General features: G+C 44.5%; 2 protein-coding genes and 1 pseudogene across 2 annotated transcripts; 1 reads left to right on the top strand and 2 right to left on the bottom strand.

Annotated features, from left to right (window-relative positions):
* The first annotated feature begins 68,681 nt into the window (after positions 1-68,681).
* LOC142660261 (LRRN4 C-terminal-like protein) lies at positions 68,682-69,700 on the top strand. Its single transcript, XM_075836851.1, has one exon. It carries the CDS (start codon positions 68,682-68,684, stop codon positions 69,639-69,641), a length of 960 nt encoding a protein of 319 aa, XP_075692966.1. The 3' UTR covers positions 69,642-69,700.
* A 4,878-nt stretch (positions 69,701-74,578) lies between these two features.
* LOC142660149 (cell cycle progression protein 1-like) lies at positions 74,579-91,241 on the bottom strand (annotated as a pseudogene).
* Positions 91,242-95,107: 3,866 nt separating this feature from the next.
* On the bottom strand, positions 95,108-243,966 carry LOC142660260 (uncharacterized). The gene is made up of 20 exons (XM_075836850.1): positions 243,869-243,966; positions 224,404-224,525; positions 224,185-224,254; positions 222,354-222,423; positions 222,190-222,248; positions 197,433-197,516; positions 197,176-197,316; positions 196,192-196,349; positions 168,135-168,216; positions 156,242-156,391; positions 124,950-125,096; positions 114,190-114,394; positions 113,801-113,991; positions 108,431-112,650; positions 107,915-108,040; positions 107,302-107,488; positions 107,032-107,177; positions 101,600-101,695; positions 101,049-101,191; positions 95,108-95,638 (listed from the first exon to the last, which is right to left on the bottom strand). Exons 1-20 carry the CDS (start codon positions 243,926-243,928, stop codon positions 95,376-95,378), a joined length of 6,720 nt encoding a protein of 2,239 aa, XP_075692965.1. The 5' UTR covers positions 243,929-243,966; the 3' UTR covers positions 95,108-95,375.
* Positions 243,967-288,358: the final 44,392 nt, after the last annotated feature.

The raw sequence follows: 288,358 nt of genomic DNA, 5'->3' as shown, positions 1-288,358 counted from the left end.
TAATTACGGCCTGAAATAGGACATGTTCTATATTTTTCAACGGCATGGGCACCTTCCCGTAAGCATACGGGGAGGTACCCGTGGCCAATACAAGTCTATGGGGCCGTAATTACGGCCCGTAATTACAGGCGTTTTTATGTTCGTGTGCATGGGGCCTTAGTGTGTTCAAATCCGCTTGCAATTTACGAAAATCTTCCATAGACTGAACAATACTACATAGCTGGGTGTCATTTGCAAAAATAGAAATATTGCTATTAATCCCATTCTCTATATCATTAATAAATAAGTTGAATAATAGTTAAGGAGGTATAATTCATTAGGGTTAGAGAGAAGGCGAATCCCTAAATATTTAATCGTATGCAAGGGCCATGTAAAGGGGATAGAAGATTTCAGCGCAGCAATAACCGGTAGCGGGACACTAACATTCAGAACTTCAGATTTTCCACAATTTATCTTGAAGTTAGATATTTTTCCAAATTCTACAAAGATATCTAATAGATTAGGGAGAGCCTGAGATGGGTTCGTAATCAAAACTAAGTGGTCATGTAATGACGGGGTAGGGAGACAGACAGGTGAGCCCTAATCTACCCGCCACTCAGTCCCTGCCTACTTGCAACGGCCCGTCCTAGGCGACGGCGTACAACTGGGCGACGGTCCCTACGCTCAATAAGTGCACGACAGACAAACAGACAAGGGTACACAGAAGCTAAGGGAAATGGGGCAGTTGCCCACGGAAACACAGTGAGCAACAAGAGTAGTGAACGAGCCGAGTCAAACCAGGAGTGTACGAGGTACAAATCGCAGAGCAGGAGCGTAGTCAGTAAAGCCAGGGTCAAAATGAAGCAAGGTCAATAATAATAGCAGGAGCAGCAGAGCCAGGAAACAGGAAAGAATCACAGGCAAAAGAGGAGCAGGAAATGCAGGTATAAATAGACAGAGGGCGGGAGCTAGCTCCGTCTGGCCAGGCTGTGATAGGCTCTCCCACTCCTAAGCCTCCCAGCCTGAGTGGTAGAAGATGAAGTCAATCTCTCAGACTTAGGAGCAGGTGCAGACTGACTAACCACGGGAGTCGACACAGAAGCTGTGTCTGGCAGATCCTTTACAGTACCCCCCTTTTTATGAGGGGCCCCTGGACCCTTTTTAGGTGGACCTGGCTTATTGGGGAACTGAAGATGGAACCTCCTGAGCAATACCCCAGCGTGAACATCCTGGGCGGGTACCCAAGTCCTCTCCTCAGGCCCGTAATCTCTCCAATGGACCAGGTACTGGAGAGAGCCTTGGACCATCCTGCTGTCCACAATCTTGGCCACCTCGAATTCTACCCCTTCAGGGATGAGAACAGGGACCGGAGGTTTCCTCGAGGGAGCCAAGGACGGGGAGCAGCGTTTAAGGAGGGAGGCATGAAACACGTAGTGTATTCGAAAAGACGGGTGTAACTCCAGTCGGAAAGAGACAGGGTTAAGGACTTCAATTACCTTGTATGGCCCTATATACCGGGGAGCACATTTTTTTTACGGGACTTTAAGGCGCAAATTTCTTGAAGATAGCCACACCAGATCCCCGACCACAAACAAGGGGTTAGCAGAACGTCTTCTATCTGCCTGAGTCTTTTGTATGCTCTGGGACGCCTCTAGGTTCTTCTGAACCTGGGCCCAGACTGTGCACAGTTCCCGATGAACGACATCTACCTCAGGATTGTTGGAACCACCAGGGGAAACGGAGGAGAACCGTGGATTAAACCCAAAATTGCAGAAAAAGGGGGAGACCCCTGACGAGTTACTGACCCGGTTATTAAGGGAAAATTCGGCGAGGGAAATGAAGGAGACCCAATCATATTGACAGTCAGAGATAAAACACCTTAAATATTGTTCTAGAGACTGATTAGTCCTCTCAGTTTGGCCATTAGTTTCAGGATAGAAGGCCGAGGAGAAGGACAGATCAATCTCCAACGTTTTACAGAAGGCTCTTCAAAACAATGAAACAAATTGTACCCCTCTGTCAGAAACAATATTGACAGGAACCCCATGGAGACGCAGGATGTGTTTGACAAACAAGGTAGCTAACGTCTTAGCATTGGGTAGTTTCTTGAGGGGCACAAAGTGGCACATCTTACTGAAGCGGTCTACTACAACCCACACCACCGACTTGCCTTGAGACGGAGGCAAATCGGTGATAAAATCCATGGAGATATGGGTCCAAGGTCTCTGGGGAATGGGTAAAGAACATAGTAAGCCCGCTGGTCGGGACCTGGGAGTCGTGGACCTAGCACAAATTTCACAAGCGGCGACGTACGTCTTAACGTCTTTAAGCAACCCAGGCCACCAATAGTTTCTGGCAATGAGATGCTTGGTACCCAGGATGCCTGGATGGCCAGATAGTGCAGAGTCATGATTTTCCCTGAGTACCCTTAGCCGGAATTGCAGGGGAACAAACAGCTTGTTCTCAGGAAGGGTTCCCGGGAGCTGAAATTTGATCAGCCGCAATTTCGGAGGCTAAGTCAGAATCAACAGAGGAAATGATTATACCTGGGGGCAAAACACAAGCAGGATCTTTCTCCGAAGGAGGGCTGGCCATGAAGCTACGCGACAGTGCATCAGCCTTAATATTTTTAGACCCAGCCCTATAGGTGACCAAAAAGTTGAATCTAGTAAAAAATAACGCCCATCGAGCTTGTCTCAGGTTTAGCCTCCGGGCAGATTCTAAGAAAACCAGATTCTTGTGGTCGGTAAGGACCGTTACCTGGTGCCTAGCCCCCTCCAGGAAGTGTCGCCACTCTTCAAATGCCAATTTAATGGCTAAGAGTTCGCGGTTGCCAATATCATAGTTATGAATACAAGGAGCAGGACCTCAATAGTTGGTGGGCGTCAAACAGTTAAATTCAAAAGCGGTTGCCTACCGGCAAAAAGATGCCCTGTTTTCCAACTATTATGAAAAAAATTAATAAAAAAGTCTTTATTAGATTTGCAAGGGACAGACTACATAGAGTTTAAAAGTTAATGTCCATTTCTGACAACTCAGCATAGTGCCAGACGTAGAAACTCTGTATTAGAAAGGGTTAAGTGCCACAACCACAGAGCACTCCATCCAGTAAATTGATAGTTAGATTCTAAAGTTGCAATAGGACAAGTATTAAAATGATGGTAGAAGCCCCCCCGACATGTTTCGCTACGATGTAGCGTCTTCAGGGGTATCGGGGCCAATGACAGCAAGCGGTGGAGTCAGCCTAATTATATATTCACTGCAAGTCTCTGCACACGTGTCTCCAATCAGTCTATGACCTATCATGAGAGGAGTAGAGGGCCAAGCCTCCTCCTCTGTTGACAGACGGACGGCACTACCAATCACTGGCTCAAGAGAGCAACCAGTGAATACCACTCAAACGCACACGCGCAGTGTAGTGATTGAAGGTAACATAGAAATCCCTATGCACGGCACTATAACATTGCCGTGATGCAAACCAGTTCCCAGATCGGTGCACAGGCGCACTTAGGAGAAACAGAGTGATAGAAATCACTACCCATAGCAGTCAATAGACAACCGAGCCAATACACTCGGATGTAGTGAAACATTCAGTCACACCACAAACAGTTGCTACAAATAGCACTGTAAAATTACCGCGATCTGAGGGGGCTGTCCATAAGTTTATAGATAAATGTGCCGATATTAGAATAAATAAAACTAATATACGACATGATATTAAAGACTGCCGATAGGTATCCTATTCTGTGCGCGAACTAATAACCGCAAGGTACACTAGAGTAGTGTGAACAGGGTCAATCTATATGCCAGACATACATGGGGGTCATCTAAAAGGACATGTGTAAATATAAAAAAAGGGGTAAGTATATTTCAATCTTCAAGTTCAGATTCAAACCCAACCTTCTGAGTCAGCTCTATGAGAGTGACAAAAGAAGATGAAATAGAAAATAAGCAGTGAATAGAACTAGGACAAATATGAACACAGCCGCTGTGTCGCTTACCAAACTATAGCCTGGGGAGTACCTTGAGCAAATTAGGAGTATAGCTAGTATTAATGTATTTATACGAGAACATATATGGTAGGGCAGATAACTAAGAGTTCATTTGACAATGTGGTTGACAAAGTGATCGTCGTGACTAGAGATTACCTCCAGTCTATAAATTAAATGTAGGGTTCACAGAAAAGCCGCAAAAGTAAATCCCCCATTAAGACCACCAGGGCTAAGGGATACCAGACGGTGGATCCAACGTGCCTCCTCCTGTAGTAGCCTGCGGTCCAAGTTTCCTACTCTAGGGCCAAGTTTAACCTGTGTTACGCCCCAAAATTTCAGCGAGCGGACATCACCATCATGTACAAGACGAATGTGCCTAGATAGTGGCGTATCCTCTTTTAGATTTATGGTGCTTAGATGTTTGGAGATTCTCCTCCGTAGCTCTTGTATTGTCTTGCCCACATATAGCTTAGGACAAGAACAGCTCGCTATATAAATAACTCCCTTACTACGGCAGTTGATGAATTGTCTAATACAGTATGATCTGTTGTCAAGTGGATTAACAAATTCCTTTGTAGTAGCCATTAGATGGCAAAAAGAACATCGGCCACATGGATGAGAGCCAGGGACCGATGTCTTTAGCCAATTTTTTGACACCGGAGTGCCTCCAGAATCTCTCTGGATCCTGTTGGTGGTATTCACACTGACATCTCACGAAAATCTACATCTACCAATAGCCTGCTACATTGGGACAGTTACCATCCCCCTGCCCTAAAGAAGGGTATCCCAATTGGGCAATATCTTCGTGCTAAACGTAACTGCTCTGATGAACAGTCCGTATTAGACAATTCATAAATTGCCGTAGTAAGGGAGTTATTACATTGTCAAATGAACTCTTAGTTATCTGCCCTACCATATATGTTCTCGTATAAATACATTAATACTAGCTATACTCCTAATTTGCTCAAGGTACTCCCCAGGCTATAGTTTGGTAAGCGACACAGCGGCTGTGTTCATATTTGTCCTAGTTCTATTCACTGCTTATTTTCTATTTCATCTTCTTTTGTCACTCTCATAGAGCTGACTCAGAAGGTTGGGTTTGAATCTGAACTTGAAGATTGAAATATACTTACCCCTTTTTTTATATTTACACATGTCCTTTTAGATGACCCCCATGTATGTCTGGCATATAGATTGACCCTGTTCACACTACTCTAGTGTACCTTGCGGTTATTAGTTCGCGCACAGAATAGGATACCTATCGGCAGTCTTTAATATCATGTCGTATATTAGTTTTATTTATTCTAATATCGGCACATTTATCTATAAAGAGACAAAAATAGAGAGAGGGACCTCCAGCTCACCTTGTATGTATAGTTTCAGATCATCTCGCACGGATCCTCGTGTCGGCACACGATAAGTAGACAACAATGGAGAAAAGAAAATTTGGATCCAGCGTGGATTTGTGGAATAAAATGGAACGAAGTTCCAAGTTTAATGAAAAAAATTCGTTAGTTAAAAAAGGAAAAAACCAGGATTATGCTTGAAAGTGTGCAATCCTGATAGTGTGAGGAAAAATATCAGTAGTATATGGAGCCTACGCGTTTCAGACGCTACACGCGTCCTTAGTCATGGCTGAGGCACATTTATCTATAAACTTATGGACAGCCCCCTCAGATCGCAGTAATTTTACAGTGCTATTTGTAGCAACTGTTTGTGGTGTGACTGAATGTTTCACTACATCCGAGTGTATTGGCTCGGTTGTCTATTGACTGCTATGGGTAGTGATTTCTATCACTCTGTTTCTCCTAAGTGCGCCTGTGCACCGATCTGGGAACTGGTTTGCATCACGGCAATGTTATAGTGCCGTGCATAGGGCTTTCTATGTTACCTTCAATCACTACACTGCGCGTGTGCGTTTGAGTGGTATTCACTGGTTGCTCTCTTGAGCCAGTGATTGGTAGTGCAGTCCGTCTGTCAACAGAGGAGGAGGCTTGGCCCTCTACTCCTCTCATGATAGGTCATAGACTGATTGGAGACACGTGTGCAGAGACTTGCAGTGAATATATAATTAGGCTGACTCCGCCGCTCGCTGTCATTACCCCTGAAGACGCTACATCGTAGCGAAACATGTCGGGGGGCTTCTACCATCATTTTAATAATTGTCCTATTGCAACTTTAGAATCTAACTATCAATTTACTGGATGGAGTGCTCTGTGGTTGTGGCACTTAACCCTTTCTAATGCAGAGTTTCTACGTCTGGCACTATGCTGACAGTTGTCAGAAATGGACATTAACTTTGAAACTCTATGTAGTCTGTCCCTTGCAAATCTAATAAAGACTTTTTTATTCATTTTTTTCATAATAGTTGGAAAACAGGGCATCTTTTTGCCGGTAGGCAACCGCTTTTGAATTCAATATCATAGTTACTCTCAGTGGGCGAGAACTTCCTGGAGAAGTAGGCACAGGGACGGAGATGGGTGAGGGACCTGGTACCCTGGGACAAGACAGCACCCACTCCCACCTCGGAGGCGTCAACCTCCACGATGAATGGCTCCATTTGGTTAGGCTGAATCAGCACAGGGGCCAAGATAAAGCACTTCTTAAGGACCTCAAAAGCCTGAACCGCCTCTGGAGGCCAGTGGAGGAGGTCAGCACCTTTGCGAGTAAGATCCGTAAGAGGCTTAGCGATGACCGAAAAGTTTGGAATAAATCTCCTGTAATAATTAGCAAACCCTAGGAAGCACTGTAACGCCTTCAGGGAGGCAGGTTGGACCCATTCAGCCACAGCCTGAACCTTGGCAGGGTCCATGCGGAATTCATGAGGAGTGAGGATTTGACCCAAAAATGGTATCTCCTGCACCCCAAACACACATTTTTCGGTTTTAGCAAACAGTTTGTTTTCCCAAAGGGCCTGGAGCACGTTCCTGACATGTTCAAAAAGTGCACAAGGATGCGGTCTATCGCAGCCCTTCTATTAAAAGAGTGAGGCCCCACATAACCATTCCCCGACCCTCCAAACTGCAGGCCTAGAAGATCGAGAATCAATGATCCCCCCTTGCCAAAGCTTAGGGAGACCCAACATCACTCCAAGGCTTCTACGTGGGCTGCGACCCCAGTGTCCACCTTGGAGCCTGCATCTGGTTGGACCTCCCCTCCAAAGGAGGGAGGCCGGGTTGCAGGGGAAAACGGAAACGGAATGTCCTTGAGCCAATTCTCAATCCAATTACAAACAATACTTTCTAAACCTATAGTCCTTAATTTACCCATTAGATGTCTATGAAGGACAGTGTTAAATGCCTTTGCAAAGTCCAAAAACACTATATCCACAGTGGCCCCTCTGTCTAGGCTTCTGCTCACCGCTTCATAAAAACAAATCAGATTGGTTTGACAACTTCTGTCCTTAGTAAAACCGTGCTGGCTGTCACTTGTAATACTATTTTTGTCACATAATCCTGTATATAGTCCCTCAATCACTCCTTAAACATTTTCCCCACGATTGATGTTAATTTACTGGTCTATAATTACCCAGGGAAGACCAAGAGCACTTTTTGAAAATAGGCACCACATTTGCCCTGCGCCAGTCCCTCGGCACTATACCAGTCGAGAGAATCTCTAAATATTATGAAGAGGGGGACAGAAATAACTGGACCCAACTGGTCCCGGGGCCTTGTGTACATTTATTTTATTTAACTTAGCTTGGACCATATCTACGTTCAGCCAATTCAGTATATCAACTGATATATTAACAGCACTGGCACCGGCTACATCAGCTGCTCATTGCTGATACAGAGCTAAAGAACCCATTTAGTAACTCTGCCTTCTCTTGTTCCCCTGTGACCAACTCCCCATTACCACTATTTAGGGGTCCTACATGTTCAGACCTTGTTTTTTTTGCATTTACATACTTGAAGAATTTTTTGCTATTTGTTTTACTATCCTTGGTCACCTGTCTTTCATTTTGTATTTTTGCTGATTATATTACCTTTTTACAGATTTTATTAAGCTCTTTATAATTTACAAAAGTTAAAGCTGTACCCTCAGATTTGTATTTTTCAAAAGCCTTTTTTTTTGCCATATATTGCCCTTTTTACAGAAGGTGTAAGCCATGTGGGGTTTAATTTTAGTCGTTTATACTTGTTACCTATGGGAATACATTTTGCACTATTATTACCCAAAGTAGATTTTAAAATCTCCCATTTATCATTTGTACCATTATTTGACATTTGTTCTTCCCAGTCTACAGTATATCCTGAATTGCAGCCCTCATCCTGGGGAAATTGTCCTTCTTAAAATTAAGCGTTTTTGCCCTCCCAGCCTGTTTGTTTATTACAGTATAGGTAAAATATAACTTTATTGTGATCACTGTTACCGAGGTTTTCACGAACATTCACATTCCCAACCAGCTCTTTATTATTATAAATAACCAGATCCAACAGAGCTTCACCTATAGTTGGGTCTTCCACAAACTGGCCCATAAAATTTCCTGGAACAGGTTGAGGATATTTCTCCCCTTTGCAGTTGAAGCCGAACCATGACACCAATTTATATCCCTGTAATTAAAATCTCCCATTGTCGGCTTCCGGTTCTGGCGCCTGCATGTAGAGTCTCAAGGCAGGAGAGCTCCGTCCTCAAACCGGACAAACCTGCTGCAACACCCGATATAAGTGGTGCAGACCTGCAACAGAAGCGGGGGGATACGACCGTACAAGTGCACACTGACTGTCAGATCGGTAGGAGACGCCGGTGAACTGACGACCATAGCAGCAAGGCGCTGCGGGCGGACAGCTCGCAAGGAGAGTTCCCAGGGCCTTTTCTCAAGTGGCGGAGATAGACAGCTGCGTAACATTTATTCTCCCTGCAAGATCGGCGGAGGGGGAACTCACGACTACTCGGAGCTACACAGCTAAGACTGTATTGACCGAGAGGGAGCGCTTCACTTCCGGTTAGATGCCATTACATCAGGCGAACAACGAGGTTTGTGTTGTGCCTGAGAAGTCTTAACCTTTACTATACCGGGCTGATATGCTCTCAACTGCCTTACTCTCATAGACCGGTTGGACAAGGAGGGGAAAGCCTTCATGAATCGGTACCTGTTACGCAGCGGGCAAAAAGTCAATCCTATTGGCAACGAAGCGGAAATAGCTGAAATGACAGAGGAAGTATCAGCTACACTGGGCTCGCACATCTCTGATACAGCTTTGAAGGGTACGGAGATAGACATGGAGGAGAGGGGTTTATCTCGGGAGGGCTTTGCCTTGATTGACTATATAAAAACTGGCCATAGAAGTGGCTATGCGCATAGCTCCGGACATTCAAAAGACTCTGGAGACCACGATTCAGGCATTCTTTAAATGACTCCAAAATGAAGTCGCTCAGCAAGGTACACGATTAGGTGAATTGGAAGAGAGAATCGCTTTGCTGGAAGATGAAAATACAACCATACATTCTACTCATCTACATTCTAAAGCATTCGTGAAAAATAAGCGATTGGGAGATAAGTTGGAAGATATAGAGAACAGATCCCGTTGGAACAACCTGAGAATGGTGGGCTTACCTTGAAAAATTTAAATCCTCTGATCTGCAAGAGATTTGTGAGAAATACCTGCTTAAGGCATTGGAGCTGGATTTCTTTTGCCGGGTGGATAGGGCCCATCGTATAGGGCCAGATCCCCAGTTTAGTCGGGATGATGACAATATAAATCGGCAACAACGACCCAGACAAGTCTTTATGAAACTGCTGGATTTCAATGGCAAGGTGTCACTACTGCGAGCTTATCGGAAAAAATTGCATCCGCTGGAAATAAAAGGTTTTAAACTTCTCCTTTTTGAAGATTACTCATCTGAAGTTGCGAAAATGCGGAGAGCATTTAGTAAAATTTGCTCCACATTATATCACTGACAACAGCGCTTCCAACTGCAATACCCGGCTACTTTGCGGGTTTTTGTCCGGGGTGGCCGCTCTAAATCGTTCACCTCCCCGGAAGAAGCAGAAGAGGCTCTGACTCTACATCATGCTAGAGAAGGGAATCAAAATGGATCTTCAGTTACCAGATGATGAGAAGATGAAAGAGAGAGGGGTGAAGCATGGAGTCAGAAAGAAGGACTGCTTTCGGTCTTGGGACCTAGAGACTGACGATCACCACGTCCTTCTCGGGTAGCTAAGGTCCCGGATTGACTTTGGACAAGAAATATGCATGATGATCGGGTAAGAGGGGTGAACCCTCAGAGTGCTTTATGGGGACTTTCTTGATGGTGATAACATGAGGGGGAAGGATGGTTGTCAGTCATTTCATATACTAGTATGATTACGCTTCAGATGTGATATATACGGGGGGGGGGGGGGGCCCTCTTCTTTCCATGTAGGAAAAAAGAGAAGTCCAGACACTAGAGGGGGTGTATAAGATTTGATCTGTTGATTACATTCCTTAATGTGTAAGCCTACACAGGGTGATGTTTTTCAAGTTTTTTTTTGTTAGTTCTGGTATTAAGTTGGTACTGCTTTTATATTGTCTTGCCAGATGTATTGGTGCAGAGGAATTGTGGTTGGGGATCTTGAAGACACGTCCATCGTTGTACTAAATTACTTGCTGGTCTGTCCCTTCATTGGACTGGTTTTAATTCTGTTGGTACCTATCTCACAATTAACCCTTTATGAAAGCTATTTTATGAAATGTAAAGGGACTTAAATCCCCCAATAAAAAGATTAAGATTCTGAGGCACCTGAAGCGATTAAAACAAGATGTGTTTTTTCATCAGAAGACCCACTTGGCTATTCCAGACTTTGACCACATTAAAAAATTATGGTTGGGATGTGTCTGCAGATCTCCGGCGACAGATGGTAAAGCAGGGGTTCTAATTTTAGTTAATAAAAATTTTGCTCACAAGCTTCTCTCCCAAGAAACGGGCACAGAGGGTAGGTGGATATGAGTTCATGTGGAGGTCAGTGGGGAAATCCTTAGCTTATATAATGTTTACGGCCCCAATGGGGATAATAAGGTGTTTTATCAAAACTTAGGTCTGAAACTACAGCAGGATTCACAAGCTAACAAAATAGTGAGGGGAGATTTTAACTCCGTGTTACATGTGGGAGACGATAGACAAAGAACAGTTAGAGACAGGGTTTCCCAGAGAACATCGGATACGGTCCTGCCCTTATTTTTAGAATTAGCAAATCTCAGAGATGTTTGGAGAGAAACCCATCCGGATTGTAGAGAATACACTCATTTCTCACATGTACACCACTCATGCTCACGCATTGATTATTTATTTTGTACGGCCCAGATTTCGGGACGGGTGGTAGATTCGGAGATAGGAGACATACTCATTTCAGACCATGCCCCTATAGCAATTTCCATTATAGATATTCACCCGAGAGGTAGCGATTTTCTATGGAGCTTTCCATCCTTCTTGTTCAAAGATGAGACCTTTGTGGAAACTAAGAAGGGGTGGTGGATGGAGTTTGCTCACGACAACGAGTCTCATAGGGAGACACCTGCGTTATATTGGGCCACTGCTAAAGCGGTTATGAGAGGTAGCTTGATAGCTTATGTGAGCAAATATAGGAAGAAGGTGACAAGACATTATGCAGATGCCAGCGCACACCTTAAATCTACATTCACCACCTATCTGTCCTCTCATTTAGACTCGGATAGGATAAAATGGAATGCGCCAGACAAGACTATGATTTGTGGTTGGACAGGAAGGAAAGAATACATAGAGCACACTTTGAAACTGACTTGTTTCGCTATGGAAATAAGTCAGGGAAACTTCTGGCAAGATTGGCAAAGGGGGGGTTTCCTTCCTCTCAGATTTTAGCCATAAAAAATAGGGAGGGTATAATCCAGAGGGGACCTCGAGAGATAAACTAAATTTTATGCAACTTTTACAAGAAGCTATATAGAAAAGGAGATTCAGATTCGGGGGAGGGAGTGGCTTTTCTTGATTCTATTAATCTTCCATCCATTACTCTGGATCAGATGGACCACCTCAATAGAGATATCTTGCTGGAGGAAGTTAGTAGGGTTGTCAAGCATTTACAAAATGGCAAGTCCCCGGGTCCGGATGGGTTCACGGGGGACTATTACAAGGTTATGATAGAACAAATTCTCCCTACATTATTGGATTACTACAATGTGGTACTGAAACCTGGCACAGTGCTGGTAGGGGCTAATATGGCTTACATAAAAGTCTTGCCCAAACCGGGGAAAGATCTATTGAATCCAGGATCATATCGCCCATATCGCTTAAAGAAGATGCTTCCAAAAATTATGGCAGAGAGCCTGGCGATCGTGATGCCTGATCTTATTCGATCGTCACAGGTAGGATTTATAAAAGGGAGATCGGCAGTAGCAAACTTGCATAAGGTGTTAACGGTTTTAGACCGGGTTCATCACCGTCCTCAGTCAGGAGAGTCTCCGGCTTTACTGACGCTTGATGCAGAAAAGGCATTTAATAACGTGAGGTGGCGTTGGCTGGGGATGGACAAAATGAACATTATAGGAAATATTAGGACGCTATTACGGGGAATTTATGACTCCCCGAAAGCTAGGATACACACTCCTGGCTTTATATCGGAAGCATTTATATTGGAAAAGGGTACTAGACGGGGATGTCCATTGTCCCCCTTACTGTTTGATCTGGCCATAGAACCCCAGGCTAGATATTTGGAGGTGGGTAATGTTTTTCAGGGAATACAATTAGGGGAGCAGGAGATACGACTTACTTTGTTTGCGGACGATATACTGATTTTTATGTCAAACCCTGAAGGGCAATTAAGAGGTCTACTGGATAAAATTAATGAGTTCAGAAAGTTTTCGGAATATAAAATAAATATGAGAGTGAACTGTTGGAATTAGATCGTCCGCTTTCAAATGATTAGTGGTCCAGATTAGGGATTCCGATCCAGACAGCTGCTCATCATATCACATATCTGGGCATTAAAATTGGGAGGACGCCGGACACCTTATATATGCTGAATTATAACCCAGTAATATCCAAGATCTCACAAGAATTACACAAGTGGCATCACCTCCCGCTCACATTTTTGGGGAGATGTCACTTAGTGAAAATGTTGAGTTTCCCGAATGCTCTTTTACCCCTTACAAACCTTGCCAATCTTGCTGAAGCACGCAGATATTAAAAGACTACATACTGCTTTCTTGCGCTTTATTTGGAGTGGGAAACGTCCCAGAATTCCTTTCTGTAACTAATGTACTGTAAGGAAGTGGGGGGGGGGGGGGGTAAACGTTAAACTTTCCAAGTGTGAGGGGGTATAATCTAGCGTGTCTGTTCCATCACTTGATGGATACATGGCACTAGCCACTTCTCAAATTGGGTAGGACGCCGGACACCTTATATACGCTGAATTATAACCCAGTAATAAATGCAAAAAAGCCAAGGTCTGAACATGCAGGACCCCTAGATAGTGGTAATGGGGAGTTGGTCACAGGGTATCAAGAGAAGGCAGAGTTACTAAATGGGTTCTTCCGCTCTGTATATACAACAGAAGAAAGAGCAGCTGATGTAGCCGCTGCCAGTGCTGTTAATATATCAGTTGATATACTGAATTGGATGAATGTAGATATGGTGCAAGCTAAAATAAACGTACACAAGGCCCCGGGACCAGATGGGCTACACCCTAGAGTTCTTAAGGAGCTTAGTTCAGTCATTTCTGTCCCCCTCTTCATAATATTTAGAGAGTCTCTCATGACTGGTATAGTGCCAAGGGACTGGTGCAGGGCAAATGTGGTGCCTATTTTCAAAAAGGGCTCTAGGTCTTCGCCGGGTAACTATAGACCAGTAAGCTTAACATCAATTTTGGGGAAAATGTTTGAGGGGCTATTGAGGGACTATATACAGAATTATGTGACAATAAATAATATTATAAGTGACAGCCAGCACGATTTTACAAAGGACAGAAGCTGTCAAACCAACCTGATTTGTTTTTATGAAGAGGTAAGCAGAAGCTTAGACAGAGGGGCCGCTGTGGATATAGTCTTTTTGGACTTTGCAAAGGCATTTGACACTGTCCCCCATAGACGTCTAATGGGTAAAAATTAAGGACTATAGGTTTAGAAAGTATAGTTTGTAATTGGATTGAGAATTGGCTCAAGGACCGTATCCAGAGAGTTGTGGTCAATGATTCCTACTCTGAATGGTCCCCGGTTATAAGTGGTGTACCCCAGAGTTCAGTGCTGGGACCACTATTATTCAACTTATTTATTAATGATATAGAGGATGGGATTAATAGCACTATTTCTATTTTTGCAGATGACACCAAGCTATGCAAAATAGTTCAGACTATGGAAGATGTTTGTGAATTGCAGGCAGATTTAAACAAACTAAGTGATTGGGCGTCCACTTGGCAAATTAAGTTTAATGTAGATAAATGTAAATTTATGCACCTGGGTACGAACAACCTGCATGCATCATATATCCTAGGGGGAGCTTGTTGAAAAAGATCTGGGTGTATTTGTAAATCATAAACTAAATAACAGTATGCAGTGTCAATTAGCTGCTTCAAAGGCTAGCAAAATATTGTCGTGTATCAAAAGAGGCATGGACTTGCGGACAGGGATGTAATATTACCACTTTACAAAGCATTAGTGAGGTTCATCTAGAATATGCAGTCCAGTTCTGGGCTCCAGTTCATAGAAAGGATGCCCTGGAGTTGGAAAAAATACAAAGAAGAGCAACGAAGCTAATAAGGGGCATGGAGAATCTAAGTTATGAGGAAAGATTAAAAGAACTAAACCTATTTAGCCTTGAGAAAAGACATGATTAACTTCTATAAATATATGAATGGCACATACAAAAAATATGGTGAAATCCTGTTCCATGCAAAACCCCCTCAAAAAACAAGGGTGCACTCCCTCCGTCTGGAAAAAGAAAGGTTTAACCTGCAGAGGCGACAAGCCTTCTTTACTGTGAGAACGGTGAATTTATGGAATAGCCTACCGCAGGAGCTGGCCACAGCAGGGACAGTAGATGGCTTCAAAAAAGGCTTACATAAATTCCTAGAACAAAAAAATATTAGCTCCTATGTGTAGAAATTTTTTACTTCCCCTTTCCCATCCCTTGGTTGAACTTGATGGACATGTGTCTTTTTTCAACCGTACAAACTATGTAACTATGTAACTATGTAACAATTGGCAGCCCCATGGAACCCATTGACTTTATTACATACCAGATATTCCAAACTCCCGACCTATGTGAAAAACTCAATCGTACTCAGAGATACAATTGTAACATGGAAGATTTGAAAAAATTATTTGAAGTACCGTTTTTATTGTCAAAAAGGATGCCGCTATGTGGAAACATAATGGCATTATGCAAGGAAAGGTTGCAATAGCTGCACAAGGAAGCCCTTGTACATACCTTTGATGAAATTCTAGGCCCTAGAACGGAAAAAGCCACGATATCATAACTATATAACATTATTAGAAATAGAGTCATTAAGCAGAATCCGATGGATTGTTATAAAACTTGGGAGAAAGTGACAGGCGATTCGGACATAGCTAAAGTTATACTAAAGGGGTGGAAATAATACGCAAGGAGACCATAAATGAAAGATGGAGGGAATCATATTTTAAATTAATGCATAATGCTATTTATGGCTTCAATATCCCGGCTTCTGCCTCCAATCCCGATAGGATAACTGCATGCCCCAAATGCCAACTGTCCAAATCCAATCTGTACCATGGTATCTGGATATGTCCGGCTACCCAAGAATTTTGGGTGGAAGTGTGTAGGTTTGCAACAACCTTTTGGGCAGCATCTTTGCCAATGTCACTACAATGTTTATTATTCCACCAGGTGAGGCCACCTGAGGAGGAGGACACGGCGCATCCTGGTCGGGTGCCCTCAATTATACATATTATTCTCTTTGTAGCAAAGAGGTGCTTATTACAAAATTGGTTGATTAGGGAAGTTCCAACAATAATGTAGAGGTAGTTGTACAGCTTAGAAAGCTTTTGAATATAGAACGCCTTGACACAGAAAAACACAAAGACGAGGAAACAGCTCACTTTTTCAACAAATGGAAAAGATTTATTCTCACTCCATTCAATGGCCAGGAGATCGAGGAGTTGATGTCCTCATTCAGATATACAGCATGGTATGCGACAGAACACCTTAGTGGTTCCTTGGGAGCTTTAGATATTTCAGGGGGGAATTGATGTTAGAAAAATGGCAGGTATAACCAAGATACCTAAAAAGGTTCTTTCTGGTATGAGGGGAGGGAGGGGAAATGGGTAGAGGTGTAATCCGGTAAGTAAGGGTCATGTCCGGGTTCACAGCTTCTAAGGTCCTTTAGATTGGTGGAAACAAGTAACCTCGGACTGCGACCCAGGTTTGAATCATCAAGTGTTTCAAGTGTTTCGGAATAACCAAGGTGGAATGGGATTGTATGTAATGAACTGAAGCATCTGTAATGGTTTATCTGTATTGTCACACTTCCGGATTATGGCATTATGGCAAATGTTTATTTGTTTTTCTTTGTTGTTTTGACTTGATGTTAAAAAAAATTTGATAAAAGGCAAATAAAAAAGAATGTTAAAAAAAAAAATCTCCCATTGTCACTACAGTACCCCCCCTGTGCTGCCCGCTCCATCTGTTTATATAGCTGATAATCCATTTCCTCAGTTATATTGGGGGGTCTATAGATTACACCAAAATATATTTTTTCCCTTTGTAATTCCACCCTCAAGGTTTTTATCTCCTCACTCCTCACTCCTCAGCGTTTGCAGGTAAGTAGCTACATCGACTTACCTGCAAATGCCGATGCTGCTGCAGAATCAACTGTAGCCTCTGGTGCCGATGTGTCCTCGCTCGTCTGACACGATGCAGGACCTGTGAGTGACGACACAGCGTGATCTCTCGAGAACACGGCTGAAGTGGATGATACTTCTCGTCAGAACGCCCAGCTAGTAAAAGTAGTAAAAACGCCCCGATGTACGCACATAATACAAGCCCACTTGGACTTTTACTTTTAAACACACCCACTTGGACTTTTGCAAGCCACATTTGCATAACTACAAAAATGGTCATAACTTGGCCAAAAATGCTCGTTTTTTTAAAAATAAAAACGTTACTGTAATCTACATTGCAGCGCCTTTCTGCTGCAATAGCAGATAGGGGTTGCAAAATCTGGTGACAGAGCCTCTTTAAGGCTTTTAAAACGATGCAGTCAGCCGATGAACATTGATATTGGCACAAGTTAGAGGTAGGTGGTAGGTCCAAAAACATGATTTCAGGGACTTGGGTAACAAGCTCAGGGCAATGAGTATTTTCAGAGCTACTGCCTGTACCACGTGCCACTCCAAAGAGACAGTAGATTAGGGAAGTGAATAAGTGGCTAAATAATTGGTGTATGACAGAAGGGTTTGGGTTCTTGGAGAACTGGGCCGACTTCTCTGTTGGCTACAGACTCTACGGTAGGGATGGGCTGCATCTAAATAGGGAGGGTGCAGCTGTGTTGTGGAAATGGTTAAACTAGGGAATGGGGAGGGCAATTACTGTATATAAGGGAAGGACAGTGTAGCTACCGTGTTTCCCCGATAGTAAGACACCCCCGATTGTAAGACGTATCGGGGGTTTCAGGGGGGTCGGCTAATATAAGCCGTACCCCGAAAGTAAGACATATGTCTTACTTTCGGGGAAACACGGGGGTATTGCCGCCTCCTGCCCACTTCCGCGCCGCCCCCCTCTCCATACGTCACCGCGCCGTCCTGTGATGGCGCGGGTACTGAGACTGTACCCACGCGATCAGCGGCAGGAGCACGGCTGTTATACACAGCCTGGCTCCTGCTGCAACTGCCGGAATCGAAGCGCGCGCCGATTCCGGCAGTTTAACCCATTAAATGCCGCTGTCAATAGTGACAGCGGCATTTAATGTGTTTGACAGAGGGGGGAGCTCCCTCTGTCACCCGATCGGCGCCCCCGCATACAAATCGCGGGTCGCCGTCGGGTTTCCATGACAGCCGGGGGTCTAACAAAGACCCCCAGGTCTGCCTTCAGCATCTGCCTGTTAGGCGATGCCGGAGGCATGACCTAATAGGTTGCCTGTCAGTTTTACACTGACAGGCAATAATGCTTCGGTATACTAAGTATACCAAAGCATTATATATGCGATTGGCACATCGCATAGTGAAGTCCCCTGGTGGGACTAAAAAAAAAAATGTAAAACAGTTAAATAAAGTTTGTGAAAAAAAAATAAATAATAATTAGACAATTTTTTTCCAATATAAGACATACCCCGAAAGTAAGACATAGTGGGGCTTTTGGGGATAAAAAGAAAGTAAGACACTGTCTTACTTTCGGGGAAACACGGTAGTAAGCTGTGATGGGAAATGAACATGGACTGGAAGAGAAGACTGGGTTACAACGAGCAGTGTAGTTAAAGGCTCATGGGCTTTGGTGCAAGAATTCGGCTTGGGCCCCCTACCCCTCCCCAATACCACCAGACCCCTTTGCACATCTATGCCCAGCCACCTTGCCCAACAGCCCCCATGGATGCCCACACAGTATAATGCCGCTTATAGCTGCCTCCACAGTATAATGCCCCACACAGTATAATGCTCCCCATAGCTGCCCCACACTGTATAGTGCTCCCCATAGCTGCCCCCACACAGTATAATGCCCCCATAGGTGCCCCCACAGTATAATGACCCCCATAGCTGCCCCATACAGTATAATGCCCCCATAGCTGACCACCACAGTATAATGCCCCAATAGCTGCCCATAGTATAATGCCCACATAGCTGCCCCCACAATACAATGCCACCACACAGTATAATGCCCCCCATAGCTGACCACCACAGTATAATGCTCCCCATAGCTGCCCACACAGGTATGATGCCCCCGATAGCTTCCCCCCATAGTATATTGCCACCCATAGCTGCCCCCACTGTATAATGCCACCACACAATATAATGCCCCAATAGCTGCCCCATACTGTATGATGCCCCCATAGCTGCCCCATACAGTATAATGCACCCCATAGCTGCCCCCACACAGTATAATGCCCCCCATAGCTGCCCCCACACAGTATAATGCCCTCATAGCTGCCCCACACAGCATAATGCCCCAATAAATGCCCCCATAGTATAATGCCCCATAGCTGCCCCAACAGTATAATGCCACCTATAGCTGCCCCCATAGTATATTTCCACCCATAGCTCCCCACAGTATATTGCCACCCAAAGCTGCCCCATACAGTATAATTCCCCTTACAGTAAAATGCACCCCATACAATATAATGCCCCCCATACAGTATAATGCCCCCCATAGCCGCCCAATACAGTATAATGCCCCCCATACATTATAATGCCCCACATAGCTGCCCCATACAGTATAATGCCCCCCATAGCTGCCCCATACAGTATAATGTCCCCACACAGTATAATGCCCCGCATAGCTGCACCACATAGTATAATGCCCCCATACAGTATAATGCCGCCCATACAGTATAATGCTCCCTCAGCAGCCACCATATCAGCCCCCTGCCATACTGAGCCGCTCCCGGAACAGTGATTTCTGGAGGAAGGCTCCAGCATTGCATTGAATTGAACTGGATCTGCGTCCTGAGGACAAGGATACAGTTGGAAGCGGGACTAGCGCGGTCAGCGCTGTGTGGCAACGGGGGCCCCCCCAGGTTAGGGGCTCGGTCACAACTGTGATCTCTGTAACCGCTATAGCTACGCTATGGATAGGTCATCAGTTGCCAGAAGGTGGACAACCCCTTTAACTACAATGATAAAAACTGTGAGGCAGAAAACTGCAGGTCCAACAAAGGAAACAGGTTTTTTTACAATAATTAAGGACAATTAACTTTTCACATCTGGTGCAAGATCCAACAATGGTGGGGGGGGGGGGGGGGGGGAGCACTTCTAGACCTAATTTTAACCAATAGCCCGCACAGGATATGAAAAGTACAGGTTGGGCGTCACCTAGGTAATAGTGACCACAACATAAAAAGTTTTAATGTTTCCTTTAATAAGATGTTTGATAGAGTACCTACAAAAACACTAAACTTCAGAAAGGCCAATTTTCATGGGCTAAGGGATGACCTTAAAGAGGCTCTGTCACCAGATTTTGCAACCCCTATCTGCTATTGCAGCAGATAGGCGCTGCAATGTAGATTACAGTAACGTTTTTATTTTTTTTAAACGAGCATTTTTTGGCCAAGTTATGACCATTTTTGTAGTTATGCAAATGAGGCTTGCAAAAGTCCAAGTGGGTGTGTTTAAAAGTAAAAGTCCAAGTGGGCGTGTATTATGTGCGTACATCGGGGCGTTTTTAATACTTTCACTAGCTGGGCGCTCTGAAGAGAAGTTACATCCTCTTCTCTTCAGAACGCCCAGCTTCTGACAGTGCAGATCTGTGACGTCACTCACAGGTCCTGCATCGTGACGGCCACATCGGCACCAGAGGCTACAGCTGATTCTGCAGCAGCATCAGCGTTTGCAGGTAAGATCGACTTACCTGCAAACGCTGATGCTGCTGCAGAATCAACTGTAGCCTCTGGTGCCGATGTGGCCGTCACGATGCAGGACCTGTGAGTGACGTCACAGATCTGCACTGTCAGAAGCTGGGCGTTCTGAAGAGAAGAGGATGTAACTTCTCTTCAGAGCGCCCAGCTAGTGAAAGTATTAAAAGCGCCGCGATGTACGCACATAATACACGCCCACTTGGACTTTTACTTTTAAACACACCCACTTGGACTTTTGCAAGCCTCATTTGCATAACTACAAAAATGGTCATAACTTGGCCAAAAATGCTCGTTTTTTAAAAATAAAAACGTTACTGTAATCTACATTGCAGCGCCTATCTGCTGCAATAGCAGATAGGGGTTGCAAAATCTGGTGACAGAGCCTCTTTAAGGGCAATGTCCTCAAAAATAAAAATACACAAACTAAGGCCCCATGCACACAACTGTAAAAAACCTCAGTTTTTGTGGACCGCAAAAATTGACCCATTCACTTTCATTGAACGCGGACACCTTTCCGTAGCACTACGGAAGGGTGCCCGTGCCGTGGAAATGTTCCGGAAATTATGGAACATGGCCATTCTTTTGCTTTTTGCGGGCCATGCTCCCATACTCCCTATTCACTTACTGCACATGGTAAAAGCAGCTTAAATATAGATTCAGTCTCCATTGGCTTCGGATCGTGTTCATTTTTTTCATCTGCAGTATATCTCTGTATATCACACGTGTATTACATTGGATTTATTTACAATTAGTTGCATTCAGGTACATACAGACATTCATAGGTCTTTTGTTTAACTTTATCGCAGCGACCTGCATACATTGTCTCTACTTTTTCATTACGCTCATGTTACATATTCATCAGGAACTTGTATCCAGCATAGACGTTATTACACTTATGTTGCATAATTGAGTGTTGACCGGTTCGGAGTTGTATCCATGTCCTTATTTCAGTCTGTTTTTTAATTAATCTAATAAAATGTATATTTTATATTCATAATATTATTCTCATTGTGCATTTGTGGTTTGTATAACTCCATTTCTCAAGTAGGTTTGATTTACCCTCTACTGATGTATCCATGGAGACCCCTGGTGTCGACCCATCACTGCTACCACCAGACTGTACTGCCAACATGTAGCAACTGGATCATTGATCATTGACTCATTGTTATTTAGACACACCCTGTTGAAATTCATGACTGTGAAATAACAGGAACTTAGATGAATCAGACAATCGTTTGTCCTAACTGTCTGCGATATTATTATTCCTAAAAAGTCCTAGTTTGCATCGTGAAGATTATAATGACTATGGGTCAAAATTCTAGGCTGAATAAATATAATTTTCGATTAAGGATATGTTTTCCGACTAAATGGAAGGGCTCCTGCACATAGCCTATTACAAATACATTTTGTACCGATCTCATTACCTCTCATGACCCCGTCCTTAGATTGCTATAGGCCCATGCTGTGTCTCTGTCTTCCTCAAATTTTATGTGGAGGCATACAGAGTTTTTTTTTTTTTCTCTCTCACAGATTAATACAGAATACAACTATCAAATGTGTTTGGCCAGAATTACAGATGCCTCACACTTCTAAGGCCTAGCTCACATCACGTTAAATGGCCTAAGTTTGACTTAAATGGTGGGGAAGCTCCCAACATATATGTTAAACTTAAGCTGTTATGTGTGCCCTTACACACAGTGGCATTAAATGTATATGTCATGAACTCTCATGACCCCGTTCATCACGTATACATTTAACCCCTTCCCGCCGCAGCCATTTTTCAGATTTTAATTTTCGTCTTTTCCTCCCCACATTCCAAAAGCCATAACTTCTTTATTTTTCCGTCGATATTTTTGCAGGACAAGTTGTAGTTTTTTGTAGCACCATTCATTTTGCCATATAATGTAGTATATATTCGTGGTATTTGTGAATCGTCTACCACCTTGACAATGTTGGTTTAACAGGCGTTCTCCGTAAATTAAGGCAAATAAACAAGATTGATCCGGAGTATATGTATAAAATATAGCTTTTACTAAATTTCTTTGCGACATATGCGCATAAATTCTCTTCATTTGTCACAGCTGTATGCAATTTTTCATGTGTTTTTCACAGCATGCATGCACAACATTAATTTTTAAGACAGCAAAATAGTCCACCTATATAAGGTTTCCTAATCCATATGGTTTCAACAATTTGTTAACTTCAGAGGTTCTCTCATAAATGCTTGGTTACTCTGTTTAGCATATAAGATATACAGGAGACATAAGATTTTTGGGGCAATTGCCCTCCTACCCCTTTTATTTCGGGATGGTAATGTTCCTTTCAGGAGTTGTCTGTAAAGTCCTGGATTTAGTTGAACCTCTGATGTAGGCAGTAGCGGATTAAGTGTACCATGGGCCCTGGGCTGTTGACACAACTTGGGCCCCCTCACACGCAATCCAACCCCCCCCAACCTGCTGACACTGTACCCGTCAGTGCCACTGATCTGACGGATACAGGTTTTTGAACTAGATACAGCTGCTCTGTATTCAGGATATAAAGCAGCTGTATCTCAAAAAGTAACAATCATTTTTAATAAAAAGTATTTAGAAAGTTGCACCAGACACTGATACACCGTTTTATTAAAGAAAAAGTAATACATAATAACAATAATAATAATTTAAAAAAATTAACACCTCCTCTTTAAAGTGTAACTAAACGTTTAAAATTTTTTGGACATTTTAATCGGATTGTGGTCCGAGCACTGAGAACCCCACCGATCGCTAAAGTGAAGCGGCAGAAGCGCACGATTGAATGCTGCGCCACTGATCGGCATTCCTCAGAGTGGTGTACGTCCATACACCACTTGCTCGGCTTTCCGAGAAAAGCTGATCAGAAAGGAAGAGGCTCAGCAGTCATCTGAGCGCTTCTGCGACTTTGCTTTAGCGAACCATGGGGGTCTCAGTGCTCGGACCCCCACCGAGCAAAACTTCTGACATTTCACTATGACCTGTCAGAAGTTTTTTTAGAAGTTTAGTTTCACTTTAAAGGTGTTTTCCCGTGAGGGAAATTTATGACATATCCTGAGGATCCTGTCCGATAGAAGTGAGTGCCACCTCTGGGACCCGCACCTATCTCTAGAACCGGGTCCCCTAAACCCTATTCTACCTTTTTCTGCTATCGCTGTGTCCCGGCCACTTCCTGACTTCATGGACTTTCCATAACTTTCATTCAGTTCTTTGGGACTTACGGAAACAGCGTAGCTCAGCAAGCTACGCTGTTTCCGTAACTCCCGACCATGTAATCAGGATGGGGCCGCCCTTCTCGTCTGTTCCTCACTGGCTGTACGTGAAGCGTCAGAGGGGCGTGTTCTACCATGACTAGCAGACTCACTTCTGCTAGTCCTATCCAGCAATTGATATCCATCCCCCATCTCCTCATCAGCACTAAGCTGGCGGCTGCATTCTGTTGCAGTCCGCCCGCCCCTCCCTCTCAACGGCCATTAACGGCGCTACTTCTCAACGGCCATTAGCGGCGCTTCCTCTGAAACGGCCATTAGTGAGTCCTTAATAAAATGATGTGCGGTTCGGGCTGCGATGGACACCTGGGCGGCCGCCCGAAACGCCCATATGATAATCCGCCACTGGATGTAGGGTAAATTCTCTCCCAACGCGTTTCCTCCTGACCGATTGATTCCTCAGGGGAGATAGGTCATAAATGCTGCTTCATCCTATTTCATGGGAAGCTGCATAAAAGTTAGATATAGCTGTCTTGTGAAGAAAATTGCTTGTTGTCAGCAAGCATGCTTGCAGCGGCAAGTAGTTAGTCTCCCGGTTTGGAGGCAAGGTATCAGCGTCTGGTCCTGACGCCTGCCGTCACTACAATGAGGGATTCCCTGTCTCTTTTTATATCCGTTTCCTCCCCTCCCCTCCACAACTCCCTTGTGACGTTTTTAGGGGGGGGCGTGTACTAGAGAGTGAGGGGCGTGTACTAGAGGGGGCGGGGGCCCGCAGCGCCGCCGTTGCCGACACAGGGAATATTCCCTGTGTTAGAGGGGGCAATCGTGCCGCAAGCATCCACCCAAATGTCCCCAGATCGTGCTCCCTGAACATCTCATAAGAGTTGAGATGTTTATTACGTTCTCATGCAGCGACGGAAATGCTCGCTGCCTGTAGATGCATTGTCAGGGGAACGGAAGTAACTCCGCCCCCCTGGGTGACGTCGCGGCCAGTGATAGGTCGCGACGTAACCCTGACAACCGATCAGCTGTGCAAAGCCAGGCATCTTGTGTAGACGCCACAGATCTGTACACGGATCGGTAAATACAGGCAGAAAACTCTGCCTGCATATGGGATGCTCGGTCCGAGGGCAGTGAGGGGTGGATGGTGGGGAGGATCTTGTAATAGAACTTCTGTGTGCTAGGGTGTTGTGTATTTAAACGGATGCCAAACATATAGCATCCGTCTATCCCTCAGCACTAAAGATAATTCTAAAGTGTTACGGAAAAGAGATGTTTTTGTACAATTCATCTATATACATTTTCCAACTGTTCACTCTTTCCATTGTTAAGAACTAATAAATGACCCCTTTAGTTTAATCAATTCCATCAATTAAATACACAAAATAATATAACTAAAGTTATAAAACAGAATGGCGTAAATACCCTGCATCTTTACAACCTATGCTCGCTCCAGTGTCAAAACTATGTGTACCTCAGAAACTAATAGTTTAAAACTTTTACTTAGCCAGTTTATATCTTTTAAATTGACAAACCATTGAGTAATTATTATCATTTGCCTTGTACATAAACATCTCTTTTCCGTAACACTTTAGAATTATCTTTGGTGCTGAGGGATAGACGGACGCCATATGTTTGGCATCCGTTTAAATACACAACACCCTAGCACACAGAAGTTCTATCACAAGATCCTCCCCACCATCCACCCCTCACTGCCCTCGGACCGAGCATCCCATATGCAGGCAGAGTTTTCTGCCTGTATTTACCGATCCGTGTACAGATCTGTGGCGTCTACACAATCCGCCTGGCTTTGCACAGCTGATCGGTTGTCAGGGTTACGTCGCGACCTATCACTGGCCGCGACGTCACCCAGGGGGGCGGAGTTACTTCCGTTCCCCTGACAATGCGTCTACAGGCAGCGAGGATTTCCATCGCTGCATGAGGACGTAATAAACATCTCAACTCTTATGAGATGTTTAGGGAGCACGATCTGGGGACATTTGGGCGGATTCTTGCGGCACGATTGCCCCCTCTAACACAGGGAATATTCCCTGTGTCGGCGACGGCGGCGCTGCGGGCTCCCGCCCCATCTAGTACACGCCCCCCCCTAAAAACGCAACAAGGGAGGTGTGTCAGACCTGGGCGGTGTGGAGGGGAGGGGAGGAAACGGATATAAAAAGAGACAGGGAATCCCTCATTGTAGTGACGGCAGGCGTCAGGACCAGACGCTGATACCTTGCCTCCAAACCGGGAGACTAACTACTTGCCGCTGCAAGCATGCTTGCTGACAACAAGCAATTTTCTTCACAAGACAGCTATATCTAACTTTTATGCAGCTTCCCATGAAATAGGATGAAGCAGCATTTATGACCTATCTCCCCTGAGGAATCAATCGGTCAGGAGGAAACGCGTTGGGAGAGAATTTACCCTACATCAGAGGTTCAACTAAATCCAGGACTTTACAGACAACTCCTGAAAGGAACATTACCATCCCGAAATAAAAGGGGTAGGAGGGCAATTGCCCAAAAAATCTTATGTCTCCTGTATATTTTATATGCTAAACAGAGTAACCAAGCATTTATGAGAGAACCTCTGAAGTTAACAAATTGTTGAAACCATATGGATTAGGAAACCTTATATAGGTGGACTATTTTGCTGTCTTAAAAATTTATGTTGTGCATGCATGCTGTGAAAAGCACCTGAAAAATTGCATACAGCTGTGACAAATGAAGAGAATTTATGCGCATATGTCGCAAATTGCTTATGTTTTAAATAAATTTAGTAAAAGCTATATTTTATACATATACTCCGGATCAATCTTGTTTATTTTCATATAATTTTGATCACTTTTTTTTTTTTTTTGGAAGATTAGGTGACCAAAAAATAGAGATTTTGGCGTTTACAATTTTAGTTTTTTACGGCGTTCACCGTGCGGGTTAAATAATAATATATTGTAATAGTTCAGACTTTGCAGCGATACCAATTATGTTTATTTATTTATTTTTTTACTATGCTCTAGGGGGAAAATGGGAAAAAGGTTTTTTTTTTAACTTTTCATTTACTAAATTATTTAAATTATTAAGTTTATTTAACTCATTTTTACTTTTTTTTTATTAGTCCTCCTAGGACTTCAACCAGCGATCATTAGATCGCTTGCACGATATACTGCAATACTAATGTATTGCAGTATATCGTGATGCTGACATGCATCTATTAAGCCATGCCGGAGGACCTGGGGACCTTCATTAGACTCCTAGGCAGCCATAGCAATCATTGCCCCCCCCCGCGATTGCATTGTGGGGGGCGCGATGAGCTGTTAGAGGGGGTCGCCCCCTCTTTCTAACGATTTAACTGCTGCGGTCGCTATTGACCGCAGCATTTAACGATCTATATGAGCGGGGTCACGCTCGAGCGCGATGCCGCTCGTTACTCTGAAGTGTCGGCTGTAACAAACAGCCGACACCGGCATGGTATGGAGCGGGTTCACTCTGTGAGCCCGTTCCATACTTCCCTTACCCGACTTTGGCGTATGGATACGTCAAATGTCGGGAAGGGGTTTATAGATATCAATTTAGCCTATGGATGATAGTTGTCGCTATTAGGCATCCATCACAGGCATCCGTCACCCATAGACTAATGTATCAATTTTACCTATACGTCATGAAAAGCTATTAAAAAGCCCATGACGTTGTAAAGGATCTGCCAGACACAGCTTCTGTGTCGACGCCCGTGGTTAATCAGTCTGCATCTGCTCCTAGGTCTGATAGAGTGACTCTATCTGCTACCACTCAGGCTGGTAGGCTGAGGAGTAGGAGAACCTACCACAGCCTGGCCAGACGGTTCTAGCTCCCTCCCTCAGTCTATGTATACCTTAATTTGCTTCTTGTCTTTGCCTGTGATTCTCTCTTGTTTCCTGGCTCTGCTGTTCCAGATTACTATTGACCTCTGCTTCATATTGACCCTGGCTTTACTGACTACGCTCCTGCTCTGTGTTTGGTACCTCGTACACTCCTGGTTTGACTCGGCTCGTTCACTACTCTTGTTGCTCACGGTGTGTTGCCGTGGGCAACTGCCCCATTTCCCTTAGCTTCTGTGTACCCTTGTCTGTTTGTCTGTCGTGCATGTATTGAGCGTAGGGACCGTCGCCCAGTAGGACGGGTCATGCAAATATGCAGGGACTGAGTGGCGGGTAGATTAGGACTCACCTGTCTGTCTCCCTACACCGGTCCAGGCTTTTTAGATCCTTAAGAAGTGCTGAATCTCTGTCCCAGTGCTGATTCAGCCTAACCAAATGGAGCCATTTATCGTGGAGGTTGACGCCTCCGAGGTGGGAGTGTGTGCTGTCTTGTCCCAGGGTACCAGGTCCCTCACCCATCTCCTTCCCTGTGCCTACTTCTCCAGGAAGTTTTCGCCCACTGAGAGTAACTATGATATTGGCAACCGCAAACTCTTAGCCATTAAATGGGCATTTGAAGAGTGGCGCCACTTCCTGGAGGGGCTAGGCACCAGGTAACGGTCCTTACCGACCACAAGAATCTGGTCTTCCTAGAATCTGCCCGGAGGCTAAACCCGAGACAAGCTCGATGGGCGTTATTTTTTACTAGATTCAACTTTGTGGACACCTATAGGGCTGGGTATAAAAATATTAAAGCTGATGCACTGTCGCGTAGCTTCATGGCCAGCCCTCCTTCAGAGGAAGATCCTGCTTGTGTTTTGCCCCAGGTATAATAATATCCTCTGTTGATTTTGACTTAGTCTCCAAAATTGCGGCTGATCAAGTTTCAGCTCCCGGGAACCTTCCTGAGAATAAGCTGTTTGTTCCCCTGCAATTCCGGCTAAGGGTACTCAGGGAAAATCATGACTCCACACTATCTAGCCATCCAGGCATCCTGGGTACCAAGCACCTAATTTCTAGAAACTATTGGTGGCCTAGCTTGCCTAAAGACATTAAGGGCTACGTCGCCGCTTGTGAAATTTGTGCTAGGTCCAAGACTCCCAGGTCCCGACCAGCGGGCTTACTATGTTCTTTGCCCATTCCCCAGAGACCTTGGACCCATATTTCCATGGATTTTATCACCGATCTGCCTCCATCTCAAGGCAAGTCGGTGGTGTGGGTTGTAGTAGACCGCTTTAGTAAGATGTGCCCCTCAAGAAACTACCTAATGCTAAGACGTTAGCTACCTTGTTTGTTAAACACATCCTGCGTCTCCATGGGGTTTCTGTCAATATTGTTTCTGACAGAGGGGTACAATTTGTTTCATTGTTTTGGAGAGCTTTCTGTAAAAAGTTGGAGATTGATCTGTCCTTCTCCTCGGCCTTCCATCCTGAAACAAATGGCCAAACTGAGAGGACTAATCAGTCTCTAGAACAATATTTAAGGTGTTTTATTTCTGACTGTCAATATGATTGGGTCACCTTCATTCCCCTCGCCAAATTTTCCCTTAATAACCGGGTCAGTAACTCGTCAGGGGTCTCCCCCTTTTTCTGTAATTTTGGGTTTAATCCACGGTTCTCCTCCGTTTCACCTGGTGGTTCCAACAATCCCGAGGTAGATGTCGTTCATCTGGAACTGTGCACAGTCTGGGCCCAGGTTCAGAAGAACCTAGAGGCGTCCCAGAGCGTACAAAAGACTCAGACAGATAGAAGACGTTCTGCTAACCTCTTGTTTGTGGTCAGGGATCTGGTGTGGCTGTCTTCAAAAAATTTGCGCCTTAAGGTTCTGTCCCAAAAATTTGCTCCCCGGTTTATAGGGCTGTAGAAGGTCATTGAGGTCCTTAACCCTGTCTCCTTCCGGCTGGAGTTACCCCCGTCTTTTCAAATACACGACATGTTTCATGCCTCCCTCCTGAAATGCTGCTCCCCGTCCTTGGTTACCTCGAGGAAACCTCCGGTCCCTGTTCTCACCCCTGAAGGGGTAGAATTCGAGGTGGCCAAGATTGTGGACAGCAGGATGGTCCAAGGCTCCCTCCAGTACCTGGTCCATTGGAGAGGATACGGGCCTGAGGAGAGGACTTGGATACCCGCCCGGGATGTTTACGCTGGGGTATTGCACAGGAGGTTCCATCTTCGGTTCCCCAATAAGCCAGGTCCACCTAGGAAGGGTCCAGTGGCCCCTCATAAAAGGGGGGGTACTGTAAAGGATCTGCCAGACACAGCTTCTGTGTCGACGCCCGTGGTTAATCAGTCTGCATCTGCTCCTAGTTTCTGATAGAGTGACTCGATCTGCTACCACTCAGGTGGTAGGCTGAGGAGTGGGAGAACCTATCACAGCCTGGCCAGATGGTTCTACCTTCATTTGCTTCTTGTCTTTGCCTGTGATTCTCTCTTGTTTCCTGGCTCTGCTGTTCCAGCTATCACTATTGACCTCTGCTTCATATTGACCCTGGCTTTACTGTCTACGCTCCTGCTCTGCGTTTGGTACCTCGTACACTCCTGGTTTGACTCGGCTCATTCACTAGTGCCTCATTTCCCTTAGCTTCTGTGTATCCTTGTCTGTTTGTCTGTCGTGCACGTATTGAGCGTAGGGACCGTCGCCTAGTTGTACGCCATCGCCTAGGACGGGTCATGCAAGTAGGCAGGGACTGAGTGGCGGGTAGATTATGGCTCACCTGTCTGTCTCCCTACCCCGTCATTACAGACGTATATGGTAAACCTGTGCCTGTGACGTATGCATCAGTCATGATAGGCTTCTGTGTTAAAAAAATGTATACCAGCACTTGCGAAAGGAGCAAACGAGTGCTGATCAACGAGCTGTGTTGTTGATCGGCACTCGATGTTACAGGCAAAATGGCCCTTAGACTTCCTTTTATGTTAGTTTCTTCTATGGAAAAAGCTTCTCTGGTAGGTAAGTAAATACAGCAATTTTGGCACGATGCGGAGTGTGGACCTACTGGGCCGTACCGCGTAGCGGGAAAGCAGCTGGCCAAACAGGTATAGGCAATGTCTATATTTCTGGAAAGGGTACCTGAGGCAACGTAGGCAGTAGCGGTGGTTTCAGGCTGAGATGAGGCTCCGGTAATAGGCAGGCACCAGGTGGGGTGCAACACAGCAGATGCAGCAGAGAGCACAACACGACTCCAACACTTCAAGGCACAGGGGCACGGTAGCACGGGATACGGGGTACTAGAAGCAGGAACGGAACACTGGGAACTGGGAAACACTAAGGGACCATTAGCAAAGATAGACTAGGGTTACGCAACAATCCTCAGGCAATGGATGGAAGGGCATAGCCCTTTTTATAGTCCAGAGGCATTCTGGGCTAATTTGCAGATATTCTGCATGTGTGCGTACTGTCCCTTTAAGGCCGAGCATGCACGTGCGTGCGACACCCTCCGGGAGCTAGTACCTTGATGTGGAAGTGAGTGTCGGCGTCTCCAAGGAAGCAGATGCCGCCCGGCACTCACTCGTTCATGGCCGCGGCCGTCAGGTGGTAAGTCAGGACTACGGTCCGCGGCCATAGATGTTACAGTATCCCCCCTCTTACGCCCCCCTCTTCTTGGGGCCAGAGCGGGAGAGAAACTTCTTCACAAGGGCAGGAGCATTGATGTTCTCCTCTGGCTCCCAGGACCACTCCTCTGGACCAAACCCCCTTCAATCCACCAAATAAAAAGTTCTTCCTCCTACTCTCTTGGTGTCCAAAATCTCCTTCACCTTGAATGTCTCCTATGAACCGCTAGGAGTCACTGCTGGACTAGGGGTCTTGGTGCAGCGTTTCAGGACCACAGGCTTCAGCAGGGGGATGTGAAAGGAGTTTGAGATCTTGATGGTGGGAGGCAGCCGAAGCTTGTAGGAGACAGTGTTGATTTGCAGCAGGATCTCGAAAGGGTCAAAGGAACCTGGTGGCAAACTTGCAAGACGGCACCCTCACCCTCAGATATTCTTAGAGGACAGCCAGACCTTTGTGCCTGGAAGAAACTGGGGAGGCTCTCGTCTTCTTGTGTCTGCCTTTCTTTTCATGCGGTCGGCCGCCAGCAGAATAGAAGATCGGGTCTGCTGCCAGATTTGTAGAAAGTCCCTGAATGTAGAGTCAGCTGCAGGCACCTGGGACGTAGTGGAAACAGGAAGAGGTATTTGTGGGTTTTGGCCGTAGGCAATGAAGAATGGGCTGGAGGCGGTGGACTTACTAGTGTGATTGTTGTAGGAGAACTCAGCCCAAGGAAGCAGGTGCACCCAGTCATCATGCTGCCAGGAGATAAAGTGTTGTAGATAGTTCTCCATAATCTGATTAATCATCTCGACTTGACCATTAGACTGGGGATTGAAGGCTGAGGAAAACTCCAACTTCACACCAAGGAGACTGCAGAGGGCTCTCCAGAACATTGCGGTGAACTGAACCCCCCAATCCAACACAATATGCAGAGGCAAGCCAGTCGGGAAGCAGTAGGTAGGCCGGTCAGTGGAACAAAATGAGCCATCTTGGGGAATCGGTCCACCACCACCCAGACTATACTGCATCCAGCAGAGGGAGGCAGGTCCGTGACAAAGTCCATAGCAATATGTTGCCAGGGGGGCACTGGGCACAGGCAGCGGCTGGAGCAGGCAAGCTGGTTTGGAGTGGGCAACTTTATTTGCTGCGCACACCGTGCAGGAGGAGACAAAGTCTGTGATGTCTTTGGGCAGCGTCGGCCACCAGAACTGACAGGCAATCAGGTCTCGGGTCTTACGGGCACCTACGTGACCTGCCAGTTTAGAACGGTGTCCCCAGCGGAGGATTCTTCTTCTGTCTGCCAGACGCACAATAGTCCTCCCCGGAGGAATGTCTCTAACTTGCAGAGGGTTGACAGGGATGATGCAGGATGGATCAATGATATTCTGTGGAGACTCCATAGTGTCCTCTGTTTCGAACGAGCTGGACAAGGCATCGGCCCTCACATTCTTGTCGGCAGGGCGGTAGTGGAGCTCAAACTGGAACCGGGCAAAGAACAGTGACCACCTGACCTGACGGGGGTTCAGCCGCTGGGCCGTCTGGAGATAGATGAGGTACTTGTGGTCCGTGAATATTAGGATTGGATGAGCTGCGCCCTCTAGTAGGTGTCTCCACTCCGCCAGCTTGATGGCCGGTAACTCCCGATCTCCAATCGAGTAGTTGCGCTCTGTGGGAGTAAAAGCTTGGAGTAATAGCCACATACCACTGTCTTGCCTTTGGAGCGGAGGCGTCCACCTCCAACGAAAACTGCAGAGACACATCAGGATGATGGAGGATTGAGGTTGATGTGAAGGCTTTCTTTAAGCTCCTGAATGCGGCCTCTGCTTCTGGAGTCCACACCTTGGCGTTCATGCCCTTTTTGGTGAGGGTAGAGATGGGAGCTGTCAGTGAGGAGAAGTTGGGGGTGAACAGCCGGTAGAAGTTGGCGAATCCCAAGAAGCGCTGTATGGCCCTTAAGCCTTGAGGGTGTGGCCATCCCAGGACAGCCTTTACCTTCTCAGGATCCATTTTGAGACCTTGATTAGAGATGATGTAGCCCAGGAAGGGTAGAGACTTTTTCTCAAACGCACTTCTCCAGCTTGGCATATAGGTAATTCTCCCTCAATTGAAGCAAAACTTGACGGACATGTCTTTAATGAGTCGCGGGATCTGTGGAAAAAATCTAAATGTCATCGAGATACACCACAACACAGACATAGAGGAGATCACGGAAGATGTCATTGCCGAAATCCTGGAAGACCGCAGGAGCGTTACACACGTCGAAGGGCATCACCAGATATTTGTAGTGCCCATCCCGAGTATTAAATGCTGTCTTCCATTCGTCACCTCAACAAATCCGGATTAGGTTGTAGGCCCCCCGCATGTCTAGTTTGGAAAAAAAAATTGCTCCCCGTATACGATCAAAGAGTTCTGAAATCAAAGGCAATGGGTATCTGTTCTTTACCGTGATCTAGTTGAGGCCCCGGTAGTCATTGCAGTGTCAGAGAGATCCGTCTTTCTTTTTAACAAAGAAAAACCCAGCCCCGGCCGGGGATGAGGATTTGTGTATGAAGCCCCTCTTTAAATTCTCTTTGATATAGGCAGACATAGTCTGGATCTCAGGTAAGGAAAGAGGGTATACTCTATCATGGGGAGGAGATGAATCAGGAACCAAGTCAATAGGACAGTCATACGCCCGGTGTGGGGGCAACGTCTCTGCCTCCTTGTTGCTGAAGACATCCGAGAATTGAGAGTAGCAAGGGGGCAACCATGCCAATGACTGATGCGGAGGAGGCTGAACTGGATGGATATGCCCCAGGTAGCGCTTGAGGCACTTGGCACCCCACTGGAGGACCTCTCCGGAGTTCCAATCCAGGACTGGGTCATGTAGACGGAGCCAAGGCAAACCCAGCTGCATGGGGTTAACGGCCCTGGGCAGGACAAAAAAGGAGATGAGCTCGGAATGAAGGGCTCCCATTTGAAGCCTCAGCGGTTTGGTCACAGAGAATATTGGGTCGGGCAGAGGCAGTCCATTTACTGAGGCAACGATCAATGGCTTCTCCAGAAGGGTTGTAGGCAAGTGAAGGAGATCCACTAGGTCTCTGCGTATAAAATTAGCTGCAGAGCCAGAGTCCAGATAGGCAGAGGCTAGATGGGTCCTCTCGCCAGTGACAATAGTCATAGGGATAGACAACTTGGAAGAAAGTTCTCTGTCAAATGCTGTGTCGCCCAGGATTGTCCCCCCAACCAATCCTAGGTGTTGGAGTTTTTTGGCTTCTGGGGACACAAGCGCATGACATGGCCTCCGAGGCCGCAATATAGACAATGTCCGGAAATGCACATGTACTGTTTCTCCTTGGACAGATAGTTTAAGTCCATTCACCTGCATAGGCTCCACAGGTGCGGCAACAGATGAGGACAAGAGGGGTTGCTGGAAGTTGGGAGCCAACCTAGGGAGTCTTCTCTCCCGACAAACCTCTTGGGTTCTTTCCCTGAGCCTCATATCAACCCGGGTAGCAAGTAAAATGAGGTCATCCAGGGTAGGTGGTAGATCACAGGCAGCCAGTTCATCTTTGATCTTTGATGACAGTCCATGTTAGAAGGAAGCTACCAACGCCTCGTTGTTCCAGGACAGCTCACCTGCCAGGGTCCGGAACTTGATGGAGTACTCGCCCACGGAGGTGTCCTCCTGGGTGCAAGGTTCAGTAGGGAAGTAGCTGCCGACGAGACTCATCCAGGCTCCTCAAACACAGTGCAGAATGACAGCAGGAACCCCTGGAAGTCACGGGTCTCAGATCCCTGATAGGGTTCGCCCACGCTAGGGCCTTGCCAGCAAGCCGTCCAAGGGAAATGCTCTGGCATGCAAGGTGAAGTGAATGTGACTGACACTGATTGAGAAATCCCCTGCATGCGCTTGCGTCTCCGTTGAAATGAGGCAGTAGTGGCAGCGAGAACTGGAGATCAGAACTGGTGCTGACAGGACGTGTAGCAGGAGGATCAGCTGGGGAAACTGGAACAGGGGAAGAGGAGGAAGTAGCTAGCGCCCCTAGCTGTTGCGCCATGGCGTTTACTGCCACAAGGAGTTGATCCTGTCTTGTTCACAGGTCCTGCAGATCCGCTTTCATGGCTTGAGAAGGTAACAGGCCGTTGAATTGAACATCGGGGTCCATGGCCTGAGTGTACTGTCACGACGCGGGGTTTAGACCCACTGGGTAGTACTGCGTAGCGGGATAGCAGCTGGCCAAACAGGTATAGGCAGTGTCTATAGTTCTGGAAAGGGTACCTGAGGCAACGTAGACAAGCTGAGATGAGGCTCCAGCAGTAGGCAGGTACCAGGAGGGGTGCAACACAGCAGATGCAGCAGAGAGCACAACATGACTCCAACACTTTAAGGCACAGGGGCACGGTGTAGCGTCCATGGCCGCGGGCCATCAGGTTCACTCACCTCCCGACGCCCGCAGCCATGGATCCGTGAGCGCTGGTCCCCGTCTCCCTCCTAGGAGACGCCAGCGCTCACTTCCGCTCCGTTCGGCTGTGTCCCTTAAAGGGCCAGCGCGCGCAAATAGGAAATTGTCATCATCATCAACTGCCACGATTTCCTGGTCTATAAGAAGGCCCCTGGCCTTCTATTCCTTGCCTGAGCGTTGTTAGATTTCCCAGTCTGTCTTGCAAATGGTCCCTTAGTGTTGCTCGTTCCTGTTGTTACCCGTGCCTTGTTCCTGTTTCCCGTGATTTGCCTTAGTATCAAGTCGTGCCACGTCCTGTGTCATCTGCCACGTCCAGAGGAATTTGCCACGTCCTGTGTCATCTGCCACGTCCAGAGGAATCTGCCACGTCCTGTGTCATCTGCCAAGTCCAGAGGAATCTGCCACGTCCTGTGTCATCTGTCACGTCCAGAGGAATCTGCCACGTCCTGTGTCATCTGCCACGTCCGGAGGAATCCGCCACGTCTGGCACAACTTGCGGCTCCTGTGTCATCTGCCACGTTTGGTGCTGTCTGCTGCAACCATCTCCATCTGTGCCAGAGCTGCGGCCCCCGTCTGGACTATACAGGTACTCTTGTGCGGGACATTGTATTTCTAGGGTGTCCTGTTGTTTGGCCAGCTGCCTCCCCGCTACGGCGGTACGGCCTAATGGGTCCACTAACCCGCTTCGTGACACATGGTAGCACGGGACATGGGGTACTGGAAGCAGAAAGCAGAAACGGAACACTGGCAACTGGGAATCACTAAGGGACCATTAGCAAAGACAGACTAGGGTAACACAACAATGCTCAGGCAATGAATGGAAGGGCATAGCCCTTTTTATAGTCCAGAGACATTCTGGGCTAATTAGCAGATATTCAGTGTCACAGCAAGAGCTGGAGAGAGGAGATCGTGTGCACATGCACACGTGCGCAGCTCCGCCGCCGCAACGGAACAGAAGAGGAGTAGACGAATATGAATTCTTCTTCTTCTGTTCCCTGGCTGCGGGAGTATCTTTGGCAACTGCATCGGAGCTGTGCATGCATGCCGGCGCGCGCGCATGCTCTCTTTTTTGTCTCGGCCTGAGCACAGCTGATGGAAATATTGTGCACCTATCCGGTGTCTATAGCCAGAGAGAGAAATGTTGCATGTAACATTTATTAAAGTGTAGCTAAATGTTTGACAAACTTCTGACATTTCATAGAGACATGTCAGAAGTTTGGACTGGTGGGGGTCCGAGCACTGAGATTCCCACCAATCTCTAGAGCGAAGCAGCTGAAGTGCTCGTGTGAGCGCTCAGCTGCTTCGTGTCTGTTCGGCTTTTTCCGGAAAGCCGATGTATCAGTGTACGGGCTCTAGACTTTCTATTGAGTCCGTACACAGATACAAACAGACACGAAGCGGCTAAGTACTCACACGAGTACTTCTGCTGCTTCGTTCTAGCGATTGGTGGGGGTCTCAGTGCTCGGACCCCCACCAATCCAAACTTCTGACATGTCACTATGACAGAAGTTTGTCAAACGTTTAGCTACACTTTAATCCAGCTTGGGGAGTTGTCCGCTGTCACAACTGATTCCACCGAATACAAAACTGACCCCATAACAAACTATAGAATTAGTTTTGCCATCAGTTTCTTTTCAGCATTGTTGTACTACACTGGAAGGAAAATAGACTGGACGGCTGGATATACTGTATGTAAAATACCTATAACAGACATGTGAGTAGAGCTTATTCATCTTTAATATGTACATTTTCTATCAGATTTTAATTGTGTTTTATAGGGCTTGTCCCATTAGAACAACCCCTCTCAAAATTCAGTGCATATGTATTACATAGAGGGTCCACAATTCAGGACCCACCGTATAAGCCAGATCTGAGAGCTGCTGCAACAAATTAGTGCCATGTAATACCTCAATTCTCCTGCAGAGGCTGCAGTTTTCTGCTTCGGGACCTGCAGTGACCAACTGATCACAGCTGGTCCCCTCTTAGAAAAATATTTATTTCCAGATAGACCATCTCCTTTAGGTTTTAAATAGAGCTAACAAATGGAAAGTAGATTTATCTGTTTCTGGATAACCACTAATATGGCCCTGATAACATCTCATATAGTGATTATCACTCAGCTATGAGAATGGAAATGTTCATTGTGAAGTTACTCTGTGCTTTATTTGTGGAGAAACAATCTGTGTGGCGCAATCAGTTTATCTAAAGAATTTTACATGAAATGCTCCTATAATTCGGAATAAATGATCACTAAACTCTCAGAGATGAATATAAGATGGAGACATAATGTAACAATGAAGGTAAGACCAAAAGAATTATACATGGTGACATGAAGTCTAGGTGGTCCATTATGAGCAATAAACTGGAGACCATATATCGCTGATATATGCCTGCATTTGACACATCTGGATGTGATTTGGAGATTTGATCATTGGTTCATCAGTTGATTGTGTGTTAAACACTATACATAGTTCTGTGCCTATGTCAGTCCTTTCCTGCATGGCTGTCATCTGTTAGACTTTCTGTCTACTTTCCATCTTTGTCTATTTATAATATTGATCTCTCTTCCTGCTCTGGTAATCCCATCCTTGCTCAGACAACAGATTATTTTTTCCCTTCCCTTCACTTTCCCTAATCCCTTGTGTTTTCACACCCCCGGATTTCATGGGCTCATCTGCTGCATCCCCTGCAAATGGGAATATTTGATGTTATGAACTAGTGACCACACTTCCTGCCCCTTCGTCCCAATATACATGTGCTCAACACTCTCTGAACTCTTCATAGGCACTGGCAAAGGAAAATGTTCCCATCTCCTACTCCACCCTGATGTCATATGTATTAGGTCTTGGATTGTAGACATGTGAGGAAGTGGAATTTTACAAGAATATATAACAATATTCATTGTTATTAGGAATATTGTAAAGGGGCACATTTGATTATTATACAGATAATTCTCACTAAGACAATTGCAAAATAATAAAGCTACTGGAATTTACAGAAGAGGAAAAATAAGCCCTAGTTATTATTTATAGGTTACTTGTAGCTTCAGCAATTCTGTCTGTACGATTACATGGCTACTTATTCATTGCAATTGCAAGGGTTGCTTTAGGCCCCATTCACATGGCCATACTATGGACTTTTGTACAGATCTGTAATACTGTTCCCACAGCCACAGCCGGTATTAGATAAAGTGTGGCCCTGGGCAAATGTAAAAGTGGGTCCCCAAATGCTGAATTATTGTATCAATAATGCAGTCAATTCAGAAGGCAGTGTGCAGAGAATTGCTTTGCTGATTTCTAGCGTGTCCAGGAGTGTTGCAAGCCCCAAAGCATATGTCCCCCCTCGCTCACAAAAAAATTATCTATATACATATGCAGCCTACTGTGCTATTGATTCTGCCAAAACAATGGAAACTTTACGGAACTGAGACAAACGGAAACCCTTAGCAACGGAAGCATTACCATTGAAATCAATGATAATGCAAACGGACACTATGGTATCCGTTTGCATTTCCGTTGATGGGTTCCTGCGACGCAAAGGTCTGACGGAACCCATCAACGGAACCTAATACTGATGTGAACAGACCCTGAAGGTCCAAATAATACCCCCATACTGTTACTGAATAATACCGCCACATCATAACCCATTATGACCCCTTGTAGATGGTGCCACACAGCACCCCCTTGTAGATGGTGCCGCACAGCACCCCTTTTCAGAAAGTGCCACACAGCCCCCCTAGTAGATGGTGCCACACCCCCTTGTAGGATGTGCCACACAGCCCTCCCCTTGTATAGTGCTACACAGCCCCGCCCCTGTTTATTGCCACATAGGCCCCCCCTGTAGATAGTGCCACACAGCTCTCCCACTGTATAGTGCCACACAGGCCCCCTGTAGATTGTGCCACACAGCCCGTCCCGTAGATAGCGTCACAGAGCCCTCCCCCTGTATAGTGCCACACAGCCCCCTAGGAGATAGCGCCACACAGCCTCCTAATAGATAGCGCCACACAGCCCCCATAGTAGGTAGTGCCACACAGCCCTCCCCTGTATAATGCCACACAGCCCCCCTAGTAGATAGCGCCACATAGCCTCCTATTAGATAGCGCCACACAGCCCCCCCCCCCTAGTAGGTAGTGCCACACAGCACTGCCTGTAGATAGTGCCACACAGCCTCTCCCGTAGATAGTGTCACAGAACCCTCCCCCTGTATATAGCCCCTGTATACAGCCCACCCTAGTAAATAGCGCCACACTGCCTCCTAGTACATAGCTCCACACAGCCCACCTAGTAGATAGCGCCAAACAGCCCCCCAGTAGATAGTGCCACACAGCTCTCCCCCTGTATAGTGCCACACAGCCCCCATAGTAGATAGAGCCACACACCCCCATATAGTGCCATGCAGCCCCCCTGTATAGTGCACACAGCCCTCCAGCCCCCCTGTATAGTGTAACGCAGCACTCACCCTCTATAGTGCCACACAACCCCCCAGTAGATAGTGCCACACAGCCTTTCCCCTGTATATTGTCACACAGGCGCCCATGTAGATAGTGCCACACAGCCCTCCCCTGTATAGCGCCACACAGCCTCCTAGTATATAGGGCCACACAGCCTCCCTAATAGGTTGTGCCACACATCCCTCCCCTGTATAGTGCCACACAACCCACCCTAGTAGATAGTGCCACACAGTCCCCCCCAGCCCCCCCAGCCACTAAGTCTTGGCAGCTCCTGAGCGGGGCAGTTAGGGAGCAGGGCAAGTCTCTATCAATGGTGGGCGATCTGTGACCAAAAGTAATACCCCCCGTAAACGCTAATATAGCGTAATAAATAAGAGAATAAGAAAACTTGTTTTGAATTAGTTTTAATTACTTTTTTTTAAAATACTATAGTGTTACAAGTACACCTGTAAAATAGACAGTTATAAACACCAATTATAGGCATCAATGAAAGAATACCTCTCTTACACCACTGTCCCTATAGATAGCACCACACAGACCCCCTGTAGATAGCGTCACACCCCCTCCCTGTAAATACTGCCACACACAGCCCCCCTGTAGATAGTGCCACACAGCCGCCCTAGTAGATGGTGCCACACCCCCTTGTAGGATGTGCCACACAGCCCTCCCCTTGTATAGTGCTACACAGCCCTGCCCCTGTTTATTGCCACACAGGCCCCCCCTGTAGATAGTGCCTCACAGCCCTCCCACTGTATAGTGCCACACAGGCCCCCTGTAGATAGTGCCACACAGCCCCTCCCGTAGATAGCGTCACAGAGCCCTCCCCCTGTATAGTGCCACACAGCCCCCCTAGGAGATAGCGCCACACAGCCTCCTAGTAGATAGCGCCACACAGCCCCCCTAGTAGGTAGTGCCACACAGCCCTCCCCTGTATAATGCCACACAGCCCCCCTAGTAGATAGCACCACACAGCCCCCCCTAGTAGGTAGTGCCACACAGCACTGCCTGTAGATAGTGCCACACAGCCTCTCCCGTAGATAGTGTCAGAGAACCCTGCCCCTGTATACAGCCCACCCTAGTTAATAGCGCCACACTGCCTCCTAGTACATAGCTCCACACAGCCCACCTAGTAGATAGCGCCACACAGCCCCCCAGTAGATAGTGCCACACAGCCCCCCTTGTAGATAGTGCCACTCAGCCCTCCACTGTATAGTGCCCCACAGCTCCCCTAATAGATTGTGCCAGACAGCCCTCACCCTGTATAGTGGCACACAGCCCCCTTGTAGATAGTGCCACACAGCCCCCCTTGTAGATAGTGCCACACAGCTCTCCCCCTGTATAGTGCCACACAGCCCCCGTAGTAGATAGTGCCACACACACCCATATAGTGCCATGCAGCCCCCCTGTATAGTGCCACACAGCCCTCCAGCCCCCCCTGTACAGTGTAACGCAGCACTCACCCTCTATAGTGCCACACAGCCCCCCAGTAGATAGTGCCACACAGCCTTTCCCCTGTATATTGCCACACAGGCGCCCATGTAGATAGTGCCACACAGCCCTCCCCTGTATAGCGCCACACAGCCTCCTAGTATATAGGACCACACAGCCTCCCTAATAGGTTGTGCCACACATCCCTCCCCTGTATAGTGCCACACAACCCACCCTAGTAGATAGTGCCACACAGTCCCCCCCAGCCCCCCCAGCCACTAAGTCTTGGCAGCTCCTGAGCGGGGCAGTTAGGGAGCAGGGCAAGTCTCTATCAACGGTGGGCGATCTGTGACCAAAAATAATACCCCCTGTAAACGCTAATATAGCGTACTAAATAAGAGAATAAGAAAACTTGTTTTGAATTAGTTTTAATTACTTTTTTTTAAAATACTATAGTGTTACAAGTACACCTGTAAATTAGACAGTTATAAACACCAATTATAGGCATCAATGAAAGAATACCTCTCTTACACCACTGTCCTTATAGATAGCACCACACAGACCCCCTGTAGATAGCGTCACACCCCCTCCCTGTAGATACTGCCACACACAGCCCCCCTGTAGATAGTGCCACACAGCCGCCCTGTAGATAGCGCCATGCAGCACCCCGTAGATAGCGCCACACAGCCCCCTGTAGATAATGCCATACAGCCCCCTTGTATATACTGCCACACAGCAATCCCCTCCTCCCCTTGTATATACTGTCACACAGCAATCCCCCCTCCCCTAGTATATACTGCCACACAGCAATACCCCCTCCCCTTGTATATACTGCCACACAACAATCCCCCTCCCCTTGTATATACTGCCACACAGCAATCCCTCCTCCCCTTGTATAAACTGCCACACAGCCCCCCTCCCCTTGTATATACAGGCACACAGCAATCCCCCTCCCCTTGTATATGGTGCTGCAAAGCAATCCCCCCTGTATATAGTGCCTCACATCCCCATCTCCCCTTGTATATACTGCTGCACAGCCCCCCTTCCCTTGTATATAGTGCTACACAGTAATTCCCACACCCTGTATATTACCACACAGCAATTCCCCCCCTGTATATACTGCCACACAGCAATCCCCCGTCCCCTTGTATATAGTGCTACACAGCCCCCCTCTCCCCTTGTATATGCTGCCACACAGCAATCCCCCCCCCCTGTATATTACCACACAGGCCTTTCAAAAAACAAAAGATTGTAATTACCTTGACCCACACCTGTAAAATAGGCATCAATGAAAGAATACCTCTCTTACACCACTGTCCCTATAGATAGTACCACACAGACCCCCTGTAGATAGCATCACACCCCCTCCCTGTAGATACTGCCACAGACAGCCCCCCTGTAGATAGTGCCACACAGCCGCGCTGTAGATAGCGCCATGCAGCTCCCCGTAGATAGCGCCACACAGCCCCCTGTAGATAATGCCATACAGCCCCCTTGTATATACTGCCACACAGCAATCCCCCTCCCCTTGTATATACTGCCACACAGCAATCCCCCCTCCCCTTGTATGTACTGTCACACAGCAATCCCCCCTACCCTTGTATATACTGTCACACAGCAATTCCCCCTCCCCTAGTATATACTGCCACACAGCAATACCCCCTCCCCTTGTATATACTGCCACACAGCAATCCCCCTCCCCTTGTATATACTGCCACACAGCAATCCCCTCCCTGTATATTACCACACAGGCCGCTCACAAAACAAAAGATTGTAATTACCTTGACCTTGCCTCTCGGGTGGGACACATGCGCAGACCGGCGTGATGATGTGACGTCATCACGCCAGCCTGCGCAGGGAGACTTCCCAGCGCTCCATAGGCTGCAGGCCTAAAGTGGCCTCTAGTCTATAGTTTTCATTTGTATCTACGTCCTGAGGATGCACATACAAATAAATGTGACTATCGCTAGCACCAGAGCCCCCTCCGGGGCTAGCGACGCCACCGCATCCGCCCGTGACAGTCCGCGGGCTGTAAACATTAGTGAGCGGGCGGACTGTGGAAGGTGCGCGGTCGCGCATCCGCACACCTTATAGGGAACACTGCCCCCCAGTAGAAAGTACCATACAGCCCCCCCAGTAGATAGCACCACATAGCCCTCCCCCTGTATAGTGCCACAGACCCACCCTTGTGGATAGCGCCACACAGCACTCCCCCTTTATATTGCCACACTTCCCCCTAGTAGATAGCACCACACTGCCCCCCTAGTAGATAGCGCCACACAACCCTCCCGCTGTATAGCGCCACACTGCCCTCCTAGTAGGTAGCACCACACAGCCCTCCCTAGTTGATAGTGCCACACAGCCCCCATAGTAGATAGCGCCACACAGCCCTCCCCCTGTATAGCGCCACACAGTCCTCCCTCTGTATAGCACCACAAGGTAGATAGCGCCACAAGGTCCACCTAGTAGATAGCACCACACAGCCCCCCTAGTAGATAGCGCCATAGTAGATAGCGCCATAGTAGTAGATAGTAGATAGTAGATAGCCCCCCTAGTAGATAGCGCCACACTGCACCCCAAGTAGATAGCTCCAAACACGCCTCCCATTTTAGATACACAACTCCCCCCAAAAAAACAATTGTAGTTACCTAACCCCGTTCCTGCGACGGGCGGCGAGCACCACCATCTCCATATGGGAGAGGACGCAGAAGCAATTGAAAGTGGCAGTCGCTAGCACCAGGGCCTCCCGATGCTAGCGACGCCACCAGGCATGAGGGGACCATTGCCATCCCGCCCAAAAATGTTATGAGCAGGGCGGCGCGGACCCCCTCATGCCGCGGGTACTGTACCAGCTGATATGGCTGCTATAGCTGGCAGGGGGCCCCGAGAGGATGGGGCTCTGGGCAATTGCCAAGTTTGCCCCCCTAACGCCAGCCCTGCTCACAACCTGCCTAGTAGATAATGCCACACAACTCCCCCAAGTATATAGCGCCACACAGCCCTCCCCCTGTATAGTGCCACACAGCCCCCCCTAGTAGATAGCGCCACACAGCCCCCCTAGTAGATAGTGCCAGACAGCCTCCCCTAGTAGATAGCGCCACACAGCAACCCCTAGGAGATAGCGCCACACAGCCACCCCTAGGAGATAGCACCACACAGCCACCCCTAGCAGATAGCACCACACAGCCCCCCTAGTAACGCCACACAGCCGCCCCCCAAAAAAAACGTTCCCGCGACGGACGGAGCGTTCCAAATAGGACCCTTGCGTAGACACGTGTGATGCAATTACGTCATCATGCCGGCCTGCGCAGGGACTCCGTCCCAGCATCTTATAGTTTGCAGACCTAACGTGGCCTGCAGCTTATACTATTCAATTGTATCTGCATCCTCAGGACGCAGATGCAATTGAATGTGGCAGTTGCTAGCACCGGGGCCCCTGTGGTGCTAGCGATGCCACCGGCATGAGGGGACCCATGCCATCCCACCCATAAATGTTATGTGCCGGGCGGCGTGGGCTCCCTCGTGCCGCGAGCACTGTACCAGCCGATATGACTGCTATAGTGGGCAGGGGGCCTTGAGAGGATAGGGCCCTGGGCAATTGCCCAGTTTGCTCTCCAATGCCAGCCCTGCACACAGCCTGCTAGGGGCCCGTACTGTACCTTCGTGAGGCTCAGATTTATTTATTTTTTTGTATTCCATAAAACAATACATCAATTAAAATTGCAACAATAAAAATAAAAAATAAAATGCTATATTAAGCTCATTTTACATCAACATGTCCAATATCATGTCAACCCATCTAGCATATCAACAAGATGGAGAGAGAAAAAAAATTAATTAAAAATTTGATATTTGTGGTTTAGCTCGGGGACAGGGGAGCTTAATATACAATTCTACCAATTTAGATGCATTGGTATCTAACCCCAGCAAGACTTGATAGGTCATTCCCTGATAACTCAGCTACGTGTTGGCGTCACAGTAATGCAAAAGCAGACTTGGTTCATTTATTTTCAATATATATGCTCCAGTAGCATTAGTACTGTGGGCTAGGTACGTTTCACAAGAAGAGGAAGGTCCCCCCATGAATTGTCGAATAGGCAACTCCAAAATATATACCAACAATGCAAAAGAAAGAGTTTATAGCCAAACGTATACATAAGTAATAAATATTTTATTGACATATATTCACAAACAATTAAAAGGAATAAATAAAAGGACAAGACCCTAGTAAAAAGGTTAGGAACGGTTGCTGATATTTCTAGTAGAAAAATGGGTAGTAGCAATGCTGTCCACTAGTTCTGATCAATACAAAAATTCCCCTTTTAAAGTATGAACAAGTCAACTTGATAGAAAAAACTACCAAACATAAGTAAACATTGAAGTAATCAGGAGAAAATCCATAATAAAGTGCTAGTGCAATTAGTTACCAGAGACAGATGACAGCAGCTTACCCATAGTGAAGATAGTAAGAGTCAGTGTTCGCTCCCACACCAGGGGCGTAGCTAGGGGGGGGCAAGCGGGGCATGTGCCCTGGGCGCAGTTCAGAGGGGGGCGCCAGCGCCCCCTCCTCCTGCACTATAATTGTACCTGTGTCGCAAGGACACAGGTACAATTAGAAGCAATGAATGACCGGGCACGTTCCGTGCCCGGACATTCAGCGCCTCTCCACGAATGAAGCGACTGGTACCTTTTGTACCAGTGACGCTTCCGTCGATGAAAGGCGCTGACTGACTGGCAGGGAAAGTCATCCTGCCCAGCCAATCAGCGCCTTTCATAGACGCCGCGTTCAACCCCCTAGAGACCTGCGCAGAAGAGAGCAGGTCTCCATGGCTGCCGGACGGCGTGGGAGCGGGAATAAGGTGAGTTTGAAATGTTTTTTTTTTGTTTTTTGTTTTTTTTAAATTGTAATAGAAGTGTGCGGCTGTATCTGCGGGCGGGGGGACTTTGTCTACTCGCGGGGGGCTTTACGGGGGGTGTCTATCTACATGGGGACTATATCTACAGGGCTGGGCTATATACAGGGGGACTATCTACAGGGCTGGGCTATATACAGGGGGACTATATCTACAGGGCTGGGCTATATACAGGGGGACTATATCTACAGGGGGGCTATATACAGGGGGACTATATCTACAGGGGGGCTATATACAGGGGGACTATATCTACAGGGGGGCTATATACAGGGCTGGGCTATATACAGGGGGACTATATCTACAGGGCTGGGCTATATACAGGGGGACTATATCTACAGGGGGGCTATATACAGGGGGACTATATCTACAGGGCTGGGCTATATACAGGGGGACTATATCTACAGGGGGGCTATATACAGGGGGACTATATCTACAGGGCTGGGCTATATACAGGGGACTATATCTGCTGGGCTATATACAGGGTGACTATATCTACAGGGGGACTATATCTACAGGGGGACTATATCTACAAGGGGGCTATATACAGGGGGACTATATCTACAGGGGAGCTATATACTGGAGTGGGCTGTCTATAGAGCACCATATACAGGGGTGGGCTATATAGTATATAGCCCCCTGTATATATAGCCCACCCCTGTATATGGTGCTCCATAGATAGCCCACCCCAGTATATAGCCCCTCCCTGTAGATATAGTCGCCCTTTATATAGCCCAGCCCTGTAGATATAGCCCAGCCCTGTAGATATAGCCCAGCCCTGTAGATATATTCCCCCTGTATATAGCCAACCCCTGTATATAGCCCCCCTATGTATAGCCCAACCCTGTAGATATAGCCCCCCTGTGTATAGCCCACCCCTGTATATAGCCCCCTCTGTAGATATAGCCCCCCTGTGTATAGCCCAACCCTGTATATAGCCCCCCTGTGTATAGCCCACCCCTGTAGATATAGCCCCCCTGTGTATATCCCACCCCTGTAGATTGGTCCCCCTGTAGATTGGTCCCCCTGTAGATTGGTCCCCCTGTAGATATAGCCCACCCCTGTATATAGTCCCCCTGTAGATATAGCCCACCCCTGTATATAGTATCCCACAAATAGCTCCCCCTATAGTGCTCCACAGAAAGCCCACCCCTGTATATAGCCCCTTTGTACATATAGTCCACCCCTGTATATAGTGCTCCACAGATAGCCCACCCTTGTATATAGTATATACAGGGGTGGGCTATCTGTGGAGCACTATATACAGGGGTGGACTATCTAGTGGAGCACTATATACAGGGGTGGACTATATGTACAAGGGGGGGCTATATACAGGGGTGGGCTATCTGTGAAACACTATATACAGGGGTGGACTATATGTGGAGCACTATATACAGGGGTGGGCTATATCTACAGGGGGGCTACATACATGGTTGGGCTATCTGTAGAGCTCTATATACAGTGGTGGGCTATATCTACAGGGGGCTATATACAGGGGTGGGCTATCTGTAGAGCACTATAGGGGGAGTTATTTGTGGGACACTATATACAGGGGTGGTCTATATGGGGGCACTATCTACAGGGGCTCTATGGCAGGCGCTATCTACAGGGGGCACAGTGTGTGTGTGGGACACGGTGTATGGTGCTATTATAATTAGAGGTGCAGTGTATGTCACTATTATATTCAGGGGCATAGTGTGTGGTATAATGAGAACTTTATCTTTATTTATAGGTGCAGAAATGTTGGAAAAGTGAGAAGCTGAAGACATGTGAGCGGCAAACTGCAGAAAAGGGCTGTGACCGGGAGAAGTCATCATAGAGGTCTGGACCAAATGGAGAAAAAGAACTAGAATCTGAGACGTCACCGGTGAGTCACTTTATTCTGCCTCTAATCAGCACTGTAGTCACTGTGTGATCTGCAGCGAGATGATTATGATAGGATTTATTTTTTGTGAAACGGCATCTCCCAGCATATCCTTACCATTGTTCGGGCTATGCTGGGAGCTGTAGTTTTACGCCGTACAAACCTATACGGCAGGGGTTGCACAGCTGTATTTGTTCTGGGGCTGTATATATGTACCGAGCTTGGTTCTTGTGTTGTGTATAGGACCATATTGCTTGTGAAATGTACAAATAATTTTATGCTCGCGTTACATAAAAAGAAATGACACGTCGATTGGTAGAAAAAACAAACACGGCGAGGGGGAAGGAGATGTCGGGAAGGAGGTTGGGGGGGGCGCCAAACTGAATCTTTGCCCCGGGTGCTGGAGAACCTAGCTACGCCTCTGCCCACACATTAGCCCCAACGCGCGTTTCGCTGTTAAATTGCTCCCTCAGGGGGAAATGTGCATGTGTCTGTACCGTGTCTAGCTGCCCTTTTATATTGTGATGCATCTACGGATAAATGTCAATGATTTTCGGCGCATGCGCCGTGACGCGACCGTAAGCGAGGACTGCCCCACTTCTGCCTCCAGGCGCGTAACGGGAGTTCCGGACATGCGCAGTGCACCAAAGGAGACGGAGCGGAGACAGCGTCACACCAGCAGCTGACACAGGCATGCGCACTCATCGCATAGAAGGACTTCAAATATGTGAGTAGGATCGTGTGTGTTTTAAATGTAATTGACTATATGTGTATACCGAAACAGTACCCCACTAACGTAAAAAGGACAAAAATAAAAGGTCTAAACGTGTATGTAGATACCGTGCTGAAGAAGTGAATATGAAAAGGGAGAAGAGTACCTAGTCTCCCAAACTATATATTACCATAAATAAATGGATGTGAGAAAGAAAAAATGTGGAAATATGAATACGACACATTAATAAAGGATCTATGTACAATCAAGAGTGAGGAGAAAAGAAAGGAAGAAAAATACTAAAATTAAAAAAGAGAAAAAGTGATAAGACAATAGCTAACGCTATTGATGTCCAAAGTGACAATAGTGCAAGTTATGATATATCTGGCCAAAACAAAAACAGATATAAACAAAAATATAAATATATATATATATATATATATATATAAAAGACATACAGAAAATAATATATAGTGTTGTAGTACAATAGAGAATAATACAATCAAAAGCTAATAAGAATACACATAAATGTAAATATACATGTATATATCCAGTTGCATACACCTCTATACCTAAATTTATAAACAAATACATCAAGGATGACTAAATTACCCATATATGTGAGAGGAATCTTAAATACATCAATTTTTCAAACTAAAGCTACTAAGAGCATACATCAATGTTTAATACAAGTATGAACACATTTATCTCAAGATGGCATATATATCTCTTATAAACTAATTATGACTAGTATCAAATATATTTAAAGTCCCAGTGTTCAAAAGATAATAGTACTGAAAAGTATGCATATAGATATAGAAGATCCTCTACACAGCATATAGGCATTTACAAAAATAGCTGGAGATACAGATATCGTATACATTATGTAAATAACGGTCATATTTGAAGGCCAAGAATATTCAATGCGATGATTCAAATTTGTTATTATTTTGTGTTGTTCAGTCTGAGACGAAGAGGATAGAAGACTCCCTCAATCCACAGTCGGGCAGCAAGCATATAGGAACACTATACAGAAACCTAAATATAAAACAAGTACAAAACAAAACAAAATTAAAAAGTAATACAGGATAGAGATTATAAAAATGGAACAAAGCTCAAATTTTCATTCAGCCCGTGGGGTCTCATGGATCCAACCATCACGATCCATTTACATTCCCTCTGTGCTAGGAGTCTCTTCACATTGCCCCCTCTGATGCCACAATGTATTTTATCAATACCACGTACCAGTAACGTTTTTGGGTTGCACTCATGGTACTTTTTAAAATGTCTGGGTAGTGTTTTTAAACTTGACAAGTCCTCTTCTTCATTTGCTTTGATGATATCTCGTACATGTTCTCTCGTACGCATTCTTAATTCCCTAGTCGTGAGCCCTATATATATCTTCTGACAACCACATGTGGCATAATATACCACATGTGTGGAACTACACAAAATGTACTCCCTAATTTCAAAATGTCTTAGACCGTCGGCTGACGAAAAATTTGTCGCCCGGCATATATTACTGCAGGCTTTACAGTCACCACAGGGATAACAGCCCTTTCTAGGTCCTCGGGAACCAAATGGGCAGACATTGCGGGGTATGTAGTGGCTTTTAACCAAAAAATCTTTCAGGTTCACGGCTCTTCTCGCCATCATCAAAGGTCTTTCTGAGATAATTGTGGGTCAGACCTCAGAATCGGCCAATGTTTCTCTAGAATGGCTCTCATTTGGTTCCATTGTCCATTAAAGGTAGATATGAAACGTATCTCTGAATTGCTTGATCGTTGTGGCTTAGGCCTCAAAAGCACTTCACGTGGGGTGGCTCTAGCTCTCCCATTCCCAGATTTAATCATTCTGTTACTGTATCCTCTGTCTTTAAACCTAGATCTTAGGTCCTCAGATTGCTGTTCAAACAGGGTGTTGGAGGAACAGATCCGCCTGATCCTGAGGAATTGTCCAACCGGGATGGCCCTAATGGTGGATGGAGTGTGGGCTGACGAAGCATGCAGCAAAGAATTAACTGTTGTGGGTTTACGAAAAACATCAGTTTGTAAGAAACCAGAATTGTCCGCAAATATCTGTATATCCAAAAATGCAACATTCTACTGATGATATTTATATGTCAATTTGATGTTGAAAGGGTTTACATTAAGTTGCTGCATGAAATTCATCAGCCCAGACTCCGATCCCTGCCAAATAAAGAAAATGTCATCTATATAACGTAACCATAAATGAACATGGTCCACGGCACATGCGCCATCCCCATGGAAAATCTGCCGCGCCCATGGCTGTGCCTTGTTTCTGTAAATAATAACAATCTTTGAATACAAAGAAATTATGAGTAAGAATAAATTTTAGCAACTCCAAAATAAGATCACATAAGGGGCCATCCCGGTTACCAGTCCCCAGGAAAAAGCGGACCGCCTCCATTCCATCATGATGTCTAATGTTTGTGTAGAGTGACTCTACATCGGCTGTGACCAAGTACATGTCCGATTCAAATTGGATCCCATTGATCCTACACAAGACGTCCAGCGTGTACCTTACAAAAGAGGGTAAATCATTTACCAAAGTCTTTAGGTAATAACAAATTTACAGATCGGATCAAATAGTCCGTCAATCCCGGACACGATTGGACGTCCCGAGGGGGTCAATGGGATCTTTGTGGATTTTTGGCAAGAGATATAAAGTAGGGATTTTGGGATCGCTAATCATCATACCATCATAGATTTTTTTCGGAATGATTCTTCGTTCAAAAGCTAAGTCCAAAATTGTGCGTAGCTCCTGGGCAAAATGGCATAGAGGGCTAGAGGACAATTTTGAATACGTTTGTCTATCACGCAATTGCCTGAAGATCTCTTTTTCGTATTTGACCGTAGGCCAAATCACTACGTTTCCCCCCTTGTCAGCCGCTTTGAAAACAACATCATTCCATGTTTGGAGTTCTTTGAGGGCACTCCTTTGGTCTTTAGTTGTTATCATTTGTCCTAAATGTGGACAGTCTCCTGAAGTCCTCAACAACCATTTTCGTGAACATTTCAATCTGTGGGCATAGCGACAAGGGAGGAAACCTAGTTGATCTGGACACTACCCAGACATTTTAAAAAGTACAATGAGTGCAACCCAAAAACTTTACTGGTACGTGGTATTGATAAAATACATTGTGGTATCAGAGGGGGCAATGTGAAGAGACTCCTAGCACAGAGGGAATGTAAATGGATCATGATGATTGGATCCATGAGACCCCACGGCCTGAAAGAAAATTTGAGCTTTGTTCCATTTTTATAATCTCTATCCTGTATTACTTTTTAATTTTGTTTTGTTTTGTACTTGTTTTATATTTAGGTTTCTGTATAGTGTTCCTATATGCTTGCTGCCCGACTGTGGATTGAGGGAGTCTTCTATCCTCTTCGTCTCAGACTGAACAACACATAATAATAACAAATTTGAATCATCGCATTGAATATTCTTGGCCTTCAAATATGACCGTTATTTACATAATGTATACGATATCTGTATCTCCAGCTATTTTTGTAAATGCCTATATGCTGTGTAGAGGATCTTCTATATCTATATGCATACTTTTCAGTACTATTATCTTTTGAACACTGTGACTTTAAATATATTTGACACTAGTCATAATTAGTTTATAAGAGATATATATGCCATCTTGAGATAAATGTGTTCATACTTGTATTAAACATTGATGTATGCTCTTAGTAGCTTTAGTTTGAACAATTGATGTATTTAAGATTCCTCTCACATATATGGGTAATTTAGTCATCCTTGATGTATTTGTTTATAAATTTAGGTATAGAGGTGTATGCAACTGGGTATATACATGTATATTTACATTTATGTGTATTCTTATTAGCTTTTGATTGTATTATTCTCTATTGTACTACAACACTATATATTATTTTCTGTATGTCTTTTATATATATATATATATATATATATATATATATATATATATATATATTTATATTTTTGTTTATATCTGTTTTTGTTTTGGCCAGATATATCATAACTTGCACTATTGTCACTTTGGACATCAATAGCGTTAGCTATTGTCTTATCACTTTTTCTCTTTTTTAATTTTAGTATTTTTCTTCCTTTCTTTTCTCCTCACTCTTGTTTGTACATAGATCCTTTATTAATGTGTCGTATTCATATTTCCAAATTTCTTCTTTCTCACATCCATTTATTTATGGTAATATATAGTTAAGGATCTGCCAGGCACAGCTTCTGTATCCACGCCCATAGGTAATCAGTCTGCACCTGCTTCTATGTCTGTGAGACTGACTCCATCTTCCACCACTGAGGAGTGGGAGAGCCTATCACAGCCTGGCCAGACGGAGCTAGCTCCCGCCCTCTGTCTATTTATACCTGCCTTTCCTGTTCCTCCTTGCTTGTGATTCTTCTCGTTTTGTTTCCTGGCCCTGCTGCAGCTTCTTGTACCATTTGACCCTGCTTCATATTGACCCCGGCTTACTGACTACTCTCCTGCTCTGCGTTTGGTACCTCGTACACTCCTAGTTTGACTCGGCTTGTTCACTACTCTCCTGCTCTGCGTTTGGTACCTCGTACACTCCTGGTTTGACTCGGCTCGTTCACCTCTCTTCTTGCTCACGGTGTTGCCGTGGGCAACTGCCCCTTTTCCCTTGCTTCTGTGTACCCTTGTCTGTTTGTCTGTCGTGCACTTATTAAGCGTAGGGACCGTCGCCCAGTTGTACCCCGTCGCCTAGGGTGGGTCGTTGCAAGTAGGCAGGGACTGAGTGGCGGGTAGATTAGGGCTCACTTGTCGGTTTCCTTACCCCCATCATTACACTACGTACTCTTCTCCCTTTTCATATTCACTTCTTCAGCACGGTATCTACATACACGTTTAGACCTTTTATTTTTGTCCTTGTTACGTTAGTGGGGTACTGTTTCGGTATACACATATAATCAATTACATTTAAAACACACACGATCCTACTCACATATTTGAAGTCCTTCTATGCGATGAGTGCGCATGCCTGTGTCAGCTGCTGGTGTGACGCTGTCTCCTCTCCGTCTCCTTTGGTGCACTGCGCATGTCTGGAACTCCCGTTACGCGTCTGGAATCCGGATGTGCGCTCCAGCGCCTGGAGGCAGAAGTGGGGCAGTCCTCGCTTCCGGTCGCGTCACGGCGCATGCGCCGAAAATCATTGCCATTTATCCGTAGATGCATCACAATATAAAAGGGCAGCTAGACACGGTACAGACACATGCACATCTTCCCCTGAGGAAGCAATTTAACAGCGAAACGCGCGTTGGGGCTAATGTGTTGGAGCGAACACTGACTCTTACTATCTTCACTATGGGTAAGCTGCTGTCATCTGTCTCTGGTAACTAATTGCACTAGCACTTTATTATGAATTTTCTCCTGATTACTTCAATGTTTACTTATGTTTGGTAGTTTTTTCTATCAAGTTGACTTGTTCATACTTTAACCCCTTCCCTCTTTAGCCACTTTTGACCTTCCTGACAGAGCCTCATTTTTCAAATCTGACATGTGTCACTTTATGTGGTAATAACTCCGGAATGCTTTCACCTATCCAAGCGATTCTGAGATTGTTTTCTCGTGACACATTGGACTTTATGGTACTAGCAAAATTTGCTCGATATATTCAGTATTTAATTGTGAAAAGCGCCAAAAATTAGCGAAAAATTGCAAAAATTAGCATTTTTCTCAATTTAAATGTATCTGCTTGTAAGACAGGCAGTTATACCACACAAAATTGTTGCTAATTAACATCACCCATATGTCTACTTTAGATTGGCATCGTTTTTTGAACATCCTTTTATTTTTCTATGACATCACAAGGCTTAGAACTTTAGCAGCAATTTCTCACATTTTCAAGAAAATTTCAAAAGGCTGTTTTTACAGGGGCCAGTTCAGTTGTGAAGTGGTTTTGAGGGCCTTATATATTAGAAACCCCCAAAAAGTCACCCCATTTTAAAAATTTCACCCCTCAAAGTATTCAAAACAGCATTTAGAAAATGTCTTAACCCTTTACACATTTCACAGGAATTAAAGCAAAGTAGAGGTGAAATTTACAAATTTCATATTTTTCTGCAGAAATAAATTTTTAATATAATTTTTTTTATAACACAGAAGGTTTTACCAGAGAAATGCAACTCAATATTTGTTGCCCAGTTTCTGCAGTTTTAGGAAATATCCCACATGTGGCCGTAGCGTGCTACTGGAATGAGGCACCGGCCTCAGAAGCAAAGGAGCACCTAGTGGATTTTGGGGCCTTATTTTTGTTAGAATATATTTTAGGCACCATGTCAGGTTTGAAGGGCTCTTGCAGTGACAAAACAGTAAAAATCCCCCAAAAGTGACCACATCTGGGAAACTAGACACCTCAAGGAAATTATCTAGGGGTGTAGTGAGCATTTTGACCGCACAGATTTTTTACAGAAATTATTGGAAGTAGGCCGTGAAAATTAAAATCAACATTTCTTCAAAGAAAATGTAGGTTTAGCGATTTTTTTTTTTCTAATTTCCACAAGGACTAAAGGAGAAAAAGCACCGCAAAATTTGTAAAGCAATTTCTCCCGAGTAAAACAATACCTCACATGTGGTAATAAACGGTTGTTTGGAGACACGGCGTGGCTGAGAAGGGAAAGAGCGCTATTTGGCTTTTGGAGTTCACATTTAGCAGGAATGGTTTGCGGAGGCCATGTCACATTTACAAAGCCCCTGAGGTGACAAAACAGTGGAAACCCCCAACAAGTGACCCCATTTTGGAAACTATACCCCTTGAGGAAATTATCTAGGGGTATAGTGAGCATTTTGACCCCACAGGTTTTTTGCAGAAATTTTTGCAAGTAGGCTGTGAAAATGAAAATCTACATTTTTTTCAAATAAAATGTAGGTTTAGCTAATTTTTTTTCATTTCCACAAGGACTAAAGGAGAAAAAGCACCATAAAATTTGTAAATAAATTTCTCCCGAGTAAAACAATACCCCACATGTGGTAATAAACGGTTGTTTGGAGACACGGCGTGGCTGAGAAGGAAAAGAGCGCTATTTGGCTTTTGGAGTTCACATTTAGCAGGAATGGTTTGCGGAGGCCATGTCACATTTACAAAGCCCCTGAGGGGACAAAACAGTGGAAACCCCCCACAAGTGACCCCATTTTGGAGACTACACCCATTGAGGAAATTATCTAGGGGTATAGTGAGCGATTTGACCCCACAGTTTTTTTGCAGAAATTATTGGAAGTAGGGCCTGAAAATAATAATCTACATTTTTTCAAAACAAATCTAGGTTTAGCTAATTTTTTCTCATTTCCAGAAGGACTGAAGGAGAAAAAGCACCACTAAATTTGTAAAGCAATTTCTCCCGAGTAAAACAATACCCCACATGTGGTAATAAACGGCTGTTTGGACACACGGCAGGGCTTAGAAGGGAAAGAGCGCTATTTGGCTTTTGGAGTTCACATTTAGCAGGAATGATTTGCGGAGGCCAGGTCACATTTGCAAAGCCCCTGAGGGGACAAAACAATGAAAACGCCCAAAAAGGGACTCCATTTAGGAAACTACACCTCTTGAGGAATTCATCTAGGGGTGTAGTGAGCATTTTGACCCCACAGATGTTTCATAGAATTTATTAGAATTAGGCAGTGAAAATAAAAACAGTCCTTTTTCTTCAATAAGACGTAGCTTTAGCGCAAATTTTCTCATTTTCTCAACAAATAAAGGAAAAAAAGAACCCAACATTTGTAAAGCAATTTCTCCCGAGTACGGCAATACCCCATATTTGGTCATAAACTGCTGTTTGGGCAAACGGCAGGGCTCAGAAGGGAAGGACCGCCATTTGGAGTGCAGATGTTGCTGGATTGGTTTCTGGGCGCCTGTGGGCCCAAAACAGTAGAAACCCCCCAGAAGTGACCCCATTTTAGAAACTACACCCCTCAATGCATTTACCAAGGGGTGTAGTAAGCATTTTAACCCTGCAGGTGTTTTGTAGAAATTAGTGTTCACTCGATGTTGCAGAGTGAAAATGGGATTTTTTTCCATAGATATGCCAATATGTGGTGCCCAGCTTGTGCCACCATAACAAGACAGCTCTCTAATTATTATGCGGTGTTTCCCGGTTTTAGAAACACCCTACATGTGGCCCTAATCTTTTGTCTGGACATATGACAGGGCTCAGAAGTGAAGAGTACCATGCGGAGTGGAGGCCTAATTTGGCGATTTACAAAGTATTGGTTCACAACTGCAGAGACTCAGATGTGAAATAATAAAAAGAAACCCCTGATAAGTGACCCCCACTATGGAAACTGCACCCCTCAAGGCATTTATTAAGGGGTGTAGTGAGCATTTTCACCCCACAGGTCTTTTCCATAAATGAATGCGCTGCGGATGGTGCAAATTCAAAATTTATATTTTTCCCTAGATATGCAATTCAGTGGCAAATATGTCATGCCCAGCTTATGACGCTGGAGACACACACCCCAAAAATTGTTAAAAGGGTTCTCCCGGGTATGACGATGCCATATATGTTGAAGGAAACTGCTGTTTGGGGACGCTGTAGGGTTCAGAGCCGAGGGAGCACCATTTGGCTTTTGGAGAGCGGATTTTGCTTGGTACTATATTTGTTTGAGTATTGCTGGTGTTTTATAATGTGGGGGTACATGTAAGCGGGGCGGAGTATATAAGGGGCATAGTCAGGTGGTATAAAAAAATAAAAATAATCCATAGATGTGTGTTACGCTGTGAAGCAATCCTTTCCGCACAGGCCAGTGTCGCACTGATAAATGGTGTCATTTCTTATCCCCCTTTTGGTCCACACTCCGCACCTTTTGTAGTTTAGGGAATTTTGCTGGGAAAGTGTTGGCCTGGTATAATACGGGCACCATCGCTTCCAGCGGATATGTTTGGGCTCTCCCCTTCCTGGTTCCCTAATTTTAGGTCCTTGATAAATCGCCTCTTGAAACAGAAGAAATGTTCCCCTCGGGCACAACTGCATATTTTTTTATTTCCTGACTTATTGGAGCCATAACTAATTGTATTTTTCATAGACGTAGCGGTATGAGGGCTGGTTTGTTGCGGGACGAGCTGTAGTTATTATTGGTACCATTTTGGGGTACATGTGACTTTTTGATCACCTTTTATCCTATTTTTTGGGATGCCAGGTAAACAAAAAAACGCAATTCTGGCACAGCTTTTTTCGTTTTTTTTTTATACAGCGTTCACCGTGCGTTATAAATTACATGTTAACTTTATTCTGTGGGTCAGTACGATTCTGGCGATACCTAATTTATAGCACTTTTTTATGTTTTACAACTTTTTGCACAATAAAATTACTTTTGTAAAAAGAATGTATTTTTTCTGTCGCCAAGTTGTGAGAACCATAACTTTTTAATTTTTTTGTCGACGGAGGTGTATGAGGGCTTGTTTTTTGCGGGACAAGCTATAGTTTTTATAGGTACCATTTTTGGATACGTGCGACTTTTTGATCACTTTTTATTCTAATATTTGTAGGGCAAAGTGACCAAAAAACAGAAACTCTGGTAAAGTTTTTTACGTTTTTTTTTACGCTGTTCACCGCGTGCAATAAATAATATAATATTTTGATACCTCAGGTCGTTACGGTCGTGGCGATACCAAATACATATGGTTTATTATTATTTTTCAATAATAAAGGACTTGATAAGAGTAAAAGGGGGATTGTGTTTTATTTGATTACTTGAAACTTTTATTGTTTTCAAACTTTTATTTTTTGCACTTTTTTTTACACTTTTTTATACTTTTTTTTTACACTTTTCTTCAAGTCCCACTAGGGGACTTGAAGGTCCAACGGTCAGATTATTTTTTTTCTAATACATTGCACTACCTATGTAGTGCAATGTATTAGATCTGTCAGTCATTCACTGACAGCAAGCCGATTAGGCTTCGCCTCCCGGCAGGGCCTAAATCGGCTTCCGTAATGGCAGAGCAGGAGACCATTGTGTCTCTTGTTGCCATAACAGCAGTCGCCAGTCCCGATTGCCTCTCAGGGCTGGCGATCTGCTAGTAACCGCTACGATGCAGCAATCGCTTTCGATTGCTGCATCGAAGGGGTTAATGGCAGGGATCGGAGCTAGCTCCGGTTCCTGCCATTACAGGTGGATGTCAGCTGTACAGTACAGCTGACTTCCACCGCTGATGACGCCGGATCAGCTCCTGACCTGGCGCCATCTTGCCGGCAGCTACGGAAGCCGATCAGGCTCCGCCGCCGGGCAGATCTTGACCGGCTTCAGTGCTAGGCAGACCGGGAGGCCAGTATTAGGCCTCCGGTTGCCATTGCAGCCACCGGAACCTCGGCAATTTCATTGCTGGGGCTCCGATGAGCTGCAAACACCTTAAGTGCAGCGATCGCGTTTGAGCGCTGCACTTAAAGGGTTAATGGCGGGGATCGAAGCTAATTTAGGTCCCCGCCGTTACAGTCGGATGTCAGCTGTAAGATACAGCTGAGATCCGACGATGATGGCACCGACTCAGCTTCTGAGCCGGTGCCAAACATTTGACGTAAATGTACGGCATTTTGCGGGAAGTCAATGCTTTCCATGACGTACATTTACGTCAAATGTCGGGAAGGGGTTAAAAGGGGAATTTTTGTATTGATCAGAACTAGTGGACAGCATTGCTACTACCCATTTTTCTACTAGAAATATCAGCAACCGTTCCTAACCTTTTTACTAGGGTCTTGTCCTTTTATTTATTCCTTTTAATTGTTTGTGAATATATGTCAATAAAATATTTATTACTTATGTATACGTTTGGCTATAAACACTTTCTTTTGCATTGTTGGTATATATTTTGGAGTTGCCTATTCGACAATTCATGGGGAACCTTCCTCTTCTTGTGAAACGTACCTAGCCCACAGTACTAATGCAACTGGAGCATATATATTGATAATAAATGAACCAAGTCTGCTTTTGCATTACTGTGATGCCAACACGTATCTGAGTAATCAGGGAATGACCTATCAAGTCTTGCTGGGTTTAGATACCAATGCATCTGAAGTTTTCTCAATGCCTCCACATGGTAATAAAACGCATAGTTTTACCCGATCGTATCATAGCCCTATGTCAGGAATGAATCGTAAGCTTTTCTTTAAATTCCGTTACCATTTTAACATGTATCCCATTTTCTTTGACACTTATTACTCATGACTTCCTTATAGATTATGTAATTTCCCTCTTTAACGACATCCTTTCTAAGGAACTTACCCAATTGGTATCTATTTCATATTAATCCATCTCTCTTTTTTTATCAATAACGTTTTTATTGTTTTTTTTTTAAACAGTGTAGTACACATGGTAAAGACTTCAACATGAAGCATTCGCATATAAAACTTGTATCAAAGTAAGTAGAAAAAGAGAAACATATTATAATGATATAGGCAAGCCAGTGTAACAACACAAATTCTGCAGGTAAGTGCAAAAGAATGGTGGCAAAGTTATAATTACAGGAGAGATTAGAATAAAATAATATACTAATGGAGGCAATTAGATCAGGCAACCCCTGCAATTACTCAACAAGAAGGGGGTAGCGGGCGGAGGGGGGTGGGAGAGGAAACCGGACCCTTTCCTGAAAACAAAGGCCAATTTTGCCATTGCAAGTAAAATTTTTCCAAAGTATGTGCCCTTATAGTCCAGGCCTTTTCCATTTGATATGAAAAATTAGTCTGGTTTACTAGTTCTACTTCTGAGAACACATCAGCGCATTTCCACTTATGGGGGATCATGAGTCCAGCAGCTAAAAGTATGTGGCAAGCCACAGTTCTACTATGACACGGGATACAGTCTAAGTTCATGAAGCATAAAGCCAGACCAGGATCTAAAGGAGTATGTATACCCAAAACCCGGGAAATCAATTGAAAGGAAATAACCCATAAACTGCTGCCTCTCCCTCCGCACCCCCTCCAACACGTATCTGAAACAGAGGGAGACATTTTTGAGAGACGAGTAAGATACCAGCGTAAAATCTTTTGTGACATCACCAGTGGATCGAGCTTTTAGAGACTTTTTTAACAAACACTTAAACCAGTGTTGCACTGCCGATACAATGTTGAGTTCTAGTTTAATCCATCTATCTCTTTTATAAAATGTAATCTATTAACAAAAGCTTTAACCCGGATATAGAAAATATGATGTCTAGGGAAGATCAAATTTATTACATAACCCTAAAATAGTCAAGGGCTAAAGGTCCTCTTATACCAACCAATTTTGGCCGGTGCAGCGATCGCCAGTCAACGAGACAGCTCGTTAATCGGCGCTTGTTTGCTTCTTTCACAAGAAGCTAGTGTGGGGACGAGCGCTCGTTACTCCGATCGCACGTCCCCATACATTATTATCATGTCGACAGCGCGTCTCAGGGAGATGTGCTGCCGACAACGATAATATTTTCCTTTTTTAAAACAATGCGTTCAGCAGATGAACGAGCCTTTGCTTGTTCATCTGCTGATCGCTGCCCTGTTTACACAGGGCAATTATTGGCAACGAGCGTTCTATGAACCGCCGTTTGCCCGATAACTGGCCAGTGTAAAAGCGCCTTTAGAACCTGCGGAAGACTCAGCCAGTGATTTCAGACTCGAACTACTCCATGCTGAAAGATCTAAATCTGGAATCAAGTCGCTTAAGTATTCCAAATAGAACTCGCTGGTGGTCACTTTGATGCCCCTAGGGGAATGTACATAGAGATCCCATGCCCTAAGGGTATTCTTAGTGGAGTTCAGCAATGGTTTTTGGTTAGTTAACTTCAGAAGGTGACATTACTAGCCCCTTTAATGAATTTACATCGCCAAAGGCTTGATCTCCGCCCATCTGCTATCAAGTGGCTTTCTACGATACAATTTTATTGGTTCTAGTAAGGCAACACTTTGATATTTATTGAAGTTGGGTACTCCCATGCCTCCCAGTCACGGCAAATTGAATAGTGATTGCTTTGCTATTCTGGGCCGTTTAACCGAGGAACCTAAGTATTTCACTTTGCAATTTTCTAACTATCTGCTTAGCGAAATGTATTGGAAAACATCTAAAGAAATCTAATATCACTGGAAGCAGTTATGTCTTAACCGTATTGATTCTAGCAGTCCACAAAAGGTGTATACTACATAAATTAGAAAATTTATGTTTAACCCTTAAGAGTAAAGATTTATCATTTTGATTTACAGATGTTTTGATTGAGTGTGATACCTGAATACCCAGAGAGGTAAAACTGTTATCCACTATATTGTAACGGAGTGTAGATTTAAGTACAGAGGTCAGTCTTAATGAGAAGCAGTTGGCATTTACTATTATTTAGTTTATAATACGAGACCTCTGAATACTCCGTCACAATCTTTCTAAGACTGTCTAGTAAGCTTAGCGGGTCTATGCAAGAAATCATAATGTCTTCGGCGTATAAGCCCGCATTTCATTTCTTAGATTCCTTATTAGATCTTATCTTTTGGACCAGGGGTTCAATTATTAAAGGAGTAGCTTGAATGGTTCCTGGATCATTTTGGAGATGATAAAGATTAAAGTAATAGTCACGAAATGAATCCAGTATTTTATGTGGATCAAAAACAATCTCTCTTTTTTCATTGCGGTTCTTCTCAATATGTCTAATTTTTTTTGTCTTTTAAGCCCATGGCTCAATAATTTGCTGGGTTTATCCTCCATAGCATACATTATCGACTTAATTTTCCTTAAATTATTCCCATACTCTTCCAGGTCTATAGACCTAAACTGAGACCGAATCTCAGCAACAGTATTATATAATTTATCGTTACAATTCTCTTTGTGTTGTTGTTGCCTTTGATTTTATACAAAGGTAGACAGAGTTTTTTTCTTATGAATTCTATCTAGAGCATGCCATATACATGCTTAAAGACTCTAGGTGAGAATATAGTGTCTCACAGAGACTCCGTACGGCAAAGTACCAAAGATATTCTGTGTGCTGCTGTATGTAACGTCCACTGGGAATGTGGACCCATTGGGCTACTCTGCCTTTACGGAGTAGCTGCTGGCCAGAAAAGAAAAGGACAGTCACTGGCAGATGGTACCTTGATGGCAGGCTTGTTCTGGATTACTGGAGATAGGCTTGTGCTGGATACCTGGGAGCAGGCTTATGCTGAATTATTGGAAGCTGGCTTGTGCTGGATTATTGGAATCTGACTTGTGATGAATTATTGGAAGCTGATTTGTGCTGGATTATCGAAAGCTGGGTTCTGCTGGATTATCGGAAGCTGGTTTGTGTTGGATTATCGGAAGCTGGCTTGTGCTGGATTACTGAAACCAGGACTGGTTACGGACACTGAACTCAGGATACAGGACTGGATGCAGGTACAGAACTGGTCACGAACACTGGACTCGTCACGGACACAGGATTTAGGATACAAGACAATAGACTCGTCACGGACACTGGACTAATCACAGACACTGGACTCGTCATGGACACTGGACTCGTCACGGACACTGGACTCGGGATATAGGACTGGACATGGATACAGAATAGCCACGGACACAGGTTTCAGAGAACAGGATACAGAACCTTCGCAGACTAACTCTGGGTTAGAAATAACGTTGCTCAGTCACTGAGGAAGTAAGCAGAGTTTCTTAAATAGTCCAGGGTGTGCAGACATTGACTAGGGGCAATATTCCTGGAGCTCGCGCTGGCCCCTTAAGAACTGGGATGAGTGCGTGCCTGCACCCTACGGGCATAGGCCAGAGGAGGAGAGAGCAGAGTGCGCCGGTGTCCCTGGGCAAGGAGAGGAGGACAAACAAGCTAGTGGCAGCTGAAGAAAGCGAGACCCGCGGCTGCTGGCGCTACACCGTATAGACATTGCCATGTGTATGGACTCCTGTATACTCTATACTTAAAAAGCTGCATTTTATACTGGCTGAATTGGACTGTAGTGAATAGTATATAAACATACAAAACATGGATGTCATTGTTTACTGTCAATTTGAGTATTGAAGGGTAACTAAATGTTCGACAAACTTCTGATATGTCATAGTGACATGTCAGAAGTTTTGATTGGTGGGGTCCGAGCACTGAGACCCCCACCAGTCGCTAAAAATGAGGCGGGAGAAGCGCTCGTGTGAGTGCTCAGTCGCTTAGTTTCTGTTCGGCTTTTTCCGGAAAGCCGATGTATCGGAGTAAGGGCTCATAGACTTTCTATTGAGACCGTATTCCGGTACATTGATTTCCGGAAAAGTCAAAAGTTCTAAAAGATGGTAATTTCAGAATATTTGAAATATTGTAGCTTGCTTTGCTAATCTATACAGTAAAAAAAGGGAAACGTATTGGGAATCTAAAGGACCCATTATAACTCAATGTAGGAATTAATAAAACTGATTCTAATGGATCATAACAAATCATGACATATATTTGAGTTATGGATTCTGTAAAAATGGAAGCCATAATACCAGTGAAAAAAATGGCTAAGAGTGCGTTCACACTTGGATTTCTGTGCAGTATTTTTTATGGGTCAGTTGACGGATTTTATTCTTTTTTTTTTGGGACTCAAACGAATGCAAAAAATGCAGGTGGAAACCCAGCCTAAAAGGCCCCAAAAGTCTGCATAGAAAACTGTTTTCCTGTGGGCCTGTACTCCAAATGGAGAAGTACTATTACCGTTTTGTGCAGCAACAGATTAATTGGCCACAATGTATAGTTTTAGACAAAAAAAAATCCAAAAAGCATAGAAAAAATAAACGTGGTGTTACTCAGTACAAAGTGTTATGTTCTTGGATAGGTGTATATACACTAGTTCTAATGTAAATACTTTACATTTCAGAACATTATGATTTATAACATAAAATAGCCTTATAGGGAAGAATTCATAGCAATACCCCCTCTGTAAACATGGCCTGTGGTGCACATCTGGTGCTAAGAAGCTACAATTCCCACACTGTATGAAACATCTGGATAGAATATTTTAGTGATGCAGAAAAGTCTCCTGCACTCCCCCATTGATTTGCTTCTCTCTCCTCCCTTTATTACTCCCACATACCCAGTCAGTGATTCAGAGTAAGTTTGATGACCTCATACTCTCATGTAGTATAAAGAGTCAGAGTGTGGTGAAGAGCAACAGACATAAAATTCTTAGGCAAAGATAAAAATTGTATCCACACAAGATAAGCAAGATTGTATTTTACTATAAAGAGGAGCATCTTTAAAAAGATTTACACAAAAGGAAACCACAAAGGATATTAGGAAATACTGCAATATATAATATCTAAAGACACCAAGGTAAGCTAAAAGTTATATTTCAGGACTAGTAAAGAAACTGTTAAAGGGAATTCCCTTTTTTTTTTTTTTTAAATTGTATTTGCATGTGGTTGAACATTTATTATGTGTGCTGGATGTCCCTTGCCCAGGACTTAACATTGTGACTAACTGAAGTAGGTGGGTCTGAGGCTAAAACAGAACCATTGCATAGATTAAAAAAAATTCACAATAGTACCTGTATGAGTGCCTAATGTGAGACATGAAGGTGAATTCAGATTGGCAGATTATATCAAATCTGCCATTCTTGCGTTATACTCCAAACCTTCAGCTAAAGTGTTAGTTTCTGGCTTTATTATTTCAGTTACTTATATACTTATGCTTTCTCTCTGTGCCCTTTCAAATTACGAATGGAACTCGTCAGGGGTGCCCACTATTTCCACTTATTTTTGCTTTAGTGATGGAACCTCTCGCTGTTGCAATTAGAGAAAATAGGGAGATCCAAGGTATACAGATAGGAGGGATGACCCATAAAATTGGTCTATACGCTGATGATGTTCTTTTAGCACTATCACATCCTGAGTCCTCCTTGGTAGCAGTGCAGTGCAGTGCAGGCTACTTTGGAGAAATTTGGCCGGGTGACTTATTATAAGGTTAACCCAAGTAAATTTCAAGTTTTGAATATCTACTTCTTTACAGTCGAGTCTAGCTGTTAAATATCTGTATAAGTGGAATACGGATAACATACAATATCTGGGCATTAAACTTGTATATCCAAGCGCCTTGCTGTTTGGTTATAACTATTCTCCGTTAGTGTCTAATCTGTTGGGGAAGCTTTCTACTCCATTTATTTCCTGGGCCGGTAGAATAGCGCTAATTAAAATTAAAATGATGGTTCTCCCAATCATTCTATATACTTTCCGGACGGTTTCCATACCCTTACCATCCTCCTTTATTCCAAGATTACAAAGGGAACTGTCCCAATTTATTTGGAGGAAAAATTAATGGGGGGGGGGTGGGGTGGGAGTTCCCGACATATAAATATTATATGGCGACTATTCTAGAGCAGATTGGCAGCTGGTGGATGTCTAATAGTGGGAAGCAATGGGTGAGCATAGAACGGAGTGCGGTGGGTTCATCCCTTTTAGCGTGCTTGAGAAAATCTTTTTCCTATGGTGCCTCTTCGAGGGTTAAGCTACTAGTGATACAGGCCTTAATTCAAGCATGGTCCTATTTGCTTTGTTGTCATACAGGTGAGGATGGTGGGTCACTGAAAGCCCCTTAGATACTTGCACTCTATGTTAGAAAATGTTAACATTGATGTCTGGGAGTCTGCAGGTATGACGACTATTTCGTCTCTCTATAGAGAATCTACCTTTCGTTCGTTTGACTATTTAACTTCTTGTTATGGTATGTTCCTAGAACAGATTTTTGTAAATATCAATGTAACAGGCACGCGCTTTCGTCGGTGGATATATTCACCCCGCTTCAGCATGTACTCTTTTTTGCTAACAAACTCCCTAAGATTAAAGGCATTTATTTATTCTACGGCCTATTTTCTACTTATACCCCTACTGCTAAACTCTCATACATGTCCACATGGGATATGGATTTGGGGCTGGATATCTCTTTTCAAGATTGTTTTATAGCATTGGCTTGGTTGAGAAGATCTTCTAAAAGTTTGATACATTGGGAAATGTCCCGGAAAATTGCTTTCCGTTGGTATATTACACCTGTACGTGTCGCTAAAATGTCGGGCTTGGCTTCAGAGTCATGTTGGAGGGGATGTGGAGCAAATGGTACATATATGCATATGTGGTGAGAATGTCCAATTGTCACTTCCCTCGGGCTGATTGCTTTTCGGCTTATCTCAAAAAATTAAAAATCTAAGATAACGGTTTCTCCTGGATTGGCTTTATGCTTTCTAGGTGTGGACCTCCTTCCTCCCTCTGGTCGTATTGGTGCATCACACATTATTATGGCTGCGAGACTTATGATAGCTCGTCAATGGAAACTGGCTGACCCATTGACTAATTCGGAGTTAATTAATCAAATTCAATTTTCTTATCATATGGCGAAGTCGTGGGCCTTTAAGACCCTCTCGATAGCTAAATTCGAAAGAATGTGGAAACCTTTGAGCGAATATGCCCTACCCTTAGACTGAACCTTCCCTCCCTCTCTCTACCTGACTCTGCAGCCGGAATAGGTATTTTGTCGGTTGCCCCTATACCTTATACTGCCCTATCCCTTAGTCCTATAATTGGCTACATGTAAATCAACATTGCTTTTTTTTCCCCCTCTACTCTCTGTATATTATACCATAAATCCCTGTGATGTTTGTTGTGTATTGTATGTTTTGTATGTGATATTCTATGTCTATGTGCGTCGAGGAGATACTCATGTTGAGAACTCTGTTCTGTCTGTTTCTCTTTAAAAAAAATTCAATAAAAACTTTAGTGGCAAAAAAAGAATGTGAATTCAGCCAATCAGCTGCCAGGTCTGTGTCACATTTTCCAAGTTAAAGAAATACCAACATAGCAATGAAGGGGTTAGTGGAGAGTACCAGCAACATTTTCAATTAGGCAAATATAATTTGAAAAGAAATGTGGAACACCCCCTGTTAGTAGTACTCATCAACTAGTGTGTCCCTACACAGTTTGACACTGTCAGTACTGTTTGGTCAGTGTCAGACTGTGTAAGGACCCCTATTCATACATTTCCAGGAGGAATAACAGAGGAATGGCACAATGTATAGTTCTAAGAAAGGATACCTCAGAATTGTTATTTTATTGGAAATACAGGTATTTACTAAACCAGTCATTTCAGGAATGGCGACAGGTCCTCTGTATTTCATATGGAGACAGAGGTTTTTTCCCAAATCCGACAGGAATAAAAGTGTCATTCTCCATTATACTCCATATTCTTCCTAGAATATCTCTGTACGCAGTGAGTCCGACAGAACCTGTACGCGGGTGCAAGGAGGATGTCTGGCTCTGTTCTAAGGTCGTATGCATGAGACCATAGTCTGATAAAAAAAAAAATCACCAGCAACCATCCTGTCTTGTGTGAGGACCCTGCCATACCCCCATGACTTATTTTACTGGATCCAGGGGCGTAGCTAAAGGGGTGCAGAGGTAGCAGTCACATCTGGACCCTGTAGCCTGAGTGGCCCCAAAAGCCCCTCAGCCACATAAGAGGACGCAAGTATTATAAATTATATATGGTAGATGGGGTCCCGTTAGAGCCCCTAGGCCCCAATGCAAGATCTACAAGTCACACCTCTGACTGGATCCCTCTGGGCATAACAAAAGGGAGGTGGATTTTGGTGTTAATTGCAATCGCCCCTTAATTTTCAGATTGTGAGTGGATATATTTTTAAAGTAGTTTGAGGGATAAACTGTAATCAGATTTGTTATTTAGTGCTTTTGGAAAAACAATGTTATAATTGACATTTATTTTTTTCTTCTTTTTATAATTTTTGCTTCAATCTTTCTCTTCCATCCATTTCATAACTGTGCAGTCATTATGTCTCTTCATATATTTCTCCTATTTTTTCCAACTTTCCTTCTTTTCCAACTTTCTGCAACCATCACAGGTCTGCCCCTTGAAAATAACACATCAACCCAAGTGAACAGCAATGACACTCCGCCATGGAATCGTGTGATAAGCTTTCCCCCCACGTCTTCACCACATGGGATAAGCAATGAAGCTTCTGTCCCTCAAGCTCTTGAAATAACACGGAGTCAGAAAACAACACAGGAACACCTTCTGTACATAACTGAACATGTTGACTATGATGATTATGATTACAATGAAGATAAAGATGACGATGATGAGGTTTTCACTGAGCCCCCACATTTTTCTTTTGAAGCTTGTCCATATGATCGCTGCAAACACCTACAGATACCTTGTGGTGAGATACAGAAGAGGTCAGGGGGAAAATGCCTTTGTCCTGGGATAAGTGGAAGCTCAGTTCTTCCTGATTCCCCCCGTTTGAAACAGGTCATTCCTGGACAGGCAGGAATAGGGGTGAGCTGGTGTGCGCCCCTATCAACAGTGCAGTCATATAGAGTGGTGTATGGTACACCTGAAGGACCATTGGAGATTGGACCATTGCTCAATCAGTCATATCGCTTCTTTTCAATAACAAATCTCCTCCCAGGAACTGCTTACAGGGTGTGTGTGATAGCAATAAATGATGCAGGCGAAAGCCAGGTAGAGCATGGGGATGCAGAAGAGGGAGAGCTGGACCAGGGAGATATTGGAGGGCCATGTGGCACATTTCATACCTATGACTTACAGAGATCATATATGTATCTGGCAATAGGAGTGGGTTTATCAATGCTTGCTGGTGTACTGGGATTTTCTGTACTTATTTATTGGTTTTGGAGTAGAAAGAAGGTAAGAAGTATTAAAGGGACAAGAGGGGAGGATATGGGGGTAGCCAATATGTCATTTAAGGTAGAAAGCATTGAACACATGTAAGAAAGAGGATTTTGTTTTGGTAAATCTTGTATTAAAGTGGGTAGAATTATGTGGATTACGTGTGGGCTCTATATTTTATATGTCTATTTTATGTACATATTTATTTATTGTATTATTGCAAAATAAATCTATTTTTATAGAAATCTGTTACATGATTGATCCTGTAATATTAAAGTATATTTCTGATTATGTCATTAAAATATCTTGTCATATAACTGCATGGGGTGATTAGATGCATCTTAAAGATGGAAAAGAAGAAAAACTTCACTGTTAATTGCAGACTACAAATTCCCAAAGTAGTCTGTTGTATGAGGACTAACTGAAAGCATACCTAACTTTTCAGAATAAGCTGTCATGTGTGTCATATAAAGAATAACACTATTTTTGGCCATTATATGACTTGTATATGCATTATTTAGCAGTTTTCCAGTCTGCAGGCTTAATCTCTAATTCTCAGTTTTCTCTGACCTAGTGAGTGAAGCTTAACTGCTATCATGTCCGCCATGCATTGCACACATAGGAGAGCAGGATTCTCTTCTTCTATCTCTATTTATCACATATATATATCGAAGCTGCAGCAGCATGATTAAGATTATACAGCAGTAACGAGCAGTGTAGCTGAGAATCCAGCACTGGGATGACATATAACTCTTACCAGAAGCTGCAGCACATCTATGTGGCTCTCATTCTGCTTCCTCCTTCTGCTCTGCCTCCCCTCTTCATAGACTTCTATGGGCAATGTCTGTGTCTCTCTCCCTGGTCCCTCTTTCTGCTTCCTCTTCCCATAAACTTGTATGGACAGCTTGTCTGTGTCTCTCTCCATCCTCTCCCTCCCGTTTCTATGGACAGCTTGTCTGTGTGTTTCCATCCTTGATCCCTCTCCACTCTCCATAGACTTCTATCCACAGCATGTCTCTGTCTCTCTCCTTTCTCCTGCTTCCTCCTCTCCTTTATATAGTCTTCTATTGGCAGGCAGTGAAGAAACACACCCCTACTTCAGGCAGTCCATCTTCTCTCTTCTGCTCTGTAACTAGAAATGGATTTTGCTTGATGACAGGGGGTGGACAGCAGATTACAGGAAGGGAGACATCTAGTGGCAGTAACTTCACACAAAATTTGCATGGATAAAACACTACCTTTTATCAGTAAGTAAATTACAAAATGGATATATATTAGGTATACTATTAAATTAGCATAATAAAAGTTACTGTCGATTGAAGGATAATTCAGGAGCAATATTTTAATGAGCAAAAACTTTATACTTTTTTGGAAAGAGTTGTCAAACATGACTGTCAAAAAAAGGTTTACGGTTGGCATACAGTTAACAGTTGCATTATTTTTAAATGAGAGGTAATTTCTTTTTCAAATAGGTCTAAATGTGTACTGTGCAGATAGATGTATAATCAAAGAAAACCAATATGTTTGAATAAGTCTACCATTGAATTCCATTATAAAAAATGTATATCATAACATATTTTTTGTGGTTTCCTGTTGATAATACATTGAAGTCAGAATTAGAAACAAGATTATTGATGTACAGATCTTCCTCATGTTTTTGTATGTGTTTACAGTCTTTGGCCTCATGTACATGACCATATTTTGGTTTTATATTATACAGATTCTGAATATTATGTTAATGTATTTCTGTGTAGACATATACACCACAATATAAGAATATATTGGTAAACAGGGATTCTGCATAAATGAAAGTTGCAGTCAGTGGCGTAACTACCGCTATAGCAGCCGTAGCGGCTGCTACGGGGCCCGCGGCATGAGGGGACCCATGTCGCCCGCCGGCACGGGCCCCCACCATGGCCGGAGGCTCCGCTAGCAGCCGCTATGGCTACTACAGCGGGACACCACTGAACACTACGGCAGAGCAGGGAGGTATGTCCCCGCCCTGCCATTAAACAAAAGACATGTATCCCCTATCCACAGGATATCCACAGGATAGGGGATACATGTGTGATCGCTGGCAGCGATAGGGAGAACGGGGGACTGAAAGTCCCCTGAAGTTCTCCATCACAAACCTCGGACTTCCGGGGTCTGTGTCGGCAGCTCCGTAGAAATGAATGGAGCGCCGGTCGCGCTTGTGCGCATGCGTGACCAGCACTCCTTTCATTGTTATTGAGCTGCGCAGACGCCGGAAGCCAGAGGTTAGTCATGGAGAACTTGGGGGGACTTTCGGTTCCCCGTTCTCCCTATCGCTGCCAGCGATCACACATGTATCCCCTATCCTGTGGATAGGGCATACATGTCTTTTGTCTTTTCACACTGTAGGTCGCATTTTTTTGGGGGGTTAGGGACGCTGTATGGCGTTCCCTACAGGGGGGGGGGCTGTATAGCGTTCCCTACAGAGGGGGCTGTATAGCGTTCCCTACTGGGGGGGGGCTGTATGGCGTTCCCTACAGGGGGGGCTGTATGGCGTTCCCTACAGGGGGGCTGTATGGCGCTCCCTACAGGGGGGCTGTATAGCGTTCCCTACAGGGGGGGCTGTATAGCGTTCCCTACAGGGGGGGCTGTATGGTGTTCCCTACGGGGGGCTGTATGGCGTTCCCTACGAGGGGCTGTATGGTGTTCCCTAGAGGGGTGGGCTGTATGGCGTTCCCTACAGGGGGGGGCTGTATGGCGTTCCCTACAGGGGGGGGCTGTATGGCGTTCCCTAAAGGGGGGGCTGTATGGCATTCCCTACAGGGGGGAGCTGTATGGCGTTCCCTACAGGGGGGGCTGTATGGCGTTCCCTACAGACCCCCCCTGTAGGGAACGCCATACAGACCCCCTGTAGATAACGCCATACAGACCCCCTGTAGATAACGCCATACAGTCCCCCTGTAGATAACGCCATACAGTCCCCCCTGTAGATAACACCATACAGTCCCCCCTGTAGATAACGCCATACAGTCCCCCCTGTAGATAACGTCATACAGTCCCCCCTGTAGATAGCGCCCCCCTGTAGATAGCGCCATACAGCCCCCCTGTAGATAGCGCCATACAGCCCCCTCTGTAGATAGCGCCATACAGCCCCCCTGTAGATAGCGCCATACAGCCCCCCTGTAGATAACGCCATACAGTCCCCCCTGTAGATAGCGCCCCCCTGTAGATAGCGCCATACAGCCCCCCTGTAGATAGCGCCATACAGCCCCCTCTGTAGATAGCGCCATACAGCCCCCCCTGTAGATAGCGCCATACAGCCCCCCTGTAGATAACGCCATACAGTCCCCCCTGTAGATAACGCCATACAGTCCCCCTGTAGATAGCGCCATACAGTCCCCCCTGTAGATAGCGCCATACAGCCCCCTCTGTAGATAACGCCATACAGCCCCCTCTGTAGATAGCGCCATACAGCCCCCTCTGTAGATAACGCCACACAGCCCCTCTGTAGATAGCGCCATACAGCCCCCTCTGTATATAGCGCCATACAGCCCCCCTGTAGATAGCGCCATACAGCCCCCTCTGTAGATAGCGCCATACAGCCCCCTCTGTAGATAGCGCCATACAGCCCCCTCTGTAGATAGCGCCATACAGCCCCCTCTGTAGATAGCACCATACAGTCCCCCCTGTAGATAGCGCCATACAGCCCCCCTGTAGATATCGCCATACAGTCCCCCTGTAGATAGCGCCATACAGTCCCCCCTGTAGATAGCGCCATACAGCCCCCTCTGTAGATAACGCCATACAGCCCCCTCTGTAGATAGCGCCATACAGCCCCCTCTGTAGATAGCGCCATACAGCCCCCTCTGTAGATAGCGCCATACAGCCCCCCTGTAGATAGCGCCATACAGCCCCCTCTGTAGATAGCGCCATACAGCCCCCCTGTAAATAGCGCCATACGGCCCCCTCTGTAGATAGCGCCATACAGCCCCCTCTGTAGATAGCGCCATACAGCCCCCCTGTAGATAGCGCCATACAGCCCCCCTGTGGATAACGCCATACAGTCCCCCCTGTAGATAACGCCATACAGTCCCCCCTGTAGATAGCACCATACAGCCCCCTCTGTAGATAACGCCATACAGCCCCCCTGTAGATAGCGCCATACAGCCCCCTCTGTAGATAGCGCCATACAGCCCCCTCTGTAGATAGCGCCATACAGCCCCCCTGTAAATAGCGCCATACGGCCCCCTCTGTAGATAGCGCCATACGGCCCCCTCTGTAGATAGCGCCATACAGCCCCCTCTGTAGATAGCGCCATACAGCCCCCCTGTAGATAGCGCCATACAGCCCCCCTGTAGATAGCGCCATACAGTCCCCCCTGTAGATAATGCCATACAGTCCCCCCTGTAGATAGCGCCATACAGCCCCCTCTGTAGATAACGCCATACAGCCCCCTCGTAGATAGCGCCATACAGCCCCCTCTGTAGATAACGCCATACAGCCCCCCTGTAGACAGCGCTATACAGCCCCCTCTGTAGATAGCGCCATACAGCCCCCTCTGTAGATAGCGCCATACAGCCCCCTCTGTAGATAGCGCCATACAGCCCCCCTGTAGATAGCGCCATACAGCCCCCTCTGTAGATAGCGCCATACAGCCCCCCTGTAGATAGCGCCATACAGCCCCCCTGTAGATAGCGCCATACAGCCCCCCTGTAGATAGCGCCATACAGCCCCCCTGTAGATAGCGCCATACAGCCCCCCCTGTAGATAGCGCCATACAGTCCCCCCTGTAGATAACGCCATACAGCCCCCTCTGTAGATGGCGCCATACAGCCCCCTTTGTAGATACCTACAGAGGGGGCTGTATCGCGTTGTCTACAGGGGGGACTGTATGGCGCTATCTACAGAGGGGGCTGTATGGCGTTATCTACAGGGGGACTGTATGGCGCTATCTACAGGGGGGGCTGTAAAAAAGGCACTATCTACAAGGGGGGGGGGGGGGGGTTGTGTGACACCCAGGGGAGGGGGGGCCCCAGTCAAAAGTTTGCTATGGGGCCCAGTCTTTCCTAGTTATGCCCCTGGTTGCAGTGTAGGGTGTGCTTGAAAGTATTTTTTACAGAATCTGAGAACTTCTTTAAATTCTCTTTCACGGCTTCTTTTGCTTGCTTGATATTTTCCTTGTGATGTCTCTCAAACTCCTTGGTAGAATTTATCATAGCATCAAACGTATCTTTTACCGAACTAAAGAATGTTTCCTTTGGTTTCTTTTTTGTTTTACCTTTTTATTTTCCCTCCTTAGATTGATCAGTTTCTTGATGTGAATTTCCTGTTTCCAGCTTCTCATTTTGTTCCTTGGTTTCAATCTAAAGTCTTTCCCATAAATCTGATCTCTATTCAAAATTGAGTTTACTTTCTAAATCAGAAAGATGGTGCTTTAAATGTTCTATCTCATGGTCGCTTTCCAAGGAGGCTGCAGATGATCTACTCTTACTTACCGTATTTTTCGGACTATAAGACTCACCTGACCATAAGACGCACCCAGGTTTTAGACAACAGAAAAGAGAAAAAAAATGATTTGTTAATAAAAAATGTATTCTGTTTCACCAAATTCTGAGAGCCAAAACTTTTTTTATATTTTTTGTATTGATTGAGCGGTGTGAGGGCTTATTTTGTTGCTGGACGAAATTATTTTATTTTTTACATTGTGCTTGGGGAAAAATGGGAAAAGTTTTTTTTTTTACACTCCTAAAAATGTATCTAACATTTTTTTTTTTTACACATTTTATTAGTTCCCCTAGGGGACTTGAACCAGCAGCCACTTGGTTACATGTGGAATTACTGAAACAGCGTAACTACGCTGTTTCCCTAACTCCGATAGTAGTGAATGGCAGTTACGGAAGCAGCGTAGTTTTATGGGATTTACGGAAACAGCGTAGCTCAGCAAGTTACACTGTTTCAGTAACTCCACATGTAATAAAGTGGCCAGGAGAGCACAGAAAACTAGAACGGGGTTTAGGGGGCCCTATTCTAGAGATAGATGCGGGTCCCTGAGGTGGGACCTGCATCTATCTGACATTTATGACCAGGGCCACCATCAGGCGGGTACTACTGGTACTCCCGTCAGGGGCCCGGCCACACGGATGAAGAAAAGGGGCCCGCCGGGCTGCCGTCAACCCCCCCGGACTGTCGCCCCCCTCACAACGCTCGTGGCCCCCCCTCGCAACGCTCGCGGGCCCCCCTCTCAACGCACGCGCCCCACCCCTACTAACACCCGCGGCACCCCCTGCTTACCTGTTGTAGCTTCACGTACTGGACGGGGAAGATGCAGCATGTGCTGGAGCTCCGTGTGGAGATCCCGCCCCCCAGCCAGCTCCTCTACACTGACAACCGGACCTGCAGGCTGGTGAGTGTTTTCCCCTATCCATCCTGCTTCCCTTTCCCCTTGACCCAATTTGTAGAATGTATAAAGTATGTTAAAATGTTTTTGGGTATTTTTCCGTTTTCCTAGCGTTTTTTTTGCCGCGATTTTCGTAATCACCGCAAAAATGGCGCAGTTATATATAAATCACGGCAAAACCGCGTGATTTGTGCCGCAATTATGAAAATTGCATAAGAAAAGGATACAAAACATGAAAAGTGCTGTTAAGCTATATTTTCACAGTGCGGTCAAATCACGTTTTTGCCGCGATTTTGCAAAAATTGTAGCAAAAAAATGGGATTTCACCGCACTGTGTAACTAGACTAAGGCCTTATTCAGATGGCCGCGTTCGGTCCGTGACATACGGAGCGCGTATCGGCCGTATTTCCCAGGCTGACCACAATTCATGGAGCCGGACTCCTAGCATCATAGTTATCAGTGTTGCTGGGAGTCCTTGCCTCTCCGCGGGAATACTGTCCCATACTGTAATGATGCTTTCAGTACGGGAACGGGGACAGTATTCCCACGGGAAGGGAGGGACTATGATCATAGATTACTGTAATTCTAGAAACCCGGCTCCCTGAACTGTGGTCGGTCCGGGAAATATGGCCGATACACGGTCCGTATATCACAAACCGAACATGGACGTCTGAAGAAGGCCACTTACTTGCCTCCTATTTTTGGTGTAGATTGCGCACTGAAAATTCACTACAAATTACAATATAAGGCCTTATTCACACGAACGTGTTATACGTCCGTGATACGCGCGTGATTTTCACGCGCGTCGCACGGACTTATGTTAGTGAATGGGGCCGTTCAGACTGTCAGTGAATTTCACACAGCGTATGTGCGCTGTGTAAAACTCACGACGTTTCCTATACTTGCCCGTGTTTCGAGCAGCACGCACCCATTGAAGTCATTGGGTGCGTGCAAATCGTGCACGGCACACGGAAGCACTTGCGGGTGACGCGCGTGATTCACGCTACAGTAGGTAAAGAAGTGAAGGGAAACATAAAAGCCTTCTTTACTGTGTTGTAACATCAAAACAGAGTGTCATAATGATGCTGGCTGCGCGAAAATCACGCAGCCACGCACCATATACAGATGCCACACTGAACTTTTGCGCGCGCAAAATGCAGCGTTTTTTGCGTGTGCAAAACGGACACGTTCATGTGAATAAGGCCTAAGGCGATATTCAGACCAACGTGTGTGAAATCAGACGTGAAGAACGGCCGTTTTTCGTGGCCGATTTGCAGCCATGCGGGACCCGTTTTCACACATCCCTAATAGACTTGAGTCTATTGAGGGTTCTGTGAAAACACACAAAAATAGGACATGTCCTATTTTTTTACAGGCTCTTCACACGGTCCGTTAGAACAACGACCATGTGAATAACCCCATAGAAATACATGCAGTCGTGTGACGGCCATTAAAAAAAACGTCCTTCACACGGACGATTAACACGTTAGTCAGAATTAGCCCTAACTCATATGAAAACCTCATGCACGTGCAGCATTTCACCCCATAAATAATTTTTTTTCAGCTTCCCAGTACATTATGCGGTACAATAAATGGTGCCATGAAAAACTACAACTTGTACCGCAAAAACCAAGCCCTAAAGTAAAAAAAATTAGAGCTTTTGGAAGGTGGAAAGGAAAAAACAAAAGTTAAAATCCGAAAAATGGCTGAGGAGGGAAGGGGTTAAATCAGCTGCATGCCTATTAGGGTATGTTCACACAATTAGCAAAAACAGTCTAAAAATACGGAGATATTCAATGGAAAACAGCTCCTGATTTTCAGAAGTTTTTTAAGCAAACTCGTGATTTTCGCTGTGTATTTTACGGCTGTTTTTGGAGCTGTTTTTCTATAGAGTCAATGAAAAATGGCTCCAGAAACGTCTGAAGAAGTGACCTGCACGTCTTTTTCGCAGCTGTTTATTTACGCGGCCATTGTAAAAAAAACGGCTCGTCGGAATACAACGCCATTTTTTCTCATTGAAATCAATGGGCAGATGTTTGGAGGCGTTCTGCTTCTGATATTTCGGACGTTTACGGACAGAAAAACGGCCGAAAATAAGCTGTGTGAACATACCCTAATGTTGCAGAATTGTAACGTATTTCATCCTTTACAATGTAAAGGGTTAATTTGCTGTCAATCCCCAGCAAATTCTGTAACACACACATTGAGGAATTTGGTGCACAAATTCTGCATCAAAACCGCAGGTAATTCCGCAGGTAAAATCTGCACCTAAGGCCTCGTTTACACGAGCGTGTGCGTTTTGCGCACGCAAAAAACACGGCTTTTTGCTTGCGCAAAAGGCACTTAACGGCTCCGTGTGTCATCACCATATGATGCGCGGCTGCGTGATTTTTGCGCAGCCGCCATCAGTATGACACTCCGTTTGGATGTTTGTAAACAGAAAAGCACGTGGTGCTTTTCTGTTTACATTCAGAGTTTGACAGCTGTTGCGCGAATCACGCTGTTCGCACGGAAGTGCTTCCGTGTGACATGCGTGGTTTTCACGCACCCATTGACTTCAATGGGTGCGTGGTGCGCGAACAGCGCACAAATATAGAACAGGTCGTGAGTTTTTTGCAACGCACTCGCGCTGCACAAAATTCACGGACTGTCTGCACGGCCCCATAAACTATTATAGGTCCGTACGACACGCGTGAAAATCATGCGCGTCGTACGGACGAATAACACGCTCGTGTAAACAAGCCCTTATAGTGCGTTTTTTTATACGTTTTTAGGTGCGGTTTTTACATTTTGATGCGGAAATAGGTGCAGGTTTTATCCTGCAGATTTTTTTATTATTTTTTAAACTAATCAGAAACAATTCGCAAGCGGAAATGCAAGATAAAGTGACATGTATCATATTTTCAAAATACGCACCGCAGGTCAATTTTTGTGCAGAAAATGTGACATATAGATGAGATTTCTTGATCTCATTTACTTTGCTGGTCCTGTATTACACTGCGGATTTGCCGCACGAAAATACCTGCCAAAAAATTTGCACGTAATAAGTATTGTGTGCATTTGGCTTAACAGAGTTTTTTTCAACTCCCCCCCTAAGGCCCCGTTCACACATGTTGGATTTGATATGGATTCCGATGACATGCCGATGATTCTGCATCCCATGCATATGAGGTTGGGGTCAGGGGTTGACGCCAGATACGGTGACTCTTGAGATGGGTAAGAGATGTTCTTGTGCATTGTAACAGACCTTTATATATGGTGTGTATACACCCCTGCTAAATTTATTTACTACTGTTATGGGCAAGTTCTCATATGCATCATGTAGAGGCCACACATGGTGAATATATCATTGTTGCATCCATCATCGAATCACCATATGTTCATATACATTTGGCTGCTGGAATTACCTTTCAAATATAGTCCATATACAAAAGGTTGAGTAAGTTTTCTTACTCCTTTATGCTGTGATAAATATATATATATATATATATATATATATATATATATATATATATATATAGGTGTAATGTGCTATAGTCTTGTCCTTTCTTTTTTATACAGCGCCATTTTCTATACTGTATTATCTGGTTGTCTGTCCGCACTGTGGCAATCATCTCTATGTTTTTAATGTGTTTTGTTAATTTTAATTGATCTAATAAATTTATATTGCTTTAATTCATTTTTGGTGTGTCAGACTCCAATCTTTAGGTTTTGTTTCAAATCAGCGGGTCCCACCTTTACCACCATGCTTACTATGGGCCTTTGTGCCCGGTTCCCTACAGACATCATACATCAATTGGAATGCATATTTACAATGAATATTCTAGGGATTCTCTTGGTGTTCTCCATTTAGGTATAGTACTGTTTATGACATATCATGTGGATATGTCATAAATGTCCTTCATAGAAAAACCCCTATAAATACCACGGTCTCTATTGACCACGGCATTTAACTAGTTAAAGGGGTTTGCCATAAAACACATGTATCCCCTATCCACAGAATAGGGGCTACATGTGAGATCGCTGGGGGTCCGACCGCTGGGACCCCCAGCAATAAGGAGAACAGGGGAACGAAAGTCACCCAGAGCGCTACATGAGAAGCCTGGACTTCCGGGTTCTGTGTCCGGCTTATCTGTTCTGCAGCTCCATAGAGATCAATGAAGAGCAGCTCGTGCATGCGCATGTAGTGTCCCACAGGAGCACTACTATGAAAACTATGTTTGTCTTCATGTGTTGTGTTATGCTGCCATCTACAGGTTCAGACATGTTATGACATTGTGTTTCAGCCTATGCGGAGTGTTTTTCTATAATGTAACAGAAGCTGGGAGGAGTTAATTAGGGAGTGGTGAGAGGGGTGAGCTAGGAGGGGATGCAGCAGGAGGCACAGGGAAGGTGCTCCTGAGTTCAGCCATTTGCGGATTACAGAGAAAGACAGGCCTAAAGAGATTTATTGGAATAACAGCTCAAGGAGCCAGAAGAGTCCAGAAAGAGAGACTGTGAGTAGAGAGATAATAGCACTCCTGCATTTAGTATTGGGCTACACTGATTGAGCTGAATTTGGATGACATATTTGTATTGTACAATATCCATCTTGAAAAGTAAAAGTGTGCTGCAAGCTCTCCTGATTAACTGCCACCACCGTCTCCTGTCTTCTATTTGCACTCTACACCAAGGGCACCCCAAATAACACCAGACAGGAGTCAGCCACCAAGGGAGTGCCCCGGGGGAAACAACAGTCATCATCATCCTCTTGTGCAACCCCCTCATCACTGTGTGTGTGTGTCCCTGGGAGGTGGGAAGGCCTGCAAGGCAAAATACCACCGTGACACAAGACAGAGAGCCCAGTATCCTCCATTTTGGGTTCCTGCATTCCCCGCCACCCACGGGCCACCACACGCAGAAGAATCCCATTGATCTCTATGAAGCTGCCGGACACAGAACGCGGAAGTCACAGCTTCTCATGCAGCGCTCTTGGTAACTTTCTGTCCCCGTCCTCCTTATCGATCACACATGTATCCCCTATCCACAGAATAGGGGCTACATGTGAGATCGCTGGGGGTCCGACCGCTGGGACCCCCAGCAATAAGGAGAACAGGGGAACGAAAGTCACCCAGAGCGCTACATGAGAAGCCTGGACTTCCGGGTTCTGTGTCCGGCTTATCTGTTCTGCAGCTCCATAGAGATCAATGAAGAGCAGCTCGTGCATGCGCATGTAGTGTCCCACAGGAGCACTACTATGAAAACTATGTTTGTCTTCATGTGTTGTGTTATGCTGCCATCTACAGGTTCAGACATGTTATGACATTGTGTTTCAGCCTATGCGGAGTGTTTTTCTATAATGTAACAGAAGCTGGGAGGAGTTAATTAGGGAGTGGTGAGAGGGGTGAGCTAGGAGGGGATGCAGCAGGAGGCACAGGGAAGGTGCTCCTGAGTTCAGCCATTTGCGGATTACAGAGAAAGACAGGCCTAAAGAGATTTATTGGAATAACAGCTCAAGGAGCCAGAAGAGTCCAGAAAGAGAGACTGTGAGTAGAGAGATAATAGCACTCCTGCATTTAGTATTGGGCTACACTGATTGAGCTGAATTTGGATGACATATTTGTATTGTACAATATCCATCTTGAAAAGTAAAAGTGTGCTGCAAGCTCTCCTGATTAACTGCCACCACCGTCTCCTGTCTTCTATTTGCACTCTACACCAAGGGCACCCCAAATAACACCAGACAGGAGTCAGCCACCAAGGGAGTGCCCCGGGGGAAACAACAGTCATCATCATCCTCTTGTGCAACCCCCTCATCACTGTGTGTGTGTGTCCCTGGGAGGTGGGAAGGCCTGCAAGGCAAAATACCACCGTGACACAAGACAGAGAGCCCAGTATCCTCCATTTTGGGTTCCTGCATTCCCCGCCACCCACGGGCCACCACATATCATTTTGGCGTCACGAACAGGATATCTATGGCCTCTGTGCCTTATGAACTAAGTCAGCGCTGATGCGCCACAGCCGGAGCCAGATTATCGCAGCCGGAGCAGAGTTACAGACATTTCGCTACAGCCGGAATAAAAGTTTCCCGCCAAGTCGCCGCCATATTGGAAGTGGCAAGGAGCTGCGCAAGAGAACCCGCGAAAACAGCGGAGCAGCTAAGAGAAAGCTGGTGAGTGCCTGAATAGGCCAGTAAATGAGATTTAAAGTAAAAAGTGGCAGTTAACAGTGTAGAGACACCGGAAAAGATATCCGGAAAAGAGGCTTAGTGCATAGCCTGAAATTGAACACCCGTTGCTAGGGGTTACTGTAGGACTTATTGCAGAAAATGTCTGATGACGGAGATAACGGCTCTCCAAGCCCCAGTGGGTCACCTCCAACAGCGCAAGTGATGCCACTCACTATGCCCTATTACTTTGGAGCACCATGGCTTCCTCGCTACAAAGGCGAAGTTCATTCCCTGAGGGAATTCAAAGAGAAGATGCTGTCCATGTTCCGTTTGTATCCTGTCTCAACAGACCAGAGGGTTGAGATATTGATAGGACAACTAGAGGGCGCAGCATTAAGAGAAGTGAAATCCTGGCCCAGAACAGAGAAAAAAACAGTGGAACAGATACTGGACCGATTGCGTGCCACATTTGAAGTAAGGACTGTGGCAGAGCTCAAGATGAGATTCTTTGGAAAGAAGCAGCAGCCCGGTGAGTCATTGAGAGACTTTGCTTTATCCCTGCAGGAGGCCCAGCGGGCAATTATGCAAGTAGAACTCTTAGAGGCTGCAGAGGCTGACAAGGCCTTAAGGGAGCAGTTTGTTGAAGGAGCTGCATCTGAAGCTCTTAAAAGTCAGCTCAGAATGTTGGCCTCCCAGAACCCAAGCTGTATCTTCTTGGACTTTAAAGAGCTCGCAATTAGAATCCTGGGGACTGAAGCGGCAGCGGTTCAAGCCAAAGTTTTCCCCTATTCCATAGAGACTCCTACGGAGTCGCAAGTAGATCATCCTACAGCAGCGGGAAGTCAAGTTGCACTAGCTCAGTGTGCTCACATGCAAGCTCAAGATCCAGTTGGTGAACTGAGGGACCAAATTGCTGTCCTCACCAAGAGCCTCAGTAAAATGTGCCAGAAAATGGAAGATATGGAGCAACGCCAGAAAGAAAGCCGCCGCTACTCCAGTAACAGGTTCAGTAACCGATCAGAAGGGGAAAGTTACCGGAATTGGGGTAGACGCTCTTCTGACAGATTTGATACCACCGGAAGACCCATTTGTCGTAGGTGTCAAAGAGCTGGCCATATTGAAAGAGAATGTCGTCAGTTAAACGACAATCCCCCGAGGCAGAGGACCGCCCCTCGGGAGGAAGACCAATAGGTCCCACAACACCAGAATGGATTCCCCGGTACATTGGGCAGTGTCCAGTGATTACGATCCACCTAAACGGGATCCCACTGTCGGCCTTACTGGACACTGGCTCTCAAGTCACCACTCTGCAGAGAAGTTGGTTTGAGAAGTACTGGGACCTCGACCAGCTGATACAACCCCCAGACACGTGGCTTAACATTGTAGCCAGTAATGGACAATCGATACCCCATCGGGGCTACTGGGAACCCACGATCCAGATGGGAGAAACTGAATTGCCCCAGCAAGGCGTAATTGTAGTGAATGTCTGGGATGATGACTTTCCACCAGTGGTGCTGGGCATGAATGTTCTTAGGAATTGCTATGAAGAGATGCTAGATGCCCTACACCGAGCACTTTCTACAGTCCCTGTCTCCAATCAAAATGCAATTCAGCATGCTATCCGTCTCTTGAATGCCCAACAGAGGTTCACGAATGAAAAGGGTGAGATCTGCCGTGCCCGCATCATGGACTCACAACCAGTGACTCTGGAACCAGAGACGGAAACCATTCTGTGGTGTCGAGCTCGTCCAGGTTTGCAAGGTCAAGATTACCAGGCCCTTGTGGAACCTCTTTTTCTGGAAGATCATCCGACCGTGCTAGCAGCCAGAAGTCTAGTGACTGTTTCTAATGGGAGGGTACCTATTCGCCTCCTGAACATTGGTGATACGGCTGTGGTACTGAGTAAATACCGTCCAGTTGCTAAGCTCTCACAGGTCTTCTTCCAAGATGTCTGGAGCCCTGAGACTACAGTGTTCCAGCAAGCTACCCAGAATCAAGTTACCCCTGAGATGACAACAAAACCCTGGTGGACCGAGATCCATGTTGGCGATGCTAATACTACCGAAGAGGAGATCGAAGGAGCCCTGATGGTGGCCAAAGACAATCAACAAGCCTTCAGTAAACATCCTATGGATTTTGGGAAGGCTACTATCATTGAGCACACCATCCCTACAGGCGTCCATCCACCCATCAAAGAAAGGTACCGTCCCCTTCCACCAGCCATGTACCAGCCAGTGAAGAAAATGATTCGGGAGATGAAGGACGCAGATGTGATTCGGGAGAGCTACAGTCCATGGGCTGCACCCCTAGTCCTGGTGAAAAAGAAGGATGGCAACATTAGATTCTGCGTGGACTACCGCAAAATCAATAATATCACTCACAAGGATGCGTATCCCCTGCCACGCATTGAAGAATCCCTGACTGCTTTGGGGTCTGCTGCCTACTTCTCAACTCTGGATTTGACCAGCGGGTATTGGCAGGTACCTATGGCTCCCGAAGATAGGGAAAAGACTGCTTTCACTACTCCCATGGGGTTGTTCGAGTTTAATTGTATGCCCTTTGGGCTATGCAATGCCCCGGGAACCTTCCAGAGGCTGATGGAACGCTGCCTGGGTCACCAAAACTTCGAGACCGTCCTCTTGTACCTGGACGACGTAATCATCTACTCAAAGACTTATGAGGAACACCTACAGCACCTGGCAGAAGTCCTCAAAACCCTCATCAAATATGGCCTGAAAGTGAAACCCTCCAAGTGTCATCTCCTGAAGCCGGAAGTCCATTACTTAGGCCATGTCGTGAGTGCAGAAGGAGTGGTTCCTGATCCAGGCAAAGTAGCAGCAGTAAAGAGCTGGCCAGCCCCTACCACAGTCAAGGAGGTGAGAAGTTTCTTGGGATTTGCAGGGTATTATAGACGGTTCATCCCACACTTTGCCCAGATTGCAGAACCCCTCCAGGGATTGTTAAGAGGTCACTCCAAGGAAGCTATGAAGAGAAGGATCCCGATTGAGTGGGCTGAAGCCCATGAAGCCGCTTTCCAGAAGCTGAAGCAGCTGTTAACCGAACCACCTATCCTGGGATATCCTGACTACAACCAACCCTTTAGGCTGTATACTGATGCCAGCCAGAAGGGATTGGGGGCCGTCCTGTCGCAGGTACAGGACCAGAAAGAGAGAGTCATCGCTTATGCCAGCAGAGGTCTTCGAGGCGCTGAACGGAACGACCAGAATTATAGTTCCTTTAAGCTGGAATTCCTGGCCCTTGTGTGGGCAGTGACCGAAAAATTTAAAGATTACCTGGCTGCAACACCCTTCATCGTCTTCACGGATAATAATCCGCTGGCCCACTTGGATACAGCGCGACTGGGAGCTCTTGAACAGCGATGGGCATCCAGACTGGCGAATTATCAGTTTGTGATCAAGTACTGGACTGGTGCGTCCAACGTGAATGCCGATGCCTTATCCCGTTTGCCTGTGGGTGAAGAACTGGTCTGATGTAATGATGAATGGGAAGAGGTAGAGATGCCTACATTCTATGCTCAGTTTGCAACCCAGAATTCGGTGATCGCTCAGAGGAAGCGAAACGAACATCCGCAACCAAATGTTCCTGACTGCTCCCAAGATTCCAGACAGTGGGCTAGATTCCAACGGGAGAGTAGAAACCTACAGGAATTGCAGACTTCCCTTCTTCAGAAGAGGACTCCGGACCGAATACGTAGAGGTCAAGCTGATCAGGAATTAATTTGTCTATGGAGACTGAGGAATCGACTTTTCGTGTCCAGAGGTCTACTACAGAGGACTGCCCTGGATCCAGTAACGGGTGAGCGTCTACATCAAATTGTGGTACCCCGGCGAGATTCCAAATCCATCTTGGAAGCCTACCATGACAGATCGGGACACTTTGGGGTTCATAAAACGGAAGATACCATACGCCGACGATTTTACTGGATTGGCATGAGAGACGACATAGAGAAGTGGTGCCGAGAATGTCCCACCTGTGCTCAGAGCCGAGGAGAGCGTCATGACCAGAGAGCCCCACTTCACCCCATCATCAGTCATAGACCGCTGGAACTGGTAGCCATTGACCATGTCAAGTTTGAACCAAGCCGCACTGGGTATACTTATGCTATAACTATAATTGACCACTATACGAAGTTCGTGGTAGCTATGCCAGTGAAAGACCTGACTGCCAAGACCACCGCTGCCATCTTTTGGAAGAATTTCGTACTCCCCTATGGCTGTCCGGACAAGATCCTGACTGATCGTGGTTCCGCATTTGAGTCTCAACTGTTCCACGAGTTGTGTTCCCTCTATGGCTGTCAGAAGCTGAGAACTACCGCTTATCATCCACAAGGTAATGGCTTATGTGAAAAGATGAACCAGACTCTTATTGGGATGTTAAGAACTGTTCCGTCCCAGAAGAGGGCTGATTGGCCGACTCTCCTGCCAGAATTGGTGTACCTGTATAACAACACTGTGCACTGCTCCACAGGGTACACTCCTTACTATCTCCTGTTTGGCTGTCAGGGCAAATTGCCTTCGGACTTGGCCATGGATGTCGAAGTTCCAGATACTATCAACCCCCTGCCAAACACAGAGTGGGTGAGTGATCACCAGCGTCGCTTGGCTGAAGCCAACGAGATTGTGGAAAGACGGATGGAAGATGCTCGTCAAAGGCAACAAGCAGGTTTTGATCAAAAGGCCGAAGCAGAACCCTTCCAAATTGGAGACCGTGTGTGGCTGAAAAACAACCATCGTTCAAGTAAGTTGGACAGCAAGTGGCAGAAAGAACCATACACAATTAAGTCCATCCCGCACCCTGGGACTGATGTCTATAAGATTGTGCGCGAAGGCCGAGATTCCCAAGTCGTCCACCGTAATCGTCTCAAGCTCTGCCTAAAGGAAGAGGTACCAGCAGAACCACAGACAACTGAGAAATCTCCTGCAGCTGAACCGCTACCGCCAACAACTAGTATGTCCCCTCTTGATTGGCTGTTCCAACCTTGGCTGTCTATTTTTGTTCCAAGAACTGTTCTTGATCCCGGCGAAGACCAAGTGACCTCGTCATCCGAGTTCCGGCCTGGTCCAGAGGAATCCAGGGACCCTGAAATTGTTATAGAGGAGCCCCTGAGGAGATCTGATAGAGCTACCCGAGGTAAGATGCCAGCTCGATATCAAGATTGAACTGTTGAATCTGAGACTTCATTTTTGGATTATCCTTCACCAGAGACATTGTATTGTTTGCATCCCAATTGGGTAACAAGCCCTTCATTTTCCCCAGTTCATATGACAAGGACTCTTGGACATTTTCCCTGTTCAGCATTATATCCTCATATTCCTCAGAGACTGTATGGACTCTTAGTTTATTATTGCAATTGTGATTAACCTTTGTTTTAGGTTAACCTGCCGCCTGGAGAGTCGGACGCCGAGGACGGCTTTATTTAAAGAGGGGGTGTATGTAGTGTCCCACAGGAGCACTACTATGAAAACTATGTTTGTCTTCATGTGTTGTGTTATGCTGCCATCTACAGGTTCAGAAATGTTATGACATTGTGTTTCAGCCTATGCGGAGTGTTTTTCTATAATGTAACAGAAGCTGGGAGGAGTTAATTAGGGAGTGGTGAGAGGGGTGAGCTAGGAGGGGATGCAGCAGGAGGCACAGGGAAGGTGCTCCTGAGTTCAGCCATTTGCGGATTACAGAGAAAGACAGGCCTAAAGAGATTTATTGGAATAACAGCTCAAGGAGCCAGAAGAGTCCAGAAAGAGAGACTGTGAGTAGAGAGATAATAGCACTCCTGCATTTAGTATTGGGCTACACTGATTGAGCTGAATTTGGATGACATATTTGTATTGTACAATATCCATCTTGAAAAGTAAAAGTGTGCTGCAAGCTCTCCTGATTAACTGCCACCACCGTCTCCTGTCTTCTATTTGCACTCTACACCAAGGGCACCCCAAATAACACCAGACAGGAGTCAGCCACCAAGGGAGTGCCCCGGGGGAAACAACAGTCATCATCATCCTCTTGTGCAACCCCCTCATCACTGTGTGTGTGTGTCCCTGGGAGGTGGGAAGGCCTGCAAGGCAAAATACCACCGTGACACAAGACAGAGAGCCCAGTATCCTCCATTTTGGGTTCCTGCATTCCCCGCCACCCACGGGCCACCACACGCAGAAGAATCCCATTGATCTCTATGAAGCTGCCGGACACAGAACGCGGAAGTCACAGCTTCTCATGCAGCGCTCTTGGTAACTTTCTGTCCCCGTCCTCCTTATCGATCACACATGTATCCCCTATCCTGTGGATAGGGGATACATGTGTTTTATGGCACAACCCCTTTAAACTGCCAGGAACAGCGAAATTGCTGTTCCTGGCCGTTATAGCAGCGTGACAGAAGCTGACACCTGCAGTGTATGGAGCGGGCTCAGTACGTGAGCCCGCTCCATACATCACCCCCCCTCCAGCTCCATGATGTGCCGGCACGTCATGGGTCGGGAAGGGGTTAAGTAATGAAGCGGTCATGGCGCCCGGTGATGCCGGGTCCCTTGACTGCGGACTATAAGACGCAGGGACTTTTTAGCAAGATTTATTCTGTCTAAAAACTGCGTCTTATAGTCCAAAAAATATGGTATTTCCTCTAGTTCCACCCTTAGAGAGTCAGTAATTCTTCGCTCATTATCTAACTCTTTTCTTAAAAATTGGGCTTAATTTAAAAGGGTCTCCTTCTGTGTTCAGAAGTTATGAACCTTTTGCCTTTGCTCTTTTAGATGTTCCTTTAGCTTTTGATTCTCGAACAGCATGGTCCCATGACCTCCCTTCTCATCGAGGTTTCTGATCTGCTGTCTTAGTTTCCTGAGCTTTTCTTTAAGAAAATATAAAGCTTGTTTGTCTTAGTTTTCCAGTGCAAGGTTTCTATTTTGTACCTCAGTAGTTTTCAGGCTGGTAGCAAGGTCATCTGCATCTAACTTTAGGTCATTCTGTTTTTGTTGAAGTATGTCGCTTTCTTTGGTGATTTTATCCATTAGGCCTTCGAGAGATAGTACCAAATTGCATCTCTTCAAGATCTTCTGTCAGCTGTTCCACAACTTCCTTATGTTTAATTGTTGCTTCTTGGTCCATTTGACACTGAAACAGATCATACTTTATTTAATTAAGTTCACTCTCATTGATTATTTCCACATATCTTTGCCATTCTAATATTTGAATAGTACCATAGAAATGTACGAAGCCCGTGCTTATTGCTATAATTAGAGCGAGGATAAGCAGCTACCCTTCCACCCTAATGTTTTTGTAGCAGGAGTAAAAACTTGCTCGACAGGTGTTCTATTCTCACACTCTGATGCAGATGTCGTTGATCTTTTAGAACGCCGGCGTTGCAGAATAAGACTAGAGTCATCACTTGCATCATCATTACTTGAGGTTTCTTCACTGGGTTGGGATGGAAAAACAGCTTGTGGCTGGATGAATGTGTACTGGCTACTAGAAGAAAAGCTCATGTTAAGATCTTTGTTTCCAGACAAATCTTCTGGGATTTCCTCCTCTAAAGGTCCAAATTCCACTTTGGGATTTTTGCCAAGGTAAAAATGTCAGTCATCACTGACGATCTCGCAGTGACTATCCGCACCTAAAGCTTCCTCGTCCTCATGACATTCGGCATGCACAGGTGAACCGTCCAGTTTTGTGTATGAGCTGTAATAAGACAATAGCTCTGTGGCTCCCTGGTGATCTTCTGAAGTGAAGTGAGGATTTCCGCATTTGATATAGTAACCTCATTGCTGCAGATATCTGGTGATTCTGGCTGCACATTTTCAACAAACGCAGTACTGTGTTCTGAAGCATGGTCTGGACATGGTTCGGTTTGAGAGTGTAGGGTCTCTGTATCCGAGCCCCCGTGGCTGATAATGGTCCATCCACATGATGATTTACTATCACTGTAATGACAGGGATAGGGAAACAGACAAGTGAGCCCTAATCTACCCGCCACTCAGTCCCTGCCTACTTGCAACGACCCGCCCTAGGCGACGGGGTACAACTGGGCGACGGTCCCTACACTCAATAAGTGCACGACAGACAACAGACAAGGAAACACAGAACAAAGGGAAACGGGGCAGTTGCCCACGGCAACACCGTGAGCAACAAGAGTAGTAAACGAGCCGAGTCAAACCAGGAGTGTACGAGGTGCCAAACGTAGAGCAGGAGAGTAGTGAACAAGCCGAGTCAAACCAGGAGTGTACGAGGTACCAAACGCAGAGCAGAAGAGTAGTCAGTAAGCCAGGGTCAATACGAAGCAGGGACAAGTAGTTCAAGAAGCTGCAGCAGGGCCAGGAAACCAACAGAGAAGAATCACAAGCAAGGAGGGACAGGAAAGGCAGGTATAAATAGACAGAGGGCTGGAGCTAGCTCCGTCTGGCCAGGCTGTGATAGGCTCTCCCACTCCTAAGCCTGCCATCCTGAGTGGTGGAAGATGGAGTCAGTCTCACAGACATAGAAGCAGGTGCAGACTAATTACCTATGGGCATAGACACAGAAGCTGTGCCTGGCAGATCCTTTACAGTACCCCCCCTTTTATGAGATCTTTTACATGCGCTTTGCGGGAAGCACCTCCCGACAGCGCCGTACATGTACGGCGGATGTCGGGAAGGGGTTAATTCTAGTGTGAACTTAGCCTAATACAACTAAGATATTAATAATATTAAAAAGAACACAACCCTGCTGGGCTTTGAACCAGCGACCTTCCTAAAGTAAGGCAGACAAGCTAACCACTATACTATACAAGCTGTCATATTGAATACCTGCGAAACAGTAGTAGTTGAGGGTTTATTGAATAACGACAGGCACTATTTCAATCTATCCTAACGGCAACGTCTGTCTCTCTGCTGCGTTTGGGTGGTGACTGGTCAGAGACTCAGTCAGACTGGCTGCCGCTGCTGCCGCATGTAGTGTGCACTGAGAGTGACTGTAAGACTCACCAGTCACAGCCCCACTTGTAGCTTTCCCACGCTAAGGAAAGCTACAAGCGGGGCTGCAAGGCTGCATGCAGCCCGTGTGCTGCGTGTTATAGAATCCTTATCAAAGCCTACTATGTGTAGGCTTTGGCAGCGTAAGAAGTAAAAGTACAGATGCTGCCACTGTACCACGTAAACTGTGCTAGTCCCAGGTGCCGTCCTTTTTCACTGTGAACATGCATAAGCGCGCTCACAGTGAAAAGCTGCATAGGCTGGGCGGGCGCTAAGCAACCAGCACCCGCAGAAACGACACGTCACTATTGACGTGTCGTATCCCAACCGAGGTCTCTCTGGGGCGAGACCATGTGATCGGGATACGACACGACAGTGGAGGAGGATGAAAAAGTGACGTCAGAAGTCATGTGATCCGAAGAAAAGAGCAGCCAGAGAGGAGAACAGAAGCAAGATTGCACAGGTAAGTATATTATTAAACTGTAAATATGTGCATTGTGGGTTTAAATTTACTGTAAAAATATATCTCGGACAACCCCTTTAACCTTACTATGTTCACTATTCACTGTGTAGAACTGGTATTTGACACATATTGGGGGCTGCATTATTAAGAGGTATGGGGGCGGTACAAATCATATGTCTTTGAGTTTGTGCTCCTGATCTTTTCTGACCGTAGCAACGCCTCTGGCTGCTAATGCTGCATCAATGGGTCACTTAAGAAACCCAGCAAAGCAGGTGTAAGTTACAGGTGGGCCACAGACATCGGCCATAAAGAGAAGTTGCGGGGAAGGGGGGGCCCAAGCTAAACTTTTGCACCAGGGCCCATGAGCCTTTAGGTACGCCCCTGATAACACTTACTAGAAGCTGCAGCAGCATCTGTGTCTCTCTGCCTCTCTTTTAGGCTGGGTTCACACGAGCATGTTACGTCCGTAATCGACGGAACGTATTTCGGCCGCAAGTCCCGGACCGAACACACTGCGGAGCCGGGCTTCTAGCGTCATAGTTATGTACTATGCTAGGAGTCCCTGCCTCTCTGTGGAACTACTGTCCCATACTGAAAACATGATTACAGTACAGGACAGTTGTCAAGCAGCGAGGCAGGGACTCCTAGCATCGTACAAAGCTATGATGCTAGGAGCCCGGCTCCCTGCAGTGTGTTCAGTCCGGGACTTGCAGCAGAAATACGTTCCGTCCATTACGGACGTAACATGCTCGTGTGATCCCAGCCTTACTCTTCTCCTGCTCCCTCCTCCCCTTCCCCTTCATTGACTTCTAAGAACAGCATATAACCTGATCCCATAGTGAGCTGATAGCTCAAGACAGATTTAGCAGTAAATTCAGAGTGAGTGAACAATTGAGGAGGGGAGGGGGCTAGAAGCCTGATAACTGGAGAAAGACAGATTTTTCTGTTATAAGATATATAATATAAAGTTTCTTATATTAGCTTATACTATTGATTTATGCAAGGTCTGTTGAAATGACAGTGCATAAATAAGGAAAAAAGGGATTCTATAACACTAAGGGTATGTTCACAAGCACTTTTTTCAGACGTATTTCGGGGCATAAACGCCTCGAAATACGCCTGGAAAAACACTACTGAAATGCCAACAAATAGCTTCCCATTGAAACCCATGGTAAAAACTGCGTTTTGTTCAGACGGGGTTCTTTTTACACCGCAGTTTTAAAAAAATGGCGCGTAAAAAGACGCCACGTATAAAAAGAAGAGGATGTCACTTCTCGAGACGTTTTTGGAGCTGTTTTTCAGTGTCAATTGAAAAACAGCTAAATAAAAACAGCTAAAAAAAAGCCTCATAAAGTTTTTTGCTGTTTGTTTGGAAAATCAGAGGCTATTTTCCCTTGAAAACAGCTCCGTATTTTTGAGCTGTTTATATTTTTGTGTGTGAACATAGCCTTAGGTCGATGCCAGGCATGATTTGTGCCAACTCTTGATTATTTTGCCACACAGTAATTTAAAAAACATTTAATTTCAGGGACAATCTCTATATTTATATTTAATTTATTTGCTTTATTCGTAACAAATAACAATTATCGTATATACATAATATTTCTTCCATGGCAGCCAGAGCTTTCTATTTTTATACAGATAAAAAAAATTATGGGTTTATGCCTAAAAGTAGTGCAACAAAAACAGGGATATTGCCTGCAGCAACCATTTTATCAGGAATTGCAATAATGGACACACCTGTAGCCATTAGCAACGCAGTTGTGTTCTTCTACATCCTTTTTATACACAATCACTTCATTTCTGTACCGCCAACTAGGAAAGTCATAATTACTATACACATGGTAATGTACTGATCCGTACATTAGAATATGTATGTACGGAGATATTTTTCCCGGGAACCAATGCTTCTAGTGGAGATTGCTTCCGTATATACGGAGTCTGGTGGAGCATGCCACAATCTATTTTCTGAACAGAAAAAAACCCTCCGTACGCCTCTGCATAAAATTGAAGGAATAAAAGCAAAAAACGGGTATCTTCCATGCGCTACTGATCGAGGTAGTCATCCATACCATCCAATATGTGCAAAGTCGGAGATTTGTCCGTGGAAAAAGAGTTTATTAAATATAACACGACTGTTTGACAAAGAACAGTTTCAAAACCGGACCGGTTTCTTCCTCAGGTAACAATACAGATACGTAACAGGGTGGAGTGTCGGTTAAATAACCGATTAAAAGGTCAAGTGAGGACAAGAACTACCGGGTCGGGTACATAGATTAAACAGAGTTGCATATCAAATAATACATATTATTACAAAACAATTTAAAATAAGTAGAACGATTAAAAATGTGAGTTTGTGTAATGATTAAAAACATAGTTACTTTTCATATTTTATAAAAGGGAAATATCTGATCATTATATATAAAAACACTAAACAAAATAAAATCTATATGCACATAGATATATAAAAAAGTCATATACACATGTATTTTATCGGACAAATACCACTATGTAAAAGCTTTGATAATCAAAAGGTCTAAGTTTAAAAAGCAAATTTATTTAAATGGGGGGATAGATGTAAAAAGAATTTATTTTAAAAAATATCATAGTATTCTTAACCCTTAAAGTGATTACCGTAAAAGATATGTTAGCATAGTCGTGTCGTGTTATATTTAATAAACTCTTTTTCCACGGACAAATCTCCGACTTTGCACATATTGGATGGTATGGATGACTACCTCGATCAGTAGCGCATGGAAGATACCCGTTTTTTGCTTTTATTCCTTCATTTCCTTATTGAGACTTCATAGTCTAAGTTCTCAAATCGGGTCCTATGCTGCAAATCTGATCCTGACACCTGCATTGTGAAGTTGCCCACATCGTGGAGGCTATCGTTTTTTGGAATCTGTTATACTGGATGTTATGCTCCCAGCATAACTGCACCAGGTGAGCCATTTTCAGCCTTTGTTCACACGCTGCTTACCACAGTGTCATGCACTATTGTGCGCTTTGTGTTTTTTCTATCTCCTTCTGCATAAAATTGGAATCATATTGGGGTACAGTAGAGGCTCCATGAACCTCTATCGCAGCCCTATTACGGTTCTGTCCAAATAGGAAACGTATTATGGCTGTGTGAATGAGCTTGTATACATGTTTTGCGGACATCTGTTTTATTTCATTCATTACTTTCTCTTTCTATTTACAATTGTATTAATTATTAAATGAATATCAGATATTGACGCTATGAACTGATTTAAAGGGGTTGTTTCATCAAGAAAAATCCCCTTTTTAGATTTCTTAGATTGAAGTCAGCCCATTGGTCTAGCCTTAGAATCCATGTGAAATTAGCTGTTTTCACCAGGGGAAGCTGCGGAGGGACACTGCATGGTAAATGTAGTATTAAAAGGCAGCCATTCAAATGAATAGGCAACCATGTAATGAATTTACTAGCCAGGTCTGATAAGTGGCTAATGGAGGAGGTTCATATGCCCTAATAGGTGTCTTCATGAAAAAAATGCCTTTAATGACTAAAGAACCTCAATATCTGACGTCCATTGTATACCAGTTATGGACATAACAAAAGCTACAACTGTGAAAAATATGTATATGTATAAATAAATATATTTGTAGGGAATTATACCAGAAAATAACAAATGATTATAGTCTATTATTCTTGTAAAGTTCTTGTAAACCGAAGTACTAACCTACTGTGAGTGCAAAGTGAGAAATCTGCTTCTACAAATGAGCAGGCAGTACAATAGAATTAAGTTTGACAATAGATTTGGCAACTGGTGATATTGGGCTGATATATTTTAGCCAAACAAATTAAGAATCAAAGTCCTATCTGTCTATCAGCTTTTCATCATGCAGTCATCTCCTCAGATGTGTTGGGCTCCACCAGCTACTTTTGGCCATCCATTGCCTCGCCACCTTTGCTGTCTCTCCTTCCTTCAGATGCTGTGTCCTCCTCTTCACTGTCATGTATTTGTCCCCTGTATCTTAGTCGGAATTTTTCTCTGGGAGAATTGTCTGCTGCACTGAATGATTCACTGCCACGTATGGTGGAGCTAAGCTTAACACGACGAAAACGAGGAGGTGTCATCTGGTATGAATGACTAGAGACGCTGACTGAGCTTCTGCTGCGGCGAAGAACAACATCTCCAGCTGAGGAATCAATACCACAGAATATAGATAAATATGGAAATAAGTAAACATTGCTAATATGTCCGAATAATATATAAATTATATAATATATAAACCACAGATCATACAGTTAAAGGGGTTGTCCAACCACGGGACCATTTTTCATACCAAAGACCTATCCATAGGATAGGTCATCAGTATATGATCGATGGAAGTCTGATACCCGCTCCCCGCACCGATCAGCTGCTCTGGGCAACGGATGTCCGCGCCGGAAGCAGATGGTTCCAGTCAAAGTATAGCAGCTGAGCTGCAGTACTGCAGCTCTGCTCCTATTCAAGTGAATAAAAGCAGAGTTGCAGTTCTGCAGCACAGCCGCTAATCAGTGAGCAGAGCCATCTGCTTCCGGCACTGGACACTGCATACCATGCATAACATCCAGTGCCGGGAGCAGCTAATCGGTGCAGGTTGCGAATGTCGGACCCCCACCGATAGGATGTGGATAGGCCATCAGTATGAAATACTGTCTCGTGGCCGGACAACCCATTTCATATTAAATCAAAAGATGGTGATCCTATCAATGGTTACATAACAGAATACATTTAATGGAACATATGAGTTCTCTTAAAGGGGTTGTCCATCTTGAGCAAATTAATTATATTTTTTTGTCAAATTAAAAGTCACAATATTCCAATATACTTTCTGTATTAATTCCTCACAGATTTCAAGATTTTCTCTGCTTGTTGTTATTCAGCATTGACATTCAGTGTCTACTTCCAGTGGATATAATTCTGTCCATAGTCGTGTGATGGACACACAGGTGCACGGCTCGATACAGTATGAGAGCTGTGTCTTCTATCGATCCCAGCACCTGTGCGCCGATCACCAGGGCCGGCCTTAGGATACATGGTGCCCCATGCGAAATAATTTTTCAGCGCCCCACCGTAATCATAAAAACAATGCCCCCAAAAAAAGTATAATGCCCCCCACATTATAATGCCCTATATAGTGCCCCTACACAGGATAATGCCCCTTTAGTGCCCCCATACAGTATAATAATATTTAATAATATATTATAACCCCTTCAAGGACACAGTATTTTGTCCTCTAATTGTGCCCATACAGTATTAATCCCCCTAAGTGCCACACATACTATATTGCCCCCTGTAGTACCCCTACACAGTATAATATCCACTTAGTGGCCCTCAGACAGTATAATGCCCCCCTCCACTGGCTGCCACACACAGCCCCCCCTTGTAGATAGTGCCCCCAGTAGATTGTGCCATACAGCCTCCCTGTAGACAGTGCCATAATCCCCTACCTCCTCTTTGTAGATTGTGCCATACAGCCCCCACCTCCCCCTTGCAGACAGTGCCCCCAAACAAAAAAAATTGTACTCACCTAGGCCCCTTTCCCACGACGGACTGAGCTGCTACACGACGGGATCCTTGCATAGGCCGGTGTGATCCTGCATCCTAGTACAGAGTTACCTAACCTTTTCGGACTCGAGGCACCACTGGAAAAATAAAATTTCCTCAGGGCACCCCTACCAAAAATTGTTTTGAGAAAGACAGAAAATGGCTAAAAACAAGCACTATACTCGTTGGGTATAGTCACACGCAGTTTTTTTGTAAAGCAAAAAAAAAATATGCCTCAAAATTCTTTCAGTAATTGACAGCGTTGTTTAACCTTTTTGCATTTTTTTTAAGCCGTTTAAGCTAATACAAAAGATGCAGACAAAAAAAAGCACCAAACGAGTGCCACAGTTATTTTCTGCCTCCTATTAATTTCAATTGGAGCTCAGAGGTGGAAACCACTTGAAGACTATCAGCCCGCCACTGACAGTAAAATAACCATCAGCCCCCCACTCACAGTAAAATGACCATCAGCCCAGCACTCCCAGCTTCCTCTTGTAGGTAGTGCCGCACAGCGCCCTTGTAGGTAGTGCCACACAGCCCCCTGTAGAAAGTGCTACACAGCCCCCTAGTAGGTAGTGCCACACAGCCCCCTGTAGGTAGTGCCACACAGCCCACTTGTAGATAGCACCCCTTCCTATAGATAGCGCCACTGTAGCTCCCTGAAGGAGCGGAACCCCCCCTTGGACAGGGATTCTGCTCCTGGAGCGCTCGCTGAATGTCTCTGTCCATATAAGGACAGTGATATCAGGGGCAACTCGTAAAGCGGTATCCCTCTCCATAGCGTTGCCGATGCTGTGACCAGGGATTCCACTCCAGGAGAAGCCCATGTGTCCATTTATGGACAGTGACGTCACTGGCTTGTCCTGGAGTGGATTCCCCAGGATATATATGGACAGAGATATTCAGCGAGCGCTCCAGGAGCGGAATCCCTGGCCACATGGGGATTCCGCTCCTTCAGGGTGCTACAGTGGCACTAGTAGATAGCAGAGCAGGGAGATACCTCCCTGCTCCGCTATAGTGGTGCCGCTACCGCTGTAGCAGCCACAACGGCTGCTAGCGTTTCCAACGGGCGGCACGGGCGCCCTCATGCCCGGTGTCTCCGCTAGCAGCCGTTATGGCTGCTACAGCGGTAGCGATGCCACTGAGTGAAGAAGCGCCCGGGCGAAAAGGCGGCTGCTTAGTCACCGGGTCCGGGCGCTTCTGAAGCAAGCAGGAGAAGGGAGCCAGCACAGCGCCCCCTTCCACCTTCTGGAGTGATGTGCCCAGTACAATGTCACAGGTCGCTCACCCCTAAGGCCGCCCCTGTCCATCACATGACTGTCCATCATTATATCCACTGGAGGTAAACAATGAATGTTCCTACTGAATAACAACAAGCAGAGATCTTGAAAATTGGGAGGAATTGATACAGAAAGTGTATTGGAAAATTGTATAACATTTAATTATACAAAAAATAACATTACATTTGCTGAAACCAGAGAACCTCTTTAAGACTTTTCAGTTATAGACCTTGATTTATGTATGCAGTATAAGGCTGGGTCCTTGTGCTGCAGACTTTTTTTGTTGTGGATTTTATAACAAATCCGTGACAAAATTCAAATGTGTTACATGTACTGATTCAAATTATGTTGTGGATTTCACCCTATGCATTGCAAAAAGCGAAATACGCGGTGAAAATCTATGACAAATTTGTGACAGAATTGATATTTTGCGAATTAGAACATCTGCAGCATACTTTCAACTATGCGCTGATTATTTCCGCTGCATGTGGATGGAGTTTTTAAAATCATTCATTCACATTTATTGTACTGTAAATTGCAGCGGATTTTCCATGCGGAACATGCACTAAAGGTCCACAGCTATTCGGCAGCGCGTGACTTCACCGATCTAGACATACTTGCCTACTCTCCTCAATTGTCCAGGAGTAGTCTGAAATAGCGAAGAGTTCCAAGCAGATCAGACAGCTGCCACTAGTTGAAGCTCAATTCATAACTGCTGCCATGGATTTCAAGAGTAGCTTTATGTATGCAATAAGTTCCCCATTGTGGAAGCTGCAGGCAAACATAGGGGCACCCTCTAGAAGCGGAGTCCCCGGCCAGAGCATCGCAAAATCTCTGGCCAGGGACTCCTGTCTTGGGAAAGCCCTTGAAGTCGCTGTCCATATATGGACAGTGAGGTCAGGGGCTCCTCCTGGAGAAGAATCCTCGTCTAGAGCGCTGCTGACGCTCTGGCCTGGGATTCCGCTTCTGGAGAAGCCCCTGGCATCACTATCCATACATGGACAGTGACGTCCGTGGCTAGTCCTGGAGCGAAATGCCCAGCCATAGCGTTGACATAGCGTTGACTCTCTTCTATCTACTCCCCTGTAGATAGCACCACCACTCCCTGTAGCTAGCACCATCCTCCCTGTAGATAGCAACCCCATGTAGATAGCTCCAACCCACCCTGTAGATAGTGCCACTGTAGCTCCCTCTAGGTGTGTGGCACTATGTACAGGGGACACTGTGGTGCTATCTACATGGGCACTGTGTGTGGCACTATCTACCTGGGCACTATGGCACTATGTGAGAACTATGGCACTTTTATATGTGGGCACTCTGGCACATTATATGTGGGCACTGTGGCACTATGTGGGCACTGGCACCATCTATGTGGGCACTAACTACAGAGGCATTGTGGCACTATCTACAGGGGCACTGTGGTTTCCAGGTGTTTGGAACAAAAAAAAACTAAAAAATTAAATCCATCTATTTTTTTTAATGGCCATGAAAAACGGATGACAACGGCCATTAAAAATGGACAGACGGACTGGAAATTAATGAAATTAATGAAAATTTAGAAACACACTGATGCAAAAGTGTCATGAAAAACTGACAGTTGATCAGTTTTTATTGGCCATATTTTTTAACTGTCATGTGCAGAGTTTGTACATACAAAAATATAGCTGATTCCTTTCAAAAACAGCCACACCTGTCCACAGCCCCCTTCACTTTAGTAGAGCTGAACTGCAATAACAGACACAACCAATGGCCAGTTGTAGCACTGTTGCCATGGTTTTGTAATCCTATATAACCACTTTAAACAGTGGATGCCCTATGCTGCCACTCTTTTATGAGGGGGCCCTCAGTTGGCAGTATTGTTTATTGGAGGCACTCTTCTGTCACTGTTTATTGGGGGCACTTTGTCGGCATTATTTATGTGGACACCTCTGTTGTGTTTCTTGGCTATATCTGTTACCAGGACAATCAATATGGTTGCCAATACATCTATAAGCTTTCCTAGACTCCTAAATAGTAAGTTTATCTAGTGATACTTTCCTCACCCCATATTACGGTCACTAGACAGTTTTACCATTCAGGCTTCTTGGAAAGCTGGAAGCCAACCCATGTGCGACCTGTAAAGATGGCCATAGTTTTTGTCCCCCATATTTAGTATAAACAAATATAACGGAGAGATAGCTGTATAGAATTTTTAACAACTTGACAAAACAGGACAAACCAAAGGCTTTTACACCAAAGTGTAAAAATTCGAAACATTTCAACAATTCAAAGTTACATAGTGTGACCTATATGTGATTTAATATGTATTAGACTCTATTGACCTCTCGTTATTTGAATACGTTCAGCATATGCACCAGGAAAGCTTCTATGTTATTCTAAACAGAAAAAAAGGTATATCGATGTATACCAGCCCGGTGTATTACAATGGGACATCCTTCTGTCATATGTTGGGTTAACAGTGACTTATAGGTACTTCGGCGTATACGCTGGGTGCTTTCCTGGTGCATGAGCCGAACATAGGGTTCTAATGTGATGTAAGCAAAGCCTTATGTAGTGTAGTATTTATTTTATGTGTTTGGAACAAGAAAGGGTGGGTTGTATAGCAATTTTAGGACCAATTCACTAGAAGTTACTGCTTTTACATATAAAGGATTGTCAACGTCCCAGTAAATATATTCATTGCGCAAGTATTCTAGGATATACAGTGAATGAAAAATACTAGCATTTCTCGCTTACATTTTGAGGGGCTATCTGGCTCCAACAAAGTCTCTTTTGGAGGGTTCAGAAACCGTGGTGTGTCTCCAGGACCTCTTGAAGGCTTCTCCTTGGTCTTCAGGAGTCTCTTCACTTTAGCAGTTATCCAGTTACTTCTCTTGTGACTGTCAGTAATAAATAAAACGCGTTAGGTAATCTTACCGATGCTACCTGCTGGGTCCAGTGTTGAGGCATCCTACTGGAGAAGATCTCCCTGTTGAGATCTCAACTATCATCTTATAGTAAAAGTACATTTATATAGTACAATTTTTTACTCCCAAAATGATCATGACCATAATGCTCCTTTGACAAAGTTATATTGCTCCATGCAGAAGCCTTATTTTGGAGCCACGGATAGGATTGGATCCAATCCTGTGACAACAGAAAAGCCTCTTCTAAGTATACAGACCCTACATGGAGCCGGAATTACGCATGTGTGAAACTGACCTAAAATGGATGTTTGCACCATTACAACTACCTATGTGCTATGAATAATTGTGTGTTTGCACAGTTGGCTGAATAAGAGGAATTACCTGTGTACTGCAGGAGCTGGTTCCAGTACTCTATACTGATCCATGATCTTATCAAGTAGTTTTTGCTTCTCATGTTTCAGCTCTGTCAGTTTCTCTCTAGATATGAAAGAACGGTGTGGTCATTATAGTTTTTCCATTATTTTATTTCACCCCCTGCAGAAAGAACCTATGTGCTAACCACTATACAGCCATGTTTACACATGTACAAAATAGCATGCCGTTTTCTGGTGTTTTCTTTATAGAATATATTTTTACAAATGCATTTTCAATGTCGTTTTAAGGCATATTAACCCCTTCAGGACTGAGCCTATTTTGGCCTTCAGGACGAAGCCGATTTTTCAAATCTGACATGTGTCACTTTATGTGGTAATAACTCCGGAATGCTTTTACCTATCCAAGCAATTCTGAGACTGTTTTCTCGTGACATATTGTACTTTATGTTAGTGAAAAAATTTGGTTGACAAATTCAATATTTATTTCTAAAAAACACCAAGATTTGGAGAAAATTTGCAAAAATTAGCACTTTTCTAAATTTAAATGTATCTGCTTGTAAAACAGATAGTAATACCACACAAAATAGTTACTAGTTAACATTTCCCATATGTCTACTTTAGTTTGGCATTGTTTTTTGAACATTCTTTTATTTTTCTAGGACGTTACAAGACTTAGAACTTTAGCAGCGATTTCTCATATTTTCAAGAAAATTTCAAAAGGCGATTTTTACAAGGACCAGTTCAGTTGTGAAGTGGTTTTGAGGGCCTCAAAGTATTCAAAACAGCATTCAGAAAGTGCTTTAACCCTTTAGGCGTTTCACAGGAATTAAAGCAAAGTAGAGGTGAAAGTTACAAATTTCATTTTTTTTTTACACAAAATTCATTTGTAAAACATTTTTTTCTATCCCACAGAAGGTTTTACCCGAGAAATGTAACTTATTATTTATTGCCCAGATTCTGCAGTTTTTAGAAATATCCCACATGTGGCCCTAGTGCACTAATTTACTCAGAATCAAAGGAGCACCTAGTGGATTTTGGGGCCTCCTTTTTTTTAGCATATATTTTAGGTACCATGTCAGGTTTGAAGAGGTCTTGTGGGGCCAAAATAATAAAGACCCCAAAAGTGACCTCATTTTGGAAACTATACCCCTCAGGGAATTTATCTAGGGGTATAGTTATCATTTTGAACCCACAGTTTTTTTGCTAAATTTATTTGAATTAGTATGTGAAGATGAAAATCTACTTTTTTTCTCAAAAAACGTTGACATTTTTAATTTTTTCAAGGAATAAAAGAGAAAAACACCCCAACATATGTAAAGCAATTTCTCCCGATTATAGCAATGCCCTATATGTGGTAATAAACTGCTGTTTGGACCCACAGCAGGACTCAGAAGGGAAGGAGCACCATTTGGATTTATAAATTCTGATTTTGCTGGAATAGTTTTCAGTGCCGTGTCGCGTTTGAAATGCACTGCAGGGAACAAAATAGTGGAAACCCCCGGAAAGTGACCCCATTTTGGAAACTACACTCATCAAGGAATTTTTCTAGGGGTAAAGTTAGCATTTTGACCCCACAGTTGTTTTGCTGAATTCATTGGAATTATTCTGTAAAGGTAAAAATCTACTTTTTTTCTGAAAAAAGGTAGCCATTTTTAATTTTTACAAGGAATAAAGGAGAAAAAGCACCCCAACATTTGTAAAACAATTTCTTCCGATTACGGAAATATGCCATATGTGGTAATAAACTGCTGTTTGGACCCACAGCAAGGCTCAGAAGGGAAGGAGCGCTATTTGGCTTTTGGAGCTCAAATTTACCTGAAATGGTTTTTGGGTGTCATGTCGAATTTGCAAAGCCCCTGAGAGGCCAAAACAGTGGAAACCCCCCAAAAGTGACCCCCATTTAGGAAATTACACCACTTAAAGAATCTATCTAGGGATATAGTGGGCATTTAGACCCCACAAGTCTTTTGCAGGATTTATTAGAATTAGGCCGTGAAAATGAATATCAACATTTCTTCCAATAAAATGTTGCATTTTTTCAATTTCACAAAGGATAAAGGGGGAAAAAGCTGCCCAACATTTGTAAAGCAATTTCTCCCGAGTACAGCAATACCCCACGTGTGGTCATAAATGGTTTTTCATTAGAAAGTAATTAACCCTTTCTGGACTGATCCATTTTTTTATTTTCCTTTTTAGTTTTTTCCTCCCCCCGCGTTCCAAGAGCCATAACTTTTTTATTTTTCAGTCAATAGAGCGGTATGAGGTGACCAAAAAACAGCGATTTTGCAGTTTTAAATTCTTATTTTTTAACGTGAGATGCTCCATACATTACCCCCCACACTAAGACATGCTATGTCGTGGTGCGCGAAGAGGTTAATGTGCAGCGGATGGTGCAGAGTGAAAATTAAAATTTTCCACTCATATGCCATTTTAGTGCACTACATGTTATGACCAGTTTGTGCCACTGAAGACAAATACCTCATAAAATATTAACCGGGTTCTCCCGGATATGGCAATGCCATATCTGTGGACGTAAACTGGTGTTTAGGCACGCTGCAGGGCTCAGAAGGGAGGGAGCGCCATTTGGCTTTTGGGGCGCAGATGTAGCTTGGTAGTTGTTCTGTTTGGGGTTTTATTGGTGTTTCAGTTTATAATGTGGGGGCATATGTTATCTGTGCGGGATACATCAGGGTATAATAAGAGGGTATAATAATGCAGTAAATAAATAATAATCCGCAGATATGTGGCCGGTGTTGCACTGATAAATGGCGCCCGATCTTATCTGCTTTTGGAACACTCTGCACATTTTGCATCGCTATATTCTGAGAGCCAGAAGTTTTTTTATTTTTTCTCCACCGGAGCTGTGTGAGGGTTTATTCGTTGCAGGACAATCTGTAGTTTTCATTGGTACCATTTTGGGGTAACAGAAATTTTTTTGATCACGTTTTATTCCATTTTTTGGCAAGCAAGGTGACTAAAAACCATCAATTTTGACAATGTTTTTTATTCTTTTTTTTTTATGGCCTTCACCCTAGGCTATAAATGACCATTTTACTTTATTCTGTGGGTCGATACGATTACGGCGATACCATATGTATATAATTTTTTCATGTTTTGCAGCGTTTGTGCAATAAAATCACTTATTTATAAAATAAATTATTTTTTGTGTCACCATATTCTGAGAGCCATAACTTTTTTTATTTTTCAGTCAAAAAAGCGGTGTAAGGGCTTGTTTTTTGCGGGACGGGTTGTAGTTTGTATTGGTACCATTTTGGCGTACATGCGACTTTTTGATCACTTTTTATTGTATATTTTGGGAGGGTTGGTAACCAAAAAATTGTGATTCGGCACTGTTTTTCGTTTATTTTTTTCGCGGTGTTCACCGTGCGGGAAAAATAATACTACAGTTTTATAGATGGGGTCGTTACGAACGCGGTGATACCAAATATGTGTACTTTTTTTAACGTGTTAATTTTTTTCCTATAATAAAATACTTATTATAGGAAAAAAAGCATTCTTTGTTTATGTCACTTCTAACTTTTATTTTTACACTTTAAAAACATTTTGATTATCTTTTTTTTACTTTTCTTACTTGTCCCACTAGGGGACACTTAGACTTGCAGCTCTGATCGCTGCTAAAACACATTACACTACACATGTAGTGTAATGTGCTCTAACTGTCATTGTGACGTAACTGTCACACTGACAGGAAGCATCGGAGGACCGGCCGGAGGCTGCTCCTCCGAGGCTTCCATACATGGGAGCCCGGAGACCATTTTCTGGCCTCTGGTTGCCGTGATAAGGATCGTCAGCCCCCGCAAATGCATGTGGAGGGCTGCCAATCCGCTGTAAACCTCTTCAATGTGGTGATCGCAATCGACCACCGCATCGAAGGGGTTAATTGACGATTTCAGTGGCGACAGGCCGCTGATCGGCAACTGGGAGAGCAGGGCAGACGCCCTGCACAGTTAACCGCCGCTGCGGTGTAGCGCCGTGCGGCGGTTAACTGTTAAAGCGCGGACGTAACTGCACGCCCAGGTGCGCGAAGTTACTGCTCACCTGGATGTGCATTTACGCCAAGGTGCGGGAAGGGGTTAAAAGCTTATTACGTCTAAGGATAAAAACAATATGAAAAACACAATACCTAGAGCATACTGTGTTTTAAAAAAATAAAAAAAAACTGAGCACAAAAAACTCCAAGTGTGTACAAATATTCATATTACTATAGATCAATAGCAAACATCTTGCTGCAGCAATCTGCCAGAAAAAAACCAAAGCTTAAAACATGGGAATACGGCCTATTAAACATTTCCATTGTGACCACACATAATACTGGTACGCCTGACTTTTTCATATACATCCTGGCAACTCCTACAAAGAGAAAGTGGGACCATATATATATGATTTGATATGCCATAATTGTATATGATTGCTGGGGGTCCGACAGTTGGAACTGAGCCCAAGAATGTGATCTGTTGGCCAGAGTGCGGAGAGGTTACACAGAGCATCTCTCGCTCTGGAGGACTTGTCTAGTCCTGTATTACACAGACAACCCATTGATTTGAATAGGAAATGTGTAGCGCATATTTTTTATGGTGGTGACTCTGCAGGCAAACTGGTGTATTAAAAAAGGTATCATGTGCACCAGGGGCGGTCGAAGCATGATAACTTTGGAGTGAGTTGATCCACCATAGAATTCCAAAATGCAAGAAGGGCTTAAGACACAAATAAAGTGTTCAATGCTTTATTGTGGAGCACAAAAGCACATAGCAGTGACGTTTCGGCACGCACGCCTACCTCAAGCAGCTTAAAGAAGGCCGAAACTTCACTGTTATGGGCCTTTGTGCTCCACAATAAAACATTAAAAAATGTATTGGTGGTATCTTGGGTCCTTCTTGCATTTTCGGCTGCAGGTTCCCCACAGGTTACATCTGCTTGCTGGGGGTCCCAACAAGGGGAGACTTTGTGATCAGCTTATAGTCAACGGACCTTTCTAACAGGTAGGCATTGTCCAAAGTGCACAACTCCTTTAAATGTCTATGGGACATGTGCAAACACATAAGTGAATGTGCTCGGCTGTTGCTATAAGTGTCATAGACTATAATGGACAGTGACTACACATGGTAAAATCTTCATAGGGAACATTACAAATTGATATTCCCTAAATGTTCCATATCAGGAAAATTCTATCAATCATTTGTAAGTACATGCTGTGTAGATGATGGCTTGTCCTGCAGGGACCACAACACCTTTCTCTTCCAACTTTTTACTATAAATTTATATTATATATAAAAAAAAAAAAACATTATAATTGAAAAAGTAACAAAGAAGCACAACATTCCATCTTTTCTTCAACAACATATAAATATAAACCAAATGCAGTCCTTGAATGTTGGTGCATTTATTCAAAATGATTGCATTGGTATAAGACAACCTTACCGGTAGGATCTTTCTTCTTCTTGCCTCAAAGCTCCACTTTCCAGACTCTTCTCTAATAATTCACGATTGTCTTGGGTTAATGAATTAATCTGAGACAGCAAATTATTATTCTGCTCTTGAATAGTAAATTTAACCTGGGTCAACACCTAAATGACAATATAGACATTATTTACAAAAGTGTATTCACCAATTTATCTCTAACAAGGACCTTTCTCAAGTTCATAAATGTTAGTAGAATAAACATCTACAAATGTATATAGCAATACCAACCTGGCACTGTTCAGAAAGAGCTGTATTGCTGATCTCCATGCGTTGTACAAATTCCTTCAGTTCCATGCGCTCTCTCTCTAGCTGTTCTCGCTGTCTCTGCTCAGCTCCTAGCTGTCTCTTCATTTCTCTTAGCTCTGAGGTCTTTTCAGTATAAGTCTTTTCTAATCGAGACAGCTCCTCTTGAAGTCTATGTCAGAAGAGCAAGTTGCCATAATGTATTTAGGGATATCAGTTAATGAATTGTGCCAAAAAATGCAGTCAAAAGTAAATTTATGAAAAGACAGTGCTTACAGGTATCTAAAAATAGCCCATATCGAATGGGTCAAATTCATGACTCTGACATACGAATATACAGACACTTGGTATCGATCATAAGTTGTGTGCACATATATGCAATGGTTCTCTGATACCATCGAGCTTGTTCTATCAGTACTGAGTCTTGCTGACTCATTGACATATGACAAAATGTCCAGTCCCTGAAAGTCACGTAGTAATGATTTATGCTTCTGCAAAGGTTTCAGAGGGACAACTGCGCCTGTGCATTTCATTCACACTAGAAGGAAAATGTTGTGGATCTTTATAACATAAAGGCGTAGTTTACTAATTCATTCACCTCTTGTGCTCATCTTGAAGTCTCCGGTTTTCCATCTGAAATTCTTGAGATCTATCTGTCTGCTCTTGCACCCTTCTTTGTTGTTCCTGCTGGGTCTGTTCCCCCTGTATAGACAGTTGAGAGAACCTACCAGACAAGTACATTAGAAATCATATGCAATTCATACAATACACTTTTAATAGTAACATTAATAATCTGGGCGATATGCTGAAGTTCTGCATGGTCAGACTAGCTAAAGGACCCCTTAGTGGGTCAGGTTCTGATCGGATAAAGGGGCCCAACCACAACAAATGACAGTAAGGCAGATCACTACTTTTTGGACTATTAGGTCTTGGCATTATGGCGATAATAGCAGTATAGGTTACACAAGTAAAAAGAAACATGCACCTGTTCTATATAGCTGGGAGAGGGGGTTAAAATAATTTCCTCTGGTGGGTTTCTACTGTATATCATGTATGTGCATTCCAGTAGTAGCCGGTGAACCCTTGAAAGATATTCCTGCAGATATTGTCCTACCTTTCCTGTAGCTCACGATGTTCTTGTTTCAGCACTCTTATGGCATTCCGACCTCGTCTCAGCTCTCTCTGCATCCTTTCCAGCTCTCCCTCCTGTCTTTGTAGGTCCCTGAGAAGGGAGTCATAACGTCCTTGTAATTCTGATCTCTCTCTTCGTACACCATGCAGTTCTATAAGTAGCAAGGAAAGGGGCGATTCTGTGGCAGAAAGAGGGGTGTAAGCAGAATTGGGATCAGATATAAAAGTTTGGTCTGCAGTGGAGGGTACCAAAGTTGAGTAACTAGATGAGATATTGATGATTTTAGATCCAGAGGGTGTTGATGTGTCCGAGATAGATGACAGAATCTTGGGAAATGAAGGAGTGGATTCAACATTTTTGGTTTCAATCCCACATGGAATACAAGTAGATTCAGCAACGATTGATGGTTGTGAAAGTAGGGGAATGTTTTCATCTAGTTGATTGCTTAATTTTGGCACCTGATCACCTTCCTGAAGCAATCTTTTCCCCAAAACCATTTCTCTACAGTTTGTTTCTAATTGCCTTTTCCGAGGTTCTGCCTCTCGAAAAGTGCTCTGTGTTTTATGGTCCTCAATTTTTCTTTTGTAAGATGTCTTTTCTCCTGCTCCTTGCTCTACTTGACTTTTAAGAACCTGTATATCTTCAGCACTTTCATGCAATTGTCTTTGAAGAAGCTCTGCCAACTTTTTGCTCTGATCCAGTTTACACTGAAGGGACTGCTCATATATCTCCCTTTCTTTAATCTGTTTTCTTAGTAAATGCTCTTTTCTTGTGCATTCCTCTAACTGGATTTTAAGGGTTTGTATGTCTACTTCTTTTTCTTGGAGTAGTTTCTGAGAAATTTCAGCCTCTTCAACACTTACTTGAAGTTGTCTCATTAGACATTGTGTCTGTTCATCTTTCTGCTGCACCTGCTTTTCTGGAGACTTTACCTCACCAGTCTCTGACTGCTTGTTTTCTTCATGAATCAAACTGGCCGTGCACTGACTCTCTCTGATTATTTCATCCAGCTGTCTTTTTAACATTTGAATTTCAGCATTGTCATGCATTTGTTTCTCAATAGACTGCACATTTCTATCATCTAATTGTCGCTTCAAAGACTGCCTCTCTCTTTCATTTTCTTCCATTTCGATCTTCCTTGACTTTTCTTGTTCAGCACTCTCTTGCAGTTGTCTCCTTAGGAACTGGAGTTCTGCACTGTTCTCCTCAAGCTGTCTCTTTAGTTGCTGCTCTCTTTCCTCCAGTCGTCTATTGAGCATAAAATTCTCCCCACTTCTCTCCTCTAGATGTCTTTTTTGTGATTCTATTTCTTCTGTACTGTTTTGAAGCTGTCTTTTTAAGGACTCTATCTCTTCTACTTTTTCTTTAATTTGTCTGCTTAGTGAAATCTCACTTATCTCTTTGTCTTTCACCTGTCTTTTCAGAGACTGTATTTCTTCTTGATTCTCTTTCAATAGGTTCTGACATGATTGTCTCTCTCTTGCATTTTCTTCTAGTTGTCTTTGCTGCACTTTCCTCCTTCCTTCATTTTCCTCTAAGTGTCTCTTAAGGAGTTGCAACTCCCAGTCGCTCTCTTCCAACTTTCTGTTTAGGGACAGCTGCTTTCCAGTGCTTTCATCTAGCTGTCTTCTTTGCAAAAAGATTTGTTCTTCTCTTTCTTCTAGCTGTTTTTGTAGGGCATGCATATCTGTCTCACTTTCTTTAATCTTTCTGTGTAAAGTGCCCTCTTTCTCTGAACTTTTTTGTATTTTTCTAGTCAGACTTTCTATTTGATCTGACATTTCATGAAGCTGACATTTTAATGATGTTGATTCTTCTGTCAAAGTCTGCAGTGTATCAGTCTCATATGCGTTCCCTTGACGCTGCTGCTGGAGACATTTTTCCTCCATATCCTTGAGTTGTATCTTTAATGACTGCACCATTGTATCTTTTTCTTGTAACTGTATCATTATGGTCTTGAGTTTCTGAGAACTTTCTTCCACTTTCTTGCACTCTGATAGCTTTTCTCTTTGACTCTGCTCAAGCTGCCGCTTCAATAATTGGCCCTCACTACAAGTGTCTTGAAACTGCTTTTGAAGAAACTGAATGGTGACAGTGCTCTTTTCCAGCTGTTTCTTTACTAACTGTTCTATGCCCTCTATTTTTTCCAAGTTTCTTTTGAGTTCCTGTACCTCTGATGTTCTCTCTTCTAGCTGTCTCTTCCCTAACTCATCTAAATCTTCTCTTTTTGACAAGTGCTTTTTGAGTTCCTGCACCTCCTGCGTCTTCTCTTCCAGTTGTCTTCTAATAGACTGCTGACATTCTCCTTCTTTGGCCAAGTTCTCCCTGAGTTCCTTTACCTCCTCAGTTTTTTCTTGCAACTGTTTTTTCAATAGCTGTTCTAGTTCATCTTCTTTTTCCAAACTTCTCTTAAGTATTTGTATCTCCCCTGTTCTCTCTTCCAGTTGACTTTCCATTATCTTCATTAATTCATTTCTTTTTTCCAAATTTCTTATGAGTTGACTTGCCTCATTAAATCTTTCGTCAAACTGCTTCTTCAGTATTTGCTCTCTTTGTTCTCTTTTGTCTAAGTTTTTCTTGAGCATCCGCACTTCAACTGTTTTCTCTTCCAACTGTCTCTTCCACAAATGCTCCAACTCTTCTCTGTTTTCTAAGTTTTTTCTGAGCAGATGTATTTCCCCTGACTTTTCCTCCAATTGCTTCTTCCATAGATGATCTACTTCCTCTCTTTTTTCTAAGTTTGCTTTAAAAGTTTGAACCTCTAGCGTTTTCTCATCCAGTTGTTTTTTTAATATGTCTATTTCATTTGTGCTTTCTTCAAACTGCTTCCTTAATGATTGTTCACCTCTTTCTTGGAGATGCATCTTTATGGAATGCATATCTCTTGTGCTGGCTGCCAGCTGCGTTTTTAGGAATTGCATCTCCTCAGAACTTTCTTGCAGATGCTGCTTAAGTAAGTGCGAGTCTCTCATATCCGATAATTGTTGTTTTGTTAACTTTATCTCCACAACCTTCTCATGAAGTTGTCTCTGCAAGACTGTGTTTTCACCTTCTTTTTCTTGTACCTGTTTTTTTAATGACTCTATCTCAGTAGTACCCAATTCAAGCTTTGTATTCATAGAGTGTTCCTCAGCTGTATTTGATTCCAGTTGTGTCTTCAGTGTCTGTATCTCTTCAACACTCAATTTCTGTTGTGTCTTCAATGACTGTACTTCTTCAGTTCTCAATTCCAGTTGTGTCTTTAATGACTGGAGCTCTCCAATATTAAGCTCTAGCTGTGTCTTTAAGGATCTTGACTCTCCAGCACTCAAGTCTAGTTGATGTTTCTGTGATTGTACCTCTGCAGCACTCTTATCTAGCTGTGTTTTCAGTGACTGTACCGTTCCAGCACTCACTTCCAACTGTATATTCAGTGATTTCACCTCTCCAGAAATTAAATCCAGTTGTGCATTCAGAGATTGTTCTCTGTTTGTGCTGGCATCTAGTTGTCCCTTTAGTGACTGTACATCTCCATCACTCTGTTCCAGTTGTGTTTTTAATGACTGTAACTCCCCAGTAATTAGCTCCAGTTGTGTTTTCAGACTTTTTACCTCTCCGGTGCACAATTCCAGTTGTGTTTTTGATGTGTGAACTTCTCGATTACATAATTCCAGTTTTGTCTTTAGTGCTTCCTCATCTCCAGTTTTCAGGTCCAGTTGAGACTGTAATGAGTTAATCTCTCCAGCACTGAATTCTAACTGTGTCTTTATTGACTTTACTTCTTCAGTGCTTAACTCCAAACCAGTTTTTAATGACTGTGCCACTTCAACACTCATTACTAGCTGCATCTTTAAGGATTGTATCTCTTCATCGCATAGTTCTAAATGTCCCTTTTTCAGCTTTATAGTATTAGAACAATCTGAACATTCGCTTGCTGACTGCGGAAGTTCTGAAGAAGTTTCTTTTGTTTGGCTTTGGATTATCTCATCTTCACAATCAATGTCTTTAAGATGTTTGTTACTCTCTGTATCATTTCCAATTTGTATCTGTGATTGATTAATGCCTTTGCTTGATTTGACTACATTTTCACCATTGTTTTCTGTCTTTGTATTTGTCCGCAATCCCTTTACAACATAGCCTTCTGCTTTTTTCCTCTCTTTATCATTCCTGCCTCCATCACCATGTAGATGATCTTTATCCATTAAGCTTCCACCATCTGGCTCCTAGTGACGTAAACACATAGAAAATAAAGATAACTATTTCTGTAATGTCAGGATAGGGAGACAGACAGGTGAGCCCTAATCTACCCGCCACTCAGTCCCTGCCTACTTGCACAGCCCGTCCTAGGCGACGGCGTACAACTGGGCGACGGTCCCTACACGCAATATGTGCACGACAGACAAACAAGACAAGGGTACACAAGAGCAAGGGAAGTGGGGCAGTTGCCCATGGCAACACCGTGAGCAACAGAGTAGTGGATGAGCCGAGTCAAACCAGGAGTGTACGTGGTAACAAATGCAGAGCAGGAGAATAGTCAGTCAAGCCAGGGTCAATATGAAGCAGAGGTCAATGGTAACAGCAGGAACAGCAAAGCCAGGAAACAAGAGAATCATAGGCAAAGGAGAAGCAGCAAATGAAGGTATAAGTAGACCAAAGGCGGGAGCTAGAACCGTCTGGCCAGGCTGTGATAGGCTCTCCCACTCCTCAGCCTACCAGCCTGAGTGGTAGCAGATCGAATCACTCTAGCAGACCTAGGAACAGATGCAGACTGATTAACCACGGGCGTCGACACAGAAGCTGTGTCAGGCAAATCCTTTACAATTTCATTGCAAAACTTTGTGCCATTTGTAATGACATACTACTGCCTATATTATAGAAGAACTACAGTTTATTCATAGGAGAATTTTACTAAACTATTTCATGCCCCTCCATATAATAGTGTATTGTGTCTCCAAACTAAACGATCTGTAAATGATGCTATTTTGGAGCTCATGTTTAACATGCTGAAATCTCTAAACCTGTGGTCTGCAGCCTGTGGCTCTCCATCTGTTACAAAATGGTGGTCAAGCTGAGAGATGTAGTTTTGTGACCGCTTCTCTAATAATTTGGAATATTTTTCAAACTTTAGTTTTGGGTGGACTGGAGAGTACAGTGCAGACGGAGATATCGTTTATGTAACAATCAGATAGTTGGGGCAGAACAAGTAAAAAAAAATCTGAAATGTCTGAAATTATCCTTTCATTCCTCCTCTATTACTGTATTTACACATATTATATTCCACTGTGTCAGTTTTCTCCAAAATAAAATAGTCTAGATTTCCTTTAATTTGCTAACTTTCAATTTGTCAGTTTTCTTTCTATGCTGGGGTCTTACCTCTCTGACACACAAGTCTCGTAGCTTGTCTGAGATCTGATTTTCTTGCTCTTTGTGCCCTATATGATATTGTCCTGTATTTTCTAGTTCTATTTTATCTCCTGTCAGGACCTGCAGTCTTTCTCTCAGATACTGATTTTCTCTCTCCAAACGAAGGAGGGCTTGGGACATTTCTGAGCTTAGGTCCACAACTGTAGATTAAAATTAAAACAATAATAGGGGTATGAACGCAGACATATTTCATGCAATACAGACCAAACAGCAGAAAGCATATGATAAAAATAAGTAGAATTTATAACAAAACTTCTCTCTGCCTATTGGATAAAAAAAGATTAATATAAATGCACAACTCATAGTTTTCCTAATACTGTTTGAATATCAATACTTACACTCCGCTTCAGTATCCTGCGTCTCCCAACTTTGTTCTCTCTCAATCACATGCCTCATTTCCCACTTCGGAACTGTATCACCATCTGTCTCATACACTCTCTCCCAAACTTGAGATGTCTCCTCCCTTAGCATTCGTATCTCTTCAGCCAGAGTTAGATTATCATGGAGAATACCCTGCACTCTTTGGTACTCTGAGTCTCTTTCCTGAAAAAAAAATCAGTCATACCCATCATACATAGCAAGACAGACGCAATGTGAACTTGACATGATGTACTGGATAGCTACAAAAATGTAGATATAAGAATAAACTATAAAAAAGTTGCCTGTGATCCTGAAAGTTAAAAGGACTGAAAAAATAAATATATATATATATATATATATATATAGGCAGGTTGTATTTTTGAGGATTAACTTTATTATTGTATAACAGTGCTGTCGGTCAATCCAAAATGTTAATAAACCACAAACTTGATTATTTAAGAAAGTAAAAGTGAGGTTTTGGCTTTCTTACGCCGGGTTCACACGAGCGTGTGCGTTTTGCACACGCAAAAAACGCGGCGTTTTGCGTGCGCAAAGGGCACTTAACAGCTCTGTGTGTCAGCCCCGTATGATGCGCCGCTGCATGATTTTCACGCAGCCGCCATCATTATGACACTCCGTTTGGATATTTATAAACAGAAAAGCACGTGGTGCTTTTCTGTTTTCATTCATAGTTTTACAGCTGTTGCACGAAAAACGCGCATTCTACGGAAGTTTTCACGCACCCATTGACTTCAATGGGTGCGTGATGTGCGAAATGCGCGCAAAGAACGGACATGTCGTGAGTTTTTCGCAGCGGACTCACGCTGCGTAAAAATCACACTACTGTCTGCACGGCCCCATAGACTAATATAGGTCTGTGCGACGCGCGTCAAAATTGGACGTATATCCCGTTCGTCTGAATAAGCCCTTAGGAGAATATCTGTGTGTGCATAATTATTGGGCAACTATTACATAGCTAATACGGTTGAAAAAATACATATGTCCATCAAGAGTGTGCAGAATTATTATGTAACTAAATGAAAAAGGAAAATTTTTCTATCTCACGTATTTATTTTCATCTGTTAGGGTCAGTTTACATGGAGTTATTTGACACATTTTTTGATGCGGAAACCGCGTCAGAAAATGCGCCAAAAAACGGCCGAAAATGCCTCCTTAACTTCGGGCAATTATGTCTCTGACCTCCCATTGACATCACAAGTTTTTTGACACGGAAAAAGCATCAGGAAACGTGCCAAAAAATGGCCGAAAATGCCTCCCATTGATTTCAATGTGAGGGGGAGGCGGTTTTTTCCCGCGAGCGGAAAAAACGGCTCGCGAGAAAAAGAAGGGACATGCCCTATCTTCGGACGTTTACGCCTTTGACCTCCCATTGACATCAATGGTAGGCAGAGAAAGCGTATTTCGCAGCGTCTTTTGCCTGCGGCGCTCAATGGCCGTGGATGAAAAACGCAGCGAAAAACGCAGCGAAAATCGGCGTGCAGGCAGAGCTAAATTTTCTGCCTGCAAAAAGCTCTGTGTGAACCCAGACTTAGAGTTTTTTGACGAGTTTCTTTACTCGGAAACCGCGGTGCAAAACTCACCAAAAAACATTGATTTCAATGGGACGCGGAGAAAGCGTATTTTGTGGCGTTTCGTGTGAACCCAGCCTTCACACAGAGTTTTTTGCAGGTGGAAAATCTGCCTCAAAATTCAGTTTGGAAGTTTTAGGCAGATTTTCCTCTGCCTGCACGTCGATTTTTGCAGCGTTTTTCGCCCGCAGCCATTGAGTGGCGACATACGCTTTCTCTGCCTCCCATTAATATCAATGGGAGGTCAGAGGCGCAACCGCGTGAGGATAGGGTAAAACCGGCTCGTGGGAGAAAACCGCCTTCGCCTCCCATTGAAATCAATGGGAAGCATTTTCAGCCGGTTTTTGGCAAGTTTTGCAGCGTGGTTTCCACGTCAAAAAACTCGTTAAAAAACTTGTCAAAAAACTCTGTGTGAACCCAGCCTTAGGGCGGATTTACACGAACATGTAATACGTCCGTGCAACGCGCGTGCTTTTCACGCGCGTCGCACGGACCTATGCTAGTCTATAGGGCAGTGCAGACTGTCCGTGATTTTTGAGCAGCGTGAGTCCGCTGCGTAAAACTCACGACAGGTCCTATATTTCTGCGTTTGAATGAGGCCTTAACCTTCTTTTCAATAACAGTAATAAGCCTTCCATCTATGGAGTCTGTTAGTTTCTTAATCTGTTGATGATCAACTTTTTGTGCAGCAGCAACCATAGCCTCCCAGACACTGTTCAGAGGTGTGTACTGTTTTCCTTCACCGTAATTCTGCTATTTAAAAAGGGCCCACAAGCTCTCAATAGGGTTTATGTCAGATGAGGAAGGGGCCATGTCATTATTCTTTCATCTTTAAGGCCTTTACTGGCTAGCCATGCAGTGGAGTACTTCGATGCATGCGATGGAGCATTGTGCTGCATAAAAATCATGGTTTTCTTGAAAGATGCAGACTTTTTCGTGTACCACAGCTTAATGAAAGTGTCTTCTAAAAACTGGCATTAGGTTTGAGAGTTGCTTTTTAGTCCATCTTCAACATGAAAAGGTCAAACTAGCTCATCTTTAATAACACCAGGCCATAGCAGTACCCCACCTCCATCTTGCTGGCGTCTGAGTCAAAGTGGAGCTCTGTGCCCATTACTGATCCAGCCATGGGCCCATCCATCTGGACCGTCAAGGGTTAGGCCCCATGCACACGGCCATGCCCGTAATCACGGCCGGCTGCCGACTGCGACCCGCATTTTCAGGCCGTGCTCCCATACAAGGTATGCCCGCAAAATGCAAAATAACGGACATGTTCCATAATTTTCGGAACATTGCTACGGCACGGACAGCGATACAGAAAGGTGTCCGCGTTCGATGGAAGTGAATGGGTCCGTTTTTGCCGAGCGCAATTGCGGGCTGCAAAAACTGAGTTTTTTTTTTACGGTCATGTGCATGGGGCCTCACTCTCATCTCATCATTAGTCCATAAAACCTTTGAAAAATCAGTCTTCAGATATTTCTTGGCCCAGTCTTGACATTTCAACTTATCTGTCCTGTTTAGTGGTGGTCGGGTTTCAGGCTTCCTTACCTTGGCCATGTCTCTGAGCACTGAACACCTTGTACTTCTGGGCACTCCGGAGAGGTTGACGTTCTGGAATAGGACAGCACTGGAGGATAATGGGTTCCTGGTCACTTCACGTTTGATTCTTCTCAAATCTTTGGCAGTTCATTTGCAGGCTTTTTTTCTCAACATGTATTTTGCTGACATGTTGACTATTTGCAACCAAACTTTTGATGGTTCTGTGATCACGCCCCAATATCTTAGCAATTTCAAGAGTGCTGCATCCCTCTGAAAGACTTTTAACAATTTTTGACTTTTCAGAGTCAGTTAAATCTCTTTTTTGGCCCATTTTGCCAGAGGAAAACAAGCTGCCTAATAATTATGCACAACTTGATATAGATTCTTGCTCTCCTTAGCCCATATCCTCCGTCATTACACAAATACACATCACATGATATGCTACAATACAATAAGCAGTCAAGTTTATACAGCTTGTAGTTGTAAAATATGCATAAAAATGATGATATGGTCAAAATACTCACTGGCCTAATATATATATATATATATATATATATATATATATATATATATATATATAGATATATATATATATATATATATAGATATAGATATATATATATATATAGAGAGATATATATATATATAGAGAGAGCTATATATCTATATCTATATATATATACACACAGTACAGTAAAAATAGAAGTGTTAATAGTTTTTTCAATTAACAAAATACAAAGTGAATGAACAGAAGAACAATCTAAATCAAATCAATATTTATTGTTACCACCCTTTGCCTTTAACCCCTTAAGGACGCAGCCTAGTTTGGGCCTTAAGGCTCAGAGCCCATTTTTCAAATCTGACATATTTCACTTTATGTGGTAATAACGTCGGAATGCTTAAACCTATCCAAGCGATTCTGAGATTGTTTTCTCGTGACACTTTGGGCTTCATGTTCGTGGTAAAATTTGGTCGATATATTCAGTCTTTATTTGTGAAAAATTGCAAAATTTAGAGAAAATTTACAAAAAATAGCATTTTTCAGAATTTAAATGCATCTGCTTGAAAAACAGACTGTTATACCACCCAAAATAGTTACTAGTTCACATTTCCCATATGTCTACTTTAGATTGGCATCGTTTTTTGAACATTATTTTATTTTTCTTGGACGTTACAAGGTTTAGAACATAAACAGCAATTTCTCATATTCTTAAGAAAATTTCAAAAGCCTTTTTTTGAAGGTGCCAGTTCAGTTCTGAAGTGGATTTGAGGGGCCTATGTATTAGAAACCCCCATAAAACACCCCATTTTAAAAACTAGACCCCTCAAAGTATTCAAAACAGCATATAGAAAGTTTTTTTAACCCTTCAGGCATTTCACAGGAATTAAAGCAAAGTGGAAATGAAATTTGCAAATTTCATTTTTTCTGCTGAATTTCAATTTTATTCAATTTTTTTTTAGTAACAGAGAAGGTTTTACCAGAGAAACACTACTAAATATGTATTGTCCAGATTCTGCAGTTTTTAGAAATGTCCCACATGTGGCCCTACTGCGCTCGTGGACTAAAACACAAGCCCTAGAAGCAAAGAAGCACCTAGTGCATTTTGAGGCCTCTTTTTTATTAGAATATATTTTAGGCAGCATGCCAGGTTTGAAGAGGCGTTGAGGTATCAAAACAATGGAAACCCACCAGAAGTGACCCCATTTTGGAAATTACACCCCTCAAGGAATTCATTTATGGTTTTTGTTATCATTTTGACCGCAAAGTTTTTTCACAGCACCTATTTGAATTGGGCTGTGAAATGAAAAAAATGATATTTTTTCCAATAAAATGTCATTTTTGATCAAATTTTCTTATTTTCACAGGGAACAACATACCCCATTTTGTTGCCCAATTTGTCCTTAGTGCGGCAATACCCCATTTGTGGTGATAAACTGCCGTTTGGGCCCATGGGAGGGCTCAGAAGGAAAGGAGCGCTATGTGTTTGTTGGAGTCCAGATTTTGCTGGATTGGTTTTCGGGTGCCATGTCGCATTTGCAGAGCCCCAGAGGTATCAAAGCAATGGAAACCCACCAGAAGTGACCCCATTTTGGAAACTACACCCCTCAAGGAATTCATTTATGGTTTTTGTTATCATTTTGACCGCACAGGTTTTTCACAGCACCTATTTGAATTGGGCTGTGAAATGAAAAAAATTATATTTTTTCCAATAAGATGTCATTTTTGATCAAAATTTCTTATTTTCACAGGGAACAACATACCCCATTTTGTTGCCCAATTTGTCCTTAGTGCGGCAATACCCCATTTGTGGTGATAAACTGCCCTTTGGGCCCATGGGAGGGCTCAGAAGGAAAGGACCACCATTTGGCCTACTGGAGCTTTTCTGGTGCTAAGTCATGTGTGCAGAAGCCCCTGAGGTACCAGTACAGTTGAAACCCCCGAGAAGTGACCCCATTTTAAAAACTACACCCCTTAAGACATTCATCTAGAGGTGTAGTGAGCATTTTGACCCCACAGGTACTGTGTAAAAGATAATGCGCAGCAGATGGTGCAGTGTGAGATTTGCAATTTTATATATGTATATGCCATTTCAGTGTCCAATATAGTGTGCCCAGCATGCGCCACCGGAGATATACACCCCTTAAATTGTAATGTGGGTTCTCCTGGGTACGACAATACCCTACATGTGGCTGTTATCAGCTGCCTGGGCATACGGCAGGGCTCAGAAGGGAAAGATGAGGGGGGTAAGCTGTGCGGAGTGCATCAGGGTAAATTAAAAATCAAGGGATGTATGATACATTTTAAAACAATCTTTTATACAGAGCCCTGGTTTTTCGGGACACGTGTCACATTGGTATATTGTGTTCTTCCTTATCCCCCTCTTATAGCAGACTCTGCACCTCTTTTGACTCTTTCCCTTTCCACCGGTTTGGGGACCTTCTCCTGGAAAGTGTTGCCCTGGTACGATGCGTGTGGCCTCGCTTCCAGAAGTACTGGGTGCCCCCCCTTCCTGGTCCCTAAAGATTAGATCTTGAAATTCCAGGAAAGTTCCCCTCTGGCCTGCACATCGACGTAGCACATACGCATTGTACAAAGCCATCTGTATGATGTGCCCGGCCAGCTTCTTATACCACACCGCATGGCGCTGTAGGGCTTCAGGACTTGATTTGACAAGTCCATCCCTCCCATGTACCTATTGTAGTCCAGGATGCAGTCTGGTTTGGGGGTGGCCTTTCCTTCATATATCCTAAACATGTAGGTATACCCTGATGCACTCTCGCACAGCTTATACATCTTCATGCCATACCTTGCCCTCTTACCTGGCAGGTACTGGCGGAATTGAACCCTCCCTTTAAAATGTACCAGGGACTCATCAATAGAAAAACACTTCTCGGGGGTGTATGCTTGGGAAAACCGGGCACTGGAACGGTCTAATAGGGGTCTCCGTTTATACAAACGGTCAAAACTGGGGTCATCTCGGAGTGGGCACGGCTCATTATCAGTATAATGTAAGAAGCAAAGTATTGCCTCATTTATTTATTTTTTTAGGTTCCAGTTCATTTCTGAAGTTGCTTTGAGGGGCCCATATATTAGAAACCCCTATCAAACACCCCATTTTAGAAACTAGACCCCTCAAAGTATTCACAACAGCATTTAGAAAGTTTATGAACCCTTTAGGTGTTTCACAGAAATTTAGAGCAAAGTAGAGGTGAAATTTACTCTTTTTATACCATTTTTTTTATAACATAAAAGGATTTATCAGAGAAACGCAACTCAATACTTATTGCCCAGATTCTGCAGTTTAGAGAAATATCCCACATGTTGCCCTCGGGCGGTAATGGACTGAAGCACCGGCCTCCGAAGCAAAGGAGCACCTAGCGGATTTTGAGCCCTCTTTTTTATTAGGCACCATGTCCGGTTTGAAGAGGTCTTGTGGTGCCAAAACATTGGAAACCCCCCAAAAGTGACCCCAATTTGGAAACTAGACCCCTTGAGGAATCCATTGTAGTTTTCATGGGGTGCATGCGGCTTTTTGATCAGTTTTTATTCCATTTTTAGGTGGCGTGGTGACTAATAAACAGCAATTCTACTATTGTTTTTGTATACTTTTTTTTTTACAGCGTTCACCGTGCGCTATAAATGATATATTAACTTTATTCTGCGGGGCGATACGATCACGGCGATACCAGATGTTTATAGTTTTTTTTTATGTCTTATGGCGTTTGCACAATAAAATACGTTTTGTAAACAATCATTCACTTTTTGTGTTGCCTTATTCTAAGAGCCATAACGTTTTTATTTTTCAATCAATAAAGCCGTGCGAGGACTTATTTTTTGCGTAACGAACTGTATTTTCCATCAGTACCATTTTTAGGTACATGCGACTTTTTGATCTCTTTTTATTCCATTTTTTGGGAGGTGAAGTGACCAAACAATTGTGATTGTGGTACGGTTTATTAATATTTTTTTTACGGCGTTCACCGTGCGGGATAAATAACAAAATAATTTTGTAGTTCAGGCCGTTACGGACGCGGCGATACCAATTATGTATAGTTTATTTGTTTGTTTATATATTTTTATTAATAATAAAGGACTGATAAGGGAAAAAGTGGGACTTTTACTTTTATTACTTTTAAAACTTTTATTTTCTTATTTTTACACATCTTTTTTTAACTTTTTTTTTACTTTATTACTTTGTCCCACTAGGGGACTTGAGGGCAGGAGGCCCTGATCGCTATTCTAATACACTGCACTACATGCGTAGTGCAGTGTATTAGAACTGTCAGCTACTCACTGACAGCAAGCATAGTGGGTCCTGACGTTGTCAGGACCCACTAGGCTTCCGTCTATGGCATAGCCGGACGCCATTGTTTGGTGTCCGGTTGCCATAGTCACCATCGCCGGCCGCTATCGCGTAGCAGGCCGGCGATGGCAGCTTAACCCCTAAAAAGCCGCGATCTCTATAGAACGCGGCTTTTAAGGGGTTAATCAGCGGGGACACAGCGATCGGTCCCCGCTGTAGGAGCTGTGACAGCTGCTGAACAAGACAGCAGCGTCACAGCTCCTGTATGTGTCGGGAGGACGGCCGAAACGGCCGTTACTCCCGAGACGTACTATTACGGCATGGAGCGCGAACGATACAGCTGCCATGACGTAATAGTACGTCAAGGAGCGGGAAGGGGTTAAAACTGCATCAATTCTTCTTCATACACTTGCACAAGTCATGGATTTTGCAGGATTATAGTCACGAGTATGATTAACCAATTATACCAAACAGGTGATAATGATCATCATTTTCCTATGTAGGTTGAAACATAGTCATTAACTGTAACAAAGACATCTTTGTAGGTTTAAAATTGGGTGAGGAACAGCCACACTCTGCTACAAAGGTGAGGTTGTGGAAGACAGTTTCATGTCACAGGTCCACCATGGCAAGACTGAGCACAGCAGCAAGACACAAGGTGGTTACTGCATCAGCAAGGTCTCTCCCAGGCAAATATTACAAGGCAGACTGGGGTTTAAAGATGTGCTATTCAATCCCTTTTGAAGAAGCACAAAGAAACAGGCAACGTTGAGGACCATAGATGCAGTGGTTGGCCAAAGAAACTTAGTGCAGCAGATCAAATACACATCACGCTTACTTCCCTTTGAAATCGGAAGATGCCCATCAGTGCCATTAACGCAAAATTGTCAGAAACCCAAGAGACCCAGGTACACCCATCTACTGTTAAGAGAGGTCTGGCGAGAAGTGGTCTTCATGGTAAAATTGCAGCAAAAATCCCATACCTTCCAAATTGGAAACAAGGCCAAGCGACTCAACTATGCACAAAAACATAGGAACTGTGGTGCAGAAAAATGTCAGCAGATGCTCTGGACTGATGGTTCAAAATTGGAAATATTTGTCTGTAACAGAAGGCAGTATATTTGCCGAAGGGCTGGAGAGCGGTACAATAATGAGTGTCTGCAGGCCACTGTGAAGTATGGTGGCGTTTCCTTGCAGGTTTGGGGCTGAATTTCGGCAAATGGTGTTGGGGATTTAATAAGGATTAATGTTGTCCTCAATGCTGAGAAATACAGGCAGATACTTTTCCATCATGCAATACCATCATGGAGACATCTGATTGGCTCCGAATTTATTCTGCAGCAGGACAATGACCCCAAACATGCAACCAATGTCATTAAGAACTATTTTCAGCGTAAAGAAGAACAAGGAGCCCTGGAAGTGATGTCTGTCTGGAATTACACGAAGAGACAGAAGGATTTGAGGAAACCTACATCCATCTAGAAGAATTGATGCTGTTTTGAAGGCAAATGGTGGTCACACCAAATTTTGATTTGATTTAGATTTCTCTTCTGTTCATTCACTTTGCATTTTGCTAACTGATAATAAAATATTTATGGTGTGTTCAGATAGCACCGGTATCCTTGGGTGCTCGAGGTAGGGTCCCAACCCGGATGTAGGTTAAGAATTGTAGTCGGCACACCTTGCTTGTGTTTCAGAAATTATATTTGTTGGATTCTCAAGATGGATGCCAGAGGCTATATGTGCGACGTCTACGTTTCGGTCGTTTAGACCTTCGTCGGGCACTAGAGAAATATGTATACACGATTAGAGCATATCTTGAGTATAGAAAGCTGTTACTTCATTCACATCATAACATCACATAATATGTCATATAAATTCTCGATGTAATATAGAACATATAACTGGGTCAATCTTAACATAGTAATCCTTACAAAATTAAGACTATGAAATTCACATTAGGATTTAAAAACAATGGGAGGAAACAGATATATAAATCCCAGGTATATTCACCACATCAGGGGGAGCGCCATATGACTGTAGGGAGATAGCTGGTGTCCTGTATGGCCGTACACCTTCAAGTATACGTAGCGTATATAACATAATCTCGTGAGCATATGGATAGGTCGGTTACCATCTGACATCGATATTCCACGTAGACGTAGAATATCGATGTCAGATGGTAACCGACCTATCCATATGCTCACGAGATTATGTTATATACACTACGTATACTTGAAGGTGTACGGCCATCCAGGACACCAGCTATCTCCCTACAGTCATATGGCGCTCCCCCCGATGTGGTGAATATACCTGGGATTTATATATCTGTTTCCTCCCATTGTTTTTAAATCCTAATGTCAATTTCATAGTCTTAATTTTGTAAGGATTATTATGTTATTATTGACCCAGTTATATGTTCTATATTACATCGAGAATTTATATGACATATTATGTGATGTTATGATGTGAATGAAGTAACAGCTTTCTATACTCAAGATATGCTCTAATCGTCTATACATATTTCTCTAGTGCCCGACGAAGGTCTAAACGACCGAAACGTCGACGTCGCACATATAGCCTCTGGCATCCATCTTGAGAATCCAATAAATATAATTTCTGAAACACAAGCAAGGTGTGCCAACTACAATTCTTAACCTGATAATAAAATATTAACACTTCTATTTTTGAAAGCAATCAAAAATAGTACATTGCAGCATTTTTCCACAACTGCCTAAAATTTTTCACAGTACTGTATCTGTATACAAATATTATGAAATATTGACAGCTAGAGTCATATTATACCATTTCAACTTTCTTTAGTTTCTCTTCAAGTAACTGCTTTTCTCTCTCGCACATTCGCAGTCTTTCTGAGCGTTCTCTCTCAGCAGAAAGTTGATGTTCTAAAACTTCTTTATCTTCCAGCAAACTTCTTGAATACTCTTTCTCCTCCTGTAGATAGAGAGAGAGAGAGAGAGAGATAGATAGATGAGATAGGTAAAGTTGCAAGAAAAAAAGAAAGTGAACCCTTTGGAATTACCTGCATTGATTACTAAGGAAATGTGGTCTAATTGTTTTCTTGTTTTCTAAATCACAATTATAGACAAACACAATGTAAGTAAACTATTAACACACAAACAGTTGTACTGTTCATGTCTTTTATTGAGCACATTGAGTAAACATTCACAGTGTCGGGAGAAAGTGTCAATGACTTCTCCGAGAGATAATTGACAAAAGGTGTTTCAGTTTAGGCGATGAGATTGGAAGTGTGAGTTTCACAGGTGCTTTGCTCGTTAAATAAAGGCACACAAAGCCTGGTTACAGACAAGTCTGTTCTTTTCAAGAAAGATGAACATGTGTGAACCATGTCTTGAGGCAAACAACTTTCAGAAGACCTCAGAAGACATGTTATAGAGACGCCAAGGGTAATAATAAAAGACCTACTGAAGACTCTACAAACTGCAAAAACCTCTGTTCATTTGTCCACTATTAGAAAAAAGGAAGGACACCACGAAGAAAGCCACTGCGGCCTGTCAAACGTTTGCCCGAGTCCACCTGGATATTCCAAAAATACTTCTGGGAAAATGTTCTATGGACAGATGAGACAAAAGTGGGCCTTTTTAGCAGAAATGCACATCGCTATGTTTGGAGGAAAAAGAACACAGCACACTAACACTAAATCCTCAACCCAACTGTGAAGCATGGTGGAGGAAGCATCATGGTTTGGGGCTGCTTTGCGATCATTTGACAAACAATGAATTCAAAGGTATATTAAAACATTTTACAGGAGAACATTTTGCAGCTGTCCATGACCTCAAGCTAAAAAAATGTAGGGTGATGCAACAAGACAATGAACCAAAACACACAAGTAAATCAACTGAAACGCGTAGGCTACCACCTATCTCCTCATCACTCTCTGTACCTTGGACATTACCTGCCCGTCACCACTATTTTTTCGTAGTTCATTGTTTTGTTCTTAACAAAGATACATTAAAACTTGGAAGAAGATTCCCGTTTTTAACAGATTTTGCACTCTCAGCGCTGGTTTCAACTCCCCTTTTTCTGCTGTTTCCCTTGCGTGTGCCGACACGAGGATCCGTGCGCTGACTACCATACCCTACTTGTGACAAGGTGAGCTGGAGGATATTCCCCATTTTTTCTGCATCCTCTGGGTAATTAGGGACTAGATATAAAATATAACCTGTCTTATACAGGGGCACGCGGGCACAATATGTGATAAGTCATGGATAGTATTATAACCTGTCTTATACGCGGGCATGCGGGCACGATAAAATGTGTAAAATGTGCGATAAGTCGTGTGATAAGTCGTGGGACAGGCGCACGCGGGGTGCAACGCACTGATAAGTCGTGTAATAAGTCGTACGTAATATGTTGGCCAGACCTCGGTGAAACTAGAAGGTTGCAGACCAAAAGTGTTATATAAATTACGTGTATAATATAGACTGTTAGAATGGATGGTTTACGGTCCATATTCAAATCATCAGGATCACCCGTACCCGGACGATCCTATTCGTATGATTTGGTGAAGCGAATGGAAGTTAGGAATAAGAAAGGTATTGTATGTTATATGTATTAGAAACCACAGGACCAGACGCCGCCCGGTAATGGCATCCGTACCTCATGTTGAGTCTGTCCTCATTGTGGGCAGCAAAACCCCCCTCACAGCTGAGCAATGTGCTTTCTGTGGGAGAGGCCGCCCCCCACCCCTGATGAGGTCACGCCCGGCCCAAGCAAATCAGTATGAAATGATAGCCTTGTTAATTTTGTCATTTCCCTCAGTAACATATGCTGAAGTGCTTTCTTCTATTCTAGATTCCATCCTGCAGGACGCTGTGCACTGGTGAAAAAACACGTCATCATAAAATAGAGATGGTGGCCGACAGATTGGACACTGTTACAGATTATGTATTTAATTTTTTGAACGTAGAAAATTCCTATACAATAGTGTGATGAATGATTGCAGATACGTGCGTTGTTTTGCCGGCATTGAAATTGTTCAGATTGTGAGAATAGAAGCTGTGAGGAGTGAGTGCGTGACCCCCTCCTGTAGAATTCGGTTGGGAGGGGGAAGGGGGCTGTGTGGTGTGTGTAGTGTGAAAAGCAGACTGACTGATATACAGGGCGTGAATGAGATGAGACAAGGGGATTACAATATTGCTCTGATTTTGGATCTAAATTGTATGCTCTTATTGTTAACAGAAGTAATGTCTAAAAACAAAAATTCTTAGTGTTTTGGGTATGGGGTTAAAATCAGTTTCTTTTTTTCTGTGTACAGGAAAGTTTCTTATCTTTGCGCATGCACTGTTGTTGATAAAAGTTACGCTGCATATTTATGTGTTATGATGTGATAAGATTTAATGTGTTTTGATGTTATTTCAAATGTATTAAACTACCGATATTGTGAGACACAGTGTCTTGAAAATGTATGTGCCCCCACTGTTCCCTATTCTTATATACAGTTTATTGGTTTGCAGTAATTAATATTACCAGATATAATATTTTCTGTTTTATTGAATAACTAATTACAATTGTTTTGTTTTTGTTTTCACACATGAGGCGCGTGCTATAGTGCTGCCTAAATGTTATTTTGGAAAATGGGAAATGTTTTACAGGTAAATGGTTGCAAGTCATTTTAAAGATAAAATGTATTTTTGTCAGGAGAAAGTCATTTTTGTTCCAGGCTGTTGTGTATTACAGGGGGTTAAACTAGTGCCCCCCAGATAGAGTGCCCAATTTTATTATGTTGAGATGTAGTTTTGAACCCTGCTACATTACTTTCACAGAGTCCACAATGGGGGGAATGGTGAAGGGACTGATCAGGTACAATTTTGGTTTGTTTTGAATTAATGAATTTGGTTCCAGGAGATCTACAAAATGTGTATGAGAGTAACCTAAATGTTGAGGCTTTTTCTGAGTAGATCCTTCCAGAACAGTAAATATGGCACTGGGTATGCTGTGCTGTAGGCTCCACCCAATATGAGGTATTGTGTAAGAGACCATCCCCCTCCAGCAAATTTACACAAGAGGTCAAGGTCACTCACAGATGAGTCTTTACAGATTTAGGAGGGAAGGAGGTGAAAATTATCTGAACATTGTTAATTTTATGTAAAGATTTTAGTAATTTTTATTTGTTTTTGTATTAATCAAGTGTTTACAGAACCTGATAAAGTGGGATTCTCAAAGTGTTCTGGATTATCAGATGAGTGTGGAGAAGTGTATAACATTTGTTTTTATTTTAGAGGATGAAGACGCCACCCCTTTGAAATTTTCTATCTATATGTGACATGGGTTTTAATGTAAATTTGTAATGTAGAAATACTTGATCATATACAGTACGTACAAGACAGGATACGAGGCACCAGGTAAATTATCCAGAAACCACTCTCACCTTCTCATTCATCTCAAGGAGCAGAGCTGGAGGCTGAGGCTGTAACCTGGCAGAAGGTAAGACGGCCGACATTTACACTGACTCTGGGTACGCTTTTGGCATCGCACACAATTATGGGCCCATTGGTAGTAGGAACTTTATTGGATCATCGGGTAAGCCAATTGAGAGAGCAAGAGATGACAGACCTGACAACAAGGGAATGTGCGGCCAGGTGTCAGTAAATTGGCTTGTCCCTGGATACAATAATGCCACCACTAGGTTTGTAGCAGCTGGCATGATGTGCGCACGGCATGACATAGGTAAAACAGCAAAGGTACCTGTGAAAAGTGCAGCCCGGCCAGATTACCCGTCCCAGCGACTGCAGAACATACAACTACCCGAGGTAGAAGTGTATGACAATGTGCTCGTGTGTGCAGACCTGTTCTCAGGGGGGCCTGAAGCCCGGCCGATATCTTCCCCACTGCAGACGTTGTGTGTCGTGACAGGGGAACAGTGTTATCCCAAGTATTGAACTGGTGTTTGTACAATGATAAGATGTCAGCAGTTCTCCAGATGTTATTCCAAAGTTAGTTTGTTTAATAACGATATTCAAGAAGTGTTGTGGGAATATTAAATACTGAGGTTAAGTTTTATGTAAAGTTCTGGACCAGCCTTAGCATTGGACTATTGGAGGCGTCAGTATTATGTTTGTGTAAATGATAACTTCACAGTGCAAGTAAATTCCAATTTCAAAATATTTTTGTTGTGAAAGGAAAATTTTAGAGCAGAGAATTCTGTGCAGTGTATATGTGTATGTATAGATATATATAAAGAAGAAAAATGAGTTTGCATGTATCACTTCTAGTTACTGCTCAATGTGAACGTTTAATGTAAAGATGTTATTTGTTAATGTTTTTCTTCAAATTAATTATCTGATTAAGATCAATTACTGATTATGCGTTGAAAAGCTTGTTCTCCACAGGAAGAGTCCAACTGGGAGCGGAAGGCGTGAGAACCAGATTCTGACAGAATGTGGACGGATAAAGGAAGGTAAACCGGTACCACCCAAGGCACTCTTGATGGCACTTGCATTGATGGTGTGTGACCTCACATATGCCCCAAGACTGCAAGGATCGATGTGGTAAGATCTAATTGGTATGCCCCAGGTTTTACAGCTGATGCTGCTAAATTCTGTTAGAGCTGTTTGATTTGCCTACAGAACACTCCTGGCAGACCGGTGCCAACCTTATCATATCCGCCTCCCACAAAGAGAACAGACCTTGAGAGGCCTTCCCAGGTAAAACGAACCAGAGTGGGGGGGGGGGGGGGAATTGGTTTGAGACACTTGTCAGATAAACATGTGGAATCTGTGTATATTTCTGTGAATAGAAGATGTTCCAGGTAATCAGCTGAGAATAAGGTATAAATCCTGCTGGAAAGTGTAAACACCAAGTTCAAATATAATGTACCCAGTAATCACACATCTTCTAGGTGCCCTGTCCAGTGGAACAGAGACGTTTTTCTTATATAAAGGTGTTTGTTTGATGTCATTTAAGGGCCTGTCATTATTATTGTATGTACTTAGTGTTACGTCCATGGCCGGGGATCGCCGTTCTAACTCACCCCCTGACGATCCCGGTCATGGACACCTCTCTGCTCGGCGTCCTCCTCCCTCTGGCAGACGCCGGTACTGTCTTCCGGGTCCTCGCGCCGTTCCCCGCAGGGCGCGCTCGCCCGCGCGTGCACGGCCTTAAAGGGCCAGTAAATGGCTGCTGGACAATAAAAAGGGGCTCTGCTCACTGGTTCCTTGCCTGAGCGTTGTTGTATACCCTAGTCTGTCTTGCTAAAGGTCTCCCAGTCTTTTCCAGTTCCCAGTGTTGCCCATTCCTGCTGCCTGTACCCTGTATCCCGTACTATCGTCACCTGCTGCGAAAGTCAAGTCGTGTCTTTCGCCGCATCCGCAGCGTCACCTGCTGTGAAAGCCAAGTCGTGTCTCCCGCCGCATCCGCGTCGTCTCCTGCTGTGAAAGCCAAGTCATGATCCTGCCACTGTCTACATTGCCTCAGGTACCCGTTTTGAACTATAGACATTGTTTTGTACCTTGTTGGTCAGCTGCTACCCCGCTACGCGGTACAGCCCAGTGGGTCCACACCCCGCGCCGTGACAGTACGCTCAGGCCATGGACCCCGCTGGCCAAGTCAAGAGCCTGTCATCCTCCCAAGCCATGCAGGCAGACCTGCAGGATCTGCAAGCGCGACAGGATCAACTCATTGTGGCAGTAGACTCCTGGCAGCTCCAGTTCGGACTCTCGGTTCTCGCTGCCATTGCCACCACGGTTTCATGGAGATGCAAGTTCGTGCAGGGGGTTCCTGAACCAATGTCAAATCCACTTCACTCTGCACGCCCAAGCATTTCCGTTGGGCGGAGCCAGGATCGCCTTTATTGTATCCTTGCTCGCCAGCAAGGCCCTGGCGTGGGCGAATCCAATCTGGGAACGACAGGGACCCGTGACCAGAGACTTCCTGGGGTTTGTGCGGTTGTTCCGTTCTGTATTTGAGGAGCCTGGATGAGCATCATCGGCTGCCACTGCTATTTTTAACCTGCGTCAGGAGGACGCCTCCATGGGCGAATACACCATCCAGTTCCGGACTCTGGCAGGAGAATTGTCTTGGAACTATGAGGCCTTGGTAGCATCCTTCTGGCATGGCCTATCGCCTGAGATCAAAGACGAACTGGCTGCTCGAGATCTCCCAGCTGCCCTGGATGATCTGATTCTACTGGCTACCCGTGTGGACATAAGGCTCAGAGAGAGATCCCAAGAGATTCTACAGGAGAGACGGCTTCCTAAACTGGCGCCCAACTTCCAGCAACCCCTCTTGCCCGGTTCTTCTGCTGCGCCCGAGGTCTCGATGCAGGTGGATCGGCTTAAACTGTCTGATCAGGAGTAACTGCGCAGGCGCACCTCTGGACTCTGTCTGTATTGTGGCCTCGCTGGCCATGTCGTGCGTCTGTGTCCCCAGAAGCCTAAGAAACCCCAATGTCTGGGATTGGTTGGAGAGACCACCCTGGGCGGTACTGCACTTGATAGAGAATTCTCATCCAAGCTGTTCATTCCTGTGACCATCGTGGTTGGGGAGAGACCTCATCCAATCTCTGCCTACCTGGACTCTGGCTCCGCAGCCAATTTCATCTGTCAAGACCTTGTGGATCTCCTTCAATTGCCCACTGTTTTGCTGGAGAGACCATTGATCGTTGCCTCGGTAGATGGACTGCCTTTGCCTGACCCAGTTTTGTCTGTGACCAAGCCGTTGAGACTCCAGGTGGGAGCTCTTCATTCCGAGCTGATCTCTCTGTATGTCCTGTCCAAGGCCGTCAACCCCGTGCTGCTGGGCTTGCCCCAGTCCTGAATTGGAACTCTGGAGAGGTTCTTCAGTGGGGTCCCAAGTGTCTACACCGCTGTCTGTGCCATGTCCGTCCATCCCAGCCTTTTTCGCCTCAGTCATTGTCTGGGCTACCTCCTTGTTACTCTCAGTTCGCTGATGTCTTCGACAAAAAGGAGGCAGAGATATCGACTGTCCCATCGACTTGGTTCCTGACTCTTCTCCTTCTCGCGGTAGAGTATACCCTCTTTCCTTGCCAGAGACCCAGTCTATGTCGGCCTACATTAAAGAGAATCTAGAGAGGGGCTTCATACGAAAGTCTTCATCCCTGGCCGGATCCGGGTTTTTCTTTGTCAAAAAGAAGGATGGATCACTTCGACCCTGCATTGACTACCGGGGTCTCAATCAGATCACGGTGAAGAACAGGTACCCCTTGCCGTTGATTTCTGAGCTCTTTGATCGTATACGGGGGGGTGAAACATTTTTCCAAGCTTGACCTGCGGGGGGCCTACAATCTAATCCGGATCCGTCAGGGAGACGAGTGGAAGACTGCCTTTAACACACGTGATGGACACTACGAATATTTGGTCATGCCCTTCGGCCTGTGTAATGCTCCCGCAGTATTTCAAGAATTTGTGAATGACATATTTCGTGACCTCCTCTATGTCTGTGTTGTGGTGTGCCTCGATGATATCTTGATTTTTTCCCCAGATCTTGTGACTCATCAGGGCCATGTCCGCCAGGTGTTGCTTAGATTAAGAGAGAATCATCTCTACGCCAAGTTGGAGAAGTGTGTGTTCCAAGAAAAGTCTCTACCCTTCCTGGGCTACATTATCTCTGATCAGGGTCTCAAGATGGATCCTGAGAAGGTCAAGGCTGTCCTGGAGTGGCCACGTCCCCAAGGCTTAAGGGCCATACAACGCTTCCTGGGATTCGCCAACTTCTACAGACTATTCATCCCCAACTTCTCTTCTCTGACAGCTCCCATCTCCACCCTCACTAAAAAGGGTATGAATGCCAAAGTATGGACTCCAGAGGCGGAGATTGCATTTGAAACCTTAAAGAAAGCCTTCACGTCTGCCTCCATTCTGCACCATCCTGATGTGTCCCTGCAGTTTTCGTTAGAGGTGGACGCCTTCTCTATTGGTGCCGGGGCTCTATTGTACCAGCGGGGTTCGAAAGGCAAGACGGTGGTATGTGGTTACTACTCCAACCTGTTTTCTTCTGCAGAGCGCAACTACTCGATTGGGGACCGGGAGTTACTGGCCATCAAGCTGGCTCTGCAGGAATGGAGACACCTACTGGAAAGCGCAGCTCATCCAATCCTGGTCTTCACGGACTACAAGAACTTGACCTACCTACAGACGGCTCAACGACTGAACCCTCGTCAAGCCAGATGGTCATTGTTTTTTGCACGGTTCCGGTTCGAACTCCACTACCGACCTGCCGACAAGAATGTGGGGGCCGATGCCTTGTCCAGGTCTTTTGAAACAGAGGACACTGTGGAGTCCCCACAGAATATTATCGATCCCTCCTACATCTACTCTGTCAACCCTCTGCAGGTTAGAGGCATTCCCCCAGGAAAAACTTTTGTACGGCTGGCAGACAGAGGAAGAATCCTTCGCTGGGGTCACTGTTCCAAGCTGGCAGGGCATGCGGGTGCCCGTAAGACCCGAGACCTGATTGGCCGTCAGTTCTGGTGGCCCACGCTGCCCAAAGACGTCTTAGACTTCGTCTCCTCCTGTACGGTGTGTGCAGCCAACAAGGGTGCCCACTCCAGACCAGCCAGTCTGCTCCAACCACTGCCGGTGCCCGAGGCCCCCTGGCGGCATATTGCTATAGATTTTGTTACGGATCTGCCTCCCTCTGCAGGATGCAGTGTGATCTGGGTGGTAGTGGATCATTTTTCAAAGATGGCTCATTTTGTTCCCCTGACTGGCCTGCCTTCTGCCGCTCGACTGGCTGACCTCTTCATGCAACACATCTTCCGTCTGCATGGATTACCTCTGCATATTGTCTCGGATAGAGGGGTCCAGTTCACCTCTAAGTTCTGGACAGCACTCTGCGGCCTACTCGGGGTAAAGTTGGACTTCTCCTCAGCTTATCACCCTCAGTCCAATGGGCAAGTTGAGAGGATTAATCAAATTATGGAGAACTACCTACGGCACTTTGTCTCTAGAAGACATGATGACTGGGTGCAGCTGCTTCCGTGGGCGGAGTTCTCTTATAATAACAATACCAGTGAGTCCACCACTTCCAGTCCGTTCTTTTTAGTCTATGGCCAACATCCTCGAATACCCCTACCCGGCTCTGCTATGTCTCAGGTGCCTGCAGCCGATTCTACCTTCAGGAACTTTCTGCAAATATGGCAGCAGACACGGTCTTCTATTCTGCTGGCAGTGGACCGCATGAAGAGAAAGGCATACACTAGAAGACGAGAACCTCACCACTTTCTTCCAGGTACAAAGGTCTGGCTGTCTTCCAGGAATATCCGGCTGAGGGTGCCATCTTGCAAGTTTGCCCCTAGGTTCCTTGGACCCTTCAAGATTCTGCTGCAGATCAATCCTGTGTCGTACAAGCTTCGACTGCCTCCTACCCTCAAGATCCCTAACTCCTTCCACGTCTCCTTGCTAAAACCCGTGGTTCTAAACCGCTACTCCAGGACTCCTAGTTCCGCAGTGGCTCCTGGCAGTTCATCCGGAACTTTCGAAGTGAGGGAGATCCTGGCCACCAAGAAAGTAGGAGGCAGGACATTTTACTTGGTGGATTGGAGAGGATTTGGTCCAGAGGAGAGGTCTTGGGAGCCAGAGGAGAATATCGATGCCCCTGTCCTCGTGAAGAAATTTCTTTCCCGCTCTGGTCCCAAGAGGAGGGGGCGTAAGAGGGGGGATACTGTTACGTCCATGGCCGGGGATCGCCGTTCTAACTCACCCCCTGACGATCCCGGCCATGGACACCTCTCTGCTCGGCGTCTTCCTCCCTCTGGCAGACACCGGCACTGTCTTCCGGGTCCTCGTGCCATTCCCCGCAGGGCGCGCGCACCCGCGCGTGCACGGCCTTAAAGGGCCAGTACGCGTCCAGCTGCCAGTTATCAGCCCAAATGGCTGCTGGACAATAAAAAGGGGCTCTGCCCACTGGTTCCTTGCCTGAGCGTTGTTGTATACCCTAGTCTGTCTTGCTAAAGGTCTCCCAGTGTTTTCCAGTTCCCAGTGTTGCCCGTTCCTGCTGCCTGTACCCTGTATCCCGTACTATCATTACCTGCTGCGAAAGTCAAGTCGTGTCTTCCACCGCATCCGCGGCGTCACCTGCTGCGAAAGTCAAGTCGTGTCTTCCGCCACATCCGCGGCGTCACCTGCTGTGAAAGCCAAGTCGTGTCTCCCGCCGCATCCGCGGCGTCTCCTGCTGTGAAAGCCAAGTCGTGATCCTGCCACTGTCTACATTGCCTCAGGTACCGGTTTTGAACTATAGACATTGTTTTGTACCTTGTTGGCCAGCTGCTACCACGCTACGTGGTACGGCCCAGTGGGTCCACACCCCGCGCCGTGACACTTAGAACAACGTTTATAGTGTTTGCGGATGATGTTATCACCAGATTAGTATTTATTTTAACAATTGACAAGGGTTGGGGGTCCCCGGCAAGTGCCAGTAAACATGAACTAGAAGACTTTTAATATGATGAACTCCATCAGTGAGATGCGGCAGGCGCAGCCGGAGCCAGTACAACGCGTTTGTCATGAACTAACGGCAGTGTCACAATTCTAAGCAGCCGCCCAGCCAAGTAACTTACCGGAGGAAGAGAATAGATACGGAGGGTTTGTGGTAGTCACAATAAAACTCCACTAATCCGTCTACGTGGGAACTCACCCCAGGCTCACAGTATGAGGTGCTGTGTACAACCCGGTGACGTATACTAAGAGAGACGGTGTCTGACCGACGAGAAGGACCAAACCAAGTCCTGATGACATCAGCAAAGATCAAAGTAAAGACCTGAGTGAATCCGTCAGCAGTATCAAGTGTTTTAATAAGTAAGTGACCAGGTGGAGGATAGTAATAAATCCCCCACTGGACACCACTGTGCAGTCTGACTCCACAGAAGAGCAGAAGACAGAAGAAGAAGAGGACGATGATGTACAGGACTGGCAATGAACTGATGGGACCCAAAACCTGAGGGTGATAGCATGAGATTGGTGATAGCATTATATTATTAGTTGAGGCTCTATTGTTTATATTGTCTGAGGTTTATAATTATAATGTGTGTAAATATGCTGCAGCACTGCAAATTACAATCTGAGGAGTTTTATGTGGATGCCTTTGATTGATTTGCCTAAACCTGTCCCGGTAGTGGGTATCGACTCCACTCCTCTTGCTAATGGTTATTTTACACAGCATACCCCTGTTTTTGAACTCCTTGTTGGCTCCATGCATTTGGAGCAGTGCTCTGTACTGTTGATGCAGGGATTATCGTCCGATTTGGTTTTAGGCCTTCCCTGGTTGCAGTTGCATAATCCCACGTTTGACTGGAATACTGGGGATCTTACCAAATGGGGTAATGAATGCTTGATGTCATGTTTTTCTGTTAATTCTATTTCTCCCCCTGAGAAGGTGAACACGCTACCTGAGTTTGTTCAGTGTCACGATGTGGGGTGTGGACCCACTGGGCCGTACCGCATAGCGGGGATGGCAGCTGGCCAAACCGGAAGGTACACAGTTCAATGGTTCAGCGAGAGTACCTGAGGCAATCGTAGGCAGTGGCGAGGCGGACACGTCCAGAACCAGGCGGTGGGAAGTAGTTCGGTGAGGCGTAGCAGGGTAGCGTAGACTGTAGCACAGCACGGCAGGTAGCACAGCACGGCAATAGCACTAGGTAGCACGGAAACAGGATACGGGATACGGAATACAGGAGCAAGGTACACTGGGAGGCTGGAAGACACTGGGAGACCATAAGCAAGACGAACAACGGGAAAACTAACAACGCTCTGGCAAAGGGCAAGAGGGCAGAGCCCTTTTTATAGCCCAGGGCATGCTGGGCCAGATTACAGTTTTTACAAAAACGCGCGCACTGGCCCTTTAAGGCCGTGCACGTGCGGGCGCGCGCACCCGCCGGAGACACTCGGAATCCGGAAGAGAGTGCCGGCGCCTGACTGGGGGATGACGCTGCAGGCAGGTAAGCTGTCCATGGCCACGGCCGTCGGGGTTAACGACCGATCGACGGGCCGTGGCCATAGACGTTACAGTATCCCCCCTCTTACGCCCCCTCTTCTTGGGACCAGAGCGAGAGAGAAACTTCCTCACAAGAACAGGGGCATCGATGTTCTCCTCTGGCTCCCAAGACCTCTCTTCTGGGCCGAACCCCCTCCAGTCCACCAAATAAAATGTCCTTCCTCCCACCTTCTTGGTAGCCAGAATCTCCTTTACCTCGAAAGTCCCAGATGGGCCGGCAGGAACCACTGTGGGACTAGGAGTGATGGAGTAGCGGTTCAGGACCACCGGTTTTAGCAGGGAGACGTGAAAGGAGTTAGGAATCCTGAGAGTGGGGGGGAGCCGCAGCTTGTAGGATACCGGGTTAATTTGTAGCAGGACTTCAAAGGGACCAAGGAACCTCAGGGCAAATTTGCATGACGGCACCTTCAGCCGGATATTCCTAGAGGACAGCCAGACTTTAGTCCCTGGAAGGAACTGTGGAGGCGCCCGTCTTCTTGTGTCTGCCTTTCTCTTCATGCGGTCCACCGCCAAGAGGATAGAAGATCCGGACTGTTGCCATATCTGTAGAAAGTCCCTGAAGGTGGTGTCGGCTGCAGGCACCTGGGACATTGTAGAAACAGGAAGAGGTATACGAGGATGTTGGCCGTAGACGATGAAAAATGGACTGGATGTGGTCGACTCACTGGTGTGGTTGTTATAGGAGAACTCTGCCCACGGGAGCAACTGCACCCAATCATCATGGCGCCTGGACACAAAGTGACGTAGGTAGTTCTCCATAATCTGGTTAACTCTCTCGACTTGCCCGTTGGACTGGGGATGATAGGCCGAAGAGAAGTCCAATTTCACACCAAGGAGCCCGCAGAGTGCTCTCCAAAACTTCGAGGTAAACTGGACACCTCTGTCCGTGACAATATGCAGGGGCAATCCGTGCAGACGGAAGATGTGCTGTATGAAGAGGTCAGCCAACCGCGTAGCAGACGGCAGAGCGGTCAACGGGATGAAGTGAGCCATCTTGGAAAATCGATCCACCACCACCCAGATCACACTGCAACTCGCAGAAGGAGGAAGATCCGTGACGAAGTCCATAGCGACATGTTGCCACGGGGCAACGGGCACAGGCAGTGGTTGGAGCAAACCAGCAGGTCTGGAGTGAGCAACTTTATTTGCTGCACAGACTGTGCACGAGGAGACAAAGTCCATGACATCTTTGGGCAGCGTGGGCCACCTGAACTGACGGATGATTAAATCTTGACCTGCCAGCTTAGAGTTGTGACCCCAGCGAAGAATTCTTCCTCGGTAAGCCAGACGCACAAAAGTACTACCCGGAGGAATGTCTCTGACTTGCAGGGGATTCACAGAGAAGATACAGGATGGGTCAATGATATTCTGTGGAGATTCCATGGCGTCCTCGGTTTCGAAAGATCTAGACAAGGCATCGGCCCTCACATTCTTGTCGGCGGGACGGTAGTGGAGTTCAAACCGGAACGGAGCAAAGAACAACGACCACCTGGCTTGACGAGGATTCAACCGCTGGGCCGTCTGTATGTAGGTCAAATTCTTGTGATCCGTGAAGATCAGGATAGGGTGAACCGCGCCTTCCAGTAGGTGTCTCCACTCCTGCAGAGCCAGTTTGATGGCCAGTAACTCCCGGTCCCCAATCGAGTAGTTACGCTCTGCGGGAGAAAACAGCTTGGAGGCGTCCACCTCTAACGAAAACTGTAAGGACACGTCCAGATGGTGCAGAATGGAGGCAGATGTGAAGGCTTTCTTTAAGGATTCAAATGCGGCTTCAGCCTCCGGGGTCCACAACTTGGCATTCACACCTTTCTTAGTGAGGGTGGAGATAGGTGCTGTCAAAGATGAGAAGTTGGGGATGAAGAGTCGGTAGAAGTTGGCGAATCCTAGAAAGCGTTGGATGGCCCTTAAGCCTTGGGGGCGTGGCCACTCCAGGACGGCCTTTACCTTCTGGGGATCCATCTTGAGACCCTGATCTGAGATAATATAGCCCAGGAAGGATAGAGACTTCTTCTCGAACACACACTTCTCCAATTTGGCGTAAAGTCGATTCTCTGTTAGACGGAGCAACACCTGGCGGACATGACTTCGATGAGTTACTGGGTCTGGGGAAAAAATCAGAATGTCATCGAGATACACCACAACACAAACATACAGGAGATCACGAAAAATGTCATTGACAAATTCTTGGAATACTGCGGGAGCGTTACACAGGCCGAAGGGCATGACTAAGTATTCGTAATGCCCATCACGAGTATTAAAGGCAGTCTTCCACTCGTCACCTCGACGAATCCGGATCAGATTATAGGCCCCCCGCAGGTCCAGTTTAGAAAAAAAATTTGCCCCCCGTATGCGATCAAACAGTTCCGAAATTAAAGGCAGAGGATACCTGTTCTTCACCGTGATCTGGTTTAGACCTCGGTAGTCGATACAAGGTCGTAATGATCCATCTTTCTTTTTAACAAAGAAGAACCCTGCTCCGGCCGGGGATGAGGATTTACGAATGAAACCCCTCTCCAGGTTCTCCTTGATGTAAGCCGACATGGACTGGGTCTCTGGCAAGGAGAGAGGATACACTCTACCACGAGGAGGAGACGATTCCGGAACCAGGTCGATTGGGCAGTCATATGCCCGGTGTGGCGGCAAGGTCTCGGCCTCCTTTTTATTGAAGACATCGCCGAACATAGAGAAACAGAGGGGCAAACCTGCCAACGACTGAAGAGGAGCGTGCTGTGGCGACTGGATGTGGCTCAGACAGCGGTCAAGACACTTCGGGCCCCACTGGAGAACCTCTCCAGAGTTCCAATCCAGGACGGGGGCGTGCAGACGAAGCCAAGGCAACCCCAACAGCACGGGGTTGACGGCCTTGGATAGGACGAACAGAGAGATGATCTCAGCATGAAGGGCTCCCACTTGGAGTTTCAACGGCTTGGTTATGGACACAACTGGGTCTGGTAATGGCAGTCCATCCACCGAGGCAACGATCAACGGCCTTTCAAGCGGGATAGTGGGCAACTGTACGAGATCCACAAGATCCTGGCAGATGAAGTTGGCTGCAGAGCCGGAGTCCAGATATGCGGAGACCTGATGAGACCTCTCGCCAGCAATAATGGTTACAGGAATAAATAGTTTGGAGGAGAGTTCTTGCTTTAATGTGTTGACGCCCAGGGTTGTCTCTCCAACCAAGCCTAGGCGCTGGGGTTTTTTGGCTTGTGAGGACACAGACGCACGATGTGGCCAGCGAGGCAGCAATATAAGCACAGTCCAGAGGTGCGCCTGCGCTGTTTCTCCTGAACCGCTAATTTTAGTCGGTCAACTTGCATCGGAACCTCAGGCAAAGCGATAGAAGCAGGCAAGAGGGGTTGCTGAAAGTTGGGCGCCAGTCTAGGACGCCGGCGCTCCTGACGAACTTCATGGGATCTCTCCCTCAGCCTTATGTCAACCCGAGTGGCAAGCAGAATCAAGTCGCCCAACGCGGGAGGCAAGTCTCGAGCAGCCAGTTCGTCCTTGATCTCGGGCGACAGACCATGCCAATAGGATGCCACAAATACCTCATTGTTCCAGGATAGCTCTCTTGCCAGAGTCCGGAACTAAATAGTATACTCGCCCACGGAGTTGTCCTCTTGGTGAAGGTTGAAGATGGCGGTGGCGGCTGATGAGACTCGTCCTGGTTCCTCAAAAACGGTTCGGAAAATTCGTGCGAACTCCTGGAAGTCTCGGGTCTCGGGTCCCTGACGTTCCCAGATAGGGTTAGCCCATGCCAGGGCCTTGCCGGTCAGGAGGGAGATGATAATTGCGATCTTGGCTCCATCTGACGGAAATGCCCGAGAGTGCAGGGTAAAATTAATGTGGCATTGGTTCAGGAACCCCGACAAGCACTGGCGTCTCCATCGAACCGAGAGGACAATGGCAGTGAGAACCGAGGGTTCGTACAGGAACTGCCAGGAGGAGCAACAGGAGGGTCGGCTTGAGGAACTTGCACAGAAGCAGGAATGGAGGCAACTAGCGTCCCTAGCTGCTGCGCCATAGAGTCCACGGCCACGAAGAGCTGGTCCTGCCTAGCTCGGAGATCCAGCAGATCCGCCTGCATGGCTTGGGAGGGTGACAAGCCCTTGAATTGGCCAGCGGGGTCCATGGCCAGAGCGTACTGTCACGATGCGGGGTGTGGACCCACTGGGCCGTACCGCATAGCGGGGATGGCAGCTGGCCAAACCGGAAGGTACACAGTTCAATGGTTCAGCGAGAGTACCTGAGGCAATCGTAGGCAGTGGCGAGGCGGACACGTCCAGAACCAGGCGGTGGGAAGTCGTTCGGTGAGGCGTAGCAGGGTAGCGTAGACTGTAGCGTAGACTGTAGCACAGCACGGCAGGTAGCACAGCACGGCAATAGCACTAGGTAGCACAGAAACAGGATACGGGATACGGAATACAGGAGCAAGGTACACTGGGAGGCTGGAAGACACTGGGAGACCATAAGCAAGACAAACAACGGGAAAACTAACAACGCTCTGGCAAAGGGCATGAGGGCAGAGCCCTTTTTATAGCCCAGGGCATCCTGGGCCAGATTACAGTTTTTACAAAAACGCGCGCACTGGCCCTTTAAGGCCGTGCACGCGCGGGCCCGCGCACCCGCCGGAGACACTCGGAATCCGGAAGAGAGTGCCGGCGCCTGACTGGGGGACGATGCTGCAGGCAGGTAAGCTGTCCATGGCCACGGCCGTCGGGGTTAACGACCGATCGACGGGCCGTGGCCATAGACGTTACATTCAGGACTTCACTGATGTTTTCTCTAAGGAGGCCTCCGAAGTGTTACCTCCTCATAGAGAGTACGATTGCGCTATCGATTTGGTACCAGGAGCTAAGCTCCCTAAGGGTAGGATATTTAATCTTTCTTGTCCCGAACGTGAAGCCATGAGAGAGTATATCCAGGAATGCCTGGCCAAGGGTTACATTCGCCCCTCTACTTCTCCGGTAGGTGCTGGCTTCTTCTTCGTAGGGAAGAAGGATGGTGGTCTCAGGCCATGCATTGACTACCGAAATCTGAATAAGGTCACTGTAAGGAACCAGTATCCCCTTCCTTTGATTCCTGATCTCTTTAATCAGGTTCAGGGGGCCCAATGGTTCTCTAAGTTTGATCTACGGGGGGCTTATAACCTTATCCGCATCAAAGAGGGGGATGAGTGGAAGACTGCGTTTAACACGCCCGAAGGTCATTTCGAATACCTCGTCATGCCCTTTGGGTTGTGTAATGCTCCCGCGGTCTTCCAGAATTTCATAAATGAGATTTTAAGAGACTACCTGGGGGTATTTCTTGTAGTGTACCTCGATGACATACTGGTGTTTTCCAAGGACTGGTCCTCCCACATTGAGCATGTCAGGAAGGTGCTCCAGGTCCTTCGGGAAAACAAACTGTTTGCGAAAAGCGAAAAATGTGTGTTTGGGGTACAGGAGATACAATTTTTGGGTCAAATCCTCACTCCTCATGAATTCCGCATGGACCCCGCCAAGGTCCAGGCTGTGGCGGAATGGGTCCAACCTGCCTCCCTGAAGGCGTTACAGTGTTTCTTGGGGTTCTGGTGCTGATCTCCTCCACTGGCCTCCTGAGGCTGTCCAGGCTTTTGAGGTTCTTAAGAAGTGCTTTATCTCGGCCCCGGTGCTGGTTCAGCCCAACCAAATGGAGCCATTTATCGTGGAGGTTGACGCGTCCGAGGTGGGAGTGGGGGTTGTCTTGTCCCAGGGTACCAGGTCCCTCACTCATCTCCGTCCCTGTGCCTACTTCTCCAGGAAGTTTTCGCCCACTGAGAGTAACTATGATATTGGCAACGGCGAACTCTTAGCCATTAAATGGGCATTTGAAGAGTGGTGGAAGATGGAGTCAGTCTCACAGACATAGAAGCAGGTGCAGACTGATTACCTATGGGCGTTGACATAGAAGCTGTGCCTGGCAGATCCTTTACACCATGCCTCTTTTAATACACGACAATATCTTGCTGGCTTTTGAAGCAGCTGATTGACATTGCATGCTGTTATTTAGTTTATGATTTACAAGTACACCCAGATCCTTCTCAACAAGTGAATTCCCCAGTGTAGCTCTCCCTAAAACATATGATGCATGCAGGTTGTTGGTACCCAGATGCATAAATTTACATTTATCTACATTAAACTTAATTTGCCAACTGGATGCCCAAACACTTAGTTTGTTTAAATCTGCTTGCAATTCGCGAACATCTTCCATAGACTACAGTTCAGTTTACCGCTCAGACGGCACTGGTAACAATCCAATATCATTCAGTATGGACACTCTCTCCCAGAAAAATGCAGTGGACAGTCCGCAATCCAATGAGGGTGTGGATGGTAATTCTTATCCCTGTAGTACCACAGAGCTCCGTATCGTCTCTCGACATTCAAAGAACTGCTGGTAGGAAAAAGATCTTATGTCTCTAATAGATGGAAAAAGGAAGACACATAGTGCAACACCCAGTGGCGGATTATCATTAGGGCGTTTCGGGCGGTCGCCCGGGGCCCAAGACTGCCAGGGGGCCCAACCCCCTCATGCCCAGTGGCGTCGCTAGCACCGGAGGGAGCCCCGGTGCCAGGACCGCACCTGTCAGGCGAGGGGAGCTTTGCTTCTACTTAGCAGCCGTGGTCTGTGCTGCTTTAGAAGCTCCCCCTCCAGCCCCCCTTCCCTGCTCTAAACATCTCTGCTGCTAGCTGTCGGGACATGGGGGAGGGGAGACTGTCGGCGGGCTCTGTGCTGTGAGCAGGAGAAGAGCTGCAGTGAAGACATAAAAGGTAAGTGCATGTGTGTTTAATATCCATATTCATGTGTGTTTAATGTCCATATTCATGTATGTTTAATGTCCATATTCATGTATGTTTAATGTCCATATTCATGTGTTTACAAGGTGTACTTTGTGTATAATGTGCATACTCGTGTATAATGTGCCTACTTAGTGTATAATGTGCCTACTTAGTGTATAATGTGCATACTCGTGTGTACTTTGTGTACTATGCATACTTTGTGTATAATGTGCCTACTTTGTGTACTTTGTGCATAATGTGTGTACTTTGTGTACTGTGCGTACTTTGTGCATAATGTGCGTACTTTGTACTGTGCGTACTTTGTGCATAATGTGTGTACTGTGCGTACTTTGTGCATAATGTGCCTACTTTGTACTGTGCGTACTTTGTGCATAATGTGCCTACTTTGTGTACTTTGTGCATAATGTGCGTACTTTGTGCATAATGTGCGTACTTTGTGCATAATGTGCGTACTTTGTGCATAATGTGCCTACTTTGTGCATAATGTGCGTACTTTGTGTACTTTGTGCATAATGTGCGTACTTTGTGTACTTTGTGCATAATGTGCGTACTTTGTGCATAATGTGCGTACTTTGTGCATAATGTGCGTACTTTGTGCATAATGTGCGTACTTTGTCTACTGTGTGTACTTTGTGCATAATGTGCGTACTTTGTGCATAATGTGCCTACTTTGTGTACTTTGTGCATAATGTGCGTACTTTGTGCATAATGTGCGTACTTTGTGCATAATGTGCCTACTTTGTGTACTTTGTGCATAATGTGCGTACTTTGTGCATAATGTGCCTACTTTGTGTACTTTGTGCATAATGTGCCTACTTTGTGTAATTTGTGCATAATGTGCGTACTTTGTGCATAATGTGCGTACTTTGTGCATAATGTGGTACTTTGTGCATAATGTGGTACTTTGTGTACTGTGCGTACTTTGTGCATAATGTGCCTACTTTGTTTACTTTGTGCATAATGTGGTACTTTGTGTACTGTGCGTACTTTGTGCATAATGTGCATAATGTGCGTACTTTGTGCATAATGTGCCTACTTTGTGTACTGTGTGTACTTTGTGCATAATGTGCTTACTTTGTGCATAATGTGCCTACTTTGTGTACTTTGTGCATAATGTGCCTACTTTGTGCATAATGTGCCTACTTTGTGCATAATGTGCCTACTTTGTGTACTGTGTGTACTTTGTGCATAATGTGCGTACTTTGTGCATAATGTGCGTACTTTGTGTACTGTGTGTACTTTGTGCATAATGTGCCTACTTTGTGTACTAGTGTTTAGGTAGTGTTAGCAATAGTTACGGCGCGGCAGGGTGGTGGTGGAGAAGGGGGGCCCAAGTTTGGGTAACAGCCCAGGGCCCATGGTCTTCTTAATCCGCCACTGGCAACACCCTCTGAAAAAAGATTCCTCCACGCCAAGTTTAATCCATACTCACAGAAGTAACAAGACATCAGATGCCCCAGAGGAAGCCGGAAGGGCAAAACCCTGGGTCGGGCGAGAGGGTTTGGCATTCCTCCTAGAAATGTTAAAGATTTTTACTTACCTTGATGCTTTTATTTCTTGTTACTTCTATGAGTATGGATTAAACTTGGTATTTGAGGCAGTGAACTTTTGGGGTCAATAAAGCACCTTCTGTTTTCACTTTAAGCCTTTGTGAGTACTGCCTATTTACTGCTTTTTGTCTCGAGGGACAGTGGTCAGTTTTGTAAGGCTTGCACCCCCTTTCATTTAAGCCTGTGCTTATGGATTCTATTTTTGTATCTAGATAGATAGTTTTTCCTCTTTTGAACCAAACGTTTACTCGAGCCAGCTAATGACATCACTGGGTCGTGTTATATTATAGACGATTTTTCATAAGATCTAACATTCATTTATTGGGCATCACATACTTATGTGTATTGTATTGACAGGTGTACTTGCTGGAACATATTGGGAGTAGTGCCATTAATGTGGCTTTGACCCATGCACGATAAATTCTGCTCCATTTTCAGCAAGACAAGAATGGCAGCAAATAGTGCAAAGAAACCTATAAAATTATTGAAAACTTTGAATTGTAGAAGTAAGTGCAAGAATGTAGCACATCAGAACAATATTAGATATATAAAACATGCAGTGGGGATACTGCACACAGCCCTTTTCCCTTCACCCTATAGGTTGTTCATGACCCTTGTGACTTGTGGCACTGTTCTTTTGAAATTATCCTTATGATCTTAGATAAACCACAGCCATAATATGATCACTTTGGTTATTTACAGTATTTTCATCACTGTTGTGATTTCTAGTGGTCACCACCTGAACCAATGTGGTTGTCTTCTAGACCATCAAGCTGTGCATGCTGAAGCAGTTGCATTCACCTATTTCTTGCATGAGTCTCATACATCTCCTATGATCTCTCCTGTAAACATTTATAGCTTTAGGATTGTAGACCACAGTTGTGTTGTTTTTTGTTTGTTTATTATTGGGATTCTTGCAATTGAGATCACCACAGACAACCCCTTTCATATGGGAGCCACTGTGTCAGGCTCCCGACAACCCAGCCAACAGCTGATTTTGCCGGTGGAAGGCGCGACCAGCAAGAAATTCAAATGAGTTTGCCAGACATCCATATACCCTAATAGGATATATGACCAGGAACCCACAATCAGGTAGATTTATAAGTTTCCCATTCTAAATTTTAACATATAACTCACCAGTCATGCCAGACTTCATGTTTTAAGTACTCTCAACAAATAAAAATGTAATCCAGCGTCTTCTGTTTTTGTTAAAACCACTTTATTGGTAACTCCAAGTTAAAATAGAATCCACAAGCACATAGTGTAACAATCTGTACTCGATCATACCTAAAGTTTGGTCCCTGGCTAACGTAAGTTAGAACTTGGGTAATAGCTCAAGATCGGTAATGCAGAGAAGTATAGCGGAATGGGAACAGACTTTAACCCCTTAATGACGCAGCCTAGTTTGGGCCTTAACCCCTTAAGGATGCAGCCTTGTTTTGGCCTTAAGGCTCAGAGCCCATATTTCACTTATGTGGTAATAACTTCGGAATGCTTAAACCTATCCAAGTGATTCTGAGATTCTTTTCTCGTGAGACATTACGATTTATGTTAGTGGTAAAATTTGGTCGATATATTCAGTGTTTATTTGTGAAAAATTGCAAAATTTAGAGAAAATTTAGAAAAAAATAGCATTTTTCTGAATTTAAATGCATCTGCTTGTAAAACAGATGGTTATACCACCCAAAATAGTTACTAGTTCACATTTCCCATATGACTTCTCGGGGGTGTATGCTTGGGAAAACCGGGCACTGAAATGGTTTAATGGGGTCTCCGTTTATGCAAACAGTCAAAACTGGGGTCATCTCGGGTTGGGCACTGCTCATTATCAGTATAATGTAAGAAGCGAAGTATTGCCTCATTATTATTTTTTAGGTTCCAGTTCAGTTCTGAAGTTGCTTTGAGGGGCCTATATATTAGAAACCCCTATCAAACACCCCATTTTAGAAACTAGACCCTTCAAAGGATTCACAACAGCATTTAGAAAGTGTATTAAGCCTTTAGGTGTTTCACAGGAATTTAGAGCAAAGTAGAGGTGAAATTTACATATTTCTTTTTTTTTCTGTCAGAAAATCCTTTTTATTCCATTTTTTTCTGTAAAACAGAAGGTTTTACCAGAGAAACGCCACTCAATACATATTTCCCAGGTTCTTCAGTTTTGAGAAATATCCCACATTTGGCCCTAGTGTGGTAATGGACTGAAACACCGTCCTCCTAATCAAAGGAGCACATAGTGGATTTTGAGGCCTCCTTTTTATTAGGCACCATGTCCGATTTGAAGAGGTCTTGTGGTGCCAAAACAGTGAAAACCCCCCAAAAGTGACCCTATTTTGGAAACTAGACACCTTGAGGAATTTATTGCAGTTTTCATGAGGTGCATGCGACTTTTTGATCAGTTTTTATTCTATTTTTAACTGGCGTGGTGACTAAAAAACAGTAATTCTACTATTGTTTTTTATTCTATTTTTTAACAGCGTTCACCGTGCACTATAAATGACATATTCACTTTATTCTGCGTGGCGATACGATTACGGCGATGCCAGATGTTAATAGTTTTTTTTATGTCTTATGGCGTTTGCACAATAAAATAGCCATAAGTTTTTTATTTTTCCATCAGGAAAGCCGTGCGAGGACTTGTTTTTTGCGTTACGAACTGTAGTTTCGATCAGAACCATTTTTAGGTACATGCGACTTTTTGATCTCTTTTTACTCAATTTTTTGGGAGGTGAAGTGACCAAACAATTGTGATTCTGGTATGGTTTATTGTTATTTTCTTTTATGGCGTTCACCGTGCGGGATAAATAAAATAATTTTGTAAGTCAGAACGTTACAGACGCGGCGATACCAATTATGTATGGTTTATTTGTTTATTTATTTATTTTTATTAATAATAAATGACTGATAAGGGAAAAAGGGGGATTTTAACTTTTATTACTTTTTTGTTTTACTTTATTACTTTGACCCACTAGGGGACTTGCGGACAGGAGGCCCTGATCGCAATTCTAATACACTGCACTACATGTGTAGTGCAGTGTATTAGAGCTGTCAGCTACTCACTGATAGCAAGCATAGTGGGTCCTTACTTCGTCAGGACCCACTAGGCTTCCGTAGGTGTCATAGCCAGACACCATTATTAGGGCGTCCGGTTGCCATAGCAACCATCGCTGACCGTTATCATGTAGCGGGCCGTTGATGGTGGTTTAATCCCTAAAAAGCTGCGATCGCTATTGAACGCGTCTTTTATAGGGTTAATCAGCAGGGACATAGCGATCGGTCCCCACGATAGGAGCTGCGGCAACTGCTGTACGAGACAGCAGATCACAGTTCCTGTATGTGTCGGGAAGACGACCGAAATGGCTGTTACTCCCGTGACGTACTATTAGGTCATGGAGCGTGAACGATACAGCTACCATGACCTAATAGTACGTCCAGGAGAGGGAAGTGGTTAAGGCTCAGAGCCCATTTTTCAAATCTGACGTGTCAATTTATGCGGTAATAACTCTGTAATATTTATACCTATCCAAGCGATTCTGATATTAGTTTCTCGTGACACATTGGACTTTATGTTAGTGGTAAAATTTGGTCAATATATTCAGTGTTTATTTGTGAAAAATGGCAAAATTTAGAGCAAATTTGGAAAAAATTATTTTTTTCTGAATTTAAATGTATCTGCTTGTAAGATAGATACCAAACAAAATTATTACTACTTCACATTTCCCATATGTCTGCTATATGTTGGCATCATTTTTTAAACATTCTTTTATTTTCCTAGGATGTTACAAGGCTTAGAACATAAGCAGCAATTTTTCATGTTTTGAAGAAAATTTCAAATGCCTCTTTTTTTTTAGGTACCAGTTCAGTTCTGAAGTGACTTTGAGCGCCTTCTATATTAGAAACCCCCATGAAACCCCCAATTTTAAAAAATAGACCCTTCAAAGTATTCAGAACAGCATTTAGAAAGTTTCTTAACCCTTTAGGCGTTTCACAGGAATTTAAAGTAAAGAAGAGGTGAAATTTACAAATTTCTTTTTTTTTTCAGAAAATCCTTTTTATTGCATTTTTTTCTGTAAAACAGAGGGTTTTACCAGAGAAACGCAACTCAATATTTATTGCCCAGGTTCTGCAGTTTTTAGAAATATCCCACATGTGGCCCTAGTGTGGTAATAGACTGAAACACAGGCCTCAGCAGCAAAGGAGCACCTAGTGGATTTTGAGGCCTCCTTTTTATTAGGCACCATGTCCGGTTTGAAAAGGTCTTGTGGTGCCAAAACAGTGGAAACCTCCCAAAAGTGATCATATTTGGCAAACTATACACCTCAAGTAATTCATCGAGGGGTATAGTGAGCATTTGGGCCCCGCAGGTTATTTGCTGCATTTTGTGGAATTAGGCTGTACAATTGAAGATCAAATTTTTCAGATAAAAGGTACAAATTTGTAATAATAAATAAAGGAGTAAAAGCACTCCAACATTTGAAAAGCAATTTCTCCTGATTACAGCAATATCCCATATGTGGTCATAAACTGCTGGCTGGACAAACGGCAGGGCTCAGAAAGCCAGGAGTTCTATTTGGCATGTAGATTTTGCTCGATTGGTTTCTGGGCGCCATGTTGCGTTTTCAGAACTTCTGAGGTACCAGTACAGGGGAAACACCTTAAAAATTACCCCATTTTGGAAACTAGACCCCTTGAGGAATTCATTGTATTTTTCATGGGGTGCATGCGACTTTTTGATCAGTTTTTATTCTATTTTTTTAAAAGGCGAGTGACCAAAAAACAGCATTTATACTATTGTTATTTTATTCCTTTTTTTCTTACAGCGTTCACCATGCACTGTAAGTGGCATATTTACTTTATTCTGCGTGGCGATATGATTACGGTAACTGGTGTAGCTATAGGGGTGGCAGCGGTCGCAATTGCGACTGGGCCCCGAAGCCAAGGGGGCCCACAGCCACCCGCACCACATCAATAAAAAGTTACTATAGTAACTCGGGCCGCGGGCCCCTGTTACTATAGTAACAGACTTTACTTACCTTCCTGGTTCCGGATCACAGCAGAGGTCCTGACGTTAAGCGCTGTGCGCAGCACATGACGTCACAGCGCTATGCGCCGCGCACATCATCGAGACGACAGAACTACCACCGCGGCTGAAGAGGAAGGTAAGATTAGCCCTGACTGGCGGGGTCCGACTCCCGGGACCCGCAAATCAGCTGTTTTGAAGGGGCCGCAGCACTCGTACGAGAGCTGCTCCCCTTCATTCCGGTCACTTCATTCCGGTCACACTGTGAATCGGTGTCGGCGATTCACAGTGTAAGCGAGTAGTGAAATGAAGGGGAAGCAGCTCTCGTACGAGTGCTGCGGCCCCTTCAAAACAGCTGATTTGCAGGTCCCGGGAGACACATCAGCTATTGATGGCCTATCCTGTGGATAGGCCATCAATGTTTAGGGACTGCACAAACCCTAAGCCTACGATGTAGCAGGCTTAGGGGGCCCATGAGACAGGATCACAGATTGTGTGATCCTGTCTGCTGGGCCTTGTATCTTAGCCAATCACATGGTAGGCTTAGATACATGGCCCATGTGTTATACTGTCTGTGGGACCCTGTATCTAAGCCTACCACACTGTAGGTTTAGATAAAGGGTCCAGCACACAGTAATCTTATACTGTATAAGATTACTGTCTGCTGGACTCTGTATCTAAGCCTACGTTGTGGTAGGCTTAGATACAGGGTCCCACAGACAGTATCACTCATGAGCCCTGTATCTAAGCCTAACACATGTGTTACTAATAGTTTTTCTTGTGTGTTTTCTTACAGGTTCGGTCGTTGGACTACGGCAGATTACAGGACTACTTCGATGATGGCTTTTTTTTTATTATCAATAAAATGGTTAATGAGGGTTGTGTGGGTTTTTTTTTATTTCAATAAAATATTTTTTCTATGTCTTTGTGTTTTTTTAAAACTATATTACTACCGCCTTAGTAATGGCCGCCGGCTGATTGACAGCGTCCGTTGCTAAGGCGGGGCTTAGTGTTAGCCGGTGCAGAGGCTAACACTAACCCCCATTATTACCCCGGTACCCACCGCCACCAGGGGTGCTGGGAAGAGCCGGGTACGATCCAGTACCTGACCATCTGTAGTGATGGTTGGCCACTGGGGTGGCCGCAGGCTGGTATTATCAGGAGGGGAAAGGCCAGATACAGTGGCCCTTCCCACCCTGGTAATGCTAGGCTGCTGCTGCTGCTTTATTGTATCTGGCTGGTTATGAAAAATGAGGGGGACCCCACGTCATTTAAAAAAAAAAAAAATTAAAAATAATTGGAAAGAATGATGTCGGGTCCCCCCCAATTTTCATAACCAGCCAGATACAACACAGCAGCAGCAGGCAGCATTACCAGGGTGGTAGGGGCCACTGTTTTTGGCCTTCCCCAGCCTGATACTACCAGCCTGCGGCCACCCCGGTGCTTGCCCGTCACTACAGATGGACGGGTACTGGTTCGTACCCGGCTCTTCCCAGCACCCCTGGTGGCGGTGGGTATCGGGGTAATAATGGGGGTTAGTGTTCGCCTCTGCACCTGCTAACATTAAGCTCCGCCTTAGTAATGGAGGTTGTCAATCAGCCAGCGGCCATTACTATGGCGGTGATAATAAAGTTTAAAAAGATACAAGCACATAGAAAAAATATTTTATTGAAATAAAAAAACACAACCCACATTAACCATTTTATCGAGAATAAAAAAAATGCCGTCATTGAAGTCCTCGTATCCGAAGTCCAACAACCGAACCTGTAAAAAAAACACAAACACACAAAAATAATCAGTAACATAAAGAAGCAAAATTATTATTCTTACCTTTCCTGGGTCCAGCGCTGGAGCCGCAATGTCAGCAAGCTGAGCCCTGTATCTAATCCAATCATGTGTGATACTGTCTGCTGGACCCTGTATCTAATCGTATCATGTGTGATACTGTCTGCTGGGCCCTATATCTAATCCTATCATGTGTGATACTGTCTGCTGAGCCACTGTATCTAATCCTATCATGTGTGATACTGTCTGCTGGGCCCTATATCTAATCCAATCATGTGTGATACTGTCTGCTGAGCCACTTTATCTAATCCTATCATGTGTGAAACTGCCTTCTGAGCCACTGTATCTAATCCTATCATGTGTGATACTGTCTGCTCAGCCACTGTATCTAATCCTATCATGTGTGATACTGTCTGCTTAGACACTGTATCTAATCCTATCATGTGTGATACTGTCTGCTGAGCCAATGTATCTAATCCTATGCATAGTTTATAGGGTCGTAGTGCTATAAATATGCTATGCTGTCTCCTATACACACATTTTTTTTTTTGGGCGGACACATATGTATTGGGGCTATTTCCCCTGACATTTTAAGCCCTGAGGGTATGTTCACACGGCAGCGTCCATTACGGCTGAAATTACGGGGCTGTTTTCAGGAGAAAACAGCACCGTAATTTCAGCCATAATGGCAAGTGCAGGCGTCTTTCGCTGCGTCCATTACAGACGTAATTGGAGCTGTTTTTCCATGGAGTCCATGGAAAACGGCTCCAATTACGTCTGAAGAAGTGACAGGCACTTCTTTGACGCGGGCGTCTATTTACGCCCCGCCTTTTGACAAAAAAAATTACCGTCGGCACAGAACATCGTAAGACCCATTCAAATGAATGGGCAGATGTTTGCCAACGCTTTTGAGCCGCATTTTCGGACGTAATTCAATGCTAAAACGCCCGAATTACGTCCGTAAATAGGGTGTGTGAACCCAGCCTTAGTGACGCCCCGGCTGCTAGTGCTGCATTGTTGGGTCAATTAGAAGACCCAGCGATGCAGCTGAAAGCTGCGGACCGTCGGCCATGAGAAGTTTGCGGTGGGGGGGGGCCCAATAAGAACTTTTGCATCGGGGCCCATGAGCCTTTAGCTACGCCCCTGATTACGGCTATACCATATGTTTATAGGTTTTTTATGTCCTATGGCGTTTGCACAATAAAATACTCTTTATAAAAAAATCAATTACTTTTTTGTCTTGCCATTATTTTCTTTTACAGCGTTCACCTTGTGGGATAAATAACTAAATACTTTTGTAGTTCAGGCCGTTAAGGACGTGGCAATTCCAATTATGTATAGCTTATTTATTTATGTATTTTAAAAAAAAATAAAGGACTGATAAGGGAAAAAGGGTGATTTTTACTTTTATTACTTTCAAACTTTTTTATTTTTTAATTTTAGACAACTTTTGTTAACTTTTTTATTTCGTCCCACTAGCGGACTTGAAGGCAGGAAGCCCTGATCGCTATTCTAATACACTGCACTACATGCACTACTCGCTGACAGGAAGCATGACTTTGTCAGAACCCACTAGGCTTTCGTAGATGGCATTGCCGGAGGCCATTATTATGCCTCTCGTTGCCATAGCAACCATCGGATCGCGCGATCATGTAGTGGGATGTCGATGGTGTTTTAACCCCTAAGAAGCCGCGATCACTATTAAACGCGGCTTCTATGAGGTTAATCAGCGGGGACCACCACGAACAGTCCCTGCTGAAGGAGCTGAGGCAACTGCTGTACGAGACAGCAGTTGTCACAGCTCATGTATATGCCGGGAGGATGGCCGATGGCCTTTCCTCCCGTGACGTACTATTCAAAAAATGGAGCGCCAACGATGTCGGAAATTAAACTGTGCTCCGGTGAAGGAGAAGTTTGGCAGTGGGCAAGGAAGATGAATGACAGAGACCATTACTAAGTTTGCGCGGGCTAATCTGTGATGTGGAGTCTAAGTATTCCTCCATTCTTTACCCTTAACCCCCGCAAGAATAGAATTTGCCAGTAAGATTCCCAGGTTGCAGTTTCCAGGATAGTCACCAGACGACGGGCTGTAGATGGCGTATATAATCAGTATCTTGGATCCAGGTCAGTAAAAACATCAGATCCAGAAATCAGTATCAGGAGGCAAAGTCAGGGTTTCCCTCTAAGAGTGGAATCCTCTACTGGAGCATCTTGCATCTCTCTGCTCTGTGATGCCGGTGCGCCCCCTCTCTCTCCACCACCTTGTGACTATAGGGTGTGCGCGTGTGCTCGTCCCCATTTTTAAAGGGCCAGCACGCACCAGGAATATTGTTCCCAACCTATCCCAGCACATCCTGGATCTTATAACGAACTCTGCCCACTTCCTCAGTGCCTGAGTAATGTTGTTTCTAACCTATTGTTATTCTACAAAAGTTCCGTAGTCTGTTCCTGGTTTTCAGTATCTGTATCCGGTGTCTGTGTCAAGTCAAATCTCTGTGGCGACTTCAGTACCCATGTCAAGTCCAGTGTCTGTGGCCACTTCAGTATTAGTGTCTGGTGTCTGTGTCATGTCTAGTGCCCGTGACAACTTCTGTATCTATGTCCGTGTCAAGTCCAGTGTCTGTGGGGACTTCAGTATCCGTGTCTGGTGTCATGTCTAGTGCCCGTGACGACTTCAGTATCCATGTCCGTGTCAAGTCCAGTGCCCGTGACGACTTCAGTGTCCGGTGTCCGTGTCAAGTCCAGTGTCTGTGACAAGTCCAGTATCTGAGTCCAGTGTCCGAGACCAATTCTGATTCGGATAATCCAGCACAAACCAGCTTCCAATAATCCGGCACCAGCCTGCCATCCAGGTACCACCGACCAGTGACTGTGCTATATTGTTTGACCTAATGCTACTGCGTTACAGTGGAGTGGCCCAGTGGGTCCACAATGCCAGTGGACGTTACACAGGCAAGCTCAATCAAGCAATGAATTACAGCGGAGGTTCCTCTGTAAGGTCTTTAACCTATTGTAACGTCCGTGGTCGCTGACCACAAACTCATTACATTCAGTCGACGCCCTTCTCTCCAGAGATGTCTGGACATACGGCCGTCCTGTTCCACAGTGACTACTAGGGTGCGCTCGCGAGCTCAGTCCAGACTCAAGAAGCTAGAGCGCACACATGTGGGAGATTTAGCTGATTGCTCCCAGAGCTCCCTGGGCTATAAGAAGGTCTCAGCCCCTTCCTCCCATGCCTGAGCGTTGTTGTCGTATCCTAAGTTTGTCTTGCAAATGGTCCCCTAGTGTTCCAAATGGCTCCCAGTGTTCCCTGTTCCTGTATCCTGTATCCTGATCTAGTGCCGTGTTGAGCTGTTGCCGTGCTGTGCTGTATACCACGCCTGTCCTGCTACTCCACGCCTGACGTCTACCTGCTGCCTAGTCCCAGCTGCCACAGGTACCCTATATGAACTATAGACTCTGACCTGCGCCCTGTTGGCCAACTGCCATACTGCCAATGCCCTGTGGGTCCACGAACCCTACGTGACACCTATGATGTCATCCACTGTGGCTGTCCTCTATCCTGTGGCAGAGCAGGGAGCTAAAGCGTCGCCTTGACAACGGGATACCACAGCTTTGGACGAGCTGACGGCGCCCCATATGGTGCCCGTACTGGAAAATAGAGCGCCGTAGCAGGTTTGGTCTGATGCGATTTCTAGCATGCACCCTGGAGGGGAGATGGAGTGCAGCAGGGGGACGTTTCTGAACAGAATACATATACATATAGACTAACAAGATGGTGAGCGGCTCATTGATTTGGAACTGATATTCACAATTCCAGTGCAGAAAACAGTCGCATGACTAAGATTAAAGGTTGACTACATTATATACACAGTATTATGGGGTGTTTATGGAACTCCTGTGTTATACTCTATATGATTATGTGTGCAGGAGTCAGACCTGTAAAGTTCGCTGGTAGAAGTCCATGCTGCGTAATTTCTCTGTGAGCGTATTTACTTGTCCTTCAGAGCGTCGTGAACGTTCTCTAAGTGCATCAAGTTCATCACGATACCCTCGGGACTGTGCAGCCAGTTGGGAGAGTTCACAGACCTTGAGAACAAAGAGAAACTTCATTATTATTGAAAAAATGGTATAAACATTTCATGAGAAACAACATTAACATTTTTGGACCACTTAAGGCTACATTCACAGTGGGGAAAAAAAAATGGCCATTAAAAACTGATCAACTGTCAGTTTTTCATCCATTTCCAGTTTGTCTGTCTATTTTTAATGGCCATTTGTCATCCATTTGCCATTCATTTTGCATGGCAATTAAAAAAAATTGATTGACTTCATTTGTCAGGTTTTTTTTTTTCGTTCCAACCCCCTGAAAACACCTCAGTGTCCATAGAGATAGTGGCCACATAGATAGTGCCAGTGCCCACATAGTATCACAGTGCACCCATAGTGCAATAGTGACCACTGTAGATATTGCCACAGTGCCCACATATAAAAGGACTTAATGCCATAGTGCTCACATATAAATTGCCATAGTGCCCATGTAGATAATGCCACACACAGTTCCCATGTAGATAGCGCCACTGTTTCCCTTGGTGCCACAACACCCTAGATAGTGCCACCCACCTCCTAGATAGTGCCACCCACCCCCTAGATAGTGCCGCCACCACCACCCTTGTAAATAGCGCCACTCTAGCTCCTTATAGGATGTTGCTGATGCTCTTGCTGGGGATTCTGCTCCTAGAGGGAGCCCCTGGCGTCTCTGTCCATAGATGGACAGTGACGTCAGGGGCTACCTCAAGGAACAGAGTCCCCGGCCAGAGCCTTGACGAAGCTCTGTCCGGGGACTCCACTCCAGAAAAGAGCCCCTTACGTCACTGTCCATATATGAATAGTGACGTCAGGGTCTCCCTCTAAGAGCGGAATCCCCTGCCAGAGCATCGGCCGTGGTTTCCACTCCGGAGGAGCACTTGACGTCACTGTTCATATATGGACAGTGACGTCAGAGTTTCCCTCTAAGAGTGGAATCCACTACTAGAGCATCTTGCAATGCTCTGGCAGGGACTTCACTCCTAGTGGGAGCTACACTGGTGCTATCTAAAGGGCTGGTGGTGCGATCTACAAAGGGGGTGGTATCTACAGGGGGGTGGTGGTGCTATCTAAGAGCATAATCCCTTGCCAGAGTGTCAGCAATGTTCTGGCCGGGGATTCCGCTCCAGGAGTAGCCCCTGACGTCACTTTCTATATATGGACAGTGATGTCAAGGGCTTTCTCAAAACTGAAGTCCCCGGCCAGGGATCTTGCGATGCTCTGACCGGGGACTCCACTTCTGGAGGGAGCCACTGAAGTCACTGTCCATATATAAACAGTGATTTCCAGTACATCCCTCATGACAGCACTACAGGATGTTGCCCTATTGACCTCTGTAGGGACAGGAAGACAGAGAGGTTAAAAGGCCCCTCCCACCACCCCTTGACAGGTCGCTCCTGTGTTACTGCAGGAAAGAAACTCGGGCAGGGGGCAGTCCACTCCCCCTTCCGTGCACTCCCCCTTCTCTTCCCCCTAAAGCCCAGGCTAACACCCCTCGAACGAGGGGTCCCTTAGCTCCCACCCTGAGACACCTACCGGAGGAATCCTAGGCAGGGTTCGGGTAGTGTGTGGGGGCTGGGGATTCCCAAGCAGGCTTCGGCCTGGCCGCGGACCAGGCGGGGATCGGCAGCTCCATAAACGTGGACGCACCGGCAGGGATCCTCACTGCACCGCATAGCAAGCCTCAGTCGCCGGCTATGGCGGCTGCACTCCAAAGGAAAACGTGCTGGAGACGAATAGCCAACCGGAAATGACGTTGGGCTACTTCCGGTCCGCGGCCATCTTGGAAGGCGGGAAATTCAAAACGCCCGCATTTAAAGGGACACGCACAGGTATGTAGTTAGAGTCCCATAGGAAACAATTGTGTCAGGATTGTATTGCAAAAATACTAAAGGAGGAACAACCAACGTTCATGTCTGAACTTAGGGCTATGATTCGTGAAGAAGTGGGTCAGTCAGTAGCCTCCCTCGCCCCTCCTCAAGAGACTCCCTCCCACTCCCGGGCAAAAAGACCATGGATGGAAGTGGATCAAAAATATTGTCCTCCCTCTCAGGGGTCTGACTCGGAGCAGGAGTGTTATTACCTATCGGAGGGTGAGTTAGAAGAAGGAGATGAACTCTTGCCTTCAACTTCTTCCACTCAAGAGAAAAAATTCTTCTTCTCTTCCGAGATGTCGGATACCTTAATTCAAGCAATACGGGAAACCATGGATATTCCCGAAGAAGACCAACCACATACCATCCAGGATGAGATGTTTGGAGGTCTAACGGAAAAGAAAACAAGGGTTTTTCTGGTAAACGAAAATCTCAAAAGAATGGTGACAACTGAATGGGAAGATTCAGAAAAAAGGCTCTTCATTTCAAGAGATTTTAAAAACAGACTTCTCTTTGATCCAGAAGACACTAAGCCTTGGGATGAGATCCCAAAAGTAGATGTCCCAGTAGCCAGGGTTGCTAAAAAAAACGCAATCCCATTTGAAGATTCCTCGCAGTTGAGGGACGCCATGGACCGAAAGGCAGACGGACTACTGAAAAGAGCGTGGGAATCTTCCTCTGCCTTGATCTCGACTAATATCGCAGCCACATCAGTAGCAAGAGCAATGTTTATATGGCTAAACCAGCTAGAGACCCATTTGATGATGAAGACATCACGACAAGATCTATTAGAATCTCTACCTTTACTAAAAATGGCAACCGGATTCTTGGTAGACGCTTCAGCGGAATCTATTAGATTTGCTGCCAGGAATGGGGCTCTCTCAAATGCTGCTAGAGGAGCATTATGGCTCAAAATGTGGTCAGGAGATACGAAGTCCAAGAACAAATTGTGTTCTATCCCGTTTACAGGGTCTCTGATGTTCGGTCCTCTCCTCGATAACATGCTGGAGAGTGCAGCAGATAGGAAAAAGGGGTTTCCTGAAGAGAAACCAAAAAAACCCCCTCAGTTTGGAAGTTTTCGCCAACAGAGGGATCCTACCTTACAGAACTACAGCGGGAAAGGGAAGTCCGGTCGCTGGAGTTACCCCAAAGGAAAAAGGGGTCGAGGATTTCTCCTTAACCCAAATAATTCATTCCAGCCCTCAAAGCAATGACGCCAAGAGCATAGGAGGAAGACTCCTACAATTTTATCCCAAATGGTCGAAAATAACCCAGAACCCCTGGGTTCTAAAGATCATAGAAGAAGGGTACAAAATAGAATTTTCCTCTATTCCTCCGGAGAAATTTCTAATAACCCAGTACCAAGCAAAAGACCTTCATCAGATCCTTATCCAGGACGTCCAGGAACTACTCAAATTGAGAGCCATTTCTCCAGTTCCCCACAACGAAATATGCAAAGGCCACTATTCAAAAATCTTCTTAGTCAAAAAACCAAACGGTTCCTACAGGACAATAATCAACCTGAAGGTCCTAAACAAATGGGTGAAATATCGAAAATTCAAGATGGAGTCTATCAGATCGAAGATTCCTCTAATAAGGGAAGAGGCATCAATGTGTACGATCGATTTAAAGGATACGTATTATCACGTTCCTATCCACCCCGCGTACCAGAGATTCCTCAGATTCGCAATTCAGGACGGTCCTTCCATTTTCCACTTCCAGTTTGTCTGCCTCCCCTTCGGCATTTCCTCCGCCCCCAGAATTTAAAAAAAAATTATGGCAGAGATCATGGAATTCCTAAGAAATCAGGGCATAGTAATTATCCCATATCTAGACGACTTCTTGTTGACGGCAGATACTCCGGCTATTTTAGTCAGTCATCGGTCACAGGTTCTTTCCCTACTACAGGAATTGGGATGGATAATCAACTTCCAGAAGTCGAGTCTTCCTCCCCAAAAACAGAAGATCTTCTTAGGAGTACTGCTAGACTCCTCCCTTCAACATTCCTTCCTCCCAAGAGAGAAACAAATACTCCTACTCGCAGTAGTAAGGAAATTTTGGGGGAAAGACGCCTGTTCCATAAGGGAATGTATGCGGATGTTGGGAATGATGACGTCTTGCATCCAATCTATTCCATGGAGCCAATTTCACTCCAGACCCTTACAGAATCTGATCTTGTCCCAGTGGGATCGAAAACAAAACTCCCTGAATTCAAAAATTCAAATTTCAGAGACTGTGAAATCATCCCTCCTGTGGTGGCTCTGCACAAACATAGACAAGGGAGTCCCTGGAGAATGGTCCCTAAACAGGGAAGTCTTTCTGTCCTTAACCCGAAGGTGGGGTTATCCACAAATAGACCTGTTTGCCACGAGGAAAAACTCTCAAGTAGAGACATTCTTCTCCCTAAATCTCAGAGACAACTCATTGGGAGTAGATGCATTGTCCCAACCCTGGGACATGGATCTGGCCTATGCCTTTCCTCCATTTCCTCTAATACCAATGGTATTAAGAAAAATCCAGGAAGATTTGACAAAGCTCATCATTATTCTTCCCTATTGGCCAAAAAGAAGTTGGTTTCCAATCGTAAAATACCTAGCGTTGGAAGACCCTATCATGCACCCAGTCAAGATGAATCTTCTCTCCCAGGGTCCCTTATTCTTTCAGGGAATAGAAACTCTGAAATTGTCAGCCTGGATCCTGAAAGGCAGATCTTGAGGAACCACGGTCTGTCAGATGAGGTAATTTCAACTATCTTATCAAGTCATAAAGAAGTTACCTCAAAAATCTATCAAAAAATTTGGAAGAAATTCTGCTCCTGGCATGGAAACCCAGGACCAGACCCCTTTTCTCCCAACATTGCGAAAATCCTAGATTTTTTACAATCGGGATTCAAGAAAGGGCTTAGCCCTAGTACCTTAAGAGTACAGATTTCAGCCTTAGGTAATTTTTTTAACACTCCTCTGGCTGAACATCGGTGGATCAGAAGATTCACTCAAGCGGTCTCTAAACTGAAACCTTCCCTAAAGAAATCAGTTCCTACCTGGGATTTGAATGTGGTGTTAACGACTCTTTGTGAGCCCCCCTTTGAGCCGCTCAACACAATTAGTATGCATTTTTTAACTCTAAAAGCTGCATTCTTAGTCGCTATTACTTCAGCAAGAAGGATTGGAGAAATCCAATCTCTGTCAGTCATAGAACCGTACCTAAAAGTACAAGAGGATAAGATCATCCTAAAGCTGGATCCTTCCTTTATTCCAAAGGTATCTACTGCTTTCCATAGAGAACAAGAAATAATTCTACCTTCCTTTTATCCAGATCCAAAAAACCAACAAGAAGAAAAATTCCATTGCCTGGATGTCAGACGAAAAATTCTTCAGTATCTGGATAGAACCTCCTCCTGGAGACAAGATAAAAATCTATTTGTCCTGTTTGGGGGAAAGAATAGAGGAAAGAAAGCCTCAAAAGGCTCTCTAGCGAGATGGGTAAAAACTACCATACAAGAAGCCTACAAGTCCCAAGGACTATGTGCCCCACAAGGCATCAGAGCCCATTCAACGAGGGCAGTTTCGGCATCCTGGGCAGAAAGAAGAGAAGCCTCTATGGACCAAATCTGCAGAGCTGCCACTTGGTCAAGCCATCATACGTTTTGCAAACATTATAGGCTCGATGTTCTGTCCGATACGGACTTAAGTTTTGGATGGAAAGTCCTTCAATCCGTAGTCCCACCCTGAGCATTATAATCTGGTATTGCTCCTGTAGTGCTGTCATGAGGGATGTACTGGAAAATAGCAATTAGACCTACCGGTAATTGTATTTCCAGGAATCCATCATGACAGCACCATTACATTCCCTCCCTTATTGAATTCTGATTTGTGCAATTAACATGTCAGTTATTATCCCTAGAAATAAAATAGGGTAGCATCCATCCTGGTGTAGTAATTGAAAAACACTGGCAAGGGGTGGTGGGAGGGGCCTTTTAACCTCTCTGTCTTCCTGTCCCTACAGAGGTCAATAGGGCAACCTCCTGTAGTGCTGTCATGATGGATTCCTGGAAATACAATTACCGGTAGGTCTAATTGCTATTATCAATGGCTTGCCCGGGCTCAGCGCTCGAAGTAGCACTGTGTCCAGAGAGTCCTCGGCCAGGATCAGCTTTTACCGGCCATCACATGGATTGATTCCTGAAAATCGGCTGTTAAAAACTGATTCATTGAGTTCTATGGGAGCAATCAGGCCGTGAAAACGGTAATCACGGCCATTAAAAAAAGGGCCATGTGGGAGATTGAATGTTACTGACACTTTCCGATGGGAGGTAGGATAAATTTCTTCTCTTGGAATGTGGTGGAGGCCACAAAACACCAGGCCATATTTGACTCCCTAAAATGACACTCTCCTGGCGTAATGGGATTGCAGTAGACACATCTCACTAGAGATACGGTTCAGACTGCACATAGAGTTTGGATTACACACTCTTTTCTTTGCTTTCACTCGACACATTCCAGAGGGGTCAGCCTATTGATTCATAAAGATGTGCCGTTCAGCTGTTTTGCTTCTTTTAGTGACCGTGAGGGCAGATATGTGGGTATAAACTGTAGACTATTCCACTGGGAATGTATAGTTGTGGTGGTATATGTGCCTCCTCCATACTCCAAAGTTCCAATGAGACAAGTGTTGGAGCGGCTGGCAAGCTGGCCTACTGTTCCAACTATAAGGGTATGTTCACACGAGGGCGTCCGTTACGGCTGAAATTACGGGGATGTTTCAGCCTGAAAACATCCCCGTAATTTCAGCCGTACCGGCATGTGCAGGCACTTGAACGCCGCGTCAATTACGGCCGTAATTGGCGCTGCTATTCATTGGAGTGAATGAAGAACGGCTCCAATTACGGCCAAAGAAGTGACAGGTCACTTCTTTGACGCGGGCGTCTATTTACGCGCCGTCATTTGACAGCGGCGCGTAAATATACGCCTCGTGTGAACAGACAAACGTCTGCCCATTGCTTTCAATGGGCAGATGTTTGTCAGCGCTATTGAGGCGCTATTTTCGGGCGTAATTCGGGGCAAAAACGCCCGAATTACGTCCGTAAATAGGCCGTGTGAACATACCCTAATAATGGGTGACTTTAACAATATTATGGACAAGCTAGTGGATAGGTTTCCGTCAGTATTGGGAGAAGAGGGCTCAGGTCTGACACAATTTGGGAAGTATATGAGGGAAGCCGTGTTGACAGATGTGTGGCGAGCAAAATGGCCCTCTACTGGTCAATTTTCTTGTGTTTCCTCTACGTATGGCTCATTGTCTAGGACCGACCTGATGTTCAGCAATAGCTTGGGTGTTCCTTGTGTAGAGGGTGTGGAGTATTTACTTAGGTCATTATCTGACCACTCGCCTATGCTACTAAGAATTAGAGCTAGTCCGAATCCAGGAGGTTTGAGACAGACTTGGCAGTTTAATCCGTTCTGGATAAAGTTGATGGGCGGAAACAACATAGCCCCGCTTCTAAAGGAATATTTTGAATTTAATGAGGGTATGGTCCCCACAGATGTCTTATGGGCTGCTATGAATGCATATTTGAGAGGTATTTACATTCGAGAGATCGCAGCTATCAAAAATACGTCCAGACAACTGGGTATGTAACTGACGCAGAGGGTGACAGTCATGGAAGAAAGCCACATTTTGAATAACACTGCAGCCACACTGGCTCATTGGAAGGAAGCCCAAATATTGTTACGGGAAAATTTGATAGACCAAGCTGCTAATAAAATACTCTTTTTAAAACAACAGTCCTATGGAGATGACTGGTAGACTTCTAGCTAATATAGCAAGATCTCAATGATAAGGGGCGTTTATTCATCACTTACAAGATAGTGGTGGGAGGATGGTTAGTGAGACTAGTGACATACTAAGGGTCTTGAAGTAATTTTATATGAAGTTATATCGATCCAGGGTAGATTACTCAGAGGACCTCTTGAAAGAGTATTTGGAGGAGACGTCATGGGTTACATTGAAGGAGGAGGAGAGGGAAATGTTGGAGGGACCGATAACTGTTGAGGAAGTACAGCAGGCGGTGAGGTCTATGGCAAATGATAAAGCGCCAGGGATGGAAGGTATACCTACAGAAATATACAAAACATATGGAGATGAGCTTCTGCCCCGTTTGCTTGACTTGTATCAGGAAAGTTTTGGGAAGTTCTTCCTAAAGAAGGGAAGGATCCGGCACGACCTGAATCTTATAGACCAATCTCCCTGTTAACATCTGAATTTTAGCGAAAATTCTGGCTTGTAGACTGACAAGAGTGGTGACTTCAGTCATATCTCCGGAACAGTCGGGATTTATGCCATCAAAATCCATGGCAGTGAATTTGCGTAGGCTGTTCCTGAACATCCAGGCTGCTTCTGGGGGCCCCCATTCTAGAACTGTTCTATCCTTAGATGCCACTAAGGCGTTCGATAGTGTAGAGTGGGGGTACCTATGGGCGGTGCTAGATAAGCTCGGATTTGAGAGAAACTTTATCACTTAGGTGAAATTATTATATCATGAACCCATAGCTAAGATAAGGGCTAATGGAATGATGTCTGAACCATTTTCTCTGGAGAGGGGACGACGCGTCAGGGGTGCCCACTCTCCCTGTTGTTGTTGTTGTTGTTGTTCGCTCTAGCAATAGAGCCTTTGGCAAATATGGTGAGACAACATCTGAACATAAAATGCTTCAAATTTGGAGACTTGGAGGAACGTATAGCCCTATATGCGGATGATGTTTTGCTGTTTGTGGGGAATGTAGAAAACTTCATGCCTGAGGTTATGCATGTTCTTGAACGGTTTGGCAGATTCTCGGGATTAGAAATTAATTGGACTAAGTCAGCTCTGTTACCGATCACACCTCTGGTTACACCACTGGTCATAGGAGGGGTGACTATACCTTGCGTGAAGGAATTTAAATACCTGCGAATACGTGTCTCAGCAAGGGTACAGGACTTTATAGCTATGAATGTGAAACCCCTGCTGAGTAGACTGAAAGGTAAGATTAAGCTTTGGCTTGGACTTCCACTGTCAGCTCTAGGCCGTGCAAATCTGATCAAAATGGATCTTATGCCTCAGATTCTTTACGTTGTACATAATGCTCCAGTGTGGTTACCTAAATATTGGTTTAGGAGGATACATAATTTGTTTAGAGATTTGATATGGAAAAGGGGGATCCCTAGGATCAAATTAGAAAAATTAGAATTGCCAAAAGAACAAGGTGGACTAGCACTACCGAATGCTTGGGTGTATTATTTGGCGGCTCAACTACAACACCTTAAGGGATGGAAAGACAGTGACCAGCGGGATTCAAGTGGTAAATTGCTATTTTATCTAGGCCAACAAACTGATATGATGGAAGCACTGGAATCCCATAAACTGAGGAGGGAGGCTGGGGGTAAACCGACTCTATTGCTTTACATAAAGTGTGGTAGGAATGCAAAAAATTGTTGGGAGTTACAGGGTGCTCAAATTATATGTCAATATAGAATAACCCATATCTCTGGGAGTTCGCTACCCTGGAAGACTTTCAGGAGTGGGAGTAAAAAGGGGTTAGATTGGTTTGCCAGCTATATGAAGATGGGATTTTCAAGTCGTTTTCTCAATTGCAGGAGGTTTCGATCTTCCTAATAGATTATTCTATCAATACCTACAGCTGCAGCATGCAGCTCAGACACAGGCTAGGACGATAGAATTGAGCTGCTCTACCTTGGGTGTTGTGGAACATGTTCTGGGAGCTCAGGGCACAAAGGGTATTATATCTTTGGCATATCGCACCTTACTCACTAAACTATTGGGAGATCCTATGGCAGATATAAAAGGTAAATGGGAATGTGATGTAGGCCCCTTACTACTGAGGAATGGGGAGAAATACTGGAAGTCTCCAAAAGAGATATCCATTAGTATAGCGCATAGAAGATCGCAACTATTTTTGTTACATAAGGTGTATAGGACGACCATGGTGTTATGGAAAATGTGGATTAGATAATCAGCAGAGTGAACTAGATGCTCGACTGACGGGGCTGACTTAAAACACATGTTTAGGGATTGCTCAGCTCTAAATGGGTCTTGGGGGCGGTCAGGAATATGCTTACTAGGGTGTATGGGAGGGATCTCCCGCTAGATCCTGAGGTCTACCTTCTGGGTTGATTGGAGGGGAGGGGGGGGGGATCAGGCTGAAACGTTATCCCTTAAAAAGGTGCTATATCATGCAAGAAAGCTGATTGCAAAATATTGGTTACAAAGGGATCCTCCTGGCTTAACTAAGCTGGTAAACGATGTCAATCATACTATATCTCTAGAATAACGGACGGATATATCTTAAACGTGGGGCATTGCACAAATATGATAAACAATGGGGAAAATGGCCGCAGAGTCATGGCTTGGTTGGACAGGACGGGATCTAATAAGGTCCTCTAATGAATGCATACACTCTGGAATATAATGTGGTAAGATAGTCGGTTCAGACAGGATTGGAGGGTACTAAGTACTGTGGTCGGAAAGGTGGGGTTTGGTTTGATTTGGGGGGTGGGGGACAGGTGTTCATGGCTGGTTGTGTACAGATACATACAGCTGTGTCACGAGGTCTTATACTGATACACCGGGAATGTGAGCTGGTATGGGGAATTTCATTTCTGGAGATTCCTAACTGTGACCTAAAGGACGGGATTGACATATAACGTAGATGTAAGGGTTATAAAGTCGATGTAATACGATAAGTTTCATTGTGTGACGTAAGAATATTCTGTAATATTGGAAATGGAACTTCTTTATTGTATGTATCAGTTGTATTATCTGGTGCTAAGTTGTAATTAAATAAAAAGTTGTCTGATTAAAAAAAAACAAAAAAACAGCCATGTGAATACGCTTGTAAAGCCCTACTGTTCTAAAAACGGCCATCACTTGGCTGTTTTTCACTGTCGTGTGAATGTAGCCTAACCCTTTCACTTCCAATGATGTATGTAGAACATTATGACTAAATGATTGATGCTACTAGAAAATAGGGTCTTGGAATCTTAGCATTCAGATGATACCAGGATCTAAGCTCTACGTGATATATTCTGGAAACAACACTCATTTGAAATTGGAGCGTAGGATAAAAAAAAAAACACATTCTACTAAAGGGGGGAGGGGAGGTGGGCAGTTGCACATCTAATCACCCCCTGTGCCTAATCAGGACACTTGTCGACTTGGTGACTGAAATGGTAACCGCCATTTGGATTGCAGAGATTTTTGTTCCTTTCGTTTTTGTTGAATTTATGAAGATTTATGCATAAGCAGCATGTTTAAACTTTAAAAGAGGTATTGTGCAACTTGGTTTAGTTTTGTAGCATATGTTTTACTAAATATTAAACTATTATGCAAAACTTCATAAAGGCGCCCATGAGTCAGTGGTGGGTGGCATTTTCACAATGTGCCATGTGTTTACTTTTAGAAGGTATTATTCTAACTAGTTTTATTTGTATTTATTTCGTGTTTGTCAAAAATTAAGTAGTAGAATTTTTAGAATGGGTCCAGCTTCAAAATCACCTGCCGATTTGTTGTTATAACCTGGGGAACATGCGGCCAACTATACATTTCCCCTGGGGGAACATGTGATCGGCTATGTACTTCCCCTGGGAAACAATGGTCATTCAAATGAAAGGGAATCTATGTAATACATGGAGACGAGGTCAGCCAGAGCAAAAGCAGTTCTTTGTTAACGACACCATGCTCTGGCTTATAGAGGGGAATTCCGAGCAGAGGACCCTCTCTATGTTGTCCACATTCAAAATTATATAGGATTAGTAGGATTAGTACATTTCAAACAATAGACAGTGTAAAATAAAATGATTTACATTTTGTACTGTACCTGCTGATGAATTTTTCTTAATTCCACCTCTAACAATTGAACTTGTTGTTGACTGTCAAGTAATTCCTCTGACTTCTCGTCCCTTAAAAATCAGAGAGATGATATCCAAAAAATTAATAAATTGATTTTGTGAGTGGGTTATTTGATGGATACTACTAATTGCAGGAGAATTTATATATATTTCATTTTCACAATTATCAACTCAACCTACAACATGAACACCAACAATGTGATTTGAAATTTGGAACATACCAATGGCCCTTGTTAGGCCAAATGTGAAAGCATCTTGAAGCAGATGGATTGTAACATCTCATGGTCTAGGCAGCTTATCTATCTGTTCTGTGAAGTATGGGCTGTCTAAAAGGCCATTTCCAGATAGGTACGATGGATAGTATGTGAGTAAAAATACATATATGTGTCATAATGGAATTATCAAAAGGGTGAGAAATGTTCCACGATTTTGCCCTGTACTCCATTTGTGCTTAACCCCTTAAGGACACAGCCTGTTTTGGCCTTGTGGACACAGCCGATTTTTTCAAATCTGACATATGTTATTTTATGTGGTAATAATTTTGGAATGCTTTTACCTATCCAAACGATTCAGTATTTATTTGTGAAAAACACCAAAATTTTGCGAAAATGTGCAAAAAATTTAATTTTTTTAAATGTAAACGTATATGCTTGTAAAACAGATAGTAATACCACACAAAATAGTTACTAGTTAACATTTCCCATATGTTTACTTTATGTTTGCATTGTTCTTTGAACGTCCTTTTATTTTTCTAGGACGTTATAAGGCTCAGAACTTTAGCAGCAATTTCTCAAATTTTCAAGAAAATTTCAAAAGGCTATTTTTTCGGAGACCAGTTCAGTTATGAAGTGGCTTTGAGGGCCTTATATATTAGAAAGTCCCCATAAAGCACCTCATTTTAAAAGGCCTCAGAAACTAAGGAGCACCTAAGGGATTTTGGGGCCTCCTTTTTTAAAAATATATTTTAGGCACATGTCAGGGTGTCCTCGGCGAGCGGTGTAGCTCCCTTTTCTCCTCCGCTCTGAACTAATGCTAAAGCAGGGAGCGGACGGTTCCCTGCTTCAGCATTTGGTTCAACTGTATCTGCGTCCTAAGGACGCAGATACAGTTTACGACGGAACATACCCTCGGCCACCCGGGACACCGCCCGGAATCCGGGACTGTCCCGCTAAATCCGGGACGGTTGGGAGGTATGTTTTAATCAAGGACAGGACAACTGATACTGTGCCTGCTTCTGAATTGGCTGGGAAAGGGATTCTACAAACAGAATTGTTTGTTACGTGTCAGTCTGATTCTCTATGAAAAACACTTTTTATCGATTAGTCAGAAGCGCTCTATTTTTGCTACATGCAAGTAACACCATTTATGTCACTGTATTTGGAACAACTGTTACACCATTATTTTTATCCACAACAATATCTGTATTATAACTCTTATAATCACAAGTTATAAATGTAATTGTGATGACGTGTCTATACACATATTCCCTGATCAGTCTCACAACAGCAACACACATACACTTTGAATTCCCTGGAACAGCAGGTAAAACGTTTATTTTTCTTAATTAGTCTTCAATATGGAAATGGCATATTGTAACTTTTTCAATACAGTGCTAAAAACAAGTTTTATTAAAGTAAACAAGATTGATGTAACCTTAGTAGAGCACTAAGGGTTAGGATTATTCATAAAACTTTCCTATCACACTGTACACATTACGTTTTGAACTTCAGACATTAGAAACTTAAAATTTAACAGTAGTTGGAGTTTTATGATACTAAGTTATGAATATCATAAGGAACTTAAAGGGAATGTGTCGCAAATTAATTTTTTTTATTAAGTTACTTATTTTTATTATATTTTTGGGTTTTTTTTGTTGTATTTTTTTTCTTACTAATTACTAATAATGTAAATAATAATTTGACATGTTTCCCTATATTGGCCACAAGAGGGAGCACTTACCATAATTACAGTAAAGTGATTCAGGCAGGCAACCTGACTCGCAGCTGCTGTAAATGTGAAACTCTTCCTACTAGTGACCACACTCACCACCCCTCCCTATTTTTGACTTCAAGGAGGAGGTGACTTCAAATTGCCTACTACTGTGCAGCGCCATTTTGTGAGTGACTGTACAATGGTAGGACGTATTTATCACGGCAGCAGCAGCTACAGGAGACACCAAGGGGCTGAAAATTCCGAAATTCAAGAGGGAAGACCCTGTGGCAGATGACTTATCAGTTGAGTGTTAGCAGAGTTACATGATGAGCAATTATTTTTTCCTGTTGTGTAACTCTGCTACCTGTCACTGGAAAAATCATCCGCCAGTAGGAAAAAGGTTTCCCCATGGAGAAGTACAATGAAAGCGTCACCTAGTAATTAAACATGATAGGGTAAAATAATTCCCCATTATGCAACTCTGCTGCCTGTCAATGGAAAAATCATCCACTAGAGGGAAAATTATTTTTGTGATGCCTAATTCCCAGGTGTTTCTTTGTGGTACTCCACCATGGGGAAACATGTTTTACTCTGGTGGATGATTTTTCCATTGACAAGTAGCAGAGTTACATAATGGGGAATCATTTTACCCCCGTTTTGGCTAATTCCCATGTGACTCTTTGTGGAACTCCACCATGGGGAAACATTTTTCCCTCTGGCGGATGATTTTTCCATTGACAGGTACTAGAGTTACAGAACAAGAAAGAATAATTCCTCATCCATCAAGTAACTCTGCTGCCTGTCAACTAAAAAGTCAACTGAGACAGGGTAAAATGTTTCCCCGTCATGTCTAATTCTCAGGTGTTTTTTCTTTGTGGTACTCCACCATGGGGAAACATTTTTCCCTCTAGTGGATGATTTTTTCCTTTGACAGGTAGCAGAGTTACATAATGGGGAATTATTTTTCCCTACAAGGAAAACATTTTTCCCTCTGGCAGAGGATTTTGTTTGTTGACAGGTAGCAGAGTTACATGAAGGAGAAAAATTATTCCCCATTATGTAACTCTGTACCCGTCAATGGAAAAATCATTCGCCAGAGAGAAAAATGTTTCCCCTTGGAGAAGTACAATGAAGGCATCACCTAGTAATTAGATGTGACCGAAAAAAAAGAATTCCCCATTATGTAACTCTGCTAGCAGTCAACTGAAAAATCATCCCCGGGGAGGGAAAAATGTTTCCCCATGGCGAAGTAGAAGAAAAAGTCACCTAGGAATTAGACATTACGAAGAAACATTTTTCCCTATGGTGGATGACTTTTCAGTTAACAGGTAGCAGAGTTATATGATGGGGAATTATTTTTCCTGTCATGTCTAAATACCAGGTGACGCTTTCATTGTATTCCTCCATGGGGAAAATGTTTTCCCCCTGGTGGATGATTTTAACGATGACAGGTAGCAGAGTTACATGGTAGGGAAAAATTATTTCCCATCATGTAACTCTGCTATCTGTCAACGGAAAAATAATCCGCCAGAGGGAATAATGTTTCCCCATGGTGAAGTACCACAAAGAGTCATCTAGGAATCAGACATGATGGGGAAACATTTTTCCCTGTGATGGATGACTTTCAGTTGACAGGTAGCAGAGTTACATGAAGGGGAATTCTTTTTCCTTGACCTCAAGTTTCTAATGCAGCGCAAGGGAAAAGAAAGAAGACAAAAGTCTGCTGTAGGTAAGAATATGTTTCTTTATCTTTCATGCAATTAACTTTATTTTTTTTTGTTTTGCAGGTTCCGCTGTACCATTAGGACTACGTCGTAGATTCGGTGGACTACTTCGATTATCTACATTTTTGTTTTTTAAATAAAATGGCCAAATAGAGTTGTGTGGGGGAGATTTTATTTCAATGAAAAAAAAATGCCTTAAGTCTCTGTGTTTTTTAATACTTTATTAGCACCTTAGTAATGGCAGTTGTCTGTTTGGCAGTGTCCAATTACTAAGGTGGGGCTTAGTGTTAGCCACAAACCCCCCATTATTACCCAGGTACCCACTGCCACCAGGGCGGTTTTTGGGTCTTCCCAGCCTCATATTACCAGCCTGCGGTCGCCCCAATACCCGACCATCACTCCAGATGGTCGGTTACAGGATCGTACCCGGCTCTTCCCAGTACAATTGGAGGAGGTGGGTACCAAGGTCATAATGGGGAGGTTAGTGCCAGCCTTTTTACTGGCTAACACTAAGCTCTACCTTAGTAATGAACGTTGTCTAGTTTGGAAAACCCATTTTAAAATACCATATTAGGGCATTCTGAGATAGTAGAGGGGGTTCCCTATTGAAAATCCTAATCTCATGACTAGAGTGGAGAGCGGTTACAGGGAACGTCTCCCACTCTGGAGGATCTGTCCTAACCTACATTACACAGGCAACTAATTCATTTTAATGGGCTCTCTATAATGCCTAATTTCTCAAATGGGGGTCTCAAATGGGGGTCTTATTGTCAAGAGACTGTTCTAACAAGTAGGACTTGTCCATAGCAGACAATCCCTTTAACTGGTCCCTACTCATGTATACAGACTATTCTGAATATTTTTCAGGACATGAGCCTCATATATCGGATTATTACAACATTCTAAGATAATGCTAATCTGTGAAAAAAACAAAACTCAGCAATTATACCGTAAAGTGACGAATTCCTACTGTTTCTTATACGTTCTATCAAATGGTCTTGCATCTTGTGTTTAAAGAGGCTCTGTCACCACATTATAAGTGGCCTATCTTGTACATAATGGGATCGGCGCTGTAATGTATATTACTGCAGTGTTTTTTATTTAGAAAAAGAATAATTTTTGATGGAGGTATGACCTATTTTAGCTTTATGCTAATGACTTTCTTAATGGATAACTGGGCGTGTTTTACATAATACGGATCCGTTGTCATCTGTATTCCAATCATATTTACGGATCCGGAAAAAAAGGGCGGCTGGAAATGATGTCACAATCATGTTCAAACCCCTTAAATAGTGTCACATGATTGCTCAGACGCCGCCTCACACGTAGCCACCCGTAATTACGGGAGCCCCATAGACTTCTATGGGCCTGCCTGTGCCGTAATTATGGCCTGAAATAGGACATGTTCTATATTTTTCAATGGCCCGGGCACCTTCCTGTACGCAAACGGGAAGGTACTCGTGGCCAATCGAAGTCTATGGGCCCGTAATTAAACACAGTAGGTTTTACGCAACTCAATATTTATTGCCCAGATTCTGCCGTTTTTAGAAATATCCCACGTGTGGCCCTAGTGGGGTAATGGACTGAAGCACAAGCCTCAGAAGCAAGGGAGCACCTAGAGAATTTTGGGGCATCCTTTTTATTAGAATATGTTTTAGGAACCATGTCAGGTTTGAAGTAGAAAAACAGTGGAAACCCCCCAAAAAGACACCATTTGGCAAACTACACCCCTCAAGGAATTTATAGAGGGGTATAGTGAGCATTTTGACCCCACAGGTTTTTTGCTGAATTTAGTGGAATTAGGACGTAAAAATGAAAATCTAAAATGTTGCCATAAATTTGAAATTTTTGCAAGGAATAAAGTAGAATAAGCACCCCAACATTTAAAAAGCAATTTCTCCCGATTACAGAAATACCTCATATGTGGTCATAAACTGTTGTTTGGATACACGGCAACACTCAGAAGGGAAGAAGCACCATTGGGCTTTTGGAGCTCAAGTTTAGCTGGAATGGTTTTCGGGTGCCATGTCGCATTTGCAAAGCCAAAACAGTAGAAACCCCCTAAAAGTGACCCCATTTGGGAAACTACAGCCCTCAAGGAATTTATCGAGGAGTATAGTGAGCCCACAGGTTTTTTTTTCCGGAATTTAGTGGAATTAGGACATGAAAATGAATATCAACATTTCTTCCACTAAAATGTTGACATTTTTCATTCCTACAAGGGTTAAAGGAAAAAAAGCCACCCAACATTTGTAATGCAATCTCTCAAAGAATGGCAATACCCAACATGTGGTCATAAACTTCTGTTTGGACACAAGGCAGGGCTCAGAAAGGCAGGAGCGCTACTTAGCATGTAGATTATGCTGAAATGTTTTTTGAAATGTTTTTTGGGCGCCATGTCGCATTTGAAAAACCCATGCGGGACCAAATCAGTGGAAACCCCCAAAAGTGACAGCATTTGGGAAACTACACCCCTGAAGGAATTTATTATTATTGAGGGGTATAATTGAGAGTATTTTTCTAGGGGTATAGTGAGCATTTTTACCCCACATGCTTTTTGCTGAATTTAGTGGAGTTATGCCAAGAAATTGAAAAATTTTTTTTTATGATTGATGATCTGCCGGAAGAAGATTGTCAAGTATTCTGGGACCTTCTAGAACTTCTTAAAGAAAATTAAAATGGGGACGAACATGGTAAGAAAAAAATCCTCTGTAGAATACCTTCCCAAGGAACATCATCACAGAAACTATGCCTAGTCATACAGATATTTTGTATGTCCCATACAAAGGTTGAAGACTTATAAACATCAATCTGATAATCTTACCAAAGCGGAAAGACAGGCTATTTCATCTTTGAGCCAAAATGATACCCTTATCATTAGAGAGGCTGATAAAGGGGGGAACATAGTTCTGTGGGGTTGTGAACAATACACAAAAGAAGCATGACGACAATTAACGAATATATCTTTTTATCAGGTCTTGCCGTCAGATCCCACAGAATCCTTCAAAAGGAATTTTGACCTCTTAATTGATGCAGCACATTGCTATGCGATTGTCAATGATAACGAATGCAAGTATCTCAAAACTGAAAAACCAGTAATACCAACTTTTTACTTAGTCCCAAAGCTCCATAAATCACTTAAAGATCTACCGGGTAGGCCCATTGTGGCAGGCATCGGTAGCTTGTGTGAAAAAACGTGCACTTATTTGGATGTTTTGTTACAATCAATGGTACTCAAGATGACATTATATGTTAGGGACTCCACGCATCTTATTGAACAGTTGCAAAACGTTATAATACCAGAGGGAACTATTATGATTGTTTTGGACATGGAAGCCCTCTACACCAATATCAAACACCACTTGGGTTTACGAGCCGTGATGTACCATTTGAATAGACAGATGTCCTAGGATAGACAACATGATTGTTTCCTTCCTGATCTGTTGGAATTTGTTCTGGGACACAGCTATTTTGTGTTCGACAGAACATTCTACAGGCAAATCTCAGGCACAATGATGGGGGCACGTTGTTCCCCCTCCTACGCCAACTTGTTCTTGGGTTGGTGGGAGGAGGCACACGTATATCCATCCTCGCTGTGCCAACGGCACATTATCAAATGGTATCGTTACAGAGACTATGTTCTTATTTTTTGGGCAGGTACAGAAACAGAATGCCAACTGTATATAGAGCAACTGAACAAAAATCAGTGGAATATACACCTTACAGCAAAAATATCAAAAGAAATGGTTCAATATCTGGACCTAAAGATCATGATCGATGGAGAGAAAGTTAAAATTACTCTGTATCGCAAGGACACAGCAACCAACAGCCTGCTACATTACAAAAGCTTTCATCCGCAGCATCTCAAGAATGGCATACCAGTGGGATAATTGCTCCGGATCAAAAGAAATTGCAGTGAAGAACAAGACTTCAAAGATCATGCAAAAGACTTCAGCAAAAGATTTAAGGTAAGAGGATATCCCCACAAAGTTATCTCTAAGGCCTTTCAGAGGGCATCCAATAGCAGCAGAGTGGATTCACTCAAACCTACACATCGCATACAAAACTGCAAAATTAGGGTCATTACGGCATATAATAACCAATGGAGAGATGTGGCAAATATTTTAGACAAAAACTGGAATATCCTATGATGCGAACCACTTCTGACGGCCAGAAGACCTTGCAAACTTAGAGACCGCATTACGAAGAGTCACTTTGTTAGACCCAATTGGGCAGGGGGTCAAATTCAGAGGATCATATGCCTGTGGGGACTGTAATATTTGCCAATTTGTACATCCAACGGAAATATTTATAGACCCCATTGATCACAAGGAATATCAACTAAAATCGCATATATTAACTTACGCACTTACTTGTTCCTGCCCAAAAATGTATATAGGCCAAACAAGTCAAGAATTACGTTAAAGAATACAACAACACATTTCAACCATAACTCTGGCAGGGAGGAACCCTAAGCAAGTTAAGAATCTGACATCAGTGGCCTTACATTTCTTACAGAAGCATAAAGGTAACTATCCTACTAGTTACGGGACTGGAACAGGTACAAACCAACATCAGGAGGGGTAATATTATTCGCAAACACATACAATATGAATCTAGAGGGATCTATAATCTACAAACTATGACCACTAGGGGCATCAATGAGGAAATCCTATATACAGGTTTTTTTATAAAACATAATATTTCATAATATTTAATCACATTTATAGTGCAAGCACACATTTGTTAGTGTACATGCACATAATTGTCCACATTTCCATTAAAAAATAAATTTTATTTTTAATTTTTTTAGGATTATGGTTCTATATTATAGGCAGGGGCGTAACTAGGAAAGACTGGGCCCCATAGCAAACTCTTGACCAGGGCCCTCCCGGGTGCCACAAGCAGCACCCCTTATAAATAGTGCCCCCTGCAGAATGTGCCATACAGCCTCCCTGCAGACAGTGCTATATAGCCCCGCCTATAGACCGCGTCACATCCCATTTGTAGATAGCGCCATCCACCTCCCCCTTGTAGATAGTGCCATACAGCCCCCTGTAGATATCGCCATAAAGCCCCCACTGTATATAGCGGTATACAGCTCTCACTGTATATAGTGCCACACAGTCCCCCTCCCTTGTATATAATGCCACAGAGCTCCCCCCCCCCTTAGCAGAAAATGCAGCACAGCACCCACTTAGCAGAAAGTGCCACACACAGACCCCTGTAGACTCAGCCACACTGTAGATAGAGCCACAGCCCTCCCCTTTGTAAATAGTGCCATACAGTTCGCCCATGTGTATAGTGTAACTCAGCTCCCCCTTGTGTATAGTGCCACATAGCTCCCCCTTTGTGTATAGTGCCACATAGCCCCCCTTTTGTATAGTGGCACAAGGCAATGGCGCATCCGAGAATGTTGTATCAGCCAGGGAGATGTCACTCAAACATGGAAAGGTGGGTTTGGAGGCAGGACTATGTGATTCTTCAGGATTGCGGCACCGCCCCATGACCCTCTAATGAGTAATTAGCATATAGAGTGCGCCGTTTTAAAAGTGGATTTTAAGAATTTTGCATCATCTGAAAAAAACATACAAGGGAATTGTAATGACGGGGGTAGGGAAACGGACAAGTGAGCCCTAATCTACCCGCCACTCTGTCCCTGCCTACTTGCAACGACCCGCCCTAGGCGACGGGGTACAACTGGGCGGCGGTCCCTACGCTCTGTAAGTGCACGAGACAAACAGACAAGGGAACACAAAGCAAAGGGAAATGGGGCAGTTGCCCACGGCAACACCGTGAGAAACAAGAGTGGTGAACGAGCCGAGTCAAACCAGGAGTGCACGAGGTACCAAACGCAGAGCAGGAGAGTAGTCAGTAAGCCAGGGTCAGTATGGAGCAGGATCAAATAGTCAGAAGCTGTAGCTGGGCCAGGAAACCACACGAGAAGAATCACAAGCAAAGGAGGAACAGGAAAGGCAGGTATAAATAGACAGAGGGCGGGAGCTAGCTCCGTCTGGCCAGGCTGCGATAGGCTCTCCCACTCCTAAGCCTGCCATCCTGAGTGGTGGAAGATGGAGTCAGTCTCAGAGACATAGACTCAGGTGCAGACTGATTACCTATGGGCGTATACACAGAAGTTGTGCCTGGCAGATCCTTTACAGTACCCCCCCTTTTATGAGGGGCCACCGGACCCTTTCTAAGTGGACCTGGTTTATTGGGGAAACGAAGGTGGAACTTCCTGACCAATACCCCAGCGAGAACATCCCGGGCGGGTACCCAAGTCCTCTCCTCAGGCCCGTATCCACTCCAATGGACCAGGTACTGGAGGGAGCCTTGGACCATCTTGCTTTCCACAATCTTGGCCACCTCGAATTCCACCCCCTCCGGGGTTTCCTCGAGGGAGCCAAGGACGGGGAGCAGCGTTTAAGGAGGGAGGCATGAAACACGTCGTGTATTCGAAAAGATGGGGGCAACTCCAGTCGGAAGGAGACAGGACTGAGGACTTCAATGACCTTATACGGCCCAATAAACCGGGGAGCAAACTTCTTGGACGGGGCCTTAAGGCGCAAGTTCCTAGACGATAACCACACCAGATCCCTGACCATAAACAAGGGGTTAGCCGAACGTCTTCTATCAGCCTGAGTTTTTTGTACGCTCTGGGACGCCTCTAGGTTCTTCTGAACCTGGGCCCAGACTGTGCACAGTTCCCGATGAACGACATCTACCTCGGGATTGTTAGAACTACCAGGTGAAACGGAGGAGAACCGTGGATTAAACCCAAAATTACAGAAAAAGGGGGAGACCCCTGACGAGTTACTGACCCGGTTATCAAGGGAAAATTCGGCGAGGGGAATGAATGAGACCCAATCATATTGACAGTCAGAGATAAAACACCTTAAATATTGTTTTAGAGATTAATTAGTCCTCTCAGATTGACCATTAGTTTCAGGATGGAAGGCAAAGGAGAAGGACAGATCAATCTCCAACTTTTTACAGAAGGCTCTCCAAAACAATGAAACAAATTGTACCCCTCTGTCCGAAACAATATTGACAGGGACCCCATGGAGATGCAGGATGTGTTTGACAAACAAGGTAGCTAACGTCTTGGCATTGGGTAGTTTCTTGAGGGGCACAAAGTGGCACATCTTACTGAAGCGGTCTACTACCACCCACACCACCGACTTGCCTTGAGATGGAGGCAAATCGGTGATAAAATCCATGGAGATATGGGTCCAAGGTCTCTGGGGAATGGGCAAAGAACGTAGTAAGCCCGTTGGTCGGGACCTGGGAGTCTTGGACCTAGCACAAACCTCACAAGCGGCGACGTAGGCCTTAACGTCTTTAGGCAACCCAGGCCACCAATAGTTTCTGGCAATGAGGTGTTTGGTACCCAGGACGCCTGGATGACCAGATAGTGCGGAGTCATGATTTTCCCTAAGTACCCTTAGCCGGTATTGCAGGGGAACAAACAGCTTGTCCTCAGGAAGGTTCCCGGGAGCTGAACCTTGATCAGCCGCAATTTCAGAGACTAAATCAGAATCAATAGAAGAAATGATTATACCAGGAGGCAAAATACAAGCAGGATCTTCCTCCGAAGGAGGGCTGGCCATGAAGCTACGCGACAGTGCATCGGCCTTAATATTTTTAGACCCAGCCCTATAGGTAACCAAAAAGTTGAATCTGGTAAAAAATAGTGCCCATCGAGCTTGTCTCGGGTTTAGCCTCCGGGCAGATTCTAGGAAAACCAGATTCTTGTGGTCAGTAAAGACTGTTACCTGGTGCTTAGCCCCCTCCAGGAAGTGGCGCTACACTTCAAATGCCCATTTAATGGCTAAGAGTTCGCGGTTGCCAATATCATAGTTACTCTCAGTGGGCGAAAACTTCCTGGAGAAGTAGGCACAGGGACGGAGATGGGTGAGGGACCTGGTACCCTGGGACAAGACAGCCCCCACTCCCACCTCGGATGCGTCAACTTCCACGATAAATGGCTCCATTTGGTTGGGCTGAACCAGCACCGGGGCCGAGATAAAGCACTTCTTAAGGACCTCAAAAGCCTGGGCAGCCTCAGGGGGCCAGTGGAGGAGATCAGAACCTTTGCGAGTGAAGTCCGTAAGAGGCTTAGCGATGACCGAGAAGTTAGCAATAAATCTCCTGTAATAACTAGCGAACCCCAAGAAACACTGTAACGCCTTCAGGGAGGCAGGTTGGACCCATTCCGCCACAGCCTGGACCTTGGCGGGATCCATGCGGAATTCATGAGGAGTGAGGATTTGACCCAAAAATTGTATCTCCTGTACCCCAAACACACATTTTTCGGTTTTCGCAAACAGTTTGTTTTCCCGAAGGACCTGGAGCACCTTCCTGACATGCTCAATGTGGGAGGACCAGTCCTTGGAAAACACCAGTATGTCATCAAGGTACACTACAAGAAATACCCCCAGGTAATCTCTTAAAATCTCATTTATGAAATTCTGGAAGGCCGCAGGAGCATTACACAACCCAAAGGGCATGACGAGGTATTCGAAATGACCTTCGGGCGTGTTAAACGCAGTCTTCCACTCATCCCCCTCTTTGATGCGGATAAGGTTATACGCCCCCCGTAGATCAAACTTAGAGAACCATTGGGCCCCCTGAACCTGATTAAAGAGATCAGGAATCAAAGGAAGGGGATACTGGTTCCTTACAGTGACCTTATTCAAGTTACGGTAGTCAATGCATGGCCTAAGGCCACCATCCTTCTTCCCTACGAAGAAGAAGCCAGCACCGGAGAAGTAGAGGGGCGAATGTAACCCTTGGCCAGGCATTCCTGGATATACTCTCTCATGGCTTCACGTTCGGGACAAGAAAGATTAAATATCCTACCCTTAGGGAGCTTAGCTCCTGGTACCAATTCGATAGCGCAATCATATTCTCTATGAGGAGGTAACACTTCGGAGGCCTCCTTAGAGAAAACATCAGCGAAGTCCTGAACAAACTCAGGCAGCGTGTTCACCTCCTCAGGGGGAGAAATAGAATTAACAGAAAAACATGATGTCAAGCATTCATTAACCCATTTGGTAAGCTCCCCAGTATTCCAGTCAAACGTGGGATTATGCAACTGCAACCAGGGAAGGCCTAAAACCAAATCGGACGATAATCCCTGCATCAACAGTACAGAGCACTGCTCCAAATGCATGGAGCCAACAAGGAGTTCAAAAACAGGGGTATGCTGTGTAAAATAACCATTAGCAAGAGGAGTGGAGTCGATACCCACTACCGGGACAGGTTTAGGCAAATCAATCAAAGGCATAGCTAAAGACATGGCAAATTCCACAGACATGATATTAGCAGAAGACCCTGAATCCACGAAGGCACTGCCGGTAGCAGACCTACCCCCAAAAGAGACCTGAAAGGGAAGCAAGATTTTATTACGTTTCATATTTACGGGAAATACCTGTGCGCCCAAGTGACCTCCCCGATGATCACTTAGGCGCGGAAGTTTTCCGGCTGCTTATTCTTACGCCTAGGACAGGTGTTCACTTGATGCTTGTCATTCCCACAATAGAAGCGGAGAGCATTCTTCCTGCGGAACTCTCTACGTTGTCGGGGGGACACGGAGGCCCCGAGTTGCATAGGTACCTCCGAGTCTTCCGTGGAAGAGCGAAGCAACGGGACCTCGGGAGGCATCATGGGGGAGTCAGAGGGGAAAACACAAAAACGTTCAAGTTGTCGTTCCCTGAGACGTCGGTCAAGTCGTACCGCTAAAGCCATAACCTGGTCTAGGGAGTTAGAAGAGGGATAGCTAAGTAGCAGGTCTTTCAGGGCGTTCGACAGACCCAACCTAAACTGGCACCTTAAGGCAGGGTCATTCCACCGAGAAGCTACGCACCACTTCCTAAAGTCAGAACAATACTCCTCAACAGGTCTCTTACCCTGACGTAAGGTCACCAGCTGACTCTCGGCAAAGGCAGTCCTGTCAGTCTCGTCATAAATGAGTCCGAGAGCAGAAAAGAAAAGATCAACGGAGGAAAGTTCAGGGGCGTCAGGAGCCAAGGAGAAGGCCCACTCTTGGGGCCCTTCCTGGAGCCGGGACATAATTATACCCACCCGCTGGCTCTCAGAACCTGAGGAGTGAGGCTTTAAGCGAAAGTAGAGCCTACAACTCTCCCGAAAGGAGAGAAAAGTCCTCCGGTCCCCTGAGAACCAGTCAGGCAACTTGAGGTGGGGTTCAAGAGGTGAGGTGAGGGGCACTACCATGGTAGCGTCAGGCTGGTTGACCCTCTGAGCCAGGGCCTGGACCTGTAGGGAGAGACCCTGCATTTGCTGGGCCAGGGTCTCAAGGGGGTCCATAGTAGTGTCAGGGACCAGGGTAGACTAGGTATATGGGCTTGTGATTATGTAATGACGGGGGTAGGGAAACGGACAAGTGAGCCCTAATCTACCCGCCACTCTGTCCCTGCCTACTTGCAACGACCCGCCCTAGGCGACGGGGTACAACTGGGCGGCGGTCCCTACGCTCAGTAAGTGCACGAGACAAACAGACAAGGGAACACAAAGCAAAGGGAAATGGGGCAGTTGCCCACGGCAACACCGTGAGCAACAAGAGTGGTGAACGAGCCGAGTCAAACCAGGAGTGCACGAGGTACCAAACGCAGATCAGGAGAGTAGTCAGTAAGCCAGGGTCAGTATGGAGCAGGATCAAATAGTCAGAAGCTGTAGCTGGGCCAGGAAACCACACGAGAAGAATCACAAGCAAAGGAGGAACCATTAGCAAGAGGAGTGGAGTCGATACCCACTACCGGGACAGGTTTAGGCAAATCAATCAAAGGCATAGCTAAAGACATGGCAAATTCCACAGACATGATATTAGCAGAAGACCCTGAATCCACGAAGGCACTGCCGGTAGCAGACCTACCCCCAAAAGAGACCTGAAAGGGAAGCAAGATTTTATTAAGTTTCATATATACAGGAAATACCTGTGCGCCCAAGTGACCTCCCCGATGATCACTTAGGCGCGGAAGTTTTCCGGCTGCTTATTCTTACGCCTAGGACAGGTGTTCACTTGATGCTTGTCATTCCCACAATAGAAGCAGAGACCATTCTTCCTGCGGAACTCTCTACGTTGTCGGGGGGACACGGAGGCCCCGAGTTGCATAGGTACCTCCGAGTCTTCCGTGGAAGAGCGAAGCAACGGGACCTCGGGAGGCATCATGGGGGAGTCAGAGGGGAAAACACAAAAACGTTCAAGTTGTCGTCCCCTGAGACGTCGGTCAAGTCGTACCGCTAAAGCCATAACCTGGTCTAGGGAGTTAGAAGAGGGATAGCTAAGTAGCAGGTCTTTCAGGGCGTTCGACAGACCCAACCTAAACTGGCACCTTAAGGCAGGGTCATTCCACCGAGAAGCTACGCACCACTTCCTAAAGTCAGAACAATACTCCTCAACAGGTCTCTTACCCTGACGTAAGGTCACCAGCTGACTCTCGGCAAAGGCAGTACTGTCAGTCTCGTCATAAATGAGTCCGAGAGCAGAAAAGAAAAGATCAACGGAGGAAAGTTCAGGGGCGTCAGGAGCCAAGGAGAAGGCCCACTCTTGGGGCCCTTCCTGGAGCCGGGACATAATTATACCCACCCGCTGGCTCTCAGAACCTGAGGAGTGAGGCTTTAAGCGAAAGTAGAGCCTACAACTCTCCCGAAAGGAGAGAAAAGTCCTCCGGTCCCCTGAGAACCAGTCAGGCAACTTGAGGTGGGGTTCAAGAGGTGAGGTGAGGGGCACTACCATGGTAGCGTCAGGCTGGTTGACCCTCTGAGCCAGGGCCTGGACCTGTAGGGAGAGACCCTGCATTTGCTGGGCCAGGGTCTCAAGGGGGTCCATAGTAGTGTCAGGGACCAGGGTAGACTAGGTATATGGGCTTGTGATTATGTAATGACGGGGGTAGGGAAACGGACAAGTGAGCCCTAATCTACCCGCCACTCTGTCCCTGCCTACTTGCAACGACCCGCCCTAGGCGACGGGGTACAACTGGGCGGCGGTCCCTACGCTCAGTAAGTGCACGAGACAAACAGACAAGGGAACACAAAGCAAAGGGAAATGGGGCAGTTGCCCACGGCAACACCGTGAGCAACAAGAGTGGTGAACGAGCCGAGTCAAACCAGGAGTGCACGAGGTACCAAATGCAGATCAGGAGAGTAGTCAGTAAGCCAGGGTCAGTATGGAGCAGGATCAAATAGTCAGAAGCTGTAGCTGGGCCAGGAAACCACACGAGAAGAATCACAAGCAAAGGAGGAACAGGAAAGGCAGGTATAAATAGACAGAGGGCGGGAGCTAGCTCCGTCTGGCCAGGCTGCGATAGTCTCTCCCACTCCTAAGCCTGCCATCCTGAGTGGTGGAAGATGGAGTCAGTCTCAGAGACATAGACTCAGGTGCAGACTGATTACCTATGGGCATATACACAGAAGTTGTGCCTGGCAGATCCTTTACAGGAATGTTTGGAAATATTGTCATGTATCACCGCATGGTGGCGGTTCAAGGGGTTAAAACTACCTGACAGATTCCCATTAAATATACAATGAATTGAGAAAAATTCCATCTGCCCTGCAATTTTGTTATTATAAATATATCATATATAACTACAGATCCAGAACCAAGCTCTGACATATATACAGTATCACAACCAACCTCAGTACATATATACAGCACCAGAACAAAGCTCAGAACATATAAACAGCACTAGAACAAAGCTCAGTACATAAATACAGCACTAGAACCAAGCCCATACATATATACAGCACCAGAACCAACCTCAGTACATAAATACAGCACCAGAACCAACCTCAGTACATAAATACAGCACTAGAACCAAGCTCAGTACATAAATACATCCCCAGTACCAAGCTCAGTACATATATACAGCACCAGAACCAAACTCATTACATATATACACAGCACCAAAACCAATCTCATATGTATATACAGCACCAGAACCAAGCTCAGTACTTACATACAGCATCAGAACCAAGATCAGTACATATATACAAGACCAGAACAAATACAGCTCAATTTAGTGCAACCCCTGCCGTGTAGGTTTGTATGGCGTAAAACTACAGCTCGCAGCATGGCCCGAACAATGGTAAGGATATGCTGGGAGATGCTGTTTCACAAAAAAAAATCATACCACCAATCATCTCGCTGCAGATCATACAGTGACTAAATTACTGATTAGAGGCATAATAAACATTTACATTAAGTAACTCACCGGTGACTTCTCAGATTCTACTTCTTTTTTTCTCCCTCTGGTCCAGATATCTATGATGGATTTCTACCGACCATGAACCATTTATGCAGTTTTCCGCTCAGATGTCTTCAGCTTCTCACTTTTAAAACATTTATTCTCAACACCACTAAATATAATAAAGCACCATTCACTGCACCTCTAACTATACTAGCGCCATACACTGTGTCCCTGATTGTAATAGTACCATACACTGCCACACACACACACACACACACACACACACACACTGTGCCCCCTGTAGATAGTGCCCCCATAGCCCCCTGTAGATAGTGACCCGCTAAAGCCTCTGCAGATAGTGACCTACATAGAAGCCCCTGTAGAGAGTGTCCCACATACAATCCTCTGTAAATAGTGCCCACGTATGGACTCCAGAGCTGCAAGGCAATAGGGCTAACCATTGAACCTCCGTTCTGCCCTACATATAGCTTCCCCTATAGATAGTGCTCTACGTATAGCCCACCTCTGTAGATAGTGTCTCACATATAGCTCCCCCTGTATATAGTGTCCCACATATAGCCCACCCCTGTACACAGTGACCTACATATAGCCAGTTAAAGAAAGAGAACCAAAATCCAGCGCTGAAGATAAGTAAAATGGAACTTCTGTTTCAATTTAATTGGTAGTGTATACATAGAACATAGTGCCAGCTATTCAGTGCTAATGCATGTATTTGGCTCTCGCTAGCACTGGGGCCCCCTCCGGTGCTAGCTACGCCTACAGGCATGAGAGGGCCTGTGTCGCCTGGTCCATACTTGTTGGAAGCTCGGTGGCGCGGGCCACATAGTAGCGGTGCTGTAGCACTGTAACAGCCATAACGGGCATATAGGGGGCATGTCGGCTGGCGGCACGGGCCCCCTCAAGCCGCGGGCCCCGTAGTAGCCACTACGGCTGCTACCGCGGTAGTTACGCCACTGATTATAGGCACAATTTACCTCTTTTTTCACCATTAATATCCTATTACATTAACAACATCACATTTTATTCCATATAATTTATTCAGTTTTACAATTTATCCCACACCTACACTTATATTTAAATGTATAAACATAACAACACATTTACACAATTTTTTAGAACTTATTTGGCTTCCCCCTCTTTTTTTTTCTTTTTTTTCTTTTCTTTTTTGACACGTTTTGAAGTGGCATTTTCAATTGCACATTTTTGTATTATTCACTTTACTATCATTCATTTCCATAGTAAAAAAAATAATATTTTTCCCTTTACTCATTATTTCATTTACCTATTCCCTCAGGGACTTCATTACTGTAACATAAGCGATCTTCCAGCCTCATAGAAAATCAGATTCCAGAGACAAGACACATAGTGCAACATCCTCTGAAAAAAGATTGCTCCACGCCAAGTTTAATCATTTAACCATTTTTTATGTATGTAAATTTCTATGAACTTATATAAACTTGTTAATCAGACACGTCACACATGCCCCAGATGAAGCCAGAAGGGCGAAACCCAGGGTCGGGCGAGAGTGTTTGGCGTGCCGCCAATAAATACTTACCTTGATGCTTTTATTTCTTGTTACTTCTGTGAGTATGGATTAAACTTGGCGTGGAGCAATCTTTTTTCAGAGGGTGTTGCACTATGTGTCTTCCTTTTTCCATCTATTAGAGACATAAGATCCTTTTCCTACCAGGAGTTCTTTGAATGTGGAGAGAGACGATAAGGAGCTCGGTGGAACTACAAGGATAAGAATTACCATCCACACCCTCATTGGATTGCAGATTGTCCACTGCATTTTTCTGGGAGAGAGTGTCCATACTGAACGATATTGGACTGTTACCAGTGCCGTCTGAGCGGTAAACTTAACTGTACTTTATATAGCACATTAACAATGTATAGAGTGTATTTCTGATTAATTTAATGTTATCTTCATTGAAAAAAACTGTGCTTTTCTTTCAAAAATAAGGAAATTTCTAAGTGACCCTAAACTTTTGAACGGTAGTGTATATAATACACTTATAAAGATATTGAGATTGGATCCTCAGGAAATAATCTTATGAATTTTTTTTTTGTTTTAAATTTATTTTTATTATTTAATTTTTTTTATGTTTACTTGCATTATTGCATATCTTCTTCCCGCCCAATCATGTAACTGTACGTGACAATGGGCGGTGCTTTCCCGCCTTCTTCCGCACAGTTACGTGATGATAATAAACTGTCACCATGTCAAATGACATCGTGACAATGGGCAGATTGCGACGGCGAGTGACAACAGACACTTACCGCTCGCCGGCACAGGACCAAAAAGAGCGGTCCTGTGACGTCAATCGCCATAATTGGTCATTCAAAAATGAATGACCAATCACAGCATAGGTAAACAAAAGATGCAGGATTCTTCTCATCACCGGCTCTGACAAGCTCATTTCTGTCAGAGAGCTTGTGAGAGTCTGTGTGTGAAGCCCTGTCAGAAAGAAAAAGTGAAAGAAAATTGAATATAGATCTCTTCTAGATCTCCCCAGATCCTCCCAGATCTCCCCAGATCTCTCCTGTCCCAGTAATTAAAAAAAAAATCCCCCACCCATTACCCCAGTGAAATTACTGCGCCATTTTATTTAGACGATACCCTAAATACCCCCAGAGCACCCCCTCACTGCCCAGTGAGAGAACATTGAGCTGTGTCAGTGTCCAGTACGATCCACACAGATCACCACCATTCAATGTTGCCGTGCCAAATACAGTGCCAGTTTTACGCAGCGATCTAGTCAGTTCCATCGCGCTCCTAAATTTTTGAGAGCGCTAGTTTATTTTCTAGTTCATACAAAAAATAAAAATGCTAAAAAAAAATTTTTTTTCTTAGGGAGAGTTACATTTTAGGGTTACGATAAAATTATATCTGTTACATGTTAGTGTACATTACTGCAATATGGCGCAGAAATTTTACAGCCCTCGGATATAGACTCTGCTAGCGAGGATGAAATTGTAACGTCTATGGCCACGGCCCGTTGTTCTGACTTGACGGCCGTGGCCATGGACATCTGAGTTCCATGCAACATCGTTCTCCTCTGAGGAGCTGGCACTCAAAAGACCAGTGTGCGCATATTGCAGGAAGTCTGCAATCTAGCCCAGAAGGCTACTGGGCTATAGAAAGGGCCCTGCCCTCTTGTTCTTTGCCTGAGCGTTGTTCGTTACCCAATGTTTGTCTTGCTAATGGTCACCTAGTGTGTTCCAGTTTCCTACTGTTCCCTGTTCCTTTATCCTGTATCCTGTTTCCCGTGCTATCCAGATCTAGTGCCGTGCTGAGCTGTTGTCGTGTTGTGCTACATTCACGCCTGTTCTGCTACACCACGCCAGAAGTCTACCTGCCGCCTGGTCCCAGCCAAGCCTGCCTTGATACTGTCCAAGTTGCCACAGGTACCCTCTCTGGTCCACACCCCGCATTGTGACAGTACGCTCAGGCCATGGACTCCGCTGGTCAATTCAAGGACATGTCACCCTCCCAAGCCATGTAGGCGGACCTGCAGGATCTCTGAGCAAGACAGGATCAACTTCTTGTGGCAGTGGACTCCATGGCACAGCAGCTAGGGACACTAGCTGCTTCCCTTCCGGCCTCTATGCAAGCTCCTCAGATCGACCCTCCTGCTACACCTCCTGGCAGTTCCGGCTCGGATCCTCGGTTCTCGCTGCCGTTACCTTCTTGGTTCTATGGAGACGCCAGTACGTGTCGGGGTTTTTTGAACCAATGCTATATCCATTTTACCCTGCACGCCCGAGTATTTCCGTCGAACGGAACCAAGATCACCTTCATCGTATCTCTACTTGCCGGCAAGGCCCTGGCATGGGCAAACCCTATCTGGGAACGTCAGGGACCCGAGACCCAAGACTTCCAGGGGTTCGTGCGGTTGTTACGGACTGTTTTCAAGGAGCCAGGACGAGTCTCATCGGCAGCCACTGCTATCTTTAACCTTCGTCAGGAGGACACCTCCGTGGGCGAATACACCATCCAGTTCCGGACCCTGGCAGGTGAACTATCCTGGAACAATGAGGCCTTGGTGGCATCCTTTTGGCACTGTCTATCGTCTGAGATCAAGGACGAACTTGCCGCTCGATATCTGCCACCTGCCTTGGACAACCTGATTCTGCTTGACACTTTGGTGGACATAAGGCTGAGGGAGAGATCTCATGAGGTTCGTCAGGAGAGACGGCTTTCTAGACTGGCGCCCAACGTCCAGCAACCCCTCTTGCCTCCTTCTACTGTTTTGCCCGAGGTTTCCGATGCAAGTGGATAGGCTAAAATTGTCCGTCCAGGAGAAACAGGGATAGATACCTCATATTAAAAAATACCCCTGAGGAAGCCACATTGTGGCGATACGTCTGGAGCTTTCAGTCCTCCTTTCCCCTCCTAGGATTCTATGCTGCATATTTTCATATATTCTGGTATTTGTTACCCGTCTGTTTGATTAATTTATGGTTAGCTACATATATTAAGGGTTTCTGGTGGTCTGTGGGGGCTTTTTTTGGTTACTTATCAGGGTGATCAACTAACCCCTTTAGAAGTTATTTTTAGCAAGTTTTTGCTATTTTCAATTATTTTAGTTCTGTACATGTGGTACTTCTGTTGAAATAAAAGGTTTTTGTGCTACTTTTCATGTTTTCATTATTTAGTTGCCATTTCTTTCTTGGTTTTGCATTTTATCTGATAAAATGTGGAAATTTTCAATTTTTATAATGGATAAAGGAGAAAAAGCACCCCAACATTTGAAAAGCAGTTCTCCCGATTACGGCAATATCCCACATGTGGTCATAAACTGCTGTTTTGACAAGCTGCAGGGCTCAGAGAGGCAGGAGTGCTATTTGGCATGCAGATTATGCTGGATTGGTTTTTGGACGCCATGTCGCATTTGCAACACCCTAAGGTACTAGAGTACAGCGGAAGACCCCAAGAAGTGACCCCAATTTAGAAACTACACGCCTTAAGGCATTTATCATTTGCCTGGACATATGACAGGGTTCAGAAGTAAAGAGCAACATGCGAATGTGAGGCCTGTTTTGGTTATTTTCACAGCATTGGCCCACAATTGCAGGGCTTTGAGGTCAAATAGTAAAACAAGCCCCTAAAGTAGTGACCCCTATTTTGGAAACTACACCCCTTAAGGCATTTTGACCCCACAGGTGTTTTTATTAGAAATTAATGCCCAGAGGATGGTGCAAAGTGAGGATTGCAATTTTCCACTGATATTCCATTTTAGTGCACAATATGTTGCGCCCAGTTTGTGCTACTAAAGAACAAGTACTTCATAAAATGTTAAGCAGGTTCTCCCGGGTATGGAGATGCCATATATGTGGACATTAACTGCTGTTTGGGTGCACTGTAGGGTTCAGAATGAAGGGAGCTGTTCAGGGGCGTAACGAGGAAAGACTGGGCCCCATAGCAAACTTTTGACTGGGCCCCCCCTCCCCTGGGTGTCACATAACCGCCCCTTGTAGATAGTGCCTTTTTTACAGCCCGCCCCCTGTAGATAACGCCATACAGCCCCCCTGTAGATAACGCCATACAGCCCCCCTGTAGATAATGCCATACAGCCCCCCTGTAGATAACGCCATACAGCCCCCTCTGTAGATAGCGCCATACAGCCCCCTGTAGATAACGCCATACAGCCCCCCTGTAGATAACGCCATACAGGCCCCCTGTATATAACGCCATACAGCCCCCTGTAGATAACGCCATACAGCCTCCTCTGTAGATAACGCCATACAGCCCCTCTGTACATAACGCCATACAGCCCCCTGTAGATAACGCCATACAGCCCCCTCTGTAGATAACTCCATACAGCCCCCACTGTAGATAATGCCATACAGCCCCTCTGTAGATAACGCCATACAGCCCCCCTGTAGATAACACCATACAGCCCCCTCTGTAGACAACTCCATACAGCCCACCCTGTAGAGAACGCCATACAGCCCCCCCTGTAGAGAACGCCATAAAGCCCCCCTGTAGATAACGCCATACAGACCCCCCTGTAGAGAACGCCATACAGCCCCCACTGTAGGGAACGCCATACAGCCCCTCTGTAGAGAACGCCATACAGCCCCCCCTGTAGAGAACGCCATACAGCCCCCCCTGTAGAGAACGCCATACAGAGTCCCCCCTGTAGATAACACCATACAGACCCCTGTAGATAACGCCATACAGACCCCCCCTGTAGATAACGCCATACAGAGTCCCCCCTGTACATAACGCCATACAGACCCCCCTGTAGAGAACGCCATACAGCCCCCACTGTAGGGAACGCCATACAGCCCCTCTGTAGAGAACGCCATACAGCCCCCCCTGTAGAGAACACCATACAGCCCCCACTGTAGAGAACGCCATACAGCCCCCCTGTAGAGAACGCCATACAGCCCCCTGTAGATAACGCCATACAGAGTCCCCCCTGTAGATAACGCTATACAGACCCCTGTAGATAATGCCATACAGACCCCCCTGTAGATAACGACATACAGAGTCCCCCCTGTAGATAACGCCATACAGACCCCCCTTGTAGATAACGCCATACAGACCCCCCTTGTAGATAACGCCATACAGACCCCCCTGTAGATAACGCCATACAAAGTCCCCCTTGTAAATAACGCCATACAGCCCCACCTGTAGATAACGCCATACAGAGTCCCCCCTGCGATAACGCCATACAGAGTCCCCCCCTGTAGATAACGCCATACAGCCCCCCCTGTAGGTAACGCCATACAGAGTCTCCCCTGTAGATAAGGCCATACAGAGTCCCCCCTGTAGGTAACGCCATATAGCCTCCCTGTAGATAACGCCATACAGAGTCCCCCATGTAGGTAACGCCATACAGCCCCCTCTATAGATAACGCCATACAGCCCCCCCTGTAGGTAACGCCATACAGCCCCCCCTGTAGGCAACGCCATACAGCCCCCCTGTAGATAACGCCATACAGCCCCCCCTGTAGATAACGCCATACAGAGTCCCCCCTGTAGGTAACGCCATACAGCCCCCTCTGTAGATAACACCACACAGCCCCCCCTGTAGGTAGCGCCATACAGCCCCCCTGTAGGTAACGCCATACAGCCCCCCCTGTAGGTAACGCCATACAGCCCCCACTGTAGGTAACGCCATACAGCCCCCCTGTAGGTAACGCTATACAGCCCCCACCCGTAGGTAACACTATACAGCCCCCTTGTAGGTAACGCTATGCAGCCCCAACCCCCCAAAAAAATTCGACCTACAGTGTGTCCTACAAAAGACATGTATCCCCTATCCACAGGATAGTGGATACATGTGTGATCGCTGGCAGTGATAGGGAGAACGGGGGACCGAAAGTCACCCGAAGTTCTCCATGACTAACCTCTGACTTCCGGAGTCTGCGCAGCTCAATAAAAATTAAAGGAGCGCTGGTCACGCATGCGCACAAGCGCGACCGGCGCTCCATTAATTTCTACGGAGCTGCCGACACAGAGCCCGGAAGTCCAAGGTTTGTGATGGAGAACTTCAGGGGACTTTCAGTCCCCCGTTCTCCCTATCGCTGCCAGCGATCACACATGTGTCCCCTATCCTGTGGATAGGGGATACATGTCTTTTGTTTAATGGCAGAGCGGGGAGATACCTCCCTGCTCTGCCGTAGTGTTCAATGGCATCGCGCTGTAGCAGCCATAGCGGCTGCTAGCGGAGCCTCCGGCCATGGTGGGGGCCCGTGCCGGCGGGTGACACGGACTCCCTCATGCCGCGGGCCCCGTAGCAGCTGGAGCTGTTGTAGGGCTGGTATAATAGCGGGGTTCACTGGCTCATGTCGCCCACTACTACTACCTCCTTCATATCAGTTGACCACTGAGTAGTGGATAAATGCGCATCCACTGTGTGAAAAATAATTCACTGGAAGAAAGTGGAATGGATATAAGTAAATTAAGATTAAAAGTTATATAAGAACATCTAAAATGTACGTTCCGATTGATGTTACTTGTTTTGTAACCCCCAACTGGCTCTAACTTTCCCTATACACTCAAGTGGTTAAATACAAGGGGAAGTCTGTAGATCATGGAAGGAAAAGGATTACCAGGCAAGTAGAGTTTATGGGGAGAGAGGCAGGAGAGGGGAGAGCGTGGGAGAGGATACTTAGCACATGTGGTCCTTGGTTGGTGAGTGAGGAACAAGAGAGCTGTTGGTGTCTGGTGAGGGAGGCAGGAGCAAGAGAGGGATCAGCATGCCTGTTGCCCCTCTTATACCTTGTCCGTGCACGTCTGTATGACATCACATGCTCATGCAGGTGCAAGGGGGGAGGCCAGGTAATGAGATTCCATGGGCTTAGCCATAAACAGTGTCGTCGTCCCCTTGCACGTGCATGAGCATGTGATGTCATACAGACATGCACGGACAAGGTATAAGAGGGGCAACAGGCATACTGATCCCTCTCTTGCTCCTGCCTCCCTCACCAGACACCAACAGCTCTCTTGTTCCTCACCCACCAACCGAGGACCACATGCATTGCTAAGTATCCTCCCCCTCTCTCTCCCTTCTCCTACCTTTCTCCCCATAAACCCTACATTCCCTGGTAATCCTTTTCCCTCCCTGATCTACAAATTTCCCCTGGTATTTAACACCTGGAGTGTATAGGGAATGTTAGAGCCAGGTGGAGGTGGGTCACAGAAGCAAGCATGAGTGAGCGCACTGTAATAGTAAAGAAAGGAGGAGACCTCCAGCTCACCAGTAGTTGCGTCTCCAGACACCTCGCACGGATCCCCGCTACGGCCAGCGGTAGGTATATCAGGAAAAAGAAAGAGAAAATCCAGCGCTGTGTTTGATTAAAAAGGAAAATTGTTCCCAATTTTATTGAAAAAATGGTTAAAAGTTACACGGAGTCTCAAGGTGTATATATAGCGGGCTGGATGACCTTGGCCTACGCGTTTCGAGCAAGTGTGTTGCTCTTAATCATGGCAAACATTTTCGGGCCGTGCTCTATTCTTTTCTCTTTCTTTTTCCTGAGCGCACTGTAACTTGTATGTATGTTTAGATAAGTGGGTGGTGGTGTAGTATAGTACTGTTGATTTCTTATACTGTGCCCCGTATAGGGTGAGTATACTTAATACATATTAACTTGCCCAATCTTATCTGCTTTGAAACGCTTTGCACATTTTGAGTCGCCATATTCTGACAGCCAGAACTTTTTTATTTTTTCTCTAAGGCCCCATGCACACGACCGTGCCCGCAATCATGGCCCGCGATTGCGGGCACGGCCGGCCGCCGACTGACAGCCGCATTTTCGGGCCGTGCTCTCATACAAAGTATGGGAGCACGGGCCGCAAAATGCAAAAGAACGGACATGTTCCATAATTCCCGGAACATTTCCACGGCACGGACACCCTTCCATAGTGCTACGGAAAGGTGTCCGCGTTCAATGAAAGTGAATGGGTCAGTTTTTGCGGACCGCAATTGCGGTCCGCCAAAACCGAGGTTTTTTACGGTCGTGTGCATGGGGCCTAACAGAGCTGTGTGAGGGTGACTTCTTATTTGTTACGGGACAATCTGTAGTTTTCATTGGTGCAGTTTTTTTATCATTTTTTACTTTATTTTTTGGCAAGCAAGGTGACCAAATATCATAATTTCTGACAAGGTTTTTTATTCTTATTTTTGACAGTGTACACTGTGGGCTATAAATGACATTTTTACGTCATTCTGCAGGTCGATAAGATTACGGCGATACCATATATATCTATATAAAATCACTTTTTTTTTAAAAATAATAAATTTTTTGTGTCACCATATTCTGAAAGCCATCATTTTTTTTTTGTCTAAAAAGCTGTGTAAGTGCTTGCTTATTGTGGGACGGGTTGTAGTTTTTATTGGTGCTATTTTGGGGTACATGCAACTTTTTACTAACTTTTTGTTCCATGTCTTGGGAGGGGTGGTGACCAAAAAATAGGTATTCTGTCATTGTTTGTTATTTTTATTTTTTTTTCCGGTGTTCACCATGCAGGAAAAATAACATTATAGTTTTAAAGTTTGGGTCGTTACGGACGTGGTGATACCAAATATCGCTTTTGAATGCTGCATCTAAGGAGTTAATCACCGCATAGGGGGCACGCTACGGTCCCTTCCATGCAGCAGGGTGTCAGCTGTAATATACAGCTGACACCCACTGGCGATGGTGCGGGCTCAGCTTCTGATTCTGAGCCCGCACTAGCAACATAACGTAACTATACGTTGTGTTGCAATATGTACAAAACGACATCCAACGTACTAGTACATTGGATGTCGGAAAGGGGTTAAAAAATATATTTTGTGTTCACTCAGGTTATCGTCTGAAGCAACTAAGTGTAACAAATATGCAAAAATAGAACAAAAGCAGGATACTTTTTATAGTGCTGTACCTAAGCACAATTTCATCCATACTATAAAATGCTACATCCCCCATTTGCTATTTTAATACATCTGTACAAGCTATGTCTCACGTAAACGAATGGTATATCAGCAAATTAGCTCAGTGGTTAGTATTGTTGCCTTACAGCACTGGGGTCCTGGGTTTGAATCCGGTCAGGTACTACAGTTGCATGGAGGTTCTCTCTATGTTTGTGTGGGTTTCCTCCAGCTTCTCTAGTTTCCTCCACCACTCCAAATACATACAGATAGGGAATTTAGATTGTGAGCCCCAATGGAGTCAGAGAAGACAACTTCTGTGGAATATGTTGGCGCTATGTAGGTAACATAAATAGATATGTTTATGCTTATGCCGCAGCATACATTGTATGATACTCTGTAGTTTCTATATGAGGACACAGCACTGCTTTTAAGTAGTCATACAGCTTTTTTTTTTTCTTCTTTTAAACAGCACCTGTCACTTAAAGAACATGTTCAGATTTTTGTACAATCGTCACGAGGTTACATGCTGGAGCACCTGAAGGAAATCCACGCAAACATGGAGAGGACATAACGACGCCATGCGAATGCTGTTCTAGGTTGGATTTGCATGCAGGACCCCAGAGATGCAAGGCAATAGTGCTAATCACTGCGCCACCATGCTGCCCAAAACTGCCAAGTATTTTTTAAACATTTGCATAACTTTTAACATATGTAGCCCCATTTCATACATGTCAGAGAATACACACAAGACCAATCATTCCACATATGACTTACAGCTCTTGACGTACACGACGTAACTTGCTCTGTAGATCGACAATGCGCAGAGAGTGATTCTGCCAAGTATTTGGGTCAGAAATCACATTTTGAGACACTGCTAGAGACCGGGTATCTTTTGGTCTGGCCTGTTTTTCACATCGGATGATTGACAGCTGCTGTAAAAAAAATTACTTCACCGTTTATTATTAAGCGGTAGAACGCTATATGTTATCAGCTTTATTCAGATCAGATGTTTTGTCTGATGTGACCTATACGTTGTGAAAAGCTCCCGATACAGTATATGTGAAACGTAGGCTGTGACACATGCCTAAAGGCCCTTTTACACTGGCCAATTATCGGGCAAACGAGTTCCCGATAATTGCCCTGTGTAAACAGGGCAATGATCAGCCGGTGAACGAGCAAACGCTCGTTCATCGTCCGATTGCATCGTTTTAAATGCATAAACTTTTATCGTTGACGGCAGCACATCTCCCTGTGTAAACAGGGAGACGTGCTGCCAACATGATAGAAATGTATGGGGATGAGCGATCAGCTGGTCCCCTTACTAGCTCCTTGTAAAAGGAGCAAACGAGCGCCGATCAACGGGCTGCCTCGTTGATTAGCGCTCGTTTAAACGGCCCACGTCGGGCAGTGTAATACTACCTTTACAGTAGCATACATCAGCCATAGGCTATAATGGATACATCATGAAAAGCTATTAAAAAACACAACACGTATACGTTTAACAGATGCCTGTGACGAATTCCATACAGTGGCAATCATTACCCATAGGCTACCATGGACTCCGCAGGATGGCTATGCTATTACTTACCTTTTTTTGCTGTAATGTAATGTATAATGGCCAGATGAATGCCAAAAGTACACTCTTTTGGCCTCCGTCTGACAATGGAGACCTATTCTTTAGTTTAGTGCCATATATTATAAATATAAAATTCCAATAACATTATACTACACACACAAGCAAAAAAGTATTATTCTTACCTCTAGCGCTTCATCTCTCTGCTTCAAGATGTCCTTCAGGTGAGCACATAACACATGGACCAAGTCTTCTAGGTCAGAATGGGAAAGTTGACACAACTCTGAACATGGCAGAGATAATATTTTCTGAGAGTCTTGAGTCATCTTCAAAGAGAGTATAAAAAAAACATTTGAGATCAAGTAAAGAAACAGGAAAGAGAATAAGAAGGCATAGATGGTGAGAAAGACAGTGAGTACACTAACACAGACAGCAGTTTCACCTCCTGGATTTTCTCTGCCAACTTGGTTTGGAAATCTAGACTTAGACTACGAATTCCACCTATTATTTCTTCGCGACCCTCTCCCTATAAAGATACCAAGGAAAGAATGTTGGGAGACTTTATTGTAATGAGTAACATGAAGATCATAAGAACATTCTTAGGCCCCATGCACACGACCGTAATTTTGGTTCGCAATTACAGACCATAATTGCGGATCAAAGTACAGACCCATTCATATCTATTGGCCACGGACACCTTCTTGTATATATACGGGAAGGTGTCCGGGCTGTAGAAATCATCTGTAAACAATAGGACATGTCCTATTTTTTTTGATTTTACAGACTGTGATCCCATACTTATAATGGGAGCATGGCCTGCAAATGCGGATGACTCTCGGCGGCCGGCTGTGCCCGTAGTCACGGACCATGATTACAGGCACGGTCGTGTGCATGGGGCCTTACATGTCGGATGCTGCAAACATAATGTTAAGAGTTGCAATACGTACCAACATTCAAATCCCAAAAATAGGGACATTAAGGCCATGTTCAGACGTGGCAGAATTTTTCTGGTGAAAATGTTGCTGCAGATTCGTTGCGAATTTGCAACAACATTTTCATATTTGACAGGTAATTCTGACGTTGTGGATATCACAGCAGACTTGCTGCAGATTTCTGCCTTTGCAATGCAAGTGCTAAAATCCGCAGAGAAATTCTGCTGCTTCTCCGCAACATAATGTGCATGCTGCGGAGGGAAAATTCTGCACCGCAGCCTAAATTCTGCACAGTTAGGGCAAAGCCACACGTGGCGGAATTGCTCTTGAATTCCGCTGCGGACACTCCGCAGTGTTAATCCGCAGCGGAGCCATTTCTCCATTGACTTCCACTTCTATTTAGTAGGGTTCGTTTAGACGAAGCAGAAAATTCCGCTGCGGAGCATAGGCTGCAGTGCGGAATTTGGTGTCCGCAGCATGCAATGGATGTTGCGGAGTTGTGGCGGACTGGTTGCGGACTCATGGTGGAATTTCTCCATTAACTTCAATGGAGATTCTAATTTCCGCAATGAAGTCCGCAGCTGTCATGCACATGTTATGTGTGCTGCGGATGCGTCTTGCTTTTTTGACATGACATTTCTTCATTCTGGCTGGACCTATGTATTTCTAGGTCTACAGCCAGACTGAGGAAGTCAATGGGGCTCCCGTAATTACGGGAGCGTCGCTAGGAGACGTCAGTAAATAGTCACTGTCCAGGGTGCTGAAAGAGTTAAGCGATCGGCAGTAACTGTTTCTGCACCCTGGACAGTGACTACCGATCCCAATATACAGCAACCTGTAAAAAAAATAGAAGTTCATACTTACCGAGAACTCCCTGCTTCTGTCTCCAGTCCGGCTTCCCAGGATGACGTTTCAGTCTAAGTGACGGCTGCAGCCAATCACAGGCTGCAGCGGTCACATGGACTGCCGCGTCATCCAGGGAGGTCGGGCTGGATGCCGAAAGAGGGACGTGTCACCAAGACAACGGCCGGTAAGTATGAAATTCTTTTACTTTCACTAGGGAAAGTGCTGTCCCTTCTCTCTATCCTGCACTGATAGAGAGAAGGGAAGCACTTTTACCGCAGTCCGCAGCAGCTAGTCCGCATCAATTTACTGCACATTTTGGGCAGATCCGCACCAGAATCTGCAACGCAGATTCTGTGCAGCATTGATGCGGACAGTTGCGGAGGAAATCCGCCACGTGTGGGCATGCCCTTATTTTCCTGCAACGTCTGAACTAAGTTTTCTAAAAATGTATAGAACCAAATGTAAAATACGGCTACTGCAGAATGCCACTGCGGACTGTCCGCAGCGGAATTCAACAGCAATTCTGCCACGTCTGAATGTGTCCGTAAAGGAGTTGTCGAGGGTTAAAAAAAACTTTGCTGCTTTCTTCAAGAAACAGCGCCACACCTGTCTATGGGTTGTCTCTGGTATTGCAGCTCGGCTTCATTGAACTGAATTGGACAAATCTGCAATACCACTCACAATCTGTGGTCTGTGAACAGGTGTGGCACTGTTTTTGGAAGAAAGCAGCTAAGTTTTTTTTAACCATCGACAACTCCTTTACGGACACATTCAGACGTGGCAGAATTGCTGCTGAATTCCACTGTATAATACCTGTATAACCCCTTTAACCTCCTCAGGACTGAGCCTGTTTTGGCCTTGGGGACGAAGCCGATTTTTTCAAATCTGACATGTGTTACCTTATGTAGTATTAACTTGGGAATGCTTTTACCTATCCAAGTGATTTCTCGTGACATATTGTACTTTATGTTAGTAAAAAAATGTGGACGATAAATTCAATGTTTATGTGTGAAAACACGAACATTTTGAGAAAATTAGCAAAAATTAGCATTTTTCGAAAATTAAATGTATCTGCTTGTTAGGCCTGATTTACACGAGCGTGTGCGTTTTGCACACGCAAAAAACGCAGTGTTTTGCGTGCGCAAAAGGCACTTAACAACTCCGTGTGTCATCAGCGTATGATGCGTGGCTGCGAGATTTTCTCGCAGCCGCCATCATTATGACACTCCGTTTGGATGTTTGTAAACAGAAAAGCACGTGGTGCTTTTCTGTTTACATTCAGAGTTTGACAGCTGTTGCCGAATCACACAGTTCGCACGGAAGTGCTTCCGTGCGGCATGCGTCTTTTTCACGCACCTATTGACTTCAATGGGTGTGTGATGCGCGAACAGCGCACAAAGATAGGACATGTCGTGAGTTTTTTTCAGCGGACTCACGCTGAGCAAAACTCACGGACTGTCTGCATGCCCCCATAGACTAATATAGGTGCGTACGACACGCGTGAAAAGCACGCGCGTCGCACGCTCGTATATCACGCTCGTGTAAACGAGGCCTAAGGCAGACAGTAATACCACACAAAATAGTTACTATTTCAAATATCCCATATGTGTACTTTATGTTTGCATAGTTTTTTGAAGATTCTTTTATTTTTCTATGACGTTACAAGGCTTAGAACTTTAGCAGCAATTTCTAATATTTTCAAGAAAATTTAAAAAGCCTATTTTTTCAGGGACCAGTTCAGTTCTGAAGTAGTTTAAGGATCTTATATATTAGAAAGACCCCATAAAGCACCCCATTTTGAAAACTGCATCCCTCAAAGTATCCAAAACAGCATTTAGAAAGTGTTTTAATCCCATAGGCGTTTCTCAGGAATTAAAGCAAAGTCTAGGTGAAATTTACAAAATTAATTTTGTTTTTGTGCCAAAAATCATTTGTAATACAGTTTTTTCTGTAACACAGAAGGTTTTACACAAGAAATGCAACTCAGTATATATTGCCCAGATTGTGCAGTATTTAGAAATATCCCACATGTGGCCCTAGTGCCCTAATGGACAGAAACACAGGCCTCAGAAGCAAAGGAGCACTTATTGGATTTTGGGGCCTCCTTTTTTTTAAAATATATTTTAGGCACCATGTCAGGTTTGAAGAGGTCTTGTGGTGCCAAAATAGTGGAAACTCCCCAAAAGTGACACTGTTTTGGAAACAACACACCTCAAGGAGTTTATCTAGAGGTATAGTTAGCATCTTGACTCCACTGTAGTTTTCATTGCTACCATTTTGGGGTACATGCGTTTTTTTTTTCTCACTTTTTATTCCATTTTTTGGCAAGCAAGGTGACCAAAAACCATCAATTCGGTTTTTTTACGGCGTTCACCCTGGGCTATAAATGACAATTTTACTTTATTCTGCGGGTCGATACAATTACGGTGATACCATATGTATATCTTTTTTTTACGTTTTGTAGCATGTGCGCAATAAAATCACTTTTTTTATAAAATAAATACATTTTTGTATCCCCATATTCTGAGAGCCATAACTTTTTATTTTTCAGTCAAAAAAGCTGTGTTAGGGCTTGTTTTTTGCGGGACGGGTTGTAGTTATTATTGGTACTATTTTGGGGTACATGTGACTTTTTGATCACTTTTTATTGTATATTTTGGGAGGGGTGGTGACCAAAAAAGAGTATTTCTGGCATTGTTTTTTACTTTTTTTTTTTTGTGGTGTTCACCGTGTGGAAAAAATAACACTATAGTTTTATAGTTGGGGTCGTTACGAACGCGGTGATAACAAATATGTGTACTTTTTTAACGTGTTCATTTTTTCCTATAATAAAAGACTTATTATAGGAAAAAAAGCATTTTTTGTTTATGTAACTTATAACTTATTTTTAAACTTTTATAAAACATTTTTATTATCTTTTTTTTACTTATCCCACTAGGGGACATTTAGACTTGCAGCTCTGATCGCTGCTAGAATACATTACACTACCTACCTTCATCACCATTCTGGCAGGATTCCGTTTTAACGACAGAATCAATAGCAGAGTTGACTGCGCTATTGATTCCGTCGGAAAAACGGAAACCTGCCGGAATGGTGACGAACGGAAACCATTAGCGATGTTTCCGTCACCATTGATATCAATGGTGACTGAAACGGAAGCTGTGGTTTCAGTTTCACTTTCCGTTGCGGGGTTCACCCGGCGGAAACCTCAGACGGAACCCCGGAACGGAAAGCGAATGATGATGTGAACAGGCCCTAAGCTCTTAAAGGAATATTACCATCTCAGTCATTTTTGGCATATCCACAGAATATGCCATAAATGTCCAATAGATCCAAGTTCCACCTATGGAACCAGCATCTATCTCTGGAAAATGGCCCACTGACCCCATCTTACTTTCTGCTGCGGGTCCACGACCACCCCAAAACTCAGTGACCCATTCACTACTATGGGACTTACGAAAATAGCTCAGCTGTTCCATACCACCGGCCACCTCATAATTCAGTAGCCGAAGCCCAGTGACAGCGTGAAAAGGTAGGAAGTGGGTCAGAGGGCCCCGGTCAAGAGACTGGTGCAGGTCCCAGAGGTGTGATTCGCATCTATTAGACATTTATGGCATATACTGTGGCTTTAAATCACTGGCAGTAAATCTCAGTTTCCGTTAGTTTTCCCCAACATGAATAGTTAAGATTATTTTCACTGAGTCGTTTAGGTATATATAACTTGGCAGTCACACCCACGTAGGAGGGGGTGCGTCCAGGTCAACCAATCATAGTGCAGCGTAGTGCCGCCTATCCTGAGATGACGATTTGGGCTGTGATTGGAGACTATGCGCTGTGGGCTGAAACACTGTTTTCAAAAACCCCTCCACGTCAGGGGAATGTGACAAGCAATACCTTCTCTAAGTATATATGCGCTGTCCACATAATGAACATTGGTAAGAGGGTAACATAAGGTGTGGACAGGTATATCATAAAATAAAGGCTAGATTTGTAATGATAGGTGCAAATAACACAGATCCTAGCAGTAAGGGCACATTCAAACGTGGCAGAATTGCTGTTGAATTCCGCGGCGGACAGTCCGCAGTGAAATTCTGCAGCAGCCGTTTTTTCCATTTGTTTCTATACATTTTTAGGAAAGTTAGTTCAGACGTTGCAGAAAATAACTGCGGAAATCAGGCTGCGGTGCAGAATTTTCCCTCCGCAGCATGCTCATGACGTTGCGGAGAAGAAGCGGAATTTCACTGCGGATTTCAGCCTTTGCAATGCAAAAACTAAAATCTGTGGCAAGTCCGCTGTGAAATCTGCAATGTCTGAATTACCTTTCAAATATGCAAATGTTGGTGCAGATTCGTTGCGTAATTGCCCCAAATCTGCACCAACATTTGCAGCGGAAAAATTCTGCCACGTCTGAACGTGCCCTAACTCAGATTAATGAGTCAGAGATTAAGATAAACAGACTAGGTGAAGTATAATGTTAAATAAAGCTAGTATAGGATATGTAGTCATTAACCCCTTCAGGACGCATCCTGTTTTGGCCTTGTGGCACAGCCGAATTTTTCAAATCTGACATGTGTCATTTTATGTGGTAATAACTTGGGAATGCTTTTACCTATCCAAGCGATTCTGAGATTGTTCGTGACATATTGTACTTTATGATAGTGGAAAAATTTGGTCGATAAATTCAATATTTATTAGTCAAAAACACCAAAATTTAGAGAAAATGTGCAAAAATGGGCATTTTTCTAAATTTAAATGTATCTGCTCGTAAAACAGAGTAGTAATACCACACAAAATAGTCACTAGTTACCATTTCCCATATGTGTACTTTATGTTTGCATTATTTTTTGAACGTCCTTTTATTTTTCTAGGCGTTACAAGGCTTAGAACTTTAGCAGCAGTTTCTCACATTTTCAAGAAAATTTCAAAAGGCTATTTTTACAGGTACCAGTTTAGTTCTGAAGTGGTTTTGAGGGCCTTATATATTAGAATCCACCAATAAATCAGCACATTTTAAAAACTGCACCCCTCAAAGTATTCAAAACAGCATTCAAAAAGTTTCTTAAACCTTTAGGCGTTTCACAGGAAATAAAGCAAAGTAGAGGGGAAATGTAATTTTGCCGAAATTAATTTGTAATAAAAAAATTCTGTAACACAGAAGATTTTACCAGAGAAACGCAACTCAATATTTATTGCCCAGGTTCTGCAGTTTTTAGGAATAGCCCACATGTGGCCCTAGTGCCCTAATGGACAGAAACACCGGTCTCAGAAGCAAAAGAGCACCTACAGGATTTTGGGTCTGCTTTTTTTTTTTTTTAAACTCGTTTTATTGAAAATAACCTGACAGAGTTAAACTTTCATATACATCAGGAAAACAGTATACATCCAGCAGTTCAAATACAGTAAGGAGTGAGAACTCTCGAGCTTACATGGACACATTTGGCCTTTCAGTGGTTCGCAGACCACTTAATCGCATACAAAATAAATCCAAACAATATTATTAATCGTGCAGTTGAATAAAAGACATAGATGCCTGCATCCCAATAGCTCCCAGATAGGAACCAAACATCTCATAAACAAGACCACATGGATATGCGCTTCCATCAGCTTCCTTTACCCAATGCCACCCCCAGCATGTGTCAAAGCATCATTCAAACCTTGGACCGTACAGTGAGTGAGATGCGACAAGCACCAACCCCCCCAAATCAGGTCAAATTCAGCCGGCCTTCCCCGATTCTTATACACCACTTTTTCAAAAGGTAGAATTGTCAGGGATCATTACCATGTATATTGTTTACAAAAATATTATCCTCACACATATGTATATACATTTCAGTTCTTTGTGTAATATACTGATATATATATAACAAGTTCTTTGTTCATGTCGGACACACCTATGGAAGACACCGCCCCCTGGAATGCAAGAAGAGTGTACAGAAGAACTTGCAGCTGAGAAGCCGGTGGGGGCTTGGGCACTCCCACATCCCTAGGGAGGGGGCATGTGTCTTTTCCTGTGTTTCTTTGTTCTGAATAAAGTTAGTTTGCTTCCTGTCCTATCTGAGGAAAGCTGTGTACCAACATCTCTTGGCTGGTTTACTTCTTTCCAGGCATGCCTTCAGCTTTCAATTTACAGAGGTGGTTATTCGGTGTGGAATAACAGGGAGAAGGAAGCTACCCTGAAATTCGGACTTGACAGAATGTCATTAATCAGTTCACGCCACTGTGCCACTGTCGGTTTCCTATCCACCATCCACCGTATAGCCACCGCCTTCCTTGCCATAAAGAGTGACTCCCTAAGAAAGATCCTCTCATGCACCGACCACTGCTCCTCTGAGAGCAATCCCAACAAACACACCTCCGGCCTGTGAGGTACCTCCCTCCCCATGACTGCTGTTAATAAGATGACTACCTCCTCCCAAAAGCTGGGAATCCACCGACATCCGCACATCAAATGTATAAAATCAGCCCTAGTCTCCTCACACCTATGGCATTGTGAGGATGTCATCCGTCCCATACGGTGTAATCTTATGGGCGTTAAATAGCATTAATGGATGATAAATAGTTGTACCAGTTTGTTATTAGCAGCAGGCGAAACCAGCAAGTGGGACATCTAAGCCTCCCTCCAATCCTCATTAGTGAGTTGTGGAATAATTTCCCGCCATCTATCCTCAATCGCTAGGGGTTCAAGTCGCAGTTTAGCGTCCAATAAATAGGAGTAAATCTGGGATATGAATCCACTCGTGGAATGGGTACCCAACCGTGCTACCAAGTCATAGCTAAAAAAATGGTGGAGTTCGGTGGAAATTGCGCGGTCAGAGCATGGTGAAGCTGTATACAGTAAATCTCCTCCCCCGGTGGTATATTAAAAGCCGCTCGAATCTCCCTCACTGACATGATAGAGTTATCCACTGTAAGCAGTTGTGATGAAGTATGTACTGTACATCTCTAGAGGTCCAATAATTCTTCCCTAATAAGCCAAAAAGATGAGAAAAGCTCGGATTATCCCACTTCGGACTCTCCACCACCACCCCCTCAAGTCCCAGTAAATTTTTAGCTTGTTGCCAGACACGTCTGGCTAATCTATGCAAGGGTAACAGAGAACAGTGTCTAAAGTCCAGCGGCTCCAATACCGGCCATAGGATTTTCAATCCCAAGACCGGGCCAAATGAAACTCAGCATTAGTCATCAGGGGGGGGAACCCAGGATACCAGATACCGGAGCTGACCCGCCAAATAATATAAAAAAAAATCCGGCAAAGCAGGCCCTGCCTCTTCCTTAGGTCTATGAAGAGTAGAGAGTTTAAGTTTAGGTCTCCCCCCCCCCCCCACACACAAACGGCGCAAACAGCGAGTTCACTATTTTGAAAAAGTGTTTAGGCACTATCACATCCATGTGTTCCAAAACATACAAAAATTTGGGTAAGATAATCATCTTAAGTATATTGATACGGCCTGCCACCGACAACGGCAGACTCTTCCACACCTGCATTTTATTCCTAAGGTAAGTCGATAGGGGTGCTACATTCAGCTCATATGACCGAGAACTATCCCTAGCAATAATAATTCCCAAGTATTTGAAGTCAGGGTTTACTCTTAAGCCACAAAACTCAGTGCCCCACCCACAGTCACCCCGCCTCAGAGGCATCAAATACGACTTTTGCCAGTTAATCAATAAACCAGAGTACCTACCGAATTCATTGATAACGGAAATGGCCCTAGGAAGTGTGGCATTAGGATTAGCCATGAATAATGCCATATCGTCTGCATAAAGCCCTATCCGGTCCTCTCTGGAACCTATTCTGATCCCCATATATGCGGAATCATGCCTAATACGAATAGCCAGGGGTTCAATGGCCAATGCAAAAATAAGTGGCGAAAGGGGACACCCCTGCCTCGTGCCCCTATGGAGGCAGAAGGAAGGGGATAGTACCCCGTTCACCAACACCTGTGCCCTAGAAGACCGATACAGCAAGGATACCCATTTAATGAAACCTTCCCCAAATCCAAACCTGCGCAGCACTGCCAGTAAGTAAGGCCATTCAACCGAATCAAAAGCCTTGGCAGCATCTGGAGATGCCAGGGCCCAGTCCTGTTGCTCCCCCCAAGCAAACAACCTGCACCCATCGAATATTCTCTGAGGTGGATTTTCCCGGGATAAAACCACACTGATCTGGATGAATAACTGCCTTTATCACAGTACATAGCCGATTAGCTAGAACACAGTACATAGCCGATTAGCTAGCATCTTGGTCAAAATCTTGTAATCTACTGTTAGCAGCGAAATCGGCCTATATGACCCACTGTCTTCAGGGTTCTTCTCTGGTTTTAACAGAACGATTATGGTAGCGTCACACATGAAATCCGGGAGAGCAGACCTCCCATAACTATGCTCAAACAAAGCCAACAATTGAGGAGCCAGCAACTCTCCATATTGTAAATATACTTCAAGGGGAATTCCGTCCGGCCCTGAAGCCTTCCCCTTAGACATAGACGCTATCCCTGTCAAAATTTCCTCCACAGTAAAAGGTGCGTCCAACATCACCACTTGTTCAAGTGTCAAAGTAGGGAAAGCAATTCCACCCAAATACGTCTCCCACTCATCCAGCGCATAATCCACTCGAGAAGAGTACAGTTGCTAAAATTGTGTGAATTGCGCAAGGATGTCCCCCAGGGATGTGCACATTCTATCGTCGGACCCAACTATACCCAGCACAGGAGGAGATCTAAAGCAACTTCTCACCACATGGGCAAGAATCTTACCAGATTGATTGCTAAAAATTAAACTACGTGAGGCCTTATCCTTCAAGACCTGTAAGTACTGTCTACCTAGGTCTAACCAAGCATTCCTATTGAGAGGTGAGGGATATAAGACAAATGCACCCTCTGCCTGCGCGCACCTACATGCTAAGTCTTCCTCCTGAAGGGCCGAAGCACGCTTAACATATGATATGGAAGATCGGAGACACCCCCTCAAATAGGCCTTGAGTGTATCCCACACGAGTGAGCGATCCCCCATTTGAGCATGAGCCTCTATAAAAATTGACAGTTGATCAGGTATTCGATCATTTTGCTGGACGAGCTGAAGCCAAAAGGGATGAATCTTACCCACCCCCCTTCTGCCCGTCTGTGTCCTCTTTAGTGTCAGCAACACTGGGCTATGATCTGAAATCCCCCTCGACAAGTGTGTAATAGACTCTATTTCATGAAAGACAGCGGGGGAACCAAAAATATAATCTATTCTAGAAAGTGCATTATATTGTGGTGTGTGACACGTAAACTCTCGAACTCCTTTGTGAGTCACTCTCCACAGATCAATCCACCCCAACTCCAGCATAAGTAGGCCTAGCTGAGACGGGCCCCCAGAGCCTCGCCCCAAAGTTCCTTGAAAACCGTCTATACCAGGGTCCATAACCATGTTAATATCCCCCATCATGACAACACGTGAACCCGGATATGAGGATGCGAATCGCATGGCCTCCTGAATTATCTCCAATGAGGCTGGCGGAGGATTGTAAACCTCCAATATCACATATGGACGCTCATCAATAACCGCGTGTAAAAATATGTATCTCCCATCAGAGTCTATGTTAGACTGTAGCAGTTTCCATCTGAGCTCAGAATGCACCAAGATAGCCACTCCCCTAGAATATGAAGTGTGGGAAGCATGCCCCACCCACTGTAACCAGGGCTTACTCAAGCTTCTCACAGTATCAGGTGTCATGTGCGTTTCTTGTAGGCAAGTCAAATGAGGTCTATGTCGTCTCAAAGCAGCAAATACCATATGTCGCTTTTCAGGAGCGCCCATTCCCCGAACCTTCCAGGACATTAGCCGTAACCCCTTCATTCCTCAATACCGAGACATAGTAGACTGTCATAACTCAGAGTCCCACCCACTAATCCCTGAGTGCATACCCTCCAAAGCCAGTGTAAGAGAATACATATTTCCCATACAAGTATGATATATCTGGATATCTCTGAAGCAATTTGAGTTGACTCATAACCTCTCAGAACAAATCTATGAACAAACAGTGCTCAACAGGAGCAAACCTTTGCAGCCAAGATTCTAGGGGGTAGTCTCTACGGCTAGTGTATTTCTGCCGTACAAACACTAAGTAGATCCAAGTAGTGCAGCTCCCCTCCCGGCCAGCACCCATTATTCTGAATAGACCAGAGAATTATTGAAATCTGACTTTCATTTAGTGACCCGCAGATATTAGTTATATTACTCTCTGGTAAGATAAGGAAAACATATACATTCCAAAAAACCGCAACCTAGACCCTGCATCCCATGCGGCCACCTGCATCAAAGAACAATGTACAGAGCCATAACAATATCACATAAGGATACATCCAACAGAGGAAGCGGTCAGGTCAGACAATATGGGGTATCCATGAGTTCCATATATCCGCAAGTCATCCAGCCTGGACATCCAATCCGATCAGCGACGAGGAGAACGTCTGTTCTTTCTTGTGAGCCATTCATCCGCCTCAGCTGGATCAGTGAAGAATAAGGCACGGTCTCCATCCACAATCCGCAGTCTAGCAGGATAGGCCATTGAGTACGGAATTTGTAAATCCCGAAGTCGGCGCTGGAACATAGGACGCCCTCTGTCGCTGTAGATCAGGGGGAAAATCAGAGTAGATGGACACTGAAGCATTATCAAATCGTATCCTGCCCACCTTGCGGGCTTCCAGAAGAACCGTATCCCGGTTTTTACGATTCAACATCCGGGCAAGTAGAGGTCGAAGGGGAGCACCCGGGATGGGTGGTCTCGCTGGGACTCGGTGCTCCCTTTCCACCGCAAAGGCCAACGAAAAGGAGGCAGCCGGGAATGTATCAAAAAGCAATTTCTCCACAAAATCCCCTGGCCTTTGCCCTTCCGCTCTCTCCGGTAATCCCACTATGCGAAGATTATTGCGGCGTGACCTGTTCTCGAGGTCGTCAGCTTTCTGTCGTCAGAGATCCACTTTACGGTGTAAATCCTGGATAGCAGCAGGCATACTTTCAGTGCGATCCTCCAAGGATGAGATCCGGCACTCTGCCTCAGTGACTCTATCCCGCACATTCTGCAAATCCTGTCTCAACAGGCCCACATCCACTCTCACCTCATCAATCTTGGTGGTGAGCGACGTACGTGTATCCAGGATAGCTGTCAGCAATTTATCCGAGGCCTCCTGCAACGTGATCCCCGCATCTGGCACCGAAGGTGCAAGTGTGGAAGTCCCAGCCACAGACTCAGCAGACGCCGGCGATCCGCGGGGCTCCCGCCGGCGCCATCTTGGATCACCACGCAGGCATACGACTTCAGCTTTTCAGCTGCATCCACAGCTTTAGATGGACCCATTTTTTTCTGGAAGATGTCCTTCCCTTCCGACGCAGCAGGTAAGGAATTTTGGCTACTTTAGCAATTACAGCCCCGTCAGGAGGATATTATGCAGGATGCTGGCCCGGAGCTTTCGCCACACACGTCCTCTCACATCCTCAGCTGGCCACGCCCCCGGTCTGCTTTTTTTTAGATTATATTTTAGGCACCATGTCAGGTTTGAAAAGGTCTTGTGGTGCCAAAACATTGGAAACTCCCCAAAAGTGACCCCATTTTGGAAACTACACCCCTTAAGGAATTTATCTAGCGGTATAGTTAGCAATTTGACCCCACATGTATTTTGCTATATTTATTGGAGTTAGTCTGTGAAAATGAAAATCTACTTTTTTTTCTGAAAAAACATAGAAATTTTTAATATTTACAAGAAATAAAGAAGAAAATGCACCCCAACATTTGTAAAGCATCTTCTCCCGATTACATAAATACCCCATATGTGGTAATAAAATGCTGTTTGGACCCACAGCAGGGCTAAGAAGGAAAGGAGCGCCATTTGGATTTAGGAGCTCAGATTTTGCTGGATTGGTTTTCAGTGCCATGTCGTGTTTGCAACGCCCCGGAGGGACCAAAACAGTGGAAACACCCCAAAAGTGACCCCATTTGGGAAACGACACCCCTCAAAAAAAAATTGTAGGGGTATAGTGAACATTTATACCACACAGGTTTTTTGCAGAATTTAGTAGAATTAGGCCGTGAAAATGAATATCAACATTTTTGTCCACTAAAATGTTGAATTTTTTCATTTTCAGAAGGGATAAAGGAGAAAAAGTCACCCTAAATTTGTATTGCAATCTCTCCCGAGTATGACAATACCCCACATGTGGTTCTAATTGATTTTTTTTATAGAAATTAATTAACTTTTGCAGGACTGATCCTTTTTTGCTTTTCCATTTTCGTTTTTCACTCCCCGCCTTGCAAACGCCATAACGTTTTTATTTTTCCGTCAATAGAGTGGTGTGAGGGCTTATTTTTTTGCGGGAAGAGTTGTAGTTTCTATTGACACCATTTAATGTACCACATAATGTACTGGGAAACTGAAAATAAAATTCTTTGCGGGGTGAAATTGCAAAAAGCTGTGATTCCTCCATTGCTTTTTGCGTCTCGTTTTCACCGTGTGGTAAAAACGACAACTTAACTTTATTCTGTGGGTCAATATGATTACGGTGATACCAAATGTATATATTTTATATTTTACTACTTTTACAAAGAAAAACTTTTTGTATCAACACATTCTGAGAGCCATAATTTTTTTATTTTTTGGTCGATTGAGCGGTGTGAGGGCTTATTTTTGGCAGGACAAGCTGTAGCTTTTATTGGTAGAATTTTTTGGTACATACAACTTTTTGATCACTTTTTATTACATTTTATTTAGAGCTTTGATGACCAAAAAACAGTGATTTTGGCGTTTTCAGTTCTTTATTTCTTACGGCGTTCATTATGCGCTAAAAATTACAGTTTTACTTTATTCTGCAGGTCAGTACGATTACGGCGTTACCATATGTATATCCTTTTTTTATGTTTTGCAGCGTTTGCACAATAAAATCACTTGTTTATAAAATTATTTATTTTCTGTGTCACCATATTCTGTGTCACCATTTTCAGTCAAAAAAGCGGTGTAAGAGCTTGTTTTTTTGCGGGACGGGTTGTAGTTTTCATTGGTACTATTTTGGGGTACATGCGACTTTTTGATCAGTTTTTAATCTATATTTAGGGAGGGATGGTGACCAAAAAAAGTGATTCTGGCATAGTTTTTAGTTTGTTTTTTTTGCAGCGTTCAACGTGTGGGAAAAATAACATTATAGTGTTATCGTTTGGGTCGTTACGAACGTGGCGATACCATATATGTGTACCGTTTTTTAATATTCTCATTTTTTTCCTATAATAAGTGACTTATTATAGGAAAAAAAAATCTTTTATTTTTACACTTTTGTAAAACATTTTTGTTAACTTTGTTTTACTTTTTTCACTTTCTTTTTTACCTGCAGCTCTGATCGCTGCTAGAATACGTTACACTACCTAGTAGTGTAATGTATTCCAACTGTTAGTGCGACGTCACAGTCACTCTGACAGTTAGGGTATGTTCACACACAAACTCGAAAACGTCTCAAAATACGATGATTTTCAGAAGTTTTTTAAGCCACTCGCAATTTTCGCTGCGTTTTTCGCTACGTTTTTTACAGCCGTTTTTTGAGCTTTTTTCGATAGAGTCAATGGAAAACACCTCCAAAAACGTCCCAAGAACTGACCTGCACTTCTTTTTCACAGCCGTTTTTTTTAAGCGTAAAAAACGCAGCGAAAAACGCTTCGTCAGAACAGAACGCCATTTTCCCATTGAAATAAATGGGCAGATGTTTGGAGGCGTTCTGCTTCAAATTTTTCGGCCGTTTTTCATCCGTTTACGGCCCCGAAAAATGGCCGAAAATACGTCGTGTGAACATACCCTTAGTCCAGAGGCTGGTCCTCATAGGCTTCCATACATGGCAGACACGGAGGCCGTTGTCTGGCCTCCGGGTGCCATCACAAGCATCAGTAGCCCCCACAATTGCATGGGGGCTGCTGATGTGCTACAAACCCCCTAAATGCGGCGATCGCAAACGAGCGCCGCATTTAACGGGTTAATTACCAAAATCAGCTGCGATGAGCCGCTGATCGGCAACAGTGGAGTGTCAGCTGTTGGGGACAGCTGACCTCCCGGTTCCCGATGCACACTGTCACCGACACTGTCATCGACAGTGTGCATCGCGAACGACAGTGACGTCCTGTCAGGAGGCTGGTCCTGATAAGCTTCCGTACATGGCAGTCACGGAGGCCATTACTTGGCCTCCGGTCGCCACGCCAGCCATCTGCAAACCTCACGATTTCATTGTGAGGTCTGCCGATGTGCTAGAAATCCCTAAAATACGGCGATTGCAATCGATCGCCGCATTTAAGGGGTTAATTGCCGAAATCAGTGGAAATGAGCCGCTGATCTGCAACAGTGAGATGTCGGGGACAGCTGTCCTCCTGGTTCCTGGTGCACAATGTCGCTGACAGTGTGCACCGGGAACCACGCAGTAACTGTACGTCCTGGTGCGCTAAGACACTGGCAACCCGGGCGTACAGTTGCCTCGTGGTGCGCCCAGGGGTTAATACCTTCAGAATTTGTTGTTTTTAATCGGTAGATCCATCTACATTCCTTTTGAAGGAGGAGTCCCTCTAAATTCCCTCCACGCACTGAGGATCTCATTACCTCTATTACTTGAAAAGTATTTTCCTCAGTGTTATTATGTTTCTCTAGCATGTGTCTCGCTAGACACGTATTTTCTTTTCTACGGATATCTCCCATATGCTGCAAAATTCTTTGCCTAAACTCCCGGATGGTCTTACCCACATAGTTTTGTGGGCAGTTGCATGTGGCCATGTACACTAGCCCCTTGGATTTACAGTTACCAAATTCCCTATTCTTGAAAGATTGTCCTGTAGCTGCACTCTGAATGGTGTTACCTTCGGTTACGTATTTACATGCTTTGCACGATCCCCATTTATATGTGCTTGTTGGTTTATCCAGTAACCATCCTGTCTGTGATGGACATTCAGTAAAGTGGCTATGTACCAGCCGGTCCTGGAGGTTTTTCCCCTCCTATATGTAATAAGTGGATATGGGGAAACTGCTTTGTTGAGATATTGGTCTGCAATTAGAATCCCCCAAAAATTGTCAAAAATATTCCTTTATATTTATTGTCATATGTACCCACTATTCTAATCTTAGTTGTTATCTCTCCTGCTGTTGATTTTTTTTGGGACCAATAATTCAGTTGTTATTTAATAAGGCGTGATGGTATGCATTCCCTTCGTAATTGTCTGGATTTATCCATAAAATCCACTAGATCCGAACAGTTTCTCCTCAACCTGAGACATTGTCCCTTAGGGATCCTTTTTTTAAGATTAGTGGGATGATGACTATCCCATGCTAAAAGGCTATTTGTCGCTTTGTGTTTACGGAATAGGGTGGTTGTTAGATTCCCTCTTTCCGTTTTGGAGATGGTTATGTCTAAGAAGTTAATTGCTGTCCTATGTATCTCCGAGGTAAATAAAGACCTAGACCATTAATGATAAGCATGCTGACAAATTTATCAAACTGACCAACACTGCCATTCCAGATGATCAAAATATCATCTATATACCTCGCCCACAGCGTAATGGGCGAGGTATATGATGCTAGGCCATCCGAGAATACCACTTGGTCTTCCCACCAGCCCAAGTAAAGGTTGGCATAACTGGGCGCACAGGGCAGTCCCTCTAGTCTGGTGGAACATTTGTCCCCCAAACAGAAAGATATTTTTGGTAAGAATAAAATTTAGTAGGCGGAGTTTTAGTTCGTTATGGGCTTTAAATTGTATACCTCGTGTTTCCAAAAAACATTGTACAGCTTCACAACCTTGATGATGAGGTATAGAGCTGTACAAGGATTCTACGTCCAAGCTTGCAAGCATAGCTTGGGAGGGATTTCTATCCCCTCAAGTCTTTTGAGAATGTCTGTGTAATGATGGGGGTAGGGAAACGGACAAGTGAGCCCTAATCTACCCGCCACTCTGTCCCTGCCTACTTGCAACGACCCACCCTAGGCGACGGGGTACAACTGGGCGACGGTCCCTACGCTCAGTAAGTGCACGAGACAAACAGACAAGGGTACACAAGGCTAAGGGAAATGGGGCAGTTGCCCACGGCAACACCGTGAGCAACAAGAGTGGTGAACGAGCCGAGTCAAACCAGGAGTGCACGAGGTACCAAACGCAGAGCAGGAGAGTAGTCAGTAAGCCAGGGTCAGTATGGAGCAGGATCAAATAGTAGAAGCTGTAGCTGGGCCAGGAAACCACATGCAAAGAATCACAAGCAAAGGAGGAACAGGAAAGGCAGGTATAAATAGACAGAGGGCGGGAGCTAGCTCTGTCTGGCCAGGCTGCGATAGGCTCTCCCACTCCTAAGCCTGCCATCCTGAGTGGTGGAAGATGGAGTCAGTCTCAGAGACATAGACTCAGGTGCAGACTGATTACCTATGGGCGTTTACACAGAAGTTGTGCCTGACAGATCCTTTACAGTACTTCCCCTTTTATGAGGGGCCACCGGACCCTTTCTATGTGGACCTGGTTTATTGGGGAAACGAATGTGGAACTTCCTGACCAATACCCCAGCGTGAACATCCCGGGCGGGTACCCAAGTCCTCTCCTCAGGCCCGTATCCTCTCCAATGGACCAGGTACTGGAGGGAGCCTTGGACCATCTTGCTGTCCACAATCTTGGCCACCTCGAATTCCACCCTCTCAGGGGTGAGAACGGGAGCAGGAGGTTTCCTCGAGGGAGCCAAGGACGGAGAGCAGCGTTTAAGGAGGGAGGCATGAAACACGTCGTGTATTCGAAAAGATGGGGGCAACTCCAGTCGGAAGGAGACAGGATTGAGGACTTCAATGACCTTATACGGCCCAATAAAATGGGGAGCAAACTTCTTGGACGGGACCTTAAGGCGCAAGTTCCTAGACGATAACCACACCAGATCCCCGACCATAAACAAGGGGTTAGCAGAACGTCTTCTATCAGCCTGAGTTTTTTGTATGCTCTGGGACGCCTCTAGGTTCTTCCGAACCTGGGCCCAGACAGTGCACAGTTCCCGATGAACGACCTCTACCTCGGCATTGCTGGAACTACCAGGTGAAATGGAGGAGAACCGTGGATTAAACCCAAAATTACAGAAAAAGGGGAGACCCCTGACGAGTAACTGACCCGGTTATTAAGGGAAAATTCGGCGAGGGGAATGAATTAGACCCAATCATATTGACAGTCAGAGATAAAACACCTTAAATATTGTTCTAGAGATTGATTAGTCCTCTCAGTTTGGCCATTAGTTTCAGGATGGAAGGCAGAGGAGAAGGACAGATCAATCTCCAACTTTTTACAGAAGGCTCTCCAAAACAATGAAACAAATTGTACCCCTCGTTCCGAAACAATATTGACAGGGACCCCATGGAGACGCAGGATGTGTTTGACAAACAAGGTAGCTAACGTCTTGGCATTGGGTAGTTTCTTTAGGGGCACAAAGTGGCACATCTTACTGAAGCGGTCTACTACAACCCACACCACCGACTTGCCTTGAGATGGAGGCAAATCGGTGATAAAATCCATGGAGATATGGGTCCAAGGTCTCTGGGGAATGGGCAAAGAATGTAGTAAGCCCACTGGTCGGGACCTGGGAGTCTTGGACCTAGCACAAACCTCACAAGCGGCGACGTAGGCCTTAACGTCTTTAGGCAACCCAGGCCACCAATAGTTTCTGGCAATGAGGTGTTTGGTACCCAGGACGCCTGGATGACCAGATAGTGCGGAGTCATGATTTTCCCTAAGTACCCTTAGCCGGAATTGCAGGGGAACAAACAGCTTGTCCTCAGGAAGGTTCCCGGGAGCTGAACCTTGGTCAGCCGCAATTTCAGAGACTAAATCAGAATCAATAGAAGAAATGATTATGCCAGGAGGCAAAATACAAGCAGGATCTTCCTCCGAAGGAGGGCTGGCCATGAAGATACGCGACAGTGCATCGGCCTTAATATTTTTAGACCCAGCCCTATAGGTAACCAAAAAGTTGAATCTGGTAAAAAATAGCGCCCATCGAGCTTGTCTCGGGTTTAGCCTCCGGGCCGATTCTAGGAAAACCAGATTCTTGTGGTCGGTAAGGACCGTTACCTGGTGCCTAGCCCCCTCCAGGAAGTGGAGCCACTCTTCAAATGCCCATTTAATGGCTAAGAGTTCGCGGTTGCCAATATCATAGTTACTCTCAGTGGGCGAAAACTTCCTGGAGAAGTAGGCACAGGGACGGAGATGGGTGAGGGACCTGGTACCCTGGGACAAGACAGCCCCCACTCCCACCTTGGATGCGTCAACTTCCACGATAAATGGCTCCATTTGGTTGGGCTGAACCAGCACCGGGGCCGAGATAAAGCACTTCTTAAGGACCTCAAAAGCCTGGACAGCCTCAGGAGGCCAGTGGAGGAGATCAGCACCTTTGCGAGTGAGGTCCGTAAGAGGCTTAGCGATGACCGAGAAGTTAGCAATAAATCTCCTGTAATAATTAGCGAACCCCAAGAAACACTGTAACGCCTTCAGGGAGGCAGGTTGGACCCATTCCGCCACAGCCTGGACCTTGGCGGGGTCCATGCGGAATTCATGAGGAGTGAGGATTTGACCCAAAAATGGTATCTCCTGTACCCCAAACACACATTTTTCGCTTTTCGCAAACAGTTTGTTTTCCCGAAGGACCTGGAGCACCTTCCTGACATGCTCAATGTGGGAGGACCAGTCCTTGGAAAACACCAGTATGTCATCAAGGTACACTACAAGAAATACCCCCAGGTAATCTCTTAAAATCTCATTTATGAAATTCTGGAAGACCGCAGGAGCATTACACAACCCAAAGGGCATGACGAGGTATTCGAAATTACCTTCGGGCGTGTTAAACGCAGTCTTCCACTCATCCCCCTCTTTGATGCGGATAAGGTTATACACCCCCCGTAGATCAAACTTAGAGAACCATTGGGCCACCTGAACCTGATTAAAGAGATCAGGAATCAAAGGAAGGGGATACTGGTTCCTTACAGTGACCTTATTCAAGTTATGGTAATCAATGCATGGCCTAAGATCACCATCCTTCTTCCCTACGAAGAAGAAGCCAGCACCTACAGGAGAAGTAGAGGGGCGAATGAAACCCTTGACCAGGCATTCCTGGATATACTCTCTCATGGCTTCACGTTCGGGACAAGAAAGATTAAATATCCTACCCTTAGGGAGCTTAGCTCCTGGTACCAATTCGATAGCGCAATCGTATTCCCTATGAGGAGGTAACACTTCGGAGGCCTCCTTAGAGAAAACATCAGCGAAGTCCTGAACAAACTCAGGTAGCGTGTTCACCTCCTCAGGGGGAGGAATAGAATTAACAGAAAAACATGACGTCAAGCATTCATTACCCCATTTGGTAAGCTCCCCAGTATTCCAGTCAAACGTGGGATTATGCAACTGCAACCAGGGAAGGCCTAAAACCAAATCGGACGATAATCCCTGCATCAACAGTACAGAGCACTGCTCCAAATGCATGGAGCCAACAAGGAGTTCAAAAACAGGGGTATGCTGTGTAAAATAACCATTAGCAAGAGGAGCGGAGTCGATACCCACTACCGGTACAGGTTTAGGCAAATCAATCAAAGGCATAGCTAGAGACATAGCAAATTCCACAGACATGATATTAGTAGAAGACCCTGAATCCACGAAGGCACTGCCGGTCGCAGACCTACCACCAAAAGAGACCTGAAGGGAAGCAAGATTTTATTACGTTTCATATTTACGGGAAATACCTGTGCGCCCAAGTGACCTCCCCGATGATCACTTAGGCGCGGAAGTTTTCCGGCTGCTTATTCTTACGCCTAGGACAGGTGTTCACTTGATGCTTGTCATCCCCACAATAGAAGCAGAGACCATTCTTCCTGCGGAACTCTCTACGTTGTCGGGGGGACACAGAGGCCCCGCGTTGCATAGGTACCTCCGAGTCTTCCGTGGAAGAGCGAAGCAACGGGACCTCGGGAGGCATCATGGGGGAGTCAGAGGGGAAAACACAAAAACGTTCAAGTTGTCGTTCCCTGAGACGTCGGTCAAGTCGTACCGCTAAAGCCATAACCTGGTCTAGGGAGTCAGAAGAGGGATAGCTAACTAGCAGGTCTTTCAGGGAGTTCGACAGACCCAACCTAAACTGGCACCTTAAGGCAGGGTCATTCCACCGAGAAGCTACGCACCACTTCCTAAAGTCAGAACAATACTCCTCAACAGGTCTCTTACCCTGACGTAAGGTCACCAGCTGACTCTCGGCAAAGGCAGTCCTGTCAGTCTCGTCATAAATGAGTCCGAGAGCAGAAAAGAAACGATCAACGGAGGAAAGTTCAGGGGCGTCAGGAGCCAAGGAGAAGGCCCACTCTTGGGGCCCTTCCTGGAGCCGGGACATAATTATACCCACCCGCTGGCTCTCAGAACCTGAGGAGTGAGGCTTTAAGCGAAAGTAGAGCCTACAACTCTCCCAAAAGGAGAGAAAAGTCCTCCGGTCCCCTGAGAACCGGTCAGGCAACTTGAGGTGGGGTTCAAGAGGTGAGGTGAGGGGCACTACCATGGTAGCGTCAGGCTGGTTGACCCTCTGAGCCAGGCCCTGGACCTGTAGGGAGAGGCCCTGCATTTGCTGGGCCAGGGTCTCAAGGGGGTCCATAGTAGTGTCAGGGACCAGGGTAGACTAGGTATATGGCTTGTGATTATGTAATGATGGGGGTAGGGAAACGGACAAGTGAGCCCTAATCTACCCGCCACTCTGTCCCTGCCTACTTGCAACGACCCGCCCTAGGCGATGGGGTACAACTGGGCGGCGGTCCCTACGCTCAGTAAGTGCACGAGACAAACAGACAAGGGTACACAAGGCTAAGGGAAATGGGGCAGTTGCCCACGGCAACACCGTGAGCAACAAGAGTGGTGAACGAGCCGAGTCAAACCAGGAGTGCACGAGGTACCAAACGCAGAGCAGGAGAGTAGTCAGTAAGCCAGGGTCAGTATGGAGCAGGATCAAATAGTAGAAGCTGTAGCTGGGCCAGGAAACCACACGAGAAGAATCACAAGCAAAGGAGGAACAGGAAAGGCAGGTATAAATAGACAGAGGGCGGGAGCTAGCTCCGTCTGGCCAGGCTGCGATAGGCTCTCCCACTCCTAAGCCTGCCATCCTGAGTGGTGGAAGATGGAGTCAGTCTCAGAGACATAGACTCAGGTGCAGACTGATTACCTATGGGCGTATACACAGAAGTTGTGCCTGGCAGATCCTTTACAGTCTGTAGTGTCCCTGACGTATGAATGGAGTGCCTGAATGAATTTACGTAGAACATTAGCTACATAGACACTGATGTTCTGTGTAAGGCAGTCTATCCCAGACACTATTGGCCTTCCTTTCAAGGGGGTCGTGCCTTTGTGTACTTTGGGGACACTATAAAAAGTGGGAATCAGTGGATTATTTGGATGCATAAAGTCAAATTCATGTTTGCTAATGGGTTTATCTCCCATAGCTTTGCATAAGATAGCTTGAAGTTTCTTCACATTGTCGCATATAGGATTATTTGTCAGTTTCTGCTAGCTATTTCTATCGTGTAATATGCGTTGGCACATTATTTTTTATGTCGATTTGTCCATAACCACTAGGTTCCCCCCCTTATCGGCTGCTTTTAGGATAACTGATTTGTCTTTTTCTAGCTTTATTAAGGTGGAGATCTCCTGTGTTGTAAGATTATTTTTGTACTGATATAGACCTGAGTTGGTTCCTAGTTGTTCTATCTCCTTGGTTACAAGTTCAACGAATAGGTCAATATTGTGTGTTTCTCCTCAGACCTGGTACCTTTTTTTTAAGGTTAGTGAAGGGACCCTCACCCACAGTTACCTCACTTTCTTGAAGGAGGCCCATTAAATTCAAGAAGTCAGAGTAATCCGTCTCCTCAATACCCAAATCCCTACACTGTTTGAGGTTATGATTTTTATAAAATTGAACCCACTGAAGTTTGCGTGCAAACAAATGTAAGTCCTTAATCCAGTCCAAAAATTTTCAAACCTAGTGGTAGGGACATAGGATAAGCCTTTAGTCAGTAGCCTAATATCTTCATCTGTTAGAGCCTTTTGGGAAATGTTAATAATTTGCATCTTGTCAGAGCTAGGTTCCTTATTATTAACTGCATGGGTACCCATTTCATTCCCAGTTGGTATATTTGTAATAACATGAGACCTTAGCGCTGTTGTGTGGCCCTAGTCCTTAGAGCATAATTTGTAAGCGGGTAACTGGTCCCTAAAAAATCCCTGTTACCAGTATTGCCTCTCCTTGCGCATCTCCCACTTCCCCGTTGTGGTCCCCTATAAGAGGCACCATCCTGAAGGTATTAATGACTACATATCCTATACTAGCTTTAGTTAACATTATACTTCACCCAGTCTGTTTATCTTAATCTCTGAGGGGAGGCGGCACTACGCCGCACTATGATTGGTTGACCTGGACGCGACCCCTCCTACTTGGGGGTAACTGGCATTACGTGCTGGGTCCTTTCCATTGGTCCATTCCAATATGCACATGTTGGGGGAGTGCCCTCCACCTTATAAGATGGAGTGTATGGCCACCAACAGTGGCTAGCTTACTATGTCCACGTTGCAGCACGATTTGTTGCATTCAGAGCATTAGATTGATTGCTGTAGGCCCCTGAAGATTTGCGGCAGAAATAGATAACAAAGAAACGCGTAGGGCTAATAGTGGGTAGGATAGGAATAAAGGGTCTTAGCACTTGAACAATATTCCTTGCACCAAACTTGAATGTGCCGGACTTGGATTGAATTTATTTACCCTGTGCAGATCTCTATAGTTGTGGTTATTGGACTCCACCTATATCTCTGATATTCTATGTCCAGTTTACAAACATATACAAAAACAAATAAAAATATATAGCTACTAAGATACAAACTGGATATGAATATGTGATATGTTGCTTTTTTAGCATCATTACCTACCACACTAGATAAATTTATTTTGTGTCAATGCAAAGTGCGAAAGCACTGAACACATATTCTTGATATATTGTATCATTTATCTTATATAAGCGGACATATCTACGATACAAACATTGGCAGTGAAGCGTTGACTGCCAAGTTATATATCCCCTGAACGACTCAGTGAAAATATCTTGTGGATTTGCCATAAATATCCGAGATGGGAATACCTCTTTAAGCACCTTTTAATGGTGGCTTCAGGCGGCTAGCACGCTATGTATTAAAACTATGCCTATTTAGTGGATTAGTGTATCAGAAAACAAAGCACCAAAGATATATTAAGAAATTAGTCTGAACAGAATTTTTAACCTGTTCAATAAAAAAATAAAATGGTGGTACAGGACATAAATGTACTTTAAGGTTAGAAACAAAGTCCTGACTGCTGACTACTATCTGTTTCGCTCTGATCTAGCCTTTAGTTACCTGAACAGCAGCTCCAAGCATCAGTGATATCATTTTCTCCATCTCTTGCTGGGAGGAATCTAAATGAGCAAGTAATATATATTGTGTAAGTATTCACATACTACTGGTAATTCAGAGTTATGTTTATTATGTTCCATCCTGGGACTGGCAGCATTCCAGCTGACCTGAGACTGGCTCCTGCGAGATAACATGTGTGTCTGGAAGTGGCATCAGGATCAATTGCTGGAGTTCATCCTAGAACAGATCAGAATATACTGATTTTATTTCTTGATAATGTACAGTACAACTATAAGGGTATATTAAAACGGCTTATTTTCGGCCGTTTTTCGGGCCGTAAACGGCCGAAAAATCGGAAGCTAAATGCCTCCAAACATCTGTCCATTGATTTCAAACGGCCACATAAAAAAAAAACGCCCGTGAAAAAGAAGTGACTGTCACTTCTTGAGCCGTTTTTGGAGCCGATTTTCATTGACGCTATAGAAAAACAGCTCCAAAAACGGCCGTAAAAAAAACGCAGCGAAAAACGCAAGTTTGCTTCAAAAACTTCTGAAAATCAGGAGCTGTTTTCCCATGAAAACAGCTCCGTATTTTAAGATATTTTTTGCTAAGCATGTGAACATACCCTAAGGGCCAGTTCACACAGAGTTTTTTTACGCATTTTTTGACGAAGAAACCGGGTTGGAAAATGCGCCAAATAACGGCTGAAAATGCCTCCCATTAATTTCAATGGGAGGCGGAGACGTTTTTTCCCGCGAGTGGAAAAACCATTTTGCGGGAAAAATAAGAAACATGCCCTATCTTCGGCCCTTTATGTCTCTGGCCTTCCATTAACATCACCGAGAGGAAGAGAAAGCGTATTTTGCTGCGTTATTTGCCCACAGTGCTCAACGGCTGCGGGCGAAAACGCAGTGAAAAACGCCGTGAAAAACGCGGCAAACGGCGTTCCAGACGGAATTTTGAGGCAGAATTTTCTGCCTGCAAAAAACTCAGTGTGAACATAGCCTAAGGGTATGTGCATACACAAACTCAAAAATGACTGAAAATCTGGAGCTGTTTTTTCAAGGGAAAACAGCTCCTGATTTTCAGACTTTTTTAAGCAACTCGCGTTTTTCCAGGCGTTTTTAATGGTAATTTTTGGAGTTGTTTTTCTAAAGAGTCAATGAAATATGGCTCCAAAAACGGCTGGAGAAGTGACATGCACGTCTTTTTCACTGCCTTTTTTTACACGGATGTTTTGAAAAATGGCCGCGTAAAAAACACCCCGCCGTAACAGAACGCCATTTTTCCCATTGAATCAATGGGCAGATGTTTGGAGGCATTCTGCTACCAATTTTTCAGCCGTTTAAGGCCCGAAAAACAGCCGAAAATAAGTTGTGTGAACATACTCTTAGCGTATGATATTGCAGTATAGAACTGTATTAAACAAAGATTCCATGTGCTTCATATATTTGCTATAGTCCAGATTATGTCCGTTTCCCTCCACCATACCCTTGCTTTTAGAAAGCAAATTTTAGCTTGACAACCTAGTTTTAATGGTTGTTAAACATAATCTGAAGCAACCAGGGGATGTTCTGGCCTTTCTGCTGCTTGGTGCGGACTGCGCAATGTGGTATAATGCTCAAATCACCCAATAGACGATGCACCCTCGGATGCCACAGTACTCCAATAAGGGTTTGAACTACTGTGCCATCATGAGACAGCAACATGAGTACCTCTATAATAGTGTAAGCCACAGGGCTCCCATAACAATGTCAGCCAGGGTGCCCATATCTGCACTAACCACAGTGCCACAACAAGAAACATGTTGTTCTGTCCTTCTCTATCAGAAAGTCAGTGTGCAACCAATCGACAGGTCTTAAACCCTCCTGTCTAAAGTTGGGGATTGTGAGGACACAAATAAAAGGGGGGCTCAAATTTGATTTTTGCCAAAATGCACCTCACCCTCCCAACTACAACCCTCCTATTTATGTTTATATTCCACATTCATCCAGTTACCTGGTAATAAGATCTCAGTCTCATTTTCAGGCCATGGAGATCCACATTTCCATGGTATGGACGAGAGTCACTAATAAAGAGACAATTATTGTTAGTAATTTTGGATACAGAGCTACCTTGTACTGGCACAGTACATTATACTGCAATAAATTCACATATAAATCTTATAGATCCATTTCTGCATTGCATAGACAAAAACATTGTGCCCACTTCTCTTACATATAACTCATGATGTAGTGCAGAGCACATCCTGTAGTCAATTGAAGGTATTCTCTCAGGGGATCTTTCATAGGGGATAGTGGTCCACAGTCAAATGCCCGAGTTTGCTCAAAGGTTCGGATCTGAGGATTAAAAAAAAGATTAAATGGTAATTAATTGCTCATTATTTAGATAAAAATAACAACAAATTAACATTATTTATGCATACCATACTGCTATGAGGCTGGAGCCTTGGGTTGTTTTTCCAGTTTTTCATTGTGTTGCTTTGAGTTCTCTCATATACATAAACGTAAAATTAGAGTTGAATTTCAGCAACTCTAATTCTGGCAGAACTGGCGAGTCCATAAATTGAAATAGACAGTCATTCATCTGCAGGCGTATTGTATGGCTGGCTGCAACTTCCCCTGGTGATAAGGCCTTATTCACACGAACGTGTCCGTTTTGCATGAAAAAAAACGCTGTGTTTTGCCCGCGCAAAAGTTCAGTGTGGCATCTGTATATGGTGCATGGCTGCGTGATTTTCGCGCAGCCGGCATCATTATGACACTCTGTTTTTATGTTACGAAACAGTAAAGAAGGAGGGGCTCTTATGTTTCCCTTCACTTCTTTAACAACTGTAGCGCGAATCACGCGCGTCACCTGGAAGTGCTTCCGTGTGCCATGCGCGATTTGCACGCACCCATTGACTTCAATGGGTGCGTGGTGCGCGAAACATGGGCAAGTATAGGACATGTCGTGAGTTTTACGCAGTGCTCACACGCTGCGTAAAAATCACTGACAGTCTGAACGTCCCCATAGCCTAACATAGGTCCGTGCGACGCGCGTGATTTTCACGAGCGTATCACAGACGTAATATATGTTAGTGTGAATAAGGCCTAACAGCTGATTTCAGAAACTGGACCCAGCCAATATGTTTTTTCCCTTTCAGGATCTAAGAAGCTAAACTTGAAGGCATTGTTCACATAAACAACACCATGTAAACGTGTAAAAAACGCTAGTACTTTTGTAAAGCACTTTTTAAACTACAGGCGTTTCTTTGATGTGTTTTGTGCGCGTTTTCAGTGTGTTTTTTAGGCACCTAATTAGGACTCCCATTGACCAAGGGAATTAGGCACGTTTTCGGCATGTTTTACGCACCAAAGAATTGACCTGATGCTTCTTTTTTTACGCGACGCGTTTTTAAATACACCCGCGTAAAAGAACGCATTGTATGCACTACCAATGCACTTTCCCATTAACCCCTTCCCGCTGCAGCCACTTTTGACCTTCCTAACCGAGCCTTATTTTTTAGATCTGACATGTGTCAATTTTTGTGGTAATAACTTTGGAATGCTTTTACCTATCCAGGCGATTCTGAGAATGTTTTCTCATGACACCTTGGACTTTAAGTTAGTGGTAAAATTTGGTTGATACATTCAGTATTTAATTTTGAAAAACACTAAAATGTAGCGAAAAATTTCAAAAATGATCATTTTTCTACATGTAAATGTATCTGCTTGTAAGAGGCAGTTATACCACACAAAATAGTTATTTCTCTGTGCACAATGCAAATAAATATATATAATTTTGACAATGTGATTTTCTGTTTTGTTTTTTTTATATAATCTATCTCTCACTGGTAAAATTAACCTAGCCTAAAAATTCTAGACTGTTCATGTCTTTGACTGTGGGCAAACTTACAAAATCAGCAAGGGATCAAATACTTATTTCCTTCACTGTATATACATATATACATATACGTTTATATATATGTGCATATATATATATATACACACACATATATATATACATACATATATATATATATATATATATATATATATATATACAGTCCAGGGTGGATGAACACAGCACTCCAAATGCAACAAATCAGGCCATGTGCTCGTTACCTGGGGGTGAATCAATTCCCCAATATCCAGATAGAGAGAAATGTAGAGCGTAGTAACGGCACCAGGACTTCAAGATGGATGAAAGCAAAAGTGGATTTATTTCACCTCAACACAGCAACGTTTCGGTTCAACAGGAACCTTGAGAAAGGTTCCTGTTGAACCGAAACGTTGCTGTGTTGAGGTGAAATAAATCCACTTTTGCTTTCATCCATCTTGAAGTCCTGGTGCCGTTACTACGCTCTACATTTCTCTCTCTATATATATATATATATATATATATATATATATATACATATATATATATATATATATATATATAAAGAAAACATAGGACAAGTAGCAGCACCAGGACTTCAAGATTGATTAAAAATGGTTGATTTAACCGGTTAAAGGAACAGTGTCATCACAAAAAAAAATTTCATATGTTAAAGATGTTAGTGCTTTATTAAAAACGTTTATATTTATTTGTGTGTTTGTGTTTTACTTTTTCTTATTTTTACACTTTTTCTTCCCTATGGGGGCTGCCATTTTTTGTTCCATTTCTGTATGTGTCGATTAACGACACATACAGACATGGAATACGGCAGCCACAGTCCCATAGGGACTGCGAACGGCTCCCGTCCCATCCACTTCTGTGTACGCCGTCTGTGTGGGAACGGCGCATGCGCCGTTCCCACACAGTCCAATTTGAAATTGGCGCCGTCCGGCGCCATTTTCCTGTGGATCGGAAGTCGCGGCCGGACAGTAAGATTACTACTTCCGGTCGCGGCTTCCGGACTTGTGCACTTGGACCAGCGGCAGCAGATGGAGCGGACGGACCGGAGGGAGCCGCGGCGGCAGGAGCAGGTAAGAGATTTCAATGTATGTTCGTGTTTGTGTACGTTTACTACTGTATGTAAACCTACTACACTGTGTGTTAGCTCAAAAAATGGCGACACACAGTGTAGGAGGTTAGACCGTTCAAACCCCTCGTTTATCCCGGCACTAGCCAGGATAAAGGAGGGGGGGATGCTGAGAGCTCACTAGAGCGAGGGCTTTTTACCCAATTTTGCAATGCTGCAATTTTGGGAATAGCTCCATCTAGTGACCAGCAATGGGAAATATTATAAATTAGAATCTAATTTATAATATTTCCTGACTCGTGAAAAAAATAAAAAAAATTTGAACAATGTTTAATCACCTACACACTAAATGTTTAATTAAAAAAAAACAAACATGTTTTTCTGGCAACACATTCCCTTTAAGGACTAGGCTGTTTTACGGCTAAATGACCAGAGCAAATTTGACAATTTTGCTATGCGCTTCTTTAGATGACTATAACTCTGCAGGTGAATAAAGTTCATCTTTGAATTTCACACTCTTTTTAAAGGACGGATAGGGCTTTGTTTTAGTGGCATTTGTAAGTATATATAATTTTTATTTTTTTCTCTAAAGTGGGCAAAATTGGAAAAAAATGCAAGAATTTAGCAATTGCGTCAGTTTATGATAGCATTTTTCACACACGGTATAGACCACGGACAAAATTAATCTCCTTTCACATTATTCCACTTCTCCCGTGCATGGGGATACCAAATATGTGTGCCTTATTCACTGTGCGGGCATGTGCCAGGGCTTGGCAAAAAAGGAGGCTTTTTGGCCTTTTCGGTCCAGGAATTTTGCATTTGATTTTATAGCCTCATACGGTTTTCTGGGGGGCGTAATGCTGCTGAAACATTAGAATCACCCCATAAATGACTTCATTCACACAAGTAGACCCCACAAGGTTTCCTTCAAGGGGTTTATCATATTGTTAGCAAGTCCAGTTTTCTTCTGAAAGTTTCTTGAATAAGATGGAACAAAAAAAAGTCAGCTATTTTTTAGCAAATGCGTCAGTTTAGGCTAGTATTTTTCACACACGGTATAGACCACGGCCAAAATTCATCTCCTTTCACATTCTTCCACTTCTCCCGTGCATGGGGATACCAAATATGTGTGCCTTATTCACTGTGCGGGCATGTGCCAGGGCTTTGCATAAAAGGAGGCTTTTTGGTCCAGGAATTCTGCATTTGATTTTATAGCAGCGTACTGTTTTCTTGGGGGCGTAATGCTGCTGAAACATTAGAATCACCCCATAAATGACTTCATTCACACAAGTAGACCCCACAAGGTTTCCTTCAAAGGGTTTATCATATTTTTAGACAGTCCAGTTTTCTTCTGAAAGTTTCTTGAATAAGATGGAACAAAATAAAATTAGCTTTTTTTTTAACAAATGCGTCAGTTTATGCTAGCTTTTTCACACACAAAATGGACCACGGACAAAATTCATCGCATTTCACATTCTTCCACTTCTCCTGTGCATGGGGATACCAAATATGTGTGCTTTATTCACGGGCATGTGCCAGGGCTTGGCATAAAAGGAGGCTTTTTGGCCTTTTCGGTCCAGGAATTCTGCACTTGACTTTATAGCAGCATACTGTTTTCTGGGGGGCCTAATGCTGCTGAAAGATTAGAATCACCCCATAAATTACTTCATTCACGCAAGTAGACCCCACAAGGTTTCCTTCAAGGGGTTTATCATATTTTTAGACAGTCCAGTTTTCTTCTGAAAGTTTCTTGAATAAGATGGATCAAAATAAAATTAGCAATTTTTTAGCAAATGCGTCAGTTTATACCAGCATTTTTCACACACGGCATAGACCACGGCCAAAATTAATCTCCTTTCACATTCTTCCACTTCTCCTGTGCATGGGGATACCAAATATGTGTGCCTTATTTATCACATAGAGAAGTAGGAGGGCGGACGATAGAAGAAGCTTATTTCACAAATCGCTTTTTTTCAAAGCTGGTTTTACAAAACGCAACAGAGTTTCTATAACACTTCCAAAATATCTGCTCTTGAAGCAGAAATCCCAAAATATTCATCTAGGGGTATAATGGGAATTTATTTTTTTGGGTTTTCTAAAATAAGAAATTGCAGGTTTATGCAAATGGAGCTCTCCAGCAGATGAACTTTAGAGAATATGCAAACATGACATCCACCCCCCACCCATTCCCTCCCTCACCCTTGGAGTAAAATCAGGGGAGAAATAAAAACGTAATGTAGGGCAAATATATTTTCAACTAATTAACTAAAATCTAATAATGTAGAACAGTGTGGTATTTTTTAAAACATGGCTCAATGCACAGGCCTGGTTGCGAGGGACATGAGGGACAGAAATATCGGGAATCTTTGCAGTGCCCGTCTTTTCTGCAGACGCGGCACTTTTTCTGGGGGTTGCTTCTAGTTGCTGTTGGGGGAATTCGACTGATGAAGTGTCTTTCAGTCAGTCGCGTGACATCCTCAGACTGGGGGCATTCTCGGGTGTCCTGAACATCAAAAATGAGGCCTTCATAATTTTTTCCTGGAAATCCAGGTATGTGTCTCTGCCTCTGTTTTTTTTGTAGAGCACAAATGAGTTGTGGATTGCCACCTGTAACAAATAAATGGCCACTTTTTTGTACCAGGTTTTAGTTTTGCGTTTTACTAAATAGGGCTGTAAATCCTGGTCGCTTAAAGGGAATGTGTTGCCAGAAAAACATGTTTTTTTTAAAAAAATTAAACATTTAGTGTGTGGGTGATTAAACATTGTTCAAATTTTTTTTATTTTTTTCACGAGTCAGGAAATAGTCAGGAAATATTATAAATTAATTCTAATTTATAATACTACCCATTTTTGGTCACTAGATGGAGCTATTCCCAAAATTGCAGCATTGCAACATTGGGTTAAAAGCCCTCGCTCTAGTGAGCTCTCAGCATCCCCCCCTCCTTTATCCTGGCTAGTGCCGGGATAAACGAGGGGTTTGAACGGTGTAACCTCCTACACTGTGTGTCGCCATTTTTTGAGCTAACACACAGTGTAGTAGGTTTACATACAGTAGTAAACACACACAAACACGAACATACATTGAAATCTCTTACCTGCTCCTGCCGGCGCGGCCCCCTCCGGCCCGTCCGCTCCGTTTGCTGCCGCTGGTCCAAGTGCACAAATCCGGAAGCCGCGACCGGAAGTAGTAATATTACTGTCCGGCCGCGACTGCCGTATTCCATGTCTGTATGTGTCGTTAATCGACACAGACAGAAATGGAACAAAAAATGGCAGCCCCCATAGGGAAGAAAAAGTGTAAAAATAAGAAAAAGTAAAACACAAACACACAAATAAATATAAACGTTTTTAATAAAGCACTAACATCTTGAACATATGAAAATTTTTTTGGGTGATGACACTGTTCCTTTAAATCCACCCCCCCCCCATGTACTTGTTATATTCAGACACGCTCACTGGTTTGTGCTTGTCCGATGTTGCCCCTCTTTCCCTCACTGCCACTGTACCTGCGGTATGAATCGTGCTTAGCACATACACATCTTTGCGATCCCTGAACTTGACCGCCAGCAATTCTTCAGATGCATAAGCACAGGAGTCCCCCTTTACCATGCGCTTCCCCACTAATTGCTGTGGAAAACCAATTCTGTTTTTGCGCATGGTACCACATGCCCCAGTCCTTGTAGCATGCAAATGCCTAAACAGGGGCACACTGGAATAAAAATTATCACAGTACAGGTGGTACCCCTTGTGAAGCAGAGGCTGCATTATCTCCCACACGATCTTACTGCTGGTGGAAAGATCAGGGGGGCATCCAGGAACATTTATTGTGCGGTCCCGCCCTTCATAAATCCTGAAGGCGGTGGTATATCCTGACCCGCTTTCACACAATTTGTAGAGCTTAACGCCATATCTTGCCCTTTCGGAAGGTAGATATTGGCGAAAGCTAAGTCTGCCATGAAAGTTGAGGAGGGATTCGTCCACACTTACATTCTGCTCAGGGGTGTAAAGTTGCAGAAATAAATTATTCAGGAAATTTATTAGCGGTCTTATTTTGAACAACCGATCCCGGTTTGCATCGGTACTTAGGGGGGCCTGTGCGTTGTCATTGAAGTGGAGGAACCTCATTATTGTCTCATAACGAGACCTGGGCATTACTGCAGAATATACTGGGGTGGCTTGGGCGGGTCTTCTTGACCAGTAAGACCTAATGGAGGGCTTTTTGACAATACCCATATTTAGGGTGAGCCCCAAAAAATTTTTTAATTCCTGCTAATTGGTGGGCGTCCAATCTCTGGCATGGGTGGATGAAGGTTTCTGCCTTATATATTGAGTGGCATATAAATTTGTTTCGTGGACAATCTGATTTAGGATGTCGTCCGTTATAAATAAATGGAAGTAATCCATTTGGACAAAATTTGTATTGTCCACGGTTATGCCAGGAGTGGCAGTAAATCCGTGGATTCTAGGCCCAAAAGATGGGGCAGGTGCCCATACAAGAGCCTGGACTGGAGGGACCAGGCAGTCCCGTGCTACAGCGCTACTTGGCCCTGCGCTTTCATGTTCTGCAGTTTCAACTGCGTCAGGGATAACGTCCCCTGAAGATGAACCTGAAGTGATGCTGTCATCGTCACTACCTAAAACAGGTTCCATCTCGGACACCATCTCTGATGCGGTCTCCGACTCAGACCACAGCATGGCGTATGCCTCCTCGGCGCTAAACAACTTCCTCGCCATAACGTCACTAACACTAACACTAACTAAACAAATTTTTTTTTTTTTTTTTATAAAACACACAAACTAACTGGTATATAGATCTACACTACCGCTAACAAAAAAATAAACCGCTATTGCTATATATATTATATATATGTGGATATATATATAATTATATACTCCCTACCTGCCTATTCTAATAGAATAAAAGAAAGAAAGGTAGATAGATAGATAGAAAAAAAGATAGATGGATAGATAGATTTCTATCTATCTATACAATCTATCTATACAGAGAATGTTTTATAGTGTAACTGTATTTTTTTGTAACTGTAACTGTATTCTTCTGGCAGCAATTCTCCCGAGTCTCTTCTTCTCCTCAAACTGAAACAATGTTTGAGGAGAAGAAAAGAGGCAGGAGATTTGCTGCCAGAAAAGTAAAAATAAAACAAATGTGGTCGCTGTGATAGGTTTTCACACCGACCACATGTTCAGGGACCATCAGATTGGTCCCTGATACTCTGCCCAGTGCCAAGAGCTGTTGGTAACAGCGTGGGCACAGGGCTGTGTGCACGCAATCGCGTGCACACTGTTTTATATGCAGAAATGCATGTGATCGCTGTGATTGGTTGTCACAGTGATCACATGTTCAGGGGCCAAAAGATTGGCCCCTGACATTCTGCCCAGTGCCCATGGCTGTTAGCAGCAGCCAGGGCATAGAGCTGTGTGCACGCGATCGCGCGTGCACAGTCTCTGAAGTGCCGCCGTAAATAGTCTATACGGCGGACTTCAGAGACCCTGACCGCTGGCCGTATAAATACGGCCAACGGTCGGGAACCTGTTAATCACCACAAAGTAAACGACGTTTCGGTTCACACCTGAACCTTTCTCAAGCAAATACAAGGGCCCAGTGCCAAGTATAAATAGGAAGTACTTACAATGTTTGATAAGTTGATAATAAACATACATTTCATAATAAATAGAAGAAATACAAGTTGGGGAATTGATTCATCATCTGGTAACGTACATATGGCCTGGTTTTCAGATTTTTTTTGGAGTACTGTGTTCATCTTTATTTGCTCTACACATATATATATATATATATATATATATATATATATATAAATATATATATATATATATATATATACACAGGTGAACTCTTCTCTTGCGTGAAGCATGGCAGCCAATACAAAGCCCATAGCGGGTGACAACCAAACCTCATGCCCTAATGCCTAAGCAGTCGACTGTACAGAGGCATATGGAGTCCCTGCAACTCCATACTATATGTTTATTCTTTCCTAGAATTCAAGAGTCCGATGGAACATGCCACAATTATATATTGTAAAACACTGGGTAAAACTGCTACTGAAAAATATTGGTGGACAGTACATTTACCTTTAGCAACCAGTGCCAGGCAGCTGCTGCCAAGGAAAATAAAATTATAGGATGCATCAAAAGTGGCATAGATGCTCATGACAGAACATAGTTTGGCCTCTATACAACTCACTAGTCAGACCACACATGGAATATTGTGTCAAATTGTGGGCACCTGTGTATAAGAAGGACACGGCTGAACTAGCACAGGTGCAAAGAAGGGCAACCAAGGTAATAAAGGGAATGGGTGGATTGCAGTACCAAGAAAGGTCATCAAACTTGGGGCAGTTTAGTTTATAAAAAAAGATGGCTTAGTGGTGAATTACAATATACAATTATATAATTGGACAGTACAGAAATCTTTCTAATGATATTTTTACACGTTGGCCTGTAACAAGGACAAGGGGGCATCCTCTACATCTAGAGGAAAAAAGTTTCACTATCATCACAGATGGGATTCTTTACTGTAAGAGCAGTGAGACTATGGAATCTGCCACAGGATGTTGTGATGGTTGATTCTTTGAACAAGTTCAAGAAGGGCCTTGATGCCTTTCTTGAAAAATGTAATGTTACAGTTTCTGGAAATGGGACTTTGATCCCAGGATTTATTCTGATAGCCATATTTGGAGTCAGTTAGGATTTTTTTCCCCCTAATGTGGCAACTGGCATCAAACTCATGGGGGTTTTTGCCTTCCTTTGGATTAACAGGGTAGGATTATAGGTTGGACTTGATGGACCGGTGTCTTTTTTCAACCTCATCAACTATGTCACTATGAAACATTGGATGGTGTCTTCCATAACTTAGAACAGTCTTCTCTAACCTGGGGCTCTCCAGCTGTTGTGAAACTACATCTCCCAGCGTTACTTAGAAGAAACATAAGGATCATCGTGTTACTAATTACATAGGATAGTCATTGTCTGAATCAAGCATTTTCATGTGATTCAACCATAGCACCAATTATGTAATTTCTCAGTATGGGGCTGCGATCTGATGTGACTGACTCGTTCGTAGATTGTGTACACACAATGCTGCATTAGTCACATTGTTGATGATTAGCTTCTGGTGACACAATCCAAGGGAAAATGAGGAAGGTACACAGATGGAGAGATAATCCGATGCCCTGTATTATGGCTGACTTGAGGTGAACGTACATTGTTATGTTATTTCACAACATCCTATGGTCTTTGTACAGTATAATCTGCAGGGAAAGCACAAGAGAAAGAAAGAGTCAGAAACTATCAATAAATATAAATGCCAAATGGCATAGAAAAATATATATTTTATTGGACAATACAAGTAACACGATTAAAAATAGACTACAAATCAAAAAAGACTGTATATCTCCAAAAGTATGGGAGAGGAACATGGGTCATAAAGGTAAAACAATACAAACAGCAGTTTATGTCAGTAGTTGTTAGTTTGTAGCAGTGGTTCTAAACAATTTGCAAACGATAGATACAGAAAAAGCAAAGGTTAATTATAACCATACACAATAACGGTACATATCAGCAAAAAGCGATTGGTCTAGTAACAGGCATGAAAAAGATAAGGAACCTAATAGTTAGGCATAGAGAAACTCAGTACGACCAAACCTGCTGTCTAAATAGACATAAGTGTTTAGCAACTAAACCTATCGCAAGTTTAGAATAGTAAATGTATCAATCAATGATCGTATGTTTAAAGATTGCAAAGGAAGCACCGCTAGTACTGACCCATATCGTTCCAGGAATATGGTGACTCCCAGAAGTGGGGTCTCTCCGATATGGGTCAGTACTAGCGGTGCTTCCTTTGCAATCTTTAAACATACGATCATTGATTGATACATTTACTATTCTAAACTTGCGATAGGTTTAGTTGCTAAACACTTATGTCTATTTAGACAGCAGGTTTGGTCGTACTGAGTTTCTCTATGCCTAACTATTAGGTTCCTTATCTTTTTCATGCCTGTTACTAGACCAATCGCTTTTTGCTGATATGTACCGTTATTGTGTATGGTTATAATTAACCTTTGCTTTTTCTGTATCTATCGTTTGCAAATTGTTTAGAACCACTGCTACAAACTAACAACTACTGACATAAACTGCTGTTTGTATTGTTTTACCTTTATGACCCATGTTCCTCTCCCATACTTTTGGAGATATACAGTCTTTTTTGATTTGTAGTCTATTTTTAATCGTGTTACTTGTATTGTCCAATAAAATATATATTTTTCTATGCCATTTGGCATTTATATTTATTGATAGTTTCTGACTCTTTCTTTCTCTTGTGCTTTATCTGATATTTGGAGTTTCTATCATTACTGGGGAGTCGAATAAATGTAACCGCACTTGCTGGCGACTTAACCCATAGACTGTATAGTCCCATGAGACATATGTTTGACATAATCTGCAGGGAGAAGTCAAGCGCCTTGTACAGCACTTTTAAAGTTAATTATAATTGTTTTCAGCAACATATGTCCCACCATGATATAGGCATATAACGAATGGAAGTAGAATTTCTTAAAAAAAAAAAAATTCCTATGTCGTGACATACTATATAGTTATATAGTTACTTAAGTTCCAAACGATATATATCCGTCAAGTTCAGCCTTCTTCAGATCCAATTATTTGATCAAGATAAAGGCAAAACAAAACTCCCTGGGTGGGTATAACCCAACATCACCTCACGGGGGGATTTTCTGCAAGAAAAGTTCCCTGGATAAAATTTAACTGAATGTAAATTATACACAATTTGCTGAAATTCAGCTTTCAGGATTTTAACCACTGATCTTCTACTCTCCTGACATTTATCCACTGATATGTCACTATATACTTGCATTTGCTTCCATTGACCAGAATATGAGGTGTTTATACATATGTACACATTGCACATCCAAGTGGCAGCAGCAGATTGTGGCAAATCGCTGTTATTCCTTATAATGGTGTTTTTAATTATTGCACATTATGATTATAGTGATGATAGCGAAACATTTCTAAACAGTTCAGATATTTTTTCCCCAAATGTAAATGAGCTTTTTCTCTATTTACATCTCATTTACACTGTGATTTTTTGATTGGAGCAAAAATCACTGGCAAGTCCTTTTTATAATCTAAATAAGTCCAAAATGTGCTGATTAATTCATTTGGATATAAGATATATTTCTATAACCGTTTGAGCTCTTTTCTTCTAATACAAAGCTCCAAGTTCCATGCAGGCATGGAGTTAAATGATAAAATAATTGCAGCCTGCAGTCACCACTAGAGGAAGCGTAGAAGCTTGCTCCATATATTTATACATTGAACTCAATATTAAAACAGTATGCACTAAGCTCCTAAACTCCCCCTAGTGGTGGCTGCACACAGTCAGAAATTATTGTTTAACTATAAATGTTTATGCAGAGAATATGAAACTCTGTTTCAGAATCTTTTAACCACTATAAGGCTGGGTTCACACGAGCACATTAACGTCCGTAATGGACGGACGTATTTCGGCCGGAAGTCCCGGACCGAACTCAGTGCAGGGAGCCGGGCTCCTAGCATCATAGTTATGTACGATGCTAGGAGTCCCTGCCTCTCCGTGGAACTACTGTCCCGTACTGAAAACATGATTACAGTACGGGACAGTTGTCCTGCAGCGAGGCAGGGACTCCTAGCATCGTACATAACTATGATGCTAAGAGCCCGGCTCCCTGCACTGTGTTCAGTTCGGTACTTGCGGCCGAAATACGTCCGTCAATTACGGACGTAATTAGTGTGTGTGCACATACCCTAATGATGTAAAAAAAATATTTAGCACATAATGCTGGACCTAAAAAGGACATGGTGTGTGTTAAAAGGTGGTTATTCACTGTGAGATGGATACACATTAAATAAAGGCTGGATGATCCCACCAAACCTAATGTTTATGGGGGCAGCCTAATTGTCTACTGATGTCTTTTGTTGGGGCAAAGAGGGATCTAGTATTCTGGATTTTAATATGCATGATCCTTTGTTTCTCTGGGAGATAAGCACTGCCAGAAATGTCTGGCGTTGGCTTATTTCACTATCTTGATCCAAGTATGCATGTCTACGGGCTAGTCAGGAAGATAGCTGTATGCCAAAGTACAGCTGTCTTGTGTGTATGGCCAGCAAAGGAGAGTGTGAACCTACGCAGGGTTTTACGCAACATTAAATAATTAAGACTGTGGGAAAGCTTGCCCAAAGAGATGCTACTCTTTCCCCTACAAATTATTGACATAATTGTAGAGGCATTGTAGGGCCTTCTTTTGCAACCACAGGGGTGTGTGGGGGCATGAACCACCAGTGCTGCCACTGCTTCATTAACCGTACTAATGATTGTAAAGAGCTACACATGGAAACTTGTTTTATGTTTTGTGGTTAGTTCTTTAGTTTTACTACATAGACTCTGGCAAACGAATATGAAAGGCTGTGGAAAGTGTGAATATAATGCTCAGAAAGCCTACAATACAACGGTTTGCAGGAATAGCATACATCTAAATGAGCCATGCATCAGGTGTTTAGGTTTGTAAGGCCTCTTGCACACGGCCATATTACAGCTAATAGGGCTGCCATTCTGGTGCATGAGGCCTTATCTGTCCAACAGAAAAATGGTAGCATGCTCCATAGGATGCTGTATGTACAGAGATATTCTCATATAGAAGATGTTATCCAGAACTGGTTGTTAAAATAACAGACTGTTTGCGGAACCAGGATAGCGGGATCTCGATACAATTCCTCTGCACTCAATTCCTTAGGATGTGAATACAATTGAGCAGTTTAACTAGCTCTGGCAAGGTAAGGGAACTATCAATTCTTGACCCCGCCATTCATACCACCTGCGTCGAACCGCTGGAAAAGGTCAGAAGAAGAAAGGCCTGCATCGCTAAAGGACAGGAGAACAGGGACAGGTGAGTATTTAATGTTTATATTTTTAGGGGGCACTGTTTGTGTGCCACTTTCTACATGGGACATTGTGTGGCACTATCTACAGGGGGCACTGTATGTGGCACTTTACACAGGGGAACTGTGTGTAGCATTTTATACATGGGGCATTGTGTGACAATGACTACAGAGGTCACTACATGTGGCACTATCTACAGGGAGAACTACGTGTGGCACTTTATACAGGGGGAAGTGTGTGGCATTACCTATAGGGGCATTGTGTAAGGAACTATCTACAGGGGGCATTGTGTAAGGAACTATTTACAGGGGGCATTGTTTGTGGCACTTTCTACAGTGGGCTTTTTAAAGTGGGCACTGTGTGTGGCCCTATATACAAGGGCACTATGTGTTGCACTATCTACAGGGGGCACTTTGTCTGTCACTTTCTACGGGGGGCACTGTGTGACACTATCTACAGGTGGCACTGTGTGGGACTATCCATAGAGGGCACTGTGTGGCAATTTATTCAGGGGCACAGCGTGTGGTACTATTTTTAAGGGAGACTGTGTGTGTGGGACTCGATTGTATTGGGCTAAGAGTGTGGCAGGAATATTCAGGGATATAGTGTATGGTGCTATTATATTCAGTGGCACAGTGTGTGGCTCCATGAGGTCTTAGTTTATAGGTGCAGATGTGTTGGAAAAATTGGAGGCCGAAGGCATCTTAGGAGCAAACTCTACAGAGAGGAGTCGTGACCCGCGCAAAGTCATCATGAAGGTCTGGACAGTGAGCCATGAATGGAAATGTTTATTCTCCCTTAGTACTGTATCATCTGAAGCGAGATGATGGTTGGTAGCATTCTTTTGTGCTATACAGCACTCCCAGCATATCCTTACCATTGTTCAGGCCATACTGGGAGCTGTAGTTTGACATGGTATAAACCTATATGGCAAGGGCTAACCTGAATTTGAAAATGATCGCTGTCCTGAGCTGTATTTGTTTACTGAGCTTGGTTCTGGTTGTGTAGTTATGTACCGAGCTTGGTTCTGGCGCTGTATACAGTGCATTCAGAAAGTCTTCAGACCCTTTCACTTTTATTACATTTTGTTACTTTGAAGACTTATGCGAAAATTGAAAAAAATAAAAGTTTTTCCCATTATTGTGCACTAAATACCCCATAATGACAAAGTGAAAATAGAATTTTAGACATTTTTGCAATTTTATTAAAAATAAAACTGAAAATTTCAGATGGACAGACCCTTTGCTATGACACTTGAAATTTAGCTCTGGGGGCCTTTCATTTCTCTAGATTATCTTTGAAATGTTTCTACACCTTGATTGGAGTCCACAGTGGTAAATTAATTTGAATGGACATGATTTGGAAAGACACACTCCTGTCTATATAAGGTCTCACAGCTGACAGTGCATATCAGAGCAAAGATCAAGCCATGAGTAGGAAAGAATTGCCTGTTGAGCTCAGAGACAGGATTGTGTGGAGGCACAGATCGGGAGAAGGGTACAACAAAAATTATGCTGCATCCCAAGAGCACAGTGGTTTCCATAATTCTTAAATGGAAGAAGTTTGGAACAACCAGGACTCTTTCTAGAGCTGGCTGCCCCACAAAACTAAGTATTCGGGGGAGAAGGACCATGGTAAGAGAGGTGAGTAAGAACCCAATGGTCAATCGGGCTGATATCCTGTGTGCAGATAGGAAAAACTTCCAGAAGGTCAACCATCACTGCAGCACACCACCAATCTGGGCTTTATGGCAGAGTGGCCAGAAAGAAGCTGCTTCTCAGTAAAAGACATGTGAAAGCCCGCTGGGAGTTTGCAAAGAAGCACCTAAAGGACTGAGAGAAACAAGATTCTTTGGTCTGATAAAACAAGATCGAACTTTTTGGCCTCAATTCTAAGCGTCATGTCTGGAGGAAACAAGGCACTGCTCATCACCTGCCCAATACCATCCCTACAGTGAAGCACGGTGGTGGCAGCATCATGCTGCTAGAGTGTTTTGCAGCGGCTGGGACTGGTCAGGGTTGAGGGGAAAATGAATGGAGCAAAGTGCAAAGATAATCTTAATGAAAATATGAGCCAGAGAGCTCTGGACCTTAGACTGTACTGAAGGTTCATCTTCCAACAAGACAATGACCCTAAGCACACAGCATAGATGACACAGGATTGGCTTAGTGACAACTTTGTGAATGTCCTTGAGTGACCCAGCCAGAGCCCTGACTTGAATCCAATCGGATATCTCTGGAGAGACCCGAAAATGGCCGCCCACCGACGGTCCCCATCCAACCTGACAGAGCTTGTGAGCGATTGACTGCGGTATTTAAGGTGTTAAACGGGCAGAATCAAAGTGATTTTTGATTCCACCCTTAACAGTGAGGTGTCGGCTGTATAACCCGTGAGCCGCTCCATACTTCCCCTTAACGGCTACCGCGTACTAGTACGTGGTATGTCGTTAAGTGGTTAAAAGCTAGGTAAACCTTTGAAATGCAAAAACTTTTTTTTTTAATAAGAAGGTGTATCAGTGTGTTTTGTGTACCTTTTTATTTAAAAAAGTAACTTTTTTTTAGATACAGCTGCTATGTATTCTTTATACAGAGTGTAATGCTGATGGTCACCGACCACCGCCGTCCTACCTCCCCTGGCGGCCACTAGCCTCTCATCTTTCAATGCCAGCATCTCCCTCCTCCTCCCAGGGGACGTCAGCGTGTGTTGCTTCCTGGTCCCCGCTCCAGTAGGGTGAGCATGCTCTGGTGATCTCTTAAGGGGCCAGCACGCGCACTATTTAAAGTTTCTCTAGCCTATGCCTGTACTCACTGAGATATATAATCTGGCCTGCCCTCTTTCTCTATGCCTGAATAATGTTGTGTCTTTCCTATGCTTGTCTTGCAAATGGTTTCTTAGCTGTATCCTGAATCTCGTATCCAGTATCTGTGTCTAGTTCTAGTCCGAGTGTCCGAGACAACTTCACCATCTGAGTCCAGTGCCCGTGCCAAGCCGAGACTTCGAGGCGACTTCCCCATCTGTGTCCGGTGCCCATGCCAAGTCCAGTGTCTGAGACTACTGCTGCCCCTATATGCCCTGCTGCCCCTTATATAACCTGCTGCCTCCTATATACCCTGCTGTCCCTTATATACCCTGCTTCCCCTCTATATATCCTGCTGCCCTTTATATATCCTGCTGCCTCCTACATACACTGCTGCCCCCTATATACCGTGCTGCCCCTATATACCCTGCTGCCCCTATATACACCTTGCTGCCCCTTATATACCCTGCTGCCCCTTATATACTCTGCTGTCCCTTATAGACCCTGCTGCCCCTATATACCCTGCTGATCCTATATACCCTGCTGACCCTTATATACCCTGCTGCTTCCTACATACCCTGCTGCCTCTTATATACCCTGCTGCCCCTATATACCTTGCTATCCCTAAATAACCTGCTGCCCCTATATACATTTTGCTGCCACTATATACCCTGCTGCCTCTTATATACTATACTGTCCCTTATAGACCCTGCTGACCCCTATATACCCTGCTGCCCCTTATATACCCTGCTGCCCCTTATATACTCTGCTGCCCCTTATATACCCTGCGGCCCTTTATATACTCTGCTGACCTTATATGTCTCTGTGTGTGTGTTTATATGTGTCTCTGGGTATAGTTATCATATACGACATTATCTGTACTCAGAAAGTTATCACTGTGTTATCAGTGGTGTTACATAGGACTGCAGGTAATGTCTACTACCTTATCTGTACTGTATGTATATGTGCCTGTGTAGGTATATATGGATCTGTTTGTGAATGTGTCTTTGTGCTTGTATATATGTGCCTTTTATGTATGTATGTGTGTGTGTGCGTGTGCGCGTCTCTATATATATTTTCCTGTATGTATATATTCCAGAATGTGTGTATATATATGCCTGCATGTCTAAACATCTGTCTTTATGTATGTACAATACATATGTTCCAGTATGTGCGTGTCTATATATGTGGTTAATGTTTGGTTTGTGTAGGCGGCAATAGAGAGTCCCGCACAGGGCGCCATTCAACCTAACCGTGGAGCGGACGGCTTCAGTGATGTCGGGTCTTGCGTGTCTCTGACACGCAGGATTCACCTGTAATTATCACATCTAAGTTCATAACAAGTCCACGGGACTGACAGATTCAGTGAATAGCTCTAAATACCGTTGCTCTGCAGAGCAGCTGTATCTAAAAAAGTAAAAATAATTTTTAATAAAAAGTATTTACAAAGTTACACAAAACCCACTGATACACCTTTTTATTAAAAAAAAAGTGTCTTTGAAAGGTTTACATAGCCTGAATCTGATACTGTATTTGAACAATAAACGGATACTGTATCTGTAAACTTTTGTATTTGGGGATTGTGGCTGTTCTCCACTAACTAAATAACCTTGGCTTACTTAGCACTCTTAGGATACAAAAATCAATATAACAAGTGTGGGTAGGTATGTATGCTTATGTAATTATATACATAGTGTGGTAATCCAGTTAAACATTCTGGACAGGGAGCCAAACAAGCTTGGAAAATTTCTAGGATATTACCGATACATATAAAAACATTTATTTAGTGTCCACATTAATAAATAGTGTATTTGGAATATTGCAATTGTTTTATTTGCTTATCAGAGTCAAAATAATATTACATGACACCCCCAAGGGACGTATATCTCTGTCACCAAATTAGAGAACCTGTTGTTAAGACTTTGAATCCCACTCCTTGCGATAGCACCTCTACCACAGCATGTGTAAGCCGCATTCCTCTGTTTTAGGGAGCCATACAGCCTTCGTTCACTGCCGTACAGTTTCTGTGCACGCTACTCTGAATGCCCCTAAGTCCGTATTTAAACGAACGGGTGTCAAATCAGCCATTTGCATCCGTGCAGAACCCATTTTCACGGATCCCTCATAGACTTGAGTCTACTGAAGGATCTAGTAAAATGGGCAAAAATAGGACATGTCCTATTTTTTCACGGGCCGCTCACATGGTCCATTACAAAAACGGCCTTGTGATAAGCCCCATAGACGTCATTAATTTGAATGCAGTTATGTGACGGCCATTAATAAAACCGATTATCCCTGTCGTGTGAATAGGCTCTAAAGGTGATTGCACATATAATGTACGTCTCTTCACAACACACACAATGTAGTATATACAGATGGAGCAGAGCGCTCATGTAATGATTTCTTTTGTGCTTTGTTAGAACTCTTCACCTTTCGATAATTCAGTAGACTCACCTAGAGTACTATAAAAATACACCAATACCACATTGCGATATCACAATTAGATATGCCAAATGATGAGCTCAGCCCTGCTACATCTGCATACAAATGTGGCCCATGATCCATTTTCAGCATAGTGAATGGGCAATATATTTAAAATAAATATAACCGTGAGATTAGCATCGGTGTGTATTGATGGCTGATAAACTACTCCGTTGTTAATCTATTGGAGGAGGAACTAAAGCAAAAGAAAACTTAAGCCTGAAAATTATGAAATGTATTTGATCAACCATTTCCTCATTGCTGGCTGCACTCTGCACGAATGATTCATATAGATATATGCAAAGAATAATATATAATAATATACATGGTGCAGCATACGGATGGGGCAGTGCTTGCACTTATAGCAACATGCAGAATTCTATACTGCAACTCACTGCACCTATCATTCACTTGCTGACATTTAAAAAAATCAACATTGTTTCTAATTTTTTTCCTTTAAAGACAATACTACAAGTAGAAACTTTCTTACCCATGTCACCAGTGCTCCATCCATCAGATGGTCTATTGTTGGCCCCACTGGGCCATCCATGTCTTCTAGATTTTAGACCTTGCTGTATAACTTATCAGGTTTCTTCCGCTATTTCTCCTGTACGTTATTAGACATCTCATTTATGCACATTTGTCTTGCTGCTTTGTCTTCAATCTCTATTCTGTGTCCTCTGTTCAAAATACTTTATCACAGTGTCACTGTGGTTTCTTCAGATATATCAGTTCCTCTCTCTTCGTCCTGTAGCCTCCCATTTCTTACCACACAGTTACTAAGATGCCGGAAGCCTTTCAATGCGCAGTCGCTGAGTTCACCCCCCAGAATGTTAGGATGACTTTATATTGCACTTACTCTGGAATTATGACTATTCATATACACTGCTCAAAAACATTAAGGGAACACTTAAGTACTACAGTATAACCCCAATTAAATTTCCGGGATATCAATCTGTCCAGTAAGGAAGGATAGACGATTGTGAATCAATTTCTGCTGCTTTGGTGAAAATGAAAGTGACAACAGGTGCACTGGAGAGGATCAGCAAGGCAAAACCTAAAAAGGAAAAGGTGGTGGCAACAGACAATTCCTTTCTCCTTATCCTTTCTGACTGATTCTTCTCTAGTTTTGCATTTAGCTAATGTCCTTGTCACTACTGGTAGCATGAGGCGGTACCTGCAGCCCATTCAGGTTTAACAGGAAGTCCCGTACTGCCAGGAAAGCATATCCATATGTGCCGTCACAGGAAGGTTTGCTGTATCTCCCAGCAGTTTCAAGAGCTTGGAAGAGCCGTAAAAGCAGTGGCGTAACTATAGGGGTTACAGCTTGCGACCGGGCCCCTAAGCCAGGGGGCACATAGGCCCCCCTTACCACAGTGTCCACTGTGTAGACCCACCGATGTGACGCCCACCGAGGGATCCAACAGCGGAGGATTGCAGGGCTGAACATTGGCAGGCTCTCCTGTCTCCCAGAAAGTGCCGACAGGAATGGGAGGGGCGGAATAAAACCAGTGACGCTCGTCCAGATCATGGCAAGGTGAATGTCACTTATTCCGCCCCTCCATCACTTTCTGGGAGTCAGGAGAGCCTGTGCAAGGTCCTGAAAGTGCTGGGGGGGGGAGGGGGAGGGATTAAAATATATGATTTCTGCCTGCTAGGGCTATGTATCTAACCCTACCTACCTATGTGGTAGGCTTAGATACAAGGCCCATGTATGATACTGGCTGCTGGGCCCTGTATCTAAGCCTAGCAAATGATAGGCTTAGATACAGGGCCTATGTGTCATACTATCTGCTGGGCCCTGTATCTAAGCCTAGCAGGGCCCAGCAGACAGTATCACAGATAGGTCCTGTATCTAAGCCTACCATGTGTCATACTGTCCGCTGGGCCCTATATATAATCCTATCATGTGTGATACTGTCCGCTGAGCCCTGTTGCTAAGCCTATCATGTGTGATACAGTCTTCTAAGCCACTGTATTTAATCCTATCCATAGCTATAGGGGTCGTAGTGCTATGGACATGCAGTCTCTTCGGCTATGAAGAGAAGTTGGGGGGGGGGCCCATAAGGAACTTTTGCACTGGGGCCCATGAGCCCTTTAGCTATGCCCCTGCATAAAAGGATATCAACCAATCAGCAGGACTGGTATTTGCTCCTTTCTACAAGTAGGAACAGGAGGTGCACTGCCACAGCCCTACAAAATGACCTCAAGCGGTCTACTGGTATGCATATTTCTGACCAACTGTCAGAAAGAGACTCCACAAGGGTGGAATGAGGACATAACATCCTGTAGTAGGACCTGTGCTCACAGCTCAGAACCATACAGCTAGATTGGCAATCACCAGAGTACATCAGAATTGGCAGATCTGCCATTGGTGCCCCATTCTCTTCACAGTTAAGAGCAGGATCACACTGACCACGTGTGAAAGACGTGAAAGAGTCTGGAATCGCCATGGTGAACATTATGCTGCCTAGAACACGATAGGGCATGACCAGTTTGGCGGTGGGTCAGTGATGGTCTGGAGAGGCATATCCTTGGAAGGTTCAAAGGAATACTGTTATGCATGAGGCACAATAAAGACCGATATTTCTAGCTACCTAAATGGTAATGTTAGATTGAACTAAAATATAACTTTTAATCACTTAAATTAAACACTTCCAAATAGGACATATAACACACATGATTAAAAGTAGCCAATGTTAGCTAGCAGGGTGTAGTGAATCAGAACACGTTGCTGAGATATATTGAGTAGGTACATAAGTCTGTGTTCGCATTCACATCACAGTCTGTGTTCCGTTGAGGGGTTCCTTTTTGATGGAATAAATAGCGCAGTCGACTGCACTATTGGTTCTGTCAAGAACAACGGAACCCTGTCACAACGGTGACAGACGGAAACCATTAACTAGGTTTCCGTCATCATTGATATCAATGCTGAGGGAAATGGAAGCTTAGGTTTCCGCTTGCCTTTCCGTTGAGGGGTTAACTCGAGGGAAGCCTCCAATGGAACCCTTCAACGGAATGGCAACAGTGATGTGAACAGGCCCTTAGGTGTACTAGTGCATCAGCCAGCGGCTGCAGTATGCTGTGCTATCACCAATGGTGGCTACCCACATTAACCCCTTCCCGATATTTGTCATATAGATACATCATGGAAAGCTAGTGCTTCCCGCATTTTGCCGTATCCATATGACAAATGATGAACACCGGCTCGGAAGCTGAGTCGATGCCACCATCCCCGGGGGTCTCGGTTGCTTGTTATAGTTGACACTCTGGGGTAATGGCGAGGACCGAAGATTGCTCCGATCACCGCCATTAACCCCTTAAATGCAGCGGTCAAATGCGATGGCTGCATTTAAGTTGTTTGAAGCTCGTAGGAACCCCTGCAATGAAATTGCAGGGGTTCCGGTGGCTGCAATGGCAACCGGAGGCCTAATACTGTATGTTACTGCTGACATCCACCTGTAACGGCAGGAACCAGAGCTAGCTCCGATCCCTGCCATTAACCCCTTAGATGCAGCGATCGAAAGCGATCGCTTCATCTTAGAGGTTGCTTGCAGATCGCCAGCCCTGCCATGCAATCAGGGCTGGCGACTGCTGCTATGGAAAAAGGAGACCTAGCAATGGCCTCCTGCTCCGCCATTACGGAAGCCGATTAGGCCCCACCGGGAGGCGAAGCCTAATCGCCTTGATGTCAGTGAATAGGTAGTGCAATGTATTAGAAGAAAAAAATCAGACAGTTGGACCTTCAAGTTCCCTAGTGGGACTTGAAAAAAAGTGTAAAAAAAGTGTAAAAAAAAAGTTTTAAAACAAGTAATAAAAGTTTCAAGTAATAAAATAAAACACAATCGCCCTGTTCACTTATCAAGACCTTTATTATTGAAAAAAAAAATAAACCATACATATTTGGCATCGTCGTGTCCGTAATGGCCTGAACTATAACAATATTATGTTATTTATTCCACGCGGTAAACGGCATAAAAAAAAAACCCCGTAAAAAAACTATACCAGAATTTCAGTTTTTTGGTCCATTTGCTCTACAAATATTGGAATAAAAAGTGATCAAAAAAATAACATGTATCCAAAAATGGTAACTATATAAACTACAGCTCGTCTTGCAAAAAACAAGCCCTCATACAGCTCCGTCGACGAAAAAATTAAAACGTTATTGTTCTCAAAACCTGGCGACAGAAAAAATACATTCTTTTTACAAAAGTAATTTTATTGTTCAAAAAGTTGTAAAACATAAAAAAGTGCTAGAAATTAGGTATCGCCGGAATCGTACTGACCCGCAGAATAAAGTTAACATGTAGTTTATAACACATGGTGGACGCTGTATAAAAAAAATTAAGAAAACGATGCCAGAATTGCAGTTTTTTTGTCATCTTGCCTCCCAATAAAAAGGATAAAAAGTGATCAAAAAGTCGAATGTACCCCAAAATGGTACCAATAAAAACTACAGCTCTTCCCGCAAAAAAAAAAACAGCCCTCATACCACTGCATCTATGAAAAAATAAAATTAGTTAAGGCTTCCATAAGTCAGGAAATAAAAAATATGTAGTTGTGCAGGACCGAGGGGAACATTTCTTCTGTTTCAAGAGGCGAATTATCAGGGCAGTAAAATTAGGGAACCAGAAAGGGGAGGGCCCAAACATATCTACTGGAAGCGAGTGTGCCCGTATTATACCAGGACAATGCTTCCCAGCACAATTCCCCAAACTGCAAAGGTGCGGAGTGTGGACCAAAAGGGGGATAAGGAAGGACATTTATCAGTGCGACACTGGCCTGTGCAGAAAGGATTGTGTCACAGCGTAACACACATCTATGGAATATTTTACTGGTTTTTTTTAACCCAATTATTATACCACCTGACTATGCCCCTGATGTACTCTGCCCAGCTTACACGTACACCCACATTATGAACGGAAACATCAGCAATACTCAACCAAAACTACTACCAAGCAAAATCCACGTCCCAAATGCCAAATGGCGCTCCCTCCCTTCTGAACTCTACAGTGTTCCAAAATAGCAGTTTACTTCCAGATATATGGCGTTGCCATACCCGGGAGTACCCTTTTAACAATTTCTGGGATGTTTGTCTCCAGGGGCATGGCTTGGCAAGACATATTTGCCACTGAAATGGCATATCTAGGGAAAACTTGAAATTTTTACTTTGCACCATCCGCAGCGCAATCATTTATGGAAAAGACCTCTGTGGTGAAAATGCTCACTACACCCCCTTAATAAATGCCTTGAGGGGTGCAGTTTCCAAAATGGGGTCACTTCTCAGGGGGTTTCTTTTATTATTTCACATTAGAACCTCTGCAATTGTGAACCAATACTTTGGAAATCGCCAAATTAGGCCTCAATTTTACATGGTACTCTTTCACTCCTGAGCCCTATCAAATGTCCAGGCAAAAGATTAGGGCCGCATGTAGGGTGTTTCTAAAACCGGGAAACACAGCATAATAATTAGAGAGCTGTCTTGTTATGGTCGCACAAGCTGAGCACCACATATTGGCATATCTGTTGAAAAAAAACTAATTTTCACTGCAACATCGAGTGCACACTAATTTCTGCAAAACACCTGCAGGGTTAACATGCTCACTACACCCCTAGGTGAATACCTTGAGGGGTGTACACTACCGTTCAAATGTTTAGGGTCACTTAGAAATTTCCTTATTTTTGAAAGAAAAGCACAGTTTTTTTCAATGAAGATAACATTAAATTAATCAGAAATACACTCTATACATTGTTAATGTGCTAAATGACTATTCTAGCTGCAAACGTCTGGTTTTTAATACAATATCTACATAGGTGTATAGAGGCCCATTTCCAGCAACCATCACTCCAGTGTTCTAATGGTACATTGTGTTTGATAACTGTGTTAGAAGGCTAATGGATGATTAGAAAACACTTGAAAACCCTTGTGCAATTATGTTAGCACCACTGTAAACAGTTTTGCTGTTTAGAGGAGCTATAAAACTGACCTTCCTTTGAGCTAGTTGAGAATCTGGAGCATTACATTTGTGGGTTAGATTAAATTCTCAAAATGGCTAGAAAAAGAGAGCTTTCATGTGAAACTCGACAGTCTATTCTTCTTCTGAGAAATGAAGGCTATTCCATGCGAGAAAATGCCAAGAAACTGAAGATTTCCTACAACGGTGTGTACTACTCACTTCAGAGTACAGCACAAACAGGCTCTAACCAGAGTAGAAAGAGAAGTGGGAGGCCCCGCTGCACAACTGAGCAACAAGACAAGTACATTAGAGTCTCTAGTTTGAGAAATAGACGCCTCACAGGTCCTCAACTGGCAGCTTCATTAAATAGTACCCGCAAAACGCCAGTGTCAACGTCTACAGTGAAGAGGCGACTCCTGGATGCTGGCCTTCAGGGCAGAGTGGCAAAGAAAAAGCCATATCTGAGACTGGCTAATAAAAGGAAAAGATTCAAATGGGCAAAAGCACACAGACATTGGACAGAGGAAGATTGGAAAAAAGTGTTATGGACAGACGAATCAAAGTTTGAGGTGTTTGGATCACACAGAAGAACATTTGTGAGACGCAGAACAACTGAAAAGATGCTGGAAGAGTGCCTGACGCCATCTGTCAAGCATGGTGGAGGTAATTTGATGTTATTATTATTTCAAATAAAAATCATTATTTCTAACCTTGTCAATGTCTTGACTATATTTTCTAGTCATTTTGCAACTCATTTGATTAATATAAGTGTGAGTTTTCATGGAAAACACAAAATTGTCTGGGTGACCCCAAACTTTTGAACGGTAGTGTAGTTTCCAAAACGGGGTCACTTCTCTGGGGTTTCCACTGTTTTCTTCCCACAGGGACTTTGCAAATGCGACCAGAAATCAATCCAGCAAAATCTGCACTCCAAATAGCGCTCTTTCCCTTCTGAGCCCTGCCGCGTGCCCAAACAGCAGTTTATGACTACATATGGAGTATTGCCGTACACAGGAGAAATTGCTTTACAAATGCTGGGGTTCTTTTTTTCCTTTATTTGTTGAGAAAATGAAAAATTTTGAGCTAAAGCTACATCTTATTGAAGAAAAGTGATTGTTTTTATTTTTACTGCCCAATTCTAATAAATTCTATGAAACACCTGTGGGGTCAAAATGGTCACTACACCCCCAGATGAATTCCTCAAGGGGTGTAGTTTCCTAAATGGTGTCACTTTTTAGGTGTTTCATTGTTTTGTCCCCTCAGGGGCTTTGCAAATGTTACATGGCCTCCACAAACCATTCCTGCTAAATGTGATCTCCAAAAGCCAAATAGCGCTCTTTCCCTTCTGAGCCCTGCCGTGTGTCCAAACAGCCGTTTATGACCACATGTGGGGTATTTTTTTACTCTTGAGAAATTGCTTTACAAATTCTGTGTTGCTTTTTCCCCTTTAGTCCTTGTAGAAGTGAAAAAACAATTAGCTAAACCTACGTTTTCTTTGAAAAAATGTAGATTTTAATTTTCACGGCTTAATTCCAATAATTTCTGCAAAAAACCTGTGCGGTCAAAATCCTCACTATACCTCTAGATAATTTACTCAATGGGTGTAGTTTTCAAAATGGGGTTACTTGTGGGGGGTTTCCACTGTTTTGTCCCTTCAGGGGCTTTGTAAATGCAACATGGCCTCCGCAAACTATTCCTGCTAAATTTGATCACCAAAAGCTAAACGGCGCTCTTTCACTTCTATGCCCTGCCGTGTGTCCAAACAGCCGTTTATGTCCACATGTGGAATATTGTTTTACTCGGGAGAAATTGCTTTACAAACTTTGTGTTGGTTTTTCTCCTTTAGTCCTTGTGGAAGTAAGAAAAACTTAGCTAAACCTACATTTTCTTTGAAAAATGCAGATTTTAATTTTTGCGGCCTACTTCCAATAATTTCTGCAATGAACCTGTGGGGTCAAAATGCTCACTATACCAGTAGATAATTTCCTTGAGGTGTGTAGTTTCCCAAATGGGGTCAATTTTGGGGGATTTCCACTCTTTTGGCACCACAAGAGCCCTTCAAAACTGACATGGTGCCTAAAATATATTCTAATAAAAAGAAGGCCCCAAAATCCTCTAGGTGCTCCTTTGCTTCTGAGGCTGGTTCTTCAGTACATTACCACACTAGAGCCACATGTGGGATATCCTAAATCTACAGAACTTGGGCAATAAATATTGAGTTGAATTTCTCTGGTAAAACTTTCTGTGCTACAAGAAAAATTTATTAAAAATGAATTTCAGCAAAAATAAAAAGCAATTTGTAAATTTCACCTCTACATTGCTTTAATTCCTGTGAAACATCTAAAGGGTTAAGAAACTTTCAAAATGCTGTTTTGAATACTTTGATGGGTGAAGTTTTTAAAATGGGGTTACTTATTGGGGGTTTCTAATATATAAGACCCTCAAAACCACTTCACAACTGAACTGGTCCGTGAAAAAATAGCCTTTTGACATTTTCTTGAAAATTTAAGACATTGCTGCTAAAGTTCGAAGCCTTGTAACGTCCTAGAAAAATAAAAGGATGTTCAAAAAACGATGTCAATCTAAAGTAGACATATGGGGAATGTTAATTAGCAATAATTTTGTGGTATAACTGCCTGTCTTACAAGCAGATACATTTACATTTAGAAAAATGCTAATTTTTGTAATTTTTCGCAAAATTTTGGTGTTTTTCACAATTAACTACTGAACGTATCGAGCAAATTTTGCCAGTAACATAAAGTCCAATGTGTCACGAGAAAACAGCCTCAGAATCGCTTGAATAGGTAAAAGCATTCCGACGTTATCACCCTAAATAAAATGAAACATGTCATATTTAAAAAATGAGGTTCTGTTAGGAAGGTCAAAAGTGGCCAAAGAGGGAAGGGGTTAAACCACTGAAGACACTATGTTTGTAGCCTAACATGTCGGGCGGGGCGGGACTGTTTCGCTTTTAATCGTCTTATTAGGCTAGCAGTTGTATGGGAGTTCTAAGGCTGGGTTCACACGACCTATTTTCAGACGTAATGGAGGCGTTTTATTCCTCGAATTACGTCTAAAAAAACGGCTACAATACGTCGGCAAACATCTGCCCATTACTTTCAATGGGTCTTACGATGTACTGTGCCGACGACCTGTCATTTTACGCGTCGCTGTCAAAAGACGGTGCGTAAAATAACAGCCTCGTCAAAGAAGTGCAGGACACTTCTTCGGACATAATTGGAGCCGTTTTACATTGAATCCAATGAAGAACAGCTCCACATTACGTCCGTAAAAGACGCCTCGCAAAACGCGAGTACATGCAATTACGTCTGAAATTCGGGAGCCGTTTTCTCCTGAAAACAGCTCCGTAATTTCAAACGTAAATGCAGTTATCGTGTGCACATACCCTAATAGTTACCAAATCGTACTGCAGCCGCTGGCTGATGCACTAATACACCTTATGTACCTACTCAATATATCTCAGCAACGTGTTCTGATTCACTACACCCTGCTAGCTAACATTGGCTACTTTTAATTTAAGTTATTAAAAGTTATATTTTAGATCAATCTAACATTACCATTTTGGTAGCTAGAAATTAGGGTCTTTTTTGTGCCTCAGGCATAATAGTATTCCTTTGAATTTTTCATATGCCCGCCAGCTACTAGGGTCTCTCAAGTTTTCTGTTATCCTTTGAGGGTCATACAAATATCCGCGTAATAGCCAACAGTATACTCAGGGGTGGGATCTGGCCGGTTCGCCCTGGTTCTCCAGAATCGGTTAAAATTACAGCCGGATCGCAGAACAGGGGTGAAGCGGGAAACCGGAATTCGGTCCGCTGCGCTCAATTGTATCCGCGTCCTTAGTACGCGGATACAATTGAGTTGAATAGCGCTATCCTGGCGAGGCACAGGATTCCTCGCCATTCTGCGCTTTAGCGTTGATTCAGTCGGCGCGATGATGGCATCGTGCCGCTCGTCATCGCGCAGCTACGTCGCTCCACTGGAGGAGGCCTGGCATCGCTGGTCGATGGCGCGGGAACAGGACAGGTAAGCATATAATATTTTTCCTTCCCTTTTACTGTGGGCAGTGTTGGGGGCCTTATCTATAGGGGACACTAACTATAGGGGAGGACTATATAGAGCGCACTAACTACTGGGAGGACTATATAGAGGGCATTAACTGCAGGGGAGGGCTATATAGGGGGCACTAACTACAGGGGAGGACTGTATAGGGAGCACTAACTACAGGGGTGGACTATAAAGGGGGCACTAACTACAGGGGTGGACTATATAGGGGGCACTAATTACAGGGGAGGACTATATAGTGGCCACTAACTACAGGGGAGGACTATATAGGGGCACTAACTACAAGGGACTATATAGGGGGCCCTATCTACAGCAGACTATATAGGGGCCCTATCTACAGGGAACAACTCAGGGGGCACAATCTACAGGGAATGCTACAGGGGGCACTATCTACAGGGGACGCCACGGGGGGGGGCACTATCTACAGGGGACGCCGCAGAGGGCACTATCTAAAGGGAATGCCACAGGTGGTACTATCTACAATGAATGATAATTATAATGATGCCACAGGGGGCACTATTTACAGGGGACACTACAGGGGGCCATATGTACAGGGGACACTACAGGGGGCCATATCTACAGGGGACGCTACAGGGGCCCTATCTACAGGGAACGCTACTATCTACAGATGGTTCTATGAGGGGCACTATCTACAGAGGGCTCTATGAGGGGCATTATCTACAGGGGGCTCTATGAGGGGCCCTATCTACAGGGGACACTGTGTGTGTGTGTGGTGCATTATTTTACACTGTTTGACACTATTTTATTCATGGGTACAGTGTATGGTATTATTATATTGAGGGGCGCAGTGTACAGTACTATTATATACAGGGGCACATTGTGTAGCACTATTATATTCAGGGGAATAGAGTGTGGCACCAAGATAATTTTATCTTCATTTATAGGTGCGGAAATGTTGGAAAAGTGAGCTTCCGAAGACATCTGAGCGGCAAACTCTGCAGAAATGGGTCGTGGCCGGGAGAAGTCATCATGGAGGTCTGGACCATATGGAAAAGAAAAGAGAAAAATAATTACTCCAATTTGAGATGTCGTCAACGTTTAGTCACTAAATGTAAATGTTTATTCTCCCTGCGACTGATCAGTACTGTGTACTGTCGCCATTCTTTATCTGCTGTATATTTGCAGTCACAGGTGTTCTTGCACCTGCATACACATTTTATATTATTTTGTTGGAATGTGCTGTTTAAACTTTTGTGTTGTTTATGTGATCCATATATGTGGGGTTAGTGACTGCCTCCGTTTTTTGTTCTTGCACTCCTCCCATTCTGCCTTGGGTGATTTTAATTAGTTTAATGCTGGATTCTACCATCCCCAGGTATATATGTAGGCTTAGTCCTAGTTCTGGGTGTATGTGCAGAGTAGGTCCCCACCTTACAGAGTTGTCGTGGCAGGTGTGCAAACACTTTTTGATCAAAATGTGCACTAAGAACCTCCCTTTTGTAAGTAGATTTAGCAGTAATGCATATATATATTTATATTTAGTGGTTTAGGTTGCATTGGTGTTCGCAGTGTGCTGTCGCCATTCTTTGTCTGCTGATCAGTACTGTAGTCACTGTATGATCTGCAGCGAGATGATGGGTGTATAGTTCTTTTTTGTGAAACAGCACCTACAAGCATATCCTCACCATAATTCTGGCTATAATGGGAGCTATAGTTTTATGCTGTACAAACTTATATGGCAGTGGCAGGGGTTAAACTGAATTTGCTGTATTTGTGCTTGAGCTGTATATACAGTGAAGGAAATAAGTATTTGATCCCTTGCTGATTTTGTAAGTTTGCCCACTGTCAAAGACATGAACAGTCTAGAATTTTTAGGATAGGTTAATTTTACCAGTGAGAGATAGATTATATAAAAAAAAAAAATGAAAATCATATTGTCAAAATTATATATATTTATTTGCATTGTGCAATATTTATCTTTTCCTTTTATTAGCCAGTATCAGATATGGCTTTTTCTTTGCCACTCTGCCCTGAAGGCCAGCATCCCGGAGTTGCCTCTTCACTGTAGACATTGACACTGCATTAGCCTTCTAACACAGTTAGCAAACACAATGTACCATTAGAACACTGGAGTGATGGTTGCTGGAAATTGGCTTCTATACACCTATGTAGATATTGCATTAAAACCAGACGTTTGCAGCTAGAATAGTCATTTAGCACATTAACAATGTATAGAGTGTATTTCTGATTAATTTAATGTTATCTTCATTGAAAAAACTGCGCTTTTCTTTCAAAAATAAGGAAATTTCTAAGTGACCCTAAACTTTTGAACGGTAGTGTGTGTATATATATATATATATATATATATATATATATATATATATATAGTACCAGAGGTAAGGTCAGTACATATATACAGCATCTGAACACATCTCACTACATATACATATCACCAGAACCAAGATCAGTACATAAATATAACACCAGAACAAAGCTCAGTACATATATACAGCATCAGAACAGAGCTCAGAACATATATACAGTATCAGAACCAAGCTCAGTACATACATACAACACCAGAACAAAGCTCAGTACATACATACAGCACCAGAACCAAGCTCAGTACATATATGTGTCACGGTCACAGGGTATGTGGACCCACTAGGCCGCTCCGCCGTAGCGGTCTATATGAAAGTCAATAGTAGATAGTAACTCTTGGGTACCTGAGCTAATCCAGACGGTGGCTATGGCTTCAGCACGGATGGAGGCCGGTGCAGCAGGTAGCGCCAGACGTTGCGGGCAGTATCCGATGTGGCAGAAGACACTGGACGCGGCAGAAGACACTGGATGTGGCAAAAGACAGCAGATGCAGTAGGCACGACTCCAACACTGGTATGCACAGGAACAAGAACAGTACGGGACACAGGAACAGGAAACAGGGCACGGGTAACAACTGGAATGGGAAAAACTAAGGGACCATTTGCAAGACAGACTGAGATAAACTAACAACGCTCAGGCAAATATCAGAAGGCCTGGGGCCTTCTTATAGACCGGGAAATCATGGCAGTTGATGATGATGACGACGACGACTTCCTTTGCGCTGGCCCTTTAAGGCCGGGCAAGACCGTGAGCGCACACCCTACGGGACACAGCAGAACGGTGCCGAAGTGAGCGCTGGCGTCTCCTAGGAAGGAGATGGGGACCAGCGCTCACGGATCCATGGCTGCGGGCGTCGGGAGATGAGTAAACCAGACGGCCCGCGGCCATGGACGCTACAATATGCAGCATCAGAACCAAACTCATTAGATATACACAATACCAAAACCAAGCTCATTACATATATACATCATAACAACCAAGCTCAAATCATATCTACTGTACTGAGCTTGGTTCTGGGGCTGTATATATGCACTGTGCTTGGTTCTGGTCCCCATTTACAGTGAAGGAAATAAGTATTTGATCACTTGCTGATTTTGTGAGTTTGCCCACTGTCAAAGACATGAACAGTCTAGAATTTTTAGGCTAGGTTAATTTTACCAGTGAGAGATAGATTATATAAAAAAAAAAAAAACTGAAAATCACTTAGTTAAAATTATATATATTTATTTGCATTGTGCACAGAGAAATAAGTATTTGATCCCTTTGGCAAACAAGAGTTAATACTTGGTCGCAAAACCCTTGTTGGCAAGCACAGCAGTCAGACGTTTTTTGTAGTTGATGATGAGGTTTGCACATATGTTAGATGGAATTTGGCCCACTCCTCTTTGCAGATCATCTGTAAATTATTAAGATTTCGAGGCTGTCGCTTGGCAACTCGGATATTCAGCTCCCTCCATAAGTTTTCGATGGGATTAAGGTCTGGAGACTGGCCAGGCCACTCCATGACCTTAATGTGCTTCTTTTTGAGCCACTCCTTTGTTAACTTGGCTGTATGTTTCTGGTCATTGTCGTGCTGGAATACCCAGCCACGAGCCATTTTTAATGTCCTAGTGGAGAGAAGGAGGTTGTCACTCAGGATTTGACGGTACATGGCTCCATCCATTCTCCCATTGATGCGGTGAAGTAGTCCTGTGCCCTTAGCAGAGAAACACCCCCAAAGCATAATGTTTCCACCTCCATGCTTGACAGTGGGGACGGTGTTCTTTGGGTCATAGGCAGCATTTCTCTTCCTCCAAACACGGCGAGTTGAGTTAATGCCAAAGAGCTCAATTTTAGTCTCATCTGACCACAGCACCTTCTCCCAATCACTCTCAGAATCATCCAGATGTTCATTTGCAAACTTCAAACGGGCCTGTACATGTGCCTTCTTGAGCAGGGGGACCTTGCGGGCACTGCAGGATGTTAATCCATTACGGCGTAATGTGTTAATGGTTTTCTTGGTAACTGTGGTCCCAGCTGCCTTGAGATCATTAACAAGTTCCCCCCGTGTAGTTTTCGGCTGAGCTCTCACCTTCCTCAGGATCAAGGATACCCCACGAGGTGAGATTTTGCATGGAGCCCCAGATCGATGTCGATTGACAGTCATTTTATATGTCTTCCATTTTCTTACTATTGCACCAACAGTTGTCTCCTTCTCACCCAGCATCTTACTTATGGTTTTGTAGCCCATTCCAGCCTTGTGCAGGTCTATGATCTTGTCCCTGACATCCTTAGAAAGCTCTTTGGTCTTGCCCATGTTGTAGAGGTTAGAGTCAGATTGATTAATTGAGTCTGTGGACAGGAGTCTTTTATACAGGTGACCATTTAAGACAGCTGTCTTTAATGCAGGCACCAAGTTGATTTGGAGCATGTAACTGGTCTGGAGGAGGCTGAACTCTTAATGGTTGGTAGGGGATCAAATACTTATTTCTCTGTGCACAATGCAAATAAATATATATAATTTTGACTATGTGATTTTCTTTTTTTTTTTTTATATAATCTATGTAATGACGGGGAAGGGAGACAGACAGATGAGCCCTAATCTACCCGCCACTCAGTCCCTGCCTACTTGCAACGGCCCATCCTAGGCGACGGCGTACAAATGGGCGACGGTCCGTACGCTCAACAAGTGCACGACAGACAAACAGACAAGGGTACACAGAAGCTAAGGGAAATGGGGCAGTTGCCCACGGCAACACCGCGAGCAACAAGAGTAGTGAATGAGCCGAGTCAAACCAGGAGTGCACGAGGTACCAAACGCAGAGCAGGAGAGTAGTGAACGAGCCTAGTCAAACCAGGAGTGTACGAGGTACCAAACGCAGAGCAGGAGAGTAGTCAGTAAGCCAGGGTCAATATGAAGCAGGGACAAATAGCTCAAGCAGCAGCAGCAGCAGAGCCAGGAAAAAGGAGAATCACAGGCAAAGGAGGAGCAGGAAGTGAAGGTATAAATAGACAGAGGGCGGGAGCTAGCTCCGTCTGGCCAGGCTTTGATAGGCTCTCCCACTCCTCAGCCTCCCAGCCTAATTGGTAGAAGGAGGGGTCACTCGATCAGACTTAGGAGCAGGTGCAGACTGACTAACCACGGGCGTCGACACAAAAGCTGTGTCTGGCAGATCCTTTATAATCTATCTCTCACTGGTAAAATTAACCTAGCCTAAAAATTCTAGACTGTTCATGTCTTTGACAGTGGGCAAACTTACAAAATCAGCAAGGGATCAAATACTTATTTCCTTCACTGTATATGCTAAGCTTGTTTCTGGTGCACTATATATGTACTGAGCTTTGTTCTGGTGCTGTATATATGTATGAGCTTGGTTCTGGTGAGTATATATGTACTGAGCTTGGTTCTGGTGAGTATATATGTAATGAGCTTGGTTCTGGTGTTGTATATATGTATAAGCTTGGTTCTGGTGTTGTATATATGTATAAGCTTGTTTCTGGTGCACTATATATGTACTGAGCTTTGTTCTGGTGCTGTATATATGTATGAGCTTGGTTCTGGTGAGTATATATGTACTGAGCTTGGTTCTGGTGAGTATATATGTAATGAGCTTGGTTCTGGTGTTGTATATATGTATAAGCTTGGTTCTGGTGTTGTATATATGTATAAGCTTGGTTCTGGTGTTGTATATATGTACTAAGCTTGGTTCAGGGGATGTATCTGTGTATGGAGCTTGGTTCTGGTGTTGTATTTATGTACTGAGCTCTGTTCTGATGGTGTATATATGTACTGAGCTTTGTTTTGGTGCTGTATATATGTACTGAGCTTTGTTCTGGTGCTGTATATATGTACTGAGCTTTGTTGTGGTGCTGTATATATGTACTGAGCTTGGTTCTGGTGCTGTATATACAGGGGCGTAGCTAAAGGCTCATGGGCGCCAATGCAAATATTCTTCTTGGCCCCCCCCCCCCAAATTTCTCATGGCCGACGGCCCGCATCTTTTAGCTGCATCGTTGGGTCTCCTAAGTGAACCAACGATGCAGCACTAACAGCCAAAAAAAAATGTCTGTGCCTGTATGTATATGTGTATATAGGAGACAGCAAATCTATAGCACTACGACCCTATAGCTATAGATAGGATTAGCTACAGTGGCTCAGCAGATAGTATCACACATGATAGGATTAGATAAAGGGCCCAGCTTGCTGACATTGCGGCTCCAGCGCTGGACCCAGGAAAGGTAATAATAATAATTGTTTTGCTTTTTTATGTGTTACTAATTATTTTTGTGTGTTTTTGTTTTTTTTACAAGTTCGGTTGTTGGACTACTTCGGATCCGAGGACTACTTTGATGACGTTTTTTTTTTTTTAAATTCTCAATAAAATGGATAATGAGGGTTGTGTGTTTGATCTTTATTTCAATAAAATATTTTTCCTATGTCTTTGTATTTTCTAAACTTTATTACTACCACCTTAGTAATGGCTGCTGGCTGATTGACAGCATCCATTACTAAGGCGGGCTTATTGCTAGCCAGTGCAGAGGCTAACACGAACCTCCATTATTACCCCGGTACTCACCGCTACCAGGGGTACCGTGCAGACAGAGCCAGGTACGATCCAGAACCCGACCATCTGTAGTGATGGCTGTGCATTGGGTCGGCCGCAGGCCGGTATTATGAGGCCGGGAAAGCCCAGAAACAGTGGCCCTTCCCACGCTGGTAATGCTAGCCTGCTGCTTCTATGTTGTATCTGGCTGGTTATAAAAATGGGGGAACCCCACAACGTTCTTTCCAATTATTATTATTTTTGTTAAATGACGTGGGGCCACCCTTAATTTTTCATAACCATCCAGATACAACACAGCAGCAGCAGGCTAGCATTACCAGGGTGGGAAGGGCCACTGTGTTTGGTATTTCCCAGCCTAATAATACCAGCCTGCAGCCACCCCAGTGCCCGACCATCACTACAGATGGCCGGGTACTGGATCATACCCGGCTCTTCCCGGAACCCCTGGTGGCGGTGGGTACCGGGGTAACAACGTGGGTTAGTGTTAGCCTCTGTACCGGCTAACACTAAGACCCGCCTTAGTAATGGACACTTTCAATAAGGCGGTGGTAATGAAGTTTAAAAAAAATACAAAGAGATAGAAAAAATTGTTTTATTGAAATAATAAAAACCCACACAACCCTCATTTACCATTTTATTAATAAAAAAAAGCCGTCATCGAAGTAGTCCTCGAGTCCAACGACCGAACCTTTAAAAAAAACAAACACAAAGAGAAAAACATTAGTAAGGGCCTGTTCACATCACCGCTGCCCTTCCATTGGAGGTTTCCGTTGGGTAACCCCTCAACGGAAAGGCAAACTGAAACCTCATCTTCCGTTTCCCTCACCATTGATATCCATGATGAAGGAAACGTTGCTAAAGGCTTCCGTTTGTCACCGTTGTGACAGGGTTCCGTTGTTTTAGTGGAATCAATAGCGCAGTCGACTGTCCTCCACCCTTCTCACAGTGCACAGTTTAAATAAATGGGCTGAGCGCGCTTAGGATATTGAATGAGCACATATAGGTCTATACGTAATGGGGGAGTGTAAAATAATGTGTGGGTGGGTAGGTAGGTATCACGATCTACGGGTATGTGGACCCACTAGGCTGCTGAGAGGCAGCTGGCCAAGTCACAGTCTATGCACAGTCTATATAAAAGAGTTCGTAGCACAAGGGTACCTGAGATAATCCAGACAATGGCAGAGGCTCTAGCACGGATGGGTCTAGATGTGGCAGGTTGCGCCAGACGTGGCGAATGGTACCAGGAGTGGCAGATGACACCAGACGTGGTGTATAACAGCAGGTGGCACAGTACAACTCCAACACTAGACAGGCTCAAGAACTAAACACAGCACGGGATATAGCACACAGGTAGCAGGGTACGGGAACACAGGGAGCATGATAACAATAAGGGACCATTTGCAATACAAACATGGGAAAACAACAATGCTCAGGCAAGGAGTGGAAGGGCGAAGCCCTTTTTATAGTCCAGGGTGCTTTGGGTATAGGTTAGGGAACTTTTTAGAGAATACACACGCTGGCCCTTAAAGGCACCCTATCGCACAATCCAGGACGGGGAGGCCGCACCAGCTGGCGTCTCCGGGGAGGGATACGCTGGCAGATGGCCAGGAAGTTGCGGTCGCGGACGTTTGTCTAAGATGAGCGGCAGCGGTCCGCGACCGCAGTCGTGACAGTAGCCCCCTTAGGTATGAATGAGAAGAGACCCAGCAGGCTGGCAGGCATTAAATTGTCACAAAAAAATATATACAAATTTGCAATGAAGCAAAATGGATGCCTTTATTTCCAGTCAAGCTATAGGAATATGTGATGTATATGTAAATAAAATATAACTTTTAATGGTTAGGATTAAATGTAATTAGAACAAAGACAAGAAACAAAATCTAAAATTTAGCCAGAGTTCACTGACAGGTGGATTTGTATCGATCAGATACAAACAGTGTGTGGTGTAGACTGTCTGCCTTTGTGTCTCCTACGGCGTCTGCAGAACACCGGGCGGCACAATTGAGTGGCGTATATATCTTAGTCAGTGAAGACTCTGAAGTTAAAAATATTATGGAGGCCCCCCCGACATGTTTCGCTGCATACGCAGCGTCTTCAGGGGTTCAAATGGGGCATCTAAAGGCGCGTGAAAGGTCCGTCCCTCTTAAGCCCTCGGGCCGCCATGACAGTGGGCGTGGCCAATAAGGGACCAATTGAAGAGGTCAACACAGTCTGGCCGTGATGTGTATGACTGACATCCAGGTCAGCCATACAGTAGTTAGAAAAGAATGCACCAATCACGCAGGGGCAGGCGCGCCTGCGTGATTTATGTTACGATGCGATGAAGGAGAAATTAAACTAAGTGTGGGGAAACGCGACTGCGCATGTCACCACACTTAGAAGATAGAGAGGTAAATACTGATTGTCAGCGGAGCATTTAACAAAAGGTGAACGAGAGGATACACTCCCTGTATGTCTAGGAGATGTAAAGAAGGGACCATATAGTAGATAGGAATAGTTAAAAGTGGGAATGTGAAAGATTAAAGTATTAGGACTGTGAGCGCTAAAAGAATATTAAAAAAGTTAAGGTGTGAGTGAGACAGGACTATCATGTATATATAAACATGACAGAAATTCAGTGACTAGGGTGAGAAATAAAAATAGTGAGAGGAAGGGGAGAGGGAGGGAGAACCATAATATATGGTATATACTAGGGAAATGATGATAATGTGTAGTACTGGGGAATAAGGGAAGAGGTGGCTAGAGTGAGGACATGAAGTGAATATAAGAATATAAGGGGAGGGAAGGGGGATAAAGTATCGTGTATTGTAAATATATGGTCCTAAAAGAAATACAATGGATTTATTGCTGGCATAAGCGAAAAGTCATTTGGATGTAAAAAAAATTTTTTATTAGAATGGTAATGGTGCTAAGAATGAATTCAGATGATGATAAAAATAAAATTAAACATGAAATAATAAGAATAGCTAAGGTTGAGAAACGGAACATTGTAAGTGATACATAAAGCTTAGTAGCATATGAAATACGCCGTATAAATAAGTAATAAATTTATTTAAGAAAAATGTCCAAGTTGTCAGAGTATTAATTCATAAATATCAGTATTTTTTAACTATAAAGTCACAAATATAAATAGAAATGTGTAAAGTGGCGATCTGAAGGGAATTGTCCGAGACTGAAGTAAATATTAAATGAAAAGTATAGTACCTATTAAAGAAAAGCTGTGTAAGTGAAGCCTTCATTAAGACCAAGGGGGCTCAATGAGCTCAACCTATGGATCCAACGGGCCTCTTCTTGAAGTAATTTCCTATCAAGATTACCAGCTCTGGGTCCCAATTGTAATTGGGTAATACCCCAAATTTGGAGATTCTTGGTATTTCCATCATGTATGGATCTGATGTGTCTGGCGAGTGGAGTGTCCTCATCATTAACAACTGTACTCAAATGTTTTGAAATACGTCTTCGTAGTTGCTGTATGGTTTTACCTACATATAATTTCGGACAGGGGCATTGTATGGCATAAACAACTCCACTGCTTTGGCAGTTGATAAATTGTCTAATGGTATAAGATTTACCATCAACGGGATTGATAAAGGACTTGGTGGTTGGCATCAGAGGGCAAAACGAGCATCTACCACATGGATGAGAGCCTTTAATGGGAGGAGGCAGCCAAGTGCTTTTTGCAAAGGATGGTTTGGAAAAATGACTGTGCACAAGATATTCTCTTAGATTTTTTCCCCTGCGATAAGTTATATTAGGTGTGTTCGAAATGACCTTGGCAAGATCAGGATCAGCCTGAAGGATAGGCCAGTGCCTTTGGAGTATCTTGTAGATCTGTGGGGAGCACACGTCAAAGTTCCCTATACATCTGATGATGGAAATAACTTTGGCTTTCTTCCTTCCATGAAGTAGCTCCTCTCTAGTGGTCGCTCGAGCCCTCGCATAAGCCCTATGTAAGAATTTCTTGGGATAACCCCTTGCGAGAAATTTATGATATAGCTTATCACATTCTAGTTGAAACGACACCTCTTCAGAGCAATTACGCTTAGCTCTGAGGTACTGTCCTATCGGTATTCCCCTTTTCAGAGCTGGAGGATGGTAGCTTTCCCAATGTAGGAAGTTATTTGTGGCGGTGGTCTTACGGTAGATGTCAGTAAGGACACTGCCACCAGGATCCAAGGAAATCCTAAGGTCAAGAAAATTAATTTCTTGTTCATGTATTTCAGATGTAAATTTCATGCCTATGTCATTGACGTTGAGAATCTCCATGAATTCACGAAAAAGGGCTTTGTCCCCATCCCAAATTATGAGAATGTCATCAATGTACCTGCCCCAAAATGTGATGTGGCAGGTAAAATGAGACAGATTGTCAATGAAGACACAAGTATCTTCCCACCAACCTAAGAAAAGGTTGGCATATGTGGGTGCACATACTGTGCCCATAGCCGTGCCTTTAATTTGCTGATAGAATTTGCCATCAAAAATGAAATAATTGTGAGCTAAAAGAAATTGGAGTAAGGAAATAATAAGTGCATTATGTGCTTTAAACTGAATACCCTTAGTGCTCAAAAAATGTTGGACCGCAATTAAACCCAGATCATGTCTAATGTTTGTATATAGAGATTCAACGTCAATGCTGGCTATTAGGGTAGAAGGTGTTACTGAAATTCCCTGGATCCTCGTGACAACGTCCTTAGTGTCTCTAAGATATGAAGGTAAGGTAGAGACAAAAGGTGCAAGCATCTCATCAACATATGAGCTGATCCCCTGTGTAAGATTATCGTTACCTGAAACGATAGGCCTACCTGGTATCGGACGAGTCATTTTGTGGACCTTGGGTAGGGCATAAAAGGTGGATAAAGTGGGATTTGCATCATACATCCTCTTAAACTCGTCCGTGGAGATTAGATCCTGGGACTTCGCTTGAGTCAAGAGGGAATGTAACTCTCTAAGAAAAACTTCAGTAGGATTCTTTTTGAGGATGGTATAGGTGGATCCATCGTCCAGGAGTCTATGGACCATGTTGATATAGTCCGCCCTGTCCAAGATGACGATGTTGCCCCCTTTGTCCGATGGCTTTATGACAATGGATTCATTCTTGTTGAGTTGAGCCAAAGCAGCCTGCTCCATCTTGCTAAGGTTACCTAGAACTTTAGATTTATTAAATTTTAATTTCTGTAAGTCGGCACTAACCATTTTGACAAAAATGTCTATATGACCATACTGGGAAAAGGGGGGTGTCATGCGTGACTTCGGTCGCAAGGATGAAAAGGGGCCAGTGGCTGCAATGGCTCCGAATTCATTCTCATCAAGGAGTGCCTCTAGATCAGTCAAAGTTCTCAGCTCATTATAGGTAGATGACGAAATAAGAGAGGAGTTAGTCCCAAATAGTTTATGCAAGGCCAATTTTCGCGCAAATAGATTCACATCTTTAGTCCAATTAAATTCATTAAATCCAGGAGTAGGGGTATATGAAAGACCCTTCTGTAAGAGTGTCATTTGGTGAGGGTTTAATCTACAAGATGAAAGATTATAGATTTGCATACCACCTTCACATGTAGTTGGAATAGTGGAGTCAGGGTAATTTAGTTTGTCTGGCTCCAGTTCATGTTGGGTGGTCCTAAAAAAGGAGAAGGGGTATGTAAGGCAGCTGATGTCCTCCCCATCCCGCTTGATGTAGACATATTTGTCCCCAATGTACCCATGTTCTTTCCCGCTGTCAGGGGTGCAGCAAGAGCACTGGTAGTGAACATGGTAGGTAAAGCAAAGGAGGAAGTAGAGGAGGGCGCCAGGGCAGGTGCTCTTAATGTATTCTCTTGTCCTATTGGACCAGGACATGTTTGTCTATTTCCCTTTGATGGCAAAAAAGTCCTTTTAGGGGGATTAAATCTCTTATTATTGGTTTTACGCTTAGTCCCTAATCTTTTATCATCAAGAGAGGATCTAGAGTCGTCAGTACCGGAGACGTCAGACTCAGAATAGTCTGTGGATCTAGCCTCTCTATAGGTACCAGTAGGGATATGTCTACGAAACGTATATGCTTGTCCTGTTTCAAAATCTTTACGATCACGTATGTATTTGCGATGTTTACGCTCTTTTATATCCCTTTGCAAATTTTCAATATTCCTCTGTAACTTAATTTCACAATCATTAAACTCAGGTGTTGTACCGAAAATTTTTATATCCTCAATCTCTTTGGAGAGCTGCAGCTTAATGGTTTCAAAAGCACGTTTTTCAAAGTCAAGAAGGTATTGTAACATACGCAAGGAATTATCCGTCAATAAGTCTTCCCAACCCTTAAGAAATATACTGTCATTGCGAAGTGCATTAGGTATAATATTAATGCGTAGCCCCCTGTAAACAATTTTTTGTTGAACATATGTATCTAGGCTAGCAATCTCCCAATAGGATCTTACGTATTGTTTATATGTTTTCTGAAGGTCCTTGAAAGCAGTATTTACATCAAGGTGGTGGAAAGGTAAGTTGTCAATGGAAAAGACACTGGCCACTTCGGCAGAAAAATCACCAGAGTGTAATTTTTGAGATAGGAAACTCGCCATCCCCAGTTCAGTTAATTAAATTGGGGATTTTTTTACACAAAATATGACTAAATCCTCAATGAGGAGTGGGTCAGAAAAGGGTGATTAACCCAAAATGATCTGGCAGGTATGAATGAGAAGAGACCCAGCAGGCTGGCAGGCATTAAATTGTCACAAAAAAATATATACAAATTTGCAATGAAGCAAAATGGATGCCTTTATTTCCAGTCAAGCTATAGGAATATGTGATGTATATGTAAATAAAATATAACTTTTAATGGTTAGGATTAAATGTAATTAGAACAAAGACAAGAAACAAAATCTAAAATTTAGCCAGAGTTCACTGACAGGTGGATTTGTATCGATCAGATACAAACAGTGTGTGGTGTAGACTGTCTGCCTTTGTGTCTCCTACGGCGTCTGCAGAACACCGGGCGGCACAATTGAGTGGCGTATATATCTTAGTCAGTGAAGACTCTGAAGTTAAAAATATTATGGAGGCCCCCCCGACATGTTTCGCTGCATACGCAGCGTCTTCAGGGGTTCAAATGGGGCATCTAAAGGCGCGTGAAAGGTCCGTCCCTCTTAAGCCCTCGGGCCGCCATGACAGTGGGCGTGGCCAATAAGGGACCAATTGAAGAGGTCAACACAGTCTGGCCGTGATGTGTATGACTGACATCCAGGTCAGCCATACAGTAGTTAGAAAAGAATGCACCAATCACGCAGGGGCAGGCGCGCCTGCGTGATTTATGTTACGATGCGATGAAGGAGAAATTAAACTAAGTGTGGGGAAACGCGACTGCGCATGTCACCACACTTAGAAGATAGAGAGGTAAATACTGATTGTCAGCGGAGCATTTAACAAAAGGTGAACGAGAGGATACACTCCCTGTATGTCTAGGAGATGTAAAGAAGGGACCATATAGTAGATAGGAATAGTTAAAAGTGGGAATGTGAAAGATTAAAGTATTAGGACTGTGAGCGCTAAAAGAATATTAAAAAAGTTAAGGTGTGAGTGAGACAGGACTATCATGTATATATAAACATGACAGAAATTCAGTGACTAGGGTGAGAAATAAAAATAGTGAGAGGAAGGGGAGAGGGAGGGAGAACCATAATATATGGTATATACTAGGGAAATGATGATAATGTGTAGTACTGGGGAATAAGGGAAGAGGTGGCTAGAGTGAGGACATGAAGTGAATATAAGAATATAAGGGGAGGGAAGGGGGATAAAGTATCGTGTATTGTAAATATATGGTCCTAAAAGAAATACAATGGATTTATTGCTGGCATAAGCGAAAAGTCATTTGGATGTAAAAAAAATTTTTTATTAGAATGGTAATGGTGCTAAGAATGAATTCAGATGATGATAAAAATAAAATTAAACATGAAATAATAAGAATAGCTAAGGTTGAGAAACGGAACATTGTAAGTGATACATAAAGCTTAGTAGCATATGAAATACGCCGTATAAATAAGTAATAAATTTATTTAAGAAAAATGTCCAAGTTGTCAGAGTATTAATTCATAAATATCAGTATTTTTTAACTATAAAGTCACAAATATAAATAGAAATGTGTAAAGTGGCGATCTGAAGGGAATTGTCCGAGACTGAAGTAAATATTAAATGAAAAGTATAGTACCTATTAAAGAAAAGCTGTGTAAGTGAAGCCTTCATTAAGACCAAGGGGGCTCAATGAGCTCAACCTATGGATCCAACGGGCCTCTTCTTGAAGTAATTTCCTATCAAGATTACCAGCTCTGGGTCCCAATTGTAATTGGGTAATACCCCAAATTTGGAGATTCTTGGTATTTCCATCATGTATGGATCTGATGTGTCTGGCGAGTGGAGTGTCCTCATCATTAACAACTGTACTCAAATGTCTTGAAATACGTCTTCGTAGTTGCTGTATGGTTTTACCTACATATAATTTCGGACAGGGGCATTGTATGGCATAAACAACTCCACTGCTTTGGCAGTTGATAAATTGTCTAATGGTATAAGATTTACCATCAACGGGATTGATAAAGGACTTGGTGGTTGGCATCAGAGGGCAAAACGAGCATCTACCACATGGATGAGAGCCTTTAATGGGAGGAGGCAGCCAAGTGCTTTTTGCAAAGGATGGTTTGGAAAAATGACTGTGCACAAGATATTCTCTTAGATTTTTTCCCCTGCGATAAGTTATATTAGGTGTGTTCGAAATGACCTTGGCAAGATCAGGATCAGCCTGAAGGATAGGCCAGTGCCTTTGGAGTATCTTGTAGATCTGTGGGGAGCACACGTCAAAGTTCCCTATACATCTGATGATGGAAATATCTTTGGCTTTCTTCCTTCCATGAAGTAGCTCCTCTCTAGTGGTCGCTCGAGCCCTCGCATAAGCCCTATGTAAGAATTTCTTGGGATAACCCCTTGCGAGAAATTTATGATATAGCTTATCACATTCTAGTTGAAACGACACCTCTTCAGAGCAATTACGCTTAGCTCTGAGGTACTGTCCTATCGGTATTCCCCTTTTCAGAGCTGGAGGATGGTAGCTTTCCCAATGTAGGAAGTTATTTGTGGCGGTGGTCTTACGGTAGATGTCAGTAAGGACACTGCCACCAGGATCCAAGGAAATCCTAAGGTCAAGAAAATTAATTTCTTGTTCATGTATTTCAGATGTAAATTTCATGCCTATGTCATTGACGTTGAGAATCTCCATGAATTCACGAAAAAGGGCTTTGTCCCCATCCCAAATTATGAGAATGTCATCAATGTACCTGCCCCAAAATGTGATGTGGCAGGTAAAATGAGACAGATTGTCAATGAAGACACAAGTATCTTCCCACCAACCTAAGAAAAGGTTGGCATATGTGGGTGCACATACTGTGCCCATAGCCGTGCCTTTAATTTGCTGATAGAATTTGCCATCAAAAATGAAATAATTGTGAGATAAAAGAAATTGGAGTAAGGAAATAATAAGTGCATTATGTGCTTTAAACTGAATACCCTTAGTGCTCAAAAAATGTTGGACCGCAATTAAACCCAGATCATGTCTAATGTTTGTATATAGAGATTCAACGTCAATGCTGGCTATTAGGGTAGAAGGTGTTACTGAAATTCCCTGGATCCTCGTGACAACGTCCTTAGTGTCTCTAAGATATGAAGGTAAGGTAGAGACAAAAGGTGCAAGCATCTCATCAACATATGAGCTGATCCCCTGTGTAAGATTATCGTTACCTGAAACGATAGGCCTACCTGGTATCGGACGAGTCATTTTGTGGACCTTGGGTAGGGCATAAAAGGTGGATAAAGTGGGATTTGCATCATACATCCTCTTAAACTCGTCCGTGGAGATTAGATCCTGGGACTTCGCTTGAGTCAAGAGGGAATGTAACTCTCTAAGAAAAACTTCAGTAGGATTCTTTTTGAGGATGGTATAGGTGGATCCATCGTCCAGGAGTCTATGGACCATGTTGATATAGTCCGCCCTGTCCAAGATGACGATGTTGCCCCCTTTGTCCGATGGCTTTATGACAATGGATTCATTCTTGTTGAGTTGAGCCAAAGCAGCCTGCTCCATCTTGCTAAGGTTACCTAGAACTTTAGATTTATTAAATTTTAATTTCTGTAAGTCGGCACTAACCATTTTGACAAAAATGTCTATATGACCATACTGGGAAAAGGGGGGTGTCATGCGTGACTTCGGTCGCAAGGATGAAAAGGGGCCAGCGGCTGCAATGGCTCCGAATTCATTCTCATCAAGGAGTGCCTCTAGATCAGTCAAAGTTCTCAGCTCATTATAGGTAGATGACGAAATAAGAGAGGAGTTAGTCCCAAATAGTTTATGCAAGGCCAATTTTCGCGCAAATAGATTCACATCTTTAGTCCAATTAAATTCGTTAAATCCAGGAGTAGGGGTATATGAAAGACCCTTCTGTAAGAGTGTCATTTGGTGAGGGTTTAATCTACAAGATGAAAGATTATAGATTTGCATACCACCTTCACATGTAGTTGGAATAGTGGAGTCAGGGTAATTTAGTTTGTCTGGCTCCAGTTCATGTTGGGTGGTCCTAAAAAAGGAGAAGGGGTATGTAAGGCAGCTGATGTCCTCCCCATCCCGCTTGATGTAGACATATTTGTCCCCAATGTACCCATGTTCTTTCCCGCTGTCAGGGGTGCAGCAAGAGCACTGGTAGTGAACATGGTAGGTAAAGCAAAGGAGGAAGTAGAGGAGGGCGCCAGGGCAGGTGCTCTTAATGTATTCTCTTGTCCTATTGGACCAGGACATGTTTGTCTATTTCCCTTTGATGGCAAAAAAGTCCTTTTAGGGGGATTAAATCTCTTATTATTGGTTTTACGCTTAGTCCCTAATCTTTTATCATCAAGAGAGGATCTAGAGTCGTCAGTACCGGAGACGTCAGACTCAGAATAGTCTGTGGATCTAGCCTCTCTATAGGTACCAGTAGGGATATGTCTACGAAACGTATATGCTTGTCCTGTTTCAAAATCTTTACGATCACGTATGTATTTGCGATGTTTACGCTCTTTTATATCCCTTTGCAAATTTTCAATATTCCTCTGTAACTTAATTTCACAATCATTAAACTCAGGTGTTGTACCGAAAATTTTTATATCCTCAATCTCTTTGGAGAGCTGCAGCTTAATGGTTTCAAAAGCACGTTTTTCAAAGTCAAGAAGGTATTGTAACATACGCAAGGAATTATCCGTCAATAAGTCTTCCCAACCCTTAAGAAATATACTGTCATTGCGAAGTGCATTAGGTATAATATTAATGCGTAGCCCCCTGTAAACAATTTTTTGTTGAACATATGTATCTAGGCTAGCAATCTCCCAATAGGATCTTACGTATTGTTTATATGTTTTCTGAAGGTCCTTGAAAGCAGTATTTACATCAAGGTGGTGGAAAGGTAAGTTGTCAATGGAAAAGACACTGGCCACTTCGGCAGAAAAATCACCAGAGTGTAATTTTTGAGATAGGAAACTCGCCATCCCCAGTTCAGTTAATTAAATTGGGGATTTTTTTACACAAAATATGACTAAATCCTCAATGAGGAGTGGGTCAGAAAAGGGTGATTAACCCAAAATGATCTGGCAGGTATGAATGAGAAGAGACCCAGCAGGCTGGCAGGCATTAAATTGTCACAAAAAAATATATACAAATTTGCAATGAAGCAAAATGGATGCCTTTATTTCCAGTCAAGCTATAGGAATATGTGATGTATATGTAAATAAAATATAACTTTTAATGGTTAGGATTAAATGTAATTAGAACAAAGACAAGAAACAAAATCTAAAATTTAGCCAGAGTTCACTGACAGGTGGATTTGTATCGATCAGATACAAACAGTGTGTGGTGTAGACTGTCTGCCTTTGTGTCTCCTACGGCGTCTGCAGAACACCGGGCGGCACAATTGAGTGGCGTATATATCTTAGTCAGTGAAGACTCTGAAGTTAAAAATATTATGGAGGCCCCCCCGACATGTTTCGCTGCATACGCAGCGTCTTCAGGGGTTCAAATGGGGCATCTAAAGGCGCGTGAAAGGTCCGTCCCTCTTAAGCCCTCGGGCCGCCATGACAGTGGGCGTGGCCAATAAGGGACCAATTGAAGAGGTCAACACAGTCTGGCCGTGATGTGTATGACTGACATCCAGGTCAGCCATACAGTAGTTAGAAAAGAATGCACCAATCACGCAGGGGCAGGCGCGCCTGCGTGATTTATGTTACGATGCGATGAAGGAGAAATTAAACTAAGTGTGGGGAAACGCGACTGCGCATGTCACCACACTTAGAAGATAGAGAGGTAAATACTGATTGTCAGCGGAGCATTTAACAAAAGGTGAACGAGAGGATACACTCCCTGTATGTCTAGGAGATGTAAAGAAGGGACCATATAGTAGATAGGAATAGTTAAAAGTGGGAATGTGAAAGATTAAAGTATTAGGACTGTGAGCGCTAAAAGAATATTAAAAAAGTTAAGGTGTGAGTGAGACAGGACTATCATGTATATATAAACATGACAGAAATTCAGTGACTAGGGTGAGAAATAAAAATAGTGAGAGGAAGGGGAGAGGGAGGGAGAACCATAATATATGGTATATACTAGGGAAATGATGATAATGTGTAGTACTGGGGAATAAGGGAAGAGGTGGCTAGAGTGAGGACATGAAGTGAATATAAGAATATAAGGGGAGGGAAGGGGGATAAAGTATCGTGTATTGTAAATATATGGTCCTAAAAGAAATACAATGGATTTATTGCTGGCATAAGCGAAAAGTCATTTGGATGTAAAAAAATGTTTTTATTAGAATGGTAATGGTGCTAAGAATGAATTCAGATGATGATAAAAATAAAATTAAACATGAAATAATAAGAATAGCTAAGGTTGAGAAACGGAACATTGTAAGTGATACATAAAGCTTAGTAGCATATGAAATACGCCGTATAAATAAGTAATAAATTTATTTAAGAAAAATGTCCAAGTTGTCAGAGTATTAATTCATAAATATCAGTATTTTTTAACTATAAAGTCACAAATATAAATAGAAATGTGTAAAGTGGCGATCTGAAGGGAATTGTCCGAGACTGAAGTAAATATTAAATGAAAAGTATAGTACCTATTAAAGAAAAGCTGTGTAAGTGAAGCCTTCATTAAGACCAAGGGGGCTCAATGAGCTCAACCTATGGATCCAACGGGCCTCTTCTTGAAGTAATTTCCTATCAAGATTACCAGCTCTGGGTCCCAATTGTAATTGGGTAATACCCCAAATTTGGAGATTCTTGGTATTTCCATCATGTATGGATCTGATGTGTCTGGCGAGTGGAGTGTCCTCATCATTAACAACTGTACTCAAATGTCTTGAAATACGTCTTCGTAGTTGCTGTATGGTTTTACCTACATATAATTTCGGACAGGGGCATTGTATGGCATAAACAACTCCACTGCTTTGGCAGTTGATAAATTGTCTAATGGTATAAGATTTACCATCAACGGGATTGATAAAGGACTTGGTGGTTGGCATCAGAGGGCAAAACGAGCATCTACCACATGGATGAGAGCCTTTAATGGGAGGAGGCAGCCAAGTGCTTTTTGCAAAGGATGGTTTGGAAAAATGACTGTGCACAAGATATTCTCTTAGATTTTTTCCCCTGCGATAAGTTATATTAGGTGTGTTCGAAATGACCTTGGCAAGATCAGGATCAGCCTGAAGGATAGGCCAGTGCCTTTGGAGTATCTTGTAGATCTGTGGGGAGCACACGTCAAAGTTCCCTATACATCTGATGATGGAAATATCTTTGGCTTTCTTCCTTCCATGAAGTAGCTCCTCTCTAGTGGTTGCTCGAGCCCTCGCATAAGCCCTATGTAAGAATTTCTTGGGATAACCCCTTGCGAGAAATTTATGATATAGCTTATCACATTCTAGTTGAAACGACACCTCTTCAGAGCAATTACGCTTAGCTCTGAGGTACTGTCCTATCGGTATTCCCCTTTTCAGAGCTGGAGGATGGTAGCTTTCCCAATGTAGGAAGTTATTTGTGGCGGTGGTCTTACGGTAGATGTCAGTAAGGACACTGCCACCAGGATCCAAGGAAATCCTAAGGTCAAGAAAATTAATTTCTTGTTCATGTATTTCAGATGTAAATTTCATGCCTATGTCATTGACGTTGAGAATCTCCATGAATTCACGAAAAAGGGCTTTGTCCCCATCCCAAATTATGAGAATGTCATCAATGTACCTGCCCCAAAATGTGATGTGGCAGGTAAAATGAGACAGATTGTCAATGAAGACACAAGTATCTTCCCACCAACCTAAGAAAAGGTTGGCATATGTGGGTGCACATACTGTGCCCATAGCCGTGCCTTTAATTTGCTGATAGAATTTGCCATCAAAAATGAAATAATTGTGAGATAAAAGAAATTGGAGTAAGGAAATAATAAGTGCATTATGTGCTTTAAACTGAATACCCTTAGTGCTCAAAAAATGTTGGACCGCAATTAAACCCAGATCATGTCTAATGTTTGTATATAGAGACTCAACGTCAATGCTGGCTATTAGGGTAGAAGGTGTTACTGAAATTCCCTGGATCCTCGTGACAACGTCCTTAGTGTCTCTAAGATATGAAGGTAAGGTAGAGACAAAAGGTGCAAGCATCTCATCAACATATGAGCTGATCCCCTGTGTAAGATTATCGTTACCTGAAACGATAGGCCTACCTGGTATCGGACGAGTCATTTTGTGGACCTTGGGTAGTGCATAAAAGGTGGATAAAGTGGGATTTGCATCATACATCCTCTTAAACTCGTCCGTGGAGATTAGATCCTGGGACTTCGCTTGAGTCAAGAGGGAATGTAACTCTCTAAGAAAAACTTCAGTAGGATTCTTTTTGAGGATGGTATAGGTGGATCCATCGTCCAGGAGTCTATGGACCATGTTGATATAGTCCGCCCTGTCCAAGATGACGATGTTGCCCCCTTTGTCCGATGGCTTTATGACAATGGATTCATTCTTGTTGAGTTGAGCCAAAGCAGCCTGCTCCATCTTGCTAAGGTTACCTAGAACTTTAGATTTATTAAATTTTAATTTCTGTAAGTCGGCACCCTCTCCTTGGGTCCAGGAGCTTAAGAGGAATTTTTTTAACGAGGTAGGTGCATTAAGGTTCTCTTCTGGCTCCCAAGACCTCTCCTCAGGACCAAACCCTCTCCAGTCCACCAGAAAGAAAGAACTCCTACTCTCTTCCGGTCCAGAATCTTCTTAACCTCGAATACATCAGAAGAACCACTGGGGGCAAGTGCAGAACCAAGAGCTTTACTGTAGTGCTTCAGAACCACAGGTTTAAGGAGGAACACGTGGATCGAGTTGGGAATCTTGAGAGTAGGAGGCAACCGAAGTTTATAGGATACAGGGTTAATCCGTTGTAGAACCTTGAAAGGGCCAAGGAACTTGGGAGCGAATTTGTGAGAAGGCATCTTGAGTCTAATATTTCGAGGACAGCCAGACTTTGACTCCAGGAGAGAATGGAGGAGGAACTTTTCTTCTTTTATCGGCATGTCTTTTAATGTGGTCCACTGCTTGGAGAATCGCAGCCTTAGTTTGCTGCCAGATGTGAATAAAAGAGCCAAAAGAAGAGTTAGCTGCCATTACTTGAGTCATGGCTGGCACAGGAAGAGGGCCTCGAGGATGCTGACTGTAAACAATGTAGAAAGGAGACGAGGCAGTAGACTCACTTGTGTGATTGTTGTATGAGAATTCCGCCCAAGGCAGGAGTTGTTCCTAATTGTCGTGTTGGGCGGAAACAAAATTACAGTTTTCTAAAATCGGGTTTATCCTCTCCACCTGACCATTGGACTGAGTGTGATAGGTAAAAGAGAAGTCCAGTTTAACGTCTAGCAGGTTGCACAGAGCACTCCAGAGCTTGGATGTAAACTGTACACCCCAGTCCGAGACAATATGTGTCACGGTACGAGATGTGAACCCACTGGGCCGTACCGCATAGCAGCTGGCCAAACCGGTAAGTACACAGTTCGATAGTTCAGCGAGAGTATCTGAGGCAATTGTAGGCAGTGGCGAGACGTGCACGTCCAGGACCAGGCGGCGGGAAGTCGTCCGGTGAGGCGTAGCAGGGCAGCGTAGGCTGTAGCACAGCGCGGCAGGTAGCACAGCACGGCAATAGCACTAGGTAGCACGGAAACAGGATACGGGATAAAGGAGCAAGGTACACTGGGAGGCTGGAAGACACTGGGAGACCATAAGCAAGACGAACAATGGCAAAACTAACAATGCTCTGGCAAAGGGCAAGAGGGCAGAGCCCTTTTTATAGCCCAGGGCATCCTGGGCCAGATTGCAGGTTACTGCAAAAACGCGCGCACTGGCCCTTTAAGGCCGGGCACGCGCCCCCGCCGGAGACACACAGAATCCGGAAGTGAGTGCCGGCGCCTGCCTGGGGGACGACGCTGCAGGGAGGTAAGCTGTCCATGGCCACGGCCGTCGGGGTTAACTACCGAACGACGGGCCGTGGCCATAGACGTTACAGTATCCCCCCTCTTACGCCCCCTCTTCTTGAGACCAGAGCGAGAGAGAAATTTCATCACGAGGACAGGAGCATCGATGTTCTCCTCTGGCTCCCAAGACCTCTCTTCTGGACCGAACCCCCTCCTGTCCACCAAAAAAAATGTCCTTCTTCCCACTTTCTTGGTAGCCAGAATCTCCTTTACCTCGAAAGTCCCTGATGAGCGGCCAGGGAACACTGTGGAACTAGGAGTCCTGAAGTAGCGGTTCAGGACCACAGGTTTTAGCAGGGAGACGTGAAAGGAGATAGGAATCCTGAGGGTAGGGGGGAGCCGCAGCTTGTAGGATACTGGGTTGATCTGTAGCAGGATTTCGAAGGGACCAAGGAACCTCGGAGCAAATTTGCACGACGGCACCTTCAGCCGGATATTCCTAGAAGACAGCCAGACTTTAGTCCCGGGAAGGAACTGCAGGGGCACCCGTCTTCTTGTATCTGCCTTTCTCTTCATGCGGGCCACCGCCAAAAGGATAGAAGATCGGGTCTGTTGCCATATCTGTAGAAAGTCCCTGAAGGTGGAATCGGCTGCAGGCACCTGGGACATTGTAGAAACAGGAAGAGGTATACGAGGATGTTGGCCGTAGACGATGAAGAATGGGCTGGAGGTGGTCGACTCACTAGTGTGGTTGTTATAGGAGAACTCTGCCCATGGGAGCAACTGCACCCAATCATCATGGCGCCTGGACACAAAGTGGCGTAGATAGTTCTCCATAATCTGGTTAACTCTCTCTACTTGCCCATTGGACTGGGGATGATAGGCCGAAGAGAAGTCCAATTTCACACCAAGGAGCCCGCAGAGTGCTCTCCAAAACCTCGAGGTGAACTGGACACCTCTGTCTGAGACAATATGCAGGGGCAAGCCATGCAGACGGAAGATGTGCTGTATGAAGAGGTCAGCCAATCGCGTAGCAGACAGCAGAGCGGTCAACGGAATGAAGTGAGCCATCTTGGAAAATCGATCCACCACCACCCAGATCACACTGCAACTCGCAGAAGAAGGAAGATCCGTGACAAAGTCCATAACGATATGTTGCCACGGGGCAACGGGCACAGGCAGTGGTTGGAGCAGACCAGCAGGTCTGGAGAGAGCAACTTTATTTGCTGCACAGACTGTGCAAGAGGAGACAAAGTCCATGACATCTTTGGGGAGCGTGGGCCACCAGAACTGACGGGTGATTAGATCTTGGGTCTTACGAGCACCCGCATGACCTGCCAGCTTAGAACTGTGACCCCAGCGAAGAATTCTTCCTCGGTCAACCAGACGCACAAAAGTCCTACCCAGAGGAATGTCTCTAACTTGCAGGGGATTCACAGAGAAGATGCAGGATGGGTCAATGATATTCTGTGGAGATTACATGGCATCTTCGGTCTCAAAAGATCTAGACAAGGCATCGGCCCTCACATTCTTGTCGGCAGGACGGTAGTGGAGTTCGAACAGGAACCGAGCAAAGAACAATGACCACCTGGCTTGACGAGGATTCAACCGCTGGGCCGTCTGTAGGTAGGTCAAATTTTTGTGATCCGTGAAGATCAGGATAGGATGAACCGTGCCTTCCAGTAGGTGTCTCCACTCCTGCAGAGCCAGTTTGATGGCCAGTTACTCCCGGTCCCCAATCGAATAGTTACGCTCTGCGGAAGAAAACAGCTTGGAATAGTAGCCAGATACCACAGCCTTGCCTTTTGATCCTCTCTGGAACAACAGTGCACCAGCACCAACCGAGGAAGAGTCCACCTCTAACGGAAACTGTAAGGATACATCCGGATGGTGCAGAATAGAGGCAGATGTGAAGGCTTTCTTTAAGGATTCAAATGCGGCATCAGCCTCCGGCGTCCACATCTTGGCATTCATACCTTTCTTAGTGAGGGTGGAGATAGGGGCTGTCAGAGAAGAGAATTTGGGGATGAAGAGTCGGTAGAAGTTGGCGAATCCTAAGAAGCGCTGAATGGCCCTTAAGCCTTGGGGGCGTGGCCACTCCAGGACGGCCTTTACTTCTGGGGGTCCATCTTGAGGCCCTGATCTGAGATAATATAGCCCAAGAAGGATAGAGACCTCTTCTCAAACACACACTTCTCCAACTTGGCGTAAAGGCGATTCTCTCTTAGACGGAGCAACACCTGGCGGACATGACCTTGATGAGTTACTGGATCTGGGGAAAAAAATCAGAATGTCATCGAGATACACCACAACACAAACATAAAGGAGATCACGAAAAATTTCATTGACAAATTCTTGAAATACAGGCCAAAGGGCATAACTAAGTATTCGTAATGCCCATCACGAGTATTAAAGGCAGTCTTCCATTCGTCACCTCGACAAATCCGAATCAGATTATAGGCCACCCGCAGGTCCAGTTTAGAAAAATTTTTCGCCCCCCGTATGCGATCAAACAGTTCAGAAATTAAAGGCAGAGGGTACCTGTTCTTCACCGTGATCTGGTTTAGGCCTCGGTAGTCAATGCAAGGTCGTAATGATCCGTCATTCTTTTTAACAAAGAAGAACCCTGCTCCGGCCGGGGAAGAAGATTTACGAATGAATCCCCTCTCCAGGTTCTCCTTAATGTAAGCCACCATGGACTGGATCTCTGGCAAGGAGAGAGGGTACACTCTACCACGAGGGGGGGGGGGGATGATTCCGGAACCAGGTCGATCGAGCAGTCATATGCCCGGTGTGGCGGCAAGGTCTCGGCCTCCTTTTTATTGAAGACATCACCGAACATGGAGAAACAGGGAGGCAAACCTGCCAACGACTGAAGAGGAGCAAGCTGTGGCGACTGGATGTGACTCAGACAGCGGTCAAGACACTTCGGGCCCACTGGAGAACCTCTCCAGAGTTCCAATCCAGGACAGGGGCGTGCAGACGAAGCCAAGGCAAACCCAGCAGCACGGGGTTGATGGCCTTGGACAGGACGAACAGGGAGATGAGTTCAGCATGGTTACGGACACAACTGGGTCCGGTAATGGCAGTCCATCCACCGAGGCAACGATCAGCGGCCTTTCAAGCGGGATAGTGGGCAACTGTAGGAGATCCACAAGATCCTGGCAGATGAAGTTGGCTGCAGAGCCGGAGTCCAGATACGCGGAGACCTGATGGGGCCTCTCGCCAGCAATGATGGTTACAGGAATGAATAGTTTGGAGGAGAGTTCTTGCTTCAGTGTGTTGACGCCCAGGGTTGTCTCTCCAACCAAACCTAGGCGCTGGGGTTTTTTGGCTTGTGAGGGCACAGACGCACAACATGGCCAGCGAGGCCGCAATATAAGCACAGTCCAGAGGTGCGCCTGCGCGGTTTCTCCTTATTAGGGATCTGCCAGGTACTACGTCTAGGTATACTCCTGGGATTAATCAATCCACACCTGAGGCCAGACCTGTTCGACTGACACCATCTCCCACCAACCAGGGTGGCAGGCTCAGGAGTGGGAGAGCCTATCGCGGCCTGGTCAGTCGGAGTTAGCTCCGCCCCGTCCTTATTACCTGCCGTGTTCTCTTCCTCAGTGCTTGTAATTCTTCTGGATTCCTGGCCTCACTGCTGCTTGCTCCAGCCTGCTCCTGCCATGCTTCTGCCTTGCTGCAGTTCCGCTTAACCTGCTTTGCTTTGCCCCTGGCTTGCTTCCTTCTCCGTGCTCACTTTGGTATACTCCACTTCATCCTGGTCCTGACTACTCATTCACCGCTCCGTTTCCTCGCGGCATTCCGTGGCTACTGCCCCTTCCCTTGCGTGTTCCCTGTTTGTTCTCCCGTGCACTTAGACAGCGTAGGGACCGCCGCCCAGTTGTACCCCGTCGCCTAGGGCGGGTCGTTGCAAGTAGGCAGGAACAGGGCGGTGGATAGATTAGGGCTCACTTTCCCTTCACCTCCTTCCTGCCATTACATAATTACAAGCCCTTACCTAGTCTACCATCTCTCCTACGCTGACGCTATCATGGACCCCCTTGAGACCCTGACCCAGCAGATGCAGGGCCTCTCCCTACAGGTCCAGGCCCTGGCCCAGAGAGTCAACCAGGGTGACGCTGCCTTAGTAGTACCCCTCACCTCACCTCTAGAACCCGACCTCAATTTACCTGACCGTAAGACGTTTCTCTCCTTCCGGGAGAGTTGCAGACTGTATTTCCGCCTAAAACCCCACTCCTCAGGTTCCGAGAACCAGCGGGTGGGTATCATCATATCCCGACTCCAGGAAGGGCCCCAAGAGTGGGCCTTCTCCTTGGCTCCTGACGCCCCTGAACTTTCCTCTGTTGATCGTTTTTTCTCTGCCCTCGGACTCATTTACGACGAGACTGACAGGACTGCTTTAGCCGAGAGTCAGCTGGTGACCTTACGTCAGGGTAGGAGACCGGTTGAGGAATACTGTTCTGATTTTAGAAAGTGGTGCGTAGCTTCTCGGTGGAACGATCCGGCCCTAAGGTGCCAGTTTAGGTTAGGATTATCTGACGCCCTGAAGGATCTGCTGGTTAGCTACCCCTCTTCTGCCTCCCTTGACCAGGTTATGGCCCTAGCAGTACGACTTGACCGACGTCTCAGGGAACGTCAGCTTGAACGCTTCAATGTGCTCCCCTCTGACTTTTCTGCGATTCCCCCCGAGGTCCCGTCTCCTCGCCCCTCCACGGAGGACTCGGAGGTACCTATGCAACTCGGGGCCTCCATGTCCCCTCGACAACGTAGGGAGTTTCGCAGAATGAATGGTCTCTGCTTCTACTGTGGGGACGACAAGCATCTACTGAACACCTGTCCCAGGCGCAAGAATAAGAAGCCGGAAAACTTCCGCGCCTAAGTGATCATCGGGGAGGTCACTTGGGCACACAGGTATTTCCCGTTAATGTGAAACGCAATAAAATTTTGCTTCCCTTTCAGGTCTCGTTTGCTGGCCGGTCTGCCACGGGCAGTGCTTTCGTGGATTCTGGCTCATCTGCTAATATCATGTCTGTGGAATTTGCTATGTCTCTAAAGATGCCTTTTATTGATTTACCTTATCCTATCCCTGTAGTAGGTATCGACTCAACTCCCCTTGCTAATGGTTATTTTACTCAGCATACTCCTGTTTTTGAACTCCTGGTTGGCTCCATGCATTTGGAGCAGTGCTCTGTACTGGTGATGCAGGGATTATCGTCTGATCTGGTATTAGGTCTTCCCTGGTTGCAGTTGCATAATCCCACGTTTGATTGGAATACTGGGGATCTCACCAAATGGGGTAGTGAATGTCTTATGTCATGTCTTTCTGTTAACTCTATTTCTCCCCGGGAGGAGGTAAACACACTTCCTGAGTTTGTTCAGGACTTCGCCGATGTGTTTTCTAAGGAGGCCTCCGAGGTGTTGCCCCCCCATAGAGATTACGATTGCGCCATCGATTTGGTGCCTGGTGCCAAGCTTCCTAAGGGTAGGATATTTAATCTTTCATGTCCTGAACGTGAAGCTATGAGGGTGTATATCCAAGAATGCCTGGCCAAGGGTTTCATTCGCCCCTCAACTTCTCCTGTAGGTGCTGGCTTCTTCTTCGTGGGGAAGAAGGATGGTGGTCTTAGGCCGTGCATTGATTATCGTAACCTGAATAAGGTCACTGTAAGGAACCAGTACCCACTTCCTTTGATTCCGGATCTTTTCAATCAGGTTCAGGGAGCCCAATGTTTTTCTAAGTTCGATCTACGGGGGGCATATAACCTTATCCGCATTAAAGAGGGGGATGAGTGGAAAACTGCGTTCAACACACCCGAGGGTCATTTCGAATACCTGGTCATGCCCTTTGGGTTGTGTAATGCCCCTGCTGTCTTCCAGAATTTTATTAATGAAATCCTGAGAGATTACCTGGGTAATTTTCTTGTTGTGTACCTTGATGACATACTGGTGTTTTCCAAGGACTGGTCCTCCCACGTGGAGCATGTCAGGAAGGTGCTCCAGGTCCTTCGGGAGAATAATCTGTTTGCTAAGACTGAAAAATGTGTCTTTGGGGTACAGGAGATACCATTTTTAGGGCAAATCCTCACTCCTCATGAATTCCGCATGGACCCTGCCAAGGTTCAGGCTGTGGCGGAATGGGTCCAACCTGCCTCCCTTAAGGCGTTACAGTGTTTTTTAGGGTTCGCCAACTATTACAGGAGATTTATTGCCAACTTCTCGGTCGTCGCTAAGCCTCTTACGGACCTTACTCGCAAGGGTGCTGATGTCCTCCATTGGCCCCCTGAGGCCGTCCAGGCCTTTGAGACCCTCAAGAAGTGCTTTATCTCGGCCCCCGTGCTGATTCAGCCCAACCAAGAGGAGCCATTTATTGTGGAGGTTGACGCATCCGAGGTGGGAGTGGGGGCCGTCTTGTCCCAGGGTACCAGCTCCCTCACCCATCTCCGCCCCTGTGCTTACTTCTCTAGGAAGTTTTCGCCCACGGAGAGTAACTATGATATTGGCAACCGCGAACTTCTAGCCATTAAATGGGCTTTTGAAGAGTGGCGGCACTTCCTGGAGGGGGCCAGACACCAGGTAACGGTCCTTACGGATCACAAGAATCTGGTTTTCCTAGAATCGGCCCGGAGGCTTAATCCTAGACAAGCTCGGTGGGCACTATTCTTTACCAGATTTAATTTCTTGGTTACCTATAGGGCTGGGTCCAAGAATATTAAGGCTGATGCTCTGTCACGTAGTTTCATGGCCAATCCTCCTTCCGAGAAGGATCCTGCTTGTATTTTACCCCCTGGTATAATCGTTTCTGCCACGGATTCTGATTTAGCTTCTGATATCGCGGCTGATCAGAGTGCAGTTCCCGGGAACGTCCCTGGGGACAAACTGTTTGTTCCCCTGCAATACCGGCTAAGGGTACTCAGGGAAAACCATGACTCCGCTCTATCTGGTCATCCTGGCATCTTGGGCACCAAACACCTCATTACCAGAAACAATTGGTGGCCTGGGTTGCCTAAAGACGTTAGGGCTTACGTCGCCGCTTGTGAGGTTTGCGCTAGGTCCAAAACCCCTAGGTCCCGACCTGCGGGCCTACTACGTTCCTTGCCCATTCCCCAGAGACCTTGGACCCATATCTCCATGGATTTTATCACCGATTTGCCTCCATCTCAGGGCAAGTCGGTGGTGTGGGTGGTAGTAGACCGCTTCAGCAAGATGTGCCACTTTGTGCCCCTTAAGAAGCTACCTAACGCCAAGACGTTAGCTTCTTTGTTTGTGAAACACATCCTGCGTCTCCATGGGGCCCCAGTCAATATAGTTTCTGACAGAGGGGTACAATTTGTTTCCTTATTTTGAAGAGCTTTTTGTAAAAAGTTGGAGATTGATCTGTCCTTCTCCTCCGCCTTCCATCCCGAAACTAATGGCCAAACGGAAAGGACTAACCAATCCCTGGAACAATATTTAAGGTGTTTCATCTCTGACTGTCAATTCGATTGGGTCTCATTCCTTCCCCTTGCTGAATTTTCCCTGAATAACCGGGTCAGTAACTCGTCAGGGGTCTCCCCGTTTTTCTGTAATTTCGGGTTTAACCCAAGGTTCTCCTCCGTTTCCCCTGGTTGTTCCAATAATCCTGAGGTAGAGGATGTTCATCGGGAACTGTGCACTGTCTGGGCCCAGGTTCAGAAGAACCTAGAGGCGTCCCAGAGCGCACAAAAGATTCAGGCGGATAGTAGACGTTCTGCTAACCCCCGGTTTGTCGTCGGGGATTTGGTCTGGTTTTCGTCCAGGAACTTGCGCCTTAAGGTCCCGTCCAGGAAGTTTGCTCCCCGATTTATTGGACCTTATAAGATCATTGAAATCCTCAACCCTGTATCCTTCCGTCTGGAGCTGCCCCCATCCTTTCGCATACATGACGTCTTCCATGCCTCCCTCCTTAAACGCTGCTCCCCGTCCTGGTCCCCCTCGAGGAAACCTCCTGTTCCCGTTCTCACCCCTGAGGGGGTGGAATTCGAGGTGGCCAAGATTATGGACAGTAGGATGGTCCAGGGCTCCCTCCAGTACCTGGTTCATTGGTGAGGATACGAGCCGGAGGAGAGGACTTGGGTACCTGCCCGTGATGTTCACGCTGGGGTATTGATCAGGAGGTTCCACCTTCTCTTCCCTACTAAACCGGGTCCTCTTAGTAAGGGTCCGGTGGCCCCTCATAAAAGGGGGAGTACTGTTAGGGATCTGCCAGGTACTACGTCTAGGTATACTCCTGGGATTAATCAATCCACACCTGAGGCCAGACCTGTTCGACTGACACCATCTCCCACCAACCAGGGTGGCAGGCTCAGGAGTGGGAGAGCCTATCGCGGCCTGGTCAGTCAGAGTTAGCTCCGCGCCCTGTCCTTTATTACCTGCCGTGTTCTCTTCCTCAGTGCTTGTAATTCTTCTGGATTCCTGGCCTCACTGCTGCTTGCTCCAGCCTGCTCCTGCCGTGCTTCTGCCTTGCTGCAGTTCCGCTTAACCTGCTTTGCTTTGCCCCTGGCTTGCTTCCTTCTCCGTGCTCACTTTGGTATACTCCACTTCATCCTGGTCCTGACTACTCATTCACCGCTCCGTTTCCTCGCGGCGTTTCGTGGCTACTGCCCCTTCCCTTGCGTGTTCCCTGTTTGTTCTCCCGTGCACTTAGACAGCGTAGGGACCGCCGCCCAGTTGTACCCCGTCGCCTAGGGCGGGTCGTTGCAAGTAGGCAGGGACAGGGCGGTGGGTAGATTAGGGCTCACTTTCCCTTCACCTCCTTCCTGCCATTACACTCCTGAACCGATAATTTTAGTCGGTCAACTTGCATCGGAACCTCGGGCAAAGCAATAGAAGCAGGCAAGAGAGGTTGCTGAAAGTTGGGTGCCAGTCTAGGACACCGGCGCTCCTGACGAACCTCATGAGATCTCTCCCTCAGCCAAAAGAAGAGTTAGCTGCCATTACTTGAGTCATGGCTGGCACAGGAAGAGGGCCTCGAGGATGCTGACTGTAAACAATGTAGAAAGGAGACGAGGCAGTAGACTCACTTGTGTGATTGTTGTATGAGAATTCCGCCCAAGGCAGGAGTTGTTCCTAATTGTCGTGTTGGGCGGAAACAAAATTACAGTTTTCTAAAATCGGGTTTATCCTCTCCACCTGACCATTGGACTGAGTGTGATAGGTAAAAGAGAAGTCCAGTTTAACGTCTAGCAGGTTGCACAGAGCACTCCAGAGCTTGGATGTAAACTGTACACCCCAGTCCGAGACAATATGTGTCACGGTACGAGATGTGAACCCACTGGGCCGTACCGCATAGCAGCTGGCCAAACCGGTAAGTACACAGTTCGATAGTTCAGCGAGAGTATCTGAGGCAATCGTAGGCAGTGGCGAGACGTGCACGTCCAGGACCAGGCGGCGGGAAGTCGTCCGGTGAGGCGTAGCAGGGCAGCGTAGGCTGTAGCACAGCGCGGCAGGTAGCACAGCACGGCAATAGCACTAGGTAGCACGGAAACAGGATACGGGATAAAGGAGCAAGGTACACTGGGAGGCTGGAAGACACTGGGAGACCATAAGCAAGACGAACAATGGCAAAACTAACAATGCTCTGGCAAAGGGCAAGAGGGCAGAGCCCTTTTTATAGCCCAGGGCATCCTGGGCCAGATTGCAGGTTACTGCAAAAACGCGCGCACTGGCCCTTTAAGGCCGGGCACGCGCCCCCGCCGGAGACACACAGAATCCGGAAGTGAGTGCCGGCGCCTGCCTGGGGGACGACGCTGCAGGGAGGTAAGCTGTCCATGGCCACGGCCGTCGGGGTTAACTACCGAACGACGGGCCGTGGCCATAGACGTTACAGTATCCCCCCTCTTACGCCCCCTCTTCTTGAGACCAGAGCGAGAGAGAAATTTCATCACGAGGACAGGAGCATCGATGTTCTCCTCTGGCTCCCAAGACCTCTCTTCTGGACCGAACCCCCTCCTGTCCACCAAAAAAAATGTCCTTCTTCCCACTTTCTTGGTAGCCAGAATCTCCTTTACCTCGAAAGTCCCTGATGAGCGGCCAGGGAACACTGTGGAACTAGGAGTCCTGAAGTAGCGGTTCAGGACCACAGGTTTTAGCAGGGAGACGTGAAAGGAGATAGGAATCCTGAGGGTAGGGGGGAGCCGCAGCTTGTAGGATACTGGGTTGATCTGTAGCAGGATTTCGAAGGGACCAAGGAACCTCGGAGCAAATTTGCACGACGGCACCTTCAGCCGGATATTCCTAGAAGACAGCCAGACTTTAGTCCCGGGAAGGAACTGCAGGGGCACCCGTCTTCTTGTATCTGCCTTTCTCTTCATGCGGGCCACCGCCAAAAGGATAGAAGATCGGGTCTGTTGCCATATCTGTAGAAAGTCCCTGAAGGTGGAATCGGCTGCAGGCACCTGGGACATTGTAGAAACAGGAAGAGGTATACGAGGATGTTGGCCGTAGACGATGAAGAATGGGCTGGAGGTGGTCGACTCACTAGTGTGGTTGTTATAGGAGAACTCTGCCCATGGGAGCAACTGCACCCAATCATCATGGCGCCTGGACACAAAGTGGCGTAGATAGTTCTCCATAATCTGGTTAACTCTCTCTACTTGCCCATTGGACTGGGGATGATAGGCCGAAGAGAAGTCCAATTTCACACCAAGGAGCCCGCAGAGTGCTCTCCAAAACCTCGAGGTGAACTGGACACCTCTGTCTGAGACAATATGCAGGGGCAAGCCATGCAGACGGAAGATGTGCTGTATGAAGAGGTCAGCCAATCGCGTAGCAGACAGCAGAGCGGTCAACGGAATGAAGTGAGCCATCTTGGAAAATCGATCCACCACCACCCAGATCACACTGCAACTCGCAGAAGAAGGAAGATCCGTGACAAAGTCCATAACGATATGTTGCCACGGGGCAACGGGCACAGGCAGTGGTTGGAGCAGACCAGCAGGTCTGGAGAGAGCAACTTTATTTGCTGCACAGACTGTGCAAGAGGAGACAAAGTCCATGACATCTTTGGGGAGCGTGGGCCACCAGAACTGACGGGTGATTAGATCTTGGGTCTTACGAGCACCCGCATGACCTGCCAGCTTAGAACTGTGACCCCAGCGAAGAATTCTTCCTCGGTCAACCAGACGCACAAAAGTCCTACCCAGAGGAATGTCTCTAACTTGCAGGGGATTCACAGAGAAGATGCAGGATGGGTCAATGATATTCTGTGGAGATTACATGGCATCTTCGGTCTCAAAAGATCTAGACAAGGCATCGGCCCTCACATTCTTGTCGGCAGGACGGTAGTGGAGTTCGAACAGGAACCGAGCAAAGAACAATGACCACCTGGCTTGACGAGGATTCAACCGCTGGGCCGTCTGTAGGTAGGTCAAATTTTTGTGATCCGTGAAGATCAGGATAGGATGAACCGTGCCTTCCAGTAGGTGTCTCCACTCCTGCAGAGCCAGTTTGATGGCCAGTTACTCCCGGTCCCCAATCGAATAGTTACGCTCTGCGGAAGAAAACAGCTTGGAATAGTAGCCAGATACCACAGCCTTGCCTTT

This window comes from Rhinoderma darwinii, chromosome 9, assembly GCF_050947455.1.
Source record: "Rhinoderma darwinii isolate aRhiDar2 chromosome 9, aRhiDar2.hap1, whole genome shotgun sequence".
Lineage (NCBI taxonomy): Eukaryota > Metazoa > Chordata > Amphibia > Anura > Rhinodermatidae > Rhinoderma > Rhinoderma darwinii.
Note: the sequence above shows the minus strand (reverse complement) of the source record. Positions and strands in the feature narration are given on the sequence as shown.

Excerpts from the sequence above, each read along its gene's own strand:
- LOC142660260 (XM_075836850.1), bottom strand. The coding sequence starts at position 243,928 with ATGGATGGCCCAGTGGGGCCAACAATAGACCATCTGATGGATGGAGCA. Across the intron at positions 224,526-243,868 it reads ATGGAGCACTGGTGACATGG|ATCCGAACCTTTGAGCAAAC; the intron begins GTAAGAAAGTTT and ends TTTAATCCTCAG. Across the intron at positions 114,395-124,949 it reads AACTAAAGAAAGTTGAAATG|GAAAGAGACTCAGAGTACCA; the intron begins GTATAATATGAC and ends TTTTTTTTTCAG.
- LOC142660261 (XM_075836851.1), top strand. The coding sequence starts at position 68,682 with ATGTCTCTTCATATATTTCTCCTATTTTTTCCAACTTTCCTTCTTTTC.